This window comes from Struthio camelus, chromosome 25, assembly GCF_040807025.1.
Source record: "Struthio camelus isolate bStrCam1 chromosome 25, bStrCam1.hap1, whole genome shotgun sequence".
In the NCBI taxonomy this organism is placed as follows: Eukaryota; Metazoa; Chordata; class Aves; order Struthioniformes; family Struthionidae; genus Struthio; species Struthio camelus.
In genome coordinates, this window is record NC_090966.1 from 4,399,428 (window position 1) to 4,663,410 (window position 263,983).

Genomic DNA, 263,983 nt, shown 5'->3' on the forward strand with positions numbered 1-263,983 from the left:
TAAGCTCAAAGGAGCTTATCTTGTCCCAGACCTGCTGGACATGGATTCTTGCCTTTATTTGAATTAAAACCAGCTCATGAAATGGATAAAAACTAAACTGAAAAAAAAAAACCTAGTGGCAGCAACTGGATAAATTGCGCCACGGCATCAATTATGTCTACTCAAGTGGGAAGGCAGAATAAGAAGAAATCAGGGGAAGGCTTTACCTTGTCTGGGAGAAAAGATGTGACGTTGTAAGATGCACGATCACGGTAGAGTTCACCAGACAGGTTGCAGCGTTTGGGCAAGTTAGTGGGTCATGATAAACTCCAGGGAGCAGCTTTGGGGTTACTTTAGTCTGCTACAGTACTGAAACTCCAACTTAATTCACTCGACAGCCAAGGCGCACCGTTTCCTGAGCACAGATGTGGCCAAAGACAGAGAGCTACCCACAGAGCAGCGAGTGCTCTCCTCGTGTTAGCTGATCTCTTCTTGGTCTGGATCTGCTGCAGGCTTGCACCTTTCCACTTTGGCCAAGCAGGACTGCTTGGGACAGTCTCCAGTTTTCAGATGAAGATCTGAACCACTTGTTGAAGGAGAACAAAGTGCAGGAAGGAGTTTCAAAACCATTTTAGCTGAGGTCAGAGAACGACGTACAGAAGGTGTTGGCAGCACGTCGAAGCCGAGCAACTCGTCCCAGCGTAAAGATCCCGTGTGAAGATGACAGCAGACAGATGACAGTCCCCTGGGTGCCTCTCCCTGCACCTCCCACCCTGGGACCCTCTGCTTAGCGCGTGCGTGCAGCTCAGCTCCACCAGCAATCCAGGGAGCTAACACTCCCTACAAATGCTAGAAATGGCTATTTCCGGCCCTCCTGCAGCCCAAACGCTCGCCAGCAGCCTCCCAGGCTGCCTCATTTTGTGCGCTTCTGTCGTGCCTTCTCCCAGCGCTTCCTCTTCGCCCCCTTGTCCCCATCTCGCGCGCTCAGCTCTTCCGCTGCTGCTGCTTAACCCTCCCCATGTCCCTCCCTGGCTGGCTGCGTGTCCTGCGTCATCTGTGGGACAGAAGCCTACGGGACCTGGGGGATGGGAGCCTGGTGTCACCCATGGGACGTGACTGTCTTGTCACCAGTGGGACATGAGCCCCATGTCACCTGCGGGACATGACTGTCCTAGTACCAGTGGGACATGAGGCCTGTGTTACCTGTGGGACATGAGCCCCATGTCACCTGTGGGACATGAGGCCTGAGTCACTCATGGGACACGACTGTCCTGTCACCAGCGGGACATGAGGCCTGTGTCACCAGTGGGACATGACTGTCCTGTCACCCATGGGACACAAGCCCCATGTCACCAGTGGGACATGAGGCCTGTGTCACCTGTGGGACATGACTGTCCTGTCACCAGTGGGACATGAGCCCTGTGTCACCAGTGGGACATGAGCCTTGAGTCACCTGTGGGACGCGACTGTCCTGTCACCAGTGGGACATGAGCCCTGAGTCACCTGTGGGACACGACTGTCCTGTCACCAGTGGGACATGAGCCCCATGTCACCTGCAGGGCATGACCATCCTGTCACTCATGGGACACAAGCCCTATGTCACCAGTGGGACATGAGGCCTGTGTCACCTGTGGGGCACGAGCCCTGTGTCACCCGCGGGACATGAGGCCTGTGTGACTTGGGGGACACGACTGTCCTGTCACCAGTGGGACACGAGGCCCGTGTCACCCGTGGGACCCGACTGTCCGGTCCCCAGCGGGACACGAGGCCCCGGCGGCACCCGTGCCCCCTCGCCGGCCCTGAGGCGAGGCCGCCGCGGCCCACCCCCCGCCAGGCCCGGCCTGTCCCCCGCAGGGCGGCCCCAGCGCCGGCGCCTCCCTCGCCGGGCCCGTGGCGGCGGCGGGACCGGCCCCGTGAGGCCCGGCCCGGCCCGGCTCGCCCGCCGCAGCCCGCGCCTCGGCCGGGCCCTGCCCGGGGCAGCCGCTGCCGGCCCGTGTCACAGCAGAGCCCGCCGGGGACAGGCCCGGGCGGCGGCCACAGGCTCCGCCGCCGCCCGCCTCGGGCCCGGCCGGGCCGCGGGGCAGCCCCGGGGGGCGCCGGCTGCGGCCCCCCCCCCCCCCCAACCCCGGCGGCGGCCGATGCCGAGAGCAACAGGGTGGCCCGCACCGCCCGCCGCCGCCGCGGGCTGCCGCCGGGGCCGCCCCGCAGTGTGTGTGTGTGTGTGGGGGGGGGGGCGGCCCGGTGCCCCTCACCCCCCCCCCCGGCTCCAGCCTCTCCGGGAAACACAAGCGAGAGGCAGGAACGAGCCGAGCACCGGCATCAATCACCGCCCGCCCCGCCCCCCCGGCGCTGACTGACGGGGCGCCGGCCAACCAGGCGGGCCCATGCCCCGCGCGCAGCCAATGGGAGGGGAGGAGGGCGGAAGGTCCCCACTTCAAGGCTGGTTGAGCTGTGCAGGTAGGTGCTGGGATGTGGGAGCCGCCGGGGCCGGTGCCCCCCCCCTCCCCCCCCCCTCCCGGTGGGGGCGGCCCGGGGCCACCCGCCGTGGGTGGGTGGGGGGGGGAGACCCCCGCCACGCTGCTGGCGGAGGGGACCCGCCGCTGCTCCCCGCGCTGCTGCCCACGGGCAGCGCCAGGCCAAGTAGTGCGGCCCCCTTCCCTTCCCCCCCCCCCACTCCGCCGCCGCCGTCCCGCAACTCGTTTGCGGGGGGGGGGGGGGGGCGCGGGCCGGTGCGCGGCGGCGGCCGGAGCCGAGACGCCAGGCCGAGGCGGGGGAGGGGGCGGCTCGCGCGGCCGCCGAGTGAGTTGGGAGCCGGGGCACGCCGGGGGGGGGGGGGGGCCGGCCCGAGGGCCCGGGCGGGCGCGGGGCGCCGGGGCGAGCTCCGCCGCGCTCCGCCCCGCCGTCGTCCCGCGGCCGCCGCGGCGGGGCCGGCTGCGTGCGGGGCGGGGGAGCGCAACACCCCCCCCCCCCCCGAGCCTCCATTTTAGCCCAACGGTTTCCGAAGGAAACCGAAGCCCCGGAGGATCCCGGGGCGGGGGGGGGGGGCTTCTAGAAGGATCTGGGAGCTCAGCCCGTTCCTCGGGGTGGGGGGGGCAGCCCCCCCCCCCCCCTCCCGCGCCGCCGTCCGGTGGGACGCGGCTGCCGGGGACCGGCGGCGGGTGGCCCGGCCCGGCGCTGCCCTCGGGGGCGCGGCCGCCGCCGCCCCGGCCCCGCACGTCGAGCAGGCGGCGGCACGACGCCGCGAAGGGAAGCAAGTCGGTGTGCTGTCTGTTGGCCGTCTCTCCGTTTGCTCCCTCTAATTACGTTTTGTTCCCCCCCCCCCCAACCCCTTCTTACAGATCCTGGATTTTCCACTTCTTCAAATAAATAAATAAAGAACTCGCAGACCTACCAGGAATTCGTCGAGGCTGGAAGGATTCAAAGTCCCTCCCCGCGCTGCTGGGTGTCCCTGCTGAACTACCGTCGGTGAGGATGGATTTTACCAAGATGTCCAGCGAGGTAAGAGCTCCCGTTCTTTGCTCTTCCATTGTAAGCTAGAATCTTAGACTTTCGCCCACTGCAAAACTACCAGAGTTTGAGATGCTGAGTTGTATTCACAGGCTTTATTTTAGTTTCTGATTTTACGAGAAGAGTCCGGTCCTCCGCGCTAATTTCCTGGCAAATGTTTAACTTTAACATGGAGGTTCAGGAATACGGCTGAAAAGGTGGCTTCGTTCCATATACGCAGAGCGTTTCTCTCAAAAACGGTTCTAATGCCCGTATGTAGCGAGGAGATGTGCAGCCTCCTCTTGGCAGTATACGTATGTATTTCCTGGTATTACCTGTCCTCATGTACTACATCTGGATGTAGAAGTGTGACTTGCCATGAAAAAGAATGATCTCTTCTGTTTGTTCCCTTACTATGTGCATCCTTAAAACAGAGGTTTACAGCTATCAGATTCCTTTTGCTTGCTGACATGGTCTGGCTTCTATGTGTATTTCTAATTTCAAGAGACTTCTGTGTATACCTTTTAGTGTGGCCTAATAGACTTGGCTTTGTCCCATGAAAACTGAAGTTCTCTCGGATGGGCAAATCTGCTCACCTTCCCAAACCTCTGGGTTTCCCATGTGTGAAGTGGCCATAGTGCTACTGTATCTGGGAAGGATGGTTGTGAGGATTTGCTGGTGCTTGTTTTGAGAAGTCATGTGTTATCCTGATAATGTCATTACAGTAAAAGAGCTGTGTCCTAAGCAGTTGGGTATAATAATCAAGTTAGTGAATCTGAATACAAGCTGAAATGAAACATAGAAGGGAAGGATAGTTCCCTTTTTTCATGGATCTACAAGCCAAAGCAGCCTGACTTCAGTCCGATTATGGAGGACTGAATTTAGACAAATTCTTTTGTAATAGGAAAACCTAAAATCTTTGCTCAATCCTTTCACACTGACATTAGACAAATCTGCTCTGGTATCTGATCTCCAGTTGGCTAACACAACAGTAAAGGCTCTTATTCTGTGTATGCCTAATAACAGTAAGTTCTTGTGTGGGCTTTAAATAAGAAAATAAAGCTCCCTGTTACAGGTTTTGGAGGTTATCGCTAAATGTGAACGCTTTCTTCTCAGAAGTCTGTGTTCCTACAACTCCTCCTGAAAGTGATAGGAAGTCATCATGCCGCTTCTCTGGAGATCAGTCCCTGTTTCAAAAGCGCCAGAGATCAACGTATTGGCCAAACCTACTATAGGGCTGTATGAAGTTTGACACTTGCATGGATACTTGTGTCGCCTTAAGACGTTGTCAGTCCTATGATTTAAGTGTGCTATATGCCAACTAATGAGGGTCTACTACAGTTGAAAGTAGTGTTGCTCTGTGCAACAAAATGTTCTGATTAAAAATCTGAGTTAATTAGCCTTGTGCTTCAGTCTAGGAAGCTTGGAGGAGGGGCAGTAAAGTAAAATGTTAAAGTGCTTAAACTGCTGCAGAACTGAAGGGCAATGTCATCCTTATGTTGCTAGCTAGAAAAGCTGCTGGTGGTCTCTGTGCCGTGCAGCCTGGACCTATGCCTGGCAGCTTGAGAGAGAACCTCCTTTTTGGTTATAGGAGGGGTACTAAAGATGTCTGCTTTTTCCGACTGAGTGGATCAGCAATGGGCACACAGGAAGATAACACCAGATCCTCTCTACTGTCCTCGAGCTGGCAGGAGTTGAGAGGAGGGAGGTTTGCCTGTGACAGTGGTTTGCATATAGCTAGCCAAAGTCTGCTGGAGAACGTACCAAGGAAGATCTGCAGACAGTAGTTGTGTCAGACTTTTTCCTGTCCTCTCAGCAGTTTTGCTTAGAGGTATTGGCTTCTTGTGAAGTGGATATAGTCGGACCTTGTTTCCTGAATGTACGAGTATGTCTCCTGTTCCTATGCTGTCTAAACTGCTATTGCTTTAAACCTTTGAATTAAGCATTGATTTAAACCTTGGATTAAGCATTTGAATGCTTTTGTTTCCTGCATCCCTGACTTGCACTTGGGCTTAAGCATCTAATATTATTGTCACAGTTTGCAATGGCTTTTCGTTACAAAAGGAAAACAACGCGCTTCGTTATAGCCCTCAAGTTTTATAGAGCTCTTAACAGGCAGTTCCTCGGAGGGGAGCTCCTTAGAGCAGAGGAGCAGGTACGTTGTATCTGCCTGGTCATTCACATCTAACAGGCACAGCAAGAAATCCTGAAATTTCACTCCTCCTCTTTCTCTGTGTGTGACTCCCTGCTGTGGTGGTGGTAGCAGCAGAAATGAGGGACCTGCTGCCTTACTCTTCTGACTGCTGTCTCCCAGCAGTCCTCTGCAGGGTGACGTGGGCACCAGTTCTCCTGCACTAGTCTTGCCATAGGAAGCATCATTAAGAAAGATGGCATGTAGGGACTTGATTTTTTGCACCTATGATCTCTGATGTTTTCCTGTGTTGCTGAGGGTTAGAAGGCAGGTGGATCTGGCAGGGACTGAGCGTTTTGCTTGAAGCACTGAATCTTGGGGCTTGAAGAATTGCAGGTTATGTCAGAAACTCCTGCGTAGCATGGCTGCAGTCTCAAGATGCTAGGTGAGACTTGAGCATGACCAAATGAGTGAATAAACCTTCTGATATCGTTGGCCATGTTTCAACCAGGTTAAACTGCTCCTATAGTTTGGCATAAGAATGCATTACAAACAGCTATCAAAGAGATGTGTTTTTTTTTTTTTTCCTCTAGTCTGGTAATCCAAACAGCACTTTTATTTCTTTTTCTCTTCATGATATAACTACTCATAACCTGAAATGGAAGTAATACAATTCTTAAAGGTTATAGCACACTTCATTTATAATTTTGTTACTCCTTTGTATTTTGTTTCACTCCTTTAATACTTGCATTATTTAATGTCTGGGATTGTATACTGTACTCTGCACAAAACGTACTCTGACCTGCATTAATGCAAGTCCCTGAAGAAATGTCTCCATCGTTTCTGCCATCACGGTATTTCTTAAGCAAATACCCAAGAAAACTGATTGGATCTGAGCCTTAGTCTTGCACCTTTTGTGCAGCTTCGCATGTATGTTTTGGATGGATCTAAGTCAACACAATAACACTGTTAGCAATTTATGTGGAAGTAAATGATATGGGGTTACAACTAAATGTAGAATTGGAGGCTTTACCTTCTGCTCCGCAAGCTGATAAAACCAGGCTATCAGTTCCCAGTTGGCCCAACAATTCAAAGTTCAGAGCTCTGCTCAGCTGTGAGTGCTCAGCCTGTTGTTCTTCTTGGGAAAATACTTTACTGTATTCCCCAAACTGGTACAAACGGAAGTTCCCAGAAGGACTTGGAGAAGTTAGGTCTTCTGTAAAACGTGCAGTGCCATACGTTGTTGGAATCGGTCTGATGCAACAGCGTGGAGTATTGGAGTACTTTTTGGCACGATGAGACCAACTTCTTTGGCAGTGACTCAAAAATACAGTGGTGAAGTTAGTTTGTTACCTTCATTAAATAGTCTTGCATTCCCAGCTTCTCATCTCTATGGAAACCATATAAATATGTTTCACAGTTGAAACTGCAATTGATTTAAAATAGCCTATAACTATGTAACTAATAGTGAATGCCCCTTGGCTTCGCAACAGATGAAAATAATTTCCCTACTAGTCGGCATAACAATAAAATGGTGACCTTGAAGTGCCTGTATTTTATGGAGTAGACTCTCCACTGTGAGAACAAGCAACACATGTTTTCCTTGAAACTGTGACTGCCTACATCAAATGACTCAATGTAAATCATCAATGCGGTTTTCAAACAAGTGGTGTTACTTTTTATGTGGATCACTTAGCCTTTTTGAGTTAATAATATATGCATTTCCTGTCTCTATCAAGCAAATTAAAATGTACCCATTGATCGAAAAGTCCCCAAGGTAGACCATGATTCACCGTTATAGCTAGACTATAGGCTACATTAGTAGAATAGATACCTCCCTGATCTTGACATGTGGATTGGTGAGCGTTACCAGCCTCTGAACTAATTGCCTAAATGTGGCTCTACTCTCTGTTTCAGGGCTTTGCGCTCTTTCTTTCCTTTTTGGTGAACGTTTTCGGAATAGCCAGCTGGAAAGTGCTGTGTTTGAGGCAGCTGTGGGATGCCTTTGTTACAGTGACTGTACGTTTTCTTTAATGTTGAAAAGGAGTATATGAAGAGCAGTGGTGACTGCAAAGGTCTTTTTGTTGTTGTTCTTGCAGCTTATCTATATTTAGCTTTAAACCAGACAAGTCTCTCATCTTCCAAAGCCTAAGGGGCTACCGATATTTGAGTTTGCTGCTTTTTGTTAGAAAATCTAATGAAGTTGCGAACCAGGGTGCAAAAATTGAAGTCGTATCCCGGAGCAGCATCTGTAGGGAGTCTTGTTACTGTGTGGCCACTTTGGTAGCCATTGCTTTCTCTGCGTTTGGGTTGCTTCTCAAACTGATCTAGCTTCTCTGCAGGCTCCGAAGTCTGTTCATGTATGTACATCTATGCATATAACTATTGTATGTACGCACAAAGCAAAAATTCTGAATGTGCCTCAGAAATTTAACAATCAAAGTATGTCGTGAAGCTTAATAGGAAGAGACAATGAATATGTGTGGTGGGAAAACCAGGTAACAATCGGGTATGATGATTAGTTTAGTACCTACGTCACCATATATTGTAGCGTTTGTTTGTGCAGTTTTGTAGGTGAGGGCGACTTCAAAGAAAGGTTTAAAAGGTGATACCATAAAAACATGTGGATTCAGTGCTGAGAGTTCCTCTTGTATGTATGGGGCATCACAACAGTAGTTAATGAAACTGTTTGAGGGTCTCATGGGCAAGGGAGGTTGGTATTGCTGGTAGAGTGGGGCTAGGGATTATCTACTGAAAGCCTGCGAGGAAGTTGTCAGCTGAGATGTAAATCTAGGTTGTTGGCCTGCGCTTGGTGTGATGGAGAAGCAGGCGTGAGTAGCTAGGTGACCTGGAGAAGATGTTGCAGTAGTATTTTGAATGGAAAATGGAGACTGGAAGGAATATAAAAATGCATGTGTCCAAGGCCAAAGTTGTATTATTTTGGAATGAACAGAAATTTTTGCTGTACCATCATCTCCAGATCGTGTTGACTGATGAAAGTTGTGCAATGCAGAATGAGGAAAAGATTAAAACTTTCTTGCACAGGACTTTTTTTATTTGTTTAACTTCTTCCACAACTGATTGTCAATGCCTTCCCTCAACTGTTTTGGTATATAAATGCATGCGTTGCTACCTCTGTTTTTTAGTGGAATTGAGTTCTAGGTTCTTTTTTAAAAAAAATCAGAGATACTTAGGCTGTTGTAGGATCTTACCTTGGTCCAGTGTCCTGGTTTCCTAAAAAGCTGTGCGACTCGTGGGGAGGAACAGATCAGCAGAAAGCGTGAAGCTGCTCTCCAGGTTCATCACGTGACCTTCTTTCAGAAATAGTGTTTCTGTTACCCTGAAGAAGGGAGTCTGTTCTCTGTGTGATCCAGTTTTCTACTGGAAATGGGTTCGCTGATAACACACTATCCTGATGTCCCTCTTGGCACTGTCTCATCATTGAGTTAAAGCCCAGTTCAGGGTTTCTGGACTAATTTTTCTGGCCTCTGCATAGAATTGCTGAGGCATGATAACTGGTCCATTGGAACAGGGAATCTGTTGTGCCGAAGGGGAGAACTATAACTGCAAGAGGCAGAGCATGCACAGGAGCAGAACTGGTTGTATGCAGCTCGCTGCCAGGACGTATAAAATACAGCAGTGGTTTGTCCACTGTCCTGAGTTGGATCCTTCTCTTGAACAACGTTTAAGTATGTGTTAAATGTTGGCCCTTTCTGTTGGTCACCAGAGATGCAGACAGTATCTACCCTCTGGGGTAGATAAAAATAGTTGTAATGACAGTTACAGGGTATGATTTGTTAAGCGATACTCTGGATTTTAAAGAGTAGTGGTAGCTCTTATGTAGTGTCTTTAATCTGTGTGCCTCCAAATGCTTTTTAAAGGAGGGGAACATTGCTTTCCCCCTATCTACAGTGATAGAAGTTGCGGCAAAGGGAGGAAAGAAACTTGTCCAAGTTTTGCGCTGCAAAATCCAGGTCAGGAACTAGTCCGGCGCAGTACCAGTCCGGCTGGCCACGTCAGCTATGGAATCGATATTCTTAGGTCTTACTCTTCTCTGCAGTTGAACCAATACAGCTTTTACAGCTTTTATTTTGCTTTAAACCTAACTCCCCAGGGCAAGTACTCTTCTTTGCCAGTATATAACTGCATACATTCTTATAGCTTCTTCCTTTGCAGACAAGTGGTGATGATAAAAGCACCTTTATATTGGCGTTAACTGCATTCCTACTGTAGAGGCAGTATAACTGTAGGGAGGGGAAAGTAGCGTGTTTAGCTGAAATAGATACCAAATCAGAGTTGACGTGTGGACCTGTCTGAGGGGGAAGAGAGCGTCTTTGGCTGGCGGTAATACTTAGCAGTTTTGTGGTACTTTGAATGTGTTAGGTGAAGGTGTGTCCTCATTAGCTCTAAACTCTGCCAGGAGATGGATCAGCGTTACCCGCTTACAAATGGCAAAACCGAAGGTCAAAGAGGTGAAATGGCTTATGCCGTCCCAAACTAATTCTTTTCTGCTCTGGTGCCCCTTGATAGTCCTGTGTATTTAGTGGGATGGAATTTGTCACGCAGGGGCTCTGGGGTCGCTAGGAGGAGGGAGAGAGGGGAGTATCCTTATGATCATATTGAGAAGCCCTTTCCCGTTGTGCTGCAGATGACACATTCCCAAGGTTTCCAGCCCTGCGTCTATTTATTGCATTTGCTAAAAAGTCTTTTCACAGCCTTTGACATTAGGGGCTGCAGATTCACATATGTGCAAGTGTTAGCGGTATGTGGACGTTGCTTCTGCAAGCACGGAAAGTTATCTGTGCAGTCCGCGGAATTGTGGCGGCCAATACGGCAAAACACGTATGACCAGGCTCTTAATTTTGCAGTAACACCTCACAACGCTGTTCTGGCTTTAAATATTTTAATGTGTAGTGGGAACAGAGGAGGAATTTTCAAAAACAGTGCTAAGGAGTCTGGCATTAGGAACGCGAAATTACGGAGTAAGCTGCTGAGGCTCCGCCTTGAGCAGCGGTTGAGCTGTTAAGAAAGTTGTGGTGGGAGAAACGGCCTCCGGTGGTGAAAGCTCCGGCACGGAGCCGCTCGGCCCCCCCGACGGGGCGCTGGTTAGGCGCTGCCGCGCCCCGCGGGGCCGGTGTCGGCGGCCAGCGGGGGCCGCCGGAGGCCCCCGCGCGGCACCGGGCACGTGGCCGCGCGCGCGCGCGCGCGGGGCGGGGCGGGGCGGGGGCGGACTACGCTTCCCGGCAGCCCGCGCGGCCCTGCGGAACCTTGTCCTTGAGCGGGGCCGCTGCGCCGGGCGGGCGGCCGCGCCTGCGCGCCGGGCGGGCGGGCGCCCCCTGGCGGGCGGCGGCGGCGGCGGCACGGGGAGCCGCCGCCTGCGGCAGCGTGAGCGGCGGGCGGACAATAGGCGGCGGGGCGCCGCGGGCCCGCCTCGGCCGCCCCCGCCCCCTGCCGCCGCCGCCGCCCGGCCCCAGGGGCGGCGCCCCTCCCGCACTGCAGCTCCTCCGCGCGGCGGGCGGCGGGCGCTGCGCCGCAGCGGCGGCGGGAGCTCTGCGGGGCCCCCTGGCTGCGGGCGGGCGGGCGGCGCGGGCGCAGTGCGCGCGGCGGCCGGCGGGGGCGCTGCGGCGCCCGCCCTCCCTTCCCCCCCCCCTCCCTCGCTCCCTCCCTCCCGGTGCATTCTCCGATTAAAGGGAGGGGGAGGGCAGAGAAGGAGCCCGGCCGCCATTTTCCGAGCCGCGCCGCCGCCGCTCTCACCCGGAGCGGGGGGGAGAGGGGGGAAGAAGAAAAGCACCGCAGCGCCCGCTCCGCCGCGCCCCGCGCGGGCACCGCCGCCGAGCGCCCCGCCGCCGGCCCGCCCCGCTTCCCGGCAGGGGGGCTCGCCCCGGCGGCTGCCCGGCGCGCCCCGAGCCGGGGGTGGGGGGGCCGCTTCTCTCTTCTCTTCCCCCCCCCCCCCCCCCAGCCCGGACTGCGGCCGCCGCCGCTCCGCGCCCGCCGCGGGAGAAGCAGGCGAGCCCATCCCCCCCCGGCGGCCAGGGCGGGCCCGCGCGGGCGGGCGGGCGGGGGGGGGGAGCCGGGGCCGCGGCCGGGGCTGGCGGCGGCGGCCGTGCCGGCTGCGGCGCCGCTGCTTCCCCTCGGCCGGGGCTTGTTTGCAAACTGCGCCCATTTTGTGCGGGGCCGAATCCGCCCGGACCGTGTTCTGCGCTCCGTCACGTGGTAGGTGCCGCTCCGCTCCCTCTCCCCTCCGCCCGCTGCCCTTTCTCCTTCCTCCCCTCCCTCCCTCGCTCCCTCCCTCCTCCCCTCGCTCCCTCCCTCCCGCTGCCCCTTTGTTACTGCACCCGCACCCGGCCGGGGGCAGCCGGGCAACTTTAAATGGCTCCGGCCGCCTCTGCGGAGCGGCCGCCGCGGGGGGTTCGCCCCCACCGCTGCCATCTGCGCCCGCCGCCGCCGCCGCCCCCGAGCGCCGCTCGCCCCGGCTCCCTCTAATCCCGCCGCAGCCCCAACTTCTCTGCCCCGGCGGGAGGCGGCTGCTCCCCCCGCGCCCCTCCCGGTGCCAGGCGCGGCCGGCCCCGCCGCCGCCGCCGCCGTCGGGTAAAGTACGGGGGGTCACGGCGGGGGGGACGGGGGCCGAGCGCGGTTCCCCGCTGCCGCCGCCGCCGCTTCGGGGCGGGTTGGCGGCGGCCGGGCGCCGCGCGGTGTCTCGGCCCGCGGCCCGGCCCGGCCCGGCCGAGTGTTGCGGCTCGGCGGGCGGGAGGGCGGGCGGGCTGCGGCGGCGGGCGGGGTGGGGGGGGGGCGGCGGGAGGCTGATGGCGCCACTTTAAATTGAAACCTCCGGCGGGGCGGTCGCCGCGGCCTATTTCTGAAGCGGGTCCCGCCGGGCCGGGCCGGGCCGGGCCCCTCACGTGGCTGGCGGGCCCGGCCCCGCTCCCCGGGGCGGCGGCGGCGGCGGAGACGGCGCTTCCCAAACCCGCCGCCCGGGGAAAGGGGGGGGGGGCGGCGAGCGAGGAGGGGTGGTGGGGGGGGGAACACACACACGCGAAGTTTTAAAAGTAAACAGAAAAAAAAAATTGCATAACCTCTCAATCTTGCAAAACGCGTGCAGGCGAGAAACTTGCCCCATCATACTCCTCAATCCCAAAATCCGGCGTGGAAAATATTCCGTCGCGGGCTCTGTGGCAATCGCGTTGTCCAGCGGGTTCCCGCAGCGCTGTCACTGGGGTGACCTGGGGATGGGTCGGGGTGCTTTCCCTCTCTCTCGGCGTATGCCCTAGTTCTAATGTGTTTTGTTTTGTGTTTTTTTTAATATGGGTTTGAGCTGCTGAACCGTTTTCGCGTATTTACTTCCTGCCTGGTTATTTGTAAAAACGTTCCTGCCAATCTGAAATTATTTTTTCTCAAAACAAACTTAAAGAGCGCAGCTAGGCTTAAAGGCTTTTAGTGATCGTTAAGTGCGTTTGCTTTCGCCGTGGGATTAGCATCTCTTGGTGCTGGTTGCAGAGAAATTTGGCTGCTTTTGGGTGTAAACAAGGGTCTTGTCAAAGAAAAAAAATGTAGCAGACAAATTCAATACAAACTAATATATTTTTTTTCAACAAAAAGGCAGACCCTTCTAACGCACTGAAATGTAATCTTTCTGATAATTAAATTTGTGTACAGGTGGATCAAAACACAGGCAGTATAGATTATTGGCTGTTACATAAAATGTACTTGAATGACAAAACTGTAGTTTTCGGTAAAGCCAGCCCGGGAATGGGAGGAACTGCTGTGTGTTGGTTGTTTGTTTGTTTTATTTTTATTTGTTTTGCCTGGCCAATATATTCTGAACTGTTTGGGGCCTTTTCTGTGTTAGCAGTTACATCATGTCATGTGTTGCGCACAGTGTGATTTGTGCATCTAAAAATAAGACAAGGTAAAAGCCCGTTTCTCAGAGTTAGCGTTATGAAAGTAGGGGAGTACTTCAGCTGTGGTACTGTCCTGTTGACAGTATGAATGTTGAACGCGTTGGAGGGGAGGAGCAGTTGAGGTGTTACGGGTTCGTGTGTGTGTGACACTAAACCACCACCGTAGTTATGAATTCAGTTACAGGGTCGCGTATGCGCGTTTTCTCTTTAAACCACATTTGTCCTTTTTATAGTCTTTTGTTTTCATGCAGGAACGCTTAATTCTCTTCTCTTGCTCTAGTGTGTTCTTCCTCTTGCATTCTCATGCCCACATGGGATAGCAATGCTATTTAATTGATTTTAACCACAATTGTTTTGTTTTGTTTTTTTTTAATTGATAAGTCAACGTTCTTTGAAATTAGTGGAAGGAAAATTGAAGCTGAGTTGATACAGGAGCTGTAAAAGCAAACCTGGGGAAGCCCCGGAGCCACAGATCACTTGAGCCTGGAAGAGGATACCGGGAAGCTTGCTTATTCTTCCCGCTGTTGGCCATTGTCGGAGATGAGATCCGGGCAGCGTGTTTTTGGCGTGGGAGGGAGGGCATGGTTTTTTGTAACCATACTGCCAAGGTAGCACAGCTGTGTAGGGCTTAATGGTTTGATATGCTGCAAGTACAGTTAATTGTGGAACTTGGTTATGATACTGTTCTAGCTGATTTGTAATGATTTAGCAATGAGGATGACTTGTGTTCCCTCTTCATAAATGATATAGCAGCAGATGACCAGACAGATGTGGCTGTGCGTTTCTTTCTTTCTCTCCCCTCTGTGTTCAAGTGTCATCTGTCTTCAGAGATCGTATGGTAACTGGAGAAACACTGACATCACGAAAGTTAGGGGTGAAAACCGAGCAGCTCTTTGACCAAAGTCACTTCCTTTTGCCCTGTTTATAACCGTGTTTTTGTGAACGCGACTGCCGTTATCTAATGAAGGCTCTGAACAAAGAATGTCTCTGGAGTTTCAGCACTCCACCCTTTTTCTACTTGGACAGTGTGTGGTGTGTGTCCCTAGGAACCTCAGAGGATTTTTCCGGGAAGAACAAGAGTTAATATATCGTGAAGTGAAGATAAGGCCTCAGCACATCTTAGGTCCTAACAATACAGAAAAAGTGTAAAGGCTTGGGAGGGATTTGAGGGGGGGGGGGAGGAGCACATATTTTGATTTGCACCCTCCACCAAACATAAAGCTTCATATCATTTTCCTCTTCTGATAGGACAGTCTTAATATTTTTTGGAACTAATTTTTGAGTGCAGGTTCAGTGATGTCTCTTCCCCTCCCCATTTAATAGCACCTGATTTTGTATGTTTTTTTTTAAACCGCACTCTGTGAAACAGGTGGGGCAACTTATATATAAATGAGAATTCAATTTAGTGGAAACATCTCTGTTGGATCACACGCTGATTAGACCTAATAATGTGCAACTTTTGCACGTATGCCTTCGTGTTCAAAGCATTTATAGTTTTTATTAAAAAGAGCCTTTTAACATTTGGACAGTCAGAATGGCAGGTGATCTGAGAAGCACCGTTTCCGTTGGTGCATTTTATAAATACCATGTCCCTGCTCATAACTTCCAGGAATACAATGTCTATCTGGAATGAAAAGCAAAAAAACACTTCAGAATGCTTCTTGATTTGAGGATCCTTTTCCAGCCTTGTAAATAGCAGTTTAGCTGTGTCTTCAAGGATGCGGTTTTGTATAACAAATCCTTTAAATTAGAATAAAAGCTTTCTGTTTCTTCTCAGTTGGGCAAGGAGTTGTCATACTCAAATCAGCAAAAGTCCTGGTGATGCAGTACTTCAATAAACATAATTCCATTATACCCTGTTTATGTCGTCTTCAGTCTGAGTTGAGACTAGCGTTTTTAGAGGAGGATGGTGTTAGTTTTCAGGTTCCAAAGAAAGTTAGAAAATAAGTGTGTGTGTGTTTTTTGGGTGGTGTTTTTTTTTTATTATTCTATTTTGTTTTTTTGTGAACTACTGTTAATCAGATGATGGCCCAGCTATAACTCGACTTAGAGAATGAGACAAACAATGAAATGGGATATGCTAGTAGTCACAGAGACTTAATTCTGGAGGGTAGACTTCTGACAGCACAGCATCTGAATTAATAGTGAAACTGTGCTGTTTATTGTATAAACAAGGAAAAATGATAGCAAAATTGCGTCTAAGGAGAGGAAATGGGAGTAGCTGTCAGCGTGAACAGACCACTTCTTTGTCTGCTCCTTAGCAGATCTTCTTATTTTTTTAAACTTATTTTTCGTAGAGGTAGTGGAAAGGGAAGTGTTAAGAAACTAACCTATTTAAAAAAAAAAAAAAAAAGTTATTTAACTGAAGTATCTGCTTCTGTATTGAGAGCTTCTTCTGCTAACTTGTCTGAGGCCCAGAGATGGACTGCAAAGATTTCTCATTTTCAGCTCTATCCAACCTTACGAATCCTCTCTGAAATCTTTATAACTTCCTGTCAAGGTGTGTAGTGACAGAGGATATGATGGGAAAGGTTATGATTGAGTTGCCTTACACTAAATGAGAAATAGCAAACTAAGTCCGCGTTGTGTCACAGGCCCATAAAAACACCTGTGATATGTGGCTGAACATCATCTTCTAATAAACGAGTATCTCTGTTCTGGAGTCCATGTCGTTTTTAGTTGCTGCCATGACAGTCTTTGGGGATTGTTGTTTCTCCTGGGAGATCTTGAGAAGCAAAAATGCTGAGGTCTGCAGTTAGCTGGAAGTACATATCCTGGAGAACTGTATCAAAAACTCAATTCAAAATAAGGTATTTAAACTCGGCGGGAGACTGATCCACTAGACTGGGCAGGGATCTAGTAACTGGGGATACTTAATTCTGACCCTCTGTGTTCTGTTATTTCCTTTTGAGGACATGGACAATTAACATGAGGCACTCTAAAAGATTTCTGTAATGACAGTTTTCATGCAGTGTTTTGAAATACAGAATATTAAGGTAGCATCATTTACTTGGGGGTAGAAATTTAGGCAATAATTTGTGTATGCTTTTGAGCAAAGGTTTGTAGAGTACGCAGTGCATGAAAATATACCTTTAAAATTAAGAGACTAATGCTGTTTTTTTGTTTAACTTGCTGTCTGAGTCCTGAGTTCAGGTTTTCATATTTCCTGGGCAACTTGCCCAGGTTATGTGAAAGAAAAACAACAACAAAAAAAACCTTCTCTGATACTGGATGTGGGGGGAGACCTGAATTTCACAATTAAAGCTTGTTTTTGTCTTTGTTAGTACTCTGTCAGACTGCTTCTTTCTGCAAACGTCCCATTGTTGTTTTTTAAAGCACGTTTCTTTTTATTTGACTGCAAACTGTAACTTTGTTCGGAAGAATAACTTAAAAGCAGTGGTTATTTTTTCTTCCAGCTACTTCATTTACCAAGTGAAGGCATTCTTGTTTGAAACTATTAGACTTTCCAGAGTTGTGAATTGGGAAATGACAATTAATCTTGCTATGTGGTTTTTGTTTTACTTTCTGACATCATATTGATAAAGCTTTTGTACCTCAAATTATGCCATTGAATAGTTTTATTTATATCCAGAAGGAACTCGCAAGCATTACAGAAAAACGTACTTGAAGAAAAGGGAGGTATGGAGGTTCCAGTTGAGGTATCTAGGCCCTCGAGTTTCTGTTTCTAGAGTTGACCAAAAGACCCTGCTGTTTTTGTGGGACTGCAAATGGAAACGGATGGCTTTTATTTTCATCAGGAGTGCTTCAGATTGGAAATAAAGGCTATAAATGTGGAGTTCCACAGTATCTTCCTTAATGGCTTCAGAGCAGAAATGCCATCTCCTGGGAGATTTTTAACATTAAAATCCTTATTTTTCTGGAGAGATTAAGTACCAGTCTTTTATGTAGAAGATAGTTGTGCATATATTTAAAAAATCTGCAGTGCTTCTGTATGTTCTTAACTTTAAAAAAAAAATTAATATTAAAAAATGCCTGTTTCCCAAATGTAGGTCACCATAAGCGCATCATCTGGCAAACTGCATGTGATAGCTGGCTTATCGATAAATTTATCGTCCTGTACTTGTCACGTTTTCTTAATTAAAGCTTTGAGAGTTACTTTTCATGTGTATCTCTCTCTGAATTGATAAACATCTGTCTTAAAGCTACAAAAGACTGAAAGGTGATGCAAAAGGCATGTAGATAATCTATTATGTCTAATATGTGTGATTTCTAATAGATGTGCCTTTTTGCATATGGAAAGTATTTCTAGGGCTCAAGGTTTTAGCTTGTATACCAAGTACCTGCATTTTAAGTTTTTTGACTGCTGAGTTTAGAAGCTTATATGATGTATTTCAGTTACAGAATAAAGCATATGGGGATTTTATTCTAGCTTTTTCTAAAATCCATTTGTAACCACATGGATTCAAGATTTGGCTGCGCTGTAATTCATTGGCGGGGGAAAAAAGGGGAAGTGGAAATTGGTATAATGTTCACTTCCTTCAGGGTAGGTTGTCCTTCACTGCTGTTAACTCAGTGGCACCTTCAAACATGCGTCCTAGCCTGTAAAGGAGGTTAGCTGCTCTCCAAAGCCTGTGCTTTAGGTAGGACATAGCATGTGAGAGCAAGGAGTTTGTGGGTGGCCATGTAGTCAGGCAAAGAGAGGCTTGCATGTTGGGCATGGAGCGGAGGTTACTTGTTCTTTGCATGTGTGTTGAGAACTTCAGTCTCCAAACGATCACACGTAAACTCTTCTGTCTTCGTTTCTAGTGTAAGCCCTAGGAAAAAGGGAATGTGCCTAAGTGGGTTTGGACGAGTGCTTTGTAGGAGGAGATCTGGGAAAGTAAGGAGGCCTCGAAACAGCTACGAAGAGTAGTCCGAAAGTGGTTTGGCATGTGATGAAACTAAACAGCATGTGGAGGAATTTTGGATACAAACATCAAGGGTTTAAATCGTATTTCAGGGAATATAAATTTATACAAGGTGCATGTGGTATCGAAAAAAAGAATGCTGCTGCTGAGTGGTCTTGGGAGAGATTGAAGGCGGCGAGGATAGCTTAGCCGTGCAGCTAAAGGTCTCAGGAGTTTGAGAGAAGAGCCAGTCGTGAAGTGACTCCTGTTTTTGTGCTGAGAGACGTGCCAGTGGAAGAGTTTGGAGCTCCTTTGGAAAGGAGAGCTGGAAGTACTTTGAGAGTTTAGATGGGTGGGCAAAAGAGAAGTTATAGATACCTCTTGTTTCCAGGACTTGGGAGGATCAGAAAGAGAGCTCCATGCGCATTACTGGAAACACAGGTGCCTGATTTCTCAGTCTGTTGTCACGATGCCTTTAGAAAGCAGAGCTTTCCCTGTTTGTCTTCAGCTTATTTTCTGAGGTGTTGCACCAAATCGCTGTGCTTGGAAACCCAATTTTCCTTTAAGTGTCTAGTTGTAGAACTGGGTTTTAAAAACAGTGCTGCAGAAGTCAGTGCACCGAAAGGACTGGTTTCCAGGGGTGTTGCGACCCGATAGCTGTTCCAGGGCATAGCGTGACCGTACCCATTCCTTGTGCATCTTCCAGCATCCCCTTGTTGCCTCAGCTTCATCTGTCTTTTTCCCCCTTGCTCTCTGTTCAAGAAAACTGCAAGAATCTGAATGTTAGTGCTGTTCATGTGAAGTTGTGGGTGAAGCCACTTGACTGAATAGGCTCAGTGACTTTCCTGCTTTGGTTGCCTTGCATGCACTTTTCAGGAAGTGAGTGAAGATGAGTGAGTTGTGATTACACCGTTTTTAACTGCTTACTAAAGTCTTTCATCTTTCCTCTGTTAATTAATGCGAACTGCTTTAGCAGTGTTCTAGTTTTAAAGTAAAAAAATCAAGAACGTGCATGTGGATTTTGAGCGTTATTTTAAAACATGTTGTCAACTCCACGTTGGCCTTGCAGAAAAAGCTCCTTTTATGTGTTTCTGAGGAAATCTAGAACGAGGAATGTGCACCAGGCATCCTGCTGCAGCTGCTGAGGGCAGGGTTGGAGCTTGCACTGCAGCAGACACCCTGTGATCGTTGAACTGGAGCGATAATCTTGAGTCACCCGCTTCCTCTGACAACTGACTGCCAGCAGGACTTCAACGGACTCTATTCCTACTGCAGATCATAACGCCTGTCAGCTTCAGCGTTTGGGGTTGTAGACCCTTGGCAAAGAAACACCAGGAAAGGGAACCGGCAGATGCTTACCTTAATTTGATGGTATTGATGGGTGATACCAGTTTGGGGAGAACTTGTCAGCGTGGTTTTGAGTCCTAGAGGCAGGCAGAAGACTTGGAACAACTGGGTACTTTTTAGAGTAATTGGCAAAACACTCTCAGAAGCCTCAGACTATGTCCATGTCCTTTCCTTTTCCTCTTTTGTATTTCTTTTACTCCTTCTTATGTTCACTCCTAAAAAGAGATGTTCCTCACGCCCAAGCTCTCTGTTAGGAAGGAATTACTGATACTGTAGTAGATCTTTAACAACAGCTAAAACCTAGAAGCAAAGGGGACAGAAAACACGTTTGCAAAAGTTACTTAATTTTTTTTTTCCAAATCTGGTTTATAACAGTAGAGATCTAATTCAGTGTCCAAGAAACCATGCTGTGTCCACCACACAGACAGACAGTTTGTAAGGACTATTTTAAGAAGAGAGGAGAGGAAACAAAAAAAACCTAACAACTTTTGGAGGTCATCTTTAAGCGTCTGGAACAAAGCCTTGCTCTTAAGGGAGGATTTCCAGACTTTCAGAGTATTTTAAATGTTGTTCATCCAACTAAGAGTGAAGTTAAGACAGCTGCCTCTCAGCGGGGTTACACTAGTTTAATATGAGGATTTTCTTTTTAAACTGACTTTGCTAAACTGGAGGAAAAGCTAGTATGAAAGGCTTTTTTCTTTTTTCTTCTGTTTCTTACTTCTGCTGTTAATAAAACTAAAGTTGATGACATGCAATTTTACTTTTTAAAATTACATTGAAAGTACTCTTCAGGCTTGGTAAACTATTAAACAGCTACGGTGTAGTGCAAGTTTGTGCATGAAGAATCTTTGCATTCCACACCGAGTGCAGGCTTTTCTACTGTTTTACCGTCTGGGTGTTTCTTAAGCTGCTGTGAATGTCTTGTGATGTTACAGTGGTAAGCGTGATATAGTGCACCAATCTAGAATTTTACTTTGGGAGACAGACGGGCATGTTTCTGCAGAGCTGACGGCAGACCTTTTGAAACAGTCCGAGTATATGTGTATTGTTAGTGAAGGTCTTGGTAGAAGGGGAAGCCCTTTATTCTGACGCTCTTCCTCCCTCATCTCCCAAGGGCGTCTTTGCTACAAGTGGAAAGTTCCCTACAAGAGCGGTGATCTTCATGTTTTTATTGCTGAAGGGTCATGTTCAGACTTTATGAACCCAACTGATGATTGAAAGCCATTTCCAATGCAGTGTGCATTCAATTTTTAGGCATATAGTATGCTTTTTCAGCAAGGACAGGGTATAGTTGTATTAAAAAAACAAGCCAAGTTCTGTTAGCAGGGAACTTAACAAAGTCTGAACTCATCTCTAGTGTCTCTGCTTCTGTTACAATATCTTCAGATCTCCTCCCCTTCCCTCGTCATTCCTCCGAGCGTATAATTTCTGACTTTCTTCCTTGTCGTCTTTCTCTGTGTTGGCTAACCATGGGTTTGTCAAAAGAGGGGGCAAGACTGTAGCTCGGTCTGAATGCGGGGCCTGGTGATAGGCCTGGCCAGTGTACGTGCTCATAGAAACCAAACCGAGAAGATAAACTTTGCACTCGTCTTGCAGGCCTTCCCTCCATGGTGGGGTATGGATTTGGTTTCTCTAACGTGCCTCTGATTTTTCACAGAAAGTCAAAGGTGCTTAGTGTTTTCGAGCTCTGATATCTGTCTGTGGTCCCTGTTATTGGGAGTGGATGGGGGATAGGCAGATAGTGCGGTTGTGGCCTTTGTTTTAGGAACCAGTTGAAAAAAGGCTTCATCTCTACTAGTCATACTCCATATCATCATACTCCCAGGAGTCAGCCCTTGCCGGTACTCTGCTATTTCTTTCATTACTAGCAGGTGGAACCCAGAGCTGCGTTTAGGAGATCTGGGATTTCTGCTCTGCTGGCTACTGGTCTGACCTCAGAGAAACATTTGATTCCCAGCTTAGGAGGAGGAGGATGATGCTGATCTTTTGGTCAAGTCCTTGGGGGTCCGTGAGGAGGAAGAGGTGGATAGAGGAGGCAGAGAAGTGCTCTGAGAGCCAACGCAAATGGTATTTAAAAGCAGCTCTATAGGTCGGCTTAGGTGGCTGGTCTGACACTGGGGAGTAACTGTGGTGCAGTTGAACAAAGCTAGAGACAAAACTGTATGTTATGTTTTGCATATTCAGTGTCTTCAAACTTCAGATAGTTCTCATTTTTCCTACAAAGTGGTATATTAATTTAGTCATTGGGGTGTGTTAACAAATAGTTACAAAAGGCTTATGCAAATTTATGTGAAATTGGAGATTTGGTATATCTGGCAAGAGACCAGGGCGATATCTTGTTATTGAATTGACTTTGAAATAGCTTATGAAGGTGCTATATAGCCTTTGCAGCAAAAATAACTTGCGCTATTAAAATAGTCCGTTCTGTGGGCTACAGGAATGCAGTTTGGGAAATACAGAAAAAGAGGGGAGGAGAATTAAAAATGCTGGCACTTCTGGTCATTTACTTACTTTCTTGACCATTAAGAAAGTTGTCACCTGGGGGAGGGGGAAAAGCTTGCAATATACATGAATAAAATGTCTTTGTTCATTTCAGTTAACTTGTTTGATCTAGTTGAGTTAAGCCAGGGGCTTACTATTACAGTCACAGTGTAGAAGCACTGTGTCGTGGTGGGCACGTGGGTTAATCTTTATCCATGTTTTTGAAAGAGAAATTGGAATGAATAGCTAACGCTGGAAACCACCTGGCTTATTCTGAAAAGTGCTTTTGGGAAGGTAGATTTCATGTACTCGAGGGAAGCTACTCTCTCAAAATCCATGGCTTTCCAGGAAGCAGTGGGATTGCCTTCCTAGGTGTGGGATTGCGGGGTTGCTTTAGCCACTAGGAGTCTGAGCATACAGCGACTTGTTCCTCTCGAGCCCAGTCTCTGTTGCAATTTCTAGTTCTAATTTGTCATTTCTTATGCATCCTAGTTGGCAGCAGAAGTAGTAAAAACTGTTTTATAGGCATAGCTCAAGGAGTTTACAGGTGAAGATGATGAGCTGGTGGTGTTGAGCTATGAATTGGGGAGTGACCAGGGATAAACGTTTTACAAGGGCCTGGAAGGATGCTTGTGTGCTTGGTGGATGGACTGAAAGATGAGGATAATAGTTATAAGCAAAAGCTTTGGAAGATCCTGAGGACCCCCTTAGTTATTGCTACTTCTGTTTTTGCCTGCCTGGTACCCAAACGGCTCTGCTCAGGATGAGGCTGGTGGATGCAGTGGGGGGATGCTGTCCCGAGCGTGGAGCGTGCATGGCTTTTGCAAAAGGAGTATTGAATCGCTGAGTCTCGCTGCTTTTGCCCCATCTTGTTCGTGTTATTTCCTATAAGCAGGATGTCTAACTGTCTTTCTGTCTTCCCTCCCCTTCTCCAGGCTGCCCTCTGGCGAGGCAGTGAGAGGCAGAGGAGCTGGCCTCGGCACCGGGAGAGGCTGGACTTCCCGTCTCTCTGTGCTGAATGGCTGCGATGGCGCCCGCTCTCACTGACGCAGCAGCTGAAGCTCACCACATCCGGTTCAAGCTGGCTCCCCCGTCCTCCACCTTGTCGCCTGGCAGTGCCGAGAGCAACGGCAACGCCAACAACATCCTCCTGGCTGCCAACGGCACCAAAAGGAAAGCCATTGCTCCGGAGGATCCCAGTTTAGATTTCAGAAACAACTCTACGAAGGAAGAGCTGGGCAAGCTGCAGCCACTAGTGGCCTCTTATCTCTGCTCGGATGTAACATCTGTTTCTTCAAAAGAGCCTCTGAAGCTGCAAGGAGTCTTCAACAAGCAGACAGTCCTTAAATCTCACTCACTCTTATCTCAGTCTTTCTTGAAAACGAGTGATCTGTTGGGGAGGCAACCAGTGTTGGAATTTACTTTGGAGAATCTAAAAACAATGAGTACTAATAGCCAGCCACCTCTCCCGCAAGCGCCTGTAAACGGCTTGGCCAAGAAATTGTCCAGAAGTACCAATTCAGACCATGAAAACTCTAGTTCTCTGAATGGTGGGAAGTGTGCTCCCCCTTCTGCTGCCCTCCCGGGTGTTGACTATAATGCAGGAGGTTCTGAATTGGGGGACTTGAAGACCGGGTTGACCAATTGCACTCTTCCACATAGAAGCCTTGATGCAGAGCACACAACTCCATTTAGCAATAATAGCACTGCAAATAAATCTTCCCGTAATTCCATGGAGCAGCAGCGGGTGCTCGAGGGTGGCAGTGGAGAGGCAAGGTTGTCCAGTGTTGATAGTCACTCTGACTTTGGGAGCAGTAAGCTGGAGGAGCAGAAACCTTCCCTGTTGGCCGGTCACCACAATGCTCTCGACTCCGAGATGAGGACGAGGGCATTGCTGCGACGGCAAGCAGACATTGAGAACCGTGCTCGCAGGCTACAGAAACGCTTGCAGGTAGTGCAGGCAAAACAGGTGGAGAGACACATCCAGCAGCAGTTGGGTGGCTTCTTAGAGAAAACTCTGAGCAAACTTCCCAACTTGGATCCCCTGAGGCATCGGAGCCAGCTGATGTTGACCAGAAAGGCAGAAGCAGCCTTGAGGAAAGCTGCAAGTGAGACAGTTACTTCCGAAGGTCTAAGCAGCTTTCTGAAGAGCGATTCGATATCGGAAGAACTGGAGAGATTCACAGCCAGCGGTATGGCCAACTTGAGATCCAGCGAACAGGCGTTTGACTCGGATGTCACTGACAGCAGCTCGGGAGGAGAGTCTGACGTTGAAGAAGAGGAACTGACCAAAGCAGACCTAGAACAACCCCATGTACCGCTGTAAGTAGCAGCAATGCTTTGCTTACCTCTGGTGGGGGGGAGATCAAGGTGAAAGGTGGCAGATGGAAAATCTGGATTTTGCAAGAATATTTTACTTTTCTGATGGGCTTGGATCAAAGGAGTATCTGTTAAAACTAGTGCAGTGTTGTTTTTAGGACACTTCCTAGTTCAGGCAGCACGTGTGATATTCAAGATAAAATTCTTCGTGCACACAGGAGTCATTGGTGTTGCAGGGTGGCAAGTCCTGGAAATGCTGGCTGGCTGGAGCAGCTCAAGCAAGCAGCAGATACAAACCCAAAATATTATAAACAGTTCTCTCCAGTGGCTCGCTTATATGTTGGACCTGTCTCCTGAAATGAAATGTTTGTCTATTACACTGGGAGTCTTTGTTGTAAACCGGTTATATAAAGTAAGGTCAGTCTGAATCTTTGTAGCTGGCAGCATAATCCTGACTGGGGAATTATTATATATATTTTTTTCCCTTAAATGAACTGGTGGGGGGGAGGGGGGAGAACGGGACTCTGAAAGGATTTGGTCCAAGTGCCAATGGAAGGGTAGAGTGAGTGTGTCATCTTGAACCTCTGGGAAATTATTGTTGGGAGTTTTCCTCTTATCCATGAGTTGCATTAAATGACAACAACAGCCTCATAATTAAGTTGTTAACTGGATACTATTTGCATAAATATTAGCTGTTAATTTGTGTGTGGAGGCGGAAGATCATCATCAAGGGAAAAGGTCTTGAGACAGGTCAAGTAACAAAGGAAATTTTTTTTTTTTTCCCGAAGAAAAGCATTTTCCCTGAGAGCGCTTACCACGGTATTTTGAACAAATCTCTTAAAAGGCCATATTCTGTGTTCGGTCTGTGTAAAATCTTGCTTGCATCAGTAGATGATCTGTTCCACGCTGATGGACCTATTGAACTTAAACCTCAGTCTGTGAAGTATAGCTACTGTCAACAAAATGCTGTGCAACAGTCAGAAGTGGTCCTTTCTGGAATGCTGACATTTTTCTAATCAAGGCTTGAAAAATGTTAAGTCCGTGTGTAACTGTTAGCATACCTGGCCTATTCTGGGTTTTCTCAGATCTCTATGGAGAAATAACTTAATGTCTGTTTGTACCTGTTGTCCAAAGTAATGTTAGTGGCTATTCAAGTACTGTGTGACATAAATCTTGGGTAGGTAGGCGCACATGAGCGGTGTCTGGGAACTCTTTGTAGTTTTCTTGTATTCAGCAACTTCAACATCCTCCAAAACCGGTCTCGTATAGACAAGTGCTGATAAATATATATATTATAGCTCTTGACTATTATATGTTCTAGCTTGTTATTAGAGGAGGCATTTGCTGAAATTGTCTGTCTAAAGTAATATCAAACTTCCCATATTGTGGATTTCATAGTTATACTTCACGTGTTGTCTGGCAAAAATGACATTTGTTTGCTACTCATCTTAATCCCTAGAGGAAGTGTGGTATTCAGAGACATGATGCGTGAAATTCTTTTCTGACTTTTCTGCCCTTTGTGTTAGTCATGCCTTTAAATTCCCCAGCCTCATGAGTACTCTTAAAAAGCCAGTGATTTTAAAGCTAATAAAAAGAATTATCCTTGTTGTCTATAGATTCAGAAGCTGATGTGCGTGCATACTGGCGTTTAGGCCAGGCCCACCAAACCTAGTTTGAAGTCCATGCCTGTGGCTATTTAGTAATTAGTCTTTCCAGCATTGACTGTCCTGCTGGCATGAGTGCTTTGACATTGGGTCTTCACGAGGTCTGGCATTACTGAAGTGGAGGCTGAATGCATGTTGGTGCCTGTTACAGGAACTCCTTAAGTCAGCCTTAAGAACTGGTACGTACATCTGAGTAAATAGCATTCTTTTCAAAAATAGTGCGAAGAGACAGGAAGAGGAAGAGCTAACTCTCCCACTGGAAAGCTGCCTTGGGCCAGGTTACTATACAGAACCATTGTTTTACGTTTGTGTGAGCACAGAAAAGTGAAGGCTTGGTTTCGAGTGTGGCCAGATTTTGCAGCTTGCTGAACTTACTTATTGGACAGAGGTCTTTTACCCTGACTATTCATTATTTCAGTAGTGAGACTGAGTATCTTAATGAGTGTATAATAGTCATTAAGAACCTTGTAAAAAAAACTTATCTCGTCCCTCAGTCAGCATTCCGTGAGTATCCATTGCTCCTGGATGCCCTTTCCCCCAAGGAACTGCTTGATAACTCTTGTCTTCCTCTTACTTTGGTATTTCCTCTGAAGATAAACTTCTATTTTATTTATTTATTTTTACTTTTTAAATAATCTGGGTCATCCAAGTAAGTTGAGGAAGTCACTGGCTGTACTTCTTGGTGACTTTAAATGGGAGAGGAAGAAGTCTGTGTCAGCGATTTGAGCTGTCGTTAGCTCAATCTACTTGACCAAATACTTGCTGTGGTCCAGGGTCTGCTGTGGTAGTGTGAAGCATAAATACCTGTTACAGCTTAGCCTGAAACCTAACAGCTCCCTAAAATTTTTTAGCAGGCAGCTGAAGACCCCGATGGACTGTTTGGTTTATGACAAGGTCCCTTCTCCCAGACTAGTGAGAGCTATGCTACGGCTGTTGTGTCTTGTGGCTTGCTTGCTACAAATGTCTTTGGGATTCAAGTAGAAGCACGAAAAGGAAAGAAAATGTTTACCTCATGCTTAGATAAGAGTTGACCTTTGAGTTTTTCTGGCGTGGTGGCATTCCAGAATCAGCATCTGGTCAAGGACAGACTTGCAAGCCTTTGTACAGTTCTGGCCAGCCCGATCTTTGCTGTAGAGCAGAGTCTCCTTGAGGAACTGCATCTTTCCAGTAGCAGAAGACATACCACAACTCGGTAGGGCCTTTTAAAGGACTCACAGACCTGCCGCTCAAGCAGGCGGTGTCATTCAAGTGGATAACCAGGCCATCATGTAATGCATAAACAAAGCAGGGAGGTATTTGTTACACCTTCATTGTTGGGAAGCCCTGCCAGGTATGGGCTTGGTTTAACAAGACACTCCTGGTTCTCATGCGGCTTATAGGGAAAGAAAGTGTGTACGGACAGGATTGGTTCGTGATGCATTCTTGGGTTTATTTGGATTAAGGACTACCAAATTACATTTCACTTGCTCTCAGAATAACAATATGCAACTGTTTACTTGACAGCTAAGAGCCTCTTATGTGTTGCTTCAAAAGTGTTTGTGGTGGCAGAGTCCAGGAGCAGCAGAAGCTTTGCCTCAGTTTTATGATGGCTAAGGCGAGCTGGGAGCCTCTGCTGTAGGGAGTCTTACCGAACTTTTTTTAGCCGAGCGTGACCGTAGGCAGCAGCCTCCTGAGATTTCATACTAGTTTGGAAGGGCCCAAGTACTGCTTGTCAACGTGATAGGATCAGGAGCTATTGTTTGTGAAAGATCACTTGGAGCAGGACATGTGAATTCCTGCCAGTGCTGGAGGGTTGTTGACTGGGGCTCTGGCGTATGTGATCAAGGTGATGCCATAGCGTCTTTGAGCAAAAGCAAATAAGCAAAATCCTAGTATTTTTATAGCTCGGTACTAGTACTTATAAATGGAAAGCATTTCATGTGGCAACAGTAGTTGCTTTTTGCAGCCTGCTTGGTTTCTTTGGTTGTCTTGCATTTGGCTGTAGACTAGTTTCATCAGAATTTGACAGTTATTTTTGGCTGATTTATTACCTACGTGGAGTAGTGATGTAGTAATCAGCTGATAGGTGGTATGTGATTTAGTCTCTTCCAGTCCCTGACCTCAGTCTGTGTATCATGTGAGACTTTGTTTTTAAAAAAAAAAAAAAAAAAGACTGATGAAAAGTTTAATTGGAAATGTCTTCATACCATCTTTTACAAGGGTCAGGCAGTGCTGCGTGTTCAGTCGTGGTTGTTATGATGCCTATGGCCACGATGCCTAAGCACAGTTTATAATTATCCCCATTTACTGGTGGGAAATCTGAGCACCTTCTGCACTTCGGAGCTGCAGTGAATCATTCTGCAGCCGTGTGTGTTGACACCTCCCCGTGCTGTGTCACATTGTGCTGCCTGGGTTTCAGGGCTGTTGGACTTGGAGTGGCGATGAAGTTGTTTTCATTAATTTGTGCTTTTGTCAAGCACTGCTTTCAAAGTCCTGCGATGAAGAAGAGTGCATATACTACTTATATCCACGGTTGTTTGAGGAGTAGTTGCTGTTGATGCATCAGTTGATTGAGCCATTTAGGCTTTAGAAATTCACGTTGTTTTCCCTTGATTATATTCTTCAGGGCGTTACAAGGAAGCATGTATCTCAAGGGCTATTAAATAGCGTTTCTCATGGCTGACTTCGTGGAGCTGCAACTCAGATGGCAGATCCCATGTTATTGGGACCAAGGAAGCTTTTTCTACTGGTCACAAGCATGGTTTACTAATTCTAATTTATGCAGAGCAATTGTAAGTCTGTCTCTACTGCTTATGACTTTTTTCAGTTACCTGCTCAGTGTTTTTGTTTGTTTGTTTGTTTTTTTGGTGGCATTTTTCTTTTTTGCTCCCTACTTTGAGCTGTGTTTGTAGATACTGTCTGGAGAAGAGTGCCTAACCTTTTAGTGTTTAGCTGTTCATGAAAGTCTTTATATGCCCTGTGTGAATTGTTTCAATCATGTACTGCTCAGCAGCAGTATGTTGGTCACAAGAGATGTCCCTCAGGCTCCTTCCATTTGAGAAAGGAGAAAAAGAGCAAATCCTGAACATGTACTTGCTTTGTATTTGAAAACAGAATAGCAGAGAGCACTTATTGTTCAAAAATGCTTAATCAGGTATCCAGACTAAGTAGGACACTTTCCCAGTCCCTTTTGCCTTTTAAAAAAAAGAGGGCAAATGAAAACCCTGGTTGAGAAAGATGTTAAGAAAACCAAGTCAGTTATTTCTCCGAGGAACTTTGGTCATAGCACACCTTTTAAAGATGCAGTAGATACCTAGAGAGTTGTTTCTGGCTTTTGGTAGACCAAAAGCCTACCAAAGGCTGGCAGACCTGGTTGGAGTATGCAAGGAAGGTTGGGTGCTAAATGTGACTCAGTGCTACCCATAGACCTCAGTTAAGGTAGTATTGGCTTTCATCCTAGGATGAGTCTGATACGTTAGTTTAAATAGATTTTCTTCTGGGTTGCAGTCACGTGGGGCAAAGGGGAGGTTACTAGCAGAAGAGTACCAGCCCTCCGTGTTCGGTCACGTGCTTAGAGTAATGGTGAAGTCGGGTCCTCTAGTGCAGGAAAGCATTTGAGTTCTGTGAGGGGCTTTGAACGCAGACAAAGCATCTTTCTGAGATGCCTTAGTACGCTGCAGGTTGCGCTAATGCCTGCTTTCCTTCTGAAATTCCTCGCGTGCCTCTCCCATGAGTGCTTTTTGGGATTCTTTGAGTTGCTTCCCCAGGGAATAGGAGTCTCTTCCTGTGTCGGGAACAGCCGTGGCCAAGCAGCAAGCGAGCGGTTGTGCATGACTGACTTCATTGAACTCTTCTGCTGGGTTTTGGGCCGTTCTGTTGTGAGTCAGAGATCTCCTTGAGCCGCTTCTTAGAGCTGCGGGGCTACGCTGGCCTTGTCTCTGAAAGATAATGTGGAGGACTCGAGATCATTTGGTGTCTGGCACTAGCAGTAAATTATGCTTTGCCTTTGTAGCCCTTTCCCACTGGGGCAGCAAGTAAGAAAGGGCTCTAGTTCAGATTTTTAGGACTTGGGGGTGACACTTTGGATAAGTTTACATAAATATTTACTTTATTTTTCATCGGAAAAAATTTATCACCGCACCCAAAGCAGCAGAAAAATGTTCTTGAGGTTAATGAATGTGAACTGGCAGTAGAGAAATAGTGTGGTAACTCATCTACTTTCCTACAATCTCATGCTAAATTGTAGTGTTTTAGCAAAGGAAAGGGGCCCCGTTTAGAGCTGATCTCTAATGTTGAAGTCTAATACACCCGCCTGGGGGATGGGAAAAAGACTTTTGTATTACGTTACACCAGCATCTGTAAGCGGCTACAGTTTAGAGCTGTGTTTTTATTCTTGCTAATTCTGCTACAAGATGAAAAACTGACTATCTGCCTCATGTTTAAAGTAGAGAAAGGGCAAGTGTGAGCTTCCTTACAGAGATTGCAAAGGTGTACTGTGCAGATGTGCTTTTCTTCCTGAAAGATTTTGGTTTTCATTATGCAGTAACATTGGCTTTTTTTTCCCCCTCCTTTGTTCTCTCCTGCACCAGATACGTTCTGGTTGCACTAGCTCGGCGGCAGCGCTGTGCTAGACTTCCAGCTGGGGGAAAATGTTTTCCTTGCTAAACTGGCACTACCCCAACAAATTTTTCCACACAGTATGTTTTGGGCACACCCTGGATATGGTGCGTTTTGCAAGTGTCTCGTTTCAAAGGCTTGGAAAACTGGCCGGCTTTGCTAGGCCATCCTCAGATAAAACGCTAAGGGTGAAACGAAACTTCAGGAGTTTCACTTGGGTTTTACTTGGTGTATTTTTGAATGAAAGGTAGGACTTAATAATATGAATAAGTAAAGGCATGTGTATTGAGTAGTAACTGGACGGGGAAGTGGAAACGCTTAAGTTGGCAGTGCAGGCTTCTGCGTCGCGGTTGCCCTTTCTGTCTCCAGAGCCAAACCCTTCCTGAGGATGACGTTCGCTGGTGTCCTGATGGTTCAGCTCTCCGCTGTGTTCAGCGTTGTCTCTGACATCCTTTAGTTGCAGTTCTGCGTGTCTGAAAGACTTGCTGATGTGCTGGCCGTTGATTTTAATGAAATTGTTTGCTTAAGTAGCATCCAGCTCTTCCACCCCCTGACCCCAACCTTCTCTGTGATAAGGTTCCTCTTGGAATGTCTGCTCTAGCTTTGCCCTCGCCACTGAGCAAGCCACTTGTGGGAAGGGTACCTGGCACTGGCACACAGTTTAGAGTTTGTGAGCAATGGGGGATTTGTGGATTTGGGAGAATGAGGCTTGGGATTTCTATGCAGAGCACGTTTTTTCCTTAAATCGCTTCAGGTCAGCGATGGAGGTGATACCTAGGTAAAAGAGAACGTTTAAAAGTGGAGTAAGAGACTTGTGCTGTTGAGAGCTCAGATTCCCTGGTTTTGTTTCGAAGCTGTATCGTTGCAAAGATTTTGCTGCGCTTGGGTCGCGCAGGAATTGAAGGTGGCTCTCCTCTACCCGTGCCTCCCCCAAAAGAGCCTCAAACTAGATGTGCGGAAACGCACTTGCTGTTACAGCAGTCTTTTGTGGTCAGTTATTGTACCTAAGCAGGAAGATGATCACGGTGATGTATTTATAGCTCTTCTGTTAGTTGTAAGCCATCAGGTTAGTGAAGGTGAACAACTTGGCAGATGGCTGTTTTCTCGTTGGTACTCATGTGCAACTGTGATGTCTTAGTTGCAATACGAGATGTTCCCTCTGATAATGATGGCAGGGTTCGGCTGGCACATCTTGTAATTCTTTTGCCTCTGAAGCAGATGAATTCATGTGGTCTTATGAATGACTGAATATGAACACGCTCTTTTCTGAACCATTTAATACTCTAAAATATTTAGCCCATTTTTAACAGTTCTAGTTCCCTTTATAAAACCTGCTAAACGCGGGCATCCTTAGTGTGTAACGGACGTGACTTCTGTGTTGTCTTTCGCTTATTTACGTAGCGGGACAGTTGTTTCTGTCAGATGGAGTGGGAGAAAGGAGTAGCCTTTGGCAGGTAGCTGCGGATGTCACTGCAGTTTCAGATGTCTCTGTGTGGCACCGTCTGGAGAGGTGCAGCACTAAGTTTGTCAGATAGTTTTGAGTGTTGTTTAATTTTTTTAAAAAAGCACCTCCTGGGTGGCTGGGCAGGGACTAGGGGTGACTTGTGAAGTATAACTTCAGTTGGCTTCTTGCTTAATAGAATATTAAATGACTTTAAAAATGCAATGACAACCAAAAATCCCTGCACTAGAATGATGCTTGCTTTTTTTTTTTTTTTTTTTTAAAGAAGATTCAAGACATTTGGTCACCACAGTACTGAAAGAGGGGAAATAAGGTGGATCAAGATACAAGCCTGAAGCTCTGCTGCATAGAGAGTGTGTGTGACATTTTAGTAGTTTCCATAGTAACGTATAATGATGTTGCAAGAAACAAGTTGCAGTGATTTTGCTTGCATAAGGGAGGACTTTAAAATATTAATGGAAGGCAGTGTGAATTAGAGGGAAGTCTTAATTATGTTTTCTGTCAGGAGCAGAAAAATTGATGCTAGGTGGAGGACGCTGAATTAATGGGTTGTCCTGAGTGAACAGCTTTTTGTAGATTGAACTTTCCTTGGCCAGCAAACAAGAGAGGGGAGAGGGAGATCTTTGATCATCTTGGGAATGTTTACCTCTAGTATTAGAGAGTGAAGACATTGTGGCAAAGCTTTGGAAGTGTTTTGCTGCTATTCACTTTAACTCTTGGCTGTTTTTGTAATGATGATGCCTTTTTATTTTTGTGCGTGCTCTCCAACTCTGGGGGAAAAAACTGTTTTATCCCAGAAGTACTTTTCAACCCAGCATGTCCACAGTTGGAACCGATTTCCTTGTTTTCTGATACTCGGTTAAATGCTCGGGGCCGTTACTCCGTCTGTGTTCGTAGGAGTCTTTGTAAGCTTGATTGGGTTAAAAATTAGGCGACTCCATTTAGATAGAAGTCTTTGTAATAGAACAGGTCATACAGCTTTACAGGCAACCTGCGCTCAGTGAGTTCCCTGGTGGCTCCCACTTGGTGACCGATGCTGAGCTTTTGCTGTTTCAGGGCTGGTGATGTTACATTGCGTTATCAAACCCATTCCGGAGATGAGTAAGAAGCAAAGGGCTCTTGTGTAGATGGCAAAAATAAACGGTTTCTTAGCGAGAGAGAGTTGAGAGAGGGATGTTTGTGTGCATCTGTTTGTAAGCAGATGCAAGTTTCTGAGCTGTGGGTCAGTGGGCTGATCAGCCATGCATCTAGCCCCATATTTCTGCCCCGTTGTGCTAATGGAGGCGGTGGAGGGCAATACAAGACAGCGTGGATTAGATGCCTTGGGAGTGAAATCATCTGTAGGAAACAGGGAAGACGTTCCTGCTATCCAGATTATCTTAAACCTCAACGCATGAGTGTCTCATTTCCTTGTGTCTTACCTGTGGCTTTCAGTTACCAAGTTAGCTATTTAATCTTTCTATTATAAAGTTAGGTATTAAATCTTCTGAGCTTTTGGCCTTGCCCTGATAGCTTGTGACAGGGAGCAGGCTCCAGAGGTGGTTAGTGCTCTCTTGGATGCAGCTGATATTGCTGGCCAGAGGTTACTTGGTGTTTCCTTGCCTGGCTCTGCCGAGGCCCTTTATGACTTTCTGTCATGATTGTGAAGCTTGGGCATAGCGACAGCATACCAGAAGCTGGCTAGTAGTTAACGTGTTTCTTCTGCCCATTTAACTTTGCCTAGGACGCCTTTTTCTAACGCAGTGGCACTCGCTCCTGACTCATTCCCAGGCATCCAGAGGCTGCAAACATTGCTGCTCCCCGCTCTCCGCGCGCTCCGTCGTTGGAGGCACTCTGAGCAGCCTGGTGGCGTGAACGCTTTCGTTCACAGAGGCTGCGTGTGCCTTGGGAGACGGTTCTCGCCGTGTTGTGCCAAGTAAAGGTGCAGTCGATTGTAGGAAGAGATACTTGCTTATTAATAAGGAAGTATTTATTAATGAAGTAAGTATTAATAAGCCGTGTTTGCTTTTTCTTTGACTGTGTATGTGCAGTCTAGGTGGCCAGAGCATTGTGCGATACTGTGACCCTTAAAAATGCTTGAGAGGGAGGTTAATGTATTCTGAGGTGGGTGCGGCAGTCAGCGCTGGCATGCACACGTTGTGTACTTTTCCTGCGCCCTCTTAAAAAGGTATGGTGCAACAGTTGTACGAGCTAGAGTGTGATATGTGTTGGTAACCGGTGATCTCTTTGTCCATACCCATTACTTCAGGTTTTGTCCTGCCCTGGGTGCTTTGGGTGCCAGCGTGAAGGGAGAGAGAGTGCCAGTCTGTATGAGAACGTGGTTAAGAAAGTCATGGCGTGGGTGTCTAAGGTGGTGTTGCTGCCCTTTGCTTTTTAAAAAAATCACAAATTTAAAGCAGCCTAGAAAGATGAAAAGCCTGAAAGCGCGGCCGTTGAGGATCCTGGCCGACCTCTGCGCTCCATCCGCCGCGCTGATAAGGGCGGGCATGTATGCTGCTAGTGTCGCGATCTGGGGTTTTAATGTAACTTCAGCACAAATTGCACGTGGGCTTGGCGTCTTAGGTGGCAGACCTTCGGTGAGACTAGCAGTTGTAGAGCGCAGGCAGAAGCGCGAGGGCCCGGGAGGGTGGAGCTGCCGGCCGCCAGGCTGCGGAGGGGCCGATCGCAGAAGAGGCCGGCCGGCCGGCAGCCGCCATCGGTGTGCGATGGGGCAGGGGTCTCTGATCCAGAGCCGAGTGAAAGACGGGGCTGCGAAGGTGCTTGGGCACCTCGGTGCGCTCGCTCTCGCTTGGGTCTCCTAGGGGGTTCTGACGTTTAACTCTTGCGGCCCCAATTCCCCATCCGAGTGGTTTGATGTGAGGGAGGCAGAGCGAAGAGGAGACGTGTCTCCTTGTTCCCAGAGGCTGTTGCCTCTGCTGGAGGCTAACGTCTCAGTGGCCAAGGGGAGAATAGGTGTGTGTTTTGCTGCTATTACTCAGGTTCCTGCTGGGGCAGTAGCATAAATAAAAACGGCAACAGCTAAATCTGCCTATTTCCGTGTGAATTGGTGGAGCCCTTTTCCACGTGACTTCTGCTCTTCCAGCGCTGGCTATTTCAAAAAACGAGACAATTAGCCTTCTGTGGATCTGCGTTTTGAATGCAGAACGCTTGCATACACGGAGCAAGAGCCCTTCAGTGTTTTGTGGTATTGGCTTTTTACTGTCTCTGCCCAAAAACAAGAAAATAAAATAATTCTGTCCCTTCTCTGTTGTAGGTACCTCTCCTGCTATTATGCAGGAATTCCCGAAAGTCAAAGGGAAGATGCTGTTTAAACTGATAGCAGAAAATAATTTGAGGAAACTACAGGAACCTTAGGAAATCTTTCAGGCGTTAACCACTTTCCTGTTTCAAGGCAGATGAAATTCATATACAGGTTGATTTTTCAAATACCTAGCGTTATAAAATGCACACCTGTTGGCCCAGCAGTTCTTTGTGAATGACGTCTAATGACTTCTCAGAGGTTCGTTGTTCATGCGTTGGTCAAAGTCCTCACCGTTTTAAATAAAATCACTCGACCCTTTTGAGTCGTAGCCAGCCACTTAAAGAAAATTCTTCAGTAGGATGATTCATATTGTGCCTAAAGACAGCTTTCCATATTCAGCCCTCTAGCTCGCTTCCCCCTTGCCACCCCCCCCCCCGCTGCCTCGAGAAATGGGCAAGAAGCCCAAAACAAGTTAACTCTTGGCTCTTTAAACTTCTTTTTAATCAGTGAGACTTGCAGAAAATCTTTTACCTGAATGCTTTGATTGATGTTGTCTTGTCTATTTGATCCTGAGAACTGCCCTAGGTGTGTATCTTGTGGGGTTTGGGTTTTTTCTATTTTTATTTTATTTTTTTGTGAGCTGCTCATTTTAGGAGCATTCGCAGTTCTCTGAATTCTTACTAACAGGCTGAAATTACATCTGTCTCCAGTTACTGTGGTTCTGTAGTTATTTGCTCTTTTGTGTAGATGCTTGACTTGTCAAACGCGCTGTAGTGCCCCTCCTGTACGCTCCTGTGTTAGCTGCCTTTCTGCATCAACGTCTGGGTTTGTTTAGCATAAGGAGTTCTAGTTATTTTTACAGTTAACTTTTGTGTGCGCGTGTGTGTGCGCGCTGGCTGTTGAAGTAGCTCTTATTTTCAAAATAAAATCCCTTGTAGAAAGGAAGCTTTCGTAATCCCATCCTGGTTGTCATGGCACAATTTTCCCCCCTCCCCTCCCCTCCTGCCGGTTTGATCGCTTTTACCAGGCGTGCTTGGGTTATGTTAAACTCGTGAAACCGAATGCTGCTTCAGGTTGGGTACAGGTAAGCCCTAATCAGATTAGCCACTCTGCAAATGGAGTTGCTTATTTCTACCTGTGTTTTCTTGTACTTGAGCAAGTGAATTTGTATGCTAGAGCAAGGCACTCTTCTCTGATAAACTTAATTTGGAAAAAAAAACCCAAAAACAAACAAGACTTGTGCAAGCCTTTTGGTGCTTGTGTGAAGGCCTAGTGAAAATTAGTGACTCTCTTCCCTGGCATTCACTGTGTGTGAATTTTTTTCCCCTCTGCTCTTTCCCACTTCCCCCATGGACAGTAGTTGCATGGTTTTGCCTCTTCCACTTTCTGTCCTCTGGTACCTGTGGAGTAGAGCGTTGCAACGGTCACTTATATCAGTTTCTTGTAGATTGATGTTCATCCACAGCTCTAGAGTCACTGGTTCGGGTGAACAGAAACTCTGGTCTCTCGCAGAGCCCTTTCCTCTCTGCTCCTTCCCTTCTCCTTCCTTCCCACAACTTAAAGTGAAGGAATCTGAGAGCTCCTTGGTTTTCAGCAGTGATGTTCCTAAAGGGAATAAGATGGGAAGACAAATTCAGGAGTGTTGTTTGTTCTTCCCCATTGCTGTCGAGTGCATGAAGGCTTTGGTCATAAATTTCCAGAAGCTTTTAGTTGCGATGCTGGTAGCAAGTAATCACTAAAAGACTTGAGCATCCAGGAGGATGCTCAAACCTCTGCAGTCACCCGTGGTGGTAATGGAGCACTCCCCTCTACTGATGAAGGCTATTGCTGTTGTCGGTGTTACTCGGCGAATCTGCCATAGGGATCCTCTCTTTCTGTTCTGCTTTGATATTGTGGCGTTTCTCAGTCGCTTCCATCTAATTTTTGTCTGCTTGTTAACAACCATCTGCGTCCAGATCATTTAGCTATTTAAAATGTTTATACCTTATATAATTGAACTCCCCCCCCCCCCCCCTTTTGGAGCTTTCTAGTAGGATTTTTTTTCCTGGTCTGTGAGAAGCTCTGATGTAGGTGTTTGAATTTCTCAGCTAGTCAAACTAGTGTACAAAGTAATTTTCTTGTTCTGGGTTTTGCTACAGAAGTCCTCCTGGAAAAATATTTGTTTTCACTTAAATTAGGTCTACGAAAAGAACTCTAAACTTCCTTCCGGTGTGAGTGGCTGAAAACAAAATTTCCAAGAATGTATGGGCATTTTTGAGAAAGATCCCCCCCCCCCCCCCCCCAAAAAAAAAAAAAAAAAAAAAAACCCAGCACCGAACAATTTCTTGCTTTGGTCCTATACAGAGTGGTGGTGACTGGAGTCGGTTTGGTGTTTATTGTCCAGGGGAAAGCGACAGGGGATCTTGATCAAACCAGAAATACTTGGGATGTATGTGTGGTTGTCCTTGCTGCTCTTGAGAATTGCTGACCTGGTACAAATGGGAGTGTTAATTGAAGTAATGGAGCTTGTGTGGTTCATTTAATTTGTTAGAGTAACTTGTTCACGTCCAAAAGCATCTTATGTTATTGTTTAGCTGATGCTTGGCTAGATAAAGTAGTGCCGAGAAATTGTGATTATCTGTACTTGCTGTGGCTTATCGCTACTTTTTCCTGAAGCAAAGGAGCCGATCGGTAGGAACCTTCCTCCTCTGTCTCGACGTCACCAAACTTAATCATAGGAACGACAGAGGCCACGCAGTGCCTAACTTCCGCAGAGATTAATCACCTGTATCGTACCTGTGACCAATTTTGGACACACGTGGGGGCAGAGAGCTGCACAGTTAAGTGTTTTCTCTCGCTTCACAGAGGTGCCTTGGAGGATGTAAGAGAAACTTGGAGCCATCTCCCCTGGATGGATCCATTTCTCTTAATAGTTGTAGTTGCATATTAACTTAGTGCTGACTGGCTCAGATCACTTTTAAAAAGTCTTGGCATTTGTTACATGAGAGCGTATGATAAATTCAGAGGGAGAATATCCCTTTGTACCAAGGTCTGACTTAATTTTAGGTTAAAATATCTCACTGCAGCTTCCCTCTGTAGTATCTGTTGCGACCTCCTAGGCAGTTCGTTAGCGAGATGACCGTATTGAAACATAACGGTTGCGTTTTAGTTCTGGTTCTTACTACAATTCTTTCCAGCTGTGCTAATGAAAAAAAAAAACAAACCCATCCTGTCTCTTCCAGAGCTGGATATCCTCTAGGTCTGGGGAAGTGGAAATGCCCCGGCTGTTTAGTCCGCTTGCCCTTTGGGCCCTCTGAGGCTGCCTGCCTCGCAGTCGTCGCGCTCCGTTTCTGATACAATTACGCCTGTGTTGGCTCTCGTTGTGAAACGCTCGGCTTTAAAATTTTGGAATACGTTTGAAAATATACCGTGTTCTCTTTGCACTCGTCCGTGACGCGTCCAGACAACGTTGACGTGAGTCAGAAGTGTTGTCCTTTAGCAGCAAAGTCTCGGGTTCAACCTGGTAATTCACTGTGGTGGCAGCTCATCCTGTTCATCGCGTGGTCGGACATCACAGGCCTTGGGTTCAGTCCGCTGTCAGCCTGACAGCGTTCTCTGCGCTTGCAGCAGGTTTTAGAAGTTAAGACTGAGGATCTGTGTTCTGTTCTGTCTTCTGTGAATCTCTTAAACGCAAGAGGAGATTTTTTTTTAAAGGTCTGGGAGACGACATAGTATTACAGACTATTTTCACTTGCTGCCTTTGCTCGTAGATTGCTTGAATGAATGTTATTCAGTCTTTTTTTTTTTATTTGGCTCTTGTCCCAACATCTAGAGACACGTGAGTGTGATATGCTTTGGTTTTGATTATAAATTAAAAAAAAAAAAACCCTAGCTTTTATAGTAAAGCATAACCCTTGGAAAGTACTGACTGCCAGGCAGGTAATGCTTCAGTCTCTCTCCCCCTGTGCCCCAAAAGGAGAAGGGGGAGGGAGGAAACTACCTCCAGAATTAAAGATATTTTCTACAAAAATCTCCTGACTAGATTGTCCTCTTGATTTTTTTTTTTTCTTTTTTCTTTTGGAGAAACTGAGGAGTCTTGGGATAATGATGGAGACTTCACCTCTTGTACTAGATATCTCAATGCCGCCAATCAAAACATCTTCTAAAAATACCCATCTTCTAGAAGAATCTCTCCTTGCAAATCTGAGCCTGCTATGAAATAACATCCTGTTGATTGCAGGGGAGTCAAATTAAAGAAACAGACCAATACTGAAGAATAAAACTAGGTACAGGAACGCATATCCCTTTTTACTCCTTTCCCAACGCATCTTTATTAAATTGCTGCGAATTTGTTACAGACTTTGCACAGGATGCAAACAAAAATTAGTCTGAGCTTGAGACCCGTCCAAGAACTTCGTACTTGGAGCGGGAGGGAGTTTGTTCTTAAGGTGAAAACTAGCTTGCTTCTCCTCGCAGCAACTTCTTTCTGTAGCGTGCCTCACGTCTTGGCGTGCAGTACTCATTATCTAGTCTTTTTCAAAAGTCCTAAAGCAGAGAGTGTGTCTTGGCTGAACCTGATTGAAAGGGTTGGGGAAAATCTATCCAAGAAAAACACATTTCTGCTGGAGCAGCCAACAGCGTGTGTGACATTAACCACCGGAGGGGAGGGGGTGCCAATAAACTGTTTTGATTTGGCTCATGAAAACTGTGGGTGAAACAACAGGATAAATGCCCTTACTTTTTGCCGTTTCAGATAAAAATTCAACAGTCTCCTTTTAGGCTGAAGTAACTCAGTTCTTAGCGCTTTCTCACTGGTTCTTGTTCCTGTGGTTTCTCTTTCCACCTTTCGCTCTGTGTTTAGTGGTCTTCTGTGGCTCTTGCAGAAGAGCATCTCCCTTTTCTTCCCAACCGGAGCCTACAGAGCGGTTGCTGTGTCCGCCGAGCCTGGCGACGGGGATCGTTGTTCCTGCCGTCATGTTGCCGCCCCTCCACAACGGACGGAATCGGAAATATATCGGCAGGGAAATGAATCTATTTAAAAAAAAAACCAGCCAGCGTTAGGTGCCTGAGGCCGGGAAAACTCGAGGCAGTTATTAGCTCGAGGAGGTGCAGTTCATCGGCCGCAGGCGAAGCGCCCTGACCGCGGGTGGTGTGGCGTTGGGGTAACCCGTGCGAGCTCGCCCGCGCCTGCCTCTTCTCTCCCCTGGCCCTTGCTCCCCGCACGGTCGGCGTTACCGTCTGGGGGCTCTCCTGTTCGCAGTCACAGGGCGAAGTAGCTTAGCGATGGAAAACCCGCCACGTCTGCTCGATACAAACCCGCATTGTCCTTGACGAGGAAGGATTCTTCCAGTAATTCACCTTGCCAGCGAGAAAGAGGTGTGGTTTTTCTTGCTTTTTTTTTTTTTTGGTTGTTTTTTTCTAAGACCAGCCGAGTTACTTGAAATTAATGCACAGTTTAGTGATATCAAAGGAGGATATATATTTGTGGTTGGGAAACGCTGCTTAATTGCTCAAGGCGGCAGCTTATTCTTTCTATCTGTAGAATTTCAGTCTACTTTTACAGCCGCGTTTCTGGTTTTAACACGCTGTTTTGGTTTCTTTCTGGCTGCCTAGATATAGTGGAAAGCGTATCACTTGATGAATGAAACGATGAATCTTTCAGTATCTAAATGGGATTAAATTAATACTGCATTCTGTGTAGCTTATTTATAAAGTATCAAAAGCGTTCCGCTTTTTTTTGCGGGATTGTGTAAACCGTTAGCAACTTAATGAGTTGAAGGACTGTAGCCGTATAGAGATGTGTAAACAGAGCAACAAAAAGCTGAGGCATGCTGAGGGATAATGCAGGTAGCATTGGGATCAGAAATAGACTGCGGGAACCCCGAGTCACCAAAATAAATGCAATTGCCAGTTCACTTACCAAATAGTAGCTGAATCTGGTTGCACCAAAGTAAAAACGGTCTTGTTTTCTCTTGTGCATGTTTACATATAGTCCTTTTTTAGCTGCTTGTATCCTTAAACTATGAGGAATTGTGAATAACTTCGATGAATTTACAGTGAATTGTGAAAACCCTGAAAGATGCCCAAGTGTTTCAGTGTGTGTATATGCACTCATGTGCACACAGTATGCAAGTAACTTTTTAAACAAACAAATAAACAAAAACCAGTTTACGTGTTTACTAGTATTCTAGCAGTTTGTGTTTGAGGCCCTTGCTCTGATCTCCTTAGTTACAGAAATAGTTTAGCTGATTGCCAGAGAGGAGGGAATCTGAAGCCTCCTCTTCTGTGTAATTAGGATAGCAATTGCAATTTTGTTAAAGCAGATTTTGGGAAGAGCAGGAAATGAAGTATACATTAATAGGCAAAAGCAAGCATATTTTGAGAATTTGAGTTGGAAATCTTCACGTGCGTTATCAGTTGCACTTAGCATGGCCGAGTCAACAAAATACCACTGGCTTTATTTCTTTAAATCCAAAAGTCAGTCCTGCTCTCTCTGCATGTCCATAATTTTATTACACAGAGGAGGGAGTTATGCTGGACCATAGCTGAGTTCCTGTGGCCGTTTGTGTGCGCTTTGAAAGAACGCATAAACAAGAAGTAGGAGTAGGTTTCATTCGTGTTTGTTAGAGACGGTTTGAATTTTGGGACTTGAGTTTTAACGTTTCTTCTAAAACTTGTTAGACTTTATATGGCTAACAAGATGCAAAATATTGCAGCATTGTTAAATTTGTGGTTTGTTTGTCTTTGGTAGCCTGAGGGAGGAGAGATGTGCAGTCTGTCATGACGTTTTGGGTGTTCGTTATTCGTAACTTGGAGTTTTCAGAAATTCATTGAGGTTTCTGTAACTGTTATTTCTCTGTTACTTTTCTGGGAGGTGCTGCCGTCAAAACCAGCATGGTATAAGATGCATCCCTGCTGCAGCTCATTCTGTCTTAGTATTTCAACTAAGCTGCCTGTAGTCCCGCTTTTAAGCGGGAAGTTGAAGGTTGGCCTGCTGCCTTCCCACCCTCAACTAACCCCACAGCCGAGTTACCCAAAACTTGCTTAGCAAGTGGCAATTCTGGAGCACCTGGTACTGCAAGAATTTGGGCTTTAGACAGCGTTTTGCACATAGGCCTAAAGATCATCTGTCAAGATCTTACAGACTCTGGGGTACTTGCAGTCTCCACTGGAAGTTGTGGCCTGAAAGGTTTTCCATGCTGTTTGGAAAACCTAGTAGCAGTTGCATACAGCTTTTGATAAGATGACTCTTAACATGAAGCTGCTATGTATTCGGTATGTTTGGGGATAAGGTCTATTTGGTTGTTGGTCAAATTTGTGAGGGAGTTGAGGATAGAATCTATTAGGAGTTTTATTGTCTTATTCTCAGACTTGTCCTTTCCATCCCTACAGTATCTGAATATTGGACCTTGTAACTCCAAATGTCGAACCTGTTGGCTTGCTACTGGCGACAAGCCTCCGCAGCCTGCGACAGCGCATTCGATCTAGCCGTCGCTGCTGGTATTTTGTCTTCAAGTTTTACACCTTGCTGTGGCAAAAGCGTAAGGCTGTTGTAGAAGTGGCTTTTAAAGGTGGGACTTTTCAATAAGCAGAAAACGGCCTGCAAGCTTTGTTTAATAAGCCTTCAAGTGGAATTAAGGGTTGCAAATAAACTCTTAATAAACTAAACTGGCTGCAGGTACCAGGTTGTCTGGGACTTCATTTATAAAATAGTCTGTTTCTAGGTTTCTTGCAGCTTTTTTTGGTAAGTTCTGGTTGTATATCAGAGGGTGTAAATCCTGAGCTCTTTGCCTCCTTAAAGAGGTCAGAGAAGTCTAGAATGCAATGTATTTGTCTAGATTGCTGAGTCTGAGAGGGAAAGCTCTTTTTAAGATCAGTAACTTTTCCTTTTTCTCCTGTAGGCTTTATTCTCTTTTTCCTACTGGGAAGTATGAAATGTGTAATATTTCACTTCTGAATAGAAGAGCGTATATTGTTTGTATGTCCTGCCTCTCTCAAGTTGCAGTTGTGACAAGTATACCAATCGCCTGAGCTCCTCAAGGATGAGGTTTTTGCAGATTATGTTAGCAAGAATAGTTGACGTAACTTACTTGCGGAGTTTTTTCTTTTTGAAGTAAGCTAAGTATTGATAATTCTTGCCTGAAGCCCGAGTGGGTTTTGCAGCATTTTATTTTTCCTTTAGAGCAAGGAAGGGAAAGTGTTACTCTGGGAAGTAGACCTCACCTAGAAGACGTAGCCAAACCTCCTCTTGTAACGCTTCTCCAGGTGACGTGAAGCATCTGTGCAGTGCGTGTAACTATTTACCCCAGGTTGAGATGGACCAGGCAGCTGTTAGGATGGAAAAAACCAGGCACAGGCATCTGGAGTCTCGGTGGTGGTGGTATCCTTTTCCCTAGGCCTCTTGCAACTCGTTGAAGTTCGTTTGGGCAGTGTGTCCCCCTCTGCTGTACTCCGTGTGAGCTTTTCTAGTCTTAACAGGTGTCTCTGAAAATATGTGCCAGTATTTTCTGTCTAATGGTAAAGCACAGTGTTCCTTTGTTTCTATTTGGAGAGAGGAGGGAAGCCAGCCAAGTTCAGTGCTGCTTCATGGCAGAACATATCTCGTTGCTTCAAAGTTGTGCTTTTTTTTTTTTTTCCCCCCCCTTAATGAGATCACCAGGGCTGTAGCTCTGAACTTTCTTCTGCTGTGGTCACAAAATACAGTTTGGTTACTAACATATTCTTGTGCTAAGATTCTGTACGTATTTTGAATCCCTTTTCTGTTAGAGATCTGCTTGAGGAAGAAGTAGTTCTCTCGCATCCTTTTGAGAGACGCACAGCAAAACCAAAAAAGGATCTGGAGTCTTTGCTGTTCTCAGTTTTGAATGCCTTCTCTGCCAAACACCTGTGCTCTAACTTTGGGTAAAAAGACACTTAAAAGATTGCGCTTCCCTTTGATGCCTGAGAGACTGAAGCGAGATCTTAACGCACAGAACTGTTGCCTGTCAAATTCAGAGTTAATAAAACCGTTGCACATGTGTTCTCTGGAAGGTGTTCAGCTGAAGTTGGTGATTTATCCGTGGAACATCATTCCGTTCAGTGGGAATCACCGAATCTGGTTGAAGATGGTAGTTGAGAAAGACGAGGGTGTTCAGTGCATGGAAATTTGTGGGAGGAGGGTGTAAGTCCAGTAGTTTTGTGAAGTTTTTTATTATAGGACCTCGGAGACAGACTTCTTGGAAGGTGTAACAAAGCATCAGATCCCTTTATAGCTGTTGAGTTTTGCGTTTGTGGGTTTGCGCGTGTGTATCCTCCTCCTTTTCTATTGAGTGGTTAGGGAGTATGCACTGCGTTTGGCTGCTGGATTTCGATAGCAATGAATTTAGCCTTAAAACCCACTCCCCTCCTGCCCCCCGACCCTAACTTCCTGCGAAGTCACGGTATCAGACACCTCCGTTCACTCGACACTGGTTCTTTTCTGTATCTGATTCCAATCTGGCTTTCCTTCCTCCCGAAGAATAAGGGGCAGCAGCTTAGAAAAAGGTAACTAAGGCTAAAGATGGGTTTGATTTGAACGCCCTTCTGGGGTCGACACCTTGTGTAGAGGCGTGTGCAGGTTTCCCTTTGTTCGCACTGTTGGATGATGTTCTTTCACTTGCCCTCTTGCAGTCCAAATTCTCATTCCGTTTGGTCATTGAAACAACTTTGGTACGTTCATGAAATTCTCATCAGGTTTTAACTTGTTTTCTTTGTGTCCCTTCCTTTCCAGTAGTGATAGTTTCCTTGTGTGCCGCGGAACAGCACAGCTGAATGTACCAAAAGACGTTTCTTTGAGAATATGTTGAAAATAAAAGCCTTTGGAAAAGAGGGGGGTTAATACTTTGTTTGATCAGAAGTTGGCTTCCTTCCCGACCTCGGGGCTGGAGACCCTCTGGAACCCTATTACATAAGAGCAACAGAGCAGAGAAGATTTAAAACAGCAGCGCGCCAGTCCTCGTGCTGTGCTCTTATCCGCTGGCGGTCGCGCTGCACGGCAAACTTCAAATATCTGGTGCTAGTTTTTCAGAATGTCATGAACTCCGTGGTTTGTGTTCTTTTAGGCAAACCTCTCCAGTGAGTTTTAAATCATGTCTCTATGGCTAATTTAAAACACTTTAGAACACCCTTTAAACTTGTAGCTTATCCTTTCTGCGTGGAAGAGCGCGTTCATGCGTACAGCTTGTCTCTTGCAGGAAGTTTGCAGCATGCGATTTGGACGCTGACGTTGGGACGAGGATTTCTTAGGCCTGAAAGTGCTTGTGATCGTTCTTGAAAATACCTTTATTTACTGCTCCTGGCTTGCCAAATACCCTTAAGCTGTATGTGACCTTCTCTTTTCCTAGCAGTATTGAAACCTGGTGGGTGAAGTAAGTTCCCTACTTCTGTTCCAGTTATTCTGTGAACGTTGTGCGCCTTTAAAAGAGGAGGGGGAAAAAAAAGGTGTTGGGGAAAGACGTGTTATGGGCATGCTAGGAAAGAAAAGTTGTCGTATGAACTTTTCCATGCCCTTATTAGACACTTGAGAATCCGTTTGGGATAGAGACTTCGTGGTATCTGTGTTCTTGCTGGGTGGGGAAAATTTTACCTCATAGCTTTTCCCAGGTTAAACACCAAATAATCTGTGGGGAAGTGATTTTGTAGGGAAGTTGGGCTTCAATAGCGTTATGAGCACCTGAATTAATGGTCTTTCTTGCTCAGTGAAGTGTATACGAACATGTATCGAAGTTGTCATGTTCTTCACACCCTTTCCTCTTTTTCAGGAAAATGAGTGTTTAATCTTGGAAACTTTTGCAGCTGTGGTTTATAGTCTCTGTGACGGCCTATTTTTGTTGTGATTGCAAATATTTGAACGTCTTCCTCTTTTCCTCGGGTTAAGATGGGCTCCCCCTGTCAGTAGTGAAGGCTTGAATTGCCAGGTTGGGATTCAGCCACGTGGATGATTGTGAGATAAATTAGAATATATAAGCTGCTCCGTAGCAACTGTGTGCAGGATCTCACCCTGTTGCGGATGCAGGGTGGTTCAAGGTAGCTTAGCCTTTTTTTGCCATCTTTATATTGCTTTGGGATAGACCCTGCAAGAGGCAGTTCCCGTACATCTGGTAACGGTGTAATTCACGCTCTGCTTACTCTCTGTTGACTTGTTTGAGGGTATGGGCTCCCCCGCTTCACTGAGCAGCGCAGAGGCTATGGCCTGTGTGATGGAATTGCAGGGGCTGAAAGTTGGCACGGCGATGTGCAGATGTTGCTGTTTTGTAATGTTAAATACAATCCTTCTCCTGAACAGATTAATAAATGAAACCATTGGGCATTGCACGCAGCTGCCTCTTGTCTTCCTGGCACAGATGGATTCTAACGGTGAATTTGGATCTTTACTATCTTAAGAAAATTGTTCGGCTCCTCCTTGGGAGATGCTTCTGCTGTTGACGTGCCTGCGGTGCGTGCGTTATACCCTTTTCAGTGCTTGTACGGCGCTGGCAAACGCTGAAACTGCTCAGTGTCACCTTTCTTGGCATTGTCTGCTGATTAGTTTGAGAATGGGGAGTGCCTTAAAAAGGTCTCCTGTAATCAGTGAAATGCTTCTCACCTAAAACTGGGCTTATGCTTTCTGAACTATGATACTTTAACTTGAAACTGAATATCCAAAATGGCAATAGTGGCTTATGATCTGCTCCAGCAAAGCTACCCACTTGTTTTCCCAACTCACAAAGGCTCCTGGTAAGCGACTGACTGACAATGGGACAGTGAGGCTGCGGCCTTGGGAGCGCTAAAGAAATTGAAAATGCGTTTTGGGCTCCCTGGCATGAGAACTGAAGCTTGAGAGGAAGCAATTGCTTAATGTTCCTTCATGTCGGAACAGATAGTTCGAATTAAGGCACTCCAATTGATGGAGTTGGGTGAGAAGCTTCCCTTTTGGGGGCAAGTTCTTATATTCTGGCTTTTCTTGGGGCTGGTGCTGGAAACATGCTACAGGACTTGCTTGTCTTAGTACGTCGCTCCTTGGATTGCGTGCTCTGGCCGTTGTACTCTCAGACCAAGGCGAGTTATACGTTTCATCATATTGTATGTTATTTGGAGAGCTCTCTAGTTGCTGGGCATGTTACTGGGTGTGCTTAGCTTGTCAATCTGTAGAGAATACAGGTACTCCAGTAATACCTGCCCACACTTTCCTAGCTAGTCTAGTGCTTCCTGCACTACTGGCTCGGGCACAGCTGTTCAAACACTGCTGACCTGGCAGTTTGCAGCCTCTGTCAGAGGGTTGAAGCCTCCAGCGGTGAAATTTGGAGATCTTCTCCTCCAAGAGCGCTGCCCTGCTTCTCCATCTGATCATCGTTAGTCAGCGAAAGTCTTTTCTGCGTACCCTTCTCTGAAGCGAGCTGGTCTGAACCCTACTGCTCGCGGAGCGTGTTTTCCTAGCAAGGCTGTGGTCACAGTTAAGGCTCTCTTCTCTCCTGCTGTTTCTGATAAGGACTGAGCAAACTGAAGGCACTGATCTGTTATCCCGCGTGGGATAGGGGCCCTCCGTGCCGGGAGGCAAGGCAAAACGATCACTGTTTTGCAACCCTCTTTATAAAGTAGGAAAAGAATTAAAAAAAAGAAATGGAGACTTTCCCCCTTAGAAGCTGAGTTTGGAGTGCAGCAAACTGTTGATCCTCTTGCTAAAACTCTCAGGTCCTTCCCACCCGTTCGGGTTCATGGCAGAAACAACCTGTTTGTTTGAGCCTATGAATGTGTTCCTCCTACCTTTATTTCTGCCTTCTCTATTCATGTTCTGCACTAGTATCGTTAGTACGTGCTCCTTCTGTTTCCTCACCTCCGCAAAATGCACAGGAAAACAAGAGTGACAAAGCGTTAATGCATAAATGGCCTCAGCCCAGCCTCTCTCCTCTGCAGGTTCTTCTCGAGCGTGTGTAGGCGGTCTGACCCCCCCAGACACTCAGTGTAGCAATCCAGGATTTTGAGGCTTATAAATCACAGTAACATTGATGATCCTCAGAACACTGGCCAGACTGTTTTTTTCATTAAGAGTAAGAAAAAATATGGGAATTTTGTCTTTGCTTTTGACCTATGAGTATTCCATGATGTACTACAAAATCTGGAAGAAAATAAACTTTTTGATTAAAGAATAAAGTTAATTCCAGAAACTCCCTGTGCAGTACTTAAAAGCTTTTCCAGGTAAGACAAGTGAGTCCTGGACTCAGGTGTTCTCTTGAAGAATGCTTTCTTACTGTAGCTTTCCATCAAGCTCTAATGCTTTCTCAGTTTGAAAGCTTCTCTGGGTTTGGATGCTTCTTGTGTGAGCCTCATTTTGGAAGCTTTTCTTTCTAGTTCACTTAAACCTTGTAGGGCCTTTCCCACCTTCCATAGGGCGCTTTTTCCTCCACTAGTTTCCCATGGAAGAGGTGTGGTGTGGAGGTCAGAAAACCTTTTTATGGGCCATAAAGTTGAGATTAGATCTGTTCGCCTTGGTAGGTTTTGTTCTAGTTTAACTGACTGCAGATCTGCTTGCCCCTCTGATCTTTTTGCAATGACTCGAAGCCTTCCATTAGTCATCTTGGAGGATGCTTATTAATAACGAACTTTTAATATTTCTGGAGAGGAGAAGTGTTTTCTCCCGTTTGAGCTCCAAGAGCATCAGCATCTGAAAAGGGAATGCTTTGGCCGAAGTGTGTGGAGCGTTGCTCTTCGAGGTCTGCAGTTATCTACTTTATGACAGAAGTTAAGGCTTTTTTGCGGGTTTTCGGTATGGTCCTCTGCCGTGCAGGAATGTTGTGTGGTGTTATTTATCTTGGTTTTAGGGTTGGAACTTGGGTATGAATTTCTGTACCGTGCCTGCAAAAAGCAGACCTTCATGTAGCTGTGTACTGGCAGGCAGAAAAGCAAATTCAGAATGATCTACCCTGGAAAGGATCCAAACTTTTAATTTGTGTGGATGTAATTCTAGTATCTCTACTAGAGCCAAGTCTGCTCTCCTTAGACTTGATGATAATGCTTATTGCATGTAGTGTTTTCATCTTGAAAGCACTATACAAACATTAACTCACCTGGTAGTTAAGCTTTAAACTTTCTGTTAGCTAACATTTACTTAACTCTGAAAGCAAGCTGCTCTCTACTCTTCTCCGTGTAGGCTTTGGGATGGCTGTAGTGTTAGACCTGTCGACTAGTGGCGAGTCACAGGAGAGACTGGCGAAGAGTACTTACTAAAAATAGTTGCTGATGATTGTTCTGGGTAGCCTAGGAAAACTCAAGTTGCTTTTGAATGTGAATTGCTTTACTGAGCTGAACAGAAACCGGTGACCAAATAGCAGTTACTGCTTCAAGGGAAGCACAGGATTGATTCATCTGGTGAGAGTCTTTAAACTTTCATGTAGTTAGTAATTGGGCCTATATAGCTGATGATATCTTTTCTAGTAAAATGTCTGAGGCAACCATGAGCTCTTATTTCCTCTTTGTTTGGCTCAGGGGCTGGATTTGACCACTCTTCTGGCATAATGCAATGTTCTAGAAACTGTGAAGCTGTCCTACCTTTGTTGCCTTACCGCTGGTAATTGCCTAATCTCAAGCAGCCAAAGGGCTGAATTTGGTAAGCAAAATAGTTGAAGTAAACATAATTACTCTGCGAGTACTTCTGTCGGGACCTCTGGAGGCCACACTGCTATTGGGGGGGGGGGGAATTGGATAGCTTTGAGATTGCTTTCGTTTCGGGGGAAGAGAGGACACGTTAGAGGGTGTTAAGTCCTTGAAAAATGTTCCTAACTAACTCAGTATTGCGATGAAGCTTTAAAAACCTCTATCTTTGTGCTTTGCTGGAGGGTCATTGTTACTTCCTTTAGTTCGCTTAGCAGAACAGGTGGCCTTATTCTTTGGTGTCTTGGCAGATTTCCTCTTAAGCCTTATTTTAGAGAGTTGAAAGAGGAAGAGGGCATAGGATGCTTTTTGAAGCTGTATTCACTAGGGACTGTATTCCCACCAGAGCTGTGAAGTCTAGAATAGTTAGTTGCTCTAGGATTTGTAGCTATTTTGAAGCAATTACAGCTCCAGGAGGAGTATTGAAATGTGGAAACAAGGATCATTAGTGGGTTTTTTTAAACTGAATTTTTAACAGGATTTATCCATTTTTCCATCACGCATGTTTTGAGACTTAAGTTTCTCAGGAGCTTGCGAAGGCTTGGAAAGACAAAAACCAGCATGGTCAGCACTGCGCTGTTCATCTTTGAATAGTAGGTGGTTGAACAGAATTGCCGCATAGTGACCTCTGACATTTTTTAACCCCCTCCTTTCTCCTGTACCTCTGTCCTGCTTTCTGTACCTTCAAGAAAAGCCTGACCTGGAGCGTCTGGTGAACAGATGTGGTGAAGCTCTATTGCTGCCATTAGATACTGCTTTTTCTGGTTTTGCGTGTTTTCTGTAATAACAGCTGAAAATAGGTGCAGCCTGTTTTTTACTTTCTATCCGAAATGATTGGGGAGAGACTAATTTTTCTGGGAAAAAGTTCTGTTAATACCAAATACATTTTAAAAAACAATTGGTTTTGTCAGCAGTCTGAGCAGCAGAAAAGGAGACGGATGCTTGTGGTAACTGCCCCAATGAAGGGAAGTCCAACCCTGGAAAGAGCTCAGAAAGCACAGTGGAGAGTGCTACAAACAGTTGTCAGAAGGGAGATTGCAGCAGAAAACGGAGCATGAAGCAGCGATGCTACGGGAGAGCTAGCTGGCTTGTTTGGTCAAACAAATCAGAACGAAGAGCTAATGGCGTGGGGTGCGTTGGCGTGTTTACTTCTGTAAACCCATGCGTGCGTGATTACTGGCTCTCTAGAGAGCGCCAGTATTGAAGAATTATTGGAACTTGTCCTCTCCGCTTCGAATGAACGCTGCTGGAAAGTTTACTGCTCGGAGTGAAAGGGGCAAACAAAGGAAGAGGTGTGATCTGTGAGCAACCGGCTGGGACCTGGAAGGCGTCTGAGTCAGCGTGACTGTGCACGGAGCGCTTACTGCCGTGGGGTCGATTTGGCTGCAGGCAGAACAGGAATGATCTCTGCCGCAGGTGCTTCTGTTGGCGGCTTTTTAAAGATCATGCTGGGTTATTTTTCCAATATGTTAAACTCTTTTCTAAAAGTTAAAACTACATCATTTCCTTCCTCTCCTTGGGGAAACCTAGTGAAACCTAACTCCATAGATAAATTCTTCTCAGCAAAGCTGCTGTGCTGACTTCTCCCAGGAGGCTTAGGTATGGACATGGAAATAGTTCTTCAAGGCTTCTTCAGTCTGGGGTGAATGGTCTCTAGTAGGTGGAAATGCATGGTCACTGGGTACAAGGGGCTGGTTGTTCCTCTGTGTGAGCTCAAGAAAAACTGAACACTGGGTAACCTCTTGCAGTAAGAGAACAGCCGAGTACAGCCACATCACCTTTGTTGCACCATGCTTGCATTTCCATTAACCACCGGATACTGAGTAATCAGATTCTCCTATGAATTGGAGCCGGGACGCTTTCAGTTGTGTTTGCTCAGTTGTGCGTTCTTGTTTTTCTTGATTCACCCGTGACTGTGTTCGGTTCTGTTTTCTTGATATGATTCATTTAGTTATTTAGTTTTGACTGAGAGTTTAGGAGAACAAATTTAGCTCTGATGAAGTACTGAGATAGCTTGTTAGAGATAGCTGCTGGGGGTGGGGGGGGAGGAAAGCTTGTTGCAAGTTTGTTGCACCTACCTATTTTCTAATTACATATTTAAGTGTCTGCCTGCTTGGACCCCCTGTAGCAAGCCAGAGGTCTGGATGCTGCATGACCCGGTCACTGCCTCTTCTCTGAAGAGACTGAGAACGGCCCTTGAGTGATATTTCCAGTGAGATTTTTTTTCAATCACAGTTTTTGCCGTCAGAGGATTGCTTTCAAGGACCTAGCTACATTTGAGCTCAATCTTATTTCAAGTTTAATTATGTGGTTGGTCGAACCAACCACCGTCGAACAGGTGGGGCACTATGGCTGTCAAATTGTAGCCTAAACATATAGCTTGGAGACCTGCTTAAAGCTGCTCTGGTAAACACAGTCATTAGCATGCTATAAATAACTCAACTAGTGACTTCCCAAATATAATTAATTTCTTTAGTATTCTCTTAAAATGTGTGAAGCAAGTGTAAGTTCCCTCCAGATTGCATACCCATGCAGCAGGACTTCGAGTTTAAAGAGGTAGGAGCATTTTCTGATCGTGTCTGGCCATCCTTTGCTGAAAGGGTAGTTATTTTAGTAACGAACCGTCCTCCACCAAAAGCAGCTCGCTGCCAGATGCATGGATGATGAGCGATGCAGAGCTGAGCTATGTTCCGTTAGGGACTACTTTGCCAGACTGAAGCGTCTATCCACTTCTGTCTTCCCCTAGCTGCTGAAAACAGATGACAGAGTAGGAATTAAGGATGTATTTGGCAAGTAGTAAATCTGGTGGAAGGAACAGAGGTCTTGCCTGTCGGTTTTCTTCATTTTTAGGCTTTCTTTTAAGACGGTGATGTGCATCTGACCTGATGTCGGTGCTTTCCGTTGGGCTTTGCAGGTAGTATTAAAGGGAGTTAGGACTGCTGTCTCTTCTCCTTGCCGTCTGGGCAGCTTTTAATTTTTATCTGTAGCTTTAGGCAACCTGGAGTAACTGAAATTTGCAGAAACTGCAGTTTTCAGTTTTCCCTTCCTTGTCCAGCCATCTTTCAAATTCTGCACTCACTGAAGTGTAGGCAGTGAGTTGAGGGCGTTTCAGGGCTAGTGAGCTGTTGAATTTGTTACTGTTCATCACTCTGCGCCTTTTGGGGGAGAATTGAATGGACCTTAGAATGAAGTCCTAGGATTAAAACTTCCGCGATAGAGTCAAGCGTTTGGATCCCTTCACACAATCAGCTCTGTCTCGTCTCAGAAATACCACATCAGAGTCAGTTTGGCTGCATGTTTTAATACTTTTGTTCTTGCTAGGTATTGATGGTTGGGACACGTTGCCAGGACTGAAAATGTTCTGCTTGAACGCTCCCTGAATGAGCACGCAGCGCATATGGACAGTGCATCTTGATCTTCCAGTTAGCTGGCCCTAAAGGTAGAGGAGTGCCTTGTCCTGAGAACAGGACAAGACTGAGACAAATAGCAGGTACTGCACACTGGCAAACGGAGCAGAAAAGCACCTGGAAAGAGAAGATATGGAGAGAACTGGCAGTGTAGGAAAGAAAGGTTAGAGAAATAGCGGCAGAAAGATTGTTCCCCCCCGGTATCTGTAGATGATAAAGCCAGATGAGATCATTATGATGATCTCTTCTCCTCTTGCATAAGAGGCTGTGTAATTTATCTGGATAAATTCCTGTTTGTTTGAGCTAGAATGGTTTTTCAAAAACACTTTTTGCTTCTGGCTTGAATTTGTTTTGTTTGAACTTTGTGCCATCGGTTCTTGCTCCAACCCTTGCCTGTTGGGTTGGGAAGCTGCATAGCAAATAGAGGTACTTGTGGACATAATCAAGTTACCTCTTGCCATCTGAAGAGCGCTCGGATTCTCACACTAGATTTTGGATTTTTTTTTTAAGTCTCTTTATCATTCCGACTTCTATCTGAAACTTAATACAACTTTTTTCTTTCTTTGAACTCCAGTGTGAAGCCGTGTTAAAATTCCAACAGCTTCTTTCCTGAATGATGAGAAGATCCTTTAACAGCATTTATTTTCCTCTAGCTTAAAAAAAAAAACTCAAAGGTGTAATTCTGGCCTATGTTCTTTTATATCTACTTATATGGACAGCAGTGTTGAGTGTGGTGTTGCTTTTGTTTGCCATTAGTGCCAGTAAGGCATGTTGCTGTCAGCATTGTGTCTTACTACTTTTTGTTCCTGCAGTCAGGGCTTGCTTACATTTTTATTTCCACAGAAATTACTTTTTGCTAGCTAAGCCTATACATTTAACTGTCTTGCTGGTTTTTAGGAAAACATCTATGTGAGATCTTTCTAAAAATGCCTCCTGTTCCCAGTCTTCCCTTCCAGTTGCTAATCATCTAGGATGCGGTTTGTATGCTCCACGGGTTCTTCAGACTTTCAGACTATTTAGTCAAGAAGCTGTGGAGCACCAGTGATCGTTTTCTTCCAGCTGAGTTGTATCTTCCATGAATAAAAGTTTTATTTAGGTTTATGCAGAGCTTTAGACTTTCAAGGATAAATGTTTACAGAAGAACAAATAGGTACAATACTGAAACGGTGCTGAAATGTTGACACGTTCAGTTCTACTGTTGCAAAGTTATGCATTTGGATTATGTCAGAAGATGAGATTAAGAGCTGAGGCCTCCCTCTTTCTGACAGATAGCTAAATATGCCAGCGTAATAACTTCCTTTAATGCCTACGGGTCATAGTCATCTTGTAAAGTTTGCTCAAAGGTTATATTGACACCAGTGGGAGTTTTGTTGAAGATTGAGGGTGGTGTGCCCTAAATTTATGCTGTCCTTTAGAGCATAATTATAAGCATGCTTTGGCTCCATTCCCAGGAAGACTTTGACACCTCTGAGTTTGAGATTCTGGGAGGTGAACTGTCTTATGCTCCAAGATGTGGTTCCCCCCATCCCCTCGTAAAGTAGAATGGACCTTCTGCTTTGTCTTTACTACTTGTCAACTTTGGAGCGGGGGGGGGGGTCTCTGATAGTTGTGACAGTGAGCAGGGATTTAATTTAAGAATTCATTGGACAGTTCTTTCTTGGCTTCGATGCTGTTGCCCTCTTCCTCTTGCCTCTCCTTTTTGCAGTGCCATCTGTCTTTCATTTGCTTTTTCATTTCTCTGACCTATTTATGAAATATGTTTGCACAACCCCTTTATGCAACGATTAGAGAAGTGTTTGAATTGACCCGACTTATTTCCTTTTCCTCTTTGTCAAATTTGTCATGTCCGACAGCTCTCCCTCAGAATCAGCGGGTATCTCAGATTTTGTATAATGCTTTAAATTTCTATAGTGTTGGTTAAAACCTGGGCTGTACAGAGAATTTTCTAGTAGTGGCAAGACAGGATATGATGGCAGCTGTAATGTGGGAGACTGGGTTTTGTACGTTCGAGTGCTGGCAGGAGGTGGGGTAGGGTTTGGGTTGCAATGCTTGCTTGCCGGAGTTCACTTTCACAAAGAGGAACTTTATTTCTGAAGCTTTGGACAGTGATTTCATTGTCCCAGAAATGTGTGGTATGAAGGGGAGTATTGAGACTCTGTCACGAGTCCAGGTTCATGCGTCCACACCTGTTAGCGGGCCAGAAGCAGCCAGTCACCCCGTGCAGTCGGGCCCGGTGGTGTTCTTGCCTTTCGCACTTTTGGATTAAGGCTTAGCGATCTGCTGCAGCTGGGTCTGAAATCTCTTTAGAAGCCCAAAAGCAGACTCTGGGAGTAGTAACGTTGCTTTTAGTGCGCTACGTTTTGGCCAGACCCACGCTACCGGGGTAGTATGTCGCCTGGTATTGGCATGCCTCCTTTCTTGCTCTTCATTGCATATACCAGAAAAGCACTAAGTTGCCAACAGACCCGAAAAACTCCCTGTAGGTATTGCTGTTAAAGTAGAGAACTTAATATGCTTGGTGTACTCTGATGCAGGACCTCCTGTTGTCCTACCTGGCAGCTCATCTAGTGGGGAAAGAACGCTTTTGAGTTTGGGATGTTTTCAGTTCTTGTATAAGTTGTTGAAAAATATTTAATCTAATCAGGGCTGTATAGTATCATACACATGTAAGGACAAATGCAGTGTGATTGGGTTGGTTCTAGAAAGTGTATTGTATCTTCTGTTAGTTCCCCGCTCGAGGTGGCAGAAGGAAAAAACAGTGGGGAGGGAGGAGGGCGGCAGGCAGGATGATAAGGTGGTTCCCTTTCAACTTCTGCTTTTTGCAGTGGGGCATGGGTCTGCCCTGCTCCTGATGGAGCTGTGATTCAGGGTCATAGTCAGGATCTTTCTTTGTTCTTGTATACTTAGGTGCTTGTGTTCGCGTGCTTCCAAACAATGCATTACTTCATTTATTTTTCCCGTAATTGAGCATTTAGCATGCAGAGATGGCTGGGAAAGGATGGTGGGATTTTGAAAAATTACTGTAGCTCCTCACCCCTGCTGCTGAGGGGCTTTCTCAGCAAACGTATCTAGGAAATTTTGTCGCTTCCTTTGAAACTTAATTATTGGCAAGGTCACTTGTGAAACCAGAGCTTTGGGGAAGGAGTGGATTTGAGAAGTAAAAAAAAAAAAAAAAAAAAAAAAAAAATTGAGGTTCCTGTAGATCAGATCATACATTTTCCTTTGTAGATCAGGCATAAATATATTAGTATTAGCTTATTAAAGAGGAAAAAACTATAGTGATGTGGTTGGGTGGGGTGGTTGTTGTTGTTGTGTTTTTTTGTTTGTTTTACTTTTTTTTTTTTTGATATTGAGGGGGAACCCAAGGGGACACGTTCCTGGTCCCCAAACTTGAAGATGCCTCATGTTGCTGCACTAATAAGAAGCCCAAACAGTAGCTCTCACCCTGGAGTTACACAAGGAGTGGATTGTTCACCTGCCCCTACCTCCCTCCCTTTTTCTTTAATCTAACAAAAAAGGACCAAAGTCCATATAATCATTTCTAAACTTCGGTTTCTATTCACGTGTGTGTATATGTATAGATCTTGCTGCCTCCGAAGAAGAATAATTGCCTGCAAGGTCTGGCCCTTGCCGTCAGAGAGGGCAGCCTCACGTTCAGCCATGACACGAGGTGAAAAACCTCCCTTTGTTCTGCTTTCCAGCCTGACGTCCCCTCGGCTTGGGAGGGTGTGCTCGGTCCTGATCAGAGGGAACTCTTTTGGCATGTGTTTAATTACCAAAAAGAAAGGAAGGTAGTAAATTGATAGTTACAGTGGAATTTCTTTGGTGATAATAAATTCATTCCAGTCGAAAGCAGTCTTCTGCCTGGGACAATAAATAGCGCGGTAGATAAGAGCTGCTCTTGAAGGTGAGCCAAAATTCCTCTGGCCGTGTTATAGATGAGAAAAAGATGTCAAGTAGCACATCCAGGATCACAGACCTAAGCTGTGACAGAGTAGAGAATTGGGGGCTTCAGCGCTGGGCTCCCAGCTTTGAGATCGTTCATCTGTGAGACCTTCCCCACCGCCGCTGCTCTGCCGAGTCGCGTTGTCCGCTGCGACTCGGCAGTAATGGCACATCTGTAGCGTCCTGCTCCATACGGGGAGTTTTCTGTGTGAGGTGGTAAATAGCCTCAAGAACTAGACTCCCATGGAAATATCATATACCACTGGTGTCAACTTCTTGCCCTACCTATTTTTGTCCCTTCTTTGCTTTTCTTCCTGGTCAGCTGTGGCTTTCCTCCTTGGAGCGTGCCTACATTTAAATCCACATCTCTGCTCTCGGTGGTTGCTCACCTCTAAATCTGCTCTTTGGCTCTGTAGAAGAGAGGTGGCTGCCCGCTTGTGACTTTGTCTTGTTTATTATCGTCTGAAGCCTCTCTCCCCTGCCCAAAGTATGACTAGAGCCCTAGTAACTATTCAGTAACAGAGGAAAGTATGTTCTCGAGATGTAAACAGATCATTAATTGAGGGAGTGACATCTAAGGAGTTTGGATCACAATCGTGCATCCAGCAAGAGGTTTTGTACTTCAGTCTGTTTACAGTAAATGGAATAACTGTTTGCTGTCTCTTGAGTATCTAAGGCCAACAGAGGGGAGGGAAAGCAAAAAGAGTCTTTTTGCAGGACAGCAAGAGTTGCGAAGCAGAGGATAATAATGATATAGGCCGCATTTAGTGGGACACTATGGGAAGTTGATATTTTACCAGAAGAATGGGAGAGAAACCCCGGGAGCTGATTCTCCAGCCTGTTAATTTTTAAACTGATGTCTGAAGCTCACAAAATAACGTCATTCGTTTCTGTGCCGTTCTGAATGCTCCAGAGTCAAAGTAGCATAAAGGTCTGTTTGCGCACACCTGGATATGTGTATGTATTTGAAATAAAAGGCATGCCCTGTGCTAAACTTTGTCATGTTTGTAAGTTTTACGCGGGAGTTGGGGGAGTGGGCAATGTCTTCTGATGAAAAGCTTCAACTAGGCTAGAGGGAACGTAGGAGCGCTTTGTTTATGCGTGCAGAATTGGATGCGATGGTGGTCTGTTTTGATCTGGGTGCATAACCCTATATACCGGCCGAACAGAAGGATGGGTGGAATTAATATTTTAATTGTGTGAATTGAAGCTTGCATCCTTGTGGAATTCCTTTGTTCCTGAAGTATCGGACTGCAACTAAGTGGATTTTCTGAACACTTGGAGTGCCAGGTTTGGGAAGAGAAGAGGCAGCACAGAAAGCATCAGGTTGCACTTAAGCCCATAGGGCACTAACGTCCACCTCGCCTCTCCAGGACGCGCTGCGCTCGGAGGGAGGGAAGAAACCAGCGTTACCAGTTTTCTTTATCAGCTTTGTCTAATGATTGTTGTTACTGTGTCGAAGATGAAAACATGCTATAAATGACGCTTGCAAAAATACTGCTGTTAAAAATTTATTGTGTTCCTGAGAATCTCTGGTTTCACAAACTTGTTTTGGTAACCTTTGCGTTTAATGTGAACGCAGGGTGCCCGCAGGCTTTGCCGCTAGGTAGAGGAGGGAGCTCTTAAGTGAAAACGTACATCTGAAACCTTGACAGAAGAAAAGTTTCTGGTTTAAAAACTCTGCAAGCAGGTTAAAACAGGAACCTTGCGAGGTGTGAACCGTCCGTTCTCGTGCGGCTTTTAGTCGCAGCTTGCTTCTGAAGCTTTTATCTTGGCCGGCTCAATAGCAACCTTGTTAAATAGCAACCCAGTTCCTTGCTTTGTTGCCGCTCGGCCCTACCACATACATCCGAACTGGTCCAGCGTGGCTGCCTGTATTTGGCATGCCCTGACTGTTCCTTTCACCGGGCTGGACGCTGCGCTGGTAATTGCTGCTGGAACACCCGCAGCAGCCGCAGGCAGGGAGCCAGCGAGCTGCCACTGCCGGGCCGCCGAGGAGCCCCCCTCGAGAACGGGGCGCACCAAAGCGCTGACAGGTTTCTAGTCCGCGGGCTCCAATGGCAATTCGTGCGCCCATTGTCCTCCCTCAGCAAATAACGATTTGCAGTTTTGGACAGTTTGCATAGGAATTCCAGCGTTTGTTGACGGCGCTAGCTCTTAGCCCGGCAGAAAAAGAGTTCTGCAGACTCATTCAGCTCCTGCTTCCTTCCCCCTCCAAGGCATGCATACTCTCTCAGGGTTTGAATTACCCCATACTCTTTTCAGGAAAATAAATAGGGTATCTGTAAGTTTAAACATTAAGGCCTTTGTCAGCCCACAGTGAGTAGCAGAGGCCTCCTGTGGATAAAACTATGTTTGGGGGGAGGTACTTGTTTTACAGAGCATTGAGCTCTGTTGAAGGATGTGGGCTTGACAGCATTGAGGCTGAAGTCCTCTATCCAAGGGACAGGTGGAGCACAGGCAGCAAGTCTTTTCCCCCTTTTCACTCTGAACTACTTGTGCTGAGCGCGTTTTGTCCTTGTATTAAAGGGCAGTACATCCACCCGGGCGGAGGAGAGGGTGGCAACCAATACGGCTCAGTTCTCAGCCTTCAGACCGCTTGCCAAGTGGAGCGCTCGGCCCTTTTTTTTCTCTTGATCCGTTTCCTAGCAGGATCATCCAGGCTTTGTTTTTCAGCTGAAGTGTGCGCCACCTCTTATCTCTGCTCTGCCTTACCCTTTGCTGAGGATGGGCATAAACAGCCCTCGGCGCTTGTGCAGCAGGAGAAGGCAATCGTGAGCCTACCGTCAGGTCTGTATTCGGGGAAATGCTTGTTCTTGCTGGTGTCCCGCCTAACCGAGGGCATCCTGAACAGCTTCTCAGGCCAGAATCTAAGGTTTTCCAGCACTGAGTTCATACGTTTAAGAGTACGTACTATTTAAGTGTCTGTGTCATCAGTATGATCTACCCTCCAAAGCTCTCTGACTCCCACTGAAGTCAGCGATGACTCTGTTTTCTAGTTAATTAAATGGAAAAGGCCTGTTAGAGTTTGGCGGTGATGCTTTGGCCTGTGGGTACGGCGCGGTTTTACTGCGGGCTGCGTTGTAGAAAGCTGTTACAAAGCCGTTCCCGACTTGCAGCGTAGCTTGAAGCAGAGAGCTGCACTAGTTAAATCCGCAATTTGTTCCGTTAGCGTAAAGCACGGAAATTAGCCTGCTTTATTTAATTTTTGCTGGAAAATACATTCCGGAGCTTGTAAGGGTTGGGACATTGGTTCTTAATCTGTGCTCGAAGGGACCGCACAAAGCGATTTTGCAGCATCATCAAATGAGCTTTTCACTGAAAAGCTTGATAAAGGAAGAACGCCCAAGAAATTCAAGGGTGTTGACGGACACCTCTAGCTGAGGGAGATGCCATGCTGTGGCAGCGTGCCGTACGGAGATAGAGAAGTTCCCTGAAAACCCTTCGTTAGCGCCACTCGTTAGCGGCGAGAGTTGTTTTTCTGGAAGTTTCCTTGACCTGGCTGCCCATGCTCGGCCCTTTCTTGGAAAGCAGCAGCACTCTTTTGTGCCTCCCGCTGGATGCGTGAATCCTGTGCTGCTTCAGCCCTTTGTGCTCTGGAGCATCCCTTATAAAAGGGGGTTTTACATGGCTGAACAATGCGGATTGCGCCTCTCTCCTCTCTCTCGTGGAAATAAAACTCAGGTTTTCACATCCTCTGAGCACGCTCTGTTTTGGCCATCCCTAGCAGGACGGAAAGCTTTGAGCAGAGCTCCTTTCTGCTGGCGCCCCGACCTGCCTGCCCGGAAGGCACCGGCTGCCCCGCGTCATTGGGGTCCTGTTCCCACGTTTGGTCCGCTGCCAGGAAACCTTCCTGCTCCCTTTGCCGAGGAACGTAATTGCTGTTTCCTTAATTTATGCCTTTTGATCTTCTGTTTCTGACGCTGGTTGTGCACGGTTAAGCAGGCGCCCTTCTCCCCGCCGGTGCCACCTGAATGCTCTGGGGCTGCTATCTGCCACGTTTCGCTCTGGTTCCAGGCGAAAACCGAATACAGCAGGACTCCTGTACCCCATTTTCTGGATAAAGGGCCTGGAGGCCAGAAACGTACTATTTCTGTTTTTAACTTGAACGGCTCTTTGGATCGATGCCAGAAATAGCATGCCTGCCCCTTCCCTTGACTGAACGACCTTCAGATTTAACATTGATGTGTCGCTTTATCCTTGCTCTGTGTTTTAGACCAAAGAGAGGCGATCTTTGCTGAGGGGCGGCGTTGGGGCATGCCTCTTTAGGGACACGTGTTGTGGTCTCCTCTCTTCTGGATGCTGAGCTGTGCAGGAGTGTGAGCGTATTGGAACGACAGAGCAGATATCTGACGTTTGATTCAGTGAGCGTCCTCTTTTCCTGAAAGGCTGCTGCTTTTTACTTTGAGCAGAGATGACCTTCCTGTGATATTTTCATTTTTCCTACCGCTCTGAAGCAACTCGGACCGAAGACCTGGAAATCAGGGCAAGTGCGTGACTGAGTGGGCATGAGATGCAATTGCTACCCGTCTCCTGCAGCAGGACACTCTTGAACGCGTTTGGTAAGCAGGTTGTTGCTGCTTTCTCCCTTTCAAGGCCTGGGGAGCCTTGGGACTGCGACCGATTTGCAAGTTCATAGCAGCGATGCTGTTGCACGTTGATGTTGCCTGTATTTGCTATTTTAGTATGCCCTCAAATGTTATTACTTGACCATCGCTCTTCCCCCCGCCCCTCCCATTTCAACCATATTTCCCATGGATTCTAGCTTCTAATTTGGCCGGAAATCCTTCTTGGCTTTCACCTGTATTGTGCAAACGTCGCTACGTGGTCCAAACAAATAATTTTTTCCTAGATTTCCCCCTCTCTGTGAGTTTGAAAGCCTACTTGCTCTAATGAGCAGTAAGGACGGACTGGAATATCTTCCTAAGAATGGGCTTTTGTGCAAAGGGTTTAGGGCTTTTGTGCTTCAGCTGCAGAGCAGAGCTTGATTTTGTGATGCCCAGAGTTGTATTTATGAACTCAAACTTGATGTTAGAAGTCTGCGTTTTGAGCCTTGTGTTTGAAACGCGCTCTCCTTTCCCTCTCGCGACGTTGAAGAGCAGATAAGGAGGGTGAGGTCATCTCAGTCTTGCAGAAACTTTCCCAGTCCTAAAGAAGCAGCCTGCTTCAGTGTAATCATGTCTTCTAGGTTTTCATTTTGATAAAGGGCTGTCCTGCAAAACCTGCGGAGTTAAACAAAAACAACCCCCTTCCCCTCCCCACCATCCGTGAAAAAACATCCTTTGACCTCTGCTCTTACGGCCCCGTAATAAAAAGCAGTGAGATTGAAGCTGCATGTGCTCTAGCTCTCATTCTTTAAAACATTGCTGGAATTTAGATTTATCCCCCCCCCCCCCTCCAGCCCCCATTAAAATCCCACTAGACTAAGAAAAGGAAACTAGACAGCTGTAGTAAACTGCAGTTTCCCTTCTGCAGTTGTAGTCAGCTCAGTAATTTTTTCCCAGCTGCTCTTAAGTAGTGCCAGGGTATGGCACCACGTAGCCCGGCTTGTTGCAGCCTCCTAGCGTTGGCTTTTTTGGGCAGGGCAGGAGCCCTTGATACTGCTGCTTCTTACGTGACGAGCCGAACTTGTCAGCAAGAACTTTCTTGGGAAGTGTTTTTACACTGCAAACCTCATCGGTGCTATTTGGAGTATCCCAGTGCTCCTCCCTGCTTCTGCCTGTCTGCTGGTGATTACAGACGTAGCGGCTGTGGGAGAAGAGGAGAAAACGATGGCTGCTTATCTCCCGTGAGCGCTCCCGAGAGGAAAATGAGAACATGATGTGTTTGTTGGACTGCTCACTTCAGTCCTGCTGGGATTGATCGGGATCAGGAGTTTTGCCTATTTGAAAGCAGTTGGGGTAGGTTGGGTTTCTGCATCCCATATTAGCCTACAGCGAGTCCCGATCCAGCTCCTTTGCTGGGAAGCTTGGGAACTACTGCAAGAGCTACGGTCATCCTCTTGTCTTGCAGGAGGGGTGGGAGTCCAGGGGGTTTCCACTTCAGGATTAAACAGTTTTTCTTAGACATCTTATTGCAAGATAGTTTTGCTGGTGCATGACTGGAAAGCTTTGCAACATTGAGATGACTATAGCTCCACTTGTTTAGCTCAAGTTGAGAGCAGCACAATCGGGAAACTGCCCTTGCCAGTGCTGTTTCCATCATGGCGATGAGCTGGAAGGTTTTAACCTCCTGCAGAATAATTCCATAAATTCTGCCTGAAGTGAACTCTTCTGAGCAATGCAAAGCATGTCCCAAATAAATACTGTTCTAATACAATGTCATGTTAATCCTGTTTGCTAACTGGAGTTGTGAGCTGCTGTCCTAGCACTGGCAATAATTTAACACAGTTTCTGTATTACGGAATATTGATTTACTGTGGAGTATAAAAATGTGCAGTGCTCAGCAGAAGGGCCTCACCAATTGTTCTGCTCCAGGAACACTGCTGCTCAGGAATGTGAAATAAATTTTCCCTTTTAACAATAGCTCCTGATTTGCATAGTCTCCGTTCGCCGTTCCCCAGGGATTGTGCCGCTAAAGGTCTATAGCGAGCGCCCCCCCCACTTTGACACCAAACCACTTTATTTGTGCGCGTACAAAGGGCTTTGCTATTGAACAAGCGTAATAACTTTCCAAACTGTTTACTTTGCGCTGTAATTGTCCCCTCTCTGTTGTGCGCCTACTGTTGTTGGAAGAATTTAGGACTCTGAACACCCCCTTCCTTCTCGTTTGCTGTTTTAACTGCATTCATTTCGGGGAAGCTAAGTTTCCAGCAATCCGAAAAGTCAAATTCGCTCTGTGCTGCCAAGCGCAAGGTGGTATCTTTGTTGCTGGCTGAAGGAGACCAGGAGCTGGGAAGTAGTTTGTTTGCTCGAGCGTACCTCCTTGAAAAACGTTGATTACCGCCATCGAGGCTAAGCAAACCCTGGCTCTCCCAGACAGTTTGGTCCATCTCATGACTGAGGATGTCCCAGCAGCTTTTATTTTTTAACGTGTTTGCTAGAGGGGATGCTGGATTTTGTACAGGGAGGTGTTGAGAGGTGCTTGGCTTGTGGTCTTTGCCAGTATCTGCCTGTATGTGCTTTTTTGGTGCTCCTTTGGCAGCAAGCCGGTTTTTAGGATGGAGTTGCAGTGCTTGCAATTTGTACGGTATTTCAGGACCTCTTCTTTTAAAGAACATTGGGAAAATGGTTTAGACCGTTGTAGTTGTTGCTAGTTGTGCTCATGATATAGTAGCGGAGATGGTAAAACCCACCTCTGTTATAATTTCCTATATCCTCTTCTTCATGAATAGCAGTTCCTGCTCCCTAGCTCTACTGAGTTTGCCAGAGGGAGGTTATAAAGCTCTTACTGAAGTCCTGCCTTGAATGTTAAGAGGAAGAAAAATGAAGGGCCAAATCATTACACTGGCTTAGTGCCTCTGCCTCTTTCTGGTTTCACCTGCGTTTCCAAACTAATGGAAGAAGCCTAACTTCTAATGAAAAATATGGGCCAAAAAAAGGTAATGATCATACTGTGCTATGCAACCCAGACTTGTTAGAAAGCTGTCATGAGCCAAATTATAATATTGATAAGGGGCCATATTTACCAAAAAGTAGAATATACTCCTGGAAGAAGTTTGTTGTGAGCTTTAGCAATTGTATTAGGCGTTCAGACGTTTTTGGGGAAGGTGGACGTGTTGGTGCTTAGTTGGTAGGATTGAGAATGACATATTAATCAAAGCTTTAATGGGAAAAGCATCAATGAACTTAACAGTGCATTGAAGTCAGAGCAAACTCTGTTTTTCAGTTATAAACAACTTTCACGCTTGGTGTATTCTTACTTTCTTGTTCCTGGATTTAGCTGTAGGGAGTAACAAATTGCCTTGCACTTCACCATAAGCTGATGAGTAGACAAATTCTGTACGTTGACAGTATTCTGCTGGCTGCTGTGAACATGTGGAGAGGTGTACTGGAAAAGTCCAATCAACTCTACTCTTATGAAAACGGTATTTCTCAGCTGGCTAACTGCTTTGTGCTGCATCTGCAGAGTCAGTTTTGTAGTAACAGCTGGCTTTTCATGTCCATGCTCTTCTCATTCCCACGTCCTGCCTCCACCTTCCTTCCCTTCCTTCCCCACACCTTACTCCCTAGTCCGCTGTGCTGAAACGGGCATTCAGGCATGAGGCAAAGTACTTGTATTGGCAGAGCTGAAAGAATAAAATCAGAATTTTAGGCTATTGTCACAGAACAATTGTTGCTACTAAGGGCTGAAGAGCAGCTAAAGCTTGGAATGGCTGTTTTTCAGACAGTCAGCTGAATAAATGCTTGGGTATTACATAAATGTCATAGCGTAAAGATCTGGGGCACTTGGATTTGAAATATCACAAAAGTTCAAACCTGGCCCCGGCAACCAGCGTGAAGAATTTCGGCAAAGACCTAAAAGCATCCAGGAGACTGAAAAAGAAGAAAAATAAAATTAAACTCTAGTTCCGAATCTAAGCAGAGCCTTCTGCTGGGCCGTGCTGTTTTGCTTCTGACTAATCAACTTACTGCCAAGTTGATGACTTAATCATGAACTCAACAAGAGAGTGGAATCGTAAGGGTGTGACGGTCATTTTTGGGGAATCTTTTTATAGTGTACCTGGTACAGCTACATCGCAGAGCCCTGATGGTTAGGGGCCTTTCCGAGGTTCACTTAATGGAAAATTAGGATTTGTTTCTTTTTTTTTTTTTTTTACAGATATTGAGACAGCTGAAGAATTTAAGCCTGAGGGGTAGTGATATGGCAGCGGAAGAGAGCAGGAGCTTCCCAGGAACAGGGTGAAGTGAGCTGGTGGAGAGCAGAGGGCTGGGGCGCACCTGTGTGCATGCGTTGGTTTGGGGAGTTGAGCGTCAGCTACAGATGCTTTTGGAAGCCAGCTCTCCAGAGTAATCTTTGGGAATGGATGAAATAGGGGTGCTAAGAGGAAGACCAGCACAAGCTGGTGGCACAAGCCAAGTTGTGCGAGATAAGTTCTCATTCTTTCTTCAGCTCCTAGCCTTAATGGTCGCCTTAAAAACATAATATTCTGCTTAAAGCTTATGAAAAACAATAAAAGAACCCAACCAAGAAAAGCTTGGAGTGGGCTCCAGTGCTGAAGTGCTGGTTTCCAGTCCGCATATCTCACCCTCATCCTTCCAGATTGCTGTGGATTCACCAGTTGATGGAGGGAAGCTGAGCTGTGCTTGACAAGAGAGTGCGCCTTTTATGTGTATGCAGCACTTAGAGGAGTCTTTTACTGAAGGTCAGCACTGAAACACTGGTGGTCTCTGCCTTGACTTTCTTGGCCTGTAAGACCGAGGAGTAACTGCAGCGCTCTTGCTGCAGGCCAGCTGAGGAAGAGGAAGGAAGGCATAGTCTGGAAAACAGCCGGAAGGTGCCTTAATGTCTGTCCCAGGCAATTGTGATATGGTCCGAAACACTGTGGGGGTCTGCTGTGCAAGGGCTTTCCTGATGGGCAAGACAAACAGTGGAGGTGGGGAGGTCTGCCAGGAAAGCGTTAAATACGTCACCGTTTACTACTCTCTACCTGTTGTCTTGGTGCCTGGCTCCTGTGTCCTTGTTTCAGGTGTCCCGTTGGTGTCACTGGACAGCGTGTGTCACATAAGCCGTTCTGTTGAATTAGTGCGAGGGATAGGGGGGTGTTAAATATTTCTGTCCCTGGGATCTTGGGATTGATCTGTTCTTTTACCTGCCCGCACGGAGCTGAACCCAGCTGTGGTTTGGTTTCTGTAGGCTTGGTCGTAGGCTAGTTTTGCACAATAGGGGAAACTGCAGTGGAGCCGCTCTCCTGTTGATACCGTAGGTTGGCACCGTATGTGGAGCCCCTTCTTGAGAGCTAGTGTCCAGAATCTGACAGATCCTCTTGCTGGTGGCCTTACTGAGTATTTCAGGGTCCCCATCCAAACAGATGATGTTCTTTAGATCCTTAAAACCACAGCTTATTAAGGGATGCACTTTACCTTTTCGGGAGACTTGTTCTCCCATTTCCAGGCATGGGTGCCAGCTGATGCGTGTTCCTCTAGAGCTCCACTGGTTTTCTGTAGGGATTGTGGACAGGACTGAGAAAGGGCCAGTACAGACAAGGCGAATGACTCAGCAGCTCCGACACAGCCCGTAATGAGTCACAGCTGCGCACGATAGCACTGCCGGCAAAGTACTGCAGGACTCAAAACCAGCAGGTTGTAGGCTCCAAGTTGTTACGCATCAGACTGAGATGTTATATCATCAATGCACAAGCTAATGCATCTTGTGTAATACCTCGAATGACATGGCATTTCACTCTTGGATGACATTGTGCTCTTAAGCTGCTCTGTTTTCAGACGTTAGCTTCATTTCTGCAGCGCGGCCAGATCCCAAAAACGGCATAGGTGTGTGCAAGAATTAAAATTAAATGCGAGTTTCTGAAGGTGAGAAGGCAGGTGTTGTTCCACCTGCCAGCGGCATTGCTCTGAGCTAGAAATGGGAGGGAAATCAGTGGTGATCTTCAGTTTCCTGATGAAGAGCTGAGCGCAGTTTGTTTGCTCCGTTTGTGTGCATCCATAGAATTTGCTGCTTTGTTCTCTGCCTACTTGCTGAGGTTCCTCTTACATGGCATGTTCTTTTTCGAAGTACTACGTTTAAGGGAAGAAGGGTGGCTTGGTTTTCACTTCCTTTTCTGAGAATGCTTTCTGAAACCATTTGCACCTCAGAAGTATGAACGTTGTTAAGGTGAGCCTGATACTGAGGCACGTGGATAGCGATGCTGTTATTCGGCAATATACGTATTTGTGTGACATTAAGGGAAAACTTATTCCCTAAAGAATGGATTCTAGTAAATTTTTACTATGCCGCTTTTAAAGCGGTTAAAATTGTCTTGCATCACAGAAGAATCCTTTAGTAGGCCAGAAGGATTGTGAAGGCTGTTTTGTAGCTTTAGTTTTTGCTGCACCACGAGCAGATTTTAGCAGCAGAGGGGATGAATCCCCCTTTCCCAATTGACAGTTTGTCATTTTGGTACTCTTCATTTCCCTTCTCTGCTTACCCTGCTGTAGGTCTGTCTGCGGACTGAGGTTTGTACTGGTCCAAGGGTTTTCTTAGATCCTTGAGCTGCACTTACCCCTTCCCCTAGGAAGTGATTTGGGGACATGGGGAGAGACCTTTGCCCTGGGGCAAAGGCTTTGGCTGCAGCAGCAAGAGGGGAGGAGGCAAGAAATGAACTTTAGTACGGAGCATCAGCTCTGCTCGAGCTGGTGCTGGGACCAGCAGTTCCTTACCTGACCAGGTGCTGCCGGCAGGGCAGGTGAGCCGTGGGCTGGGGACCGTTTCTGCAGCTGGAGTATGTGGAATTTGGATTCTGCTGCGCTTAATTGCGGCAGGCTGTGAGGCCTCTGTCCCTCCGTAATTTCTATGCAGGAGTTCCAGGCATCTTTTAATGGCTGGCCTGGGTCGCTTTTTTTTCGTTCCTTTTTTTTTTTTTTTTAATAGAAATGAACTATAGATGCCAAAACAAACCTTTCATATCCTGATCTGAGTGATGGTTACTCTGTAGACAAAGCATCGCATGCTGTGGCCAGTGAAGTGGGTTGGATGGTTCCTCTTCATCCAAAAAGGAGGGCAGTTGTGATCTGCTTTATTTTGATGCAAGTTCTGCCTGGCCCCTGCGTTCCTGGCAGCCTGCCAGCACTGCCCTCTCTCTGGGGCAGAATCCTGGCATCCTCGCTCAGCCGTACTCTGCAGCAAAACGCCTTCGGATTTGTGCGCACGCATTTCCTCTGAGCGGTGGGGGTTTTTCAGTGAGGAAGAGTAGAAATAACTCTTTACTTGCAGCCTCTAGAGGTCTTTGGTTTTTCTGAATGCTGGAATGAATGAACTGAGTTGAGGTTTGAACTAGATTTAGCTTATTGCTGAGCACATGCTGTGAATAGAAGAGCCCTTCAGAAGCTGCTGTTTCTGTCCACGGGGTGGGGGCGGGTGTTCTGCTGAACAAATTGTTCACTTTGGCTTCTTTGCAGGCAGAAATGTTATGATCAGCTAATGAGATTGTTCTCAAGTGCTTGTGGGGTTTTCTCTTCCTCACTTGGAGTTGTCATGCAAGAGCATTTGGTGGAGTTAACTCTTGTTCCACCCATCCATCCGATTCGGCACTGGTTCTTCATAACGAGCTAAAAAAGTATAAAAGCTTGATGGTCCGTTTTAGGGCACTGGGGTAGGGGAAGTGAACTTTAAGAATATGTAGGCACAGCAAACTGGAAAATACCTTCTGAACTGGGTGGAAATCTCTTCCCTTGAGTGAGGGAAGATCATGAGAGCAATTGAAAAAGTTGTATAGTGCTTGGAGGATGGCGCTCCTAGGGGTGGTTTTTTTTTTGGTCATCAGAATTGTTGTAGTTGAGCTGGGCGCATGGCTTTTTACTTGGACTTGTCTTGTGTTTTCCAAGTGCATAAGCATTGGTAACGCTGTCTACAGCACGGAATCTAACAAAAAGCATCCTGAATTTACTTTGTCAGTGCTGGCATTTGAGACCCTCAAAATGTGAGCAAAGAAGGGAGCAGGTGGGGTGATGGGAAACTTCTTTTTTTTTAACCTGATTTTAATGCTAATTTTTTTCAGTTTCCAGTGAATCAACAAGTATTGATTTAACCGTAAGACTTCTGCTGGCATGTCACTATTGTTTGGGAGTAGGCCTACCTAGCACCAGTATGGACATGAAACATTGCATCGCGTTCACACTACTAAACTCTGCCCTCAGGCTGGTGCCTTGTGGTAGGTAATACAAGGAAAGCATGCAGAATTAATTTGGATGATTTGCCCTTTAATAGAGTTGACAGCTGAATGTAATAAACTGTTGTGTTTGAAACCACTCCTGTGGTCTGTTTGCAGACCTTATTTGTCCCTGTTGAAGATCCTAGGTGGAAACGGGACCTTAGTTCTGGTATACTCCCTTTTCTGTTTGCTGTAGTTCAAGCTGGCAGCAAGATACGGCTCCTGGTTAAGAACAGTGACTTGCATCAAATGCTGATGTTCCGACAGCTCTCGAAAAGGCGTCGACTTTGAACATTTAGGCAGTGCTACGGTGGTAGGGGATGCAGCGTTCAGTACAGAGCTGGGAAAAGGAAGGCAGCTTGTGCAGAGTTTTTTTGAGCACAGTCAAGAATAGGGATTGAAGTATGTGTTCCTGCAGTTGTAGATCGACTGGTATGATCTCAGAAACGTGTGTAATTAATGATGAGATCTCACGCAACATATATTTCCTCTTGGCTCCTCCATGAGAGGACATGTATGTGAAGGGCCGTACCAGGCCAAATGTCCGACAGTTGACTCTTATCAATCCAGAGCCAAGCAGCTCTAATGTTAGGAGCAGTCCGTGGCAAACCACTAATACCCAACCCACTGTTTTGGCACGCATAGTCGCAGATCCAGAGCCTGGTAGAGCCACAAACAGTGAACATGGGCAGTGGCCCTGAAACAATTCCAAGTTTTCAGTGTGTGGACCCTGTGAACTGTGATGTGCCTCCCACAGGAAAGGGTGTGGTGTGCTGTGCTGTGGTGGGACTGTAGCAAGTCAACGCAGGGTGTGAGATGGGGAATGCTGGACAGGACAACTCGGGAAAAGGAGGATTTGACTAGGTAGCACAAGCCTGGATCAAGATGGAAACCTCCATGAAGGACTAGCTCCATACATATTAATCTCGCAGAGAAGCGTAGAGCTTCATTGGACAGTCTTTTGCCATTACCCGCTCTCTTCCTTCTCCCTCAGAGATTGAAGTTGTGTTGTGTCTGGGTCTGTTACTAGAGATTGAATCCTTTTCCCCGTTGCGTAGGCTCATTCAGAATTGTCATAGTGGAGCCTCGGTCATGGGCCACCTTGCAAGTGTCTCTTGCGTACCTCTTGATTGGTCTCGCAGCGCTGAAGCCTCGTTTGGCGGAGAGATGCTTAATTGTCTTATTTAAGAAATTTTATCCTGGAGCCTACTGCTTGGGATCTCTCCTAACATCATGGTGAGCCTTGTACGTGAAATCAGCTAATACCTTTGCCACCTTATGTCTGGCAAGAGGGGTGAGCTCAGGTTGTACGTCTTTTGGGAAAAGGACTCCAAATCTGGGGCTGTGAACCGGAGGTGGTCTTTGGTGATTTCTTCCATTGAAAGCTGCATGAGGATGTGGAGAGTAAGTACTCTGCGGCCTCTGTGCTGATAGGCGAACGCATTTCAGGGAGCGGAAAAGCCGCAGGGTATAAAGGGTGGAGGATGGGAACCATATGCAAAGTGCGTGGAGAGCTGCAGCTTATGGCCTTGTGTCGCAGCATTAATCGCCGTTTGCACGGCAAGAGAGAGGCTGGCAGGTCATTGCCCAAGACTCTCAGGCTCTCAGCTTCTATTGCGAGCATGTCTGGATGGACAGACTGACAGCCGGCAAGGGCTTAACTTGCCACTGGTCACTTGGCTGAGGGAGACATCTCAGCTTCTCTGACAGTTTAGAAGAAGCAAAACGAATGCATGTTCTCATTAGACTTTCTAGTACAAAACAATACAGCAGCAGGGAGCTCTGATGGGCCCTTAATTTCCTCTACAGCAGTATGTAAAACCTCCTGCCAGTAAGCGGAGGGTATGGATGTGCCTTTACTTGGACATGAAAAGATCTTTTTTGTCCACCAAGAGACTTTCCAGTCTATGGACCTGTGCATCTTAACCCTGAAATACTGCGTGGCAGCTTTTATTAGATTGTATTTACTGACTTGGTTTAGGCAAGTGTTGTCAGAGATGGAGGTTGTCTTACAGAGGGCTTATCTATGTGGCGGTTGTACAGCTTTTACAGCATCGCTACGGCAGAAGCGATTGAACTTGGTCTAGCCCAGGTTGTACAGCGGAGCTGCATTGACCTACGTGTTCCTGAGTTCATTGGCAGCGGCGGATTCAGACTAGTTTAAAAAAGCAGAGCGCACGCCCCTTTCTGAAATAGCTGAAGCTGTGCAGGGAGCCGGGCTGGCTTCCTCTGCCTCCGAGGACAGAGCTTTATTCCCTGCCCCCCCGGCAGCTTGCCGGGTGACGGGAGCAGGTCACCTTTCTGTCCTGCCCGTTTTCCCACGTGTAAAATAGGGACACTGCTGTCTCTGGCAAGAGCGCTTGGCTGGTGGGTTTCCTTTTCTGAAGCTGACTTCACTGTTTTACTGTAACTGGATTTAACCCACAATTGCCTGTTTTTTTGCCTAGGGAAGGACTGTAGCCAGTCCCAAGGATTTGGGCTAGTGTAACATGGGGTTTTTTTCCCCTGCCCTTCTCCAGTAATATAAAGCTAGCTTCTCTTTCTTTTAGAAAGCGCTTGTTTCCCACCTTTCCTCAGCTGTTCCCCCTTGATGTAATCAGAACAGTCTGAGAAGCTGTCACGTTGCTGAAGTTACCTCCTGTAATTTTCTTAAAGGCTGCCTAGTGCTTTTACTGGAAATGCAGACACACCGTGCCCTTCTGCATCGCTCCTGGCCTCCTGCTCGCTCGGGAGGCGTTTACTCCTTGAGGCTTTTCCCTGCTAGCCCCAAACCGGCAGAATTTGGGGTTCTCTGCCACGGACCGCGAGAGTCGGCGTCCAGGGCGAGGGCTCCAGTGCTTCCCTCGCCCCTTTCCTATGAAGCCCTGCAGCCTCCCAAGCGCGTGCAATGCAGTATTTATTACCCGACAGGCTGAACTTGGTCTGTCTTAACCTTGCCTTGGTTTTCCTTCCCCCTCCGCCCGATACAGCCTCCCCCTCCGTCCCTGCCTCCCGCCCGGTGCAAAAGGGCTGGGACCTTCCGGCCGTACGCCGGCTCCTCCGGGCGAGGAGGCGTCAGGCTGCTAATTCTGCGCGCGCGCGCTATTTACAATAAGCACCATCTGCTGAAGTTTCCAGGATGCTGTCCTTGTCCGTCAAGCTGAGTGCCACGCCAGCTGCGCGCGCGGGGGCCGCGGCGCCCGGCCCCCGCGCGTCCTGCGGCAGGCTGGGCTCCGCGCGCGCCGCGCTGGGCAGCCGCGTTCGCTCCGCTTGGCAGCGAGCCGAAGCGAGACGAGTCTGCCCCGGGGAGGTTTTTATTATTATTGTTATTGGTGACTTTTAAAGGATCAGGCCCCCAAATAATTTGTCTTCTGTCCCGGGCTGCACCTCCCCTCGCAGCTGCCCGCGCTGGCCCGTCTGCCTGCGGCCACGTGACGCCGGCGTGTCCTGCTTCTGCTGCCCTCTGCGCCCTGCTGAATGGGAAAGCGGCCGAATCCCCATCCTCAAACTTCCCCACCCTTGAGAAAATTCCCTGATTTCAGCTCCTCATCTGTTATTTTCAATTTCTTAACTTCATTCTTATTCAGGCTAAAGGGGAATAAGGTTTTTTTGGTTTGTTTGTTTTCCTCTGATGCCAAGCTAAAAGTGACCCTAGCAGCTGCCTCCCGATGCATAAGCAAGCACATTTGGCGCTGCACCTCAGTAACCTATTTTGCGCGCGTGCTTGCAATTACGCAAAACATACCCGTGCAGCAACACGATTAGCAGTCTGCCTTGGGAGCCGCAGGAGTTACTACCGTGCTGCTGCTCACCGCCCCGGCTTTGCCTTTCTAAGCACAGGACGACTGCTTTTGCGACGAGTCGCGGAGCCCGCTTTAAGTAGCCCCAATCTTGCCCAGCCATCTGGCTGTCTTGTCTCTCTCCTTGTTCTGCTTAATCCCAAACCCGTGTTGGGCAGGTGCAATAAACTCTTTCATTAATTGTCATGTCGAAGTCCCCGATGTTTAGAAAGAAAGGAAGTGGGTTGCCCTCCCCCTACTAACCGGTTGTCTGGTGTGGGTTTCGGGTGACTGCCGACGGTGCCTGACTGTAGCTATCTCAAAGGCTGTGTTTTGCGAGTGGCTCTTACTTTCTAGGGCCAGTCAAGAGAAACTGTTGTTCTTGCAGAGTATTTGTATAGAGATTAAAGCTAAAGAAGTTACACGGCTTGTTATCTGAAAGCTAATCTACACAAGGAAAACATGTATGTCGCTGACAGCACGTCGCAGCAAAGGGGGTAACTGGACAGGCTCTGAAAAAGCTTTAATTCTAAATATAGAGGACCGGGCTCCGTTCAATACTGTTTTGGAAAGTGTGGCTGAGCCATGGTGATGTGTCTTCCCCTCCTCCACCTATGCTGCGGGGTGTCAGAGGATGGAAGTGTACGTTACCGTATTTCATTTGGGCTTATTTTTGGCTTAAATCCAGGGGATGTTTTCTGGGGTAGCATGTGTCCTGATTTTTAGGCAAAAACAAAGAGCAGGTCTGCCGCTTCTTGTGTCCTGTCTCACTTAGGAATCTAAACGCGCGTGAACCCTTTTGTTCATATAGATATACTTAATCTTGACTTGTGTTTTGTAACCTGAATAAAAGAGCGAGCCTTATTTAAGGAGCAGGACAGTATTGTTGCCGTAGGCAGGGACACCTGAGAACTCTGCAGAAGACAGCAAGGCAGCAGGCGAGTTTGGAGGTGCTTTCGATCTTTATTCTAACTGATTAAAGAAATTTCCTATTGAAGCGTGGGTCCCCAGACAGCAAACTTAAGCCTACTGACAGTGAGCTTGGCCCTTTCAGTTTCTTTTTGTGGAAACTTCACTCTATAGCCTATGAATTACTTCTTTGCGGACTGCAAACCCACCGTTCTGTAAGATGAAATGTCACGTTGAGGATCTGCGAGGCTGTAATGGGAGCTGAGCCGCGGTGAGATCTGGCTTACCAGAATCCTAAAATTTCTGGAAGTCCAGATAGTCTGTTTTATCCACAGACGCTGAAGATACCATTCATGAAAGCAAAGACAGCCATTGCAGAGGCCTTTCCTGGCTTAGTTTAAGCTGCAAAAAAAAAAAAGATGAACGCTTCTCCGGTAAAATTCTCCTTCACTTCTGAAATGGAAGTATTGGAAAATTTAGCTGGGAGAAAAGTACTGTGGTTTGGAAAGTCTTGGGGGAAACTACAATATAAAAATGCTGTCAGTTTTGTGGGTGATTGAGTCAGAGTAACAGCGACGCTCAGGGAAACTTCTCTGCAAGATAAGGGTGGAAGATGTGATTCCTGAACTCCGCTTCAGTGTCGCGAAGGGGATTTCAGGCCTTTTCGGAGGCAAACTGGAGTTTCCTTGCTGGGAGGAAGTCCCCTCTGCCTTAAAGCTTGCAACATCTTATCCTTCTTGGAAGAGAATAAAGCGCAACCTGGCCAGGGATCTGGATTGGAGCGGCATGATCTGGTGATGCTGGGGTGGTATTGGCAACTGTTCAGCCATTGTAAACTGGATTAACCCTGTGGTCACTCTGGCTAGCAGGTAGGCTAAATCAGCCCTTTATCCAGCTCTGGTACTGCCTAGCCGGTAGGGTAACTCAGACCTTTATCCAGCCCTGGCCTACTTTTGTCTTAGGTTCTCCTGGCTGTATCTTCAGTATAACTGATGGAGGATTAAGAGCAAGCCTTGCTTTGGCATCTATCTACTCTAAATGTTAAAATTTACACTGAACATAAGATCAGGGTTGATCAAAACAGGGCAGGTGTTTTACGCAGTGAAGAATTCCAGAGAAAAGAGCTTAAGCTCACAGAAGTGATTTGAAACCGGTCTTGGAGAGGCCTGGGAAGAATATAGGCAGTCACTGCAGTTGCCCATTTCTGTGGGAATCTGGCCTCATCCAAATTAGCAACGAACTGAAGTCACACACGCGCATCGGAGGTCAAGTAAGAATCCGTAGGATTGTGTTATTCCGAATTGGAGAGTTTCAGCTGCAGTTCCACGGAGCCAGCGCGTTCTTTCCGGGGTATTTGTGTTAGCTGATTTGAAACTTGCAATAACCCGGCTGCTTTTCTAGGCGAGTGCATGGGTAGCAGTACGTCTAAATAACAGCAGATGCGTGAGAGGTGTAGTTTTTTCTAGGAACTCGGTTACTGCTGTTGCTTACCGTGTCTTCATGGGCTTCAGTAAGAGACTTGCGTACACGGTATGTAATTCATGTAGTGTTAGCTTACATTTCGTTCCCCAAGCAGCGGGGATTCGACAACTGGGAGGGATCTCACCTACCCCGGGTCGGTTTTGCTACGGTGGCTGACTTCAGCTACGAAACGGATTAATCTCAGCAGAAGATTTTCTTGGTTAGATTTTGGAAGAAACCTCCGGACGTCAGTCTGGCTCCCTTACCTCGTGTGAGGGGCCGATTGGGAGTCTGTGGTCGCGCTGGATTCTTGGAGGCAGCAAATCCGATGAAAACGCTAGACCTGTCCGCCCATCGCTTCCTATCTGAGAACTGGCGTAACAATTTTCCATTCTAGGCAGCGTGCTGTATGTGGAAAAATGCTACAGGCGAGGGAGGGATGGGGAAAGAGGGAAGTATTTTGTGATTAGTTTTGTGTTCTCGATTATCCAGATGTGGCAAAGGATCTGTTGTACTGTGACACTTCCGAAGTGGGTGAGTGGAGCCTCGGATTTATACATAGGTTACCTTCCTGTGTCCCCCCCCCCCCCCCCCCCCCCGGTTTCTTTTGTTTGTTTGTTTGCTTTTGTCTGGAGCGAGGCAGTACAGAGTAAGGGCATTTTTGTACCAGTTGACTATAAAATGCGATGGTGTAGTCCGCGTACTAACGAAAGTATGTTTATGCGTCTGCAGAACCATATTTTGTGTTTGCAGTAGAGATAACGAAGGTAGGAAATCGGTCAATGCGAAGCCTGCGGGTTCCCCCACGCACACACCCACGCGTGCTTGCGCCTCTGATCAGGGGAGAGCAGAAGGTGCAGTTCACTTGGTAATTTCTTTTTTTCTGGCTTCCTCGTTTGCTGGGTCGAGCCGTCAGATGCAGAAATCGAGTGTGCCGTTGTCTGCTTTCCTTTGCAGCACCTCATTGCAGAGGAGCAGCTTGTGCAGAGCTGCTGTTAGCTCTGTTGCTTGTCTCCCAGAGTGGTTACTCTTAAAACCGAAGGGCTGTGCGCCTTGTGAAACTTGCCGCGATGTTTTAATTGTGGCCATGTGGTATACGTTGGTGTTCAGCCATATTTCATGACTGATGACAGAAGTGCTTTTAAGGAGAGTAAGTTTAGGGAGAGAGGGTAAATGAGTTTTTCTCCAAGACTTGGAAAAGTGGGTCTGGCAGATGTGGCCAGATAGGACGGGAGCTGCTGGTTTAGCCAAGCTTGGCGTAAAATCTTAACGCTTGCATAGGCAGGACTTCAATCACTAGGTACCAAAAGCTATTTTAATAATGCTCTGTGGAGGCACGGCTTTTATAGCACATCTCGGGTTTGGCTGATCATTATTAGTGGTGGCTAGAGGATATCACTCATGCCATTCAGTATGCAGCTTGTGATCTATTTGGCAGTTCTACTAGGCTGTTTGTAGGCTGTATAATTAAAATTGCTCTCAAAATGACCCCTTTTCCCCTTTTTATTTTTCCAGGAGACGAAGGGCAGAGTGGAGATGGGCAGCAGACCGTGCAGCCATCGTCAGTCGTTGGAATTGGCTCCAAGCCCACGTCTCAGACCTGGAATACCGAATCCGGCAGCAAACGGATATTTACAAGCAGATTAGAGCCAATAAGGTGAGGCCCAGAAGCACGTGTGTGTGTGTGTGTGTGTGTGTGTGTGTGATTCTGCTCCGTCTGCCTCCTGATGGCTCGCTCGCTCTCTCCTGATGCAACGTGGAGTGTGTATGATGCTGTTTGTCCTGCATCTCTCATAAAGCATATTGCACGGTTGTGACTGCATATGATGTTATTTGGGCGTATGCTGAGTGTAGTTCTTTTCCCTGGTTCAATAAGGTAACGCAAAGATAGCAACACCTTACTTTACAGCCAGTGTTTGGGTACTGAACAGAGCTGTTGCTTTTGTGTGCTTGTTTCTGCTCCCCACCGCTCTAGCCTTTCTCATTTTTTTATTTGATTATGTTTTCCTTCCTGTTCTTTCTTTTTGGGAGTAGCTGAAGATATGGGGATAAGGAACAGAAGAACAAGAGACTTATTGGGAAAGGGAGGAGACTGTGGAGGAAGTCAGCTTGAGATACGATCGCATATTACAGGCTTAAAACTGAGTCAGTGTCGTAATAAAGTCTGTTCCTAGGTGCTGACCTTCCTTGGTGGAAGGTTGTTCCAAACTTGCTCTCAGATGGCATGGGAATGGGGGAGAGCAGAGAAGGGATGAGGAAGGAACTGTTATCAAGACTTGTTCTGTTCAGGCATGCATAGCTAAACGTCACGCCTTGGAGGGAGGAATGTCTGGAGTTTGTAGCAAGAAGTGTCGGGGCATTGCATCAATTTACAGATCCTCAGGAATTCCGAATCCAGCAAACACTTTTCTCAAGATGTGCGGTGTTCTGGGGATGACGGGAAGAGACTTCCAGGCAGGTAGAAAGGCACAGGCACAGGAGGAAGATTGTGGTCTTTTATGCAGCTATGTAGAAAAACAAGCTACTCGAGTGAGTAACTGCTATAAGTGACTAGGTAGAAGAACATGGCTTTACTGAATGGAATACCTTACTGAGATTAGAGGAAAAGACTTCTCAGAGTTGGATTGTGCGTCAAATTAGTGAACCAGTTTCAGATTCTTTTCTGTCCTAAGAAAGAAGATCTTGCAAGATGATTTCTAGGTATAAAATATAAAATTGCTAAACACTGCTGCCAACTACTTGTGGTTTAGTAACTGTCAGGAATTGATATGAAGAATGTGACTGCTGAAAGATGAGGATGGAGTTCAGGTCACCAAATGGACTGAGGTAATGGAGACTCACAGACTTTCTCTTTAGAGGAGGAGCAGCTGTTCAAAACCAATGTGGCAAGATATCTATGAATTTCTTCCCTCTCTGGCTTCACAGAGAACTTCTTCCTTCAGATCCTGGAAAAGCAGATGTGCCACTGAGTGGTGGCAAATCTGCTAAAATACTGCTACTGCAAATGTTGAGATATTTTTGTCATGAATGAAGAGTGATCAAGATGTATTTCAGGGTTTCAGCATCAGTTTTCTCTTACTGTATGAGCTGTTCTGGTTACCATTTGATACTCAATGAGGGAAGGGCCATCCATGATTATAAAGGGAAAGTCTTAAAACTTGAGTGTTCTTGTGTCATAGTGTTAGTTTTCAAATACCATTTATTCCCTCTTGCCTATGTTCTTCAGTGAAGCACGTGATTGCTCCAGACATTTAGGTGTTAAAAAGTAAGTAATGGGGGAAAAAAAAAAAAAACCCTCATCTAATGATTTAGTGCTTTCACCAGTGTATGACAGCTTGGCAGACATGTGAAATGGCCCGATAATGTCTACAAGCATCCTGTATGTTTTTATCTAAGGTTGTAGTTTCTAGGTCTGAAAGGAGAACATCACTGTATTGTGTCAAAGTTGAAAAGTACATCTGAGGTTTCAGAAAACAGGATGTCATCTATTTTGACTTGCTCAAACAAGAATTCCTCAACTGAGATAATGCGATACGTGAATTTAGATTAAGCATGCCACTTTAGGTAGCAAAAGAGTTCAGATGTTCAGGGTTTGACAGTGGTGGTTCTGCCTGAACAAGAAAGCGGATATCAAATGCCTCGTCGTTCTGATAGCACTTCATGGAGACCACCACTTGCATCCGGCTGTCGTCGTGTTGATGTTAGTGAGCTCAAGGATTCCTTGTAAAATATCTTCTGTATTCATCGATGAAGAACTCGGAGTAAGGTATAAAAGAATTAGGGGTGAATGTAGAAGATGGAGAGATGCGTGCCTGTTTCATTAATGCAAGAGTCTTTTTGGAATGGGCTTGACTTTGAATTGTGCCAGGGGTAAGAGTTGAAGAATCTGGAGACACCTTATTTTTTCAGACAACATAGCTTGACTCTGGATTATTTGTAGCGAGGACCAAAACGTAAGGAGGTTAAAATGTAGCTGTTGGAGGAATTCTAAGCTGCTACTTTAAAAAAAAAAAAAAAATTTTTTTTTTAATTACATTTATATGTTGAGATTTACATCCCAGTGTGCCCTTGCAGGAAAGATGCATTGCTTTGTCAAATTAAAGGAAAGGCAGGACAAGGCAATTGAAAGTAACACTCTCTTTTGAAGGTACACTCTGCTGCCTTGGTGTCGCAGCAGTAATTGTGTTTTCAGCACATTTGGATCAGCTTGGTTGGAACCTGGTAAGACGTGGAGGAAAACAACAATTAAGCGAGCGTGTGTTGAAAGTTAGTTTTTGAAGCACTGCATTTTCTGACATTTAAAATAGTGGGCTGTTACGTTTTCTATTCTGTGCTGGTTTGGAAGTGTGTGCCCACTTAATTTAGGGGACTGGATGTCCATGGGGGTAACGTGGTGGTTTTGTTTCTTCTCACACATGTCCTTTCTTGGGATATTTTTTAGGTGAGGTGTGGCCCAGTACTGGTACCCTCCACCCACGCAGCAGCGTCTTTGCTGCTCCCTGAGCGTGGAGGTGGCAGATTCTCTGTATTTGAAGAGGAAGGCACAGCGTTTTCCCTCTCTTTTCTCTGCCTCTTTCCTTAGGAGTTTTCTTCTTGCACAGATGAAATAAGAGGTGAATTAAGATTGAAGGCTCTGGGAGGAATCCTTTGCAGTTGCTTGAAACTCAGTGACTGAAGCTCCTTAGAGAGGAAGCTGTTTGCACATCACCTCTGGGGACCCAAGGTCTGCTTGTCCCCAGACCAGGCGAGGGGGGTTCACTCTTCTTTTGATCAGATCCCTCTGTGTTAGCAGCCCCGTGGAGAACTGTTGGGAGCTCTGTTGGGAGCTGCTGATGTAAAAAAAACTCATGATGGGAAGAGTGGAAAAAGAGTTGGGAGGAGCCCTCTTGTTTAGAGGCATTTACAGCAGTTCTCACGTGAGCGTTTCCTGTTCAAATCTGTGCTCGGGTATGCCAGGCTTTGAGGCACAATAGCAGATGCTGCTGTCTCTGGGAGGAGCTGTTTAGGACACCCGGTCTCTCTCTGATATGTCTTAATGTGTGTCTGTCGTCTTCCCCACCTCTTGGTCCCTTGCCAGAAGCCGCTGACTGTTACAGGACTGCGAAACAGTATAACTGAGAACTGTACCAATGACTTCTCATTAAGACCATAATGATAAAAATGAGGGCAATGAAGAAGCAACCTTCCCCCTAAATGCAGAGGGAGGGCCTTTTTTGGCTGCTTTGGTTTGTTTTTGTTTTGCAGAATGCTGGCCTAAAAATAAATAAATAAATAAGTAAGTAGTATTGTGTGACCTTGGCATAATTCACAAGAACGCCTTTCCTTGCTCTGAAAGGAAGTTGAAATTTTGTCTTTCTAATTCCTACTTTATTATTCACAACCATATAAATAACAGAGGTTTAAAAATCTTAAAAGCGAAAAAGAGAGAGTGCAACCACTCAATGGGAAGATGCCGTCCTGACTTCAAGCTTGTAACTTCCTCGAGGCTGTGTCCTGGGTTGGTGCCCGAGGACCAGGTGGGTAGCCGGTAGGGTAGGTTTGGACAACGTAGCTTCTGTGTGCGAGCGTGAAAAACAAAAGCACCGAACACCGCACGGGAAGGCTGTGCGAAGCATTGCGTTTACTCTGAAAGTCTCCTCTCATCTGTATTCTGCTGTTTGAGCTCTTCAGCACCTCGGCAGAGTGGAGCTCTTAGGACAAAGTATCAGTGAAGTGACATATCTTTAAACAAATACTCACAGTATTTAGGAGTAATTACTGCTCTTTCCTGAGGTGCAGAACAGCTCTCTTCGTCCCCTTGTCTTTTAACCCAAGGCTAAGTCCTTGGTAGCTGTTTCTGTTCCCGCGGTGCATGCTTCTCCATCTCCTCCTTCTCTCTGAACAAGCTAGAAGCCTGGATGTTTTCCGAAGGGTCAAAAGGAAGCAATTTCCTTGATTCCACTTTTCCATTTAGTCGCCACTTTTTCCCTTTTGCCAGCTTTGTGTCAGTTATCTCCTACACTTGATACCCGGAGAGGACCGACCTCTCTACTGCTGAAGCATGGCCGAGGAGGTTTCCAGAAGCAGGAGCAGAACGTGAAGGCTTGCTTTCAGAGACGGATCTTCAAGAGTGCAGGAAAAACACAGCAGTATTTGAGTTTGGCCTCCCAGCCTCTCTCATCTGCTGAACATCCTTCTGGGATCTCAGGAAACTCTAGAAACTAGTCATCATACTTATTTTAGAAGCTAGCTACTTCCTAATTGCTGGTCAGAGGCCGTGTGCAGTTGTATTTTGTTCATGAACTACCTTATGTCTACTTCTAAATAAACTATCGCTGAAGTAAGGGTTACCAAGATTTTTCTGGAAAGCTACTGACTGCTGTATAAAAGATTCTGTCGAGGTGTAAGATCAGCCTTACAAGAGATGTCAGCGGCCATATCCCGTGGCATCATCATCGACCCACAGTTACATGGAAGACTTGATTTTTGTGGACTTCGAAGGAGGCCTTTTAGCTCTTTCCTCTCTGCACCTAGCGTATCCAGGTTTGCTTTCAGGTTGTCTTTGTTGTGACACATAGTGCAACCTCCGAGATTGCTTTCAGGTGACTGATCAGCCTGTTCTTAATCTGAGCAGCCCTTCCCATAGCTACTTGCTTGACCGAGGCAAACTTGTTCTGGCTTGTCTGCGTCCTGGGCTATATTCATGGCCTTCAGGTTCTGCTACTGTCTAACCCCTTGCACATTGTAGCCTGCTTTGTTAAACTATAGCTCAGAATATGCATGGTTGTGATGGTTTTATTTTAGCGTTTGTTCAGAGAGAAAACAGTCCTGGCTTTCGGGTAAGCTTCACTTAAAGAGTAAAACATAAACAGGACAACACATGTGAAGCCTGATAAAACAGTACTATGCCACTGTGCTTTGTCCCGCTAGTTTTATAGCATTGGTATGTTTATCAGTGTTTTTCTTTCCTTATTGAATTTCGTGAGTATCACTTCTTTGAAAAATCCGCTCGGAGCTACAAGTTTGACTGCACATTTTTGGCACTGACTCCGAATTGTTTGTTTGGCCGGGGTGGCGGGTTCCACTTATTAAAGCAGTAGTTTCCTGCTCTGCACTACACTGAAATGTTCTTTTGGTTTTGCTGGCAAGCAGCAAGCTGCACCTAGTGTACGGAGAACATACGGGAGGAGGGGAAGGGGTGGGAAGGGAGAAAGCAGCAGTGGTTCAGCAGCTCTGTCTGAGAGGGAGCTAAGTGTCTACTAGTAATGGGTCGAAGGCACGTGATCTGGCTTCAGCTGCTGTCCTTCCCCTTCTAAGTTCGGCTTCGATGTCAGGAAAATCAAGGCAGCAGGGATTCGACTTGGCATCACGTCTGAAAAACGCTGTGGGAACGCAAGCCTTGCTGCGTGGTGCTTTTAGTTTCTGGAGAACGATGGGTGTGCAGCTTTTAATCCCCAGTTAATTCCTGTTCCCTTCCCTCTTTTTCAGGGGCTGATAGTTCTTGGTGAAGCATCACCACCTGATCCTGCGGTAGATGATGCATCCCGTCCCGTTAGTACTGAAGTTAAGCTGGAGCCTGGGGCTGACCGGCTGGTAAGTGCCAGCAGCAGAAGTGACGACTGTGTCCAGTATACATCATATTCCCGAATCGGAGTGTTGTCCGTGGTCGGGAAGGTGGGTCCTGTCAGCTATGGTGGAGAGAAACGCCCGAAATGTGCCTGCCACGGGGCCGGCCTCCTGCAGAAGCACCTCACTGTGAGACTTTACGTGGGAATTGCTGATCTGTTGGTCTGCATAGTTCGCCCCCTCCTAACTTACTTGGGGGTTAATACGTGATTTTACGAGAGGGGTTATAAAAGGTGTAAACACCTTTTAGAGCAGAGTTCCTTGGGGTACCTTTGTAATACGCGTTACATTTTATGAAGCTTAAAAATCCTAACTAATCCTTTCCCGCTAGCAAAAGCACCTCAAACTGAGAGCAGCACAATTAGCAAAGGCTTCTAAAGATGTGGCTATTAATAACTGCCTGAGTTTTTACCCCTTAGAAAGGGAACTAATGATCTCAGTGAGATGCACTGGAAACTATACGGAGTGCCAGGTATTTATTATTTAATGCAGAAATGTAGGCCACTGAGTAAAGGCTTGATCATACCGTTCAGTCTGGCTGTGATTACTTTTGATCCTGGGGGACTCATCTACGTATTAAAATGGAGGATTTTGAAGTCGCAGTGTAGTACTAGGAGAAGGGTGGTCCTTACCATGGCTCAAACGCCTACTACCGAGCTGCAGAACGCCTGGCTCTTCATCCTATTGCAGCGTTTGGGGAGGACGGGAGCTTTGTTGCAAAGGAGTACGTGTGTATCACAGGCCAGTGTTAAAGGTAGTCACTACAGTACAAAAATAAAATTAAAATAATAATTAAAAAAAAAAACTAAAGAGACCATAAAACTGTACTTGCAGTGTTTTCTCCTATCACTGGTAAGCTCTGTCAATTTTTCTGATACCGAACAATAATATGAAATACTGTGAAATTTTTGATTAATGCCGGCCTGCAGGCATTAATACAAGCGATTGTAATAAAAGGTCTCCTCACTTGACATTGGCTTTCAGATGTGTGTTTGGAATTTAAGTCTTTAATTAGCAGATTAGCTCAGCCCCAAACCTCTGCTGTGTAATTTGGTACAATGAACAGGTTTTTCTCCTGACCGAAATAGTAGATTGCACTTCAGATCAAAACAGGGCCACGCTGGAAGAGCAACGGGAGGCTGGGGAGCTAGAATGACAGGGGCTGTTTCAGATCATGATTGAAATACAAGCATTACGCAGTGTCTGGCTTTGAACAGTGTCGTCGTTGTCCCCCCCCCCCCCCCCCCCCCCTTTATGTTTTAACCCCAAAAGTGCTCAGGGAGTAATAAACAAACACTGCGACGGCGTCCTCTGATTCTGTTCAGAAATAGTAAGCTCCTTCAGTGATGAATTGGCTGCTATTTGTGAGCTAATCTGTAAATAGCAGCCTGATAACTGAGATAAACAATCAAATTTAACCGGGATAGGAAGAAAATCTTATTTCTCTTATCTATTTATTTAAATCAGGATGTTTATCTGACGCAAGTCTATTTTCAGTTTGGTGATCTGCAGAAGGAAGGACTTGTGTCCCTTTTGATTCGCCCCTACTCATGCAAGACATTTTCCATAAATACCTGCAAAATCTTTGTGTTGCCCTTTTTTAGATTCTGCCTTTGACATCATCTCTGTGCATATAGAAAAGAAAACTTCTATACCTTCCCGATGCGTAGAAGAGATGGTGCCTCTTTGGGTAGTGTGCTGCCTCTGTTTATGCTGCTCAGCACCATCTCGCCGTTGCTTTGTTTATTTGCTTCCGGTTTTGTCGGTTTTTTTTTCTTTTTTTTACTTGGATATAAGCTCTTCAGACAGGGACTTTTTTTAATACACTGCTAGGGCTGTGGAGATCCGATCTCTCTCGGAGGCCTTGGGGTAGCAGCGATACAAATAATAGATACCGAGCGCAGTGAAGAATAACATTTTCAGTGTAAAGCAGGCTCCAGGTTACTACCTGGCATCTTCTTATATAGATACTTTTGCAGCCGCTCTTGTTGCTATTGGAAGGTAATTCCTCTTGAGATGGGCTTTTTATTCCATTTCCACACGTGGCCGTTGGTAAAAGCGTACGTGTAACCTCTGGGCGCTGCCTGCTGCTGCAGCAGCGCTGAAGGTGTTAGCCACAGGAAACGTTGCCTTCGGGCACCAAGCGTTTGTGTGCTCCTGCAGGAGGGTTTGTGCTAAATGAGGCTTGCTCATAAGGGTGGGGTGTTGAGTCAGAGGTTTGATCCGCTCAGAGCCGGAGATTAAGTCCAGAGACCATTCCTCTTGCATTAGGACACTTGCTAGAAGAGTGTCTGTCGTAGGCCTCTACTGGAGAGGTGCCTGGTGTTTGGTGCGCTTGGAGCAGCTTTGAATTTGGCCATCTTCAGAGCAAACCAGGAGAGCAGGAGAGAGGTGCTATGATGTAGGGTAAGGGGAGTGAATCCATCCCAGCTCGTTCCCAGCTCTTGGCTGCTTGGATCTCTTCCACTCGTAGGCATCTCCTTTGGCCGGAGCGTGTTCTGGAGAATTGTAATCCGTGATACGTGTCCTAAGGCATCGGCTTGATATGTGCAGTGTGGTTGATAATCCCTAGGAGGAATTAATTAAATTGTCAGCGAAGGGAAAGACTTTATAAAGAAGGCCTGGAAATGTCTGTTGTCAGCTTTCAGTTCAGACCTGCAAACTCAGTGTGTGAATAGCAGGGTTTTTTGCCTGATGACAGGAGTAATGTGAAGCCCTGAAGAAGCAACAGTTCAGCTGTTGATATCTGTTCGTTATTTGATGTGCTACTGAGCTTGAAATTCTTAATAATAAACGAGAGACGCTGTTGATGGAGTTTCTTGGTAGGACTTTTCTCTGTGTTTGGGGGAGAAATAGGAGAAATTCTGAACTTGTTTTGCGGAGCCTGCGGGGCAGGCGGAGGAGATGGGGTGGGATCCTGAAGGCGTTGCTGGTGCTGGGTCCTGACTCTGCCTCTGACAGCACACACTTGTGTAACAGCTTCTTCACTGCTCTGAGAGGCCCTGGCGGTTAGCAAGCTTCTGGGGTCACGTGCAGCCAACAGGCCTCTAAAGTTGAATCTTTGTCTCCCCTAAGAGCCCTAGGGATCATAAAGACCTGGGCTTCCAGATCCCAAACATACTCGAAACGTTGAGTACTTGGCATCCTGCTTATCCATCCTGTTAGGGTACATCCGTATTCAGAGTGATTGGGTGAGACTGGAATGTTTCTGATAAAATCGACTTTGGATTGACGTTTTCCAGCTCCTCCTCGGGAAGGAGGAGGTCACCCTGTGTTCCTATCTTGAATAATCAAGCCGGAGTTCTTGGAGAAGAGGTTCCTCTTTTAAGGCTCTTTCTGGAGAAGAAAATAAATACCCTGTTTCAAAAGCGCTTATGAGTCATGTGTACCCGCCCTCCTGAACTGTGCATGCCTCCAAAGGAGCTGTCATGTGATTGCTCAAGCTTGCCAAGCCTCTGAAAACTAGAGGGAAAGCATTCAGATCTTGCGCTGACTTTGCCTTGTCAGGGTTCAGCATTGGGCTTGTGCAACGCTTCAGTGCTCTCTGATCCGCACCTCGTTCGCGGCGGCAGCCTTCACTGCCCAAACACCAGATACAGTTTGGTCCTGCCTCCGTCCCCCCTAGAAGAAACATGTCTTTAGCAGAAGCGTAGAAAACCCAGCAAAGTTCCTCAAATAGGCAGTGGGCAGAAGTTCTTCATGTTGTCATAAATTGTTCTTCCCTTAGTAGAGACCTGACTCACTTCTGGAAACAGTTAGTCCAGAGCTACTGTAGCCTGGTTTTTTGCTTGTCGATCAAGTTTGGCGAGCGATAATAGGGAAGATCTTACTCACAGGATGCCCATGCTTTTGAGAACGGAGTATGTGACAAGAGTGGCTGACCGACTCCTAAATAGCTAAATCAGACTTTTTCTTTTGTCCTTCTGGCCAGCGCTTGAGATGCATGACCATTCCTGTTTGTGCACAGGGGGAAATCCAGCTAGAGAGGCATTGGCAGCAAGTGTAGGAAGTGTTGCAAAAGGATGGTTGAAGGAAGAAACAAAGCGTTAACCCCAGGGAAGAGGAGGAGCTTGTCTGAAAAGAAAAAAGAGGGGCTGAGAGGATGCGACTTAGAGAGGAGTGCCAGGGTGAAGGGGATGAACGCGCTGCACCACACTGGCATCTGCTAGGGTAGAAAGCAGGAATGTCACTGGCGGGTTTTACGAAGCCACTGTTTTCTCGGAAGCTGGAGTGACAGTCTCCCCCCACGTAGGCCATTTGCAGGCCGGTGGGAAGTGTGACATATCGGCCCCTCGGGGTATTGTAGCCACACAGCAACTATCACTCAGCAGGGAGCGAGAAGGTTTGTCTGTATTTCAGACTAGAGGCAGAAAGGAGGAGAGAGGTATGTATCTTTAGCTTAGTTTTTACTTATTTTCCTCCGAGAAAGGTCTTTCCAGCAAACGCTTGGTGTATATCAGACAGTTTTAGCTTAATAGAGTTGGTCTGCTTCTACGCAAAAACTACAACTTAGTCTGCTTCTATGCAAAAACTACAACTTACCTGCATACCGATTTAAAATATTTTTAAAAGTACTATTTGGACCATGATTGCACGGGTACTCAGTTAAAATGCAAATTTGGGTTTGCAAGTCTGTTCTCTGCTCCCTTTCCTCCTGTTTCCCCCAAAGTGCTTAAGCCACGTGGCTGCAGAGCTCTTCTCTGCAGCACAGAGTATCAAACTTCAGAAGCAGCCTGCAAGGTTTACAGGTGGTTTTGAACTTCTTTGCACTATTGAGACAAATGCTAAAATCTCTTTAAAGACCTCATTGCTTGGTTTGCTTTGTTGTTGGCAGCTGTGTGTTTCATGCTCCTTAGTGGTTACCTGAGGGGAATTGAAATTCTTTGTGAAAGCGCTATAGCGTATCCATCCGCTTGCCAGAGCTGCTCTCTCAGAAGTCCTTACAACTCCAATCTCTTGTTCCCCTACTGACTTCTGAACCCTTGGTTTGAAGTTGCGTATGGAAACCTGTAGCTCTGGTGCAGAGTCTTCAACTAAAAACTGGGGATAAGGAAGTTGTGTCTGTTTAGGAAGCTTATCTGTTACAATCTTTCTCATCCTTCCTTTAGAGTGTTTCTGGATCCCAGCCACTAGAGAACCTGGGTGTTTCTGCTGCAAATACGCCTGAATCCCATCCTGCCAAGCCCTGTGGAGCACCAAGACCCGTCAATGGAGTTATTAACACGTAAGGTTCTTGCATAACATGGAAAGAGTTGGCTTGGTGATTTTGACAAAGTCCCATTGTGAACCGACCTGTAACTTACTGGTTGGTAGTAACTGGGTTGGTAACTGTATAAATGGTTTCTTTTTGAAAAAGCGGAGTGCCACTGCTTATTTCAGTAGCGGATCATGCTTGGAAACAGGGCTGGAGGAGACTGCTCTGCATAAGGTTTTATGCTGCATTGTTTTTTCTGAAAATGGTATTAAACTAAATTATGTTTATATGAACAAACTGTGCAGGCCACCATGTAATGATCATGTTCAAAACCATTTCTTTATGAGTATTTTTAATACACATGCAAATTGTATGATTCAAAGGTACCAGAGGGCTGCTTGCTGTTATTTTGTAAAGTATCTGTAACCAATGACCCACTTCTCTGGAGATGCGGAGGAACCTAATTCCTATTGACTTCAGTGGGAATACGTTTCTTTAATTTCTTTGTTCCCCTAGGTTGTTTTACTTAGGAAAGTTTTTTTTTAAGTGGGTAAATAAAAACAAGTGAAAAATTCTCCTACACTACAGGGTTTCAGGGTTGAACCACTCACAGACCTTGAACACAGGGTGCTTTGAAGTTCTGGTAGCGGCTAGTGAACTGTTGCCAGGACCATTGCATTTGCTCCGTACCGTGGGCAGGGATGCTGCACCGGTGCAGAGTGAGCAAGCACAGAAAGCACTGATGAACTAACTCATTGCTACAGCTGAAACACTGCAGGCTATAACAGAGCCCTTTATACGCCTGTAGCCTTTGAACTACAGAGCCTTGGACCACAGGGCTTTAGTGTTTTGCATTTTTAGTTATGAAACGCTTGCAGAATATACGTGAAAAGTCTCTGTGGATGGGGAGCTGTGCTGGGATTTGGTAGGTGGCATAGTACATTGATACCACAGTGGGGCAGGGTTAGTGCATGGGGACAGGAAACTTCATACTATATAAAACAGAAGGGTTAATGTGAACATTGCAAGTCTTGAGTATAAATCAGAATCGAATTGGCGTTTAGATTACATGTTTGTTCAAGAAAATTTTAAGTTTTCTGCCTTGTACTCACTGGCACTTAGACTCATGGGAAGCCATTGCCCTGAAGTACCCTGATCTGTTATTTTGGGGAGGCTGAATTCTTAGGATCAAAGCTATTCAGGGCAAGAGCGGGGTCAAACAGGTTTTTGAGAGGTGGGAGAGAATGTGGAAAGTGGCCAAAGTAAAAGCAAAATTAGAGTTGGCTTAATAAAAACTGTTTCCTTGTGAAACTATAATGCTTTTAATCTCACTGCTTAGAGTTGTTCTGAGTTGTGACCCTGGCTAGTATTGCTGGGTAACATAGGATGGTTGAATGAATAAAAGCATCTTAATCTCTTCTGTTCCTGGATAGGCTTCAGCCTGGCCTGGCAGAACATGCTCAGGGAGATGGCCCAGAAGCTGAGGAGCTCTTGCATAAAAAGCAACGACTGAACATGGTTTCCTCATCTTCTGATGGAACATGTGTAGCAGCTCGCACTCGCCCAGTACTGAGCTGTAAGAAGCGGCGGCTTGTCCGACCTAGCAGCATTATGCCCCTTTCCAAAAAGGTTAGTATTGTTGCCTGTTTTTTTTTCTTTTGATAGTGATTCTTTGCCATATATTTCAAAGGCTCCACACCAAAAGGCCTACTGACACGTTAGTCCAGTGTACTTTTTCTCTTTGCACACGATGGTCTCCCTGCTTTGGGAATGTTTGTGGCTATTAAGAGGACTGCTGTGTTTTTGTTTTATTTTAAAAAAAAAAAAAAAGCGGGAAGGAAGAGGAGAAGAGGAGGGCAGTGAAGCTTCATAGGATGTTGGAGAACTGAAGGAGAAGCTTTTCATCTGTTGGGAAAACTTGAGTTAGCTATCGCTGTGGAGAGTCGATGCTGAATTTGGAGAGGAGGGTTCTTTTACACCAACCATCCTAAGGTGTACATTTCTTTCCCGGTAGTTCAGTTTGGTAAAATCTGAGCAGTAGAGTGAAACTTTGGAAAGTCAAGTATTAGAAAGCTTTAACTTTGAGCACAGGAATTAACACAGACCCAGGAACTTGCTGCTACTTGCTCAAAGAAAGACTACAGTTGTCTGGCTAGGCATATGTGGGATGTCTTGCAAGTGGCCTGCTGAGGTGATCATGTTTGCTTCCACACATACGTTGGAAATCACTAAATGCCTTGACTATATTTCTGGGTTTTATTTATTTTGTTCATTTATATACTCTTCTCCACATAGTCTTTCCTTGAGCCCTTAGGCAAAGAAAAGTTCCTGAGTGTACAGTGGACATAAGGTTTATTCCCTGGGCCTCCTGTTATGGGGAAAGGCTATATTTCATTCTTTTAAATTTCTTTTATAACTGCCATAAGCTGTCAGCTGAAGGATAGATGATTAGAAATTGAGGGAGTGAGGTCCCCCTTCCACGCACGTAGCTCTCCTGATTACAGAACCATGAACGGAACAAATCCACTTAGTTACCTTTAAGCCAAAAGTATTTAAAGCCAAACTTCGTTACCATAGGGTTTCAAGGGGTTTCAGTCTGACAGTGCTAGAGCTTTAGAGAGAAGCCCAAAAAGCAGTGTTTTGATCAGCAAGATAGATTCCTGCTCAGCTGAGTTAGCTTAAAACTGCAAATGAGTAAGCAGTTAATTTGGAGTATTTCTAGTTGAGCTCTGCAATGAGTGCTTTCAAGATCTTCAGTGGTTTGGAAGATTATGAAATATCCCATAAGTAGTGCCAACTCAGGCGCTAAGTGTTTGAGAAAGGGTCTGCTAATTCTCTTAGCTCTTGTCTGTATCTGTCAAATCCATTAAAAAATCAGAGAGGGTTCAGAAGAGTGGTTCCAAAGAAGGAAAGGTGTGCCAGATAGCACACCTGGGAGAATTCACTGCTTTAATAGAGGAGACCGTCCATAACTGTGTATAGCGTTGACAAAAATCTGAATACAGCATCGCTCAGAATCTTTTAAGTTGGGACATGATGTCTGATCAGTGGAACAGGACTGGAAGTGACCTACAGTCATCTACAGCATCCCTGTGCCCCAGGGCCGACTGTCTTGTCCCCACACCGCGCCAGACGGTCTAAACCTCCTTAGGCAAGCTATTTCAGCGCTTAGATAGTCTTGTTTTTCCAGACAGCAAAACCAAGCAAACCAGACTTTCTAATATGAGCTGCCTGTCCTGCTATTTAAAGTCATTACTGGTGGTCCAAGTCCTGATATAACTGATCACCTCCATTCCTCACTCCAGCAGCTCTCCCTGTGTTTTGAAAGTCGATGTGGTGAGTCCTGATCGGGTTGTCTCTACACTAAATGAATGCAGGTCTTCCAGTTTTTCCACATAGGTCGTGTTGTCTGGATCTTGTCGTTTGTGCTGCTTTCCTCTGGATTCTCTTCCATTTGGTCCATATATTTCTTGAAATGCGTGGCCAAAACTGGGTGCAGCCCTCCAGCTTACATGTTACTAATGCCAAGCAGAATGGAAGGATTACCTCATTTGTCTTGCACAGCCATCCTGTTTATAAAGCCCTCTGGGGTGTTAATTCTCGGTAATAGTATGACATTGCTGATTCATGCTCGTTTTCTGATCTATAACAACCACCAGATCCTCTCTGCAAAGCTGCTGCTCAGTTAGCTCTTCCCCCCTCCTTCACCAGTCACTGAAGTGTGTCTGCCAAAGTAGAGCTTGTCGCATTTGCCCTTACTGAATTACATTTGGGTTATTTTAGATCATTTCTCTGATTTGTAACGATAACTGTAATCCTAACCCTTTCCTTCAAGGTGCTCACAACCCTTCCCAGTTCTAGTGTTATCTGCAGACTTGAATGATGGAAGAGAGAACATCCTAAAGTTACTAATGGAAATTAATTTGAATAATGCTACACTTGAAACAGACTTCTACAGGATCCAATTTGATATATCCTTCCATTTTGACTGTCGTTCATTGGTTAACTGTCTCTGTACAGTTAACCACTGCACTACAGTGGTTTCCTATAAAGAAAGTCTATAAGAGTCTATAAATCTGTGAATTGAAAGTCCGTCTTGGTTTAAGAAGCAAGATTGAAAACACCCTTTTTCACTCTGTGAAGATGTCCCTGTAAGTGTCAACTCTTGGCATAGTGATAGCTCTCTGACTTGTCTGGACGAGCAAAAGGCTTTTCTTCTCTCTGGCAACTGAATTGTGCTGCCTCATGTGGCTTTTATAAATGAGGTTTTCAGTCTAGATGAAGTTTAATGTTTTTAGTTAAATTTAGTAGGTGTTGAATTGTGTTGGTGAGGAGTAGTTTTAAGTTGTATTTTTCTGAGAGGAAAGCATCCTGGCTTGAGTCCAGACTAAATCAATAGGTTTTCTACATGGTGTTAAAACAAATTCAACCTTCGGGATTTTTCTCATGAACTGTCAGAGAGAAATGTGTAAGAAGAACCCTGAGATGCATTGACCTCTGATAGGTTGAAATTTCTCTCTCCTCTTCCCAGATCCATCGTAATAGCCTGGCACGGTGTAGCTGTGACGTGAACCCTTCGTGTGCTCTTTGTGGCTCTCGAAGCTCGACGACTCTGGAAATCCAGTATGATGCCCCTTTGCTGGAGCGCCTCTCCCAGCTGGACTCATGTATTCATCCTGTTCTAGCATTCCCTGATGGTAAGCACAGCGCTACTGACAGAGCTGCAAGGGGGTATTGCAAAACTGGGTCCTGAGATGGGCTGTTATGGATCTACAGTACCTAGGCATGCTTTGGAGCCTGCTCTTCCAAACCTGCGCTACTGTGTTTCATCAGCTTCCAGAGGAAGTGCAGATCTGCTCAATACATTATGACCTTGGTTTATGCATCTGCTGATGGTTTTAGGAGCATAGCGTTTACAGGAGTGGAAGGTTGAGGGAAAGCATTATACCTGAAGCCTGTGCTGCTGTGAATGTGTTTATTATGGGCACCCGACCCTGGAGCGCAGCTCTCCGAGTGGAGTGCAGAGCAGAAGCAGAGCGTGGTGCCTGGGAGTCTGTACTGAGCCTGGAGTCTTAGGCTGATGTCTGTGTCGTCGTAAACCGGTTGGGAAATGCTTGGTTCCACAGAGTTAGTTTGTTTGTGTAAAATTATTTGTGGATCGGTTTAAGTTGCAGAAAACTTCTTGGACCACGTAAGGAATTGTGAATGATCGTACATAGTTCAGAGGGTACAGTAAGAAGGGACGTTCCCATTAGGACATTCATTTCCCTGTGTTACGGTTTCAAGGTTAGTAATCATTAAGAACAACAGCAAACCCACCCTGTACTGTGGGCCATTAACAGACTTAGTATATAGGGAGTTTTCCCAAGGGCATGATAGCAGCAGTAGTTACCCGAGTCTTTTGCTTCCTGGACTGCCAACTTAAAAACAGCCCTGTGCTTTGACGAAAACCCGTTGGCTTGCATGAGACAAATTTGGTGACCATCTGTCATCTTTTTCCTCTGATCACAAAACACAGGACCACAGATGATAGGAACTGGCACTTTTATCAGAAGAGCTAGGAAGCAAATAGATCACAGCAACTGCTCTCCTCGGTGGGAGCGTCTGGCCGCTTGAAGTGTTAAAAACTGGCTGATAATGCAGTGAGCAAAGCATGTGTTACTGCCTCTCACGGGGATGTGAAGTGGCTGGTCCAGGTTAAGACGCGGGACTAGTACATATGTTTGGGTTTAAATTCCAGCTTTTCATAGACTTCCTGTAACGGTAGGAAACGTGTGGAGTGTCTGGGCTTTAGTTTCTCACTTTGCAAAATGGGCCAAACAATCTGACATCTTTCAACAGCACTATATTAAAGCAGACTAAACTAGTAAATTTAGCGCTATTTTAAAAAGAAAATCCCCCCCCCCCCCAAAACTGTGTTAATGAGTGCTAAAGGAACTTAAATCTCTACTTCAGGAGCTCAGTTTGTTATTTCCTGATTTTACAGTGTTTGTCGTCTTCTGTCTATTAGTATTAAATCTAATCTTGTAGAAAGCAGTGGAGAAAAACCTGTACTCTTACATCATGGCCGGCAGGCAAATAACCTCATCCCATACTTCAGATTCCATGTTTTTAGGGTCAGCTGCAGCCAGTTAACTTCTTCAAGGATCCGCTCTGGCTGCATGAGATGAAAAGCTTTGTTCTTAAAACTACACGCTGTGAAGCATGTTCATTGAAGTGTATTAAAACATCTATGCAGAAGTTTCTATTCCTCCCTCCCCCCCGCCAGACAAGACTGCTTGGTTTTGGTTATCCCCAGCACTAGATCCAGTTCTGCTGGGGTTGCTTTTGTGGGGTGCTCTTCTACCAAAACCTGCAGCGAGGTAGCGCGCTTAGGAAGGGGAGTGCCCTGAAGTTGTCAGTGTGCATCAAGGTGTCTCCCCATCTGTTTGCGTTAATCCCGTTTGCAGTTGGTGCTCCCACGTGATCGTTTTAGGGGCTCGCCTTCGAAGTGACCAAGCCAATTTGAATTAATTGGGTTGGCGGGCAGAGGCTCAGTTAATGCTTTCTGGAGAAACGCGTTAGATGAAGTCTAACACAGGGCCTTAGAGCTGTGAGCGTGTGCTAACTTTCACTTTGAGTCTGTCTCTCTTGGGCTCCTTCAGCGCCAGGAGCCAGGGATCTCCGGTGCACTTTGCCAAGGGCAAAATTGCCAGGCACCACAGGAAGAAAAAGATCATTTCTTCTTCTGGCAAGCAGGCGCTTGCATTGTGGCTTTTAACCCGTTGCACTCGTGCTTTGTAAGCACTTTGTCCCTTTCCTTTCAGTTTTTCATCTGATTTCTAGCTGGGAATTTGCAGATGATGTAATAACCTTGGTGGGAAGGATGTGAGCTGGGGCTCACAGGCTCAGTGTGGTTGCCATCTGCTGGTCCCTGGGAGGCCTGCACCGCTGAACCGGAGGAGGAGGAGGAGGAGTGATGGTGTCGCTTGCTTGTACCAGACTCTGGTGCAACCAGTGCTGTCAGGAGGGCAGTGAAAAACCGGCAGATAATGTTCGCAGAAAATGAGTTGTCTTGTGTTCCCCCGCCCCTCTTCAACCTGTCCCCTTCTTCAACAGATGTGTGGGCTGCTGTGGCTAGGATGTATTTGCTGGAGAAGGCAAAGACTGGCAAAGAAATGAGGTCATATTCACAAAGTCAGATCTCTTTAGTATCCTAATGTTGCAGCCTTGTCAGCTGTATCTTGAAAGGACTGGCTTTGACCCTCTCTCTTCTTTGGGGCATGTCTCTACAGCCCCATAGTGATGGCTGAAGAGCTGCCGTTGCACTATGATGTCCCTTGCTGCTTAGCATTGGGCTGAACCAGAGCTTTAACTGTCAACGAATGCAGCTGTCTTGGCTTTTTCCTGGGACTGAAGTTTCCACTGTTTAGTAACAGCAGACTCCAGCCTGCGTTCTGCCAAGTCTCTCTGCCCTGTTTGCCTGTCCTGGATCTGCTGGGACTTTCCAGTGCCTGGAATGGGTGGGAAAATTTGAAGGTGTTCAAATATCAGTTGTTGAGACTCCTGACAGGGTTGCTCTCTAAGATTATCTAGATACAGTTTCTAAATCCCAGCACAGTTCAGAATTGCCTTGATGTTCCCTCTGCAAGCACAGGACTTTGAAGGAGCTTTATCCTTTGTGCAGGGCCTGGGAAGGTTCACCTCTGATCAGAATTGCATCAAAGCCCTTTGAAAATGTCATGTGAGCTTGAGAGATCTGGGGGAGGGATCTTCCTGTTTGTACTATTGTTGCTCATCTTAGTGCTTTTAACTCCTAGTTGTGGTGGCAGCATGAGCTTGCAGTAGGCTGTGTGCCTGCTGGTGGTGGTCTGCTGTGGAGGGAGGAGGGCATACAGATGGGATGTCAAACAGTACATACTGGTGTATAGCGATCTCAGGAATAAACACGATTGTGCCTGGATATGCTACTGCTTGTAGGTAGAGCTGCATTTTGGAGTAGAGCAATTGATTTCCTTATCCTGTGCCTTGAAGGCTTCTTGTCCCGCTTGTCAGCTTAGGTAGGGTCCTACTGGACTCCAGTGCTCCTGGCCTCCAGGCGACACCTTCCCTAACTGGATTATTTTTCTCCTGACCTCTCCTCTGATGCAGAGGGCTCATTTAGGTCTTTGGATCTCACGCCTGTATTACAGACGTGAATTCAGGTTAGCATGATCTGTGGCATGCACAGAAACTTCAGCAGACTCAAAACGCATCAGTTGCCTTGATAATTACGTGCGAGTTTGCAGTGCTTGCAGATGGCTGTGTGATCTAGCCCCCTGCTCGGGGAGCTCTCTGTGAGTGACAGAGCAGTTTTACTCTTTGAACCTCTGAAGTGTGCTCACTTAGCACCACTTTCGTTAGATGATAGAGATGCCACATCGGGCAAATTAACTTCTTGTAGTACTTGGCTGGCTTTTGGCTTGACCTTAAACTGAAGATTTAAGTGGAATTTCTCTCTTCTAGCCTTTACCTCTGTAGATTTGATGTGCTGAGATAATCTAAAATTCTCGGAAGTCAGATCTGAGATAGCAGAATCGAGTGTGGCAATAGATTAGATATCTGTTCAGTGGTAAAGATGTATGGTTTTTCTGACAAAGGTTTTGTTCTCCTGCCAGGTTCTACCTGGGCCATGAATACAGTAATGTAAGAATGTACTTCTCTCAAAGAGCTTCAAATTGGAAACGCTGGGTCCTAAAATTGCAGGATCTCCCCGAACGTGAGGAAGGCAAGCCTGGGTTTTAGAGTGAATGCCTCCTATGTTTGCTGAGGGCTGGGAGACGCTGGGGGACCGGGAGATGATTATGGTACTGCAGTTTTCTGGTGCGTAATTTAGTTAATTTGAATGCCATGTTTTGTATCCCTCTGCAGATGTACCAACAAGCCTCCACTTCCAGAGCATGCTGAAATCTCAGTGGCAGAACAAACCCTATGAGAAAATTAAACCTCCCAAAAAGCTCTCGCTCAAGCACAGAGCCCCCATGCCTACCAGCAGCCTGTCTGACCCTGCTCGCAAGGACCGCCACAAGCTGGTGAATTCGTTCTTCACTGCAGCCAGTAAGTCGTCTTCCCTACCTCTGTTGTGTGTAGAAACATTAACTAGATTTGTACCCTAAAGCAGTGCGCTCTGGAGGAAAGAGGATGAGGCCATGGTGTCACAAGGCCAGGGCTGAAGGTAAAACGTGTGCAGGTTGTGAAGTTCAGGCCTGTCTCAGTTCATAGGGACCTCTTCCTGCTCAGTCTGAGACTGCGCTCACGCTATTCTCCTGGCACGGACAGTACTACAGCTCGTTCTGGTCTGACTGCATCTGTCCAGTGCTGTGATGGTGTTGAGCCCGACCTGTCTGGATATATGGAGGTGGTAAATTCTGCCCAAGTCTCCTGTACCAACAGAAAGAGAGGTGAAAACAGGCGTTTCATAGCTCTTTCTCTGTTCCCCTCCTCAGAGCGCTCACATCAAAAAATCCAACCAGACAAGGCACACAGGCCGCCCTTAGACGATTTTACGGCCGTGTCCAAGGCCGAGAGAGCGCCAGAGCGCTCACTTGTCCAGCCTCCTGCCTATGACAAAAAGCGATTGCGAGACTGCTCATCTGAGAGGAGTGAAGGTAGGCTCCCATGGCCAGGTCTCTCGGGGGGAGCTTGGGCTTTGCTGCATATCCAGCCTCTCTCCCCCTTCAGCCTTGGAGAAGGGGGAACGCACTGCTTCTGGGCCTTGTCACCACTGCAGCAATGCCTCGTGTGCTCTAACTGCTTCTTCCCGCAGGGCCTGACAAGCTGGCAGCTGCAGGTAGAAGATGCTTCTCTTTCACGCAGAGTGGTCCTCAGCACTGGCCGTTTCTGGTGTAGATGATCTTTTTTTGCTAATGTCACTCTTCATTTTCTCCTCCCCTCCTCACATAGTGTTGAAGCACCACACAGACGTCGGTGGCCCAAGCTACTTGTCAGCAGCTGTGACCCCCACACCTCATAGCCCTATAGCACGCCAGCTGTCCACCTCCTCAGAAAGCTCTGCTCCTGCCAGTACAAGTTCACAGGGCGCCTCCAACACAGCTGTAAGTATCTAGAGCCCTTCTGGTGAGACTTCTGAGCTCAGCCCCAACGTGGGGGCTGCTGGGGGCTCTCAGCTTTTGAGTAGTTCAAGCAACAAGACTTGGGAATGCTCCTTGTTTCTCTTGCCCGTGCTGGACCTGTTGTTTCAGCTGATAGTAGAATTGCTGGCCTTTTTCTGCTCCGTGTTGGGTCTGCTGGGGTTTTGGGATTGACTGTGCAGCGAGCCAGTCAGCTGCAATTACAGGTTGACTGTCAATTCAGTAGCTGCTGGTAAATGTTCCTGTTCCGAGTAGTCCCCTGGCCTTGCTCCACTTTGGATTTTGTTTCTGAAGTTGTCCGGGGATGCCGGGAAAAAGAGTAGAACAGCTGAGCACCAGCAGCATGCTGCTGCTGACATGTTAGTGCTTCTACTTAGGTGTCTGTCACCTGGTGCCCTCAGTGGCCTTTTCTGTGCGTGTGGGCACTGGTCCGTAAATGGGGTTGGGGACTGAGCCACGGGGCTGTGGTGGATGAGTGCTGGATGTCATCTTAGTTGTCACCTGTCCTCAAGCTTTAGTAGTTTTTTTAACTAGTATCAGCTTCTGAGACACCCTCAGCCTCCCAAAATATTAAAGGCTAACAGGATTTGGGACCTCTTACGGAACAACGTCTAAAAGCCAAGCCATTGGTGGACAAAGAGAATAACTCCCTTCTGCTGTGCTCTGGGATAGCTTGAACGACATGGTTCCTTTGCCGGACGTCTGTCTCCCCAGGGCCTGAGACCACGTGAACAGAACCTCCTGTCTAAAGGAGTAAATTCTGTTGAACTGTTGAGCATCCTCGTAAAAGGTATCTGGCCTCTGTCCGTGGCCACTCCAGTTAGTAGTTTGTGCCGCAGCCTAAGCTGCATGTGACCCAGGGGACTGAGAGCAGGGATAAGGAAACAGGTTCTCCCATACCATGGTAGCGAACCCGAGGTGGTTAAGAACATCTGTCCATGCCAGAGCTGAGGGCACCGCTTTCGGTTCATATGCTGACTCGTGAGTGCAAATGTGCGCCCTTGCCCTTGCATCGAACTCGATGTTCTGGGGCTGCCAGGTTCCAGGCGAGGTCCTTTGCAGCAGAGGTCCTTCACTGTTGCCACGCAGTGATGTCACACCTGATGATGCAACAGTGAAGTTGGCTGTGACTGCATAGGGTTTCCAAAGCATCTGGCAAGCAGTGGTAGTTAGTTGGCTAGAATGTGGTAGGTGTTTTGTGGGAGAGGGAAACTCTTTTCCTTCTCTGCAGCTGAGCGTGTCAAGACGGCATTTCTTTGTACTTCCATACACATTTCTTCCCTTATTTCTGCTTTTTTTTTTGCTGCTGCTCTTTGACAAGCCCATTCTAAAAGGCAAGGTTGTCGAGCAGTACTGATCCACCGGTGAGCAGTATTGAGCAGCATCCCGTTGAAACAATGTTCTCCTGTACTCAGAGATGTCCACATGAGGGGAAAGGGGCAACCCTGCCAGGTAACGCTACTCCATCCCTATCACTGCCCGATTGGACTGAGCATATCGTTAATGGACTGCATCCTGTGAGATGGTTTCTAACTTCCTTCGCTTCCTTTGGGAGACTCTTCTCAGTTCTTACCACTGGCAGACTGTGACATCGTTTTGCATCTTGACTGTTACATGAGAGCGATGAGCACAATCTTCATTTTTGTCAGAAAAACTGGGGGTTTTTGGCTTTCATGGTTGTGTGTGTTCATTTTGAACTGAGAGTAAACGGTCTTCCGGAGTTTGCAGACAGCCTGAAGCTGCAGCTTTGAGGTATGGACTTCCCCATTTGATCTCATGGGAATGTTAATTGTGAAAACATGACAAATAAATTGGCTGATCACCAAGGTTCAGTGACCTGTCCCAGTCCTAAAAAGCCTTTTGTGCTCTTCCAGAAGCCCAGCAGTATAGGCATATGCCTAAGTGTAAGGCAGGCTAAGGTTTGGATCTGATCTTAGTGGTTTTGCAGTACCCGCTGATGTGCACGCCCTTACTCCAAAACTAATACCACCAAACTTGTCCTTTAGAGGAGGTGGAATAAGCTGTTTTGAATTCTTAGAGGTGAGTGTGTGCGAGGAGAGACTTACTGTAGCTGACTGCACTGTAACTTGCCTTGCAGTAATTGTTTGTGCCATCTTACCTGTAGTCCTTATTGTTTTCTTCTGTGGCTCCCCAGAAAATTTTGCTTCAGAAATGATGGTCCTTACTACGTGCTATTGCTACCAGTTCTGCTGCATTACTGCATTCAATCCGAATTTGATTAAGGAAACTGGGCAAAGTCCCATCACCTAAAGCAGGTTGAGCTGAGCGTGTAATGCAGGAACACTACTGCTTGGGGACTGAACAGCATCTGATAACTTGAGATGTGACAAGGGGAAGGATCTCCTCTTGTTCTTGGTTCGGGGACAGGTTTGGAAGGGCAGCAGAAGCGAGTGGAAAAGGTCCAGGTCCTGAGTTTGAGCATCCCGGTCCAGCACAGGCTTGCGCTTGTTACTCGATTGGCGGGTCCGACCTCGCCGCTAACAGTGACGCGTTGGGATTTCCTCGGTGCCGTGGCCATGGCAACTGCCTGCCTGCTCTGTCCTGGCACCGCTTCGGATGGCCCCGTGTTTGGCCCGTAGCAGGTCCCTTGCAGTTGGGTTCCTGCATGTTTTTACAGCTTTGATGACTGGAGGAGAGGCATAAGATGGTAAATTACAGGTGACCTTGTTCGGAAGGTGGGCTGTTTGCATAGCAAGCTGATTTGTGAAGGTTCAGGTTGCTGTACAGGGAGTGCTGCTGTCAGAGGTGTGTGGGGGGAGATTTTCAGAAAGACATGGTAGGAAGGCACCCAGTGTTAAAGCAAGTTTAAGTAGATAATAGCATGTAGCTTGTTTCAGTCCTGGGAAATCTATTCCAGTTGAAAGCAAGATACAGATGGAAGCAGTTAGGTTCTTAGTCCAGCTGTCAAAGCCTGAGAGAAACCGCGACTGTCTGACTGCTCTGAATTCTTTGTCACAGTGTCACCTGTGTGGTAGGTCCACACTTCTTCTCTGACACAGGTATGGGGGCTGTTGCCAAAAGGGCTGGTTGGGGCTCTCCCCTGTTATTCTCACCACCTTCCTTACGTTGGTGGTAGGGAACTGGATTGTATGGGAGACTTCTCTTCCATCTTTTGCTGGATCGGTTTTTCGGCTGGACCAGTGTCCTGATCCACCTTGCAGTGCAGTGGCAAGAAGGACTCTAGTGCCAGCATGGAGACGGGAGCTGGGCCTTAGCGGCCCGTGTTCACGTCACCTTGGTGGCTGCAGAGCAGTGCCCTTATTTATGGCTTCCAGACTGAGGATTTGGGTTGTTCTGCAAACCTGTGCCCATGGGGAAAGAGGATTTGCATCAGGCAGTAGGTGGACTCCATTCCTGTGCAAATTCCTGTTGGTTTGGGGTTCTCTTTAGGTCACGTGAGGCCTTATCTTTTTTCTGTCAATGGCTTAACGTGGCAAAACCTATGTCCCTTTTTCACCTTGTTCTTGGCTTTATTTTACAGCAGCCAAGGAGGAGGAGAGGAGAAAGTTCATTTGATATCAATAACATCGTCATCCCGATGTCTGTTGCTGCAACAACTCGTGTAGAGAAACTGCAGTATAAAGAGATCCTCACACCCAGGTACATGTGTAATCCCTGACTCCAGTGGGGTTGTCGCTTGGCAAGCTTTTGCTGTGGATTTGTCTGGTCGGAAATTCGGCTGGCCCGGGTCTTTGCTCCCAGTGGCTAATGCTGGTGAGGAAAGGGACTTCCTTATTCCTTGAAAGTAAGAGAAGATCCTATTTATTTGGAAAATTTCTGGTCAAGCCATTTAAGAAGAGTTATTACGGAGTTAAGTAGTGTGTTGTCTGGGTCTCTGTAGTGCCTGAAAGCTAGCTGCTCTGCTCAGCTCTACTTGTGCAATCTAAAGTCAGGCTGATTGTCCTCTGCCCCATTATGAAGCTGCTGCACATTGAGCCAAAGGTCCTGGTGACTTTCCCAGTTCTGCATGTGCCTAGGCTGTGTCATGTGTGTCTGGGCTGAGTTAATGTCGCAGTGCTGGAGGAGGGCAGTTGCCCTTGGGTCTTGCTGTTCAGGAGAAGCGCTCCCAGGCCTGGGTGGAGGGAGCAGTAGGAATCAGAAGTTTTTTCTGCCCAAGCTAAGTGCAAGGAGGTGAGCTGTCAGCCATTGTTTGGATGTTCTTGGATTAACACCACAGATGAGATCAGTTGCTGTTTTTTGCACTCAAACGCTTGGTGAGAGTCCACTAAATTGCTGCAGAACTGGTGGTTTCTTCGTCCGAACTGTCTAGTATCTAGTCCTCCTTTTCTGGTTTTCTCTTTCCTCCAGCCCTCCCTTTTCCTGGTCCTACTTGCTCTTCTCAGGCCCGGTTGAGAGTGGGGGAGGAAAGGAGCCTGTTGCTAGACCAAAGGAAGAAGAGGAAATGCTGCAGTATCTGCTCTACTTCCTCTGCCCTTGGCAGGCTTCACCAGCTGCGGTGCTGAACCAGCGCCAGGATCTGGGCAGGGAGGCAGAAAGGAAGGGCTGCAGTGGGGGGACAGTCTTGCTTTTCCCTCCTAACCCTCCTGGTGTGGAGGGCCCAGGTGGAAGGTCAAGGAGGGACATGTCTCCTGCGTGTCCCCCAGGGCTGCACCCGGATAGGGTGTGCAAACTGTTCTGCTTCTGTGAAAAGATTTGTTCAAAATGGAGCAGGCTAGCATGGGAAGTGAGGAAACTGTTGTCTAAGACCACAGGGGAGTATTTTGGTAGGCACGTGTGACTGTTTGACTTAAAAACTTAGCCTCGGCATGTCACTTACAGCAGCAGACTTGCAACTTTTTTTCCCTTGACAAGAAGCCATCTTACTGAGTGCAGAGTACGTTGCACGTTCGGATGCGCTTGGCTGTGATGATGACTGACCTGAATCTAATGTGTTTCAGCTGGCGTGAGGTGGATATTGGTGCTCTGAAAGCGAACTCTGATGAAGACAGTGAGGAGGTAAGAATAGCCACTTAATTTCCAAGTTAACTGAGGATGGGGTTGGTAGCAGTTTAGCAGTGTCCGTGGAGGGTGCTGGAAGAACATGTACACAGGGACCTCAGCAGAGAGGTATAGAGTCTCCTTTCCTGTTCTGCAGCAGAATGGTGTGATTGGCCTTGCAGAAACCAGTCTGGTGTTGGTTCCTTTTCAGGAAAGGAGTGGTAAGGCAGGAGTTGAAATAACTGGCTGTATGCAGCTGAATTTGGGGTCTAACTTCTGTCGAGGGACCTTTCTAGACAGCAGTCTTTTGTGGAGATGGAGAGAGTCCAATCCAGACAGCATGAGCAGTTGCACTACTGTAGTTACTGTGCTTGATAAACTGAAATAAATAATACTTCCTTAAACGTCTATGTGAATGGTCTGGGATAAGTGGCTTTTCTTTAATTTTAGTTTTTAGTCTCTTCCAAAGTAATTCAAACTCAGTTTAACAAAGTATTCTCTGACTGACTGATAGTACTTGCCTCCCTCCAGACATAAATGTTTAGTTAAATACATGTTGTAGCCAATGCTGGAAAAACTGCACGTAGCTGTGCAGTTAATGTGAAAAGATCTGACCAAGCTCTGTAACGTGCCCTTTGCAGATTGAGGACTTGTCTGATTCGGCCTTCACTGCTCGACATGGCAAGTGCGAAGAGATGGAGCGGGCTAGGTGGCTTTGGAGCACGAGCATGCCGCCCCAGCGGCGGGGCAGCAGGTAGGTCTCGTGAGCGTGTTTCCCTCTGGGGGGCCTTGGCGTTGGCAGGGGGATGCTCCCAGCGAACTTTAGAGCACTCGGGCGCTACAGGGATGTGGTGCGTTTCTCTTGGCCAAAGTGTCATTTCCAACAGAGGGACGCTCTTGGGAACAGGCCGTGGAGGCTTCATTGAATTGACTGATCTATAAAAACGGTTAGCAGAGCTTGTGCTGTATTGGGAAGTTTGTTCATCATCTGCAAGAGCAGCATGAGAGGCCATCTAAGTCAATTTGTAGGAGCGGCTATACAGTCTGGCTTAGTCGGTGGGTGAAGACACACCCCAGTTAAGTTACTTAGGCACAACTAGCTCTTGGACTGTGCATTCGGAGTCTCCTTTCTCGAGCACTGTTCGAGAAGAGCGAGGGCTTTTGTTTTTCTTGGGATTCCCACGTTGGCACACGAGAGCTGAGCTGGGTATCCTTAATGGAAGAACAAGGGACAGCAGTTCCTCCTAACGTTATACGGTGTATATCTCTGCTTGATTGCTTCAGCAAAGTTGTTTTTCAGTTCCATTTATATAAGTGTCCTTCCATTCCTCTGATCACTTGACGCTTGATTCTCTTTCTACAGTATCTTTTTGTGAGTGGGTGTCTAGCACTGAGCACAATTTCCAGCTGTTGATTTCATAAAGCCGCGTAAGAAGAGGTTCACTGCTTCCCATTTGATTTCTAATGCTCTATTTGCTTTTGAACCGCTCTCCACTTGGGCAGAAGTTCTTGCTGAACTGCATGCGAACGTGCACCCCTCCCTTCAGTTTAGTTGTGTTCAGTCTAGGCCCAGTCAGGTGTGTGAGATAGTGCAGGCTTTCTGCAAGAATTTCTGCAAATGCAAAACTAGCATTTGTCAAATTCCATGTCATCTGCTGCTGTCTTGGGTTGCTTCATGATCAGAAATTCCCAATCCGTTCTAGTCCACAGAAACGTTCATGTCATTGGGTTTCGTCAGTCCATACAAATAGATTTCTCAGTGCTGGTTGAGAAAGGAATGTCTTGGTATTTCTCTGCAAATTTCTTCAGCCAGTTTCTCACGTCCAATTGTATTTTACTATGACTTCATTTCTCTAAAGACCTCTTGTAAGGAAGTTAGTGAAAGATGATACGGCGACGTCCTGACTTCATCGATGTGAATTCAAGCTTCATCTCGCAGGCATAGAAATACTGGTGGGAAGGGACCTCTGCAGGTCTCTAGTCTAGCCTTTCACTTGAAGCAAGGCCATCACGAGCAGAAGATCAGGTTGGCCGTGGCTTTGCCTGGCCGTGACTTGAACACTTGCAAGGATGGAGATCCTCCCACCTCTGGTGATGTGTCACAGGACAGTCCCTCCTTCCTGGGAGGGCTTTTTCTGCTGCTACTGAAAAGAGTTTTTGGTACTGTTGTCTCTAACTGCCTTTCCAGGCAGCATTTGGGTCCTATCTTAGCCTCTTTGCCAAAATGGACCGTGCCAGCTCCCTTCACTTCCCCTGACCATCCTGGTAGCTCCTGCTTGACCCTTTCAGGTGTCCCCACATCTCTCTGAACTGGGGATACTGGGCTGGGCTCAGGATTCCCAGTGCGGCTCCCCAGCAGTGAGGAGAAGGAATAACCCCTGCTGCTCTGCTGGCCGTGTTCCTCTCGGTGTAACCCAGGATAGCGTTTGCTGTGTTTGCAGTGAGAGTGACTGTTGGCTTAAGTTCAGCTTGGTGTTCACCGTATCCCTAGGTCCTTCTCAGGACCCCAGGGTCCTTGCTCAGTCCCTCAGGTTCCAGCCTGACTTCATGCTGGGGCTGCTCTCTGCAGCTGCTCCAGTCTTTCCTCGGAAATGGATGGAGCCCCTCATAGCCTGGTAACCTCTGCTTGACGATTGTGATTTAGCTAGTACCTTTCTCCTCACTACCTTGGAGTACCTGGGCCAGGTAATACCAGTAAGGGCTGGGGTCCGTTTAGTTTCCCTGCAACGTCATTCTCTCAGTGACCTGCTTTGGAAGATCTGCTGATCATCTTATGGTCTTCCTGCCTCTTAGATATCTAACAGAATGGGTTTTTTTTTTCCCCTGTGGCAGTGTTTAGATTACATCGTGACTCAAGACATCGTGTCTACATATAGCCTACTGTAGGTGAGGCTATTTTATTAGTCTAATTGTGGCTGGGTTTCCATGTTCTGATGAACGTCTTGGTCCAGGCACATTTTGGAACGTGATCTTTGGCAGTCCTTGATTGCCACTCTCTGTTGCAGTTCATCCTGAAGAAATAACCTATGTATTTGGAGGCTTCGTTTAGGTTTTTTTGTTTTGCAGCCTGTGGACCTGTCGTCTGGGGAATCTGTGTGGATGCTCAAACTGCCTTAATTTTTGGTTTAAATCTTCTAAAGTCTAGAGGTTTTGCAGCGTTCCTGCTACACCCAACTATTGAACTTACTGTATTTTCAGTGTTACTTGCTAACTTCCTGGCGTCGCGTGGCGCGTGGATGTTGCAAACACTTGGAGAAAACTGGTTTTTAAATGTCTGGTTTCACGGGGTGGTTTCTCATTGCTGTATTTCTGCAGCACTAACAGCGTAGGAGATGAGTGTGGGACACGTCTGCTTAGGAGAGCAGCGTCAGTGTTGCAGTACATCAGGACGGTGGTGATGGGACGCAGATGAGCCTGGAGGAGTTTACACTCAGGGCTGAGAAGTTCCCTGTTTGTGCATGCCAAGTTCCTCCTGCCCCTCCTCGTCCTGCGCTGCGCGGCCGCTCTCGAGGGGATGGTGGAAGGGATTGAAGTCGGGTGGCAGTGAGTGGCGTTCTCACAGAGGCGGCCGCTGTAACGGCGCTGGCTTTGCACTCAGACTCCTGAGTACGTTCCTATCTCAGGTCTTACAGATCGACAGACGGACGGACGACCCCTCAGCTGGGGAACCCCTCGACTCCCCAGCCAGCATCCCCTGACGTGGGCAACTGCCACTCCCACTCGGAGCTGTCCCACACCCACTCACCGCGCAGTCCCATCAGCCCCGAACTGCTCTCTGCCCCCCTCACTCCCTTGTCCCGTGACTCCATGCGGCTTCTGTCCAGCGAGGACACCCGTTGCTCCACGCCCGAGGCCGGCCTTGATGAGCAGGTGGGTGCTCGCGCTGCCTTTGGCTCTTTGCTCTAGTTTTGTTCCTGGTGGCTGGCAGGAAGGTCCGGGCGTTGCGTGGCATCGCGCAGCAGTTTACTGCGGCGACTGCTGCAGATTTGCAAAGCTAAATCTGATGGTCAAACTTTGGTGTTTCGTTCCTCCTGCTGTGGGGAAAGAGCTTGGAAGCCTCCCTGTGGGAGGAAATTGGGTCCAAACGCTCGGCTGGATGGGCTGGAGAGCGTAGTGTCGCCCAGCGTTGCAGCAGGATGTTTTTCCAGTGGCTGGTTCAGTTTGGAGGCTGCCATTGTCTTCGCCGCCTGTGCTAAAGATGCTGCTTTCCCTGCTGTTAGCACCGCTAGGCTAAGCGCGTGGCTGCACAGCCCAGCCGCGTTCCTGCCCCAAGCGCTGCTGTGGGCAGCCGGACTCGCGCGTGAGAGGGGAGCAGAAGAGCTTTGCCGGAGGATATTCCGTAGCTCGGTATCTCTTCCCTTTAGGCTGTACAGCCCTGGGAGCGACGCACCTTCCCGCTGTCGTACGATCCCAGGACAGAGTGCGAGGACCAATCTGACCCCCAAGACCGGTCGTCGCGCTGCACCCGGCGCACGTCAGGCAGCAAATCCTCCCGGGAGACCGACGGCACTTCTGCTTTGCCCGCCGTGGCCAGCCTCAAGAGCCGGAACCCCCTGGCGGCCCCCTCTTCCTCTTCCTCCGCAGCAGTTCAGCGGCCAGCGCACAGATAGAGACGTACGGGAAGACAGGAGCAAAACCAACATACAGAACTAACTCTTGGCATTAAAGCTTCCAAAATCTGCGTTTGATATTCAAACATCCTGCCGGGAATTTTCACAGTTTTTAGTGAATTTAAGGAGTTTAGAAACTGTTTTTTGTTTTTGTTTTTTTCCATGTTTCCTTGTCACACGAAATGAGAGCCCCCAGATTCCTCCCAGCGGAGTGAAGCCTTGGGAGGGGAGCAGCCCACCAGGCCCCCTCCCTCTTCTCCTCCCCTCCCCTCTTAGGTGTATAAAACTAGAGCACAGGATTTAGCTGACTAGCAGACTTCGGGGATAGTTTTTCTCAAGCAAAAGGGTGTCTTTTTCTCTTAACCCTCTCCCCCCTCCCTGAAAGGTTTTAGTGGAGTGAAATTAGTGGTGAAAAGTGATGTCTTGGGATTGCAACCTTCACTAGCTGTCTGTCTGTCCTCACATGCAGAGGGCCCACCCTGCACTGCCACCCTCTGGCGTTTTCCTTCCCTAGGTTGTAGTTCCAGGTGTCCCGAGGGGTGACTGCCCCGCCGCTGTCCCCTCCGCCTCCGGCTGCATGGCGCCGTGCCGCCTGTCACCTCTTCCTTCCTCCTCTCCCGGTTTTGGAGCAGCCGCTTGCTGCGCCGACGTCTGGCTACCCTGTCCCTCGGGGAAAAGGAAGGACCCCTTCTAGCCGCGTCACGCACAGCTCCGCGTGGGAGGAGCGGGGTTTCGGCAGCCAGTCTCGTTCACACCTCGCGTTTTCAGCCTGGGTCGAAGGCAGGGAGGGGAGAGTCGCCAGCCCTGTGTGGTCCAATGCTTCAAGCGGGAGCGAAACTTCCCACGATGCACTTCAGGACTCGTTCGGGGGATGCGGCTTGTTGCTGCGGCCGGCAGCAGCTCTCAGCTGGGAACCGCAGGTCTGTTGCCGACGCTCGAGCTTTGCCTCCGCGTCCCCCCGAAGGGTCTGGGAGTTCAGGCCGGGTCAGCTCGGGGCTGCTGCCGCCGAGGAGCCGCTGCGAGCTGCAAGCGTCCCCCCCGAGAGGGACGCTTGGGCGTTGGGAGGAGACGTCCCGCTGACCGGGACGTGGCAAGTCTGGGTTGCAAGGCCGAGGCGCTGGTGTGGTTTCTTTAGGTTGGTTTGGTCTCAGAAAAGGGGGGTGGGGGGGGAAAGAGGGAAGAACGGCGAGTGTCGGTGCTGCGCGCTGGCCGGCGCTGGCGTGCTGGGGAGAGTCGGGATCTGTCACCACTGCTTAGCTCCACTTCCACGCACGGTCCGCAAACAGGTGTCGATTCTGTTGCATTCCCGAGTCTTTGGTCTGACATGCCACCCCCTGACAGGTATTTTATTTTGAAACCAACTTCGCTGTTGTTCCTCCTTTCCCTCCCGCCCTCCCCTGCCCCGTGCACCCGCAGTGACTCCCGGATCCCGCACACCGTTCCCATCTGTAACGCTTTCTGATCCTAACGGTGTGGCTATTGGTCCCTGTCCTGTTGCTAGCATTGTGCCTGTCTTATGTATAATCACATCACCAAAAAAGGAAAAAAAATACAAAGGACATATTTTTTTTTCCATTTTGTAATCGTAAAGAAATAGTAGCTAAACTGCTTAATGGTTGGGGTTTTCACAATTTTCAACATTATCTAGTGTTTTTGGTTCTGTTCTAGTTTAAAGGATTTGTCATCGTTTCTTTAAAAAAAAAAAAACAATGCTACCATATCCCTCTGCATAAGTGCTTTTCTATTTATAAGGTTGAAAATTCTGAATAACCCTTTTAGCATTATAAAAACCACAAAAAAACCACCTTGTATTTTGTAAATATTTTCTTTTCCTGCTTTGAGCTGTGTAATGTCCTTGTTATATAGAAATGCTTTTCTTCCGAGAAGCTGATCTTTGTTAATGTCTTGATTCTGTTGGCAAAGCACAAATGTGCTTATAAAAAAAAAAAAAAAGAAAAGATTAAAAAAAAAATTAAAACAGAATATCGTACGCAAAGTGTGTTTGTGAAACACGGGGTTGGGGGAGCGGAGCAGCGTTGCTCGCGCTGATCTCTGGCAGATCAGCCTCTCCCCTAGCACCGCACGGCTGAATGGCCTCTTTTTCCTTTTAAGCCGTTAGTTTCTAGCAGTTATTGTCAATTACTGAAAAGAGGATTTGTTCACAGGATCTCCAGATTTAGGCTTAGCGCTGTGATATACGTGTGATCACACAAGCCTGGGGCTTGGTGGTGCTTCCCTCAAAGAGCTCCTGAAACGCGAGTTCTGCCTCTCGTCCCTGAGTCAGTCGAACTGGGGGCGGGTGAGGAGGCTTTTCTGATTTTGGGGGTGGGGGGGGGGTTAGCTGGTTGCTGCTGATCCCTGCGGCGGAACGCTTTGTGTGAGCCCTGGGTCTCCGTTGCGGTACCTGCAGCGGGTTTTGCTGTGGAACTTGGATGTTGTTTGTAAGAGGTGGGTGGTGGGAGGCGACTTCCTTGGATGTTCTTAACTTCCCAAGATAAGAGACTATACCTTGTTCCTTGTTATCCATGCGGATGGAAAACAGGAAGCTGTTGGCTGAATCGAAGCTGTTGGCCAGATGATCGAAGAAGTAGGAGGCAGCAACCTGTACATCACTGGTTTATTTACAAGTAATTAACAGAGGAGGAAAGATCCAATCTGAAAAGCAAACCGTGGTGGCCGGCAGTGGCGCAGGCAGCTGTGCCGGGCTGGCTGGGGGCAGGAAAGCTCCTTAGGGTTTTCGGACGTGCACAGAGCAGCTCTGTCCCTCGGAAGGTGCGCAGCAATCAAAAGGGCCCTTTAGTGCTGCTTTGTGGCTTCTAAAGTGCTTGGTAGCTGCAGGATCTTGAGCTGCAAAAGCTAAAAATGTAATGGGTCGGAGGAGGGCTGGAATTATTACAAGGGGGAATAAGGGAGTCACTGTGGAGTCGAAGCTCTCTCTGAGGTTTGCTCTGAAAAACCCCACTGTTAATCTGTGCCTATGGGGTAGAGCTGTTTTTAGGCTCACTTTGCAGTTGAGGAAATGTCCTGTCCGTGTTCGTACTATGCGTCTACAAAAGCCAGAAATAAAACTTGGGCTTCCTGGCTCCAGGGCCTTTGCGCTGACCGGCCTCCCTCGGCCCGCGGAGGGTCGAGCCTTGCTCCTTCCTGCGCCGGGGACAGGCGTGCCGCAGGGACAGACAGCAGCGCCGGGGGGGGGGGGCCAAGGTGGCAGCTCTCGGCGTGTCTGGGTGCTGCAAGACTGGCCCCGTTTGGTTTTGACATGCAGCAAGTGAAGGTGTGGGTCTCGCTAAAGGAGTGACTGTTTTTCCCTATGAGCTTAACCTTCAAAAAAAAAAAAAAGAATCTTGTGACAGCTGAGGGCAGTTGAGCGAGCAAGACTTCAGCTTAACCCCAAACTGCTCTGAGGTGTTTGGCTCACTTGTAGCAGACCCAAAAAAAAAAAAACAAAAAAAAACTTCAGGTGCACAGCTCATCCCCCCCCCCCATATTTCCAGGCTTTTCTTTCCTCATGCAAACGAGGCGGCTTTTCTTGTAGTAATGACTTTATTTCCAAATTCACTTTTACGGCAACAGTGTAAACCAGTTGTTAAAACGCACAATACACTATGGACATTCACAGACAGGAAGCTAAGCTAGAATGATATATTGAGATCAAACCTTCCCTCCCCTCCCCAGCGCACTGACAGGGAATCCGGGATTGCAACCGCTAGTGTTAGTCCGACGCTCGGAGTTCATTTAACACGCCTATTTTTTGAGTTCAGAAACATGGTTTGGAATCAGCGCCAGTTTTAACCCTTTTCAGACCAAGATGTGTGTGGAGTAAAGGAGAAGCCATGGGTCAGCCTGTCCAGCCGTTAAGGCTAAACCTCAGGCCTGGGTCTGAACAGGGCTCGGGCCGGGCAGGGACAGGCTGGGGCTGCTGGAAGGGATCAGCAGGCGCCACCACGGAGGAAAAGGCTGTCCCAGGCCTCGGCTGCCCCACGGCAGGGGAGGGGGAACAGGGGACGTGCGCGCAGTGGAGGACGCCGGCAGCAGGAGGGGGCCCTTCGCTTGCTGCATGTTACGGCCGACTCGAGGCCCAGGACATTGGTGTCCCCGGGAACTGCAGGGAGGAGCCTGGCGGGGACGGGGCAGGTCCAGGACTTGCACAAGTTGGCGACGCGCTGTCCTGCCTGCCCAGCAGCAGCTGAAAAGGGTTAAAAGGGGGGGGGGGGTAACTGGTGGTTCTCCCACTTGCTCGTTTGCCATAGGACAAAAATATCGCGGCGGCGCCTACACCACTACAAAGATAGTCACAGACTTAAAATACAGAGTCTTACAATCATAGAGTCAATTGAAATGGAGCTAGTGATATGCTGAACGTGGGCTTGTGTTTGACTCGGGTTGGTGCTGGACCAGCCTCTCCCCAGCAGTAGAGCAGCCCCTGGGGCTGGAGAGAAAAGGGATGGACCCTCCCCCCCCCCCCCAAAGCCCCCAGCCCCTGTCCCAGGCCCAACTGGGCTCTGGAGCAGCGCAGAGCCCTCCCCAGGCCTCGTGCTGGCTGGCACCCAGACCACAGGCAGCAGCAGCCCGGCACCTTGCAGAAAACCCCCCCGGTGTCTGTGCAGGGCCAGCGAAGGCCGGAGCAGTGCGACATGTCCCCCAGCGCCTGCTAAGGACGGGAGCAGAGCCCGGCCGGGGAGCAAAGGCTGCGGCGCCCCCAGTAACCTGGGGTTTCAGCTGGCATTAAACAGCCTCAGCACCCCCGGGACGAACCATGTCGCACGCCCCAGCAGACCCGGCCTCCCTGCGGTCCCGCGCCGAGCAGGTTTTCAGTGCTGTCGCCGCGGCGGGGAAAGCACAGCCTTCCTCGTGGCACGACCCTCCGGGGGGGCCCCACGGCCAGGCTGGGCCTGCTGCCGCCCTCGCGCCCCCCCCCCCCCTTCCCGGCAGCCCAGCTCACACCTCGCACGGGGCCACGCGCCTGCTGCGCCCGCCACATCGCCGCCTCTTTGGTTGTGGAAGGAGGGGGGGGGGGGGCCCGGTGGGCGCAGTGCAGTCCCCCCGCCCCGGTCAGGCTCCCTAAGTCGCTGCATGAATAAAAGCAGCAAGTAGCAGAAAGGCGGCAGCTGGGCTCCCACTTGGGGCGGCGGGACGGTTAGCGCTGCCTGACCGAGCCGCCACGAGGGCAACACGCTGCAAACGCAAACAGGCGCGCACGCTGGCACGGGTCGGGGCCACGGAGCAGCCGCCAGCCCCTGCGGCGCCTGTCTCCAAGGCCGGCGCAGCAGAGCGCAGGGAGAGGGCTGGGGGAGCTGCCGCCATCCAACAGCTACCGCCTCCCTCGCGCCTTCCCCTCGCTTCCTCCTGGTGGGCTCCTACTGCTGCCAAATGCATGGGACCGGCAGAGCCAGGGAGCAGCCGCTCCGGCAGACCTCTTAGCTGTCCTTGGGGGGGGAACAAAACCAACCCCCCCCCCCCAAAAAAAAAAAAAAAAACACCCACAACCCAAACTGTTACAAGCTGCACCCAAAGCCAGGGGGCATCTCTCAGCCCTGGAGCTCGGAGCGCCCCTCGTACCTAGCTGCACACCCACGACCCCCCCCCGCCCCCAACCAGCCCAGCCCAGGCCCCTCTCCCGCAGCGCTGGGCCCTGCACAAGCGCAGGGGAGCGAGGAGGGCCGGGAAGACCCCCGCGCAGCCCCTCCAGCCCACGCGCCCACCCCACGCTGCTCCCATCCACGCGTCCCGGCAGACATGCGGTGCCGGGCTGCTCCGGAAGCGCCAGGTCTGGGCACGACCTGGAGCTTAGCAAAGCTTCGCCTCCTGCCCTCCTGGCTGGGTTGCGGCAGAAGCAGCGGGGGGGCAGCGCGTGGGGCAGCTCAAAAACTACTTACAGCATTTTTAAACACATGCGCGTTTATGGAAACAATCACCCTGGCACGGTCCAAGCATATACAGACACATCTACTCTACAACACGAGGGGCTGCCAAAGGAAAGGGGGAAAAAGCCTCTACTCATCCACTCAGCGGGTCCAGCACAGCCCCGGGGAGGGAAGGGCCGTACGGGCCCGTCCCCGACGGGATACCCTGCTGTCGCCAGCGCTCCAGCTGCCGGAGCTGAGCGCGGGCGGGCAGGCGCGGGGGATACCTGGCAGTTAGCTCCATGCACATCTCGGCTTTCGGAGGTAAAAAAGAGAGTTTCTTGCAAATCAGCAGGCAACCAATGCCTAAGGGGAGGGCACCTCCCCGCAGTCCCTGGCGGCAGCACCCGGGCCTCCAGCCCAGGCCTCGTTAAACTAACGAGCGGTCCCAGCCCTGCAGCTCGGGGGCTGGCACGTCCCCTCCCGCTGCGCTGAGCCGCGATGTGGGGCGCTCGGGTCGGCTTCACGCCGCGGCTGCCCCTGCCCCGGCCCACCCCTCCCTACGTTTCCCAGGGCGGGGAGCATCCCGGCCGGGGAGGCAGCGCGGCCGCCCAACAGCCGGGCTCCGGGCAAGGCCGGGACAGTGGGGGGACGAGGGGAGGGAGTAGGGGACAGGCAAGGGCTGTGCGCTCCGAGGAGCAGGGGGAGAGGAGGTTTTGTACCTCATAGTGTCACTGATTTTTGAAGTCCTGGAGCTAGAGCTGAATGAACAGTAAAAGCAGGTTAACTCATTAACCAGTTAGGGGACGGGGAAGCAGCTGTAAAAGGAACAGAGGAAGAAGGCCAGATTATTATTTGTTTCTTTTGTTTCTTTCCTTGTCTTCTCTCATCTCCGCTCGCAACGCCCCGATCACAAGCCCTGCTTGGCCAGCGAAGCGGACACTTCGTCGGCTAGCGTGGCCAGCTGGGGGGAGTCCACCATATTAATGCTGCCGGTGGAGGAGACGTTGCTAAGGCGGCGCGGGGAGGCATCTCCGGAGATGGTGGGGGACTTGTAGACGATTTCAGCGCCGTGGTCAGTCTTGGCTTTGGCGTTCTCACGGAAGGTCAGCTTATGAGTCTCAATCTGCAACGAGAGCGAAGGCCAGTGAGCGGGGAGGATGGGGGAGGCTGTCTACCGAGGACGTTTTACCTGCGAACCATCCACTGTCGTACAGCTGGGAGGAAAGCGGTGAAGAGGAACACGCGACCCCATCGAAATGCTGGCACTGCAGCCCCAGGGGCCAGAGGCGCTGGCTGATCCAGGCTGGCCTGATCCCCCCAAGCCCCCAGTCCTCAGGCACGTCCCTTCCAGCAGCCCGCAGAGGGAAGAGGCATAGCTGAAGGGGAGGGCAGGACCAGGGCCTCTCGGCATGCCCTCAAAACCTTCCCGAGCGCCCGGGGCTGGCAAGGCAGGCAGTCCCAGGCGCAAAGCTGAGATGGCACAACCTGGGGCTGCTGCTTCTCCCCAGGCAGAGATTTAGCGGGGGAATCCCCCATTTGGCTCATTCAGGCTGTCACTTACGCCAGCAGCCCAGCTGGGAACACCACGCTGCTCCCATTAGCCAAATCCCTCTGGGCTGGGGAGGGGAGAGGAAGTGAATCAGGTTTGCTACTTACTGGTGCCCTCCCCAGCCGAGTGCAAGGCTGGGGGCTGGCTCTCCGCAGAGCTGGGCGGCTCCAGTACCAGGGACTGGAGCCCAGCGGGGTCTGGGCTCGGGGTCCGAGCAGCCTGGGGACGGGTCTTGTCTTCCTTGCCTTTCTCTCTCTACAGATGAAGAAACCCGCCCAGGGCGGTGGGGTGCAAAAAACGCATCAGCAACAAAAAAACAGATCCAATAAACGTCAACCAGAAGGAGGGAAAAAAAAAAAAAAAAAGAAAAGAAATAGAAAACTGTGGAGAAAAAGATCTGAAAAACAGGGCCATTCACCGATTCATAGGGAGAAGAAAGATTGCCTTTGGAGATGGGGAGGAAGGCTTCCCCTGTGCAGCAAAGGAGAGCAGATGCTGCCAGCAGATACTTAGAGCACCCTGGCTCCCAGCACCCGAGCTGGGCACGAGCCAGCCCAGCTACCAGGTGTTCAGCTGGGAGAGCTGTGGCTGGCGCTCAGGGAGCAGCAGCGCTGGGAACCTGAGTCACTGTGTGTCCAAATCTGAACCCTTCTGCCTCACAGAGCAAGGAGGGGACTGGGGATGTGGGAAAGGCTGGGGAAGGGGCAGCCTGCAGGAGCTGCACTACACAGAGGGCTGGCGGGGCACAACTGTCCCCTCGCTGTGGATGGAGCATCCCACCTTGGAGCAGAGATGCCTGAGGAAGGTCCCTGGCACTAACGTGCAAACAGGAACAAGCTGGACAATGGGAGCAATCGAGGCAGCACCTGAACTCAAGTTTGACTGACAACATCCTTCAGGTGTAGATTTAGGCAGGATACAAGCAACAGCTACATGGGAAGGCTGGGGCAGGTGATGCTACTGTCAGCTCACAGCCTTGCAAATAAATTCCCCCTCCAAAGGGCAAGTTCTTCAAACTATGGCCCAGTGAACGTGCCAGGATATGAAATCACTGTCACCATCATCAAAACGATGAAAATGGGCTCAGTGGAAGCACAGGGCAGTCTGATGCGCAGCAGCAGTGAGAGAAGGGTAAGGAAGTCAAGCGATCCCTCGGTCAGAGGCCAGCACACTCACTGGGAGGCGAAGAGCTGGGAGGTGCACAGAGAAAACGCAGCCAAGAACAAAGTGCTGAAATACAGGAGCTGAAACAGAACTTTCCCCTTCCACTGAGAAAAAGGTGTTTGAAAAACCAGCAAGATAAAAACCACCTTTCCCTGGCGTAATCCAACCATGGACATCACCAGACTAGAGTCTCAACACTGCACTTACCAGATCTCTCCTGCCTGCAAGGTGCTCTGCTGTCCTTAAAATGAGGTTGTAGAGGCATTTTACTTGACTGAGACTTACTGTGAAGATGCCATTGAAGCCTCCGCAGGAATGGCTCACCCCAAGTGCAGTATTTCACCTTATCCAATCGGCGTTTGTCTTTCAATTTCAATTCCCCAAACATGCACTCCCCTGCCCAGAGCCCTCAGTCAGTCTCAGCTGGGAACCCGAGACTGGAATTAAGAAGAGATCACCTTTCTTCTGAAACAACAGCCCCGTGTAAAGTCCCCTTTTCTAAATAAAGCTAAGCCTTTAGTGCTCCACTTTCAATGGGGAACCAATGCCTCTGCGGTGCCCTGAGCTGCCAGCTTTGCACCACACTGTTGAGGGTAATTGGCCATGTACAATGCAAAACAGATGCAGACAGCAGCATCCCTTATAACGAAAGGCAGGGGGACACGAACCTGTTTCTGCACAACACTCAGAGAACAGCAGAAAGAGCAGGAAACCAAAGGGGAGGATATCAATCACTTACATTCACACTCATTCAGATGGCCACGGGCCAGGAAGGGGATGGAGACTGCGAGCCCTGCAGCTCTGCCACAGCTGTGATCCAACAAATGTCCTCTTGCTTGGCAAACGTAGCCCAGCAGCCCTCGCTGCCTGCCGCAACTCACCGGCAGGAAGATGAACCAGCTCTTCAGGCAGAGGCTGAGCAGCCCATGCCTGGCCAGGGTGCTCAGTGGGCACCAGGACGCCCAGGGCAGGACACTTTCTGTCCTCTGGAGGACAACTGCACACAGACCACCCCTCACTAGCACGTGGGCAGCAAACTGTTTCAAGGACTGGAGAGGAAGAGCTGCCTGATCAGCAGAGAGGACAGGACATATGCGCTAGAAATGAGCCTGGTGTGCAGGACTTTTTCCGTGTCCAGCTATTAATCACTCTTTGCTTGCACACCCGCTCGCACGGCAGATGCACACTCGCAGAGGACCAGCATGCCTGCTCCAGACCGAGCGCCCCTTTACCTTTTTATTTCCTCCTCCAGGGACGTGGCTGATGTTATCTAACGACCCAATTTTTGATTGCACCTTATCTTTGAAGTCCAGTTTCTCAGATTTCACCTCCACCTGGCCACCGCCTGGAAGAGAAGAGTACCACGGGGTTAGCTCCTGCCCCAGTCGGGGCAGGCTGGAGAGGAAGCACTCGAGTCGGACCTAGCGCTCCAAGGCTGCTCAACTGAAGCACTGCTGAGGCTGAGCAGAGTGTCAGGACCAGGACAACAGCAGCAAGAGGGACTCGGTGATCTGGGCAACACAGGAGCCAGGGCAACTGGGAACCAGAGTAAAGAGACTTTCCAAAGGATATAGTGCAGTACTCTCCCAAATACCAGCAGTTCCCCACACATACTCCTAAATACTTCCCATTTACAGCAACACGTTGGCGCAGATGGGAATGCTGTGGACCAGACTGGATCTTTCCCCTAACCTAAGCGGTCAGGGAAACCGGAAAGGAGACGGCCACGCAGTGACAGAGCTGGGAACAGCATCCAGCTCCCCCAGGGCTCGCTCTGATGCTCCAGTCACTGTCCCAAGTGTCTCTCCCGTGCAACCCCAACCCTGTCTCCGGCCACACACCAAGACACAGGCTGCAAGTGCCCACAGACTAGCGCTCGGTGCCGCCGGATGCTGCAGAGTCAAACGGTACCTGGTTTGTGATGGATGTTGCCCAGGGAACCACATTTGGACGTCACGTGGCTCAGGTCGACTGGCTTGTAAACGATTTGCACCTGTCCGTACGAGAAAGGAGAAGGCAATGAGCTTCTTACCACCACGGGCGACCTGGGGAGGGGGAGGCACAACACACACCGGCACCTGATCTGGATTCGAGGGAAAGGACAGCTTACACCCCAGTAAGATTAACAGTACAAAAGAAACTGTCATCAGAAACGGGAGATCATTAATACCCGTGTGCAGTAGCCTCTCTAACATGTCAGCATGCATAAGATCACCTCTCCACAGAGTGGGGGAGTAGAGGCAATTTTAAAGTGCTTAAGTGAGAGAGAAAGTGGAGTGGTGATTAATTAAGATTTGCATACACATCATCCAAAAGGAGGAGATATACCAGAGAGAAAACGTAAAAAATAAATACCTTTTCTGGTGTAAAACATAAAGCTTATGTCCACAAAAACTGAAAGAACAGAAATGATCAATGTGCACAGAACTTTAAAAGAGTGACCAAAATATGCATTTCTGAAAAATGCTGTAACGGAAATAAGGGTTAAAAAAAAAAAAAAAAAAGGCAAAAGCAAAGTCTAAATATCTTGCAGGAGTTCACATAACATAAATTAAAACGGCAGTTATAATTTACTGAACCACTACAGTATTTTATGGTATTACACTCTGCTTTTATTTGTTTCACACAGCACGTCTCTGAATATGGACTCCAACAACTGCACTTCAGCCACCAAATTCAAAGACCTGCCATGGTGCTGCAGCGCGTCTGGGCATGGGGCCGGGGGACCAGCAGCCTCTCGCGCACCGAGAACTGGGTTGCACTGAGAACCAGGTCACACAAGACACACACACAAGGAACAGGTAACGTGGAGCTGTTTAGTGCTTATGTTAGGAGTTAAACACCACACTGGAAAACACCAACAACTGGAGTGGTCTGGGACCGTCAGGCGTGCCAGGGACTGCAAACCACAGCACATACATACTGGCAACGTCCGGAGCAGGAAACAAGGGAGGAGAAAAACATCCCCGTATCCCCAAAAGTTACCTTGGACCCTAGCTTTGGACTCACACCTGAGCGTGCGAATCATCTAGTGCTGTAGGACAGCAGAGCTGCGTAGGAGAAATCAGATCGTCGATGCCTCCAAGTTAGATCCTACTCACTGGGAAGCGCCTGGCTCCCAGGAACAGCCTGGAATTTCGTGGGGAGCGTATACTGCTCTCTGTGTTTTTACCAAGTGCCAAAGCTAGTGTGCTGCTCTCCTGAAGCTTGGAAAGGATGTGCCGGCACTAAGGGACCCTCTGCAGAGGAGGCAACTCCTCCAAGCAGCCAAGCAGCTTCCAGACCAGGGCGGCCGAAAGCTAGCTCAAAGGATTTGCTGAAGCCACTGTTCTCCGTCACACCTGAGCGCCCTGCCGTGATTCAGAGCCCTGAGCTGAAGGTGCGTCCTTTGCTTTTTGTGTTGGCCCCGGTCCACCGGCCCCAGCAGTCACAGGGACACATCAGCCTCACAGCCAGATGTTGGGCAGTGGATGCGCACACCACTGAGAAACCTCCCCCCTCTTCTACCAGTGGTATCCAGCAAGGAAAAAGGCGTTGGTGGGACATAATGGCACATCACATCCCCGGCTCTTGGGTAGGCACCAGACCATGTGCAAAAATCTTTGTTTCCTGCAGGTCTGACCCTGCCATCTCCTGGGCCTGTCTCCTGCAGTGACACAGGCTCAGTGTCACTGTCCCACCAGCTTGGAGATAGAGCATCGCGCACGCAGGCCTGCCTTGGCTTTGATACTCATGCATACCAAAGGGTACATTTGACAGAAAGTGAAGACAGAGAGAGGGGAGAAAAGCAATCCTAGAATCTGGCGGCACATCGCAGAGACAGACATGAAGACAGGGTGGGGGAAAGATCACACATTTAACGTACTGGGCAGGAGGAGAGCTGAACTCAGTCAGAAGGCAGGAAACGAATCCCAGAAGGACAGAGCTGGCTGGTGCCCTGCAGCATCCAGCAAATCCTAACATCAAACTATGATCCCGGACGGGCTAGAGTGATTTGTGCACCGCTAGGATCTGGGACCTGAAGGGCCTCCCATTTCCAGAGCAAGCAACAAGCAATTACACTCTGCTCTCCTTCCCGTTCTTTTTTTTACAGCCAGGACTCACTTAACTCTTGCCATCCTGCTGGGCAGTGGAGAAGGGTCCTCTCCATTTTAGCAAGGAAGGGAAAGTGGCCCAGAGCTGCTTGCCTGGGAAATCAGTGCCAGAGACCTGGGGATTCTAGCTCTTAGCATCAGCAGTGTTTAGGTCAACTTTCGTCTAATACATCTCCTTGATAAAGCATCCACTGCCAAAAAAAAAAAAAAAAAAAACCAACACAACAAGAAAAACCAGCCCCAGGTTACTGTAGCAACAGCTGATTTCCCCAGAAGCAGCAATGACTGAGCAGGCGCTCGCTGCTGAAACGGTCGCGGAGGATTAAGACGTGACTGCCATCAAACCCCAGTGGTTTGTTGTTGCTCCTCTCCCTGTGAAGCCCCAAAGCACAGCTCTGCCACCAGGACAGCCTGGGGGGGGGGCCATGCTCCAGCCACATCATCATACAGCTTTGCACCCCAAGCTAAGCGCTGCTCTCTGTGCCAATGCAGCCAGGCAGCGATCACACAATTTGTTTTCCTAGGAGAGCCAGGGGAGGGAGGACGACCTCCAGCCAAAAACCCAAATAATTGTTAACCCACTGCAGCCACTGCAGCTGTGAATGCTTGCCCATAGCGTGAGCTCCCAGGGGAGAAAAGGATGAGCTGATCGTCCTGTGCTGAAGCTAATTACTAGCCACGACACAGATGACGTGTGAGGAATGCTAACCCCTGGCATAACCAGTGGTGAGACCCAACACGCACCAGGCAGTCCAGCTAGAAGCAGTGCAGGACCCTGAGGTAAGAAACAGCAAAACCAGTAGGGAACTTGCTTCACGGAGGCTGAGACCTCTGCGAAGCAGCTCCTCAGGCCCGTAAGTGAATGCAAAATGGCATCAAATACAAGATGGACGCTGCAAACCCAGTTATGCTCCCATGCTTACGTGCCAGGCCCTCTGCAATGCTCAGTTTCTCGGAGAGGGCATCCACAGAGATCAAAAACAGCACAAAGAAAATCCATCAGGAACATCTGAGGGGCACCAGATGGCTTCCTCAGATGGCCACAGACTGGACAACCACAGGCCCTGTCACTCAGCGGCACTGTCTGGGGTCTCTGTGACGCTCTTGCTTTAGTCCACCGCCTTTCCTGGACTAAACTCTGCCTCCAGAGGGACTGGTGTAAGTCCGCCAATCTCTGTGGGGGTTTCTCCAGGGTTCTGGCACAGTAACCGAGAGCTTGGTCTGGCTATTCCTCTGGGAATGGCTGCAAATGTCTGTGTTCAAATCAATTAACTCAATATTACTTTAGGCCTCAGCCTCCATGGGCACTGCCTAACACACACTGGACACATTCATTAGCAAGGAGAAGCCTGTTATTTACATCGATCATACTTGCCTGATGGAATGGGCAGGAATCTGGGCTTTCACAGGTGGTGCAGTGTCATGTGCAGTTTAGCAGTACATAAAGCAACAAGGACTGCATTTGCATATAAATCTATCCATGTACAGCATCAGCAGCTACATCACTGTCTGCTAGAGGCAATCCGTTCTGCAGACAATGAGGCATTGAGCCTTCCAGGTAGTGTAAAACCTTCGGGTTAACGGGATGTTTTGTTACAGACATGGTTTCTACAGGGGGGTCAGTTAATTCTGTCCATGTAAGACACGTACAGGACTCGTTAGGGTTCATCTAACCATGTCGTCTAGGTTAATGGGGTTAAATGACAGCACATCACCAATAGCTATCTGACGGCAGGGTCGCTGCAGATAGCATTGGCGGTTTAGTGTGTACAACATGCCACTCAAAATAAGAACTATTACAGTGCATTGAAAGTGTGAAGGTACTCACACTGCCTCCTCCCGGGATGTGTTTGATATTATCCTTTGAGCCACACCTGGATTGAACGCTGCTAAAGTCCAACTTCTTATTAACAATCTGCACCTTTGGTAGCCAGAAAAGAGTCATTGCACGTCACCAATAGCTATCTGACGGCAGGGTCGCTGCAGATAGCATTGGTGGTTTAGTGTATACAACATGCCACTTATAATAAGAACTATTATAGTGCATTGAAAGTGTGAAGGTACTCACACTGCCTCCTCCCGGGATGTGTTTGATATTATCCTTTGAGCCACACTTGGATTGAACGCTGCTAAAGTCCAGCTTCTTATTAATAATCTGCACCTTTGGTAGCCAGAAAAGAGTGTGAGAAACAACATGACCATCCGCAGCTCGACCACGTGTTATATAACTAAAACCAGGAACCTGCCTTCCAATGCCAAGGGCAAAGGATAATCTCTCACTTGCTGCGTGGATTTGTCTATTCAGGGGTTGGAAACTGAGGACAGAGGTGGGCAGGTTATAGCTAGAGGTTGGATGTATATGGCTGGCTCCAGCAAGACAGCCCTGGTTTGCAAGACAGGAACTGGGCTGGCTGAAAAGCCAGCCACCCACGTTTTCTTTTGCTGCGCAAAAAGGGGAACGTGCTGGGCAACAAGTGGGCTGGAAGGCACCAGTGCTCTGAGACTCAGGTTCTGCAGAGTTGCACCGTTGAGTTGGTGGACTGGGAGGAAGGAACGGTGCTGAGAGAAAAACGCCCACTCAGGCCCGTGCCCCATGCAGGGCAGCCTGCCTCCTCTCTAGGATAGAACTAGCGCAACCTCACTTTTCAGCAGCTCGAGCAAGCTGAGAAACAGCAAATGGGTGTAGCTGGCCCAGGGATCAGACAAGAGAGCAGGACTTGCCTGTCCAGCTTGGCCTGAGGGAGGATGCCTGAGCTCTGCATCATGCGGGGCTCAAACTCCCTCTACAGTTACAAAGTGAAAAAGCAAACCATACCAGGGATGTAGTCCCATGCCTGCAGTTTTCTAAAGTCCCAAACAGATGAGATGAAAGGGGCAGCATAGGCCAAACCCCAAACACAGCTGCTCTGCAGCATATTCCCAGGTCTACCCTGGGTGGGAGAGAGGCTGGAAAGAGCTTGGTACCATGCAGGAAACACATGCCCACGGGTACCATGCTAACTTCACTCTCCAGCCCCGGGGCCTGCCTACCCTCTCCCCACACACAGGTTTTTGTACTAATGAAGCTATTTCCACTTAGGGTTTGCTTTGCAGTTTGGAGTTTTACAAGGCCAGCTACACAGCAATGACCCCATGTGTGGCAGTAGCTATCCCAGACGAGCGGTGCCATGGATGAATATAATCCCTGCTCCTTCCCCTACCTGGACTGGATTGGCTTTAAGACCTATGCAAGTATAAACTAGAGGCAAATGGAGGTAAAAAACAGCACGCACGCAAGACGTGCGTTTCCCTTAAGACAAAGCTTATCTGAAGCATAACCCTCATGAGAGGGAAAGAGACACAGCATCCTGCAAGAGAGCAGCGTCACATCACACTGCACACGCGGTCCCCGGATGACAACATCCACAAAGGCAGCTGGGCAGGCAGCCTCGCTCTGTGTCAGCTGTGTCGCTGGACTACTGCTGCTGCAAGGTGGGCTCCTCGCTATACCCTCGTTCTTTAGCACTAGGAGCGCAAAAGTTGACACATGCTTCCAATGTCATTTTTCAATCTCAGATCAACTAATCCTGCAAATCAAGACAGAGCTCAGCTAGCCCAGGCTTTTCAAGAGCAGTACTTAAGTGATTCAGTAATAGCTAAAACATTCAAACGACGTAGAGAAATTGGAAGAGATGCGGCCTGGCTAACTCCTGGCTCACGTGCCCCATGTACCTTCTCTTCCCCAGGCTGGCGACCTGAAATTGGAATGGAGAAGGCAGGCTCCAGCCCCATCCTCCAGTGACCCCGAAATCAAACCTCTGCGATCAGCCCCTTCTGCTCCAGCTGCACCCGTTCTGCTAAGAGCAGCCTAGTGCCCTACAAAATCCCCAGCAGAGCATCCAGCCATTCTCCCATGCAGAGAGCAACAAATTGTCCCAAATTCAACTGTTCTTACTCTTTCAGCAACAACAATAAACAACGGGTTGACTGAGAGAGAAGCTGATGGCGAAAAAAGCTCATAAAAGCTGGATTAAAAAGAACGCGCAAACAAGTTTAACCGATTTACAGTAAACGGAAGGGTTCCTTCTAAAATCCTTGAACAGCAGTATTTTGATGGGCAGGCCGGAATAACTTAGGCCTTGGGCCGAGCAGGCAGGAGGGCCCGGGGCACAGACGGCTGCAAGGACACACACTGCTCTGCTCTGCACAGCCTATGGACAGAGCAGCCCCACCCAGACTTCAGAGCCACCCCCGGGTTGAAGTACAAGGCAAAACGTGCATTGTCCTGTATATCACCAGCCTCAGCGAAAAGTGCACATAAATGGAAAAACACACTGGTATTTAAGATGGTGAACAGAAGCCATCTCAAAGCCTCCCCCCCCATGCCAGGGTCACACAGTCAGAGCCACCAAGTTACCTAGTCACGTAAAATGCATGCGCAGTTTTCCGAGGAGATTCATCACAGCTCTGTGGCATTAGCAGCCCCAGAACGAGGTCTGCAAGCCTGCAATGCCCTCCTGGGACAGGCAAGCACAAGCACACAGCGACTCCTGACTGCCACTGGCCAATTCTGTCACTTAACATCTCTGTAAGAGCCACCTGGCCTTCACTAGTCAGAGCAACCAGGCACTTCACCAGGGACACGTCTCCACCCATGCAGCAAGGGGTATTTTATAAAAGCCTCAGATAGGTCTACACAGTGCAGCAGAGCAATGCAGAGATGCCTGGACAATACTGACCAGCCAGCGCCACAACTGGAGCCGTGTAACCACACGATGCTGCTTCAGCTGCTCTCTCTTTAACACAAAACCCTCGTTTCCAAACACTTGGAGCGCAAAATTCACTTTCCTGCTCATAAAACAGCCTCCTCAGGAATGAAAAGCAGTGGTGGTGGTTGAAAGGACAACAGTGCCACCAGTTTTGGACACGCCACACTTTCCATCACGTTGCAATACAGGGGAAGTTCCTGAATGCAGAACGCAATCCAAAACCTGGCTGACGGAGCTGGGGCTCAAATCCCGCAAGCTTTGAAAAACCGCTCAGGGTCTGCGCTGTTACCCTCATCAGACCTGAAGCCGAGTTCAATCCCAGCCGTGCACCTGGTGGCAGCGGGGCTGGGATCACCCTCAGAGGCCAGGCTGGCACCAGGAGAAGAGGCGCCAAACAGGAATCCTCTCGGACTGATAGCATTTTGGTCTCTGCATAGGCTATATTTTCAGGGAAACCCAGCAAGCCCAAAGCTCCTTACCCTTGGGGGAACTGCCAGAGGCCTGCAGGTCTCCTAGGTGTGATTCAGCTATCCCGAGTGCCGAGCCTGGGACCCTCGCGGGGAGGAGACCAATCTGTCTGCTCTCTAGTGAAGAAATGGAGGCAGCACTGAAGTGACTGCTCCACACCGTGCAGCAGGATTCAGAAGCACAACGCTGATCCTGCAACTCCTTAAGGCTGCAGGTCACTACTCGCTCTCCCTAACTGGACACCACAGGGGAACGTCATTTCCCTAGCAGCACGCACCAAGCAGTGCACGCGTTGAGCTAACACCCCATGAAAGCTATGACACGAGCACTCTGCAACCCTGGCCTCCTCTTTGTGGGACAGCTGTATTGCACTTTCTAAGCCAGGCAAGCAATTTCAGGACAAGCACCCAACCCAACCAGCCCAAAAATCGCCAACACCAGCAACAGACTGGAGATCAGCTGAACCAGAGTTGCCCATCGCTGTATCTCTGTCCCCAGCTAGGCTGCTGCTGCTGCTGCTGCAGGGAGAGCACCAAGCACCCGCTGTCCCTGCAGACCCCTGAAAGCAGAGCCCTCATTTACCTTGCCACCTCCAGGCTGGTGCTTCAGGTTTTCAGTTGAGCCAATTTTGGACTTGACATTTTTCAGGTCAGGCATGGGGGCAGCTGACGGCTGAATGCGGCTCTTGGCAGAGGCAGGAGATTTTGGTGGGGTGCGAACCACTGCCACCTTCTTGGGCTCCCTGGCCGGCGGGGTGGGCAGAGAAGGGGTGCGGGAACGGCTGCCTGGAGTCCCTGGGGAGCCGGGACTGCTGTAACCACTTCTGTCTCCAGACTTTGGCTGCTCACCTGAAGGTTGTGGACACACAGGGGTAAGCACAGGATAAGCATCTCCTTCCCCACTCGCTGCCTGACCTCATGGGCTTGATCTGTCTGCTCCCAGGGCCCACCCGCTACTCCCAGAGCAGACCATCAGCGAGGAGGCATGGAGAGACTAAAACACCACTATTGCAGACACCACCCTGGCTGATGCAACCTGCCAGTGGTGCGCAGCACGCCAGCCACATGTCTTACACTTTCCCCAAGTATCTGCCGGTCCTTGCTGCCAGAAACACAGTGCTGGACTACATAGGATTTTGTCTGACCCAAGTTGCTCTCCTGTGCCTGAGACTTTCCCAGTGTCACCTAGGAAAAGCCAATGGCTGGAGCCCAGATATCAGGAGTCCAGCCTGGTGCTGCAGCTGCTGGCCCATATGATTTCTTCATAACTCCATCAGTGAGCCAAGTCAGGCATTGCCCACCCTGCAAAAGAGCTTTCCCTGTGGTCAGCCAGCCCTGTGAGCAGGGCTGGGATCTGGGGCGCGGGGAAGAAAAAGGTTCACACTGCTGTGCTGCTCCATGCAATTGCAAGGGGGACAGCATACAGGCAAACTGCACTCTTCTGCTTCATTTTGAAATGAAAACTGGTTACAGGTCGTTTTCTTTGTATCTCAGAAGACATGATCTGCAGTGTCTGGATCATCAGGAAGATTCCCCACGCCAGTGTGACATTAGCATGTATGACAAAATGCAGACAAAAGACACTCAAACAAAACCACTTTTCTATAGAAATTCCAAAAGATTTTTACAAAAATTGATATTTTAAGAAATCAAATAAAACTGAGATTACAGAGCAGCTCAGAACTGTCCCCAGTCTAAAAAGAATTGGAAAAAAAAAAACCTTAAACATTTACCTTTCTCAGACTTTGCTGCTGCAGGAGGTGGTTTTTTCTGCTCCTTTTTGCCTGTTTAATGAATGAGAAAGATGCTTAAACATAATAAAGCTGAAAAATTAATTTAAGGTTTTATGCAGCTCTAGTAAGTATCAAAAATATACATGCTCAGTGAAATGCACTGTTTTAATGGAAATTCACAATGCCTGATGCTTTCTAGGGGTTTGTGCTTTGAGAATAACGGGCTAATCCCCATTTTTGCAATTGAACAATTGATCCTCTTGCCCCTGGTCTTTTTGAAATATCAAGAGAAAAGGAATAGATGGATTTAAAAAACTGAGTTGACTAAATCTTCCAAATTGGAGGAAATCCCAAAGGGATAAAGCAAGTGCCCTCTCCTGCGCCCTGGAAACTCTATGAATGGAGCAGACAAAGCAGCATCCAGCAATGCTCACCTGGGAGAAATAGTTCCTAGCTCTGCACTCACAGCCCCGTGAGACGGCTGAGCAGCTCCGGGTCACCACCCAGACTCAACTTGCCGTACCGTCCTGGCTGTGCCCCTGCCCAGGCTAGACTAGGGCAAACTTATTCACTACCCGGCACCACCGAAGCAGAGTCTCTAGACTGAGAGACACCACAGCTGTTGCACACGGTTCTCACCATCACCTACCGGAGCTGGGAGGTGTCTTGGGGGCCGTGGGCGTCTTTGCCGGGATGCGTGTGGCATTGGCCGAGTTCCTCTGAGCCTGCCCCGCTGCAGACCGTGGTGTGGCTGTCTTCGTGCCACCTCTCATCTCTGGCCCCTAGGGATGCAAGGGGAAAGGCCGATGCTGGGGGGAACTACTCAGAGATGGGCTCTCACCCCTCCTGCATCAGATCCAAGCAAGACCCCCTGCTTCCTCCCTTGATGGCCCACAGGAGCTCCCACGCGTTCCCTCAAATGCAGCCACCCATGATGTGCCTGTCCACACCCTGTCTCCCATCAACAGCACCTGCCACAACCACAGCATGGTCGCTCCTGGGCTGGCAGAGCAGCTGTGCCGTTTTCCCATGCCAGCTCTTAGCTTCAGTTGCATTATTTGTTGCACGCTCAAATCTGATTAAAAAGTAAGTTCGGCTCCTTTGCCTGTTCCCTGAATTTTGGCTTTTTGTTTCCCATGTGTCACTAAAATTTTTTTACAGAAGATAAATAGATCCAGCCACTGTCACCAGACTACAGGCTCCATTCAGGAGGACATGGCCAAACTCCAGACACTGAGAAACAACCTCCTCTGTCCCCACCTGTAATACCCTAATGTAACATGTAAAAACTCTGAAACAGTGTGTAAATAGGAACATGCTATTCACTGTCTTCTGATCCTGCAGAAAAGCCTCCCCAAATCTGTAAAACGGTATGCCCTCTTTCTAGTGCTGGTCTGTGTACGAAAACTCACGAAAAACATGCAAGTGAAAATTTAAAAGCTGACTGGCCCCAAGGCAGCAGGGAACCAGAGCAGAGCCATCACAATCCTTATCACAGTACAAACATATCCTTTTATTTGAGACCTGCAGTCTCTGCTCTCTCCTGCACTACATGAGTATTTGTATGACTAAACACCATGAAGAGACACTCCAAGCCACTTCTTACATTACAGAATAAGCCACAGATGTGTGTGCCTTTCCTACTCCCTGTGTAGCACCTGGCAGATCTGGCTCCAGCGCACTTCCTATACATCTGCTGCTACAGCCAAAGCTACGCCAATGCACCCATAAAACACAGCATAAAGCTGCGGAACAAAGAGCACAAAAGAGCACAAAGGGACCTGAAAACGCTTCAGAGACACAAAATAACACCCTGGAGCACAGGAGAGAAGTTTTTTTGCTTGAATGCAGAGCAGGGCGCCTATGTGCTGGTGAGAATGACCCAACTGCTTCAAACACCAAAACCGGAGCTGAGACCGGCCACAGCCACTTGGAGATAGCTGGTTATCAGGAGAAGCAAATCCCGCCCTCTCAACTAAAGGAGACATGGAAAACCTTGCCCAGCCAAGCATTGTCAGACCTCTTGGGAATGCCTTAAGCTATTCTTCGAGGCAGCTTTCAATCTTTCGCATCCCATTTCCTTACCTTGGCTTTGGTTTCTTGCATTCCGGTACTGGCAGGTCGGGATGTGACAGAAGAGACTCGTTTAGAGGTGGAAGCAGGGCTGGAGGATGTTTTCGAAGGGGTTGTGCTAGAGGAGGTGTGTCGTTGGGGGGGGATGGAGGGTCTATCGCCTGGGGGGTTGGCAGTGGAAGGTGAGGATTTCTTAAACATGGAAATAAAATAAATTGGAACAAAAAAAATCAGTATGGGAGGGAAGCAGAAGGGAATCACAGACATCCAATAGGATTTGAAGGTGCAATACAGGAGAGGTGACTGCTCCAATCGTCCTCTCGCTACAGCACATAGCCGGGCAAAGGCCAGGGACGTTGCCAGGGTCCCATGGCTGCACCAGCCGGTACAGCGTAGCTCAGCTCTGTACCTCCCGCAGGGCTCAGAAACACCTGAGCCCCTTTTCGCCTGCCTCTGCCACAGCCCCTCCACATCAGTAGCACATTTTACCATCCAAACTGCTATATTTACTCCCAGACCACCGGCAAAATTGCTGTAGGGTTCCTATGCCCATACCAGGTAGGGCACTATTAATATCTGCATCTCGGGGAGATGCAGATGACCACTTCCAGGTCTGTCAACTCCATCATATGTGTTTTATCAATAACGGCTTGTGGGTTTTTATCTAGACAGTTGCTTGATATCACATAAAACACCTAGCCTGATAAAACCCTGCCAAACTCCCTTAGAGAGCGAAATGGGTTTTGCAAGACCCAGTTTCACGTTGTTTGGGAATAAATATATTTCTCACTTTCAGTTCTTTACCCACTAAATTGTCAGCTTGTCCATTACCTTCCCCAGGCACTAGCCAGGCTAACCGCCAGCTGAACTACACCTCCTCTGAAACAGCCCTGTGACAGGTACCTTTCAAACCTCTGGAATTCACCCACTATTAAACTCTGCTCCTCACTCAGAATATAGCATCTGCTAGGCCTAGGCTATTTCATTTAATTTTCTAATTACATATTTTGCTCTTTTCACTGTTACGGTGCTTTTTCCCTACGCAGCCCACTGCAGTTCCGAGTTTGCTTTCACACGAGTTTGCCCCGGCAAAGCCAGCCTGCTGCTTTCCAGTCTTGGGCTGAGGAAAGTGTTTTCTCTAACCACCCACACAACTCCATGAGCCACAAGTTTGTTAGATTTCATTCACCTCCTTCCCCTCAAAAATCACTGTGGATTGCACCATCCAAACCGGGATGAGGGAAGACAAAAATAAAAACACTCTTGAAAGAAAGAATGAAGAATGAGGATAATGGCAAAGTTTCCTAAGAGGTACAACTGTAGTCCAGGAGAGCGGGAGAGGGAGACAGGAACCTGGACAGCATTTGGTGGGCTGATGTCACCTCTGGCTTTATTCGTTAGCTTACCTTCGGTTTCTTCTCCTCAGCCCCTTCCTTGTCTTTGCTGTCAATACGAGCTGACAAATGGAAACACGCACAGTTACAATGAATTCCACGCAGTTGTTAATGTGCATGCTACAGTAATGTGTATGCTGGGTGGGCTTTCCTGCTCTCATTTAAATTAAATACTATTCTTAACAATAATAAATATTGCAGTACAATATTACATTTCTTGCAGAAGTACTTTCACCTCTTAAGCATTTTCTTTCTGGGTTAACAGATTATCTTGTGCACAGGCAACAGTGCATTAATCCTTGCTGGATCATCAGATGCACACAACAAGGGCTGTATGAGACCGTTTTGCCCAGATTAGTACGCAGTTCTAGTAGCAAATATTGAGTTTAGCAAAGAACAGCTCCCTTCACGCCTAAACATGACTCTCCCTCTCTAAAGCAAACACCCATTTGGTCCTAATGACCATATATATAAAGACTAAAATTGAAGGATGCCCCCATCCTACCCGTACCAAGTTGCCTACGGTATCGTTTAAAGTTGTTCAGCACGTTATAGCTTGCAAAGCACTTTTCTTCACAGCAGCTGTCACTTCCCATCTCTCCCGACGCACTGCTTTCTGCCTCCCCAGCAGACAGCGCGCCTTTGATTTGGGTCAGGCCCAACAGGGTCTTAAAAGTTTTAGCTGTCTTCGTGCTCAATTCATACCAAACATACAGTGACTCTCACAGTATTTCACTGTTTTGCCCTATTAATTTATAAGCACAACAGACTCTGCAGTATTGCTAATTAGGAAATTAGAAACAGAGAGGAAATAACGTTTGTACGATAGGGCACTCGCAACAAAGCCCTCTGCCCATCAGTTAATTCCTCCCTAATCTGGGAGGAAAAGCTGCTGATATTCACCTCAATGTTTTGGAAATTCGCCCTGGCAGGTCAGCCCATTCCAATGACATGAACAATGCAGTTTACCCAGCACTCATGACCGTGACCTGCCCCAGCAGCCACTCTTGGAGCTGGTAGATGCACCTCCCTTCCCAAATTCAGTAAAACTGCAGAGCGGAGCAAGGCTGGGGCAAAACAGCCACAAAGTATCTCTGTCTTCGTAGGAAATGCCCATTAATTAATTCAAGAAATTCCTCCTCTTGAATCAGTAACTGGTGACTGTGGACAATGCACCCCCAACCCACCATCGGTTTCAGGCTCTGATGCGCAAGCCATGCGGATGTCCCGCAGCACGTGTGCGAAGCTTCCCACTAGCTGATCAAGTAGTGAACAATGAGAAATATGTTATGAGCTTTAGCTCCAATGGGAAAAGCTACATCAACAATTTCCTTGTGAGCCCTGTGCAGCAAAGGGCACGCTTCTCTCTGCCATAAACGAGAGAGGCAGCGAGGAGGATTTCCAGGCTAATGGAAGCAGCCAAGCCAGCTTTTGAGACGCAGCACCAAGGTGAGAGGCAGAGCTTCCCCCAGGCCAGACCCTGAGCAGCTGGAGCTGAGATCCAATACAGAGGGACCCCATCGGGTTTTGACGCATTGTCCCCCTACCTCGGGTTATTAATGCAATTCACTGTAAAATCTACATTTTGTTGCTGAACAGTCCCCCCCAGTGACATCCCTCTGACCCCCCTGTAAAAGTGGAAAATAGTTCTTGAAGAAGAAAAAGATCTAAGAGCTACGCTGCTGGTGGGAACCTTCATGCTTTGAGGGGTGAACTCAACTCTTCCCCCAAGACAGCTAAGGCTGACATATCGGCATAAACACAGCTGCTCCAGTGTCTAACTGCCCTCCCAACATGCCAGCAGGTGGAGGATGCTCAGCCTAGTGTCATACCCACTGTTAAGATGCGTCAAAGGGCCACCCCTCTAAACACACAGGCAGCTCCAGCAAAACAACCCAAAATTCAGCCACCTTGTTAGACTATCCAGGCACACGCCATCCAGAGCCGGGATCAGAGCACAATGCTCTCCGTAAGAGCATTAGATGTGCCCTGTGGTGGGCAAAGGTCCAGCTAGCTGCATGCCTTGCCTCCAACAGCAGTCAGCAGGGGCAAGGTACAAGAAATAGGACCAACGTGGGGCCTTTTCCATGGTTATACCTGTCATCTCACTTGCCTTTTTCCTCCTCCGTGCTCTTTAGGAAAGCTGATACAAAGAGCTAGGTTATCAGACTGAACAGTGGACACATGCAAACCAGATGGCACGTGTCTTGCTGGAACGAGCTACAGCGTGCGCTAGGCTAGCCCACTCCAACATGCCAGAACAATGTCCATCCGGTTCCTCTTCTCCGCTAGGAAGACGCAGGGTTTGAGTTAAAGAGCCCACCCTACAGATCCAAAGAAATCGAAGCAAAAACAGGAGAATAAAGCATGATCGGGGACACGCCAGCACCATGCAAGGGACGCAAAACCAAAGCATGAGGGTCTGGCAAACATGCCAGGATATCCAGGATTAAACTAAAGGGGGAAGGAAGGGGAGGGAGAAGCAGTGGTGCATTGTAGATCAGTTCACAGCAAAGGTCCAGGCCATTTCCCAAGCAGCAGGATTCGAGAGGTGGCAGCCTTGCTGTGAGCAAGCTACCGGCAACACGAGCTCAGGGCAGGCAAACGGTGCACACACCTTTTAGGAGAGGAACACGACTGCCTGCTTTCTCTGCAATGTGAGCATCAAGTTTCTTCTTGGGTGTCTGGCGTCCTCCCGTATCCGGCACAGCCTCTTCCAAAGGAGCATCTTTGCCTTCCACATCATCTTTTAACCCAACAGGGAGTTTGGCTATTTTTAGCAAGGGTCCCGAGTCCTCTCCCTCCCCAGCTTCAGCTTCGGTTTGGGAGATTTCAGAGGGCTCTAACAGGGTGACATCTGTTTCTTCTTCCCCCTTCAATGGCTGTCTCCTCTCCTCTTGGTCTTGTCCTGCTTTGTGTGTTTCCGTTTCAACAAGAAGTGCCTCTCTTGATACATCTCCGAAGACATCTTTGGCCTTGATTTCTGCAAAAGCGTGTTCTTCAGGAGCTTCCTTGGCTGTTGCTAGACAGAAGCCCACTTCAGGTCCTGGAGAAACATGCTGTCCCACCAAGGAAATCAAATCCTGGTGAGCAGTTTCATCAATGTCACGGTCCTCATCTCTTTCCTGTCCACTGGCATCTTCTTTTAAAGGAGCTCTGGTGTATAATGGAGATGTCCCATCTTTAATATGGGAATCATCTGTGACATCTGCTCCTGCCAACCCCTCAGTGCACACATCGCGACCTCGTTCTGTTCCTGGTGCTTCATCCACACCAATGCCCTCTCTGCCTCGATGGTCCCACAACTCACTGCTGTCTTCAGATGGTCTGGAGTCTTGGTACATATCTGGGGGTATTGGGATAGTGACCTCGATTCTGGTGGGAGCAGCTGCTGTAGCCTTCATTTCATGTGACAAAAGAGGCTCCTGAGGAAGCCCATCTGCCTGCTTTGAGGGCTGGCTTTCTCTTTTTATTGCATCTCCCACACGCTCCTGAAGTTCAGGCTGCAGCTTTGGAGAGCTTGGCTCCCCTGGAGTTGAAGACGCAGGTACGAAGCACGGTAAACAATTAGCACAGGCATGTCAAACAGGAAGTTGGTCATACAATGCTAAAGAGAGACTAAGAATTTTTACAATCGATCTAGAGGGTGAGAGCAAGTCCCATACTGCCCCATTCAACAGAAATCACTTCGGCAGTTGCTTCTGGCTTTAAAGGAACTCTGACCCCCGTGGGAATCAGAAACAGCGATGGCCATAGTAGGTGGGGAGAGTAGACTCCTCCCTGGCCCTGTCTCAGCAGTGGTTGGGGTATCCCAGCCATGTGCCATAAAGGCCAACATCTGCAACATCTGCACTTTATGTGCTGGTTTAGCTACAGAGGTTTTCAGAAGCCATGAAAACACTCAGCTTCTAAACTGATGATGACACCAGACCATCAGTTTGCTGATCAGTAACAGTCACAGACCAAGCAAGGCTGAACGAAGCTGCTGGCTGCTTTTATTTGTTCAGAATATGTTTGCTGCTCACTCTGCTGAGAGGCCATCCCTCCTTCCCATAAGGGGCAGAACAAAACAAGCCTGGTACCCTCCCTCCTTCATGAGGTTACAAATGCCTACCATTTTCTCCCTTCCAGGAGATGTTGATGTGGCCTGGTCATCAGCTACATCCTCCCAGAGTTCAAACCATCTCTGCTTTGTTCTCCTGATCGTTTCTATTCCTAACGAGCATCGGGAAGAGCACTCCTACATCTCTGCCTCTTACTGCTATGTATTTAAACAGCCCATCCCATCTGCTCCAGTGGAGCAGAGAGCTTCTGTGGAAAGGAGTAGCAGTAAAAACGTGGTTGTAGCCATACAGGCAGCCACAACAATTTTGGACTGTACACCCACTCAGGCTAATTAGCATTCCAGCACTGCCACCACCACTGGGCCACAGTAGAAATTGTGACATTTAAAACCCAAAACTTAAGGTCACAGACACACAGATCTTTTTTTTTCAGGGTAAAAGAGACAATTATGTTCTATCACTGATCTCATGTGTGACACAGACCTTTACAATTTCATCCAACAATTACCCTCTCAAGCCATATATTCTAGCTGAGCTGGAGCTTTTCTCTTAGAAACTCATCCAGCTGAAGCAAAGATGCATTGAGCAATGGAGAATTCATCCTGAACATAGGTAAATTGCCCCAAGTCAACTCCCCTAAAAAGAACGTGGATTTTGTACTCTGAATTTGTCGAGCTTCAAATTCTCTTTGGGCCTTTTAAGCCCTAACCTGGTAAACTAAAGGGCTTAGATCAGAGCACCTTAGTATACTTAAGATTTCAGTTGTTGTTTTGCTAAATGATAGAGATTAAAATAAGACAAAAAGTCAATACTGACTCAGTCTTTTATCAAAGACCTCCCTATTTTAAGAGAACATAAACTTAAATGAAACTACCACATGGAGACCTCCAAACTTGTGGTTTAAAAGAGACCTGAAATAGGCACCTATTGGCAGGTAATATTTGAAATGCGGCATCAAGAAACTCCCTTTATAACCGACCACAGGGATTTGAAGGATGCTTATGCAGCGGCCAGCAGAGCATCTTGGCTCATTTCCTTCTGCAAGCAAAGATAACATGGCCAACATGACTGCTGATGATCAGTCTGGTGATGTGGCCTGTCAATTCATTAGCTGTACTTCCATACTCCAGGACTCATGAGTTGTTCCGAGGTGGATGTGCAGCGCAAGGTCAAGGGTTGGCAGAATGCCACCACGGCAAAAATTACGGCTCAAAAGATGCTTTTCCAACTGAAATTCCAGAGGCATTTGAACATGCTCCATCTTCACACCAAAGATCATTTTTCAAATTCCACAATGTGAAAAATGAGGGTAGCCAGTAACAAGATATCCATGACTGTGTGCACACATCAGTAATAGCGTTTTCCTCCGAATCGAAGACGACGACATCATCATTAAAAGGAAGCACGTTTTTAAAAGTCTATTTTCAGAGAAGTAATAATTTATATAAGAACCTAGAAATGTCATATACTGGTCACATCAGAGCTCCAGCTAGCTGTGTATTCCCATATCTGACTGCTGAAAGACCCCAGCACAGTACAGGAAAGTCTTAGTAAAACTCTGGTGAGAAACAGCAGCTAGAACCAGACTGAACAAGGCAGACAGGAAAGAGAACTTTACCACCCTCCTGTTACAATACTGGTTTCTTGTTTGTAGCAACGCCACTATTTTAAGTGCAGAAGAGCTGCTAGTTCAAGAACCACTGGACAGACTAGCAAAGGTTTTTTAATTGCAAGGAGCAGACTGCGAATAACTGTGCTCATTTTTGCGTGGAAAGCAAAAACATCCTGAATTCTGCCCTGAGCTGAGAAAGCAAAGACGACTACTCACTTCTTCAAAAGACATGGATGCTTGCAAACACAGTCACATAGCCATGAGGAAGAAAGATGCCCAAACAGGTGGAGGAATTTGTTACACATACCACAGAGAAAACTGCCTTACAGGATTTAATTGAATCCCCTATGGGATTTCATTGAGTTTTTTAATAGCACGCACAATTAGTGCTTTGGGTATGAGTGCAAGCAAGAGAGCTATACCAAAGTGAGTCTGAACACCTAACGGCCCCACCGGGCACAGAATTAAGCCAGCGCTAGTTGCTTTCAAAAAACCCATCCTGAAGTTTTCAGTTAAGTCTGAACTGAGCAAAGCCAAGACAGGCTTTCTAGATAACCAGGAGGTCCCTAGATAATTCCTTGGCTCATCTAAGCAGATGCACAATTAATGCTCTATAAATGTTCACTGCCTGCTGCGCCTGGCGTTATAAGTCACGTGCTCTGAGACTGAGACGAAAGCACTCTTAATGTTAAAATAAGTGCATCAGTGACAAGCTCTGAGACTGTCTTTTAAGTTGAACCGAGACACAGCAGTTAGAGTCAAACAATTAACTTTCTAGGGATGTGAAATGCAGGGCCCAAATTGACTCTATTCAATGCTGAGCAGCTCCTCTCCTGGCTGACCACACCACGCCTGCTCAGTTTATTATCTTTTCTAGCCTGGAGGATGCCCTGTTTTTCAACTGAACGAAGAAAACCAGGGCTTCAGCCATCTGAAAGAGAAAGTTGGTGTATGAAAAGCTGTGGTTCTCTGATGAGTACGCTGGGACATTCAAAGCGTGTGCGACCCTCCCCAGTCAGGGACAGGGAGAACTGCACAGCTGCTCAAACAGAGCAGATGCATTAGAGAAGAAAAATCCCAAGTCACTAGCAACCACCCATATGTGTGGGCAGCAATAACTGGATCCCAGTGACAGATGTTCCACTAACCTCGAGCGGCATCTCCTGCAGCGTGGTCCTCCAGGTTGGGGGTGGCTCCTACGCCTGCCTCTTCAGCTGGTCCCAGATGAAAGAAAGAAAAGGAAAGCACAACCAAAACCACAGGAATTAAATTTAAACATAGGCCTGGAAAATTTATTTACTTCCCTGCTGATTCTGCCCATCACCGCTGTATTGCGAGCATAGCAACATCAGAAAGACAATTAACCTATGACGACGATGGATCTAGCTAGATGTATTTAGCAGCGTGTGCTGCACCAGACTGGAGGAATGTTTCACTGAATCATACATCCTGGGTGGCAGGTCAGTAGAAGTTCCTCCAGGCAGAGGTGCAGAAAACAGGCTGTTAAGGAGCAGGGAAACTTTAGATTTATATCCCCTCTTCTACCCCCACCTAGCGTTTACACGGGTGTCAGCACTCGCATGAATCTCTAACTCTCACCTGAGCCCTACCTTCCTGGTGTCTGTCACCTAGTTTACCCCAAGGAGCTCTGCCAAGGCTATTTTACAACATTAATCTGAGTCCCTCTGATATGAATCTGACACTTCAGGAGTACTGGTAGACTAGAGAAGTACAATTTTCTTCACAGCAGCCGTAATGGTTCGTCTCTAGCAGAATTCTTTCATTTTATCATGTGACTACATTCAAACAAACTTAACTGATACCAAAATTATATCTGTATGTCACAGTTCTACAGTCAAATTAGGATGTTCTCCTTTTTCCCGGTCTTTTCCAAAGTGCTCAGGGGACCGCTTCCTCCTAGCTCCCTGGTACAGTCAGATCTTGAATCAGAGACTGCACATCCTTGCTAACAGGTGAGCCCACTCTGTGCTTCAGTCCAGGGCTCCACCAGCAGCCACGGGACTGGACCTAGGACAATTTGGCTGCCAAGGGAGTGTGCAGGAGGTCTGCTTAAATGTTCAGGCATTGGCAGAAGCCCATTTCCACCCACCACCTTTCTCGGCACCTGCAGAAGCCCATTTCCACCCACCACCTTTCTCGGCACCTGCACATACCCTGCCTGATACTTCCAGGAAAACCCAGACGCTACCGCACAGGAGCCATGCACTCCTTTTGCAGATACAAACCTGGCTCTCCTGGGATCCCTTGCCCTGTTGTATGTGCACAGCACTGCTGTAGCTCCATCCCTTTTTACACCACCTCTGAAAGACCCCCATTCCTCCCTGCAAAACCAAGCCCGGGTGCAGTGATTTCCCAAAGAGCATTCAGGTTGAATTAGCCACTTCACTTCCTCTGCATTATCTTTAAAATGTGCCAGCAGCCAAAGAACTGCTGCAGTGGCCTGGTTTTCACCTGCCACTTCAAAGACAACTGCATGGGCTGAGCTGAGCCAGAGCACCAATGAGACAAGCAGCAAGGTCCTGCAGCAACCGCCTCGCCTCTCCAGCAAAGCGGGACTGCCATCAGAAGGACAGAGATGACCTGGATCTGCAGATAAGTGCTTAGCCTGGAGATGGGAGAAGAAGCCACCACAGAAACACCAGACAGAAAGATTGTCAGATGTGGAGCTGAGAAAGAGAGACAAAAAGGTTGCAAGCTTCCCGCAGGCTGGGGAAGGCAAGAGTACAATCATCAGCTAGGAATTATTTCTGCAGGCCGTGGAGAAGAGAAGCACGCATCAGGAACAAAGCATGCCTGCAAAAGGTTTTGCAGGGTTATTATTAAGCACTAACCAGCTCAGCTCTGCTCTGTCTGCATCAAGAGATGAAACTGCACCTTGGTCTCCCTCACCTGTGGTTCCTTCCGGGATCTCCCCATGCTGTTCGACACCACCCTGATCCTCGTGGTCTCCTTCCTCCACTAAGGGTGCTGTGGCATCTGAAAAACAACGCAGCTTTCACATAGCTGTCGAGCAGCAAAACCCTGTGGAGGCCGGGACGTACCTGAAGAACGTTTCACTCAGAAAAGCACCCGACTCCCTCCCTTCAGCCAGTGCCTGTGGGGGGAGACAACCCTCCACCACACAAACTGCCCATCTCCAGTGTACTCCGTACGCAGCTGGCTGAAAATACGCAGCGAAAGACAGCCACCAGTGCCTGATCTGCACGGGGACATCGCTGGTCTGGAGCAGGTGAGAACAGCTCCTGTCGGATACCTTCATAGACCATTCGTGCACCGCCACCGCCTTGCACTCCGGGCAGCTCTGAGACAGACAAGATACCCAGCTCTATCTGCCAGAGGGATGTTTCGTCACTGTCACAGCCCCAATACAACGGGGAAGATGGAGACCATCCCCTTCTGCACCAGCCAGGTTTTACATGCTGTTTTCTGGAGCCACAGAAAGGAACAGGGCCATTTCATAGGAAATCACTGTCAGCCCACAACTCCAAAAGGGACAGGGCTGGAACTGGCTAGCATGTCTGTCCATCTTTCCTTTAGATAAATTTTGAAAGCTAATGTCTTTACCTGAAGTATCCAAGAGGCAGATACTTGGGTTAAAGCAGCCAGTTGCACGAGAAGCGCAACTAACTAAAAACATGAACAAGACTCTAGACCACATCTGAATTAAGATTCTTTCTAAAAACACAGCATTCAGATAACGCTCAGGAGCAGCACAGACGTGCCCTGAGTCCTACCATAGGACCATCAAAACAAAGTTTTGTTTTTATATATAAACACTGTCCACCTCATCCTGCCAGCATGAATTATGCTGTACTAATGAGTATATAATTACAGGGGGGGGTAAAAAAGAGTTACAAGCTACAGCTAACTCCGAAAAGGAACACAGAGACCAGGAGGTGCTGCGAATATCTTGGTAAAGCACGCAGTGTGGTATTGCTCCCAGACACACTGAGCCAACGGGACTCCACGGTCATAGTGTAGACAGTCTTCAAGGGACAAACTGCAGGCAACTTACTGAACTGTAATAAATACTTTGCAAGGCCTTAGGCTAGGCCTTGCAACCCACTCTCCACCTTTAAAACATATTATCTCATTCTGCAGACAGCATGGCAAACCTTGCTTGTGATCAGACTAATAAAGAGCATTTGTCCAAGAGCTTGGACACACAAGGCAACCCGCTCCTCCTCAGAAACCCCACCAGAACACGCCACAGTGAGCCTTTCGGCAAGGTTTACCACGACCCCATCTCTCATGGTTTCAAAGCAGTAAGTCAAAGAGCTCCCACCTTCCGTAGTTGGGGTGCTCTTAGCGTCAGATGTTTCAGAAACAGGCTCATCCGATCCATCATCGACTGGTATCTGAAGGGGATAGCCTGGAAAACATTCAAATACTTAGAACAAGTGCCTGGCTGTGAGTCGTGGACTGTGTATTATGAACCTGTGACAGCCCAGATCCACAGCAGCAATAAAGAAACTGTAATTGGAGAGTATACAATACCTGAACTAATAAGCGAGCAAAGCGTGAAAATGCCAACCAAAGCACCAGTGCCATTGCCAAAAGAAGCAAGCAGAAGCCCATCAGCAAAAGAAAAGCCCAGTGAACCGGACAGCTAGAAACAGCAAAGCGTGGCACAAGCAGGAAAGGAGATCTTAGCAACATAAGCAGAAAAGATGTACAACTTCTGAGTCACTGTTGTTCTCTCTGTCATTTCTGGAGCCTCCCTCCCAAAGCAGACTGCTGAGTTCTTCCATGATGTATATAATTCTAATTGCTGCAAATCAGCGAAATCTTTGTGAAGGACTTGGCGTAGCATGAACCTGAAAATGGGAGGACTTGGTTGCAAAAGTCATCTTTTGGAATGGTAGAGCAAGATGCACAGGTCTCCTCTTTGCAAGGAGGCAAATGAAACAATGAGAACTGAAGAAAATGACTTGGAAAAGAAGATTTAAACTAACATAAGCAAAATCCCTGGGAATCTGTGATGTGCTAAGCTGAGGCTACAGGCTGAGAGGGGCTGTCAGACTGCAATGGACTCCAGGAGCCAGAATGAATGGATTCCATGGATTCTCTCCAGGGCAGAGACAACGCATTTATCTGGCACAAGCTGTATCCAGAGCACCTCAAGAAAAGAAAACCAAGATGATGTTTACATGGAGCACAACCGGAAGCAAGCCCCACCCAGTTCGCTGGCGTTATGTGGGCTTCCAAGCTCAACTGTGGAGCATGGTGGGATGAGAAAGGAAAGTCCTCCTGAGAAACGCAAGTCTGAAATACGGGGGCAAGAGACTCTTGCACGACCCCTGCTCCCAGAGCCCTCTGCTCAGTTTTGCCCAGCTCCCTGTGCAGGTGAGAAAAGCAGGCAGCAAACAGCATCCTTGAGCAGTGTCTCCAAAGAAAAGCAGTGCTGTATTTTTATAGCCAGCTGAGCAGTAAACGCAGAAACATACATTTGCAAAGCTGCAGCAACAAGATATGGGATACTAGGGGCTGTTCTGCTCTTACCAAGAAATGACACCAAACAACAAAGCATGCCATGGCACCTTTGCTGTGCTCTTCCATCAACCTGGATGGTGGCAGCAGCATTTTCCTACTGCTATAAACATCAGAGCATCTTGTAGGCAACGCGTCCCCAGGCTTCAGCCATCTGATCCATGCTAACGCTCCACGCACAGACATCAGTGCAGACTGCTGTTGGTCTCTCACACCCACAACTGTTCTTTGAGCTAGGGCACACCTAAGTCTGGATGACATTCATCTTTGCCCATCATCCCCAAAGGTTTGCTCCTTGCTAGAGGGAAGGTATCAGTGTCTTATTCCCCAAGAGCCCCTACATACTCCTCCTAGCTGGCCCCAAGACCCCCTTGTGCTGTCCTGTTGGCTGCGCTCTCCCCACCCGGGTCATTCTCCTCCTGCCAGTGGGCAAGGGAGGTCCTTTACACCATCCCCTCCTGGAGGGGCTTACCTGATGGGATGTGCTTCTCCTGGCCGGCTGAGTGATCATCCATCATAGTGACGTCCTGACGCTGCTCTGCCATCTCTCAGCAAAGTTACTTAAAGGGAAGAGAAAAAATAAACACCCGTCAGCTAAAACTTGACACAACGCACTTTCCCCTGGAGCCCAGTTAGTGTGCTCCCACCTACTGCTCCATGTGACAAATTTGGTTCATCAGCTGATTTCCGGGAGCATTAAACATCATCTAGCAAGCAACTGGCCAACAACAGCCAGTCATCTTTTCAGCCACTGCAAGAAGATATCTACTTTGTTCCCTTTTCCTGATGAGCCCTGAAATCACACCATTTCGCTCAGGAAAGGTAACAGCTCAAGACACCTGCTACCTGTCAGGTTTCACCCCAGTGCTGAAATACTCCTCAGACCAGCTAACGCTACTGCCTCCAAATTCACCCAGAGCATGTTTTGTCCTCAGCCTTTGAGGGGAAGAGGACAGCAGGAAAGGAGTGCTAAATGCCAGATGGGGATCTAAAAGGGCTGCCCCAGCCAGAAACGGGTCTTCAAACACTGCTGCACTAAGCTCCCAGCACAGGAGATGAGGCCACCACAGTCCAAACTCAAGACATCAGAACCAATTCACCAGTGGACCTGAGCTGAACAGAAAACTGATTTTGCAGAGAAAACGTATAAAGGAGCAAATGTTCGTTATGAACATGGGGAAGATCTAATTATTGCTGCACAAGAAGGAACATATGCTGGTCGCTGCATCCATCAACATAAGGATATAGGCAACTTCTGCCCAACTGCAGCGTCAAAATTACATAAGCATTTAAAATGGGAAAGGACCATTCCGGTCCACACAGGACGCTGTCAGGCTCACCATTTTGTCACAGAGTCTGAGTTCTGTGTTGCCATAAACTCAGCTTTGCAGCAAAGGGCCTGACAGTGACTGTCACCTGGGCAGGGGCAGAGCCGAGTTCCCTGGGGAGTGCTCAAGGCAATAAACGTGCCTCCAGCTGCTCTCCACCTTTCCCGGGAATGGAGCAGCAGTACCACGGTCCAGACTCATTCAGCACATCTCCTTCACCCATTAATCTCTGAGCCCATTTACTCAGAGAGGAAGGACCCCAGGAGAAAACTGCCAGCCGATACTGTATGTGCATTTACAGGCTCCGCTAATGCATGCAAGAGAATGCAGTGAAAGCTGGACAGTTAAACCTGTTGCTGATGCCTGAAACACTGACATTACTCAAGAGGATTATGGTTGTAATTTCCAAAGAGGACAGGGACGGAAAAATTATGTAGAGCTGGCAAAACTTTATATTCAACCTGCCGGGAAATGGTTTAAGAGGTGCCAGGAAAGCACAAGGTAACTGCAAGGGACAGCATGAAGAATATCTTTATTTCATTTTGCTTTCCATGATGTTCAGCACATATTAAAAAAAATGGTTTTGTGGTTTGGCATACTGCAGAGAATTTTCTCTGAGGGCAAACAAAAATTCCCAATGAAACCAACAACCCCACAAACAAACCAAACCTTGGACCACCTCCCACAGGGCCTGACCTGAGTCATCACTAAAGCGTTCAGCAATGGCCCGTGGCACTAGTGATCACAGGGAGCAGCGTGCTTACTACCGGCTTATTTCTGCTGCATGTTCCAAACTCTGCGTTTGCAAATTTATTCACAGCCTCTAAACAGAAGCGTCTGCTGCCAAGGTATGATGCTGCTGCAGAAACGGATGCCTTCTACCCCTGTGGATACACCCAGCAGGACTACTCAGCTAGGACGATATACCTGTCATTTTAAAAGTAATCCAAAAGAGAGGGATCAACCAGGACTCTCCAGAGAGGGATTTGGACGAGGCACTCTTAAAGAAGGGACTCTTGCTTGGCTTTGGGTCTTAGAGATTAGTGCTATGGCTTCTAAACCCTGAATCCTTCATGCTTCTGCAGTACTAAGAAAGCCAACAGTGAATGCCCTTGGCTGTAGAGCCAGGCGCAGTACACAGGTCTGGGTACAGGACTGGGAAGCAGAAAGACGCTAAAATTAAGAGTTACGTTTCCAAAGTGAACCGGCCAACAAGCACTATCCCCTTCTGCGAAGTGGAGACCACAGTCCTCCTCATTCTCCGTACTGGTCGGACAGACGTTGCTTTTAGTTGACTTCCTAATCGCTGATATAATTACAGCCATTAGCAATGATTAATAACCAGCTATTACTATGATTGCATGATTGCCATAACTGTCAGGAGTGAATGAATCTAGCAGTGACGCTCAGGTTACCAGTAGCAAAGAAGTAAACTCACATGGTTTTGTTTGCCGGCAATAAATTAACTGCATCTATGGAACTAAGCAAGAGACGCTCAAATGCCAGTAACCAGATCTCTTATCCAGCTTTTTTTTAAGCCGTTAGGAAGATGACTATGCAATTTAATTTCTGCCTTAGAGAGCTATAATAGCATGTGACAGAACTGTACCAAAGAAGTTTGAGAACTTGCCACAGAAGAAAATCACCCATAAACACGGAGCTATGAAATAGGAAGGAACTAAGCATCTGCTTTTTGCAAAAATTTTAGTGGAGTTTCACCCACCTAAAATGAACAGTCCTAGTTATTTGGGCACATGGCAGCCCTCCTCCCAGGGCTCAAAGGATCATATTAATTATATCCTGGTCTCACTTGGTTGTCTCCTGATACTATTTACAGGGCTACTTAGCCCTGAAATACAAAAATATAACGTTAACCTAGCATACAGGGCACAAAAGCAACTTGAGCATGAACATGAGAGTTTGAAATTTAACACAAATACGCTGCTCTCGTGTGGGTGCATACGGGGAAAGGCATAAGAGTGAACTCTCTATCCCAAACGCACACACAGCACTGGGTACAGCAGTTTTCGCCACACACCGCTCTGCCCGTTGGTAGGAAAACGTGGACTGGAGAAGAAATTCCCATCCCAGCCCCCATCGGTAGAACCTACCGGTCCTCGCAGCCTTGCTCACTTCACCGAAGACCTACAGATGCTAACACCTTTGCCTCCATACTGCTGACCCAGAGGCAAACTACTCACAAATAAGCTGAGCTGGATTTGAGGTTTGTTCTTTCCCTACTCTGCCTCCTTTCCTCTCTTCCTCCCACCTGTGTTTTGGAGAAGAGCAATTAGGGTCTGCCCCAGTCTTCCTGGAAAGATACATTTAGTCCTTCCTTGTCTCTGGACAAGAATTTCTTGGGATGCCATCCAGAGAGGACTCCTGGTTAGACAGCTACTGAGCTCACATACCGCGCCGGAGGCTCATCTGCTGGCTCCATGGACAGCATCCGACGCGGCCGAAGATCTTACACTTCTCCTCTGAACAGAGCATTTAGCGTCTGTGCCACCCCGGCACGACAGCAGTGAGCAATGACTCTGCAACGGCCGGGTGGACCTGCTGGCAGGCACACGGGGCCTCCTGGTCGCAGGATGCTGACCCCGGTGCCCTGCTTCCTGCTGCCCTGCCAGTGTAAGGGCTTTTCGGCATAAAGAAGCACCCGGGTGTTTTTCAGAGAAGCTACAAACAGGGAGAAGTTGTTGATCTTGCTGTCTCTCTGAGCTATGCAAGAAGGCATTTAATGCCCTGATATTCACAACCAGGTAGAGATAGCCCCCGTTCCTGGTGAGCTGCACACATGGCAGGATTCGGCCATTTCAGGGTTAAAAGCTCAGGATGGGCTCAGGAGCATTTCAACATTAATTTTTCAAGGATGAGAGAGGAAAAGCTGTCTTTTCTGTCATGAGGAAAAAAGCACCATCAAAAGCCACAAAGATGCATCGAAAACATACCCAATGAGAGTCTGAGGGCACCCGAAGCCTGGCAGCAGCTTACAAAAAGCCCTGGGTGCTCACTCGTTTGGACGCTGATTCTGGGGGCTGGTGCGTGGTTTGCCATGGAGAGCAGAAGCATCTCCCTGCAGATAACGCAGCATGTCCTCCCGCCGCGTCTGCAGCACGGCAGGCGGAGCAGAGTCGCTCTGCGCCGGAGCGACTACGTGCGGCAGTCAGCGGCGGCGAAGAACAAAAACTCCTCAAATTAGCGTGACCCGAAGGGCAGAGAGGGGGACACAGCTCCCGCATGGAGCACACAGCTCCCACAGCATTTTGCTTTTAGCTGAAAAAATGCCCACTCAACAGATGTCTCTCACACAACCACCGACCCTCCCGCGCATACAAAGCATTCCCTGCAAGGAGCTCAGGAAACGTGTCCTACCAGCCTGCCCTCCGAGGCCTGGCGTGGCTAAGATTCAAACCCATTACAACGGGGCTGATGAAATGTCATCAGCACCAGATAAGTAAATAAATAACGGTAGGCACACGAAACGATTCCACGGGTAAGTACGAGGGAGCCACTGCCACCATCATCTCTAAGCTGCAAAGCTCTCCCAGCAGAATTTGAAATACACAGGCCGTATAATCGTGCAGTTATATTCACCAGGAATGTTATCTCTACAGACATTTTATGCCTCTCTGATGGATGCTGAACCTCTTTCTCTTCCTCTTTTTTTTTTTCATCTGTTGTACTCCATCGGCTAGAAGCGCTGCTGACAGCAAACTCCACACTGTACTGATGCACACATTTTTGGACAGATCTGTCCCGTTGAAACCAAGAAGCAAGACTAAACTGCCTATAAGCAAAACACTTCCTTGTTCTAGCTGGAGCGTTTCAACTCTGCTTCAGGTTTTCACTCAGGTAATGAATTCCTATGACTAAATGGAATTTAAACTTTATTAAAATGGCATATTTTAGATGAGATTTTTTCTTTTTAAAGAAAAAATGGTCTGAAAATTGCACAGCTGAGAAACTACTTAGAATTTTGAAAAAAAAAATTATATAACGATAATCCTTCTTTTTTTTCCTCTCTTTTCAAATAGGAGGAAGCGGAAATCCCTCTTGGGTAAAAACATAATATTAAGGGAAAAATTGTTTGAAAAAACTGTAAAACCAGCCCCACCCTGAAGCAATAGTTCACTAACGAATAATGAGTCCAAGGATAGCTGCATAGAGATAAACTTCAGCAGCACCCTCTGCATGGCAGATAAAGCAGAAACCCTCGTAAGAATCTTATCCATTTCCAGCAGAACTATTCTTGCCGACTAGGGACACTATCTAAAGAGCAACAGCCTATCCCATTATTAACAGCTCCTCCAAATTTGACGTTTTTCACACCCAGCCTGCCTTTTGGGAGAAGAGGCATATTTAACTGCCGTATTTGAGCAAGGCAGTTTGTGCAACAAGGCATGCAAGGAGGCAACTAGGTGTGCAAAGGTTTTATTGCCAGCAGTACAAGAAATAGGCTGACTTCTGGCAGCAGCAGTGTGTGCTCAGTCCAACTGTACCTCTGATGCTTGCTCTATATATGCAACCTATTTAAGTCTCTCAGCACAAATCCAGTCTTCCCAACTTTCCAAGAGAATTAAGCTTAACCAATAAGAGCTCTGCAGTCTCCTGCCATCAAATGCAATAGTTTTATTGTTCAATGCAATAGTTCTGCTGTTCACATCAGTGTTAAGATGAGATGCGGACTGGGACACCGTATACTTCACTCTCAGACTTGGAGTCGCTTTCCCAGCGGTAAAGGAATACAAAATATTGGCCTCCAAACCTGTAACTGGTTGGAGAATTGTGTATTGCTGTTCTCAACCTGAGAGCACTGCAATCCGGAGAGGAGTGGGAGCAAACATTCCTATTTTCTTTAACTAGGGCAGGCCAGAGGTGTGCGCGTGGACTCATCGGTGGAGCAGTGGGGGCGCAGGGTGGCTCATGGCATTCAGGCCACCGGCAACTCCGAGACACAGCTCTGCTCCATGACACAGCGAATTAAGCTCAATACCGCGGTAACCAGGAGCAACTCTCTCGCAGTGTGTGAATAGCATCTCATGGCTGAACCTGGCCCCAGAACAATCCCTGCAGGCATGTTTTGTACAAAACGTTAGGGGCTAAAAGCCAAAATAGCTCCAGAAGCAATTTACATCCCAAAGAGCCCAAAGCCTACGGGATCGCATCTCCAGCAAGAAAAAGCCTTAAGTGAAATGAAGTAATCCTTTAACAGCCATCAACATCACTGAAGTTTAGGACAGGAAGCAAAAGCTGTTAAGAGTCAGTTCAAAGTCCAGAAGAGATTTAAAGAGGAAAAAAATAATTTTCCTTGTGGAATTTGGCAAGGATACTAAAAGCGACATCACTGCTTTCCCAGGAGGTTGCAGAGACCTGACAGCGAGGCCTATCAGCTTTATGTGACGGTTCCCACACCGCCTGCAAAATCGCATACTGCCTTTTCTCCAGTACCCATAAAGGTTTCCCTGCCAGCCCACGGCCAGCCTGCAAGATGTCACGATCACGGCTCAAGACAGCAGAGCCGCATCCCTGACGCTGTCCTGCATTAGTGCCCTGGAGAAGTGAGTCAGAAATGAAAGCACCGCTGCTCTACTTCCACTGCCCATTCTGCAAATTTATTTTCTAAACAGCTTGTCAGGCTTGAAGGCATGAATGCAATGGCTTGGTCTGGTCTGACAGCGGAAATACAAGCTACTGTAGCACAGCTGGGGTGGCCCTGTTTTGAGTAAATACAACTGCTCCATTCATGGCAAACCCCCCCAGAACAACCCACACGTGAAAACAGGTCCAAACGAAACAACTGCCGCATCCTTTCTCCAAGAGGAACTGTAAGAACTGCTATAAATACTATTTCACAAAGAGGGAAGGAGAAAGGGGAAGGCCTATGCAAACCAGGATTGAAAAAGTAAACCAAGCCAATAAATGAACAAAATACATGAGAAGTTCCCAGCTAGAACACATTTGAGCCCTGTATTTAGGGCATAAACCAGCCCATAATGTTGGAAAGAAACTTCTCCCATGAAGTGGCATGCTTCTCCCATCTGACGATCCCTCTGAGCTGCACAGCAGAAGGCCACGTGGCATCAGGCAGTCCCATGCCTGCTCTGATGCAGCAATTCTTGCATGCCAAGCACCAGGCACCCTGGACGTCTTTTTGGATAGCAATCAGGACACATCTCCACCCAGCACAAAGACACAGCAGATCCCTCTCGCTGCTGCTGCTCAGGCTAAACAGTAGTAAACCATGCACAAAGCCTCCAGCACTCTCCACCTGGGAAGATTTAGATCCCAAATTTAAGTCTAGCAGCCTGAAGTCCTAATCCCTTAGCACAAGGTTTCTCTGCAATGAAAGTAAATAAAACCAGCACTGAAAACAACGTACCCTATTGAAAACGGGCCAGTGGTGGAGGGGGAAGAAAGCAGATGCCGGGGACCACACAGCTGTGCTTCGGTGGCACTCAGCCTTGCGTAGTCTGTGCCAGACGACATCATTAGCGCTGTCACAAAGGAGCATGAAAATGCATCCTTGCAACCCTTCTGGTGCCAGGAGATGAGCGCTCCCCCGACGCTCCTCCAGGAAAGCAGGTCAGCACCTGCACCCCACTCACCCGCCGGCCCCAAGACATGCAGGACTGCAACTGCGGCCCCAGGGAACCACTGACTGACGGGACGGATGTGGACCGACAGCAGCCGTTTCTAACTGGTTACAGGGTTATCCTATGTCACCCAGAAAGAGGTAGAGCCTGGATCTGCAGATATTCAAAGTGCACAGCTCCAGCAATCACAAGCCTGGGAACTAATGGCTTGATTCACATATGCCCAAACCCCAAAACAGACTAGACAGGGACAGATCTGTTTGCAGTTGCGGGGGGAGGAGGGGTGTTACTAGCTGCACACTGATAAGAAAATAGAGAAAGGAGACATTTCAGCAAAAGGTAAGTGCAACGCTTTGAGGGACACTGGCTAGATTTGCACACTCTGGTACTCATCACTGGGTCCATCTGAGTAGTTGTGCTACCAGCCACAAACTGCTAAGGGTCCACGCAATCACAGAGGGATCCAGCTAATTTCCAGACAATGATGGAGTAGAGCCGCTCGGCTACTGTGTCCTGAGCTCAGCCGCAGGAATGTCTTACTTCTCCATTACTTAAGCAGTAAGGACAGCAAGCCTCCAGTCTTGTTACTTGAAAGATGAAAATTCAACTAACATGAGCTATCTAAGTGTAACCTCCGAAAGGTGATCAAACAGGAATAGGGTTTTAAAAAAAAGCATGATTCCATTTGAATTACTCAATTAAAATGAAGTGACAGCCTTGTAAAATAACATCAGCCTGAAAGGCTGTTCATAATTCATAAGCAACTTCCTTTTCATCTCCTTTGTGTACTTTTCCAAGTACTGTTTTTCCCAGAAGCTGACAGATGAAGGAATATGGGCAGTTATCTCATTAATCGCAAGCACTGCCTATTATGCAGCAAGCAAGAGAAAGTATATGGAGTTTCAAGTTATCTAGTCTAGAGGCTGGAAAACTTCCTTTGGGGTACAAAGAAGGATGAGTGTCTCTTAGAAGAACAGGAGGGAGCTGCAAAAGAAATAGTTTCAAAAGCGCATTTTTCTCCACTGTTTTTAATATTTTTTTCCTTATTATAGCATAACTAACTCCTTGGAGGCCTGGGACTTTTGACATCTCTCCCTGGTGACAGGAGACCTTCCGTGCAGACTTGAGTTGGGTTTTGGTCCATTACAGAGCAGCTTTGACGAACAGGGGAGTCTCATCACAGCAGGGGTGCTTTATGCACACCTATTTGGGACCTGAAAGTTACTGAGCAACAAGGCAATGAAGATCTCCCACACCAACTAACGATATGAGAACAGAAGAAGAGATGGCAGATGCCCCATTCAAGGACTTCACATGATGCATCTCCACCAGCCCTGAGAAAATCCACCTAATTCTACAGTGTTTCCCAAAGGGGCACGAATACGAATGCAGCTTTGGTGAACGCCAGAGACATGGCCTTCCCCTGCTATAAAGGCCAACCGCTCCAGTGAAGCGGCTCTCAAACCGGGAGGGCTCAGGGAGGTGAGATGCAGCTGACGTCGCAGCGCGGGTGGTGCCGGCAGGGACAGCGCAGAGCTGCAGCGGAGCCGTCCTGTAGAGCCACACAGAGCAGGTGAGCATCACGAGAGGAACGTTCTCAGACACAGCCAAGTGACCAGGATGAGACACGGCACTGGGATGGCTGGGGCCGGCTGACTGGGGTTACAGTCCCCTGAGCCCTCTCCCTCAAACCCACACTGGCAGTATACTTAATTGCCTTATTATCAAGTCTGGGAAGACGAGGACAAGGGAGGGTGATAACACTGAGGGCAAAGAAACCCCACGTGATGAGATGCCACAATTCTGTAAGAACAGCATTAAAAGGGAAGAGAAGGGCTGGGTTCAAAGATGCAAGATTTCAGGGACCCAACAGTAAATGGCCCTTTCAAATCAAAGCTCTCCACAGCCAGCAGTCGTGCAAGCCAACTGCTGGGGGTCACCAGCTAGCAAAGGACTCCAGGGCACGCTCACAGCCAGAGAAAAGCCAAGGGATAGTCGTGTGCTGACAAGTTCTTCAGCGTTGCTGAGAATTAAACTAACAGAATTTGCCATCCCAAATCAGCTTAGGCCCAGTTCAGCAGCTGCCTCCAAGCAGGGTGGCAATTATGAGACCGGATTACTCAGGCACACAACTCCAGCCCGTGGCCTAAGCAGCCGGAGTAGCGGGAGTCAGGAAACAGTTATCTGGATGTCTCTTCTCTGCCCAAATAAAAGGATACCACAACATGGCCCCTTCCAGGAATAGAAACTTGCTGGAAATTGCATGAGGGAACATATACAAGTATTGTGCAATGTAGGAACATGAAACCTAAATCTTGGATTAGTCTCTATTGACAGAAGCACAAGGTGGTTTACAAAAGATGTATCATTACCCCATCTTCCCTGCAAGGAGAAACGAGGTGAAAAGCCTTGTCACAAAGCAGACTGGGGACAAACCAGAGGGGAAGCCAGGCTCCCCACAGATAGTGCAACCTCTGTCCTCCCAGCTGTGCTGCCTCTTCCGCCATCCTCCTCCTCCAGGGAAGGGCTCCCTGGAGCAGCACTTCAGTAGGGGAAAACAGAGAAAGATCCCAACTGAGGCTACAAGGATGTGTGCGTCAGCAGAGGCGGTGAGGCCCTGAAGACCCGTTTGCTTGGAGAAATCCCTAACCAGGTTATGAGGCTGAACTCATTTTTAACTAACGTTTGTGACGCTAGTTGCAGCAAAGCCCCATGTTGGAGGGACTCTGCCAGGCCTACCATAAAGTTAAAAAGTGTTTAGAGACTTCAGGTTTCCTGATACAGCAAAACAGCGTACAGACTAGGACAGCGTTACAGACGGGAGGAGGAACGCACAACCATGGACCGCTATGAGTGGCAGCAGTCATTCTCGGTCATCACCTCCTCCTCTGAGGCTTAGCTGGCCATGCTGACACTAAACAGAGGTTTAAACTTCCCATTGAGGAGCGGTCCCCAAAAAGCATTAGCCCAGAGAAGAGGGGAAGGAGGCAGTATGGCTCCACCAACTGAAAGCTGTGCACTTCCACATCAACCTGTAGCATCTCTGGCTGCTATTAGTACCTTGCTTCCTTGATCTTTTACTGCTTCCTACATTCCTTTTTTCCCTTTTGTTTGGCTTAACTGAAAGTCAAAACCAACCTTTTGTAACACCACAACAGCAGCCCCCCCATACACATAGCCTTTTTCTGTGCGCTTACAAGGAGGCATTAAAGGGTGATTGCTACCAATGGAAGTACTGGCACTCTGGATCGCACTTCCCATGCCGCGTTGTGATGCAAAGATCAGGCTGTCTCTAAGTCCACTAACTTTAGCTAGATTAAAGCTCTGATCAGAGGGACTTACCCAGCAGCAAAGCAGGAAGCACCCGTAGTTCTAAAGCTTGCTCTCTCTGTTCAGCAGGCTCTTCATGAATAGAAGGAAGAGAAGCCTCTTTAGTAGGGATTTGCAAGGCTACCTTTGGATTTCTGCCCAGCCCCCTGCTGGAGTATCTTGCAGTTGTGCTTTTCACAGAGCTATGAGATGGTCTACGGGCGGATAAATTCTTCCTCCCCCAAAATCCTGCTTGCTTTGCGAAGCCTTTAAGCAGCTGGACACGTAGAGCGGATCAAAGAGATGGTACAAGATCTTATTTACCAGCTAATTCTTTTCAACAATTCCTATCCCAGGCTCAGCCCCACCCTTTGGAAATCAGAGCACATTTTCTGCTGCTGCAGGTTTAAGGCAGGCTCACCGAGCGCTCAGTCTTGCACTATTCGTTATTCACTTAACAAAGAACAGTGGCAGCGTAATACTCCCCCAACGCTGCCTTTCAAAGGCTCCGCTGCATGCTGAGGTGTGGCTGGCTGCTAGACATGGCAGCACGGCAAAGTCCAGGGACGGTCTCACCTGTTACTGGAAAGAGCTGCTCCCCCAGGCTCCCCACTGCGACCGAAAAGAATCCAGCAGGGAAGGAAAACTGCCCCTTCAGATCAAAAAGGGGTGGGGGGAGAAAAGTTTCAGCCCCATGTTACTGCAAACGGAAAGAGAGGGGCCCCTCTCACATTCAGTTAAAAAGCAAGGAAATGTGATGAGTGCCTGACACTGAGAGTTAGGAGGAGTCTATAAGGCTTTGCCCACTCCCCAGAAAGTCTTGTCTCAAAAAGACGCTTTGTGTTCTTGGCCCTTCTTCTTCTAATACTGAAGCACGGCTCGTTCAGATGTTCCTCCATGCCACCAGATAAACAGTCCTGGCATCTCCAGGAAGACTCTTCACATAAGCTCGCACACACAAGGGCTTGCTTACTCTGGACATTAGACTAGCGTGTATTTTGCTCCTGATACCTGCCCTGTGATAACAGAACATCCAAGTCAATGTATTCGTAACGTGTCATTTTCCAGCAATAGAAGAAAACTACTGTTAGCATGTGCATGGAAGGAGATAGGGAAAAGAGAGGAAAGCACAGTTCCACAAAATGCTGCTGGGGAGTTTACGAATTAGGATAGTCAATGGCATCATAGCGTCCTGCCCCATCAAAAGCCTGTTTTACCTTGGCTGGCAAATTACACCACGAGGAGGAAGAAATTGCTTTCCTGAGAGACTGCATTGCCTGAAGAAAGGAAAACAGACATTCATCTCCACTAACTGGCAGCTGCTGCTGTCCTCCCCATCACTCATAAGGAACAATTATAAAGGATGTTCCCATGATAAGCAGTCGAGTACGATCCTTTTCACACAGCAGTCTGGTAAAAGGAGCTCGGCAGGGCTCATCTGGCTTTGGGACGCTTGCAATCTACCACAAGCAGGACTATTAGTGTGGCCAGCAGTTTCTCATGGTTATCAGAGTTTTCTTCATTAACGTGAGGTCAGAAACAAACTGACAGGGCTTATTTCATGCTTCAGTGGGAACCAAAACACATCCCAGGGCAGGGAAAGGCTCACAGATAAAGGTTCGCCCCCATTTCCCAGACACAGGCAATTTGCGCAGTGAGCACGGTCACACCCTTCTTGGGTTCCCAGACTAAGCTCCTGAAATGCAGTTCAGCTATCCAGGAGCTGAAAAATACCCCCAAACTCACTCTTTATTTGCTAGCCGGCCAGCCACCAAACACCCTCAGATAAACGAAAGGGTGTCAAAACATCCATGCCGGCTGCCGAGACAGCACAGCAACTGAAGCACGAGGAAAATATGCTTCTAGCAGGTTAGCGAGCAGCAATTCCTTGAAAGCAGCTCTGCTGTTCATCAAAATGTGAGCTCTCAAGCACCGTCTCCATTTTACAACCTACCGCTTTGCAGCACAGCCGTGTGCTGCAGGACCCAGCAGAGATGACAGCCGGCCCGAAAACCAAAGCCCTCTGCTGATTTCCTTTCTTTGCAGCCTTCCGTAGTAGCACACGTACAACAGGATCCACTTGGTGCACAGGAGTCACAGGCTAGAGAAACGTCTGAAACCTGGTGTGAACATGGGATCAAGCGTCAGCCCTGAGTCATTTGCACACAGACCACCAGCATACTCTGCACTGAAGAGCTGAAGTTAAACGTTCTGCATTTAAGTATATAAAACGCAGAGCCCAAAGCAAAGAGAGAGAACAGAAACCAGGATGTCAAACGCTGCTGACACTAGGTAGCAGGGATCATTGTACAACTAGGAGGCTCGTTACTTAAGAGGGTGCCATGAGAAGGAAGCTTCGCTTGCATGTGTGAACGGACTTGAAAATCTGGGTACTTATTACTGCCCTCCACTTCAGCCAAGAGAGTGACACGTGCACACACTGCAGCACCATGGGAAGCACCCAGATTAGGTGGTGAAAACACAGATACCTTGGCCTCAGAGCAGTCAATGCTTCGACTACAGAAGACACAAAGAGCAAGGGCCCTACCTCAAAACTGGGCAGAGTAAGGGTGCAATTCAACAGCAGCAGAAGCCAATCCTGGACAGCGCTGCTTGGTCCTAACCCTTTTCCTTACCCCACTAATGCTTTTCTGACCCCCCACTGGGAGGTGGTTCAAGGCACTAAACCTCCAGAAACTGAACCTCTTACAAGCCAAAGAAGCTTTCTGTGATATTAGTGCTGTGGACCATCTCAGCCCAGGTTTGGAGCACCAATACAACATGGCAGAGGGGACAGCACGGGAGGCGAGCACCACACCAGCACCAGCTACCACCCAGCTGCATCGTGAGCCCCTCCCTGTTTTGCCTCCGGCTGCAGAAGGATGCTGCTGAGATGCAAAGTAACTATTTATTGCTTACTTTGATCACATCTGTTTTTCTTTCTTTGATTTCACAGTACTGACAACATTTGCTGCATCCTGGTGGAACAGCCTATGCAGAAGTTCTCTGAATATTTCATGCCGGCACAGTAATGAAGATATTAAATATAAAAGATTCACCATGTCACAGCTCTAGCCTACAAACACGAGTGCACCTCTGCAGATCCTAGTCAGAGCACACGCTACAGAGCCAGGAAAGTGCTGCAAACACTAATGTTGCAAGAGATTTTCTTGGGGCAAGGATAACATTCAAGGTGTCTTCTTGGGCTGGGCCTTTCATTTCTTAAGTTATTCGGAGTTGTTTCAACACATGGCTAGAATTAAAACCATGACAACAGCACCATCTGCTCCAGCTACCGTCACACCACCCTGGCTGGCATCGCTCTTGCAGCAACAGAAAGCTTGTCCTAGGGAAGAAGCCAAGTCAGGAGAGTTTTCCTAGGCAGCACTATTTTACTTCTATGGAATCCGAATCCGCAGAGGTCCTGGCTGCAAAGATTGCTGACGCAGAGGCAGTGTCCAGCATGTCAGAGCAGAGAGGCTTCTACTACCGCCACAAGGAACAGGGAGTGACGGATAGGGCGGCCGGGCACTTCTGTCAAGCAGAGACGATCGCTGCCCTCAGCGAGGGCAAGGAGCCCAGGCGAGTGTCTCAGATGTACATAAAGGATGGACATAACCAGCTTGCCTGAAAAATCACAGCTTAATGCTGCTGGGGGAACACAGGTCTCAATGCACATCCGTGACAAACAATCACCACCCAGCTTGCCCTAGAGTTGCGCATTTCACCAACCAATTACTTCTAGACACTTGATACCCAAACAGAGTGCCAAATACCCTTTGGCCCGAGTGTCCAATTCCAGTAACTAGAAGACAACCAACAGCACTGGACAGCAGCAGAATACCTTATCAGGACAGTCTTTCCACAAACAGAGGGAAAGTTCTTGATACAACAGTTTCTTACCCTAGAAATAAATGCATGGGATAGCTCTCTCAACCTTTCTGGCCTCTAACATGACTCCTCCTCATCACCAGCAACCACTCTGCAACAGCACAGAGGTTGGAGAGGAAGATTTTAGCGTCTGTCCAGCTTTCCTGCATTACCTTGCTTTTCATTACTAGGATAGCCTTTGGAGGAGGTCAAAAGTCAGAGTGCACTTCCTGGATGTCCTTTGCATCCTTCGGCTTTTTAAACAAAACGAAAACAAGAGGACGTTCATCGAGCATTTCCAGTACGCTTAGATCTACATTGTCTTTTTATTGCAGAACAGCCGAGAAAACACTGCTCCTCAAAATGCTCTATATCAAGGCTGATCTATAGAACAGAATTTAAAGTGTGTTCAGTTTTTGTTTGTTTGTTTTTTTAATTGCTATGAAAAGGGGCAATAAGGAGAAGATCAACACAGAAAGAAAATCTTAATCTGGACAAGCCCAGGAAAAACATCAGCAGGAGAACAGGGCAGAGTGCCTCATCCAACACTGTGAGCTAGCAGGGACTGGGAGGTTTCAATGAAATCAGTGCCGGGGAGAGGGGTGACTATGGCAACAGGGTCTTGCTTCACTGTGCATTGGCAAGTTACTGCTCCAGTCGCAGAAGGCTGCTGATCAGACTTTGCTTCCTCCTGGGCTGCAACAGTTCAGGTCACTGTTGCATGTTTTAGTGCTCCAAGTTTCATACGCCATATGCCACGAACAGCAGAAGCGAGATGTGCTGCATTTTCAGCTAGGTACAAGAGCAGGACAGGCATGGGGAGATGGGCAGACAATAACATCTTTAGACATCCAGCATAAGTCAGCAGAATTCGTGCACCAGAGCTTATTTCCAGAAAAATAAAAACTCAGAATCTGCATTTTCAACTTTATTTTTCATAATCAGCAAGCCCAATGTGAACCATGCTGAAGCACAAGACAAACAAGGATTTTCAAGAGGCAGACAGTGAATGACAGCAAATAAGAGTCTTTGTACGCAAAATACATCCCAGCTGAGCACTCAGATGTCTCTCTCAAGCTGGTCTTCACATAGTTTTGGTCACTCAGGATGACATTCAGGTCACAGTCTCTGTCTTGCTTTCAGTCCAGTTGTATAGCGCTGAGGAAGGGAATTGCAATAAAAGCAGATGTAGGCAGTGCGAACAGTGACAATCCATGTGAACAGGTAACCCAGACCAAACACTCGGCCAAAGGGAGTTGCAAAACCATTAACTGTTACCCTTCCCATCCCAAAGGCTAAAGCATAAGCAGCAAGTTTAGAATCGGAATCTGTGCCCGTTTCATCCTGCACAGGAATCAGACGGAAGCCCATCTGCCTTTCCAGAAGGGATGAACAGTCAAATTTGTCCAAATTTAAGACTGCCCCAAGTCCAGGAATTCAGGTTCAACCTTCCCCTGTTAAAAATAAGGTGCAGTCAGTCTCCTCAAGGATTTCATCCCCTTTCAGCTCTAAATGCAGCTCTGCTGTCACACATATGATATGCATGAAAGGACAGCCAGCTTCAGAGCCTTACTTCTTGCTTAAAATAATATTGCTCCAGGTCTCAGGTTACAAGGGACTCATTCATGCTCTCTGTAAGGTCATGGTCTCTTCTCCAAATCACTAATACAAAGGCTGGAATAAACAGGGTTACAGATATTTTAGCGCTGCTTTTCATTGCAGTACACGAACAGAGACTATTTTGAAAAGGCTCTGACCACACCTAGAGCCACAATGCTCTGTCATTACTTATCTAGGCAGGCACAGCGCAAGTTTATTGCTGGTGGAAGATGCTAGGTTCTGTCCTTAAAGTGAGATGAGGCAGAGGCAAAGCAAACCCCTGACTGCAGTCTGACAGCTTTACCCACCTTATGGGACAGCCTGTCTTCATAGATGGGAAGTGTTCAGGTATTTCCCTCTCTGCAGGCTACAGCAACAGGACTTTCTAGTGCCCAGTGATCCTTACTCAGTTCCAAAGCTCGTTTTATACATTCCCAAAGAGCAATCAGATGATCTATCTTCAGCATTACCCAGGTACGTCTAACTCCCTCCTGCTAACGACGACTTCCTAATTTTTCATCCAAGACATTTCAAGCTGTTTTGCCATGAGCAGTGGGAAGGTGCTTTTCATCTTAGCACAAACACCACTACAACCACAATACAGGATTCCTCCCTTTAAGGACTGAAACGAGCACAAAGAGGCTCTTGGGTGTTTCAATGTAGCAAGCAGACCCAGGGAGTCAAAAACCCCTCCATAACGGGGGTACATGAGCAACAGTGACAATAAAACATGCTTCAGATCTGAGCACAGGCCTCAGACTGCCACAACAATGAACCCTTTTATTAGGCACAAGAAAAGCAGCGACCATATCTGAGAGATGAAGCAGTAACAAATGCTTTCCCATTAAACAGTATTCCAGACTCTTTCCCTCTGGCCCAGAGGAACCTCGGGGTACAGAGGGGCTGACTAGGTAATTCAGCTAACACTTAAATAGGGAAAAGGCAAAACACACACAAATTAGGCTACAAAACCCTTAAACAAGGATGCACTGATGATAGCTCAGCAGTGCTGCAGATGAGGGAGACTTTCAAGCCAGCAAGCACTGGAAGCCCAGCACAAAATGGAGTGAAGTCACAGGCTCTGGGTCACTAAGCACTTCGGCACCCATTGCCCTGCTAATCAACAGCCTGGATGACCCAGAGCTGGCTGCTCCTGCAGCTGCACAGATGAAGGCAACACAGGCCTCATCAGGGACCTGTCAACATCCTGCAGTGAGCTGACGCCCAATTTGCTCTGAGTGAGTCCAGGCGCTGAGCTCTTGGAGCTAACACATCCCAAGGCAAGGGCCAGGCAAGCGTTAGCTGCCTCGGACAGGTTCACAGTGGTGCTGCAGAAGAACATGGCTCTTGGTCTGCCAGGCAAGATTTAAAGTTGAAGGGAAAGGGGACAGGAACCAGAGAGACGGACAAGAAAGAAAAAGAGGCAGAATAGATTGCTCGCGTGTGCACATGGTGCTCAGATTTGGGAGGTACCAGAGATGCACACTCTGCTCGGGATGAGAACTAAACCCTAGGAGCATCATCACTGGCTCTTGTCTCCATCTCACAGCTGCCCTTTTCAGATCACCTGTCCACCACCACAACCCCTGCAAGTCTTCCCTTAGAAAGCCCCTGAGAGTCCATCCCTTTATCACAGCATTAGGTCTAGTTCCCAATACCCTCATGTTCGTCCCATCCTTTCTGAACCTGTTCTCTTGCTTACTGACAGGGAGCGACTACAAGCAACCCGGTAGCTCTAGCAGATCTTTACCCAAACCTTTTACTCGCTTTCTTTTTTATAACCAAAAGCAGTATTTATTACTTCTGCCTGAATATGCCTGTAAGGTTCTCAGTCATTCCACCAGAAGATGCCAAGAGAAAAGCATGTTGTTTTCCATCCAATTTGGAGATGCTCATTGTTAAAAGCTACTTCTACAAACCCCTCTAGCTAGCTCTGGGGCAGCATCATTTGTCGTGATGAGGAGACAGTGGGAGAAACCAGATATGAAGAAATGAATTCAGAGGGCAGAATTCGCTTGGGGTAAGGTCTGCCCTTGAATTCAAAGGCAGTGGGAGCTGAAAGTGAACCCCGAAAGGCAGATTTCAGTTTTCAGAATAAAACTCAGCCTTGAGCCCACTAACATCCAACGTCTGATACCACAAGCTACGGACACAGACAGCTACTGGCAGAAAGCCTGTGAACCTCTGCTTCTATAACACAACCACATAATTCAGCTCTAGTCACAGGTCTAACCTTTAAAGCACAAAGGCAATTCAGTCCCAGCAACTCTTATCCCATCGTGTGTAGGATCTGCAGTGGTAAGGTAATAAAATACTTAGCACCTGCATGGAGCCAGTCAGCATTTTGTAAAAGGTGGCTCAGCATTAGGAAAGGAACATGAGCCACACTTACACCTCTTGAAGTCCCTAGATTTGACAGGGTATCACTTAAACAGCGCTCAAATATTGTTTCATAAGCATTTAAAAATTCCACTGTTCTACTGACTTATAGGAAAAACAGACTGAAGGCACTGACAGCATTTGTAATCTTTAGAAATGTTAGTTCTTCCTTCAATCTCAGCCCTACCAGGGTTTGTTTACTTCTGACCAGACCAAGTTAAGTATGTTTTCAGATAAAAGCAGCATTTCTATACAGAGACTCTTCTTGCCAGCCGGTACTGACACATAGCCCTGAGCGTTCACAATACAGAGGCTAAAGCTCCAAACTGTGACCTCTGGAAAGCTCATCCCACCAGAATATTCTCTCTCTTGTGAAAGCCTCTTCACGCACGTCCCTTCTGTCATCTCTGCATCCTCAAACAAACCGTACAACGAGTGCACTCACCTTGAGCTCTGCAAACCAGGACAGGAACATTTTTGTCATTCAGAAGCCCAGTGCAAGAACATTTTCAGCCTGGACACACAGTTCTGACACTGTCATGCAGACATGCTGCTGATCACCACAGCCTCCTGCTGGTCTCACACCCCTCCTGCTACTGTACCTCCAGTCATCAAGGTCCAACGGCCCCTTCTAGCACACAGACCCTCCAAGCACCAGGAATGCCCAAATCCATCTTTCCCCAGGGTGCTCTGACTGCATCCCAGGGAGGAGACTTGAGGAGCAAGAGGGAAAAGACAGGGTGCACATCTCTCCTCAGCCCACAGCTTGCTCTATTCCATCTCTTTTGCCCTCTTCTTGTCCCTCTTCCATCTTGCTGCACCTCAGACAATAAGAGCTGATGCGGTCCCCGTGCTCGCCACTGACTATCGGAGAATATCCCTTTGAGCCCTCTGCTCAACCGCCATCAAAGTCTTAGTCCACCAGCAACCAAGCCTGCTACCCTGAAACATGAAATTACAGCACCCAGACAAGGAAAGAAAAAAAAAGTGCTTGCCCATTGCTCTGCTCACTGCCTCACGTCTTGACTTTGCTAGACTCGCTCTACCCTCAGCTTAACTGGCAATGTGCGCAGCTGGCCAGCTACGTCCCCTGCACCAGGGAGCTCTTGTGAAGTGACGTTTATAAGAAGGAAGGAGCAGAGCTGCTTGTGAGCGAGACCCTCCAGGGTCAGACTGAGCCAATGTACTCACGATCTCAGTCAAGCTTAAATCAGAGATGAAACTTTTCTTACGCATGAAAGAGCTTCTCCACCCTGAACACCTCCCCAACCTCCCATCTCAATTTCAAGAGTGCATCCCAGCAACCACTTCTTTCCAAGGTACAGAAGACAATGTCTTAGAAAAATGGATTTTCAGGCCGGCACAAACATGCACATTGCTAAGGTGGACCATGCTCAAGCATCAATAAAGAGGGGTTTTTATTTTTTTATTGCTAAGGTTGCTGAGCCCATTTACAAACCTCGAGGAATTTCATTTTGCAGCAAGTAACTTCACACACTGATGACATCCATCCAAAATTACATCAGCCACTTGCAGGCAAGATAGCCTGGGATAGGAACTGATGGGGAGCCATAAGGTGTAATACGGGCAGGTGGCAGAAAGCTCTGCAAGTCAGTACTGCGGGGTGTTCAAAAAAAAAAAAAAAATCACACACACACACTCAGTCTATTCAAAAAGATTAATACTTTTATCACCTCTCTTGCTAGTGCTAAAGTTTCTCCATGAACAGCAGAGTTGAACACAGCCCTTCTTCCTATGGGCTTGTGTAATCTGTCCCTTAATAACACACCTTCTGCAATAACACCCCTCTCAGTCTTCTCCCTTCCCACACACCTTAGAGCATCACCACAAGCGACAAGAGCTACAGCTCATCTGGAGCAATGCACACACTGAGCAGCCGAACAGGATGGCTCAGGGACAAATCCCACCTGCCCTTCCCAGGATGCTAATAGTTCAAACCCTCCAGCCAAACTGAACCAGTCTGAGTAGAGTACTGGGGAAGGGAAATGAGGCAGAGATGGCCACACCACGATACCACATCACCACGATACCACATCACAGAGGTGGCCACGCCACCTCTGTTCTAGCAACAGGGGTCAGGGCAGGTTCAGCGAGGAGGCTGCAGAGATGCAAGAAGTTAGCCCAAATGCAGTGATGATCCTTTTAGCTTAGCAGAAGGCATTCACTGGTACTCTCTTTTCTGTTCTTTACATATCCAAGGAAGAGACTGAAAATAGGAGCCACACTGCATATAACAACTGCCTTTACTAATCAGACTACTTGGAAGGAAAGGGAGAAAACAGTGGATTGATTTCTGAGGAGCACAAAGGGCTCAGGCTTGCAAAGAAAATCCCCTCAAGTCTAAAGGCACAGATACAGCTCCCCCAGACTCCAGTGCAAGTGGCATATGCTTCTCACAGGAACTTTAAGAAAGTCAACCTACAACAGATTTCCGTGAGAAACAAAGCTCAAACTCCCAGATGGAGGCCCATCCTGCAGTGAGAAGAGATCCATTCAGTTCTGCACAGCAGAGCTGTGTCCACCTTAAAAAACATGCAAGAGGTAACCTAAAGCGTCATAAACAGTTCTCCAGTCATCTGTAAAGAGCCTTGGGATTGAGAGGGCCACTCACGCTGAAAAGCTAACCAGAGCAATGCAGCACAGACCAGATACTCCACCCAGGGAAGGCACTTGTTCAGGAAGAAGTGGTGATTCAATTCAGCGAGGGCTGCGCCTCTGGCACAGCAGAGCCAGCCTGGTGCTCTGCAAAGCTTTGGCAGAGTCGCCTCTTTAGGGATCCTTCACTGGACAGCCCACTAACCTCTGCCCAGGATCATCTACCCTAATTCTCTTATTGGGACTGGTGTAAGATGAGTGGGAACATCTTTGCACTGCTCTGCAAGGATTAGCAATCCAGCTCAAGTTCATTCTGCAATTACCTCCCTTCTTTCCAGGTAAGCACAGCCCTGCCAGCAAGCCTTGCATTACAGCACCGTCCACTTTATTGATAAGCATCCCCAACTGCAAGGACATGCCCGTGGAGCGAGCCCCAGGTGCCATGCCAGCCCACCTCTGGAGACTGAATACCATGGTTAAGCAAGGAAAGCTCCTCAGGTGGAAAGCAGAGAATACGCTAGAAGCAGGGAAAGAAACCTGGAAAGCCAGCCCAGCTTGCATATGATTGCAATACTAGTAAGAGATCTCCTAAGAGCTACTGTCTTTCTCCAAAGACATCAACTGCTGCTTCTCTGACCAGGGACTGGGAACAGTCAAGAAAGCAGAATCCATCCCTGCACAAGCATCAGATCACTGCTGGGTCTATACAGTGGGGGAGCCTTACTGGAACAGCACACAATACAAGCCACTCTCCAGCTCCAAGGGAGAGAGAGAAAGCACTGAGACAGAGCTGGGGAAGAGCCTAGCTGAGGAGCCCTGACTGCAGGGCAAAGCACAGCAGAACACAAGGGAACAGTCAATTAAGCAGCTCACCTGGACATTCCCAGTTCTGTACGCTGCCAGCAATAAAGCTCAGTCAGACCCTTGTCATGTTGTCCTATGCAGAGTTTGGCACTCCACTTCCACCTGGCTAAGGGGCAGGCAGGGGGAAATAAGCAGTCACCTCTCATTTTCTTTAACCATCTCAGTTGCTCTAACCCAGTTAGGGAAGTCCATTTTGCATTTGCAAGGAAGCACTCACAGTGCTCTTTCACTGACCACAAAGTTCTGCAGACCTTGGAGCAAACCATATACCCAGAAAGCACAACATACAACTCCACTGTTGAGAGGCTGACAGCTTTATCTGCATGCAGAGCCACAAGATCCACAACCCTCCTAAACCTATGCTTTGCTCCAGCAGCTCCAACAGATGGGTGCAATGCACTGCACATCCTCTCAACATCACCCAGATAAAGGACCTGTGAGCCTGTCACAAGTTCAGGGCACTTCACTATGAGCTTCCTGCTTTGATTTTTCAGCCCTACATCTACACACAGCCAATACAGCCTGGGAAGCAATAAGCCAACCTGCCAGCTGACTGACTTCACCAACCAGCAGGCTAAGCAAACTGGAAAATGCTGGGAGCTGGGTTGAAGCCAGTGCCCTGGTTCTTTTTTGACTAATTCATCAAGTGTCAGCATTGTCAGGTTGCTACAGCTAAATTAGTAGCGCTCCTTCAAAAGGGGCAGACAGAGCAAACAAGCCTCATCAGTGCACTGGGCTGGCAAAATAAGCTTATTCTGCTCAAGACAAAACTCAAATCGGCAACTTCTTCCAGCTTCTGAATAAGTGTTCCTACTGGGAAACAAGGGAACGGCCACCCTCAGCACTTCCCCACAGACACTGCTTCACGATCCAATTTTCAACGCTCCACAAACCAAAAGGGATTTGTCTGGAAGTTTGGACATAGACACAACACAGCACCAGCATCTCAAACAGCAACACCAAACACCCATACAGGCAAACGCAGGGACTCCAACAGGCAATGCAGTTACAGTTGCGTTGCTGTAAATGCCAGGACAATTTGTTACTCTGATGTTGACGAGCATAAGCCTTCAGAAGAAGCTGCGAAGATAAACCACAGCCCAGCTCAACTGCATTTTAAATGTGTCCTTCCCCCAGCCATTTCTAGCAGCCCCATGACACTCCAAAGCCCAACTTCCAAATGAAGATTTAAAGGTCTACTCCCTGCTACTACACTGTAAGAAAAACCATCCTACCAAGCCCCAGCGAGCACACGGGGAACAATGTGGTACCCAAACCCTTCCAAACTCTGTGGCTGGCGACACCCTAAGCGACAGAGAAGGCAACGCAACTGAGGCACGCAAATAGGCAACGAAGAACGGGGGTGTTCACAAAGAGGCAGAGGAGCACAAAAGGCAGAGGATTAGGAAAGCCACCTTACTGGCCCGCTCCAGGTGACCCTGACTAGATGCACTGGGCCCAGCATCAACTTGGAAAAAGCTGTTGCAATGTCACATTTCCCTCCCTTCTACCCTGAAGAAGGGAAAACAGATTTATCTCCCCACGGCTTTCAAGGAGGGAAGTGAGAGCAAGAGCTGCAGCACTGCTTTTTCAGGACAGTTTAAGTAAGGCTTGCTTGGATGAGCTGGGTCCTGCTGAAATTGCAGTTTATTAAGCACAGAGGGAGGAGGACTGTTTAGGCAAAGGGCCTTGGAAAGGAAGAGGCTGGAAGCAGAGGGCAGCAAGGCTATCTGAGACCACAGGAGGAACTGACACAGAAGATTAAATTAGAAGCATGATCTGAAAATACTTAAAGCAGCATTTTAAAAAGAGTAAATGAGGCTTTTAAAAAGCCCATGTTTTTGCTGTGTATATGTGCAGAGCCAGATCTGCATTCCTGGGCTACAGCCCCAACAAGCAGCACTCATCACCTGCATCTTCACCTGCAGGACTGGTACCTGTCTCCTCTTTGTGACACTTTTGGCCTCATCCCAGCTAATCTAGCCTTGATGAAGTAGAAACATCCTTATCTGTGATGCCATCTGCCCCACAAGGTGGAGATTTATCTGCTGAGAACTGCAGGTCTGTTTCCTTCTGGAATAGCTAAAAGTGCTCTCCACCCAGGAGAGCAAAATATCATCTCAATGCACCTGGAGAGCATGTCAGCTGGGACCTTTGCAACAAGTTCACCTGAAAGCCTGCAGACCACCAACAAGCTGTTCCAGAGCCGGGCTGAACAAACAGCCCAGAGAGGGGCACAGAGTCTTCATTAAAGGCTTCAAACAATGACAAGCACACTTCACACTTTGTCATTAAATCAGATATACCTGTTTTAGTCCAAGTTTCTCAGGGTTCAGCTTCTCGCCATTAGATCTTGCAATAAACTGAGCTCATTGATATTTCATTTTAAGCTCTGCCTGTTCAGGACTTAACCGTTCTACAATCCTGTTATATTGCAAAAAAGCCTTATGGAAGAAGATGGAGTCTCAAACGACCAAGGCCATGGTACCTCTGAAAGAGAAGTCATGTTGTCCTTGAGCACAAGAGCTGGGTCTCAAACAAAAAAAAAAAAACACAAACACACAAAATAAAAAAAAAACTAAACTACATCCCACCTGCATCTTAATTCCAAAGGCTTAAAGCCTTAATTTCCAAGGACGTTCAGCAGCATGAGGTACTTCTGTTAACAACTGGGGACTGCACAGGGAAGCATGCCAAAGCCATACCTCCTTCCAAATATCATTACTCTATCAAGACCAAGGAGGAGGAAATCCAGGGGAATAATTCACACCTGATACAAAATACTGAAAAGCCTCAACCTTACTTTTCTCCTTACATGTGCAGTCAGGAGGAAGGAAAAAAAAAAAAAAAGCATTTCACACATCACAATGGAACAAAGCATAACTGGGTTAGATTATTTCCCATTCTTAGAAGAAATGGCACTTTAACATTCCCTCTCTCAAGAGCAGCCTGTAAATATCCAACTGAGAATTGACAAGCCTGTTTTCATTGTCCACCTTGAGAAAAAACACACACACAAAATGAGCTGCATACGGTAAACCACTAGATTAAACATCCCAAATCTGAGACACTGGCAACAAAGGTAGAAAACCTTCACAGAGGGCAGCCATTGCTTGGCAGAACAAATCAGTGTTTCTCAGTAGTGAATTTTGTCCCATTCATTCAGACACGCTTTAGACATCTGCCTAGATCCACACAGATAAATGCAGGGCAACTAAGAAATACGTTGCATGCAAATTGCTGAAGTGACAGCTTAGCTCATCTCAGCTGCTCCTTCCAGCGAGCCAGTTTCCAAGCAAGACCAGCCTCGCGCTGCAAATGGAGCTGCACCTCGCGTGGTGCTACTGCAAGCAAATGGAAGGAGAAACTCCCTCTAGAGCGATGGCAGCTGCCCTCTCCCAACCACCAGCAGGACTGCTTTTCGAGGTGTTAATAACCATCTTCCCAGCTGAATCCTCCCTTACACTAGCACAGCAGACAAAACGCAGGCAGAGATCTCCATCCCTCACCTGAAGTAAGCCCTTATCGCTCTTAACGGGCTTAATTGCTCAAAGCCAGGAGGGCAGGTGTGCCACGCATCGCGCCTGGAAATACCTGCCGAGAAAACTTCCCTTTCCCCCCTGTGAAGTTAAGACTTAAAACAAAGAGATGCCCAGCAGTTAAAGGGGAAAAAAATACCCCTCTCACAAGGCAAACCCCGGGAAGGGGGCCAGCCTCGCGCCCCGGCCGGAGCGGTTTTGGGCACGGAGGGCACGCGCAGCAGGGGGGAGCGCTCCTGCCCCAAACCCGCCGGGGTGGGCACCAGCATCCCCAGCCCGGCTGAAAAAAAAGCCCACCTTTGAGTAGCGTTAAAACCCACCTTAGGCGAGCGTATCGTTAACGTTTTCCCCTCTGCATCTGGGGCGATGCAACAAAGCAAGGCAACTCCGGGGCACCGTGACCTCAATAGCGCGTGGCACCCCCAATTTTTAGGCTAAACAGGGGCAGCTCTGATTTCTGACACACCTTCTCCTCACGGTTTTGGTTTTTTTTTTTTAATTACTATTATTTTAATTACAGCTGGTCCCTGCCTCCCAGGAGGGCGGCTACAGAAGATGGCACCGCGCAGCCCACCCCTCCTGCCGCAGCCCCGCCGGCACAGCCCCCCAGCCCCACCTGCCGCAGGGAACGGGGGGCAAAAAACGCCAAAAAGGAGGGAAAGGGGGAAATCATAATTCAAAAAAAGCCCCCCCCCTCCCCCGGCCGCCCCCCACGCCGCCGCGCACCTGCAGCCGGGCGGCAGCGCTGCCGCAGGGGCCGCCCCTCGCACTGCTGCAGCGGGCAGGCTGCAAGGGGGCGGCCCCCTCGGATAACCGGGCCCGGTAACGGGAGGGAGAGGGGACACGCCCCTCCGCGATTTTTTAATTTTTTTTTTGGGGGGGCCCTCAAACGGGTTCCCCACCCCCGCCCGTTTTCTGCGTTTTAGCACGGGGACAGCGAAACGCGCGGCTGCCCGAGCGGAGAGCGGCGGCCAGCCGCGCAGCACCTTTCCTCCCCCCAAATATACCCTCCCCGGCCCCGAAGGCTCCCTCCGCCGGTCGGGGGCCCGGTGCCGCCTACCTGCCGCTGCAGGAGAGTCCGCACCGGAGCCGCGCGGCGAGTGACAGCGGCGGCGCGGGCGGGGCGGGGCGGCGCGAGCCGGGGGCGGGGCGGGGGGCGCGCGCGAGCTCCGGAACCTTCGCCGAGCCGGGGGGGGGGGTGGTGGGGGGTGGAGAGGGAGGCAGGGCGCATGCGCCGAGTGGCGCTCACCCCCCCCCACACACACACACAGAGAGCCCCTCCGCCAGCGCTCAGGCCGGCGCATGCGCGGTGAGAGGTTGGAAGGGGGAGGGAGGGGCCAGCGCCGTCTTTTGTCTGCGGGAAGCGGGGGCGCGCCTCGCCCCGCCCACAGGGGGCGCCCGCGCGCTCTCCTCCCCCCCCCCAACCGCCATTTTACGCCGGTGGCCGCCTCAGCCCCTTCCCGCGCTGCCGCCTCCCCCGGACACCACCTCGGGGCAGGGCGGGGGGGACCCACACCTGTGGGAAGGGGCCGACAGGTGACACGTTACCCCACCTCCTGCCCCCAGGTGATGCAAGGAGCTTCGGGGCTGCCCCACCATCCAATGCAGCCCCACCTGAAGGGGCAACTCATGCTCCCCGCTGCTCCCAGAAGATCCCCCTCCACCTGCGAGGGCAGCCAGGCGCTCCAGAGGCTTATGGACACAGCAGAGATCCCACCATGGCCTTCCTGCCTTGCGTTACACGGTTACTATGCTTGGTAATTGGATTTAGTGGAGAAACTGCAGGAGGGATCCCTTGTCAGACAGGCTCAAGGTTTCGTTTTTTCCCCCGGGCATCATTCAGGTGCAAATCAAGGGCAAGCGTCTGATCTAAGGACAGGCTTCTGACACAGGTCAGGAAGGGAAAAGCAGCACAAGAGAGAGAAAGAGAAACAGATGTGGAGCCTGCAGCACCAGAGGTTTAAAGCATACTAGACAACTACTGGTTGGGAATGGTCCATCTCGTTTTGGAACAAAGGTCTCAAGGTGTCTCATAGCCCTATGGAGAGCCAGAGCCCTTATGTGTTACAGCAGCGTTAATACCTGCACGAGTACTGTCAAATGATGAACAGTGAGCGAGGTGGAGATCTGGATTTCTGAACATGCGGCCATGAGGTGGTTTTATCAGGTCAGTAGAAAGGGGCGAGACATAAAAACCTTTTTTTCCCCTGTCCATTTTTAACTGGCTTAAGAATGCCATGAATTGACATTATGCTGTAAATTGGTTGGAGAATTTCCCCAAGGTAAATACATGTTCTGTGAGAAATATCACCGCTTTGGGAACTGTAAAATGAAGTAAGCTATGAGGGGATCCATCCTTGTGAGACAACATAAAACAAGCTGAATTTGAACTTACAGTGCAAGCAGCTAGAGTCCAATTGTGGAACAGCAGCTCTTCCTACAGGCGGTACAGATGTACCAGGAACACAAGACTGACTGCACTGGCAATCAGCTGCTCAGCTGCTCCTCCTCTAATATGACCATTTCTTCTTTTGAGGAGGGCAAAAACCAGAAGACACTCCCTGCCTTAACGTCCCAACACAAGTTATTCTGGATAATCAAATCTGGACTTCTTGAAGCCCTCTCAATCAAAGCTCACATTCGCCTGCCTGACTTTGCTTGGGTCACCAAGCACCGAGTCCCTTTTGGATCCAAGAAGTCACAGACTGGCAAGTATCATTAGCCAGTCCCAACCAATGTACAGGCACATCACTCTCACCACATTATGGCCATGTAGAAGATCTGCCAGCAAAGGCTAGCCAAGAGTAAGATGCATCAGCTGGTGGCTTACAGTACTGCCAGCCTGGAGGAACACAACAGCAACGACTCCCCCATAGTTCAGTCCTCCAGGACTGCTGTTGTACAGCCAAGCACCTTCCTGCCCTTAAGCCTAGTGGTACAGCACTTGGAAATAAAAAGATGCTAAGAGCACCATAAGCAGGACTGGCTACAGAAGGGCACCATGAGCACAGACTTGCTGTTTAACACTGTGTTCAGAGAAGCAGGACCCCATGGATATTCTTGGTAAACAAGATTACTGCAAAGAAATAATCAAATCTACACCCATATTTTCCTCCTTACTAACACCCTGCAGGGCCTCAGCGTTGGCTGAATGTCCATGTCACAAAGAGGTAGCAATTGGGAGAAGAATCCCTTGTTCGGGTGTCCTGACTCCCCACATCACACATGCTAGCTCGCTGCAAATCCACCTCTTTGATGTGAAACCCCACCGCGCAGCAAGGTCTGCATTTTGTACTACGTCTCAGGTCGGTGCCCAGCAAACCTCCATCTCCACTCCTTGCACCACAGAGGCGCACCCCGTTCTGCATGGCATGGGCGCAGGTTGCTGCTGCAGCAATACTGAGATGTTACGGGAACTGCTGGAGCAGCGCGAGTCCTGAAGCGCTGCTCAGCGCTCTGAGCCCCAAGTGGAATGAGCTCACAGTAATTGCCAGGGCTTCTCACCCAGCCAACAGGAACTGCAGAGAAACACTGTAGCCATTTCTTACCTGTACGCACAGCAGGCTGACAGCTAAAGTAGACATTAATTACTGCATGGAGCTGTTCTGGCTACTTCTTGTTTATAGGGTATTTTTGCAAGGAAAGAGAAGTTTCTCCTGCAACTTTAAACTTGCTCCAGGCTCCTTCTTTCTTCCCTTTAGGCTTGGACTACTGCTAGCTGGAAACAAGCTACTATGTTTTCCTTTAAAATGTGATGCTTAGCAACTTTGCATTAGACTTGTAGCTTCCATAGCTGTTTCTTCATCCACAAAACAGGGCTCATCTTCCTTGCAGGTGAGTTTTGCAACTTGTTTCAGAACTGCCTCAAGGTTTCCTATGACAGGTGCTACGAAAGCCAAGACATGATTTCTCAGGCCTTGCCTGGAGTGGGAATTGACCTGCAGAACTGCAGCTGTGTGACAATTGCTGGGTTATAAGGGTTTTAAGACTAACATCCCCAAGGCCTTGTTTGTCTTCAAACTGCTTCATTTCAGTCACTTAATTCAGATTAAGGGTGGCCTTTGCAAAACCATAATGAGCCTAGCTGAAATAAATACTCAAATTCTGCACTAGCTTAACTCCATTACAATACCCACGCCTTTTGCAACTTGGCCATTAAAGTTCACCTAAGCAAAGAAAATGGGTTAATCGCTTTCCAAATGGTTTGTAGCAAGGAGACAGGATTGATGTTTCTGAAACAATTCCAGATGCTATCGCCTGCTCATAAACCACAAGATGATCCCTTCCTAAACAAGGAAGCCCCAGGCAGACACAGGCCCCAGACTTGCTTCCCAGGACACAGCCACTAACGCGCACATGGCACCAGACCAGGGGGCCAGCAAGGTTTCAGGAGGGCTCGCTGGGCTTTGAAGCCTCACCATGGAGATCTCAGCAGGGAACTGGGCATTACACAAGCAGCTTTCCCAGCCGTGCCTGTATGCTGTTAGCAACTGCAGGAAAGCGGGCATTACCCAGGCCGGCTCTGAGCAGAGCCAAACAAAGCTGTCGCCTTCTGCAAACCTTTCCCAGCAGCTCCAGGCACGAGGGGGGATTAGAGCACAGCTGGCTCCGTTCCCCACACATATTTGCTACATACATATTTTGCAGTTCTCTCCAAGCAAAATCAGCTTACATTTCATTTTCACAGACAGGCAAAATGGAGCACGATACCCCTCTGTAAACCCCGCTGAGGCCAGTGGGGCTGCAAAGACAGAAATCAGAGAAACACCCGCGGCATTGCAATGGTGCAGGCAGCAAGCAGGCCGTGACTCAGCAGAAAGAGCCAGCCGGCAAGGTCCTCTCCTCTAGGAACAGCACTGAGCACCAGGAAAGCAAATTTATCACTTTCCTTCCGATCACTTTTGCAAGTGGAGAGACTTGACAAATTGAGGTTAACCTCTTGGGGACCAGAGACCAGGTAATACCCTTACACTCACCTCTGTGTTTCCCTGCACCCCAGCTGAAAAAAGATTATACCTTTTTCTTCTCAGCTGACTAATGTGGAAGGCATGCAGAGCCCAACACCTACCAACAGAAGACAAGACCCAATACCCCTAAGTTTTTTTTTTTTGGTAAGTTAACCCCTTTTCATTTTGAAACTTTCTGCTACAAGGGACATTCCAGATCATGTAAAGCTTGTGTACCCGTAATGGGCTGAGTTGTCTGGTAACTGGTTAAGGAGTTACCGAAAGCATTGACTTGTTACGTGCATGAATTTATCCTGTGAACTGAAGCCATGAACTTGAAGCTTACACTCACTTGGACTTGGTATCACAGGAGGGCAGTGAGCGTTTGGGGAGAACTCTAGATCTTGTTTCTCCTTATCCAGGCTACAGCTCCTCTCCTTCTGCTTAGCAGCACAGCCCTGGGGTATTTACAGCCTCCACCCAAATCCCAGCACCAGCTCATGGGGCTGAAGTCTGGTCACTGCCCTGGCATTAGCTGCCCGCTTTGTTGACAAACTTCACAGAGAGGCTAGTGATCGAAAGGGCCTTTCCCTCCTGGAGGGGGGCCACCACCGCAGCTCTGCCAGCTCTATGGTGAGACAAGGAACGTCACACTCTGGGGTGAACCAGCCTGCTCACCAAACACCACTGTGTCTTGGGACTCCAAAGCCCTAAACTGTTCCTGCTCACATCACAGCCTGATAGGGGCCAGCTGTGGAGTGCCTGGCCCTGAAGCCTCTCCAGCTCCTGCCAGGGGATGGCAGTCTTAGGAGAGAGCAGAGATGCATGTAGGTACCAGCATAGCCTTTCCTCCCTGAGTTTAAGGCGGAGAAAGAGTTCAATCTTGCTCCAAGATAAAAGATTGCATTATGCAGTGACACTAATAGGCTTTGCAGCAGAGTTATCTCATGCACTCAAATACAACGGCACCAGGAAACCTCCGGGCTGCAGCTCAGCAGGACACACCAGGGGAAAGACTGGTTTTGTCCTAGTTCTACCCTAGGCCCCTGCAATCAGCTGCTACTTGTTACCTGCTGGGGCTGTACAGGGCCAGACCAGAGCCTGTTCTCACTAACAGTGGCTGGCTGTCCTGATTTCAGAGGGACTTCGAGAGCCATCTGCTGTTATCAGTTCACATTACAGCATCAGGCAACACCTCTGCCTGGCAGGCACCCAAGACACCCTTCAGCTTCACCTTTCACTCTGTTACTCTCCCACTAGCCCATAAACTAGCAAGGACAGCAGAGAGCATAAAGCATCTTTTTTCTAGATTAAAACACTGCCGGGAACACAAACATTTTCAAAGAGCTGAGGTCTTTGCACAGAAGGACCCAGGAGTTGCCACAGGGAACACACACACTGGCAGCAAAGGTACAACCAGAACAAGTCCAAACAACTGTTTTAAGTAGAGATGATGTTTCAACATGCCAGACAGGGGCAAGTCCTTGGGCAGAGGCACAGTTCACACAGCACCTGCCCACCTGCAGAGGCAACAAGGAAACACCTAGTGCTTATACCCGCTCTTGGCAACATCAGTCATCACCACCACCAAATGCCATGAGACGCAGCAGCTGCCTACCCTGAGGGCCTCACCTCCAACACAGCAGCACATTTCTAACTGCATCCCCCTCCCAAGGCCAGGAAGGGCACTCCAGTGCCCTCTCCTCTTCATAAATAAAGCTAGCCTCAAACGAGACTGCTAGAACTCACAAGACAAGCTGAAGTCCTTCAGACAAAATGGATTTACCATCTGGCAGGCACACACCAAGGTCTCTGGAGAACCAGGAAAAATCTCTCCACACACCCCCAGCAATTTCCTTTTCCTATGGAACAGCAACCACCCTCAATCAACAGCTCATCCTCCTCCAGCACTGGGGCAGGCAGCATTTTATAGGCCCCAATGCCTCCTCTGCCTCAGCATGCTTTGCCATTTGGGGTTAAAAGGCCTCAGCTGCCCACCCCCCCACTTTCCCTGGAGCTCAGGAGGGAGAGCATGGCAGTGTGGGAGCAGGAACTTTGCCCTTCACCTGCACCCTGAGAGCAAGGTGCTGCAATCGCTCTCCTTGCTGTAACGCAACCGGGGAGCCCGCTCCCCCGGGGGGCACTCTGCCGGCCCCGCTGCTTTGCAACACCCCTGCCGCAGTCTGAGGTGCAACCGCTGCCCAGGCGGAGACTGCGCCGCCCCCTCCCTCAGACTGCTCACCGCCTCTGGCACCGAAAAGAGCTACCTGGGCGCTCACCGGTGCAGCGCTTGCACTGCACCAGCAGCTCTCCGGGGCAGTGCTCTGCTGTTCCCTGTGCTCAGGATAAGCTCGGTGGGTGAACCCCGCACCTGCACCCGGGCCGGGTGCGCGGGGACGAGCCCGACGGCCGCAGCCCGCTCCTGCACCCAGGCCGGGTGCGCGGGGACGAGCCTGACGGCTGCAGCCCGCGCCTGCGCCAGGTGCACAGGGATGAGCCTGATGGCTGCAGTTGGCTCCTGCACCCAGGCTGGGTGCGCGGGGACGAGCCCGACGGCCGCAGCCCGCTCCCGCTCCCGGGCCGGGTGCGCGGGGACGAGCCCGACGGCCGCAGCCCGCTCCCGCTCCCGGGCCGGGTGCGCGGGACGAGCCCCCTCCGCGCCGGCAGGGGGCGCGGCGGTCGCGACGCGCATGCGCGGCGGCGGCGCGGTGGCCGGGCGGAAGCGGCGCGGCGGTGGCGGCGGCGGCGGCGGGGCGCGGGGCGCTCATGGGGCTCCTTAAAGGCGCCGGCGCCCGCCCCCCGGCAGGTGTCGGCGGATGGAAAAGCCGCGCGGGGCTGGAATGAGCAGGTGGGGTGGAGCCCCCCGGTGATTCCCCCCCCCCGTGACCTTCCCCCCCCTTCCCCCGTGGCTCCGGCCCGGAGCGCGCGACCCTGCCTCAGTTTCCCCTGCGCGCGTCGCCCCCGGGGCTCCCGGCCGTGGAAGGGGGGGAGTAGGGCCCCGAGGGGGGCTGCAGACCCCGCGGGAGGGGAAGCAAGCGCCGGCGGGGGGTTGCAAACCCCAAAAGAGGAGTGCAAGCACGGGGGAGGGGATGCAAGCACCGGGGGGGTTGCAAACCCCAAAAGAGGAGTGCAAGCACGGGGAGGGGGGTGCAAGCACCGGGGGGGTTGCAAACCCCGAGAGAGGGGTGCAAGCACGGGGAGGGGGTGCAAGCACCGGGGGGGGGTGCAAGCACGGGGAGGGGGTGCAAGCACCGGGGGGTTTGCAAACCCCGAGAGAGGGGTGCAAGCACGGGGAGGGGGTGCAAGCACCGGGGGGGTTGCAAACCCCGAGAGAGGGGTGCAAGCACGGGGAGGGGGTGCAAGCACCGGGGGGGTGCAAGCACGGGGAGGGGGTGCAAGCACCGGGGGGTTTGCAAACCCCGAGAGAGGGGTGCAAGCACGGGGAGGGGGTGCAAGCACCGGGGGGGTTGCAAACCCCGAGAGAGGGGTGCAAGCACGGGGAGGGGGTGCAAGAACTGGGGGGGGGGGGGTTGCAAATCCCGAGAGAGGGGTGCAAGCACGGGGAGGGGGTGCAAGCACCGAGGGGGGGGTTGCAAACCCCGAGAGAGGGGTGCAAGCACAGGGAGGGGGTGCAAGCACCGGGGGGGGGTTGCAAATCCCGAGAGAGGGGTGCAAGCACGGGGAGGGTTGCAAATCCCGAGAGAAGGGTGCAAGCATGGGGAGGGGGTGCAAGCACGGGGAGGGGGTGCAAGCACCGGGGGGGGGGTTGCAAACCCCGAGAGAGGGGTGCAAGCACGGGGAGGGGGTGCAAGCACCGGGGGGGGGTTGCAAATCCCGAGAGAGGGGTGCAAGCACGGGGAGGGGGTGCAAGCACCGGGGGGGGGGGGAGCAAGCACTGGGGGCGGGGGCTGCAACCCCCCAGACCGGGGGTACAGGCAGCGGGGGGGGTGCAAACCCCAGGAAAGGGGAGAGCAAGCACTGGGGGGGGGTTGCAGAGCCCAGGAGAGGGGTGCACCCCCCCCCCCCGAGCAGGTTGCAGTCCTGGAGAGGGGCGCTGCAGGGATTTCGGGGTCCCCGGAGGAGGGGGGGGAGCGGGGGAGCACAGAGCGGTGCCGCGGGGTCCCTCAACTCGCACCCCGGCACCCTGACCCCGGGGCAGCGCGGCCTCCCGGCGCCCCAGAGCCGGGCCGGGGGGGTCGCACGGGGCTCCCCCTGGGCAGCAGCCGCAGCGCCTGGCTCCGGCGGTTGCAGCTTTATTTATTTATTTCCCCCCCCCCTAATATTTTGAGTGTTTTTCCCCCCCAGCCCGTGTTTTTGCCACGGCTTCGCGACGGCCCCGGGCGTAAATCGAGAGATTTACGGCCGCTCTGACCTTGCAGAGCTGCTGAGTCAGGCGGAGAAGGCTGATTTGGGGGCGGTTTTTTTTTTGGTTTGGTTTGGTTTATTTATTTTATTTTATTTTTTTTTTAGCGCCGCTCGCTGCCTATAGCCGAGAGCTGGGGCATCGCGCTCGGACGCCTGGGCCCGCCCCGGCACCTCCGCCCCTCTGCTGCCCGCCGCCTCCCGGCGGGTGTTTTTGGTGGTGGTGGGAAGGGGGGGGGACACCCTTTTCGGGGATGCTCACAGCAGCGCATCCAGCCTTTTTTTTTTTGGGGGAGGGGATGGGATCACGGCAGCCCCAGACCCTCGCCGCCGTCCCCGCCGGATGGGGCAGGAGCCGGTCGTCCCCCCCCCCCCGGCGTTTTTGTTTAATGCTTCACAAGCGCGGAGGGGACATGATGTCCTGCCCCGGGGTGGGGGGGGACCCGGACCTCTCCCATGGACGTTATCGGGGTGGGGGGGCCGGGGAGCCGCCCGTGCCCTGCGCCGCGCCGATAACGCCGCTGCAGGCGGGAGGCCCCGCGCCGGCGGCGGGGTGGGGGGGGGCCGCTCGCCGCGACCGTGGCCCCCGCGGCGTGTCGCAGCAGGGTCCCGCGATGGCCGAGGAGGCGGCGCCCAACCCCGGCGGGGCCATCACCCCCCTGCAGCAGATGCTGGCGTCCGGCACCGGGGCTCTCCTCACCTCCCTCTTCGGTGAGCGCCGCGAGGCGGCCCTAATTCGGGGCTCGGCGGGGGGGTGGGGGGTGGGAAGCAGCCCCCCCCCCCCCGGCGCGGGGTCGGGATGCGGCCGCGCGGCCAGAGGACCCGCCTGTCGTTGCAGTGACGCCGCTGGACGTGGTGAAGATCCGGCTGCAGGCCCAGAGGACGCCCTTCTCCAAAGGTGACCGGGGGGGGGGGACGGGGGACACGGCGGGCTGGTGGGGGCCGAGGGGAGGGTGCTGGGGCCGGGACCCCGCCGCCTCTCACGCTGACCCCGTTCCCTCCCGCCCCGGCGACGTCCGCCAGGGAAGTGTTTCCTCTACTGCAACGGCCTCATGGACCATCTCTACGTGTGCCAGAACGGCAACGGCTGCACGGCCTGGTACAAGGCGCCCACCCGCTTCACCGGCACGCTGGTAAGGGGGGGGCGAGGGGTTTGGGGTGGGGGGGGGGGATCCTTGCCCACCTGCCCTCTCCCGCCCTGCCCCTCGGCCCTCTGCTCTCTCCTCAGGACGCCTTCGTGAAGATCACGCGCTACGAGGGCGTCGGGTCTCTGTGGAGCGGCCTGCCCCCCACGCTGTGAGTGACTGCGGGCTGCCGTTTTCGGGCGACGCCGCTCGGGGCAGCGCCTCGCTCACCCCCCCCCCCCCCGGACTTCATCTCCTCGGCAGGGTCATGGCCGTACCAGCCACCGTGATTTATTTCACCACCTACGACCAGCTCCGGGACTACCTGCACGCTCGGACGGGCAGCCGGGGACACCACGTCCCCTTGGTGGCCGGGGCCCTGGCCAGGAGTGAGTCCCTCTGCCCCGCGGAGGGGTCCCCGCGGCGGAGGGGACAGCGGGCTGTCAGCCCCCGGCGGCCCGCGAGCCCCCCCCCGGCTTGCCCCGCGGGCCACCGGCGCTGACACCCAGCCTTCTTCCCGCCTCCGCTCCTCGTCCTCGCAGTGGGCGCCGTGACGGTGATCAGCCCCTTGGAGCTCATCCGCACCAAGATGCAATCGCGGCAGCTGAGCTACCGCGAGCTGCGCGTCTGCATCCGCTCGGCCGTGGCTCAGGACGGCTGGCTGTCCCTCTGGAGGGGCTGGGGACCCACGGTGCTGCGCGACGTCCCCTTCTCGGGTACGGCGGGGGCCGGCGGCGGGGCCGGCGCTGGCCCTGGCAGCGGGGCCGCCCCGCAGCGCCCCTTGTCCCCTGTCTCCTCCCAGCTCTCTACTGGTTTAACTACGAGCTGGTGAGGGAACGGCTCTGCAGGCAGGCCCGGCTGGACGAGGCCACCTTCGCCATCAGCTTCGCGTCCGGCGCGGTCTCGGGAGCGGTGAGTAGGAGCCCGCCGGGGTCTGCGCCGCGCTGGGACATTTGCTCAGCCGTCAGCGGGGCTGGAGCCGGGGGGGGGGGGACGACGAGCCGGGAGGTGACGGCGGGGAGGGGGCTGCTCGCCCCGCAGGTGGCCGCCGTGCTGACGTTGCCCTTCGACGTGGTGAAGACCCGGCGGCAGATCGAGTTGGGGGACAGCGAGGCGCTCCGAGGTGAGAGGTCCGCGGAGAGGTGGGGGGAACCGGGGAGTTGGGAGGGGGGGGGGTCATCCCGGCGCCTGGGCAGCCCCGTCCCCCCCTCTTCACCCGCTCCCCTCTCCCCGCAGTCCCTGCCTCCAAGTCGTCCTCCACCTGGTTGCTAATGCAGCGGATCCGAGCCGAATCCGGCACCCGGGGGCTTTTTGCAGGTAAGGCCGCCCCCCCCCAAACCGCCCCAGGCTTGGGGGTGCCCTGGGGGTGCCAGGGGGCTCACGCCGCCGTCCTTACAGGCTTCCTGCCCCGCGTCATCAAGGTGGCACCGGCCTGCGCCATCATGATCAGCACCTACGAATTCGGCAAAACCTTCTTCCAGAAGCTGAACCAGGAGCGGCAGCGGAGCGGTTTGTGAGCCGGGGGCAGGACGGCGGCGCGGCCGGACCCCCCCCCCGCCCCCCCCGGCCACCGGGGTCACGGCGTCAGCCCGGCTCCCGCGCTCGGCTGTGCCCAAGTGCCTTCGCGCCGCACTGCTCGGGGCCGCCGCTCGAGCCGGACCCCCCCCCCCCCGCCCCGCCGGTGCACGGACGCGGCCCGGGGGCTGGACGGATGCTGCTGCAGACCCTCGGTGGGTTGCTCCCCCCCCGCCCCACTTCCCTTCTCCGCCGGCCTCCTTCAGGCCCAGGAGACCCCGGCGGTGGCCGCAGACGGGAGCCGGCACGGCGGTCGGGGACGTTGGACTTCTCTCCCCGTGCCTACCCGGCCCCGGCTCGCGCGTCGCATCCCTCTGCGGGCCGGTCCTCCCCGCCTCGGGGGTCCCTGCGCCGCCGGGGGGGGGGGGCATTGCCCGCCGGCCTCAGCGGGGAAGTTTCCTCTATTTCTTAAATAAAAATATTATTTGTCGCTCGGGGCCAGCAGTTCTTTCCCCGCTCCCTGCGGGGTCCCGGGTGTGCTGGGGAGGGGGAAGGCATGGTGTCCCCGTCCCCCCCACCACCACCACCCCGGCGCCCGCCCGCAGCCTGGGCACGGTGCCATTCGCCCCCCCCGCCGGCCGCGTCGCAGCCCCTCGCCGGGCGCCCGGCTGCGGCCCCCGGCCTTCCCTGCAGCTGGGGAAGGGGGAGAGACCCCCTTGCCCCCGCGGGGGGAGCGACGGAGGCCGGCTCGTATCGCTGCGTTTATTGATTCCTTTTGCTCCGACAAGGCAGGTGGGGCTGCATTAAAAACCCGAAACACCCAAAACAACCCGAAACCCAGCGGGGAATGGGAAAGGAGGGGAGGGGGAGGCCGTTCCCGCTGCGGGGATGCTGTTGCGAGCAGGTACAGCCGGACCCCGCGCGGGGACGAGGACGGGATGGGCCAGGGTCCCCGCGGCGCCGGGGAGGGGACGGGGACGAGCCGTGCCCCGAATGCCCCGGGTGCCGGTGACGCCCTCCGCGTCCCCTCCCCGGCGGAGGCGTTTTGCCCCAAGCTCCGCCGCAGCCGTCGCTCCCGGCGTCCCCCCCCTCCCTGCCATGCAGCGCAGTTCATCACCCCGTCCCCAATTCGGACGGATGTGCAGGGGGACGGCGGTGGGGAGGGGATGGGAAGACGGACAACATCGGGGTCCCAAGCCGGCATCCCGCCAACGGGTCCACCCCTCCGGCCGCGGCTCCGACGACGGGGGTCTCGAAGGTCTCGGTGGGGCGATGGTGGGGGGGGACGCCCGTCCCCAGCTTCCCCGACGGGGGACGACTCGGGACGGGATGGGGTGACGGGGTGGGGGGGACGAGGTCAGTCCTGCGCGGCGGCGCTGGGCCGGGGCGGCGCGGGGGCCGGGGGTCTCAGCTGGGGCTGCGGGTCGGGCTGGCGTCGTTGCTGTCGCTCACCAGGCACTCGTTGGACTTCAGGCTGGCCAGGGACTTGCAGCTGGGCAGGGAGGCCAGGGAGCCGCAGAGCCCCAGCATGGACGGCGTCGGGTCCTTCCCTGCGGGCACGGAGCGGGCGCCGGCGTCGGGGGGCTGGGAGCCGCGGCCCTCGCGCCCCGGCCCTGCCGCGGGGACGGGGTGTTTTGGAGGGGGGGGAGTGGTCCTTGCGCCTTGAGCATCCTGGGGAGGGCAGGGCGGGGGGATTTGGGGGCTGCCGGGCAGATAGCGGGCACGGGCGAGCGCCCGGACGCCTGGGTCCTGCCCCTCGGCGGGGAGGCTGTTCCCCCCCCCCCACCCCGTGGCGGTGGCGGTGGTGGTGGGGGGGTCTTACCCAAGGGCCCCCAGGGCTCGCCTTCGCGCTTGCCCTCGCCCAGGCGCTGGGAGTCGGAGCTCAGGCTGTTCTCGGCCGAGAGCTGGTCGGCGCTCACGAAGCTGTGCCTGCGGAGGGACGGCGCTGAGCCCCGTGAGCCCGGGGGCGCTGGGAGCGGGCCGGGGCGGCTCTACCCTTCCCCGGGGGGCCCTTACCGGCGGTACAGCTTGCTGTCCGAGCCGCTCTCGTTGCCGTTGAGCGTCCCCAACGAGGGCCACTGGTTCACCAGGGGCGTCACCATCTCCTTGGAGAGCTGGGCCAGCTGCGTGTTCTCGCAGGGGATCAGCCCCGTCCTGCGGGCAACGCGGGCGCTCAGCACCCGGTGCAGCCGCGGCCGCCGGGGCCACCATGCCCACCACGTCCTGCAGACCCGTGGGGTGCCCGGGCACCGGGGACCCACCACCCACCATGTCCCAGAGGCCTGTGGAGCACCCAGGGACCTGCTGCCACCATGTCCCATAGGTCATATGGGCCACCTGGACACCAGGGACCCACCACCACTGTGTTCCGCAGGTCGTATGGGGCACCTGTACACCAGGGATCTGCTGCCACCATGTCCCGTAGGTCATATGGGGCACCTGGACACCAGGGACCCACCACCACTGTGTCCCGCAGGTCATATGGGGCACCTGGACACCAGGGATCTGCTGCCACCATGTCCCGTAGGTCATATGGGGCACCTGGACACCAGGGACCCACCACCACTGTGTCCCGCAGGTCATATGGGGCACCTGGACACCAGGGATCTGCTGCCACCATGTCCCGTAGGTCATATGGTGCACCTGGACACCAGGGACCCACCACCACTGTGTCCCGCAGGTCATATGGGGCACCTGGACACCAGGGATCTGCTGCCACCATGTCCCGCAGGTCATATGGGTCACCTGGACACCAGGGACCTACTGCCACCACATCCCACAGACCCATGGGGTACCCAGGGACCCACCACCACTGAATCCCGCAGGGCATGTGGGACATCCAGGGACCTGCTGCCACCACATCCTGCAGGTCATATAGGGAACCTGGGGACCTGTTGCCCGCTGCATCCTGCAGGTCATATGGGGCATGTGGGCACTGCTGCCACCACTGTGTCCCACAGGGCACATGGGGCATTGAGGCACTATGGACCCACCACACCATGTCCCACAGGCCCTGGGACACCTGGATACTGGGGAATTGCTGCCCCCTGCATCCTGCAGGGCATACAGGAGCTCCCTCCGCACGGGGACACCTGGGCACGGGGGACCTGCCACTGTCACATCTGTATGGCCAAGCGGCAGCAGAGGGTCCCCACCAGGAGGGTGGGGGGCAGCAGGAGGGGTCCAGGCAGGGGGGCAGGGCTGGGGCCGGTCCCCGGGGTGGCACGGCGTGGGGTGCGCGCCGGGGCTGACTCACAGCTGCTCCTGCAGCTCCAGGATGACGCCCTCCAGCTCCCTCTTCTCCAGCTGGTTCTGCACCACCACCTCCTCCAGGCGCATCTTCAGCCGCTTGTTCTCCGCCTCCAGGTCCTTCAGCTGCGACTCCCGCAGCCGCACCAGCTCCTCCAGGTACCCCTGCGCGAGGCCACCGTGAGCGGCACCTGGGCCACCCTCCCACCCCCGGGGCCACCCAAGGCCACCCACTGTGGGGTGCCAAGGAGCAGCAGCCAGCGCCAGCCCAGAGCTGGGATGCAGGAGTGGGGCAAGAAGCGAGGCACGGCGGGGAAGAGCATGGCAGCACGCGCGGGACATCGGCACCCACCGACCCCGGCCCGGCCCGCCGGTACCTTCTGGGCGTAGACAATGCGAAACTTTTGCTCCATCTTGCGCCACTTGTTGTACCAGCTGTCCTCGTCGGTGACCAGCGGCAGGTAGGGGTGCTCGGGCGAGCTGTCCTCGCTCGTGCTGCTCTCCACGCTGCCCCGCTCCTCCTCCTCGCTCAGGTAGTCGTAGCTGGGGGACGGGGCCCCGCGGGTGGGTGCAAACCCGGGGACAGGGACAGGCGGGTGCAAACCCACCCGCACCGGCGGCGGCACCCGCGTCTTTGTGCATGCAGCCCCGCGTGCCCGCGGGTGCTCGCACGCGCATTGACGTGAGCAGGCGGGTCCGTGCAGCGACCGCCGCGGGGCACGGCCGGCGTTGCGTGCCACCGTGCCCCCGGACGCCTGGGCCCGGCACCGCGCAGGGAGGGCCAGGCTGGCTGTTACCTCTGCGTGAACTTCAGGTAGGGCGTGTAGTCGATGACCACGGGCGTCTTGCCGTCCATCACTTCGCCCTTCAGGCAGAAACTGAGCCGGAGATGGAGCGGCGGGTGAGGCGAGGCCGCGGCGCGGCCGGGCGCCCCGCGTGCCGCCACCGCGCGCCCGTACCTGAAGTCGATGGCGCTGAGCCCGATGAGCATGCCCGTGAGCACCGTGGACTCCTCCCGCAGCATGATGGCCCCGTCGTCGTAAAACCTCCTGCGGGGAGAGGCGGGAGCCGTTCAGGCCGCCCGGGCGTGAGCCTGCGCCCACCTGCGCCCGCGTGGCCGCCCGCTCACCTGGTGGTCCGCGTGTCCCGCAGGGCGGTGGAGATGTACTCGGACATGCGCTTCTCCATCAGGGCCACGCGGATCCAGGCCCGGCCCTGCAAGAGACGCGCCGGGCAGGGAGCTCTGGAGACGGGTGCCACCGCCGCCGGGGTTTCGCCAGTCCCCGGAAGCTCTGGACACCAACGGGCGGGTGGTCCCTCACCCCGGGAGCTGCTTCCGTCCCCCTGTCCCCTTGGCGAGAGCCACAGCTCCCGTTTTGCCCCAGTGATGCAGGTGAAATCACTGCATCTGACTCGGCTCAGGGGCCCTGCGGGACGAGACGGGGAGCCCTGAGGCTGCAGGAGGGCAGGGCGGAGGGTCAGGGACGTGGTGGGAACGGGGATGAAGATGGAGATGGGGACAGGGATGGAGATGGAGATGGGGATGGGGTGAGGCCAGAGCGGGGATGGGGGTGGGGATGAGGATGGGGAGGGGGACAGGGATGGGGATGGGAAAGGAGATAGGGATGGTGACAGGGCCAGGGACAGAGATAGGGATGGAGATGGGGACGGGGACATGGTGGGAACGGGGATGAGGATGGGGATAGGGACAGGGACAGGGACAGGGACAGAGATGGGGATGGGGATGGGGATGGGGATGGAGCCACGGTGGGGATGGAAATGGGGTTGGGGCCAGGGCCAGGGATGGAGATCTGGATGGAGATGGTGGGAATAGGGATGGAGATGGAGATAGGGACAGGGACAGAGATAGGGACAGGGATGGGGATGGAGATGGGGATAGGAACATGGTGGGAACAGGGATGGGGATGGGGATAGGGATAGGGAAGGGGAAGGTGATGGAGCCAGGGTGGGGATGGAAATGGGGATGGGGACAGAGATAGGGAAGGAGATGGGGCCAGGGCCAGGGCCAGGGATGGGGATGGGCATGAGCATAGGGAAAGAGATGGAGATGGGGACAGGGATGGAGATGGGGACGGGGATGGGGCTAGGGCAGGAATATAGGGGCAGGGATGGGGATGGGGAAGGTGATGGAGCCAGGGTGGGGATGGGGACGAGGACAAGGTGGGGAAGGCGCTGGGGCCAAGGCCAGGGCTGGGGCTGGGGAACGATGGGGATGGGGTGGGGACCGACGTCATCCTGACCTTGGCCCTGGAGGTGCTGATGTTCTCCATGTTCTCGATGCTGCTGACGCAGTTGTTGGGGACCTTGTTGCAGGCCAGGCGGATGTAGTCCCAAAACCCGCGCTGCCCATCCGAGCTGAACCAGCTGACGGGGCCTGGGGGACACGGCGGGGGGCTGCGGTCACGGGGGCCGGCCGCAGGGCCCTTCCCGCGCAGCACGCCCGCGCCGGCGCCTGCCGCCGTTACCTTTAAAGCGGTGGCTGAGGATCTGCTCGAGGATGGCGGCAAAGTTGACGAACTCCTCGGAGGAGTCGTCGATGGGCTCCGCCGTGTACTTCTCCAGCAGGGTCTTCACCGAAAACCTGCCGGCCAGAGGAGTGTCAACGGGGTGGTGGTGGTGGGGGGTGAGTTATGGGCGCGCTGGTGCTGCGGAGGGGCTCGGAGGGGGTGCAGCAGGTCCCCGGACTCCTGGGCCCCCTCCGCTGCCCGGGGAGGAGAACGCACCCAAATCCAACACATCCAGGCGCCCCGCCGGGCCGGGCGTTTAGAGCAATAAGGAAAAGCCATTTGCACGCGGTGCTTCCCGAAAGGATGGCTCGCGCCGCTGGGGCTGCCGGCAGGACTCCTGGGCCCCTTCCCCTGTACCACCGAGGGGATATATAACCGGGGTTGTTTTAAGCGGCATCACCAAGCCGCGGCGCCGGGTGCCGAGCGCCCTGGCGGGCGGGTGCCGCGCGGCGGGCCGGCCACGCGCCTCCCGCGCACCCTGGGGAGACGTTCGCGGCCGCTGCCGGCGTCCCCCCCCCCCCCACCGCTTCCGGCTCGGCCCGGGGGACGGAAACGCTTTGTCCTGCGGCCGGACCCGGCTCGGGGACAAACGCCGGCCGGGGCGGCGCGCGGCGTGATGGGCCGAGGCTCGGGGGCTCGCGCCGAGCTCGCGCCCGGGGCGCGCAGGTGCCGGAGGGATGGCTCCCCGGGGAGGGCGCCCGGCCCCTCCGCGCCCGGCCAGGAAAAGCGAACAAAAGGCTCCCCGTTTCCTCCCCGGCCCCCGCACCGGCTGCCAGGGCTTCCCTTTCCGCCCTACGTGCCGCCGGCCCGAGCCGGCCCGGACCGCGGGGCCGGGTTTCCATCCCGGCTGCGCCCGGCTCCTGCCTCAGTTTCCCCTCCCTGAGCTCAGCCCCGCGCGGAGGCCGCCGCGTCCAGCCGGGTGGTCACCTCCCGCTCGGCCCAACGGGCTGGAGGACGATGCTGGGGGTGCTCAGAGCAGCCGGCTGCTGAGGAAACCCAGCACGGGTTGGGGTCACGGCATGGGGTTCGGCCACGTCGCCGGCGGCGGGGGGGGGTCACCCGCGGGGGGCCGAGCGGCTGCCCCCGGGGCTGCGTTTCGGGCACGAGCCACCGCTAAGGATGCTCCCGGGGTGGGGGGTGATGCGGCCCCCCCCCCGCAGCCCCACAGCCAGGGACTGGGACCGCTGGCCCCCATCGGCGCCGGCCCCGGCGCCCCGGTCCAGCCGGGCGTTGCCATGCCAACGCGCATCCCTGCATCCCGGCTCGCCATCATCCCTCCATCCCCGCTCGCCTTCATCCCCCATCCCGGGGCCGCCTTGACGTCACTTCCTCGGCCCCACACCTGGCGCTCGGGTCCCCCCGCGCAGCCCCCCGCCACCCCCGCGCCCTGAGCGGGGGCGACCCCGCCGAGCCCCCCCATCCCCGGTCCCCGCCAGCATCCCTCCCCCTCGCCGGGCCCCGGCTCCCCCCGACACCGCCGGCAGCCTCCATGTTGTTGTCGTGTAGCCGAATCGCCGTGGCCTCCCCCCTACCCCGAGTCCCTGGCACGGCGGCCCCCTGCCCGCCCCCCCGGACCGGGACCCCCCCCGGGCGGCCGATGCAGCAGCACCAGGGCACAGCCGCCCACCCTCGTCCCCTGGCCCCGTCGCCCCTCGCCGCCTCCACCCCTCCCTTCTGCCTCTCCAGCCCTTTTTGCAGCAGCAGCATCCTTTCCCCCCTTCCCCAAAATTGCGTCTCCCGGGGTAAAAGCAACAGCAGCAACAATAAAAATAAAAATCATCCCCTCTGCCGGGGCCGGAGGGGCCGCGGGGTGGGACGGGGCCCCCCGTCCGCTGCCCCCCGCATCCCTCCATCCAGCTCCTCCATCCCTGGCCACCTTGCTCCCCTCTCCCCCACCTTATCCCCCCCTGCTCCGTTTTCGGGTCCTTCCCCCCCCCCCCCAGCACCCACCTGCAGACGGTGATGAGGTTTTTCCTCTCCACGGCGATGTTCCTGGACGAGGCTTTCTTGGACGAGAGCCCCAGAGCCATGGCAGCCTGGACGCAGCTCGTTTCCATCCAGCGCGGGGCGAGCCGGCCCCGGCGGGCGAGACCCCCCTCTCGCCGGCCCACCTGCCTCCGGCGCGGCCCCGCCGAGTCCCCGGCCCCCCGCGCGGCCCCGGCGGGATGCACGGCCCCGGCGGGATGCAGGGCCCCGGCGGGATGCAGGGCCCCAGAAGGATGCTGCAGCCGGGCAGGGGGATTTTTCCCACTCCGCCACCCTGGACGCCCCCCCCGAGCAGCCCCCGCGGGGATGGAGGGAACAAGGGGGGGGGAAAAAGCGGGGAGGAGAGCAAGGGGCAGGCGCTGTGGCGGGCTGGGGGTGGGTGCCGGGCTCCCTCCTCCCGGCAGGGCCCAGCCCCTCGCCATGACGCGCCGGCAAGAGCCGGGACCCCACGGGCAGAGCGGCGGCAGGGCCGGGCTCCGGCCTGGCCACCGTGAGCCCTCGGTGACAGCGGGGACCTTTCGTGTCCCCCCCCCCCCGCCGCCAGCCTCGGGGGACGGATCCAGGAGCAGGCAGCCCCCCCCACCCCGGCCTCGGGGTGTTGCGGCAGCCCCCGCTCCCAGGGCTCCCGTTTCGGGGCGGCCGGGGGGGGGCAGCTGGGGTGTTTCGGTGCGATCCCGTCCCCCCGCGCCCGGTGGGAGCTGCCCCTACCGGGGACATGTTGCTCGAGGTGCTGGCACGGGCGCCAGCTCGGCCCCGCCGCCTCCAGCCTCCGTGCCTCAGTTTACCCGCTGGGCATGGTGGGTCACGGCTGGCCGAGCACCGTGCCGCCCCGCAGGCTCGCGGTGGCCTGGGGCTGGGAGAAACCCCCTGAGCCGGAGCCGTCGGGGCAGCACTGACCCCACCGCCGCCACCGTGCCTCAGTTTCCCCATTGCGATAAGGGGGCAACTGGATGGGAGGGTGAATCGCGCCAGGGCAGGGCAGCGCGGGCGCCCCAGAAGCAGCGGGGCTGCGCGGGGAGGGGCGGCCTTGGCGGCACCCAGATAACGCCAGGGCCCGGCGCCGCCCGCCTAATCGCAGCACCCAGCCCCGGGGGCTATCGCACTCCCAAGGCGGCCACCCGCCTGCCGCTCAGCAAACCCGCGGCCGAGGGGCCCGATGGGGCCGGGTAGCGGGCGCCAGTGGTCAGAGCTGGGTGCGAGGGAGGGTTTCGCCTGCAGCATCTTTGCACCCCAGCTGCACCCTGGATGGGTGCCCAAAGGGCCTGGGTTTGGGGCTCGGAGCTGGGAGCCTTTTAGGAAGGTTGCACATGTGTGTGCACCCGCATGCACACGCATGCGCACACACCCACATGCATGCACATTCGTGTATGTACGTGCGCATGCACACACGCGTGCATCCGCATGCACATGCACACCCGCGCACACATCTGTCTGCACACGCGAGGGAGCTGTGCCCGGCTGGCTGCGGGTGTCAGGGCAGCGTCCGCCACTGCAGCGCGCTGCAGGACTCGAGGATGCGTCCGGCCCGGAGGCTCGCTGCGGGAATCGGGGCTCCTGGCCACTGCACAGGGCGGGTTCAGCACCTCGAGCTCGACAGGGCTGTGCAGAAGGCGTCGTGCGCTGCGTGCTGTGCCATGTGCTGTGCTCCGCGTGCCATGTGTTGTGCAACGCATGCCATGAGCCGTGCACCGTGTGTCATGTGCCATGCACTATGCCTCATGCCATGCACCATGTGCCATGTGCTGTGCTCCGCATGCTGCGTGCCATGTGCCGTGCACCACGTGCCATGTGCTGTGCTCCGTGTGCCGTGTGCCGTGCACCACGTGCCATGTGCTGTGCACCACACACTGCATGCCGTGCACTGCGTGCCATGTGCCGTGCCCCGTGTGCCGTGTGCCGTGCACCACGTGCCATGTGCTGTGCACCACACACTGCATGCCGTGCACCGCGTGCCATGTGCCGTGCCCCGTGTGCCGTGTGCCGTGCACCACGTGCCATGTGCTGTGCACCACACACTGCATGCCGTGCACCGCGTGCCATGTGCCGTGCCCCGTGTGCCGTGTGCCGTGCACCACGTGCCATGTGCTGTGCACCACACACTGCATGCCGTGCACTGCGTGCCATGTGCCGTGCCCCGTGTGCCGTGTGCCGTGCACCATGCGCCGAGTGCCGTGCACCGCACACCGCAGCCTTTGCAGCCCCATCTCGCCTCTGCAGCCGAGCGGCGGCCCCCCGGCGCCCGGGGCTCGCCCTAACGCCTGAGGGCGCCCTGAAACGGCGCAGGGAAAGGCACTGCTCTTCTGCGTGCAGCACCCAGCTGGGATCGCCCCCGGAAAGCGCCGAGGATGGCGACGCTCCGGGACTCGCAGCCTCCCGGCGGGCGGGCAGACACGTCCCGCCGCTGCCACCGCCACCGTCACCTGCAGGCCCTGCCTTCGCCTCGCTCCTCTGCGCCGGGGGAAACCTCCCCGGGAACCCTCGGTTTTTTCTTAAGTAAAAAAAAAAAAAAATCAAATCCCAGTAAATAAGTGTCACGGAAACGGGATTCCCGGGGTTTCCCTTCGGGGAAACCCCCGCGATGCGGGACGCGGGGGCCGGGCTGGCGCGGGGGGAGCGGGGCCGCGGGCCGGGGGAAGCCGGGGAGGCGGGCGGGCGGCCAGGGCGCAGCCCCGAATTTGCAAGATGGTGCGCCCCGATAACCTTGTTTATGGGGCCGGCCACGGGTGAGGGCGGGCGCGCGCCCGCCGGCCGGTGGCCCGGCCAGATTAGGGGGCCAGCGTGACTCGGCATTCGGGAGCCGGGCCGCGGGCGCGTCGGTCCTGCGCCGCCGGCAGCAGTGGGCTCGCGCCCAGGGCAGCGCCGTCGCCGGAGCCAGCGCGGGTGGTAGGTGCGGGGCGCGCGGGCACGGCGGGCCGGGCTGGGGGGGTGCGGGCGCTGTGCGGTGCGGCGCTGGTGCAAGAGGGCAGGTCCTGCACCTGGGTGCGTGGGGTGGGTGCTATGGACTTCATATGGAGCCAGGCAGGATGCACGGCGTGGGAGCTGCGGGCTCTGTGCTGAGGTCGTGGGATGCACGGCGTGGGAGCCGTGGGCTCCGTGCTGAGGCCGTGGGATGCACGGCGTGGGAGCCGTGGGCTCCGTGCTGAGGCCGTGGGATGCACGGCGTGGGAGCCGTGGGCTCCGTGCTGAGGCCGTGGGATGTACGGCGTGGGAGCTGCGGGTTCTGTGCTGAGGTCGTGGGATGCACGGCGTGGGAGCCGTGGGCTCCGTGCTGAGGCCGTGGGATGCACGGCGTGGGAGCCGTGGGCTCCATGCTGAGGTCGTGGGATGTACGGCGTGGGAGCTGCGGGTTCTGTGCTGAGGTCGTGGGATGTACGGCGTGGGAGCTGTGGGCTCCGTGCTGAGGCCGTGGGATGTATGGCGTGGGAGCCGTGGGCTCCATGCTGAGGTCGTGGGATGCACGGCGTGGGAGCCGTGGGCTCCGTGCTGAGGCCGTGGGATGTACGGCGTGGGAGCCGTGGGCTCCATATGGAGCCATGCAGGATGCACAGCGTGGGAGCTATGGACTCCATGCTGAGGCCGTGGGATGCACGGCGTGGGGGCTGCAGGCTCCACGCTGAGGCCGTGGGATGCACGACGCGGGGGCTGCGGGCTGCAGGCTCCGTGCTGGGGCCAGGCGATAGCAGAGCTGGGGCTGGAGCTGGCAGGCATGGGGCCAGGGCTAGCAAAGCCAGGCCAGGGCTGGCAGAGCTGGGGCCAGGGCTTGCAGAGCCAAGGCTGGGGCTGGCAGAGCCGAATCCGGGACTAGCAGAGCCAAGGCCGGGACTAGCAGAGCTGGGGCTGGGACTAGCAGAGCTGGGGCTAGCAGAGCCAGGGCCAGCAGAGCTGAGGCCAGGACTAGCAGAGCTGAGGCGGGGGCCGGCAGAGCCAGGGCTAGCAGAGCTGGGGCCTGGACTAGCAGAGCTGGGGCCGGGACTAGCAGAGCTGAGGCCGGGGCTGGCAGAGCTGAGGCCGGGGCTGGCAGAGCTGAGGCTATCAGAGCTGGGGCCGGGACTAGCAGAACCGGGGCCGGGACTAGCAGAACCGGGGCCTGGACTAGCAGAGCTGAGGCCGGGGCTGGCAGAGCTGAGGCCGGGGCCGGCAGAGCCGGGGCTAGCAGAGCTGGGGCCGGGACTAGCAGAGCCGGGGCCGGGACTAGCAGAGCTGAGGCCAGGGCTGGCAGAGCTGGGACTAGCAGAGCCGGGGCCGGGGCCAGCAGAGCCGGGGCCAGCAGAGCCGGGGCCGGGACTAGCAGAGCCGGGGCCAGCAGAGCCGGGGCCAGGGCTGGTAGAGCCGGGGCTAGCAGAGCCGGGGCCAGCAGAGCCGGGGCCGGGGCTAGCAGAGCTGGGGCTAGCAGAGCCGGGGCCGGGGCCGGGGCTAGCAGAGCCGGGGCCAGCAGATCCGGGGCCAGCAGAGCCGGGGCCGGGACTAGCAGAGCCGGGGCCAGCAGAGCCGGGGCCGGGACTAGCAGAGCCGGGGCCAGCAGAGCCGGGGCCGGGGCCGGGACTAGCAGAGCCGGGGCCAGCAGAGCCGGGGCCAGGGCTGGTAGAGCCGGGGCTAGCAGAGCCGGGGCCAGCAGAGCCGGGGCCAGCAGAGCCGGGGCCGGGGCTAGCAGAGCCGGGGCCAGCAGAGCCGGGGCCGGGGCCGGGACTAGCAGAGCCGGGGCCAGCAGAGCCGGGGCCGGGGCTAGCAGAGCTGAGGCCAGGGCTGGCAGAGCTGGGACTAGCAGAGCCGGGGCCGGGGCCAGCAGAGCCGGGGCCAGCAGAGCCGGGGCCGGGACTAGCAGAGCCGGGGCCAGCAGAGCCGGGGCCGGGGCTAGCAGAGCTGGGGCTAGCAGAGCCGGGGCCGGGGCCGGGGCTAGCAGAGCCGGGGCCAGCAGATCCGGGGCCAGCAGAGCCGGGGCCGGGACTAGCAGAGCCGGGGCCAGCAGAGCCGGGGCCAGCAGAGCCGGGGCCGGGGCTAGCAGAGCCGGGGCCAGCAGAGCCGGGGCCAGGGCTGGTAGAGCGGGGGCTAGCAGAGCCGGGGCCGGGGCCGGGGCTAGCAGAGCCGGGGCCAGCAGAGCCGGGGCCGGGGCTAGCAGAGCCGGGGCCAGCAGAGCCGGGGCCGGGGCCGGGGCTAGCAGAGCCGGGGCCAGCAGAGCCGGGGCCGGGGCCGGTAGAGCGGGGCCGGGGGCGCCGGTGCTCGGCGCTGCAGGCGGCGCGGCGGAGCAGCCGCTCGCCGTTATCGGGCGGCCGCAGCCGGGTCGGTGCCGGCGCCGCCCCCGCTCTCCCGCCGCGGGGTCCCGGCGGCGGCAGCGGGCACCTGCCCGGGCACCGCCGGGCCCGGGGGGCCGCGGCCGCCTCGCGTGGGGCCGCCTCGCGTGGGGCCGGGGGGCTCGCCCGGCGCGGGCAGGCGGGGCAGGAAGGAGGAGGCCGGGTCCGAGGCGGCTCCGCGTCCCCGCCGGGGTCCCGCGTCCCCGCCGGCCCGGCCGCCAGCTCCTGCGGCGCCCTGGTGAGAGCGGGGCGGGGGGGGGGGTCCCGGCCCCCCCTCCCACCCCGACCCCCACCCTGGGGGGCGCGGCGCCGCCGGCTCCCCGGCCGCCCCCCCCCCGACGTGGGTGCCCCCACCCTGGGGGGCGGCGGCAGGAGCCCCTGGGCTCCCCCGACTGGGGGGAGGCAGCGGGTTGAGGAGGGGGGGACCCGGACGCCTGGGCCCCCCCCCCCACCCACGCCGCGACGCTGCCCCCGGGGCAGGTGGTGCGGGAGCGGGGCGCCCCCTGGCGGTGGGTCGGGGCAGTGCGGCGGGCGCGGGGCGGGGGGGTCCGGCGGGCCGTGGGCAGGTGTGAAGCGGTGGGCGCGGGCGGGGTGCACGCGTGGGTGCGTGCGCGTGGGCGTGCTTGCACGGCGGGCTGCGCCGGCACGGGCGCGCCTGCCTGCGCGTGTGCACGCGTGGGGGGGGTCGCGGGTGTGGGTGCCTGTGTGCACGCGTGGGCGTGCAGGCACGGCTTGCACCTTCACCCCCAGGCCTCTAAGCCCAGGGCTCTGCCGAGGCGGCGGGTACCGGCGTGGGGGGGGGAGGAACAGGGACCCAGCAGGTGCAGGAGGACCCCCTGCCCGGCTCCCTCCCGGCGGGCGCAGGGGGTCTGGGCTTCCCTTTCCCCTTGCTGACCCTGGAGCTCGCCCTTCGGCAGGCGGACGCGGGGCTTTCGGAGAGCCCTGCAGCGTGCCGGGGACGGGCGCGGGTGGGTGCCCGGGGCACCCGGCCCGTGGGCGCGGCGCGGGGTCGGGGGGCGCTCGGGCAGTGCCGTTGCCTGACGTCGGTGCGGCCGTTCCCAGCCGGCTGCCGGCGCCCCGGAGGCTCGCGGGACAGGGCAGCGCTTTCCCGGGGGAAACCTCCGTCCCCGGCGGGCCGGGACCTCGCTCGGCCTTTTGCGGCGCTCGGGGAGCTGATTACGTGGCTGCGGCCCCCCGGCGCGTGTCGGGGCTGCGGGAACGGCCCGGGCATCCTGCCCCCAGCCTGTTCCCGCGGAGGGCGGACGGGGAAAAAAACCCAAACCCCTCTGCTCCCGCGTCGCGGGGGGCCGAGCTCTGCCCGCGCCATCCCGGCCTCTCCTAACCTGCTTTCTCTGCCCTTCTCGCTGCCCGCCGAAGGCCGCAGAGCTCGGGGCCGCGGGGGGTTATGGTGCCTCCAGGCTGAGCGCTGAGACAGAGCGAGGCAGAGGCAGGGGCCGAGCGAGGAGCCATGGAGGGGCGAGCTCAGGTAGGCACCCGGCCGCCCCGAGCCCGGCCCCTGCCCGCTGCGCCCCGCTCCGGCCCCTCGGCCCCCGGCACTGCCCGGCCGGGAGCTGGGGGGGATGCCCTCCTCGCCGCTGACCCCCTCTTCTCTGCCGCAGGAGGACTACGAGGAGGCGATGAGGAAAAACCTGGACCCCGAAGGCTACGAAGACCGCAATATGGATGGCGCACGCCTCTCGCTGGAGGAGATGAGCAGTGAGTGGCTCTGTCAGTTGGCAGAGGGGTGCTGAGGCGGGGGAGAAGCGCCAGGCATGCGCGGGTGCCGGCGTTGCATGGCCACTGGGGTTGTGCGGGTGTCAGCGTTGCACGGGCACTGGTGCTGCATGGGTGCCGGCGTTGCATGGCCACCGGGGTTGTGCGGGTGTCAGCGTTGCACGGGCACTGCGGTTGTGCAGGTGCCGGCGTTGCATGGGCGCCGGTGCTGCACTGGTGATAGCGTTGCATGGGCACCAGTGTTGTATGGACACTGGCAGTGCACAAGTCCCAGAGATGCATGGGCACCAGCGTTGCATGGGTGCCAGCATCGCAGCAGAGGTGGCATTGCATGGGCACCGGTGTTGGATGGGTGCCAGCATCGCACCAGAGGTGGCATTGCATGGGCACCGGTGTTGCATGGGTGCCAGCATCGCACCAGAGGTGGCATTGCATGGGCACCGGTGTTGGATGGGTGCCAGCATCGCACCAGAGGTGGCATTGCATGGGCGCCGGTGTTGCATGGGTGCCAGCATCGCACCAGAGGTGGCATTGCATGGGCACCGGTGTTGGATGGGTGCCAGCATCGCACCAGAGGTGGCATTGCATGGGCGCCGGTGTTGCATGGGTGCCAGCATCGCACCAGAGGTGGCATTGCATGGGTGCCAGTGTTGCATGTGTGCTAGTATTGCGCCGGAGGTGGCATTGCATGGGCACCGGTGTTGCATGGGTGCCAGCATCGCACCAGAGATGGCATTGCATGGGCACTGGTGTTGCATGGGTGCTAGTATCACACCGGAGGTGGCATTGCATGGGCACCGGTGTTGCATGGGTGCTAGTATCGCACTGGGGGTGGCATTGCATGGGCACCGGTGTTGCATGGGCCGCAGTGTTACACGGGCGGCAGCACGGCGTGGGTGCTGACATGGCATGGGTGCCAGCATTGCCTGGGTGATGGCGTTGCACGGGCGCCAGCGTTGCGCGGGCGCCAGCGTTGCAGGGACGCCGCGGCCGGCGCTGAGCCTGGCGTGCTCAGCAAGGGACGGGCGACGCCGAGCATCCCGTCGCCCGAAAGCGGCGATGCCCTTTGGAGAACCCTCGGTGCCCGGCGAGGTGCCGCCTCCGACGCGCGGCCGCCGGTGCTGATGCAGGACGGGGGACGCTTCCCCAGCAGCGCGTCCGGGCGCTCCGGCAGCCGCTGCCGGCTCCCAGCTCTGCCGTCACCCGGGGGCTGCTGCTTGGCCGCCGCGGGGCCGTCGGGCGCCGTGTCCGGAGGCAAGCCCGACACCCTTGGGTGCTCTCTAACGCACCCTTGGGGGGGGGGCGCGGACGTGGCCGGCGGGGTCCATCCGCAGCAGCCGCTTTCCCCGAGGCCGGGCGCTGGCGGGGTTAAGCCGGGCAGCACCCGGCGGCAGGCAGGGCCGGGTGCTGGGCGCAGGTTCCCGCGGGGGTGCCGGGGTGCCGGCGCCGGCTAACGCCGCGGCCTGTTTCGCGCAGGGGCCGGAGGCGCCGCTGGGGGCCCCTCGGCCAAGCAGAGGGCTGGAGCCAAGGAGCTGACGCCCCTGCGGTGAGTCCCGCGCCAGGGCCGGCAGCCCCTGCCGCCGCGGCCAAGAGCATCCCCGTCCCGGGGCCACCCGGTTTGGGCGCCGGACCCGGCTCGAGCGCTCGGGGCTCGGGGGGGGGGGGCCGACCCACCGGCCGACGCGCTGTGTGTTTTTTCAGCCAGTATTTACCCAGCCACCGGGGATCCTATGACCTGGACAGGAGCAGGCGCGCGGCCGGGGACGCCCCGGGAAGGGCGAGCCGTCGGGGCGCAGGGCAAAGTGAGTGACCCCCCCCCCGTCCCCGCCCCCGCCGGACACCGCCGCGGCCTCCTCCCTGGCTTCGCTTTCGGGGTTGCTCGGTCGGCGAGTGCCCGGCGGGTGCATGTGTGTATTGGTGTGTGTGTGTGGGGGGGGGGGGGGTGCGCCCATCACCTGGGCGTCGGGGCTGCGCGGCGCCACCCAGCTCCGGGTGACCGCCGGGGCCGCTCGGCCCGTAATCGCCCGCTGATTGACGCTAAATAAAGTCTTTGTTTTGGGTGAGGACAAAAACCACTTGGGGCTGAACGGCGGCAGGCGGCAGCTGGCGCCGGGCGGCCGGGGCGGCCGGCCGGGCTCGAGGGCTCGTCCCCGTCCCCGTCCCCCCCACCCCGGCCCACGCGCCCGTCACCCGCGCCCCCTTTCCGGCCGGCGGGATGGGCTATGGGTGGCCGAGCCTCATCTTTACCGGCTCTTTCGGCACGGCCCAGGTGGCGGCCAAGGCCGCGGAGCGAGGGGACCGCGCCGGTCCCCAAGCCGTGCGGGCGCGGGGGGCACGGTCCCCCCCCACCCGCCGCCCCGCTCCCGGCGAGCCCGTGGGCCAGGAGGGAGCCGCGCAGCCGTGTTTACAGTCAGCAAAGGCAAAGTGCTTTGGGATTTACGGTGCACACACGCCGCGGCTCGGCGCCGGGGCGGGGGGCCGGGTGGAGGTGGCCCCCCTGGCCGGCCGGCTGCCCTCGCCAGCCTTTATAGGGGCGGCAGCGGGCCGGGCCGGCGGGCAGCGCGCGGTGGGGGGTCACAGGTAGGCAGGGAGCTGGGACGGTTCGCCGGGCGGCTGCGGGCGTCGAGGTGGCCGGGCACGGCGGGGTCCGGCTGGCCGGGCAGGAGGCGGCGGGAGCGGGCGGCGGGGGACATGTCGCGGCCCCGCTCGGGGCAGCCGTGGTGCTGCCACGGTCCCGCGTGAGCCTGCCTGCCGCCCGGCTCGGGGACGGCGGGGACGGAGACCTGCGGAGCCCGGCCCGGCCCCAGCATCCTGCCCAGGGAGCCGGGCGCGGGGGGCAAGGCAGCGACCGGCACCGCAGGGCACAGGGCGATGGACGGGGGACGCGTCCAGCAGCCCCAGCAGGGTCGAGGATGTGGGTGGCAGAGGTGGGGGACACATCCAGCAGCCCCAGCGGGGTCTGGGATGTGGGTGGCAGAGGTGGGGGACGCGTCCAGCAGCCCCAGCGGGGTCTGGGATGTGGGTGGCAGAGGTGGGGGACGTGTCCAGCAGCCCCAGCGGGGTCTGGGATGTGGGTGGCAGAGGTGGGGGACGCGTCCAGCACCTCCAGCGGGGTCAGGGATGTGGGTGGCAGAGGTGGGGGATGTGTCCAGCAGCCCCAACGGGGTCAGGGATGTGGGTGACAAAGGTGGGGGACATGTCCAGCAGCCCCAGCTGGGTCTGGGGTGGGTGAAATGGGTGGGGGACACATCCAGCAACCCCAGCGGGGTTGGGAACAGGGGTGACAGAGGCAAGGGCCACAACTAGCAACCCCAATGGGGTCTAGGATGTGGGTGACAGAAGCCGGGGACACATCCAGCAAACCTCAGCAGGGTCTGGGATGGGTGCAACGGGTGGGGGATGCATCCAGCAACCCCCCAGCTGAGTCAGGGATGTAGTGACAGAGGTGGGGGACATGTTCAGCAACCCCAGCGGGGTCTAGGATGTGGGTGATAGAGGTGAGGGACACATCCACCAACCCCAGCGGGGTCTAGGATGTGGGTGATAGAGGTGAGGGACACGTCCACCAACCCCAGCGGGGTCTAGGATGTGGGTGACAGAGGTGAGGGACATGTCCACCAACCCCAACGGGGTCTAGGATGTGGGTGATAGAAGCCGGGGACACGTCCAGCAAACCCCAGCAGGGTCTGGGATGGGTGCAATGGTTGGGGGACACATCCAGCACCCCCCCAGCTGGGTCGGGGATGGGGGGCAACAGGCAGGGACGCGTGGGGTGGCCGTGGGCCGGCTGACGCAGCCGTCGCTCCGCTCACAGCTCCGTCGGTGACCGATGTGGACCTGGAGGCGGCGGGGAGCAGGAGGCCCGTGTCCCGGCGGGACACCCATGAGGTGGGTGCCGCGCGGGGCGCTCCGGCTCCCTTCCCGTTGCCCCGGGGGCTCGGGCAGACTGGTGCGAGCCGGCCCCACAGCCTGGCTGCATCGTCCCCCCGCCACCGCCACCAGAGCCCGGGGACGAGGGGGGACGGGGACCCTGCTGCAGCTTGAAGGCACCTGGGGTGGTCCCGGTCGCCGGCCATCCCTGGCGCCACGGGCCGCGGTCCCCGCGCCGGGGCCCCCGATGGCACCGGCTCTTGCCGCAGGGCTACGTGGAGCTGCACGAGCTGGTCATGGACAAGAACAAGGAGCTGTGCTGGATGGAGGCCGGCCACTGGCTCAAGCTGGAGGAGGACTTCCAAGAAGCCGGTCAGTGGAGCCAGCCCCATCTCCCCTACCTGAGCTACCGCAGCCTGCAGGACGTCAGCCGGGCTTTGGGCAAAGGTGGGAACGCCGGGTCGCCGGGGAGGGGGGCCGCGGACGGGCGGCCCGAGGTGGCCCGCGGGTGACCGGCGCTGTCCCCGCAGGCACCGTCCTCCTGGACGAGGCGGCGACGTCGCTGGTGGGCATCGCCCGGGCGCTCATCGACCGGATGATCGAGCAGGGGCAGGTCAAGGCGCAGGACCGCGAGGCCATCCTGAGGACCCTGCTGCTGCGGCACAAGTACGGCGGCCAAAACCCCGCCGCCCTCCGGCTTTTGCCCGCCAGCGGGTTCGGGGACCGGCGGGCAGGGCGCCGGCGCTCGCCCGGCTCACGGCCGTCCCCTCCGGCGCTCGCAGGCACCCCACCGAGGCCGAGTCCGTCCGGACGCTGATGCCGGCGCAGCTGCAGCGAGCGGAGCAGGGCACGGCGGAGGCGGAGAAGCCGCTGCTGCAGCAGCACCAGCCCATCGAGATGTCCAAGCTGGTGGTGGGCGAGCGGGCGAGGAGGGCTGGGGTGGCGGGGGGGTGCGCGCGGGGCGACTCGCAAACGCAGCCGGGTGCCCAGGCGGAGACGCGGGTGCAAATGCGCGTGATGCTGCACCCAGCGTGCGCAGCTCGCCCCATCTCCCCGCCCGGCCCCGGGGGACGTTGCAGGTTTTCACCCCGTGCGTCTCGGCGCAGTCCGTACCCCCTCCTCGAGCAGCGTGCGTGCCCGCAGGCGTGCACACACATAGCCCGGCACAAACACGCGAGCGGGCTCACGTGCCTGCATGCAACACACGCATGGCACGTGCACACCCAACATGCAGCTGTCCATGCTGCGCGCGCGCGCAGGCACAGCTGCACGCTCACACCTACAGCTTTGTGTTGCCCTCACACACATGCACGTGTGTGCTAGCATGTGCATGCAAATGTGTGCACACTGCACAGCTGCATGCATGCATGCACATGCCCGCACCCTCACACTGCCACATGCATGCAACCGCACACCCACGCATGCATGCATGCACCCGCACCCTTGCACAGTCACATGCACACACCCACGCATGCATGCACACACCCGCACCCTTGCATAGCCAACTGCACACACCCACGCATGCATGCACCTGCACCCTTGCACAGCCACACGCATGCACGCACACACCCATGCATGCACATGCCTGCACCCTTGCACGCACACACCAACACATGCATGCACGTGCCTGCACCCTCGCAGTTGCACGCACCCACCCACGCACGCACGCATGTGCCCACACCCTTGCACAGTCACCCGCACGCACCCACGCACGCATGCGCACACCCGCACCCTCGCACGGCCGCCTGCGTGCACGCCCATGCACACGCGTGCATGCCCATACCGGCACGCGTGTGCACCCGCGTGGGCGCGCACAGACGTCCACGTGCGCCCGGGGTGGTGGGGAGGCGGGCAGAGGGCGGGTGGCAGCAGCCGCCCCGGCGCGGGATGGAGCGGGGCGCGGGACGCCCAGCCGCCTGATGCCGGCCTTCCTCCCGCCCGCAGGCCGGCCCGAGCGCCGACGAGCCCCTGCTGCCCGGGAAGGTGCCCAGGGACGCCGAGGCCTCGCTGGTGCTCGTGGGTGAGCGGCGCCGGGGCGAAGCCTCTCCGGGCGCTTCGGCTTCCGCCCTCCGCTGCCGCTTGCTCTCCCGCTGTCCGTGCCCGTGTCCCCGTGCCTCCCCGTCCCCACGTTTCCGTTCCCACGCCCCCCCCCCCGGCCGTGGCTCTGTGCCCACTTTGTCCTCGCGTCCCTCTGTCCTCGCGTCTGGCCCCCGTGTCCCCATCCGAGTCCCTGCATCCCTTCGTCCCGGTGGCCCCGTGTTGCCCCATGCCCATGGCTCCCTGCAGCCCTGTCCCCGTGTCCCCCACGTCTCCATGCCCCTGTGGCCCCCCGTGCCCCAACGTCCCCATGTCCTCGTGTCTCCGTACCCGCCACGTCCCCACGGTCCCGCCGTGTCCTGCGCCCGCTCCCCTCATGACCCCGTGCCGTCCCCCGCCAGGCTGCGTGGCCTTCCTGGAGCAGCCGACGCTGGCCTTCGTGCGCCTGAAGGACGCCGTGCCGCTGGACGCCATCCTGGAGGAGCCGCTGCCCGTGCGCTTCCTCTTCGTGCTGCTGGGCCCCGACAGCCCGCGCGTCAGCTACCACGAGATCGGCCGCGCCGTGGCCACCATGATGTCCGACCACGTACGGCTCCGCGCGCCCTCCGGCACAGCCCGCCCCCTCTGGGCCCGTGTCCCCACGTCCCCGTGGCCCTCACGTCTCCACGGCCACCGCGTCCCCGTGCACCGCGTGGTCCCACGTCGCCACGCTCCGCTTAGCCCCGTGCCCCCTTGCCCGTGGCTCCGTGCAGCCCTGTCCCCGTGTCCCTGTGACCTCACGTCCCTGTAGCTCTGGGCTTCTGTGTCCCCAGGACTCCGTGCACCCACGGTCCCCATGCACCCATGGCCCCATGGCCCCATGGCCTGGTAGCCCCAGGCTCCCATGTCCCCAGGCAGCCCTGTCCCCAAGTCCCTATGTCCCCCTGCCCCTGCAGCTCCATGCCCCCATATCCCCACATCCCTGTAGTCCCACGTCCCTCTGGCCCTGTGTCCCCATGCTCCTGTGGCCCCACATCCCCATGCCCCCTTGTCCCTGTGGCCCCGTGCCCCCCATGTCCCCATGCTCCTGTGGCCCCATGCCCTCATGTCCCCCTGCCCGTGTCCCTGGTCCCCCATGCCCCTGGGTCCCCCCATGTCCCCTGCAGGGACACGGGGTGGTGGGGGGGTGCGACGGGGGCGGCTGAGCCCGTCTCCGCCGCGCGGCGCCGCAGGTGTTTCGCCAGGACGCCTACCTGGCCAAGGACCACCGCGACCTGGCCCACGGCCTGGAGGCCTTCCTGGAGGCCAGCATCGTCCTGCCGCCCACCGAAATCCAGAGCGAGGAGCTGCTCCGGGGGCTGGTGCCGCTGCAGCGCGAGCTGCTCCGCCGCCGCTACCGGCCCCGCAAGGAGGTGCCCGACGAGCGTATCCCAAAGGACCTGGGTACGGCGGGGGACGCCCCGGCCCCGCGCGGTCCCCCGCTGCCGGCCCCGCTCCCCGGCGGGCTGGGGGGCGCCGGCGGCACCCCGCGTGTCCCCATCGCCGCCTGCTCGTGCCCGTAGGGCTCAGGCGCCGGCCGGCGGAGGACGACGACCCCCTGCGCAAGACGGGGTGGCCTTTCGGGGGGGTGGTGCGGGACATCCGCCGCCGCTACCCCAAATATCTCAGCGACATCAAGGACGCCCTGAACCCGCAGTGCCTGGCCGCCGTCATCTTCATCTACTTCGCCGCGCTGTCGCCCGCCATCACCTTCGGAGGCCTGCTGAGTAATGGGGGGGGGGACAGGGGCTGGGGGCACCCTGGGGGAGTGGGGACGTCCCCGGGATGGGGATGAGGCTCTGCCGGAGGGAGGGTACCGCCACCTGGAGCATCATCCCGCTCCCGATGTCCCAGGGACGCTGGCGGGGGTTTACGGCTCCTCCCGTGGGATCGGCACCCGCGGGGGCCGAGGAGCGAGGGGAGGGGGGAGCCCGGCGCTGGGCGCCCGCCGACCCGCTCCGCCGCTTCGCAGGTGACAAGACCAACGGCATGATGGGGGTGTCGGAGCTGCTCGTCGCCACGTGCGTGCAGTGCGTCCTCTTCAGCCTGCTCGGCGCCCAGCCCCTGCTCGTCGTCGGCTTCTCGGGGCCCCTGCTCGTCTTCGAGGAGTCCTTCTACAAGGTGGGTGCTGGCCCGCACCCGTGGGTGCCCCCGGCCCGCCGCCAGCGGCTGGCGGTCGCCTGCGCTGGGCTCGCACGGGTGCTGCCGCTGGGATGGTGCCGTGTGGGTGATGCCGCCCGCCGGGGTACCGCCATCCCCGTCCCCGCATCCCTCAGCCGCTGGGCGCGGGGCCGCGGCAGGGCCCCGAGGGTCCGGGCCGGCTGGGTGCCGGGGCTGCGGGGTGACGGCGGGGGCCGCGGTCTCTCGCTGTGGCAGTTCTGCGAGGGCAGAGGCATGGAGTACATCGTGGGCCGCGTCTGGGTCGGCTTCTGGCTCATCCTGCTGGTGCTGCTGGTGGTGGCCTTGGAGGGCAGCTTCCTGGTGCGCTACCTCTCCCGCTACACCCAGGAGATCTTCTCCTTCCTCATCTCCCTCATCTTCATCTACGAGACCTTCGACAAGCTCTTCAAGGTGCGGGGCAGGGGGCTGGCCGCAGAGGGCGAGGGGGGTGCGGGGACCCCGGCCCCCTGCCACGGGAAGGGGGCTGCGGCGCGCCGGCTTTCCACGGAAACCACAGGAGCCGCGAGGGATGCGGGAGAGCGATGGAGCCCGTTTGGTACCGTTTTCTCCCCCTCCCCAAGTGGTTCCCTGCTCCGGTTTCTCTCCTATGTCACCCTGGACCCCCATCACATCCCCCCGGACCTCCGTCCCGTCCTAGACCCTTAGCACATCCCAGAGCCCCAGCACATCTCCCAGACCCCCATCACACCTCCTGGACCCCCGGCGCTCATCCCAGACCCTCCATCCCACCCCGTCCCTCGGAGGTGCCCCGGCGCGGGCTCGGCCCAGCTCCCAGCACCCTGGGTGACGCAGGGCCACGGCGAGGCCACGCTTCGCCGCGCCGCCTGGCATCTCCTCCCAAGGAACGAGGGGAAAAATGAGCCTAAAAATAAAGCCGGGCTGGCGGCGCGCCGAGCTCCTGGCCGCGCCGGACCCTGGGTGGGCGAGCGGGGAGGACCCCACGTGCGCCCTGCCTTGTCCCCGCGCCGGCCCGGAGGGACGTGGGAGCCCGTGCTCAGCCCCAGCCTGGCCGGTCCTGCTCCTGAGCCGCTTCTCGATCCCTCCCCAGATCTTCAAGGATCACCCGCTGCAGAGGATTTACAATGTGACTCCCACGCTGAACCCCGCTATCACCCCGAAAGAGGAGCCCAACACGGCGCTGCTCTCCCTCGTGCTCATGGCCGGCACCTTCTTCCTGGCGTTCTTCCTCCGCAAGTTCAAGAACAGCCCTTTCCTGCCCGGCAAGGTGCGTGGGCCGGCACGAGCCGCCCCGCGCGGGGCCCGGGGCAGCATTCGGGGCCAAACGGGGGCTCGCTGGGTGCAGGATCAGCTTTGACCCTGCTCTTGGGGAGTGGTTTCCCCAATGGGGCTGGCTGAGAGCTTGCAGACTCGCTGCATGCCTGCCCGGAGGTCCTCGGGAACCCGCGGTGAGGCAGCTGGTGGTGACACGGCCGCGGTTCGCCCCGCAGGTCCGGCGCTTGATCGGGGACTTTGGGGTGCCCATTTCCATCTTCATCATGGCGCTGGTTGACTTCCTCATCAAGGACACGTACACGCAGGTCAGCGGGCGGTGGGGTGCAAGCAGCCGTGCTCGGTGCAGGGCGGTGGGTGGGATGGGGTCTCCTCTTCGCCCCCATCCGTGCACTGGGACCCCCCCAGCTTGGTCACATCCCCTGTTCACTGCCCCATCTCTGCTCCCGTCCAGAAACTGAAGGTCCCCAAAGGCCTCGAGGTCACCAATGAGGCCGCCCGCGGCTGGTTTATCAGCCCCATGGGCAACAGGAAGCCCTTCCCCATGTGGATGATGTTCGCCTCTGTGGTGCCGGCCATCTTGGTCTTCATCCTCATCTTCCTCGAGACGCAGATCACGACGTAAGGGGCAGCGGGGAGGGCCGTGGGGCTGGGAGGGGGCCGCAGTGCGCGGCGGGGAGCGGGATGGATGCAAGGAGGAGCTGGCGGGAAGGAAGGGCCCCCGTCCGTGGCGCCTCGCCGCCGACTCGGCCTCGTGCCCTCCTCCCCAGCCTCATCATCAGCAAGCCCGAGCGCAAGCTGGTGAAGGGCTCGGGCTTCCACCTGGATCTTCTGCTCATCGTGGGCATGGGCGGCATGGCGGCGCTCTTCGGCGTGCCCTGGCTCAGCGCCACCACCGTCCGCACCATCACCCACGCCAACGCCCTCACCATCATGAGCAAGGCCTCCTCTCCCAATGAAAAGTCCCAGATCCTGGAGGTCAAGGAGCAGCGCATCAGCGGCTTGCTGGTGGCCGTGCTCATTGGTGAGCCCCTGCAGCAGGGAAGGGGTCCCCCAGCCCCGCGTGGTGCTGGTGGTGAGGACTGGGTGCCCTCAGCCATGGTGGATCTCCTTGACCGGTTCTTCTCCACCGCAGGTGTCTCCATCCTCATGGAGCCCATCCTGAGGTACATCCCGATGGCCGTGCTCTTCGGCATCTTCCTCTACATGGGTGTCACCTCCCTCTTTGGCATCCAGCTCTTTGACCGCATCTTGTTCCTGCTGATGCCACCCAAGTATCACCCCAAAGACTCCTACTTCAGCAAGGTGAGCACCTGGCCTCGGTCGGGGGTCCGGCCATGGGCTGTGGCACCCCATGATGCCACCTAAAAACCTCCCTCTCCGCCCTGGCCTTCGCTGGGCTCTTTGGCACAGCCGATCCCCTCCGCCACCCTCCTCCCCGGTTGGCGTTGGGTGGGTGGGGGGGGGTCTCCCGAGGGTGCTGGCGCAAAGCAGCACCGCTGCGGGGTTGGGCCGGGGGGTGGTGGTGGGAGGGGGGGGGGATGGCGGCGGAGGGGCGCTGCACCCCGGCGGCTGCCCTGACCCCGCGCTCGCCTTTTCCTCCCGCAGGTGAAGACTTGGCGCATGCACCTCTTCACCGTCACCCAGATCGTCACCCTGGTCGTGCTCTGGGCCGTCAAGTCCACGGCGGCCTCGCTAGCCTTGCCCTTCATCCTCATCCTCACCGTACCCCTGCGGCACTTCCTGCTGCCCCGCATCTTCCAGGCCGACGAGCTGCAACGCGTACGTAGCCCCTCGGTCCCCCCCCTCCCCGGGCCACCGCCGCGGCCCCCTCCCACCTAACGGCCTCCCGCTTCCCCGCAGCTGGACTCGGACGACACCACCGTCGCCTTGGACGAGGTGGAGGGCAGGGACGTGTACGACGAGGTGCAGATGCCCAGCTAAGGGGCGCCCCCCCCCCCAGCCCCCTGGGGCGCCCCGGACCCTGCGCCGCATTTGTGTCCCCCCCCCCACCACCCTGCTGCCACCCCGGCTCGGAGACGCGCCGCGGGTTTCCCACGGCCGCCGGGCGACGCGACGAGGCTCGGCGGCCGGCGAGGCGGGGGGCCACGGGGGGGCCGCTCCGGCCACCCCCCCCCCACCCCGGCCCCGAAAGCACCCGCTTCCCGTTTGCAAAAGGAGTATTTTTTTGTTTTTATTTCCCTCCTCCTCTTTTTCCTCTTGTTTTTCCGTCTGCGGCGGCAAGGTCTCCTCTGCCCTTGGGGGAGCAGCTCAGGCCGGGGGGGGGTCCCCTGGGACCCCACCTCCTGGCCCCCCCCCCCCCGGGCAGCGCGGGGTGGCCTGTCCGCAGCGTCACCCGCCCGTCCCCTCCCGGGGAAAGACCTCCAGGGCCACCGCAGACCCCGCTGAGAGGGGAAACCAGGCAGGCACAACCCCCCCCCGCCGGCTTCCCCGCTCGGCCCCGCTTCCCCAGACGAACTTTCGGTGCTAACGAGCCCGAAGGGCTCAGCTCGGACGAGCTCCTTCTCCCGAAAGGCCCCGAGCTGTTTTTCACCTCTTTCTTCGCTGCTTGCTTGGGATTGAGGGTCACGGGCGCTTTGCTGGGGCGCCCGGTGCTGCTGCTTGGATTGACTTGGCTGGTGCCCCCCCCCCCCCAAAAAAAAAAAAACAACTCGGGGCCTTTCCCTGGGTTTGCATTAACTTATCGATGTCATCCCCGGGGTAGGGATGTAAATAGTCCGACAGTGGGGGGCTTATGCGTTTGCAACGAGGAAAATTGCACCCCCCCCCAAAAAAAAAAAAAGAAAAACCAAAAAAAAAAAAAGATGCTGGTGCTTCTGCAGTGAGGGTTTATTAAAAAAGCAAAAACAAAGCCAAAAAAAAAAAAGCAGGGAAAAAAAAAAAGAAAAAGCATCTAAAAACCACCAGCTGCAAGGAGTGATCTGTATATTTGATGCTTGTGAGTGGGGGAGTTTGTAATTTATTTCCGAAGGCTGAGTGTGCTTCTGCCCGCAGAAGGTGCCGGCATTGCGTGTGCGTGTGTATATACTAGAGAGAAACTAGGATCGTTTCCCGTCGTCCGGAAAGGCTTGTTGTGCTCAGGGCCTGCGCTCCACGGACCAGCGCGGCAGCGTCCTTGCTGGACTGCTATTAGTCTCGATGAATTAGTGGTAGTGTCAATCCTCTTCTTTTTTTTTTTTTTTAAGCTTTTTTTTTTTTTTAGTTAAATCCATGTAGTTTTTCCCGGACTATTCCCTGCCGCGTTGCAAAACAACCGCAACGGCCGCTTTCTAACCCCGTCTTGCCCCGTTTCCATCGGGATCGCTCCCGAACCGGCCCGGCCCCGTCTCCTCTGCCCAAAGAGGCGCCAGACCCCCGGCTGGAGTGTGAGTGTGAGTGTGAGTCCCCGATTAGACACCGGCTGTGACTTTGCTCCTCTTTGCAAAGTTGGGGAGGAAAACGCCCGAAGCGGCGAGGGGAAAGCTGGGGCGGGGGGCACGGGGCTGTGTCGCCGCGTTTCTGTGTGCACAGCCCAAGCCGCCTCTCCCCAGGAGTGCCTTGTGTTCGGGTTGGTCTAGTTTTAGCGATTATGAGCCCAAAATAAACAATAATGTTGTGTGCTTTGATTTTTTTTTTTCTTCTTCCATCCCTCCCCAAGCCACCTCTGTATCACGCTTTAATAAAGAAATGAATTTTAAAAAAAAATCCAAAAGTGCGGTTTTTCTTTTCACTTTGGTGTTTACCAGGGCGTCCCCTTGTCAAACCGCCTCCCCCGGGGGAGCAGCAGCATCCCTCGGAGGCCTCTGCCCTGGCTGTCCCGGGATGCTTGCTGCTGCCATCCCACGATGCTCGCCACGGCTGAACCGGGATGCTCACCATGGCTGAACCGGGATGCTCACTGCCACCATCCCGGGATGCTCACCATGGCCATCGCAGGATGCTTACTGCCACCATCCTAGGATGCTCACTGCCACCATCCCGGGATGCTCACCATGGCCATCTCAGGATGCTCACTGCCACCATCCTGGGATGCTCACCATGGCCATCGCAGGATGCTTACTGCCACCATCCTAGGATGCTCACTGCCACCATCCCGGGATGCTCACCATGGCCATCGCAGGATGCTTACTGCCACCATCCTAGGATGCTCACTGCCACCATCCCGGGATGCTCACCATGGCCATCTCAGGATGCTCAGTGCCACCATCCTAGGATGCTCACCATGGCCATCGCAGGATGCTTACTGCCAGCATCCTGGGATGCTCACTGCCACCATCCCGGTATGGTCACTGCCACCATCCTGGGATGGTCACCGTGGCCATCCTGGGATGCTCACTGTGGCCATGCCAGGCTGCTTGTCGTGGCCATGCCAGGCTGCTCACCACGGTGGTCCCAGGCTGCTTGTCGTGGCCGTCCCAGGCTGCTCACCACGGTGGTCCCAGGCTGCTTGCCGCGGCTCCCACCTGGAGCTCGCGTCGTGTGCTCGCCCCCGACCCCGCCAAGCAGATGGGTCCGACAGTGAAGCCTGGCTCCTGCCAGCATTCAGGATCCCTGTGGGGATCCTTTGTCCCTGCTGGGGCCCTTTGCGGGTGCTGGCCATGTCCCCAAGGTGCCCTCTGGGTGCCAGCTCACCCAGGCAGAAGCAGGGGCTGCGGGGACGGTTTTGGGAACAGATGGCCCAAAGCCTCTTCAGAGACACTGTGACTAGCTAAATAACAGGGCTCGGACCCCGCTGGCCGGTGAGCCACCTGTGTCACCCAGGGCCAGCAGCAGGGCGAACAGATACCAGGATGCGCTGTCCCAGGCAGAGGCACTGGGCTGCACTGGTCCCAGGCAGGGACACTGGGAGGCACTGGTCCCAGGCAGGGGCACTGGGCAGCACTGGTCCCAGGCAGGGGCACCAGGAGGCACTGGTCCCAGGCAGGGGCACCAGGAGGCACTGGTCCCAGGCAGGGGCACTGGGCAGCACTGGTCCCAGGCGGGGGCACCAGGAGGCACTGGTCCCAGGCGGGGGCACGGGGCAGCACTGGTCCCAGGTGGGGGCACTGGGAGGCACTGGTCCCAGGCGGGGGCACTGGGCAGCACTGGTCCCAGGCGGGGGCACCGGGAGGCACTGGTCCCAGGTGGGGGCACGGGGCAGCACTGGTCCCAGGTGGGGGCACTGGGAGGCACTGGTCCCAGGCAGGGACACTGGGATGCACTGGTCCCAGGCAGGGGCACTGGGCAGCACTGGTCCCAAGTGGGGGCACTGGGAGGCACTGGTCCCAGGCAGAGGCACTGGGTAGCACTGGTCCCAGGCGGGGGCACTGGGCAGCACTGGTCCCAGGTGAGGGCACTGGGCAGCACTGGTCCCAGGCAGGGACACTGGGATGCACTGGTCCCAAGTGGGGGCACTGGGAGGCACTGGTCCCAGGCAGAGGCACTGGGATGCACTGGTCCCAGGTGGGGGCACTGGGAGGCACTGGTCCCAGGCAGGGACACTGGGAGGCACTGTTCCCAAGTGGGGGCACTGGGAGGCACTGGTCCCAGGTGGAGGCACTGGGATGCACTGGTCCTAGGTGGGGGCACTGGGAGGCACTGGTCCTAGGTGGGGACACTGGGATGCACTGGTCCCAGGCGGGGGCACTGGGCAGCACTGGTCCCAGGCAGGGACACTGGGAGGCACTGGTCCCAAGTGGGGACACTGCGAGGCACTGGTCCTGCTGTCAGAGAACAGCCCATCACCCTCATTGGGGGGGGTCCCTGCACCCCTCGCCCTGGCCGAGGGGGTCCCCGCACCAGGTCCCCCGCGGGCCTGCCAGCCCGGCTGCTGGGCCAGCTGCCCCTTGCCCGGGGCGGTCCGGCAGAGCGGCGCCGCGCCGCCGGTCACCTTGGGAGCCGCCAAATATAGAGGCGCCGGGGCAGCGGGGAGGGCAGCCAAGGCCCAGGGCCGCCGCGGGCAGGAGCGGGGCCGCGGGCGCGTAGGGGCCTCGCCGCCGCTCGGCCCTTTTCGGGGCCTTCTCCTGCCTCCCCGGCCGCGAGCACCCGCGTTGCAGCAGCGCCCGCTGCCCGCGCGCCGGGCTGCTGCCCCGGGGTCGCTCGCCCCGCCGGGGTGGCCGTGGGGTCCCCCCCCCGCCGTCGCAGCGGGGCCCCCCGGGCCGTGCCTCCCGCCGGCCACGCTCCACCTCCGCCCGCCCCGAGCGGCCGGGGACGCATGTGCAGAGCTCCGGCTGCCAAGGCCGCGGCGGGCGGCGGGGGGGGGAGCGGTGGCGCGGCGGGGGCCGAGGCCGAGGCGGGCATCGGCGGGGGGGAGGCGGTGGTGGCGGCCCTGGCGGCGGGTTTCGGGGTGGCCGAGAGGGTCACGGCGCAGCCTGGATGTGGAGATGGCGATGGCAGCCCCCCCACCCCCCGCCCTGGTGCAGACCGCTCCGGCATCAAATTAACCCTGATTATACATAATCTCGTTAGCGATGGCAAGCAGGGCGGCACAGGACAGCTGCCTGCACCCCAGCTCTAGATATAGGGCTGCGGGGGGGGGGGGTCCGAGCGTTTCCTTGGGGAGGACATTGGGGTCCCCGAGGGCTCTCCAGGGCTAAGCGGGACCCATCGCTACACCCAGCTTTTCCCAGACCGGCTCTAAACCCGACGCGGCCGTTCCCGCTTTTTGCAAACGGCCGGAGACAGATGGAGGTAGGTGGCCAGCGTTTTCCAGCCCGGGGCCGGCAAATCCGCTGGCCGGCGTCCCTCGCCTGGGCCGGCCGTGCTGGACACCGTCAGCAGCTCTGCGCCTCCCAAACCGCCTTTTTCCCCACCTGGGTGTGCTGCCGCTAGCAATTTTTCACGCCGACTGGTGCAACCCCTCTGCAGCATCGGAGCTGCCCGCGGAGCTGCCCGGTGCGGCGCGGGGCCGCGGATGCGCACCCGCGCCGGCACTGAGCCCGTGGGCCTGCATCACGCGGCAGGGGCTCGCACCCGGCTCCGGCCGAGCGCCCGCTGACGGCAGACGGAGCCGTGGCCCAACATCCGCAGCATCGGCGTGAAACGCTCTGAAAGCCGGGAGCCTCCCAAAAACGGGAGAAGCAGCAAAGAGCCTGCAGGCCTGCACGCACCTTCGCATGCAATCTTTGTGCTTTTGGCAGCAAGAATACCCACGTGTACAAATAACAGCGATTAAAAACTCCCTTTGCAAGCAGAAAGTCCTCTGGCGCGGAGGAGCGCGCAGCAGAGCAAGGAGGGGAGCGTTTTGAGCAGGTGTTTGTGCGGCGTCTCCGTTTCTGCCAACCTGCTGCAGGTTTTTACGGCCTGTTCTCACGCCTCACGTTCCCTTTTTGGTAGCAAAAAAATATAACCGCGTTTCAGGCCGTCCGTGACTGCTGATCACTGCTAGCTGTGCAGCAGCTAGAGCTAGCTGGGAGTTTCCCATCCAAAATGGCTTTTTGGTTAGGAGGCATCGTCGGCTTGCAGCGGCGTGGGAGCTTTAAAAATAAAACAAAATAAAAAGGGGAAACGGGCATGTTGTTGAGGTGAGACATCTGCTAGGCTTTCTGAAAGCTGCTTTCCACTCAAATGGGTCTTTGAGAGATGAAAAAAATAATTAAAGATTAAAAATGCCAGCGTTCGAATGTTTGGCCTGATTGTCTGTGATTTCTTTTTTTTTTTTTTTGGTAATTTTCCCCCTCTTGCAAAACAGTGACATTTCACCTAATTTAGAACAGGAAAACCAGCTCAGCAAAGCGGCCCTTTCCACGCAGGATAAATATATACGTATTTTTTTTTTTTTTAATCTTTGGCCAAAGGGATTAGCTCCGCGGAGCCGCCTGGCACGCCTCGGCGGCCGTGCCGGCTGGAGAGCAGGCCTGCGCGGCAGCGCGGCAGCCGGCGGAGGGGCCGGCCGGCAGCTTGGCCGGCTGCTCTTCCGCCTCCGACTTTCGCCTGCAAGACAAGGCCCGAATAAGCTGCTTGCGTCAGCCTGGGAGGGGGCCAACTGCACCTGCACTTGGGGGCTGTTTTTCCCCTTTCCTTGTAGAGAGCGGTGAAAAACCCGCCGGATTTTGGCTGTATTTCCCAGGCGAGCGGACGGAGAGGCGCCTGCTGGCATTTCCGCGGCGGTTGCAGCGGCGGGGCTCTACCTCCCTATCCCACGGGGTCCTGGGCAGGGGGGGTTCCCCACCAGCTCCCGACCCCCCGAGCCCTTCGGCAGGTGCCGGCGGGAGCTGCCGGCGCGCAGGACGGCCGGGAACGGCGGTGGCACGCCAGCGGCCCGGCGCGGCCGGGAAGGCGCCGAGCGCCGGGGTGGCCGGGCACGGCCGGGAAGGCGCCGAGCGCCGGGGTGGCCGGTGAGGCGCAGACAAACCGGGGCAGCCGGTAGTGTGCGAGCAGCCTGGGATGGCCCGTAATTTGCAGGCAGCTTGGGATGGCCGGTAATTTGCAGGCAGCTGCCCGGCCGGGATTGGCTGCGGGGAATGACGCCCAGCACAACAAAGGTGGAGTTGGAGAAATTGCATTAAAAAAAATTAAGAGCGAGAGAGAAGGAGAAAGGGAGAGGGGAGCGGAGGGAGGGAAGGAGGGGAGGAAACTGCCCCTCGCCCGCCCCGCCGGGGAAATCCCCGAGCGTGGCCGTGTCCCGGGCGGCGGCGGCCGGGCGCCCGGGGCCGGGAGCGCGGCCACAACGCCGGGCGCTGCCCGCCCTCGCTGCCCGGCGCCGGGGGTGGCCCAGCGGCAACCCGCGGGGTCGGAGGGGACCCACCGGGGCGGGAGGCGGCTCGGCTTCCCCCACCCCCCGCGCTTCCCACCACCACCACCACCACCACCCCCCCTTTTTTTTTTTTTTTTTTTTTTTATGCAAACGCCAGGAGAGGATTGTTGCACATGTAAGGAGATTTTTTTTTTTCCTCCCCCCCCCTTCCCTCCTCTCTCCTTCCTCCTCCTCCTCCTCCTCTTTTCTTCTCGCTACAGTGTTGCAAAAGCAAAGAGCAATAAAAAACACAGTGAGCGGCGGTGGGAGCGCGGGGCGGCGGCGGCCGGCGGGCGCCGCTGGGGAGCGGCGAGGCTGGCGGCGGACCCCGGCGCGCAGAGCCCGGCTGATTGGAAGAGAAACGCAGCGCCATGGAGGCGGGGGAAGCGCGATCTCTCTGCGGGGACTGGAGCGCGTCCACGCCCGGGGCCAGCGCTGCAGAGCTGGCCGCCGTTCAACCGGCGCTCCCCGCCCCGGCCCCGCCGAGCCCCGGCCCCGCCGAGCCGCGGCCCCAGCCGCGGGCCCGCAGGTACGTGCGTGCGCCGGGGGAGCGGAGCGGAGCCGCGCCGCGCCGCGCCGTGCCGTGCCGCGCCGCCCGGGCTCGCCATTCGCCGCCGCGCCGCTCCGCCGGCGGGGCTGGAGGAGGCGCTTTGTTCCTCCCCGGGCTCCCGCTGCCGCCGCGCACCGGGCTCTCGGTAAGGCGCCGCCGCTCCGATCGCAGCGAAGGTGGAGGGGGGGGGAAGATTTTTGTGGCGGTGTCGGTGGAGGAGAGAGGGGGGAGGAGGTTGATTTAGATTTGTTAATTTTTTTTTTTTTCAAAAAAATTTTTTTTTTCCGCTCTCCGGGGCGGCCGCGCAGGCCCCGCGGGCAGGAAGCCGCCGCCGCCGTCGGGGCTCGCTCGCTCCCCGCCGCGCCGCGCCGGGCCGGGCCGGCGGGGGGCACCGCGCTGGGGCTCGGCGCGGGGGGAGCGCTCGGCTCGGCGGCCTCGGTGCCCCCCCCTCCTCCTTCCCTTCCCTTCCTTCCCTCTCCTCCTCCTCGCTCCCTCCCTCCTTCCCGCTCGCCCTCCCTCCCTCCCCGGCTGCTGCAGCTGGATTTCGGGGGCAGGCTTCCAGCGCTGGGCGGTTGTTTTTCCCCAGCCCGGGTGAGTCCCGCGCCGCGGCGGGGAGCTCGGCGCCGCCCGGCCGCGCTCCGGAGGGTGCGTGCCCGGGCTCGTCCGCTTCCCCCCCCCCACCTCCGCTTTATTCCCCCGCTTTCTTTTCTTTTTTTTTTTCCCCCTTCTTCCCCTCTTTTTTTTTTTTTTTTTGTCTTTTTTTCCCCCCTTCTTTCTTCCTTTCTTCCCCCGGACCGAGAGCGGGGCTCCAGCCCCCCGCTGGGTGGGTGGGTGTTTCTGGGCTCCGCCGTGCGAGGAGGGGTCGGGGGGAGAGGAGGAGGAGGAGGGGGCGGCGGTGGTGGTGGTGGTGGAGGGGGGGGGTGGTGGGTAGGAGCCGCTCCCCGGGGGTCGGTGCGGGGAGGTCGCGCTGCCCTCGCCCGGCTCGCTGCAGCTGCCCGGCCGCCCCCAGCCGGGCATCCCCGCCCCCCCTTCCCCCTCCTCCTCCTCCTTCTTCTTCCCCCAGCGGCTCCGGCGGGGCTGGGGCTGCGGCGGCTCGGCGAGCTTCTCTCTCTTCCCCCCCCCCACCCCACCACCACCACCACCTCCCGCCTCCCCCTGCAGCCCGGAGCCTCGGGAGGTGGGTTTGTCTCGGCTTTATAACCGCGCCGGCTGCACAGCGCCCAGGGCGGCGGGCTGCGGCGGAGCCGGCGCGGCGCGGCGCGCCCCGGCGCGGAGCGGCGCGGAACGGCGGGCGGAGGCGGGCGCAGCCCGGCCATTGTGTGCCGCGGCGGAGAGCGGCCGCGCCGAGCCGAGCCCAGCCGAGCCCGGTAACCGCGGCGGGTGGAGGGAGGAGGAGGAGGAGGAGGAGGAGGGGGGGGAACCGCAGCAGCAGCAGAGAAGGGAGGGCAGAGCCGCGCCGCATTGCCCGGGCCCCAGCGGGCTGCAGCGCCCGGCGGCGGCGGAGGGGGCCGCGGAGCGGCGGCCGCATGCAGCGCGGCCGGGGGCGGGAGCGGAGCGCAGGGGAAGGAAGGGCAGGGCCGGCGGAGCGGAGCGGAGCGGGGAAGGGAAGAGCCAGCGGAGCAGCGCGGAGCAGGGCGGCGCGGCCGGGGGAAGCGGAGCCGCGGGGCGCCCGGAGCCGGGGCCGCTCCATTGTCTGGGCGGGCGGCGGGCGGGGGAGGCGGCGGCGGCGGCGGCGCGCGCTGGCGCCCGGGCGGCGGCGGCGGCGGGAGCCGGCGGCGCGGCGCGGCCGGGGGCGGGCGGAGGGGCCGCGGCCGCGGCGGGCAGGGAGGCGCCGCCGGGGCCGCCCGCGCGCGCGGGTCCCACCCGGTTCCTGCTGCCTGGCGGAGGAGGAGACTCGGCGCTGGCCGGCGGCGCAGGGCATGTGCGGCCTCCCCGCCTCCGCCCGCCCGCCGGCCCGGCCCCTTCCTCCCCCCCCCCCTCCTCCTCCTCCTCCTCCTCCTCCCCCCCCCAAACACACACTCCTTCCGCGGAGGAAGGGGGGGGGGGTTGGTTCCCGGTGCGCCCCCCCCCCCCCCCCCCGCGCCCGCGGTTCCCGGTGCGCGCGCACCGCGCATCGCCCCCCTGCCCCGCCCCGCCGGGATCCCGCCCCGCGGTCCGCCCCCCCCCCCCCCGCCGCCGCCGCTGGGGCCGGGCCTCTGCCCGGGGGGGGGGGTGACCCCCTCCAGCCCCCCCCCACTGCCGCCGGGGCCGGGCTTCTGCCCGGGGGGGGGGTGACCCCCTCCAGCCCCCCCCGCCGCCGCCGCCGCCGCTGGGGCCGGGCTTCTGCCCGGGGGGGGGGTGACCCCCTCCAGCCCCCCCCCCCCCCGCCGCCGCCGCTGGGGCCGGGCCTCTGCCCGGGGGGGGGGTGACCCCCTCCAGCCCCCCCCCCCACCGCTGCCGCTGGGGCCGGGCTTCTGCCCGGGGGGGGGTGACCCCCTCCAGCCCCCCCCCCCCCCCCACTGCCGCCGGGGCCGGGCTTCTGCCCGGGGGGGGGGTGACCCCCTCCAGCCCCCCCCCCTCCGGGGGTGATCCTCCCTCTCTTTCCCCCCCCCTCGGGGATGGTCCATCACTCCCCCTTAGGGCCTGCCCCCCCCCACCCCCAAAACTGCCCGCCAGCTCGGGTTCCCCCCCCCCCCCCAAGGCCTCGGGCCTGCGCTGCTGGGTGATCCCTGCCCGGTGCTCCATGGATTTCCCCCCGCCCCCCCCCCCCCCAAGAATGATCACCCCCAGGAGCTGTGAGGATCCTTCCTCCGGAGCCCCCCCCCAAATCTGCAGGCTTCCCCCCCCCCAAGCTTGGAGAGCCCCCTCCTTGAATGAGGGGAGATCTTTCTCCTAGCCCCCCCCCCCACCTTGGGGCTGTGGGGTCCCTCTGAGAGTGGCCCCCCCCTACCCCAGGATGGTCCCCCAGATCGGTGGGGTCCCTCCTGCTGAGCCCCCCCCCCCACCTCGGGGTCCCTCGGATCTGTGGGGATCCCCCCAGGATCCTGTGCCCCCCCCTTCCCCCCCTCCAGGGGGCTGCACCGACTCTCCACCCCCTCAAGATCTCCCCCCCTCACCTTGACCCCCTTTCCACCCCCCCCAATCCCCCAGGCCTGGGGGCCCCCCCTCACCCAGACCCCAGTATAGGGGGGGTGATGTGGGGACGGGGGGGGCTCCCCGCTTTACCAGATGTGCGGGGCCGGGTGGGAGGCAGAGGAGGAGCTGGTGGGGGGGTGAGGGGAAAGCACCCGGACTCCTGGGCCCCGGGCCCGGGGGGGGGGCTCGGCAGCTCCCTAGCGCCCCTTCCCCTCGGCCCGCAGAGCCGCGTGCCCCTGAGCTGAGGCAGAGCGCCGGAGCGAGACCCGCCGCCGCGGCCCGGCCTGCCCTCCCACGGCTGGAGGATGAACGGAGAAGCCGAGTGCCCTACGGACTCGGAAATGACAGCTCCCAAAAACCAAGGTGAGAGCGACTCCCTCCTTCCCCCCCCCCAACCCCCTCCCCGGGCAGCAACACCCTTAGGCGACTGTTTGCAGCAAAATGCCCCGAACCGGCGCGTTCCCCGGCGCCCGCGGGAATTCTGCGCTGCCGCGGCGGGAGCCCGCCGTGCCCCGGGGGTCCAACCCCGGCGGCGCTTGCGTTTATCCAGCTGGGGCTTTTCATTATTATTATTTATTTATTTATTGTTATTTCGTCGTGCCTTGGCGGACGGCGGCGCCTCGGGGCGCCGGCGAGCCGCGCGCCAACCCCGGGGCTGGCACAAAGAGGTGCTGCGCTCGCCGCTCACATCTGGGCTGAATTAAAAGCCCAGAGCCGTTACCTTGGGCCTCCGGCCTTCCAGCGCCCGGGATGACATCAGAGGTTCAGCTTTTTTCTTTTGCTTTTTTTAATTGAAAAGAGGAAAGCCAAAAAAAAAAAAAATAGGGGGAGGGTAGGGGAAAGAGAAGGGGTGGGGGGGTTTTTTTTGGGGGGGGGGCAGCCCGCCTGGGCAGAGGGGCTCACACCCCGGGCGGCTTTTCTCGCCGGCTGGCCCGCTCCGCTGCCGTCGCCCGGAGCGAGCCCGGCTGCGGCGCCTGCCCTTCGCTGCGTCTCTAGCTGGATTTAATTACACCGGGGCAGCTTTCCGAATATAGCCCGGGTCCTGCCTACGCCAGGAGAGCCCGCGCTAAACCGGGCCCGGGGTGCGGACGGCCCCGTTGGTGCCCGCCGGCCGACTCGGCGCTCCCCGTCGCAGCTCCCGACCTCCGTCCCCTCCTTGGCCTTTTACGCCCGCTGCATCCCAACGAGCCCCCTCGGCTCCCCTTTCCCGCGGAAAAGCAGATTTTGGGGGGGGGTGGGTGGGGGGGAACCCCCAAAAGCACGGGGCTCGGTGCACGCCCGGCTCTGCCTCGCGCGCCCCTGGCTGCGGCAGAGTTTTCCGGGTTGCTGCTCCGACGCCAAGCCCCGATGGCGGGTGGGAGACGCTGCGAGGAGCCGCCACGTCTTCCGCTCGTCCCCCCCCGCCAGGCACCGTGGGGGGGGGGGGGGGAACGGACCAGGGGGCCGCGGCGCCCGGGGCCGCGCCGGGACGGTCGAGATAAGCCCGGCCCGGCTGGGAGCGGTTTGGTATCGCTGGGACCAGGGCGCCGGCGCCGCCGGGGCTCGGGAGGAGATGCCTGGCTGCCGAGCTCGGCGAGGCGGAGCGGGGGCCGCGTGGGCGCGCGGTTCAGCCGGCTGCCCCCTCCTCCAGCCCGCGCGTCCCCCCCCCCCCCAGGGGAGCTCGCCGTTGCCCGCGCTCTCTGGCGCTCCGACTCGGGGCGAAGAGCCCGGCCGAGCATCTCCGGTGGAGGAATTCCCCCCCCGGCGAGACGCTTTCGGCGTCGGGCGCTGCGATATCCTGCCCGCCTCCTCCTCCTCCTCCTCCCCGGATGTGGGGATGCCGCCTTTGCCGGATGCCCCGTCCCGTGCCGATGGGATTTGCAGGGCGAGGAGATCCTGCCGCGCTCACGCGGGCTCCTCCTGGTGCAAGGAGAGGGCAGCTCGGCGTGGCGTAACCATCGCCCATGCGGGACCCCCGCCGCGAGACGCCTTTGGGCCGGGCTCCGGGCCGTGCCCACCGCGTGGGTGACTCTTGAGCGTTGACCTTGGCGGAGGTCGACGTGGAGCCGCGCGGCCCCGGTGATGGCAAGGCTCTCCGAGCTGAAGGAAACCCCGTGCTGGGGGTTTTTCCCGTTGCTCCGGGCACGTTTTTTCCCCGCTTCGAAAGCGGGTTCCCGCGTTGGCCTCCCTGGCTGGAGAGCGCTCAGCTCGCGTCTCCTCCGCCAGGGCTTTGCTCCCGTGCTCGGGAAATAAGCCGTCTGCTCCGGGGCAGCGGAGCCGCTGCCTTATCTGATGGCGTGCCGGGATGAACGAGTCCCTCTGGTTCGCGCCGAGCGGATTTTCTCGCTTTGCCCGGATTTTTTTAGCCCGTAGAAAGTCGCTCCGGGGCGATGGAAGCCGCCGCGTCCCTTTGATCTGTAGTCTGGAGAGGCGGCCGTGGCGCGCGGTCCAGCCGACGGAGCTGTAGTCCCCGCCGCGTCCTGCCGCCCCGGGTCGGCGGCGGCCGGGGAAGAGCTCGCGCGCGGGGCTTGCCTGCCCTCCGGCTTGCCGGGAGGGTCGCCTGCCCGTCGCCGCTGCTGAGCCCGTTTGTTTGCCGCTCAGACCGCTGGTCTCAGGAGGACATGCTGACCCTGCTGGAGTGCATGAAGAACAACCTGCCTTCCAACGACGGCAGCAAGTTCAAAACCACTGAGTCCCACCTGGACTGGGAGAAAGTGGCTTTCAAGGACTTTTCGGGAGAGATGTGCAAGATGAAGTGGATGGAGATATCCAACGAGGTAACCGCGCTCGCCTCTGGGCTACCACCGGAGCGGGTCACCGGGAGGGCTGACCGCCCGTCCCGCTGGCCTGCCGGCGCCTGTTTGAACAGCCGGCGTGGAAGGCGCCGAGCGTCAGCCCTTAGCGCTGCCGCCGTCCCGCCGCCGGGGCCGTTGCAGACTTCGGTTCGCGTGGTGGGAACGCCGGCGTGCCAGCGCTGGTCCGAGTCGTAGCGGGGTGGCGTCGCGAAAGCCCGTCGGGGCTCTGCGCCGGGTGCCTCTCGCCCGTCCCCGGTGCGTTCAGCACCCGCGGCCCTTTGCTTCCCGCAGGTGAGGAAGTTTCGCACCCTAACGGAGCTCATTATGGACGCTGAGGAGCACGTCAAGAATCCTTACAAGGGCAAAAAGCTCAAGGTAGGGCCGCTTAGGCGGGAGTCGGGGTCAGTCGCCGGGTCGGGACGGGGGCCGTCAGCCCCCGTCGGGGCCCTGCGCGGGGTTGCCTCGTCCCCGTGACCGGCTTCCCGAGGCAGTCGAGCGCTCCGGAGCCTGTGGGCTCTGGGTCCAGGCCAAGCGCAGGGTACATTTAATACGGCCGGGCGTATCGCGGAGAGCCTGCGTCCGAGATTAGCGCCGGGGGCTGCGAGCCGGCCAGCGTTGTTCTATTCCTGGCCCGGCGGGGTGGCGCGGGGACGGCCGATGCTCTGCCGCCGGCCGGCCCTGGGAGACGGGGCACGGCCCTGCATCCGGCCTCCCTCGCCCCGGCTCAGCGTCTGCCGCTTCGCTCTCTCCCCAGAAACACCCCGACTTCCCCAAGAAGCCCCTGACTCCCTACTTCCGCTTCTTCATGGAGAAGCGGGCCAAATACGCCAAGCTTCACCCCGAAATGAGCAACCTGGATCTCACCAAGATCCTGTCCAAGAAATACAAGGAGCTTCCCGAGAAGAAAAAGGTACGGAGGGAGTCGGAAAGCCTCTTCTCGCCCGCGTGCGCCTTTCCGCTCCGGGCACGCCCAGCTCGCCCAGTAAAACCAGCAGAGCCCAGCCTCTGCCCGGCGAGGGCTCCGTCCTGCTCTGGGCTCTCGATGGGGAAAAACCCAGGCGCTTGCTTAGACCTGTCAGACCAGTACGGCTTCCTTTCCTTGCCCTGTCCTCCCTCCCAGGATCCGTGCGGTAGGAGGCCGGAGGTGGGGTGGGTCTGTCCGTGAAGGTGCTGGGCACCAAGTCCTGCTGCGCCCTCTTGCCCGAGGCTGTCACCAAGTGGCTTGTTTCCCGGATTGCCCAAGGGCTCGCGCGCGGGGAGAGGGGAGACTCGTGCATCGCGGGGCACGCTAGAAACTGGGAGCTGCAGCGCCAAGTGCTGCGAGCTGGGGAGCCCTCGAGTCCCCTCGGCGGCGGCGGGGATGCCCGGTGGCTCTCGGGACCGGTCCGCGGGGATGGCAGGGACGTGTCTGCCTGCCCGTTCCCTGATGCTAACGTCCCTCTCCGCCTCCCGGCCCGCTCTGTGCCCCCAGATGAAATACATCCAGGACTTCCAGCGAGAGAAGCAGGAGTTTGAGAGGAACCTGGCGAGGTTCAGGTGAGCTGGCCGCCCGCCGTGTCCCCCACCCCTCCAAGGCACAGCCGGTCTCCTCGCCCGCGTGTGACTCGCGGACGAAGCCCTGATGGGCGTTGCGATTTGAAGGCGGATGGGAAGGAGGGGGCTGAAAAAAAGAGCAAGGAAAAGGTGTCTGAAAAGAGCCCTCCAGCTGGGAGACTCGGCCAGCCCGGCGAGCGGCGGAGGACCAGCTGCTCTGTGCGTTAGCGGTCGCAAGGGGAGCGTAGGGAGCCTGTCGCTGGCGTCGCTAAACGCTCTAGCGACCGCTCCGTCTCCCGCAAACCTTCCCTTGGAGCCTGGTTGCTGTGATCCGGGTGGTTCCTGGCGATCCCAGTAGCTTGCTGCCGGTCCAGGGGTGCAGCCGAGTGCAGGGCATTACAGGGGATGCTCAAACCTTATGCTCCCCGAGAAGCACGGACTTCAGTCTCTCCCGAAAGCCGCCTGTTTTTCACGGGGACCCTCCAGCCCCCTGTACCGGATCCTCATGGAGGCTCAGCCCCGCGGTCGCAGTCGTCCCTTAGCGGGGAGGCTTTAGAGGGTGCGCTCCTCCCACCTGCGACCTCCTTAACGCTCTCCCTTCCCCGCTTCCCCGCCGGGTAAAGGGAAGACCACCCGGACCTCATCCAGAACGCCAAGAAGTCAGACGTCCCCGAAAAACCCAAGACCCCCCAGCAGCTGTGGTACAACCACGAGAAGAAGATCTACTTGAAAGTGCGTCCAGATGTGAGTACGGTGGGTGGGAGTGCGTGTGAGCGTGAGTGGTGAGGGGTCCTGCACCCCGCTGCTGGGGGGAGAGGAGGGGGAAATGAGAGAAGCATTTTAGGGGGGTCGGGATGGAAGACGCCAGTAGAAGCTCCCAGCAGTCTGGACGGAGGTAAGAAGGGGCTCTGCACATCTGGAAGAGGCTCGGGGGGCTATAGACCCCCCCCCTCCCCGCCCCGATTTTTGTCTGCAGTCGAAGGGGTGACCACAGCCTTTCGCATGAGTCAGGGCAGCAAGGATTTCCAGCACAGACATCCACCTCCGGCCATGCCCCACACTCGCACGCACCCCCTTCCCCGCCGCGAGCTCGGCTTGCAGCCCCCCGCGGCCCCAGCTGGGTGCCGCCGGGGCAGGCGGGCCCCACTATTTTTGCCATTTTTTTCCCCCCTCTTCTTTTTTTGGATTTTACCCATCTGCCCTCACCTCTGGCTTTGGGTTTTCAGGCCACCACGAAGGAGGTGAAAGAGTCGCTGGGCAAGCAGTGGTCTCAACTCTCGGATAAAAAGAGGCTGAAATGGATTCATAAGGCCCTGGAACAGCGGAAGGAGTACGAGGTAGGGACCAGCCTCACCCGTTCCCCTCCACACTCGTCCCCACGTTCACTCCGAGCCACTCTGCCGCCTGGCCCAGCGGCTCCAGCCGCTAGCCAGCCCCTCCCGATAGGCAGCATGGGGCTTCAGCCAGGTCCCCGCAGGTCCCTAGTGAGTCTGAGCCCTGCCTCCTCCAGCGACGTTCGGGGAAGGGAGAAGTTCCCCTGGGGAGATCTTTAGGGCAATGGTTGGCTTCTCTTTCCTCCTCCTCCGGCCCCCAGCCAGGCGGGGATCGGAGCGCCTCTCCTGACCGCTTCTCCATCCTTTGCAGGAGATCATGCGTGACTACATCCAGAAGCACCCCGAGCTGAACCTCAGCGAGGAGGGCATCACCCGCTCCACGCTCACCAAGGCCGAGCGCCAGCTCAAGGACAAGTTTGATGGGCGACCCACCAAGCCGCCTCCGTGAGTCCTGTCCCGTGATGGTGGGGAGGGTGCAGGGTGCTGCGTGTCCCTGGCGTGTCCTGCTGTCCCTCGCCGTTCAGGCGCGAGGGATGCGTCCCTCTCCAAGCTATTGCTTCAGGCTCTTGGCCAGCTCAAGTAGACGCTGGTTCTCGCTAACGAGGAAACTGCTGGTCTGTCTGGCTTTGAGAGCCCCAAGAGCACCGTTGCTGGGACCGTGGGCACAGGCTGTCGATGACCCCATTAATCCCGTCCTTAAATATCCATTTGCAGAGTCTGAGTGAGGTTTCTGGTGACGCCGAGTGCCCTGGGGTAGGGGGTAATCCAAAGACGTTGGCACTCGCTTCCCTGAAATGCGGCCACCTCCGGAGTGCGCTGCAGCGCCTCACCGCCTGGTGTAACCCGGAGGGCAGGAGAGGACGTTGGGGGGTCCCGGGGGGCTGTTAGCAGCCAGCCAGCTCCGCAGAGGGACGTGCGTGCGGTGGCTTGTCCCTAATGCTGGGTCCTTCCATGGGTTGCAGGAATAGCTACTCCCTGTACTGTGCAGAGCTGATGGCCAACATGAAAGACGTGCCCAGCACCGAGCGGATGGTGCTGTGCAGCCAGCAGTGGAAACTGCTCTCCCAGAAGGAAAAGGATGCGTACCACAAAAAGTGTGATCAGGTGAGCAGCTGAGGATGGCCAGGCGGATGGCCACCAGCGCTGTGGGGAGGGAGGACCAGGAGAAGAGGACTTCTGGCTAGCGAGCTCGGTGGATATGAGCCCCCCGCCCCTTCCCCAGCGCCTGTTCTTGGTGTCTCGGTCACCAGTGCCCCCTGGGGTCCCTGGTCACCTCCCTTCGTCCTCCGTCGCCTTCGTCGCCGTGCGTGGGACCAGCCGACGGTGCGGGTGGAGGATGCTGTTGGCGGTGGTGGGGGGCTGAGGCCGGCTCAGCCCCCCACGCAGCGACCGCCCGGGGCAGCGGTGGGGTGGGCTGTCTCGGTGTAACCAGACCTCTCCCTCTCCCACCAGAAAAAGAAAGACTACGAGATCGAGCTGCTCCGCTTCCTGGAGGTGAGCGATGCCGGGGTGCGAGCCCTGGCCGGGAGGGGATGGGGGGGGGGCTGCGCTGGTGCTGCCCCGTTCTGCTGCCCCCAAAATCGTGCGGGGAGCCAGGCGTGGGGGCTGCGCAGAAATACCCGCGTAGGGTCTTGGCTCTTGCTTGGCTGCCCTAACGCCTGCTCCCGGCCGCTCTCCGGCCGGGCCCTGGGAAACGGAGGGGGGGGGGCACGCGGGGATTTTTTAACAGGCCTGAGCCCCCGCCCCAGCTAGGGGAGAGGAAGCGGGGAGGCGAGCGGAGGCTTGGCGCGAGCGGGGCCGGGAGGCGGCGGGCGGAAGGGGTTGCCGCGAGCGGCTGCGGCCGCAGGCGAGGCAGACGGCAGCGAGTCTCTCGCTTCCTTCCCCGGCCGGGGCGTAGGCGGCGGTGCCGGGGGGGGGGGGAAAGCCGGCAGCCTGGGGCCCTTCCCGGCATCGCGCTCTGCCTCCGCGCGCCGGCGGGGAGGAAGCGGAGGAGACCGAGCCGGGGCAGAAGGACGTCGTCCTGGGTTGGGGCGGGGGGGAAGCAGAAGGGACCCCCCCACTCCACCCCGGATGGGCACCAGGTCTGCGGTGGCTTTCTGGATCAGGGCAGCGTGGGCCGGCCCAGCTCTGGTCTCCAACCGGCTGCGCGCCTTAGTGTCCCCCTTCCTCGGCGTCCCCCTTGCCCGGTTGCGTTAAAGCCGTGTCGGCGTCGGGCCCGGAGCCGTCTAACCCTGTCTCTCCCCCCGGCCGCCCAGAGCCTGCCCGAGGAGGAGCAGCAGCGGGTGCTAGGCGAGGAGAAGATGCTGGGCAGCAACCGGAAAGGGGCGACGAGTCCCGCATCCAAAAAATCCTCCCCAGAGACGGGCAAGGTAAGAGCAGCCGTGGGCAGCTGGTGGGGCAGCACGTGCCGGAGGTGCGCGATGGGGGTTGCTGGCTCGTGCGGCATCTCGGGATGTCCCCGGGGCTTCCTTCGCTTGTGCTTTTCATCGTGTTTTTCCTGGGACGGGAGGCTGCCGGGGCGGGGGGGTTCGTCCGTGCAAGAGAGGTTCGCCCCCCACCCACGGCCCCCGTGTCGCTCCCGCAGGCCAGCTCAGAGAAGCCCAAGCGGCCCATCTCGGCCATGTTCATCTTCTCGGAGGAGAAGCGGAAGCAGCTGCAGGAGGAGCGGCCGGAGCTGTCGGAGAGCGAGCTGACCCGGCTCCTGGCCCGCATGTGGAACGACCTCTCTGAGAAGAAGAAGGTTGTTGCCGTCCTCCACCCCGTCTCCGCTGCTCTTCGCGCGCCCCCGTCCCTGGGACCCTGCCTGCCCTTGTCCTGCCGCGAGGGGCTTTGCCCGCTCCGGGCAGCGGAGCTGGGGGACGTCGGTCCCCAGGAGCATCGCAGCTCCGGTGGTCGCCCAAGAGCTGGTGTTGGCGCCGACCGGTGCCCCTGGCTGTGTCCTGTCCCTCTTGCTTGGCTGGATCCATCCAGTTGGTCCATGCAACCCAGTGGGTCAAAACCCAGCAGCTCGATAAGGAACCTGGTGGATCCTCGAGCCTCAGTTTAAAGGCTTGAGGGTTTCCTTGGTGGTGGTGGGACGTCCTGAAACACGTGTGCGCTTGGTGGGGGAGCGCGTTTGTTTGCAATCTCCCTCCCCGCCTTGCCCGGACCGGTCCGTGCACGGACGGTGCTGGGGGAAGCAGCACCCTGCTCCCTCGCCTCCTGGTGCTGGGTGGCCGGAGGGGCTCTGCAGCGGGCTCGGCGCCCGGGTGGTCGTACTGCCCTCTCATCCCCACCGCGCGCTCTCGCGCAGGCCAAGTACAAAGCGCGGGAGGCGGCTATGAAGGCGCAGTCGGAGAAGAAGCACGGCTCGGATAAAGAGGAGCGCGGGAAGCTGCCCGAGTCTCCCAAGACGGCCGAGGAGATCTGGCAGCAGAGCGTCATTGGAGACTACCTGGCTCGTTTCAAGGTGAGCGGCGGGCCGGGAAAGGAGCTGGAAACGGGGTGACTTCTCCTCCCCGTCAGGGAGGGAAGAGCCTTGCACCGTCTCGCTTGCTTTCACACCGCTGCCGGTGGTTTGGCCCCGTTCGCGATGGGGAGGGCAGAGGCGAGGGCACGGCGCGGGGAGCTGAGGCCGGAGCTGGGAAGAGCACCCAGGTGTCCCCGGCGTCCTGGGGGGTGTCTAACGGGGCGCTGCCCTCTCCGTGCTGCAGAACGACCGGGGGAAGGCGCTGAAGGCCATGGAGGCCACTTGGAACAACATGGAGAAGAAGGAGAAGCTGATGTGGATCAAGAAAGCGGCAGAGGATCAGAAGCGATACGAGGTGGGTCCCCGCTCCTCCTCGCCCCTCGGTGTGCCCCCGCGGCCGGCGTTGGCCCGTCTCCTTGACCCCTCTCTGTCCTCCCGCCCCAGAGGGAGCTGAGCGAGATGCGGGCTCCTCCGTGCTCCACCAACTCCGCCAAGAAGATGAAGTTCCAGGGAGAACCAAAGAAACCCCCCATGTGAGTACCCTGGGCATGGCGGGGCAGCCAAAGAGCCGGGTCTGGCCGGGGGACGACCCCGCTGGGCGACGGAGCCGGCGCCGAGGAGCAGCCCTGGGCTGGAGGGAGCGTGGCCCGGACCGCGGCAGGGGTTCCCGGCGGTTGGTGCCTCGGGAGCGGGGTTGTGGTGCGGGGGGACGGCCGGGTGGTCGGCGTGCGCGCTGTCTGAGCCACTCTCTGCGTCCCCGTCCCCCTCCCACCCGCCGCTTGCAGGAACGGTTACCAGAAGTTCTCCCAGGAGCTGCTCTCCAACGGGGAGCTCAACCACCTGCCGCTGAAGGAGCGGATGGTGGAGATCGGCAGCCGCTGGCAGCGCATCTCCCAGGGCCAGAAGGACCACTACAAAAAGCTGGCGGAGGAGCAGCAGAAACAGTATAAGGTGCACCTCGACGTCTGGCTCAAGGTGAGCGCCGGGCCGGGACCCCCAGCGCCGGGCAGGATCTGAGCCCAGCATCCCTCACCCCTTGGGGTTGGTTGTCCCTGGAGGTGGCCTCTGCTCGCTGGCCAGCCTGGAAAACCACCGTCTCCAGCCTTGCTTCTCGCACTTTGGACCTTAAAAGGCCTTTCTTAAAAACATATACGACTGGGGAGGGGGGTAACCCGTACCCGAGCCGGCGGGTCCTTGCCCGCTGTGCCCGGCCCCCGCCGCGCGCGTCCTGACCGTCTGCTCCGTCTCCGCAGAGCCTGTCGCCCCAGGAGCGGGCCGCCTACAAGGAGCACGTGTCCAACGTGAGTCCGGGCCGGGGGGGAGGCCGGGGGGGCGCTGGGTGAGGGAAGGGTTTGGGGGGCTGGGGGGGGGGGTTTCTCTTCGGGCCGAGCGCGAGCTTTGCCGCCCTGACCGGTTTCGCCTCGTTCTTCCGCCGGCAGAAACGCAAGAGCATAGGGAAGATGCGGGGCCCGAACCCCAAGATGAAGCCGACGATGCAGTCCAAGTCGGTGAGTCCGCCGGGGAGCCGTCCCTGGGCTGGGACCCCCCCACCCACCTCCCACCCCAGCACCCTGCTCGGCCAGGTGGGCACCCCGACCCCTCGCGCCCCGGCGCTGCCTGCAGCCTGCCCTGAAACAAGGATTTTTTGGGGGGGGGGGGGGGGGGGACGTAAAATGGGGACGAGCCGGCCGCCGAGGTGGGGTGGGAGCTGGCGGGACGGGAGGGGTCCCGTCGCACCCACCCGTGACCGACCCCCCTCCCCAAACAGGAGTCCGAAGACGACGAGGACGAGGACGAGGAGGAGGAGGACGACGAAGACGACGAGGACGACGACGACGACAACGGCGACTCGTCGGAGGAAGGCGCCGACTCGTCGGAGTCGAGCAGCGAGGAGGAGAGCGAGGACGGGGACGAGGTGAGGCCGCGGGGAGGGCGGCCGGCCGGGGGGGGGGGTTTGGGGGGGAGGGAGCCCAGGATTTGGGGAGGGGTGTGTGGGGGGGGGAGACCGGTGGGGTTGGTGGGGGGGGTGACACACGACACACATCCCGCTTCGCTCCCGTCCCCCTGCATCCCAGCCGGGGTGGGGAAGGGGAAATGCGGCCCCCGGGCTCGGAGAGGACGGCGGCGTAGGAGCTGCCCGCCCGCGGGGGGGGCCGGGGGGGCCGGGGAGGGCGTTAGGAGCAGCCGCGGGGCGCAGAGGTGTGCGGGTTGTGCGGAGCGCCAGTGAGCAGAGAAAAATCTCCTGTCTTTTTCCTGGTGGAGATACTGAGTCTGGTCTCGGCTCCGTTTGCGCCAGTGTGAATGCCGAGTAAGTCACCAGAGTCAAAGTTTTACACCGGTGCAACTGAAATCAGAGTATGCTGGATGGCGCTGGGGCCAGAAACCGTGTCCGTGCCTTGTGCTCGCCACCGGACAGGTGAGGTGTTTCGACCCCCCCTCGTTGGTCTCGGCTCACGCCTCTTCCTTCCCCGGCTTTAGAGGGGGGAAACTGAGGCACGAGGCGGGATCGTGTAGCGAGGCAGTGGCAGAGGTGAGGGTAGGGTCCCGCGCGCTGCTCCGGCCCCGCTCCTGGCCCCGCTGAGCACTTGCAAACTCACTCGTGCGCCCAGCTGCCCCCCACCCCCCCACCCCGGTTCTCCCTCCCTGCTGCCGCTTCCCCCCCCCGCCCCCTCCCCTCCCCGGGGCGGTGAGACGTCGCCCTGGGCCGGGCAACGGGGTTGGAGCCCACCCGGACGGCCAGGGTGGGCTCGGCGCCTCCGGGTGCCCCCCCCCGGGATGCGGGGAGGGGGAGATGGGAGGAAGGGGGAGTGTGGCGGTGGGGGGGGGGGGTGTCGCACCCCCGTCAGCCACCCCCCCCCTCCCCACCGGCTAAACCACCCCATCCCTTGTGTCCCCCCCCCCCCCCGCCGTTCCCTCCGCAGAACGACGAGGACGACGAAGACGAGGACGACGAAGACGAGGACGACAACGACTCGGAGGGCAGCAGCAGTTCCTCCTCTTCCTCGGGGGACTCGTCCGACTCCGACTCCAACTGATCCGCGCCCCCCCCCGCCGCCGCTGCCCCCCCCCCCGGCCCAGCTCTTAGTAACGTCGTTTGGTTTCTTCTCGGTTTTGGTCCCCGCCCCCACCGCTGCCTTCCTCTTCCTCCTCTTCCTCCTCCCCAAGCTGGAGGAAGGGCCCCTCGGCCGAGCTCACACTACGGGGGGGGGGCTTGGGGCAGAGGAGGGGATGAGCCGCCCCCCCCCCCGTCCCTCCTGGGCCCCCCCTTGTCGAGGAGCAAGGTGTGGGGGGGGGGAAGCCGTTTTGGTCGTTATTTTTGGAGGCTCGACCCCCCCCCCCCTTTTTCACCCTTCGCTACCAGCTCCGGACTTTATAGAAAGAAAAGAAAAACCACAAAAAAAATCCCCCCCCCTTTTTTTTTTTTTAACAAAAAGCACCCCACGAATGGAAAAAAGCCCCCCCCCCCCAAAATCCGCAGACCCCCCCCGTCCGGCCCCGGGACGCGGCGCGTGAGCCGAGTTGCTCAGGACTCAGCCGTGGGGGGACGCTCTCTCTTCCCCCTTCCTGCCTTTTCCCAACACCCCCCCCCCCCCAAAATGCGCCCCCCCCCCGCCCCCGGCCCAGGCGGCTTCTCCGGGGGGGGGGGCCGGGTAGGGGGCCGGGCACTGCCCGGGGGTCCGGCAGCGGCGCCGGCGGAGCCCACCGCATCCACGGCACTTAGGAGCGAGCGGGGACCGCCCGGCGCGGGGGGGCCACCCCGCCGCTCCCCCGGCCCCGGGGGCCTTTCTGCTCATCGTGACCAATTTTTTTTTTGGGGGGGGGGGGGGTTGGGGGGTTGGGGGGGGGGTGCTGCCGGGAGCGACTGTCTGTGTTGTCGGTGGTTGTTGTGCCGTTGTATTTTATTTTATTCTTGTTTTTTTTTTCCTTTTTATAAAACAAGAAATATCCATCTTTTTATTTTATTTTTTCCTCCTTCCCCCCCCCCTTCCCCCCCCCCCCCCAGTTTTTTCCCTCCCTCCATCTCTGTCCACCACCCGGCAAAGCTGCTCCTCTCCCTTCACCCTGGCCCCCCCTGCTTCCCCCCCCCCGTTACCCTCCCGGGGGGCTGCGCTCTCGGGGGGGGGGATATGGGACCCCCCCCCCCAGCCAGACTGTAAATATTGGTGCGGTTTGGGTTGATTTTGGAGGTCCGAGCCCCCTCCCCGCATGCCGGGACGGGGACCGGGGGGGTGACGTAGGGGACCCCCCCCCTTTTTAAGCCGATGCGAGCACCAGCAATCCCACGGGGGTCCCCGCGGGGTCCCGGCCCCCCCGGCGGGGGCAGATTTTTTTTGGGGGGGGCTTTTCCCCCCTGCCGGAAAGGGGATGGGGGGAGATACGTGCCCCCCCCCGGTGATAGGGAGGTGAGGTTGGGGCATTTTTTTTTTTCCTCCCGTGTGTTTTTGTTTAGCTCTTTTTCCTCTTTTTTAACCCAAATCTCAGCGTGGGCTGGGGGGGGGTCGAAGCGGCAGATTTGGGGCTTTTTGGCTGGGGGGGGGGGATCGCCGCTCAGCACCCCAAATCCAGCTGCCCCCCCATAGGCAGGGGGGTTGGGGGTACCCCAAAACCGCTGCTCTAACCGCCGGGGACCCCCCAGGGTGGGGGGGGGTGCGCAGCGGCCCCCTCCCCACCAGCCTCCTCCCCCCCCCTCCTCAAATCGGGCCAAAAAACACCACTTTGGGGGAAATTTCACCCAACCTGGGGCTCGCTCCGCGGGGTCCCCGGGGGGGGGGTCACCCCGGTGCCCCCCCCAACACGGACAATCCTCCCTCACCCCCCCTCCTCCCCGGGGGCCGGGCACCCAAAAGAGCCCGTGTTCCCCCCCCCCCCGCCCTCCGTTTGGGGTTTTTCCTTTCATTTTCTTCCCGGTTTTTAATTCCCCCGCCCCGTCCCCGAAGGGGAAACCGATCCCTTTTTCTGCTGAATGTACCCAGCACCGTCGTGTTTTAGTGGATGTGTTTTTAGTACAAAAAAAAGACAAAAAAATACTTTTTTTTTTCTGTTTAAAAAAAAAATAATAAAAATGAAAAATTCTTACAGTGCCGACAGTTGGGGGGTGGCGGGGGGGGGGGGGGAAGGCGTTTGCGCTGTAAGAGGATTGAACCTGAGTGCATTTTTGCACTGCCACAAAAAAAAAAAAAAAGAAAAAAAAAAAAAAAACCCGGGATCCTTTAGATGGAAGTTCTTGTGAATTACGTTTAAAAAAAAGAAAAAAAGAAAAAAAAAAGAAAAAAAAATCATCTTTTTTTTCTAATATTTAAAGAGTGTTTTTGTAGGTTTAAAAAAAATACGGGAAAAAAAATCCAAAAAAAAAAAAAAAAAACCCCAAAAACAAAAACCAACAACAATCCCAACTTCAAATTTGTACGGCTGAGCGGGAGGCGGAGGCCAGGCCGGCTCCGGCCCGGCCCGCCGCCGCCGCCTCTGCAGTTCCCCGGTTTGCTTGGGTTTCGGTTCTTTTTTTTTTGTTGTTTTTGAGTTTTTTTTTTTTTTTGTATAATAAAGTGAAAAATAATGTTTCTGTTCTCATGTCATTACTATAAAAAATAAAACTTTAGGGGAAAAAAAAAAACCCAAAACAAAACCCAACGTCGGTGTGAGGAGTGTTTTTCCCCCCCCCCCCCCCCCGCGGCTCCTGCCCCGGGGGGCTGTCGGGAGCCGTAGGGATCGCTGCTGGGATGTTGGCGGGGGTCGATGGCGGGGGGTCCTTGGGGGTCACCACTGGGGGACCCACGGAGGTGTGGGGCATCCATAGGGATAGGGGAGATCCGTAGGGATCGCTATCGGGGGATCCGCGGGGATCAGTGTTGAGGGACCCCTATGGCGAAAGGGGGGTTCATATGGACCACTGTTGGGGGACCTGTGTGGACATGGCGGATCCATGGGGATCAGTATGGGGGCCGTAGGGAGGTGGGAGAACCATGGTGATCGGGGGGCCCATGGGGATATGGGGATCCATGGGGATAAGAGGGGGTCCATAGGGCCATGGAGGATCTATAGGGATCAGTATGGGAGGATCCATGGGGATCAGTATGGAGGGGGTGGAGGGGGGCATAGGGACATGGGGGATCCATAAGGAGATGGGAGGATCCATAGGGACATGGGGGATCCATAAGGAGATGGGAGGATCCATAGGGATCAGTATGGAGGGATCCACAGGGAGATGGGAGGATTCATGAGGACATGGGGGAATCTATAGGGATAAGGGGGGGGCATAGGGACATGGGGGATCCATAGGGACATGGGGGATCCATGGGGATCAGTATGGGGGGATCCATTGGGACATGGGGGATCCATAGGGGGCAGTATGGGGGGATCCATTGGGACATGGGGGATCCATAGGGATAAGGGCTGGTCCATAGGGACATGGGGGGTCCATAGGGATAAAGGCAGATCCATAGGGACATGGGGGGTCCATGGGGGTCAGTATGGGAGGATCCATAGGGACATGGGGGGTTCATAGGGATAAAGGCAGGTCCATAGGGACATGGGGGATCCATGGGGGTCAGTATGGCAGGATCCATAGGGACATGGGGGGTCCATAGGGGTCAGTATGGCAGGATCCATAGGGACATGGGGGGTCCATAGGGATAAAGGCAGATCCATAGGGACATGGGGGGGTCCATGGGGGTCAGTATGGGAGGATCCATAGGGACATGGGGGGTCCATAGGCATAAGGGCTGGTTCATAGGGACATGGGGGGTCCATGGTGGTCAGTATGGGGGGATCCATAGGGACATGGGGGGTCTATAGGGGTCACTATGGGGGGTCCATAGGGACATGGGGGTCCATAGGGATAAGGGCTGGTTCATAGGGACATGGGGGGTCCATAGGGATAAAGGCAGATCCATAGGGACATGGGGGGGTCCATGGGGGTCAGTATGGGAGGATCCATAGGGACATGGGGGTCCATAGGGATAAGGGCTGGTTCATAGGGACATGGGGGGTCCATGGGGGTCAGTATGGGGGGATCCATAGGGACATGGGGGGTCTATAGGGGTCACTATGGGGGGTCCATAGGGACATGGGGGGTCCATGCGTGGGGGACCCATGAGGACAAGGGGGCATTAGCGGGGTCACCCCGCGGAGCGACCCCTGGGGGCCCCGGGCGGAGCCGGCGGAGGGAGGCGGGGACCGCGGGGCGCCCCGCCGCGAGGCCCCGCCCCTACCAGGCCCCGCCCCCCCCGGCGCGCAGCCCCGCCCCCCGCGGCGCCCGGCGCCTTCCAACTATGTGGGCGGCCCCGCGCGGCGGCGGCGGCGCGCTCCTATTGGCGGCGGCGCGCACGGCGCCTCCCCATTGGCGGCGGCGGGGCGCGGGGGGGGCGGGCCCGTGCGCGCGGCCTGGCTGCATCGCCCCGCCCCTCCCCCTCCCCCCCTCGGCCGCCGCCGCCGCCGGGGCGGAGGGTGCGCGAGGCCCGGCCCGGCCCGGCCCGCTCCGTCCGGCCCCGCTGCGGCCCCGGCCCCGGCCCCGGCGCCGCCCGCTGCCCGGTGCCGGCGGGCGGCGCTGTCGAGCATGGCGAGCCGCGGCCGGGCCGCGCGGCGGAGCGGCGGGGGGCGCTGACCGGCCCCGGCCCTGGCCCCGGTCCCGGTCCCGGGCCCTCCGCGCCGGTGAGTGAGCGAGCGAGCGAGGGGCGGGGGCGGGCGGGCTGCTCCTCCCCCGCGGCGCCGCCACCCAGCCCCGCCCGCCCGCCCGCGCCTGCCTCCCGGGGCCGCCCGGGCCTCGCCGCCGCGCGGGCCCGGCCCTGCTTGGGGTCCCCGGTGCTGAGGGGTCCCCCGGGCCGCCCCGCCCTGCCTGGGGTCCTCCCCAATCCCAGGGGGCCCCCCCGGCCCTGCCTGGGGCCCTGCCTGGGGTCCTCCCCAATCCCAGGGGACCCCCACTGGCCCCCCCCCGGCCCTGCCTGGGGTCCTCCCCAATCCCAGGGGACCCCCACTGCCCCACCCCGTCCCTGCTTGTGGTCCTCCCCAATCCCAGGGGGCCCCCCCCGGCCCTGCCTGGGGCCCTGCCTGGGGTCCTCCCCAATCCCAGGGGGCCCCCCCGGCCCTGCTTGGGGTCCTCCCCAATTCTAGGGACCCCCCCCCCGGCCCTGCCTGGGGTCCTCCCCAATCCCAGGGGACCCTCCCACCAGCCCTGCATGAGGTCCTCACCAATCCCAGGGGACCCTCCCAGCCCCCCGACCCTGCCTGGAGTCCTCACCAATCCCAGGGGGCCCCCCCGGCCCTGCCTGGGGCCCTTCCCAGTTCCAGAGGACCCCCACAGCCCTGTTTGGGGTCCTCCCCAATCCCAGGGGATCCCCTGATCCCCCTCCCAGCCCTGCTTGGGGTCCTCCCTTATCCCAGTAGATCCCCCAGACCCCCACAGCCCTGCTTGGGGTCCTCTCCTACCCCAGTAGATCTCCCAGATGCCCCCAGCCCTGCTTTGGGATCCTCCCCAATCCCAGGGGATCCCCCAGACCACCCAGCCCTGCTTGGGATCCCCTTAGTGCTGACAGATTCCCCCCCCCCAAAACCCCCAACCCTACTTGAGATCCTCCCCAGTCCCAGGGGATCCCCCAGACCACCCATCCCTTTTTTGGGATCCTTCCAGTGCTGAAGGATCCTCTGTGGCCCCCCAGCCCTGCTTTGGGATCCTCCCCAGTCGCAGAGGATCCCCCAGAACACCCAGCCCTGCTTTGGGATCCCGCAACCCTGAAAGATTCCCCTGTAACCCCCAGCCCTTTTTTGGGGATCCCTCTAATGCTGAAGGATCCCCTGTAACCCCCAGCCCTTTTTTGGGAGTCCCTCCAATGCTGAAGGATCCCCTGTAACCCCCAGCCCTGCTTGGGATCCTCCCCCATCCCGGGGGATCCCCTGTGGCCCCCAGCCCTGCTTTGGGCCCCCCAGTCTGGGGATGCCATGTCCACCCCCCCCCCACCCTGAACACCCAGCTCGGTGGTGGGGGGCTGTCGGCAGGCGTCGCCCCCCCCCCCCCAGCCGCCGTGGCCCCGGTGGCTGGCGGGGGGCGACGGGGTGCACCCCCCTGCCCCGAGCTGGGTGCCTACGGCCCTTTTGTTCGGCTCCTCGAGGCCTTGTCTGGAGGGCCGCCCGCAGCGGGAGGCCGGCAGAGCCCCCCCCGGGCAGCCCCCGGCGCCTGGCCCGCACCCCGCCAGCCCCCCCAGCGCCGGGCGGGGAGGGCGGGGGGCACCAGGGGCCGAGGCCACCCGGGGAGGAAACGGCCCGTGTACAGCGCGGGGAAAGGTTTGAAACGACGCCAGTTGGTGTTTCCTCTTTCTGTCTCCGAGGTAGAAAATCCCCTCCCCAGGCCCGGAAACGTGTGTGCAGGGTTGGGGTGGGGGGAGACGGACGGATGGATGCCGGGGCCCCCGTCGCCGGGGCTGTGTCCGGAGCCCCCCGCGCCGGGGCGACGGGCCCTGGGGCTCCTGCGGGCGCTGGGGCTCCGGGGGCACTTGTGCCGGGGTATCTTCACGTGGGATTTTTTTCCCCTCCTTCTTTTACCGTCCCGTTTGAGGGGGGCTCTGGCTGGGGCTGGGGCGGCCTCTGTGGCGGGGGGCTCTGCTCGGGGGGGTGGAGGGGGTGCATTGCGGGGTACCCCGTGCCCACGGGGCTCCCGTTTGCCCCCATCCCCTCCCTCTCAGTCTCTCTGCTTCAAGGGAAGGTGATGCAGCAAAAAACCACCGGCCCCTGCCGCCGGGGAGCTTGTGACATCCTGACGGGGCGTTTCGGGACGGGGTGTGGGGGGGAAACGGCCCCCTGATCCCCACGTGTCGACCCTCCCCGCCGGAGGGTCTGCCTGGCCTGGAGCCCTGATGCCTCGGTGACTGCCAGGCAGGTCGGGGCAGCTGGTGCCGGGGAAGGGCCCCCGCGGTGGTGGTCGGGGGTGGGGGGGCGCGGGGGCGTCCCTGGCTCCACGGCGCCCGCTGCGGCGCGGGGGACGGTGCGTTCCCGGACGGGGCCGCGGCCGCCGGCGGGGAGAGGCCTTGTTTATCTCAATGAAAGGGCTTGGGAGAGGCCTTTTCTCCCGGGGAGAGGCTTTCGTGAAAGTTGTTCAGAGCCAGGCGGGGAACCCAGGCGTGCCGGACCTCCCACTCCCCCCAGAGCGCCTGGTCCGTGGGGTCTGCCTGCTCCTGGCGCACCTCTCCTTTCGTCCCGGGGGTCCCCCGCGTTTGCAGAGCTCCCCAGGCCCCCTCGCACAGGCCCTTCTCGGCCTCACCCACCTTTTGCCCCGTCTTGCAAGGGTTTGTGTTTGTACCGAGCAGCAGAGCTGGGGGGTGAATCGGTGCAGCGGGGGCACAAAGCCCGACGTGGGGGCTCCCTCTCCCCCTGTTCCTGGAGTATTTAACCCAAGACTTTGCCTTTTGGTGCTTGGCGACACCACGGGGATTTTGGGGCCCGCGTGTTTCTGGGTTCCTGCGGTCTGGGCTGGCCTGGCCGGTTACCGCCTCGGAGCGTGGTTTGTGCTGGCTCTGCGGTTCCTGGAGCGGAGCCCCGGCGCTCGACAGCAGCCCCTCGCTGCCTCGGGCCCTCCCCGGGGAGACAGGGCTCTGTGGCTGCTAGCCGCTGGGCTGGCTCCTGCCCCTTCTTCCCGTGGCCTGGGGTGGGTTTCCCTGCGAAGCTGGGGGGCGGAGGGGGTCTCCCGGACAGAGCCGGATCAGCCAACGCGGTCCCTGCCTGTCGTTGTGCAGCGAGATCCCAGCCTGTCCTGTGCTATGTGCATTCAGCGTGACTTCTCCACGAGCATTTGCAAATGAAAATGGAGGATATGTCTTTGTCTGGCCTGGATAACAGCAAACTGGAGGTAAGCGGTCCTGGGGTAGATCTACCGCCTTCCCCCTCCTTCCCCAGCAGTCGTCATGCCCTCAGACCCAGCATGTTGCCTCCGGTTGTCCGCTCTGGCTAGCTGGGGTCACTCCCACTTTTTTCTGGCTCTGATCCGGACTGGTGCTGAGCCTCAGGGGCCAAGCAATCTGTGGCCCCCTCAGGGCCTAGCCCAGCCTCCCTGTCTCGGCTCTTACGGCTCCGCGTCCCCTCCTGCCCCAGGCCATCGCGCATGAGATCTACACGGACCTGGTCGAAGATGCCTGCCTGGGCCTCTGCTTCGAAGTCCACCGGGCGGTCAAGTGTGGCTACTTCTTCCTGGACGACACGGACCCGGACAGCATGAAGGACTTTGGTGAGTGCCCGGGAGGTTCCTGGGGATGGGTTCCCCGAGGTGAGTGGGACGGAGAACATCCCATTTCCAGTCACAGCCAGAAAGGGCTGGTGCTGCCAGAAATGCCGTGGAGAGGCCGTTAGAGGGATTGGTTTTTGCTGGTGGTGAGGACTTTGGCACGAGGGAGAAATGATGCAGAAGAACTTCAATGTGCAGCATGGTGGTTCTGCCTCTACGCAGGCATCCGTTTTGGAAACGCATGGAGTGAATCGAGCCCTGGAAACGCTGGTGTTGCTGCCCCGAGTCCAGGTGTTTTGCCCTGGCCTGGGGAAGCCTCATTTACTTGGGGAAGGGGTGGATAAAAGAGACCTTCCTGGCTGTGCTGCACTTGCAGGAGAGCGCTACATCTGCCCTGGCCTCTCCTCCCCAAGGAGCCTGCCGTCCCTAGGGAGAGAAGTCAGGAGTCTCTCTGGCTTGAGCCAAAGAAATCCAGAAGGTCCCTTTACCCCCCAGGCAAAACGCCACTGCCCAGGAGCTGGGGTTATAGCCAGAGTTTCCCTCGCAGGAGAGGTGGAGCTTCATCATAAACTTGCATGGGGGTTTGTGTGACAAACCCCAAAGACCAGAGAGGTCAGTTGGTGGCAGGGAGGTGAACCATGGAGATCTGGGCTGGAGATGGGGCTCTCAAAGGGGGAGACTGGGGAATCACCTGTACGGGCAGCACCCAGAGTGATGGGTTTCCATCAGTTCCCTCCACGCGGGGATGGGTCAGGAAGCGTGTGGCTCCCCTGGGCCGGGCTGACGCGTGTGCCTCCCCCAGAAATCGTGGACCAGCCCGGCGTGGACATCTTTGGGCAGGTCTACAACCAGTGGAAGAACAAGGAGTGTGTGTGCCCCAACTGCAGCCGCAGCATCGCTGCGTCCCGCTTCGCCCCCCACCTGGAGAAGTGCCTGGGCATGGGCCGCAACAGCAGCCGCATTGCCAACCGGAGGTGAGCCCCGGCCGCTGGTCCCTGGGCTCCCTCGGCCTCCCCCTGCGTGGGGAAACTGAGGCCTGAGTGGGTGAACCTGGCTCAGAGCTGGGCGGTGGGTCTGTGTCAGGTCTTTCTGCAGAGGACAGGGAGGAGAGGACCCAGGTAGACTCAGCTCAGCTCGTCCTTGATTGAGCTTGGAGCGGAAACTAGGCATCTGGGCTCCCCCCTGCTCTCACTTTTGATTATGGGGTTGTGTGTCCCTGTCTCTAAACCCCGGAGTTGCAGCTCCTTCGTCCCCCTTCCCTTGGCCAGGATCCCCCATGTTGTATCTGGGGCTGGGTTGGACCTGGGACCCCTAGGGGTGGTTTTGAGGTGGGCATGGCAGAGCTCCCGGCGGTGCAGGGACGATCCTGGGTGGGGGTGCCAGGGCCCTGACACCCATTTCTCCCCTCTGCATACAGGATTGCGAGCAGCAACAACATGAACAAGTCAGAGAGCGACCAGGAGGACAACGATGATATAAATGACAACGACTGGTCCTACGGCTCTGAGAAGAAAGGTGGGGGCACGTAGGGGTGGTGGGGGCACCAGCCTCGCTGGGGGCTCCCTGGTCGCCCTGTACCTTCTCGCACGAGGGGGCTGGGGAAAAGAGAGGTTCCCTCCCTCTTCCACCCTGTGCAAAGGGTGGAGGACGTGTCCTGGCTGGTGGTTCCCTGTGGCCCCCGCGCCCCCTTCTCCGTGCCTTTATACGGGGGTTAAAGCAGCTGAGTGCGGAGCTTGGGTGTCCCCGGTCCCCTCTCTCCTAGTGTCTGTGCAGACAGAAACACCCCCTGTAATTGGAGGGTGGATCTGGCTGCTCGTGCTGCAACATTTGGGGTTAAATGAACCCAATGAAGTAAAAATCACCCCCTTCTCTCTCTTCCCCTAGCCAAGAAGAGGAAATCGGATAAGGTGAGGAGCACGGCGGCAGGGCTCGGGGGCCTCGCGGTGGCCGCTTCGCGGGCAGGTTGCGGCCACCTTTTAGGGGGTTGCCGGGGGGGGGGACGCGGAGCCGCATCGCTCAGCCCAGCCGGACCCCGCTCTCGTTGCAGAACCCCAACTCGCCCCGCAGGTCCAAATCCCTGAAACACAAGAACGGTGAGTGGGCGGGGCTTTGCCATGCAGGGGTGGGGCTACAGTGGAGGGGCGGGGCTTGTGGCAGGGGGCGGGGTATGCAGTGGAGGCAGAGTGCCTGGATGGGCGGGGCATTTGTGACAGGGTGGAGCTTATTTGGGGGGCGGGGCTTTCTCCGAAATGGGGCTGCAGAGCTGGCTCTGGGGACGGGGACGGAGGCTGGTGGCTCCTCGGAGGAGGGGTGACGGGCCGGGGCCACAGGACGTGGGCTGCGTGTGGGTGACCGTCCTCACCCGTCCTCTCTTCCAGGCGAGCTCAGCGGGAACCCCGATCCCTTCAAGGTGAGTCCGCGGCCGTTCCTGGAGGAGACGGCGCCTGGCCCTGTCCCCTCCTGTGTCCCTCCCCGCTGGCACCCACGATGGTCCAGGTTTCTGGTGAGGGCTCATGTCTTTCCCCCACCGGCCCTGACGCTGCCCTTTGTCCCCCGCAGTACAGCAACTCGGCGGGAATCAGCTACGAGACGCTGGGCCCCGAGGAGCTCCGGACACTGCTCACCACGGTGCGTGGCCCCAGGGGTCTGCTTGCGGCCATCACCGCTGCGGCTTGTGGGGTGCCACTGGACCAGACCCTGGGCAGACATCTCTGGCAAGGAGAGGTGGTTGAGGGCGCGCAAGCAGGACGCGATTCTGGTGTGGAAATCTTTCCCCAGTGCTTCTTTGCCTGGAGAAACCTCTGCACCCGGCTGGGCGGCAGGTCCCAATCCCAGGGCCATAGTGACCCAGGGTGGTAGATCTGGTTGATGTGGCTGGTCTCTCTTGGGGGTGACAAGACAGATCTGGGGGGGTTAGGGTGCCCAGGACCATGGTTCCTGGGGACTGTCTCCCTCGGGCCAGCATGCTGGAGAGCAGTCCTGGGGCTGCGTGGCTTCTCGTCCGCCTGTTCACCCACCTCTTCTCTCCCCAGCAATGCGGGGTCATCTCCGAACACACTAAGAAGATGTGCACCAGGTGAGAGCTTCTCGGGGTTTTCTTGCTCTGGGAAGGGCTGTCTGGGGTTTCTGGGGATCCCCAGGGTGCCTGGATCTGGATGGGAGATTGGGGGGGAGGTGGAGGGGGACAGCAAAATGCCTTGACTCAGCCCTGTGTCTCCTCTCGCAGGTCCCTGCGGTGTCCACAGCACACGGATGAGCAGCGGAGGTCGGTCCGGGTTTACCTCCTCGGTCCCTCTGCGTAAGTGAGCGCACAGATGGGGTCTGTGAGGGCCAATGGCCCAGCATGGGGACGGGGACGAGGCTCTGTCACCCAGTGCCAGCAGCCTGTGAACGGATATCGTGGGGAGGCTGCATGGGGCATCTCTGCCCCCAGGTCCAGAGTGAGGGTAGGGATGGGACAGGGACGACTGGGGGGATTTGGGGTGCAGGGAAGGGACAGGAGCCTGGGGATCCAGCTGGGCTGGCATCGGGATACACAATCCAGCTGTGAGTACAGCCCCGGCCATGCTGCGGGGAGCTGGATCAAGCCCTTAGTGTCTCCCTTGCACCGATGAGCGAGCAGGGAGGCCGGGGGAGCCAGCACCCCTGGGTGCAGCTCTGGGCCTGGGGACGTGTGTAACGCCTCTGCTCAGGTCCCTCCCCGAGGCGGAGGGCAGCGTGGAGAACGACAGCTTCGACGTGGCCGAGAGCCAGGCCATCATGAGCCGGCTCCAGTGGGACGGCTCCTCCGACATCTCGCCCTCTGACTCAGCCTCCTCGAAAGCAAGTGAGTGTTTAAGTGGGGAAGACCCTGTGGCACAAAACCCTCGGGCAGGGACATGACTGGTCACTCCTATCTGCTCCTGGCCCCCAGGATCTCCCCAGCATAAGAGGGGACGGGCCATGGCTATCCAGTCATTTCAAATGGTCCCTAAACTGGCTCTGCTGGGTAATTGTCACTCGTATTCCTGGGTGCAGCAATGTCCCTTAGTTTGGGGTAGGTTTCCCTGGATAGAGGTCTCTGCTAGGGGAATCCTCCCTGTTTTGGGGGGGCTTCTGTTGCCCCAGCCAGGCCCCAGCATCCCAGCTCCTCCCTCCCGCCCAGGTACGAACAACTCGGAGTCCCGCAAGACTAAGAAGAAAAAGCCCCACCTGGGGCTGGTGAGCGGCGCCCCGGGGCTCGGCTCCAGCAAGAAGAAGAAGCCGAAGCCGCCCGCGCCCCACACCCCCAGCATCTACGACGACATCAACTGAGCGCAGCGGAGCACGCCGTGCCGATGGTGGGACGGACGGACGGACAGACAGATGGCCCCAGGCTGGGGCAGCTCCTCCTGCCCTGCAGCCCTTCCCACCCGGCTGGGACAGCACCGCGACTCAGACACGAGTGGGTACCTGGGGTGCAGAGGATGGAGGACTTGGCCATTGCCGCAGGGGGTGGCAGGGCAATAGGGAGGGGGGGCTGGATGTGGCATTCCCCATTAATGCCCCCCCATCCTGCCTCCCTCTCGGTGCCTCTATTTATTCTGTGACGTAGTTTTTGTACGTGGGGGGTCTGATCAGGGCTCTAAGGGGGGGGCGTCTCGCTCAGAGACGAGGGCACAAACCCCCTTCCCTTTGTACCACTGACCCAAAAACCAGCTGCAACCACCTCCCATGCTCACTCCTCCAGAGCACCCCTTCCCCCGGCTGGAGAAGGGGGAACTGGGGCAGGTTCGGGTCTCCAGGGCAGGTCTGGACCAGGCTGGTGGGGTGGGTGTTTGGGGCAGATTTCCTCTTGCCCCATCAGTTTGGGGTCAGTGCCTGGCCCAGAGTTGGTGCCGCCCTCGGTGCCTCGGGCTGGTGCTCGCTGGTCGGGCTGGCTCAGGATGGGGTGAGCGCGTTGGGGGAGCTTTTCCTTGCTCAGAGCAGACAAATAGGGACCCACCCCCAACCCCGAATCCGCTGTAATGAGCTGGATTCGGATGCTGGTGGGCGTTTGGGGCCTGCGCTGGGCTTGCCCCACGTCTCGGCTGCCCTGGCCGAGGGTCCCGGAGGGGTTTCTGCATGTTGCATTCTTTGGGGTAGTTCCTTTGTTTTTGGGGCTGTTCGTGGGGGGGCGTCTGGGACTGTGTCGGGTTGGGGAGGGCTGCTCTGGCTGACCCTGCCATTTGGGGGAAGGGAGATCCCAATCTGCTGGGGGTGCCTGGTTAGGCTGGAAAACGCACTGTACCCGCTCGTCCGCAGAGCAACAGGGGGGACGCGCAGCCCAGCTTCGAGGCCGATTCCTCCCCTCCCCTTGTCCTCAGGCCGGTGGCCCCAGGCAGGTCTATGTCCCGTCCTCGTGTGTCTGGAGACGTGCTGCTGCAGTTGAGGGGGGGAGGTCCTTTGGGTGGTGGCTTTTGCTCTTGCTGTTGTTTGTCCCCCCCCGCATGGCCTGTGGGCTTGGGCTGAAGGGCGCCCGCAGGGACAGGGCTCCCCGGGTAGCCTCCGTGCTGGGACCGGGGTCCCGCTGTGCTGGCACGGGGAGAACCGGTCCCTCTGCTCCCTCGCTCGGCGCCACAGGGCTGCCTCTGGCCAGATCCAGGTCCCCAGCCCCGTGCCTCTCGCAGCCTCGTTTTAACCCCCTTCTGGCTATTTCCCATCGTGGAGATGCAGGAGCACATCCGGGTGCCCTTGGGCATTGCCACATGTCGGGGACGGGGGTTTGCTCAGCTTGCGTCCCTTGGCCGCGTCCCCCTCCATCCCTCCGGCTGTCTCACACCTGGACTTGGGCCGTAGCGTCCGCGGGGAGCCGTCCTCCATCTGTCCTCACCCCGTGCCCTCCCGGCGGAGGCAGCATGGCCAGTTCTTTAGTTGGGTCTTGCAAATTATGGTGCTCTCAATTCTAGGTTCACTTTTGTTTTAAAACTGCTGCTAAAGGATATTGCTATGGTGGGGGGTCAGGAGGCAGGGGCGCCCCGCAGAGGCCTGGGACACCCCTGCTCCCTCTGGACGGTGCTGGCGTTGGCCCCAGGCACCCCAAATTGTTGGGGGGGGGAGGTCCATTGCCAAAAGGGCTGCTCGGGGACCCGGCTGCAGCTCTCCCCGGCCGGCGGCCGGTCCCCAGCCCACCGGGAGCATGTGTAGCTGGCCTTCGCGTGCGCCGGGCACCCGCCAGCGCAGGGACTGCTCCGTCCCAGGCCTTCAACTGCTGCTTCCCGGCTGGGGAGGGGACGGCGACCGGGGGACGGCTGGGGGTGACAGCCCCTCGGCCCAGGGACGGCCACGCCAGCCTTGCCCACAATTTGGGGTCCGAGGGACTGGCGCAAGGCCAGCCACAGAGGGTGATAACGGGGCTGGCGCAGGGAGGGCTGGTTTGTGACAGCGTCGGACGTGTCCCGGCCCCTTTGGGTTCGTGTCCTTGCCCCTGCGGCAGGGCCGGCGCCAGCGGTCGCACGGGGGACGTACTGTACTGCGTGGGCTTGAGACTTTTATTTTTGCATACGTAATCCATCCTGTACAGGTAGTTGAACCGTTGTAAGGTCTGTGTATCCCATTAGTGGGTTGTGGCTGCCCCTGTAAATAAAACTGCATCTTGACTTGGTATCTCCGGCGTGCGGCTGAGGTGCGGGTGCCAGGCAGAGCCCCGGCGCTCTGCGCTGGCGAGCGGGACGCAGCCCGGGGACGCCGCGGGGAAGCGGCACGTTGTTTAGCTCAGGTTGTTGTGACGGGGAACAGATCAGGGAGCGCAGAGGCTCCGAGGCCTCTGGGTGCATCTGTAACCCTTGTACCGCAGCCGCGAGCCGGGCTGAGCCCCTCGTGGCTTGGTTCAGCCCCTGGCACTGCTGCGCTGAGCACTGGTGCTTCGTGACACGTGTGCGTGCATGGAAAAGACGCTGGTTGCAGGCTCGGGGCAGGAGGCTGCAGCGCAGTGGATCGGGGAGCACTGGCCCCAGCTGCTGGCTGGGGTGGCCACACAGCGTGGGATGGGCAGCCGCAGCGCCCGGCTGGCTGGTGCCCTCGGGCTGAAGAAACCCAAGGTAGGTCTGATTCAAAGTGGGTTTTTTTGAACCCAATACAGGGTGGGCAAACAGAGCAAAAAGCTGCGGGAAGGCATGGCGGAAGGGGCCCGTTCCCTGGCGCTGCTCTGGCTGGGGGCCCTGAGCGCTGCAGGACGCACCTGCAGCCCTGCGCCAGCCAGGGCAGGCTGACCTCCGTGTCCCCGAGCCGCCTGGCACCCAGGGCGCAGAGACGGGGGCAGCCGCAGCTGGTGGCACCCGGAGGACGACTCCTGGAAGGGCTGGTGGGAAGGCAGCAGCACCTGCCTGCATCCCGGCTCCCCGGGCCCATGCACCACCCTCTCCTTGCCGGGCCCAGCAAGGCGCTGCTCGTCTCCCGCCACGCGCCCCATTTCACCTGGTTGAACAAACTCCACTCCAGGGCTTGTGTTTATAAATGCATACTTCTTAAAAGTGCAAAGAGCATAAAAACGTTTCTAAGCTATCCAGGGTTTTGATAGACGCCCCCTCGGGCAGCAAGGAGAGCGTTTGGAACAGCCTCAGCTAAAGTTGCATCTTTTATTTGCTTTAAAAAGTGTCTTTGAGAAGTTGTAGCCTGTTCTGGTGTGGGGCCAGAGAGTCCCTGGTCTCTAGGGGCAGAAGCAGCGGTTGTACTTGATGCACCATTAAATGAGAGGCCACAATCCTGCCCCGGAGAAGGGGGCCAGTGCGACCTGGCCCAGAAGTGCATGCAGGGTGCGATACCGTCCTGAGCGAGCGTAAAAGGCCATGGCGGTGGCGACTCCGGCGGGAGCTGCCAGCAGCGGCGGTGCGAGAGGCAGGGCTGCGTGGGATCGCTGCTGGGCACACCGTGCCGGCTTGGCCGGCGTGCCGCGGAAGCAAGCCTGAGCATGCAAAGCCGCCGCGTTCACCAGGAGAGGGGGCGAAGGGCAGCAACTGCATCTGGCTGAGCAAGACCAGTTTCCGCCTGCCCTGCCCTCCTCCTCGGAGCCGATAACGCGACACAGGCGAGGGGAGCGCGGGAAGACGTCTGTCCCCAACCCCCCTCCGCCCCGGCTGCGGTGCCTGCACACGTCGGGATGCCTCGGGCCAGGAGGAGGGAGGAGAGCGAGTCTGAGCGGCTGGAGGCAGCATGGCCTGGCTGTATCTGCCAGTGAGGGGACAAAGTCGCGTGCAGCAACAGCGAGGCAGGAGAGGACACGCTGAGCTCAGGCCTTGCTTCTGCCCCGCCAGCCACTCACTGTCCTCTGTCCCTAGGGAGCAGGAAGTCACTCAGCCCCAGCTGCCAGTCTCTAACATTGCTTGTCATGGCGTGGTTAAGAAAAGCCCTGACACAAGCGCTGTGTTCCCAAAGGGCCAGGCGGGGAAGGAGGCTGGCTTGCCTCCCCGAGCCGCTTTTCACACCTCCCCATCTATTTCCTACTGGCCGTACATCCCAAACACCAGGAAGCTGAAGAAAACGGTCACCCCGATCAAGGAGACAGTGGCTGGCGCGGTGAAGAACTGCCGGTAGTTGATGCGGAAGTACCAGATGACGGCCAGCATCACCATGATCATGGGGATCATCATGTTCCCCATGTTGACGGTCACGCTGCTCGCTTCAGGGGGTGCCACGGTGGGGTCAGGCAGGGTGGCAGCAGCACTCTGGGAGAGGTGACAATGGATAACGCAGTTGTCTGTGATGTTGAGAGAGCGCAGCGTCCGTGCCTGGTCCTGCAGGAGTTGGCCGCGATAGATGAACTTCATCTGGCTCTCTTGGCCTGGGAAATATTTGCTTTTGAAGGCGAGAGAGAGAGAGAGAAAGAGAGAGAGAAGAGATTAGAAATGCTGGAGCCAGGACGCATTCATCCAGCTAAAGCAGGCTGCAATCAGAATGAAACCCAGCTGCAGCAGCGCTGCTACGTTTGCCTTCTGGCTCAAGCGGGTACTGCCCGGGCATCGGGTCTCAGTGGGCACAGGAAATCCCCGTCTCGGCACAACGGCCCGCTGCTTGCTCACAGAGGGCAACGTACTCGCTGAGACCTGCACTTGTCCCACCTAAGCAAGACATGAAAGCTGAGCGCAGGCTCCCTCAGCAGGACTCCCCTCGCTGCCTGGCCGTCCTTGGTCATGCTCGCCAAGTCTGTACAGCACCTGACACCGCTGGGTCCTGGTCTGATAGCGCGCCGTACAGGAGATAAAGCCTTCCCCGGAGCGCATGGGAACCAGTCGGACTCGGGAGGCTTTTTGTGCTGTTCCCGAGTTGAGATTATAAAAGACGCCTGGCAGCAGACCCAGGGCTTTGCAAACAGAGACGATGGAGTTGCCTTGCTGGCAGGGGACCAGGCAGGGACAGCGTGGCCAGCTGGGGACTGGGACACTGAGGGACAGCAACAGCACTGTCACCATGTGTCTCCTCATCTTTTAACCTAAGAACCTCCTGGTTTGGAGAAATGGAAGCCTGCAGCCCTCTTGGCAACATGACAGCGGTACTTCTGTAGCGAGAAGTAAGTGAAAACCCTCTGCAGTTTTAATGCCTTTATTTCCCTGATGATGCCTGCAGGATTGGTGAGGAATGGGTTGCTTTGCAAGCCACCGCAGCAGCTCTCAGGGACTGCGAGCTGAGACCATCGCCCCAGGTGGACAGCTCTGCATCAGGAGCCAGAAGACCTTGCTCGCTCCTTGCTCTGTCCTCGGCCTCCGCACAGAGAGAACGAGGTTCTCGGCCACAGCACTGCGCGAGCCGGGCTGGAACAGTGCCCGCAGACCGTTCATACAAGGGGGGGCAAGAGCCCCAGCAGGAGCAGAGAGGAAGGGTTTGTAAGTAGGCATCTCCCCCTCGCAGCACTCCCTCGAGGCTGCGCATCACCCCTCGCGTGGGACTTACCTCTTGAGGACACCTATGGTGTCCTCAGGCCTCACCACGGCCACCTCCTCCGTGTCGTTGAGGAACTTGAGCCGGACCTTGATGAAGCCAGCGCACAGGTCGCTCTCCTCCGGGGCGGGCGGCCTGCGGCTGTCTCGAGCACTGGGCTCGTTGCCTGATGTCCTTTTGGGCAAGCTTCGGATGTCCAGCAGCCGGTCAAGGCTGGGGTCGGAGGGGCTGCTGCTGTCCCCCTGCTCCAGCGCCAGGCCCAAGTCGGAAGTGGCCCCCCCTTCCTCTTCTGCTTTTTCTTCTGTGGTTTCAGGGACCCTCGCGGGTTCGGGGGGCTCGGTCGCCCCCGCTGCGCCCACATACCGTTCCACGTGGCTGAGCCGTATCACAGTTGCGTCCCCTGTGGCCACGATAGTTCCCAAGAGCTGGTTGCTGCTGTCGGCAACGTATGTAGACAGCCACGCCAAAACCAGAGCCAGTGCCAGGACCACAACGCCAGCCACCACCGTCACCTCGTCCCCCACCCCTCTGATTATGGTTGCGTCGGGGGGCTCCATCTCCGGGCTTCTCGCAGGAGCTCTGCTGCAAAGCACGAGACAAAGAAAGGATTCAGCTACGGTCTCTCGGCCGGGTAGGAACTGGGGGAGGGCAGCACCAAAAGGACACAGGCAGGCAGGACAAGAGCAAAGACAGTTTCCTTGCTTCAACATTCACTCCTGTCCCCTCAGAGTAAACAAACCCAATGCAAACAAGCGGCTGGCTACCAAATCACATAGAGAGCAGGCTGACTAGACTGCACTTGTAACCAGTTGGGCCCCTATCGTAGGGGAAACAAGCTGGATGTCCTAACACTGCGGTTGTTTTTCTCCAAATGGCCGGGAGCGGGCTGGAGAAGCTGGGTTTCTCCCCCTCGGCCTGCCAGTTCCGGCTGGCTGCTTTCCTTCGGGCTGAACTCTGCCACAAAGCCCTTGCTCCGGGCGTAAAATGGCCGTGCTGCAGCAGCACAGACCTCTGGCCTACATCGTGGCCAAGCTTGGTTTTAGCAAGATGTGAATAAATCCTACAATTGCTTCAATTGCATGAGAAACTGGAGAGGAAGGTTTCTTTACTGCAGACATTTCTCTCTAGTCCTGAGGTAGCGGAGAAGAGACAGAAACGTACAAACCAGTGAAAGCTAAGCAATAAAACCAAAACCACCTGGAGCAAAAATTAAACATTAACCGGTTTTGCAAAGAGCACTCTGGTCACTGTGCTTGGCCTCACGCGGCCCCAGCGAGGAATGGCGAGGGGCCATCCCGAGAGGCCAGGGGAATGGCAGAACCAGCGCAGGGCAGCTTCGGAGCCAAGACACGGACCTGGAAGTCACCGCTTGGTTCCCGTTCCTGCGTGGCTGCACGCAGACTCTTGTCCCTCACCCACCAGCGTCAAGGAGGGTATTACAAGGCGAGGGAAAGGTCCGAGTCCTCTGGTTTTGTGAGAGGCGGCTAGCACACCAGAGCAGTGACACAGTGACGTTGGGACGGGGCAGCCCTGCAGAGGTGGGGAGCTCCGAGCTGGCAGGGAAGGGGACAGACCCTTCAAAAACTCAGGACTTCTTCTGGAAGACAAAACTTACTGCTCAGGAGTAATTACTTAGCTTTCACGCTGCGGAAGGAGATTGTATCTCTTCCCACGTGCCAATTAGGAGTACAACATCTGTAATTACAGCCTGAACTTGAATTCATCAGGAGAGGAACGGAGTCCCTGCGTAACCAGGTCACTGGGAGCACAGTTAGGGCCGCGGGACACGCAGGGACTGCGTTTACCTTGCTCAGGATCTGGCGGGGATGCCGGCAGGCTCCCTGGAGAAGCGAAGCTGCTCAGCGCCCTGCCATCGTCACCACGCCGTGCCCGGGCACCCGCTCTTCTCTGGAAGGAAACAAGGACCAGAACGACACCACTGCGTCATCTCTCCCAGCCAGGCAGCAGGGCGCACAGGCTGGTTAACATTCACCCTGCCCTTTATCGCACACTGCTAGGGCCTGCCAAGAACCCCCCCCCCAACCACCCTCGCTAGGTCAGAGTGCGCCTGTTCACACCAACAACGCTCTACAGCGCGCTCGCGGGGACCACCTCCTCGTCCTGGGCGCCTGTTCTCTTCTAAAACCGGGACCGCTCGGCTAACGCCGAGCCGTTTACCCTCCTCAAACGAGGGGGATCTAAAGCGCCGGGGAGCCGCGCAGACCCCTCGCTCCCGCAGGGCGGCAGCGTTCAGGCTCCTTTCCGCGAGGGCAGCCCCGAGGCGGGGAGGGCGAGCGGCGGGGAGCTGTCGCCCCGGCAGGGCGCAAGTCCCGACGCCGGGTTCGCGCGCAGCAGGGCTGGGAGCGGAGCGGGGCTCTCAGCCGAGACCCCCCCCTCCGTGGGGAAGGGACTGCGAGCGGGGTGAAGCCCTGACAGCAACAGGGAGGTGGGAGAGGGGCATAAACCTTGGCAGGGAGGTGAAACCTTGTGGCAGGTGGAGGGGCAGAGCTGCGGCTGGGCAGAGTTAAACCCTTATGGAGAGGAGGGATTTTGGGGGGGGGGTGTTATAAACCCTTATATTGGGGAAAGGGGGCTGTTAGGGGTTGAGAGAAGCAGGGCATGGGTGGAGTGAGAGGTGCTCTTGGCTCAGGGTTGGGGCAGCTGCAACTGGAGGGGAAAAAAATGGTTTGTATGTGTCCATGTGTGTAAATGGAGGGGGGGGCGGTTCTGGGGGGGGCACTGAGAGGGATGGGGGCACTTTGGGTAAACTGGGGGCCCAGAGAAGACATTGGGGAGGAGGAGAGATCCTTCAGATACACTGTGGGAGCATGGGGGGGGCACCATGGTATGCCAAGGGCAGTGGCAGGAATGGGAGGGCACTAAGGGGATATGGGGGGGAGTGGGGAAGGGCACTGGGAGGGGAATGGAGGTACTGGGAGGGATGTTGGGCCCGGGGGGGGTACTGGGAGGGGTACTGGAAGGCTGGGGGGGGCTCTAGGAGGGGTACTGGGGGGTGCTGGGAGGGATGTTGGGCTTGGGAGGGGTACTGGGGGGCTGGGGAGGCACTGGGGGTCACTGGGAGGGGTACTGGGAGACCAAGGGGAGCACTGAGGGATACTGGGAGGCTCTGGGGAGGTACTGGGGGGCACTGGGAGGGGTCCCAGAAGGCCGGGGAGAGCACTGCGGGATACTGGGAGGCCGGGGGGGGGACTGGGAAGGATGTCGGTCCCGGGGGGGGGGAGCGCTGGGGGATACTGGGAGGCCGGGGGGGGCACTGGGAGGGATGTCGGTCCCGGGGGGGGGGAGCGCTGGGGGATACTGGGAGGCCGGGGGGGCACTGGGAGGGATGTCGGTCCCGGGGGGGGGAGCGCTGGGGGATACTGGGAGGCCGGGGGGGGCACTGGGAGGGATGTCGGGCCCGGGGGGGGGAGCGCTGGGGGATACTGGGAGGCCGGGGGGGGCACTGGGAGGGATGTCGGGCCCGGGGGGGGGAGCGCTGGGGGATACTGGGAGGCCGGGGGGGCACTGGGAGGGATGTCGGTCCCGGGGGGGGGAGCGCTGGGGGATACTGGGAGGCCGGGGGGGGCACTGGGAGGGATGTCGGGCCCGGGGGGGGGAGCGCTGGGGGATACTGGGAGGCCGGGGGGGGCACTGGGAGGGATGTCGGGCCCGGGGGGGGGAGCGCTGGGGGATACTGGGAGGCCGGGGGGGCACTGGGAGGGATGTCGGGCCCGGGGGGGGGGGGGGGCCGGCCCCGCCCCCGCCCGCACTCACCGTGTCCCGCCGCCGCCGCGCGCCGGAAGCGCCACGTCACAGCCCCGCCGGCCCCGCCGCTGCGGGGAGGGGAGGGGGGGGCGGGGGCGGGGGCAGGGACGCGCGCGCCTCGCGTCACCACCGCCGCGCCGCGCCCACTAGGCGGGGCAAGAGCGCTGGCTGATGACGTAACGGCGCCCGGGGGGCGGGGAGGAGGGGGCTGGGCGCTCGAGCTCCGCCCCTCGAGCCTGGCGGAAGTGGGCGGGGCCTCCTGGAGGCGTTGCTCTAGGGGCGGGGCTACTGCTACGGGGGCGGGGAGGGCGCGGGGCGGGGCTCGCTGTCTCGGACGCCTGGGTCCCCCCGGGGTCCTGTCACCCCTCTAGGCCTTGTCCCCCCCCTCGAGCCCTGTCACCCCCCGGGGCCCTGTCACCCCTCTAGGCCTTGTCACCCCCTGGGGCCCTGTCACCCCCCGGGGCCCTGTCACCCCTCTAGGCCTTGTCACCCCCTGGGGCCCTGTCACCCCCCGGGGCCCTGTCACCCCTCTAGGCCTTGTCCCCCCTCTCTAGGCCCTGTCACCCCTCTAGGCCTTGTCCCCCCCCTCGAGCCCTGTCACCCCTCTAGGCCTTGTCACCCCCCGGGGTCCTGTCACCCCTCTAGGCCTTGTCCCCCCCCTCGAGCCCTGTCACCCCTCTAGGCCTTGTCCCCCCCCTCTAGGCCTTGTCACCCCCCGGGGTCCTGTCACCCCTCTAGGCCTTGTCCCCCCCCTCTAGGCCTTGTCACCCCCCGGGGTCCTGTCACCCCTCTAGGCCTTGTCACCCCCCCGAGCCCTTTCACCCCCTGGGGTCCTGTCACCCCCCCGAGCCCTGCCACCCCCTGGGGTCCTATCACCCCTCTAGGCCTTGTCACCCCCCCGAGCCCTGTCACCCCCCAGGGTCCTGTCACCCCTCTAGGCCTTGTCCCCCCCACCCCACCCCGAGCCCTGTCACCCCTCTAGGCCTTGTCTCCCCTGGGGCCCTTTCACCCCCCTGGGCCCTGTGTCATCCCCCCCCGGACCTTGTCACCCCTCTAGGCCTTGTCACACCCCCCCCCAGGCCCTGTCACCCCCTGGACCTTGTCACCCCTCTAGGCCTTGTCACACACACCCCCCAGCCCTCTCACCCCTCTAGGCCCTGTCCCCCTGCCTGTCACCCCCCCTCCACGGCCCTGCTTGCCCCCCCACAGGCACAGGCCCCTGGGGGGGTCTCGGGCGCCGGTCGCAGCCCCTGCCGCAGCCGTGTGGGGGGGTGAGGCCGCACCGTGGGGGGCTGGCGGGTGCCCCCCGAGCCCTCCCCGTCCTCTGCCACGAAGGAGAGGCCGTGCGATCTGCCACCACCGCCTTTATTCGACGCCCAGCGGCATGGCGCAGGGTCCCCCTCCCCACCCTGGGGTGGGGGGGCCACAGCGCGAAGAACCGGGGTCCCGCAGGCGTCTCTCCTCACCCCCCACCCCGCCGCGGTGGTCGTCGTCTCAGCCGGCCCTCGCAATCCATCCGCGGGCGACGACGGTCCGCTCTCTGCGTGCGCCAGGTGGGGCCGGCCGGCGGCGGTTGGGGGGGGGTGTCGGGGTTGGGGAGGGGGGCCGCGGCGCTCAGTGGATGAGCCCTTCCAGCGGCAGCTGGAGGTAGTGGCGCAGGGCGGGCGGCAGGGCCAGCTTGGGGATGGCGGCGTGGCAGCGGGCGCCCAGGTGCCGGCGCAGGGCGCAGCGCGCCAGGTGCTGCAGCCGCCGCGGCTGCCCGGCCATGCGCAGCGCCGACTCGTAGAAAACCTCGTGCTCCTGGCGGGAAGGGGAAGGTGGCTTAGCCGGGGACGGGGTGGGGGGGGGACAGCACTTGGGCTCCCCCCAAAACCCCGCTTCCCCGTACCTGCCACAGCTCCGGCGGCACCGCCTCCGCCCAGGCCTCGGCCGGCGGCACCCGGTCGGAGGCGTTGAGCACCACCTCGAGCGCCCGCGGGCAGCGGCAGCAGAACTTGAGCATCTGCCGGGAGACACGGGTCACCGGGGGGACAGAGTGACACTGGCGCCGTCCCCCCCCCCAAAACCCCGGCGGCAGCCGGGCCCCCGCGTCGCCCACCTTGGGGTTGACGGGGCCGGCGCCGTGGTCGAGCAGGAGGGCGATGGTGCGCTCGGGGCGCTGGTGGCGGTACTCGTCGACGGCGTGCAGGGCGCAGTCCAGGGGGGTGTAGCCGGCGCAGTTGGGGGCGGTGGCGGCGGCCCCGTGGCGCAGCAGCAGGCGCGCCAGCCGGGTCTGCCCGTTGCCGCAGGCGTTGTGCAGCGGCGTGTGGTCCTTGCGCCCCGCCGCCCGGGGGTCGGCCCCGGCCGCCAGCAGCCGCTCGGCCACCCGGTAGTAGCGCTCGGCGTCCTCGGGTCGCTCGGCCCCGGCGCAGGCGGCGTTGAGCGCCGTCTCGCCCTCGCGGCTCCGGCGGGCCGGCTCGGCGCCGTGCCGCAGGTACAGCTCCACGTGGGCCTCCAGCCCGCGCCGGGCGGCCACGTGCAGGGCCGTGAGGTGCCGGTCGCGCGTGCTCAGGTTCACCCGGGCGCCGTGGGCCAGCAGCAGCTCGGCGCACCTGGGGACGCGCGGACGGGTGAGGCCGAGCCGGCAGAGGACGGGTGCGACGAGCTGCCGGGCCCTGGGGAGCAGCGGGAGCCGCGGGGGTTGGGGGCGGCTGCCTGAGCCCGTGGGCAGGGCTTGAATTTAGGGGAGGGGCTTGTCTGATGGGTGTGGCTTAGGCCACAGGGCAAGGGGGTGATCACAGATGGGGGTCTCATGGGTGGGGCTTGTGTGGAAGGTGGAGCCTCATATGCAGATGAGGAGAGGGGCTATGGACAGGATTGGGTGCGTAGGTGGGGCTCAGCCTGGAGATGAGGGCAGTGGGCAGGGCTTGGTATGCAAATGAGGTGGGTGTGGGTGGGGCTTGGCATGCAGATACACTGCATGGGGGTGGGGCTAACCAGTCAAATGAGGTGAGTGTGGGTGGAGCTAGGCATGCAGATATGCTGTGTGAGGGTGGGGCTAGCCATGCAAATAAGGTGAGTGTGGGCAGAGCTTGGCATGCAGATATGCTGCAGGAGGGTAGGGCTCGGCATGCAAATGAGGTGGGTGTGGGTGGGGCTTGGCATGCAGAGACAATGTGGGGGTGGGGCTAACCATGCAAATGAGGTCGATGTGGGTAGGGCTTGGCATGCAGATAAGGTGAGTGTGGGTGGGCCCTGGCATGCAGATACATGGCCCGGGGGTGGGCCTCGGCATGCAAATGAGGGGCGGGGCTCGGCCGCAGGGGCGGGACCTACGGCAGGCTCTCGGGGTCGGTGCAGAGGTGGAGCGGGGCCAGCCCCTCCTCGGAGAGCACGTTGGGGTCGGCGCCGAAGGCGAGGAGCAGGCGGGCGCAGTCGAGGCGGAGGCCGGCCACGCTGTCGTGCAGGGCCGCCTGGCCACCCACCACCGCGTCCACCTCGGCCCCCTGCATGATGAGGTGGCGGGCGCAGTCCCGGTAGCCCCGGCTGGCGGCGATGCGCAGCGGCGACGTGTGCTTCTTCCGGGGGCTCAGCACCCACAGCCCTGCGGGCCGGGCCGCCGGTGAGCGCGGGCGCCGGGCCAGGCTTCGCCCCGCTGAGCCAGGCTGCTGCGGGGTGTAGGCGCCTGCCCCATCCCCAGCCGGTGGCCCCGTCACCCACCCCCTGCCACAGGGGCCACCAAGCCCAACCTGGGCTTGAGGCCATTTGGGGACCCAGGTGTCCTGCCCTTCCTCCCGGGCATGGAAAGGACCCAGGTGTCCTGCCACTTCCACCTGCAGCCTCCTTCCCCGCGTGGGAAGCACCCTGGGGAGCAAGCCCAGGGTCCCCCCACCCCCAAAAACAAGAGAGCCCAGGAGTCCAGCCCCCCACTGCTCCCCTTTCACAAGCAAGGAGAGGACCTAGGTGTCCTTCCCTGTCCCCGCGCGCCCTGGCTCCTTCCTGCCACCCCAACTTCTCCTGTTATTCGCAGGGAGCCTGCGGGGAAGGACTGAAGGGAGCCCCCGGCCCTGAGCAGCCCCGCTGCCCCGTACCCAGCTCGGGCGACCACGCCAGCTCCTCGCTGACCGTCTCCATGATCAGGTTAGCGGCGTTCTCGTCCTTGAAGATGCTCTTGACCCGCAGGAGGTCGCCGGCGTAGAGGGCGTTGTGGACGGCGGGGTCGCGGCAGCGCTGGGGGCGCCGGGCGGGCGCGGGGGCCAGCTGGGCGCTGGCACGGGGCGGCAGGAACCGGCGCGTGGCCGATTCCCGCGCCAGGGCCCGCCGGCGCTCCTCCAGCTCCAGCAGCTCCCGCTGGAGCCGCAGGGAGCGCAGGGCCGAGGAGGTGAACGCGAAGGTTTCCTGGGACATGGCGGGGCTTGCGGTAGCCCGGGAGGGCAGAGAGACGGGCCGGAGGCTGGTGGGTAGCGAACTGCCTCCGGCGCCTGGCTCGGGGTTATAAATAGGGCTGTGCTGAGGCCCTCGTGCCCTGGTTACAATTGCCGAATCAAGAGCGCAAGCCGGGCCACCCTATAAATAACTCCCCGTTGTGGTAAACAGGGTCACGTTGGCTCGGGGCTGCCAGGGACTTTAACCTGTTGGTGGGTGCAAAATGGGGACGGTCTCATGGGGGTGGGACCCTGCAGGACTGGTCTGGGATCTGTGTGATCCCCAAATCTCACTTGGGGCAGAACTAGGGGACAAAGTGAACTGCGGCTGAGCCCCTGCTGCCAGGCAGGGCTCAGGAGGGCTGGCGTTTCCTTGTGCCCCCGCCTTCAAACTGGCTCGGGGTCCTGTGCTCATCCTGCACCAGGGACCACTGCAACCCAGGGGCAGGCTGGGCCCCCGACCGGGCCCTCGTGGCTCCCACCCCTAGTGCCCCACAGCGTCAGCCCCAGGGCAGAGGCATTTGGGCTCCCAGGTGACCTGCAAGCCCTGTGGGAGCAGCACCGGGTCCCTGCACCGTGCCTTGGAGTAGCAGAGATGGTGCCCACGGACTTGAATTGAGGCCAGGCAGGTGCAAGAGCTGTGGGGACACGACTGCACCTCGCACAGGGGCTGCTGGGGGCAGGCCGCTGTGGTTGGGCTCTGCCTCCCCCAGCCCTGCCGAAATGCACCCACAGGGACCCCCACGTGGAAAGGGTTTGAGACACCACAGATCAGCAGAGAAAAATCCCCCACATGCTGGGGACAAACGCGTGTCACTGCTCCTGGTGGCCGGGCAGCAACACAAGAGAAAACCTGGGCAATTCAGGAACAGAAATAGCCCTTTAATGCAGGTTTGGGAGCAGAGAGGGGCTGGCCTGCCCGGGGACGAACGTGGGGACAAGCGATTGGTGGCGATGAAGCTGTGTCCACGTAGGACTCCCCGGGACTGTCCAGGACTCCCCACCTCTCAGCTCCAGAACGAACACAACACACAGACGTACAGAGAAACGAGAACGCAGACAGGAGGCCTGAGGCCTGAGACAGGAGGCCAGTTAATCCCTGAGCATCGCCTGCTGGCTCAGAGGCCTCGCTCGGCCGCAGTTCAGTCCAGACCTTACCAACGGTGACCATCTCCTCTGGGCCCTGCTGCCGCGGGCCCTCCCCATGCCGCAGCTCCCCCTGGTCAGCAGGCATCAGCTTGGGCTGGAGCAGAGAAGAAGTCCTCAGGCAGCTCTCCCAGAAGCCCATCCAGGTCATCTGCACGGGGGAGCATGAAACGCGTGCATCAGTCATCACTTATGCAGAGAGGAGGGATCGACCCCATGCACTGGGTATGCCTTGAGGGGAGCCCCACCTTTGGCTTTAGAAGGGAGGGCAGAGACCATCCAAGCCCCAGGACCCGCTTTCTGCCCACACTGCAGGATCCTCAGCTCTTCCCTGCACCCAGAGAAGGTCCAACTCACCCATGTCGCAGCTGTCGGCTCTCAGAGGCTCTTCTTGCCCAGGCCTGTAGCTCTCTGGGTGCAGCGAAAAGCCTCCAGGCGACTGCTCTGTGCTGTGGTTTCCTGTCCTGGATCGTCCCCAATCCCCAGGGGCAGGGACACCCCAGGAGATCTGTGCTGGATGGTCCTGGTGTAACCCAGCCTGGGCAGTGACCTGCAAAAACCCAGCAGAGCAGAATTGGGGGCCTTCCCACTTGCAGGTGGGACCACAGCAGGATTTATCTGTCCCTCCCAAGCTTTCCCCTTCCTCCCATCCCTGTCTAGGGTCCCCACTGCCCAGACTGCACTGTAGGTGCCCCCACTAGGTCCCCGTACACCCATACTGCCAAGGCTGCTGGCGTCGCAGCCTCCCTCACCGTTCGCTGTTCTGGTGATGGCTGCGAGAAGCTGCCCTCGGTCTCTGGTGGGTAGATCTTGAGCAGGTTGTTGGGTGTCACATTGAGGTAGTGGTTGCGGTGGGATGGGGAGAAGACACCCACCTGCGGGGACACAGCGATGGTTTGGAGTCAACTCTGAGCTTTCACTGGTGTCCCTGGCAGCAGCCTAGGGAGGAGAAGGCGGCCCTCGTCCTCTTCTCCCCCAGGGTACAAGCCCGGCTGCTGGGCACAGTGGCAGAAACGTAGCCCGGAGAGCATCGCTGCTGCCAGGGGACCTGCCTCCCGCAGGCCTCCGCACCTCATACCTGCTTCAAGAGCAGCACCGAGCCGGGCTTCAGTTCGCTCTGCCTCTCTTCCAGCAACAGGCGATGCACCGTGCCCTGCATCTCTCCTGCGGACGAAGGCAGAAGGGACCCGTTAGCCACAGGGAGCGAGATCGCTGTGAGCTGCAGAGCCCCAACCCGCAGCCTGAGCTAGGCACCAGCACAGACGCAGGGATACAACATCCCACGGGATGGCGAGCTACCAGCCGAGAGCATTGCGTCTCCAGACATTGCCCCTGGCACCCAGGAGGGAGGCAAGGAGGTGAGATTAGAGGGTGGTGCTGAGCCCTGAGGGCTGTTTCTGCTTCTTATTGCAAAAGTGCTTCTCTCCCCTTAGCAAGGGGAGAGCGCACAGGCTCCAAAATGCCAGAGCAAGAGCTCCCCCTCGTCGCCCCCAAAAGGCCCCTACCGGTTGGGTCCTTGAACACGGCACCGGCATCGACGTTGGTCCTGGTCAGGGTCTTGATCAGTACGGCCATGCTGGGCACCTTGTTCTTTGGGAGCTGCTTCAAGGCTGCCTGTACACACAGATCCCCATCAAACCAACAACATCCCTGAGGACAACCCGGGTGAGGCATCACCGGCCGCGGGATGTCTACGGTCAACCCCATCCCGGCCCTCTGCAACGTGCTGCCCGTGTTTCCAGAGGCCTGGCCCTAAAACAGCTCCAAGGGAAAAAAACAGAGAGCTGGGGTCCCCTTCGCCCAGGGCCCCTCTTACCTTCCGCAGCACCATGACCACGCTGTAGGTCCTGAGGAAGCAGCTGGGGTCCCTCTCGTCCAGCCCCAGCTCCGTCTTCATGGCAAGCCAGGGGCCCTTCCCAAAATCCTCCTCCGTGGGCGGCGAGGAGCCGGGCAGTTCCTCGAGTCACAGAACAGCTGCAGTCACCGTGCGGGAGCCGAGCCAGCGTCTCGCGCAGTCCAGCCCCGCGGGCGCTGTCACAGCGAGCGGGAGCCCCAGCACCTTCCCTGGGGCTCAGCGTCACCCTCCGCCAGTTAATCCCGACCTTCTGCAGCCTCCCAAACTGCCGGCGGCAGCAGCACCGAGATTTACACCCAGCCTTAGTCTGTCTGTGCCGGGGCTGCAGAGCGGCAGCGGGAGAAGGGGGTTACCTCTGTCCGCAGCTTCGCCAGAGCCCCGTGAGCCGGAGTTTGGGGAGTCGAAACAAGAATCTCCTCCAGATGTTTCCCAGCGTGCTAGAGGGAGACAGAGACACGTCGCATGCAGCAACCGCTCCGCAACAAAATACCAGATCCAGGGCGTGCTCCGAGGCAGTCCCTGCGCTTTGCATCTCTGCAAGCCTAGAGCTGCGAGGGGCGCAGGAGGCTCCAGGACTGGGCGCTGCGGGAGCAGGGCCGCTCGCCAGCTCTCGAAGCTCCAGAAAAGGCAGGAGCCCGACGGTGGCAGCAGCCTTCCTGCTCAGCAACCAGCCCCTCTGCCCTGCGTGCAGCGGGACAAGCCAGGCTGGAGCCCGGCCGTGCAGGGGACCAAGAGATGGGAACCGCGACCCCCGGCTGCTCTCAGACAGCTCCCATCCCCTGCACCTACCTGCTGCTGGGGCAGGATCCCGGCAGGCCCCGGGAACCGGCGAGTCTTCCCCTGCGCCGGGACACGGGGGGCACCTCGGGGCGCTCTGCTGGCCGCCGTGACCAGCTGCACGAGGTGGTTGGTGACGACGGGTGTCTGGAGGGTGGCCTCCCGGGGCGGCTGCCTCGGTGGGGGCTCCACGCAGCTCATCAAGGGCTGCGGGTTCGCGGGGAGCCTGTGGGGCGGCCGCCAGCCGCTGCCGGGCGGCCCGGGGCAGCTCTGCCGGGGCGCCTGTGGCATCGGGGACCGGGTGCCGCCGCTCTGGGGCACACGTGGCACCGCAGAGGAGCCGTTCGCACCCAGCTGGCATGGGGACGCTTGAAAAGGTCTCGGGGTTTGGCCCCTGGGAGAGGGGACGGAGTCCCAGGAGGCACCCGGGTTTAGCGGGGGCGCAGCTGGCACTACGGGGGCAGGCCAGGAGGAGCAGGCGCCGGCCGCGCTGGGCCGCAGCCTCAGCTTGGGAGCAGCCTCTGCCCGCGGCGCCGGCAGGGGCTCCCGCCCGCTCTCGGCCGGGGCGGCCCGCGGTCCCTCGGGCTGCGGGATGCCGGGAGTAACTAGCTCCTCTCCCACCCGCAGCTTTTTGCGAGCCGCCGGTTCCGGGCCGCGCTCCTCTCTCGCGCGCGGCCTCGGGGGCATCTCCGGCCACCCGGGGTCCGCGCGGGCAGCGCTGGCCTGGGCCGGCAGGTCGGGCACCTCCAGCTCCATGCAGGCGGCCAGGAAGATGTCGTTGTCCAGTTCGTCCTCGGGGGCCGTGCCCCAGGCCGGGGGGCCGGCGGCGGTGGCATCGCTCGGTCGGCGCGGGGCGCGCGCCGGCGCCCCAGGGGAGCCCGGATCCCGGGAGGCCGTAGCTTGGTCGCTCTGCCTGGAGAGAGGCCTGAGGCCGGAGGGTTTGCCGGGGGGGCGATGGAGCTGGCGCAGGGGCCGCGGGCCGGGGGCGACCGGGACGCTGCCGGGCTCGGAGGCGGCGGGCGGCCGACACCTGGAGGGGCCGGGGGCCGAGAAGCGGTTCTCGGCATCCTCCACGGCGGAGAGGAAGTCCTGCGGGAGGAGGAGAGGCACCGCCGGCGTGAGCCCTCCCCGCGCGGGCGACACCACCCCGGCGTGTCCGCTCCGGGGCGGCCAGGGCACCCGGCTGGGACAGCACCCGGCCAGCACCCGTACGGGGTATGGGGGGGGGGACCCTGGTGGCAGGGACCAATTAAAACACACAGTGAGCTCCCTGCTAACGAGCTGATGCTATTTAATGAGTGAGCGCTGCTCAGCTGTGCTGTGCGGACCAGGCGGAGGGGGTAAAGCCAGCGCGGGGGGAAGCCCAGGCCCTGGGATGGGGCCGTGTCCCCCCGCCGTGGGTCCCCTCCCGGACAGGGCCGGGGCTCACCTCGTCCGCCAGGTCCCCGTCGGCCCCGAACAGCTTCTGGAGGCGGCAGGCCTGGGGGGCAGAGAGAGGGGTCCTCCCTGCCCCCCTGGAGGGGGGGACCCCAAATCCCTCCCCATGGCTGGGCCCTCCTCATCCCCCCCCCCAAGAGAGGGGACCCCAAATCTCTCCCCATGGCTGGGCCTTCCTCGTCCCCCCCCCCAGGAGGGAGGACCCCAAATCCCTCCCCATGGCTGGGCCCTCCTCTGGGGGGGGACCCCAAATCCCTCCCCATGGCTGGGCCCTCCTCACCCCCCCCAAGAGAGGGGACCCCAAATCCCTCCCCATGACTGGGCCATCCTTGCCCCCCCGGGAGGGGGGACCCCAAATCCCTCCCCATGGCTGGGCTCTCCTCACCCCCCCCCAAGAGAGGGGACCCCAAATCCCTCCCCATGGCTGGGCCCTCCTTGCCCCCCCCCAAGAGAGGGGACCCCAAATCTCTCCCCATGACTGGGCCCTCCTCACCCCCCCCAAGAGAGGGGACCCCAAATCCCTCCCCATGGCTGGGCCTTCCTCACCCCCCCCCCGGAGGAAGGACCCCAAATCCCCCCCCCCCGTTGATGGGCCCTTCTCGCCCCCCGGGGAGGGGGGACACTACCCCCCCCCCACGGCCGGGCCCTCCCCACCCCCCCTGGGGAGCGCGGACCCCAAATCCCCGCCGTTGCCGGTGCTTCCCGTCCCCCCCGGCAGGACGGACCCCAACCCCCGCCGTTGCCGGGCCCTGCCCGCCCCGGGGACCCGCGGGGCTCGGTGCCGGTTCCCCCCCCGCAGGCCCGTTCCCGCCCGGCGTTACCATGGCAGCGGCGCGGCGGGGCCCCCCGCCCACGCGCGCGGGCCGCGGCGGCCCAGGCCCGGCGGCGGCGGGAGGCGGAAGTGCGGCGGCGGCGGCGGCGGGGCCGGGACGCGAACCCGCGGCCCCGCCGGGCGCTGCCCCTTTAAGGGGCCCGGCTCGGCGCCGCTCTGCGCCGGCGCCCGGGCTCCCGTCGGCGGGCAGTTATGCCGCGGCTTGTCTTAAAGGGGAGGTGGCAGGAGGCCTGCCGCCGCCGGGGGCTGCCCGTCCGTCCGTCCGTCCGTCCCGCCCGTCTGCCCATCCTGGGCACCCTGGGGCCCTCTCTCGGCCCTGTGTCCGTCCGTCCGTCCGTCCGTCCGTCTGCTCGCCCAGCCATCCCTCTCTCCAGCCGCCTGCTTGTCCAGCTGTCCGTCCGCCCCGTCCGTCCGTCCCTCCATCCCACACATCACCCCCCCGTCCAGCCATGCTGCATGCCATCCGTCCGTCCTGCCTGTCCCTCTGCCCGCCTGCCTCGCCAGCCCGGCCGTCTGTCTGTCCATCCCGCCTGTCCCTCTGTCCCTCTGCCTGGCTGTCCATCCGCCCGTCCTGCCTGTCCCTCTGCCCGCCTGCCTTGCCAGCCTGGCTGTCTGTCTGTCCGTCCATCCTGCCTGTCCCTCTGTCCCTCTGCTCGCCCACCCCACCAGCCCGTCTGTCCATCCATCTGTCTGTCCCTCCTGTCCCTGTGTCCCTCTGCCCACCAGCCTGGCCGTCCATCTGTCCGTCTGTCCCACCTGTCCCGCTGCCCGTCCGCCCCGCCAGCCCAGCCATCCGTCTGTCTGTCCATCCCGCATGTCCCTGTGTCCCTCTGCCCGCCCACCCCGCCAGCCCGGCTGTCTGTCCGTCCATCCCAACCTGCCCCAGACACCAGGGGGACTTGCGGCCCCGCAGCCTCCCCGGCTGGAGCAGCCCCCGTGTGGGGTGCAGGCTGCTGTGCAGGGTGCTGTGCGGGGTGCATGGGTCCCTTGCAGTGTGCGTGGGCCCCTGCAGGGTCCCCATGTAGGGTGCAGAGCCCTGTGCAGGATCCCCTTGCAGGGTGCCCAGGTCCCATGGGGGGTGCATGGCCGTATGGGGGGTGCAGGGTCCCCCTGCAGGGTGCCCAGGTCCTGTGCAGGGTGCATGGCTCCGTGCGGGGTGCAGAGTCCCCGTGCAGGGTGCCCAGGTCCCATGGGGGGTGCATGGCCATATGGGGGGTGCAGGGTCCCCATGCAGGGTGCCCAGGTCCCATGGGGGGTGCGTGGCTGTATGGGGGGTGCAGGGTCCCCGTGCAGGGTGCACAGGTCCCATGGGGGGTGCGTGGCTGTATGGGGGGTGCAGGGTCCCCGTGCAGGGTGCGCAGGTCCTGTGCAGGGTGCATGGCCCCATGTGGGGTGCAGAGTCCCCATGCAGGGTGCCCAGGTCCCATGTGGGGTGCATGGCTGTATGGGAGGGGGGTGCAGGGTCCCCCTGCAGGGTGCCCAGGTCCTGTGCAGGGTGGATGGCTCCGTGCGGGGTGCAGAGTCCCCATGCAGGGTGCCCAGGTCCCATGGGGGGGGTGTGTGGCTGTATGGGGGGGGGGGTGCAGGGTCCCCATGCAGGGTACACAGGTCCCATGGGGGGTGCATGGCCCTATGTGGGGTGCAGGGTCCCCATGCAGGGTGCCCAGGTCCCATAGGGGGTGCGTAGCTGTATGGGGGGGGTGCAGGGTCCCCGTGCGAGGTGCATGATCCCCTGGGCAGGGTGCGTGGCCCTGTGCGTGGGTCCCTGTGCAGGGTGCATGGCCCCGTGTGGGGTGCAGAGGGCCCATGTGGGGTGCAGGGTCCCGGTGCCGGGTCTGTGGTGCCGTGCGGGGTGCGTGGCCAGCGGCCCCCTCACCCTTGGGTGGGGGCGGGCACGTTTACGTGCGAGCGGGCGCTTGTGCGTAGCTGCGGTGCGTGGCCATGCGTGTGCACCTGTGTGCCTGCAGCTGT

The 263,983-nt window shown here is 54.9% G+C and overlaps 10 protein-coding genes and 1 long non-coding RNA gene across 63 annotated transcripts; 6 read left to right on the top strand and 5 right to left on the bottom strand.

Moving 5' to 3' along the window:
* Positions 1-2,376: 2,376 nt before the first annotated feature.
* Positions 2,377-110,217, top strand: KANSL1 (KAT8 regulatory NSL complex subunit 1). 7 transcript variants are annotated; one of them, XM_068919460.1, is made up of 16 exons: positions 2,377-2,436; positions 3,318-3,477; positions 23,105-24,491; positions 77,874-78,015; positions 83,826-83,930; positions 89,072-89,187; positions 90,591-90,786; positions 93,689-93,854; positions 98,047-98,232; positions 98,622-98,783; positions 99,079-99,230; positions 102,769-102,887; positions 104,186-104,243; positions 104,867-104,979; positions 107,849-108,095; positions 108,590-110,217. In XM_068919460.1, exons 3-16 carry the CDS (start codon positions 23,188-23,190, stop codon positions 108,833-108,835), a joined length of 3,312 nt encoding a protein of 1,103 aa, XP_068775561.1. In that variant the 5' UTR covers positions 2,377-2,436; positions 3,318-3,477; positions 23,105-23,187; the 3' UTR covers positions 108,836-110,217. The 7 variants fall into 7 exon arrangements, with proteins under 7 accessions (XP_068775561.1, XP_068775563.1, XP_068775562.1 ...); XM_068919462.1 differs by lacking the exon at positions 98,622-98,783 and having other exon boundaries at positions 2,416-2,436; XM_068919461.1 differs by lacking the exon at positions 2,377-2,436 and having other exon boundaries at positions 3,202-3,477.
* Positions 110,218-112,359: 2,142 nt separating this feature from the next.
* Positions 112,360-170,332, bottom strand: MAPT (microtubule associated protein tau). 9 transcript variants are annotated; one of them, XM_068919467.1, is made up of 17 exons: positions 170,251-170,332; positions 143,563-143,650; positions 141,886-141,972; positions 140,490-140,576; positions 138,728-138,793; positions 134,521-135,432; positions 131,916-131,965; positions 130,522-130,701; positions 129,086-129,218; positions 128,437-128,487; positions 127,287-127,552; positions 123,557-123,649; positions 123,317-123,409; positions 119,306-119,387; positions 118,627-118,739; positions 116,338-116,485; positions 112,360-115,804 (listed from the first exon to the last, which is right to left on the bottom strand). In XM_068919467.1, exons 2-17 carry the CDS (start codon positions 143,633-143,635, stop codon positions 115,800-115,802), a joined length of 2,439 nt encoding a protein of 812 aa, XP_068775568.1. In that variant the 5' UTR covers positions 143,636-143,650; positions 170,251-170,332; the 3' UTR covers positions 112,360-115,799. The 9 variants fall into 9 exon arrangements, with proteins under 9 accessions (XP_068775568.1, XP_068775567.1, XP_068775566.1 ...); XM_068919466.1 differs by lacking the exon at positions 116,338-116,485 and adding an exon at positions 156,278-156,443 and having other exon boundaries at positions 170,251-170,324; XM_068919465.1 differs by lacking the exon at positions 116,338-116,485.
* A 6,504-nt stretch (positions 170,333-176,836) lies between these two features.
* SLC25A39 (solute carrier family 25 member 39) lies at positions 176,837-181,627 on the top strand. 2 transcript variants are annotated; one of them, XM_068919275.1, is made up of 11 exons: positions 176,837-176,984; positions 179,104-179,209; positions 179,337-179,396; positions 179,522-179,631; positions 179,727-179,794; positions 179,887-180,011; positions 180,165-180,338; positions 180,425-180,534; positions 180,664-180,745; positions 180,859-180,939; positions 181,021-181,627. In XM_068919275.1, exons 2-11 carry the CDS (start codon positions 179,113-179,115, stop codon positions 181,137-181,139), a joined length of 1,026 nt encoding a protein of 341 aa, XP_068775376.1. In that variant the 5' UTR covers positions 176,837-176,984; positions 179,104-179,112; the 3' UTR covers positions 181,140-181,627. The 2 variants fall into 2 exon arrangements, with proteins under 2 accessions (XP_068775376.1, XP_068775377.1); XM_068919276.1 differs by having other exon boundaries at positions 176,870-176,984; positions 179,101-179,209.
* A 258-nt stretch (positions 181,628-181,885) lies between these two features.
* Positions 181,886-189,247, bottom strand: RUNDC3A (RUN domain containing 3A). 2 transcript variants are annotated; one of them, XM_068919281.1, is made up of 11 exons: positions 188,865-189,247; positions 186,873-186,988; positions 186,648-186,781; positions 185,516-185,601; positions 185,346-185,435; positions 185,184-185,264; positions 184,764-184,929; positions 184,394-184,551; positions 183,154-183,291; positions 182,960-183,066; positions 181,886-182,687 (listed from the first exon to the last, which is right to left on the bottom strand). In XM_068919281.1, the coding sequence occupies exons 1-11, from the start codon at positions 188,969-188,971 to the stop codon at positions 182,545-182,547; spliced, it is 1,326 nt and encodes a 441-aa protein (XP_068775382.1). In that variant the 5' UTR covers positions 188,972-189,247; the 3' UTR covers positions 181,886-182,544. The 2 variants fall into 2 exon arrangements, with proteins under 2 accessions (XP_068775382.1, XP_068775381.1); XM_068919280.1 differs by lacking the exon at positions 182,960-183,066 and having other exon boundaries at positions 188,865-189,024.
* A 2,445-nt stretch (positions 189,248-191,692) lies between these two features.
* SLC4A1 (solute carrier family 4 member 1 (Diego blood group)) lies at positions 191,693-208,113 on the top strand. 4 transcript variants are annotated; one of them, XM_068919225.1, is made up of 22 exons: positions 191,693-191,783; positions 195,566-195,674; positions 195,808-195,904; positions 197,399-197,468; positions 197,624-197,724; positions 199,737-199,810; positions 200,062-200,239; positions 200,323-200,458; positions 200,575-200,704; positions 201,737-201,812; positions 202,231-202,415; positions 203,041-203,251; positions 203,371-203,574; positions 203,820-203,968; positions 204,224-204,418; positions 205,077-205,253; positions 205,477-205,566; positions 205,713-205,879; positions 206,029-206,282; positions 206,394-206,563; positions 206,867-207,040; positions 207,122-208,113. In XM_068919225.1, exons 2-22 carry the CDS (start codon positions 195,657-195,659, stop codon positions 207,200-207,202), a joined length of 2,937 nt encoding a protein of 978 aa, XP_068775326.1. In that variant the 5' UTR covers positions 191,693-191,783; positions 195,566-195,656; the 3' UTR covers positions 207,203-208,113. The 4 variants fall into 4 exon arrangements, with proteins under 4 accessions (XP_068775326.1, XP_068775328.1, XP_068775327.1 ...); XM_068919226.1 differs by lacking the exon at positions 195,566-195,674 and having other exon boundaries at positions 191,703-191,783; XM_068919227.1 differs by lacking the exons at positions 197,399-197,468; positions 197,624-197,724 and having other exon boundaries at positions 191,702-191,783.
* Positions 208,114-213,951: 5,838 nt separating this feature from the next.
* On the top strand, positions 213,952-230,191 carry UBTF (upstream binding transcription factor). Of its 25 annotated transcripts, none has more exons than XM_068919154.1 (22): positions 213,952-214,107; positions 217,860-217,998; positions 220,216-220,391; positions 220,701-220,784; positions 221,164-221,319; positions 221,881-221,945; positions 222,566-222,686; positions 223,169-223,279; positions 223,587-223,720; positions 224,239-224,380; positions 224,729-224,770; positions 225,532-225,645; positions 225,861-226,016; positions 226,569-226,724; positions 226,969-227,079; positions 227,169-227,257; positions 227,510-227,699; positions 227,978-228,025; positions 228,164-228,232; positions 228,493-228,639; positions 229,021-229,140; positions 229,646-230,186. In XM_068919154.1, exons 2-22 carry the CDS (start codon positions 217,941-217,943, stop codon positions 229,757-229,759), a joined length of 2,403 nt encoding a protein of 800 aa, XP_068775255.1. In that variant the 5' UTR covers positions 213,952-214,107; positions 217,860-217,940; the 3' UTR covers positions 229,760-230,186. The 25 variants fall into 25 exon arrangements, 24 of the variants coding, with proteins under 24 accessions (XP_068775255.1, XP_068775248.1, XP_068775260.1 ...); XM_068919147.1 differs by lacking the exon at positions 213,952-214,107 and adding an exon at positions 214,272-214,500 and having other exon boundaries at positions 222,566-222,695; XR_011136302.1 differs by lacking the exon at positions 213,952-214,107 and adding an exon at positions 214,567-214,666 and having other exon boundaries at positions 222,566-222,695; positions 228,987-229,140; positions 229,646-230,100.
* Positions 230,192-234,269: 4,078 nt separating this feature from the next.
* On the top strand, positions 234,270-244,530 carry ATXN7L3 (ataxin 7 like 3). 4 transcript variants are annotated; one of them, XM_068918920.1, is made up of 13 exons: positions 234,270-234,371; positions 237,443-237,555; positions 237,798-237,930; positions 238,730-238,901; positions 239,345-239,442; positions 239,812-239,834; positions 239,975-240,020; positions 240,306-240,337; positions 240,487-240,555; positions 240,960-241,003; positions 241,154-241,225; positions 241,620-241,753; positions 242,072-244,530. In XM_068918920.1, exons 2-13 carry the CDS (start codon positions 237,505-237,507, stop codon positions 242,218-242,220), a joined length of 1,023 nt encoding a protein of 340 aa, XP_068775021.1. In that variant the 5' UTR covers positions 234,270-234,371; positions 237,443-237,504; the 3' UTR covers positions 242,221-244,530. The 4 variants fall into 4 exon arrangements, with proteins under 4 accessions (XP_068775021.1, XP_068775023.1, XP_068775024.1 ...); XM_068918922.1 differs by lacking the exon at positions 234,270-234,371 and adding an exon at positions 235,968-236,041; XM_068918923.1 differs by lacking the exon at positions 234,270-234,371 and adding an exon at positions 236,513-236,589.
* Positions 244,531-245,367: 837 nt separating this feature from the next.
* Positions 245,368-251,707, bottom strand: TMUB2 (transmembrane and ubiquitin like domain containing 2). The gene is made up of 4 exons (XM_068918924.1): positions 251,572-251,707; positions 249,603-249,705; positions 247,810-248,379; positions 245,368-246,717 (listed from the first exon to the last, which is right to left on the bottom strand). The coding sequence occupies exons 3-4, from the start codon at positions 248,352-248,354 to the stop codon at positions 246,363-246,365; spliced, it is 900 nt and encodes a 299-aa protein (XP_068775025.1). The 5' UTR covers positions 248,355-248,379; positions 249,603-249,705; positions 251,572-251,707; the 3' UTR covers positions 245,368-246,362.
* Positions 251,708-252,581: 874 nt separating this feature from the next.
* On the top strand, positions 252,582-259,444 carry LOC138062269 (uncharacterized). Of its 2 annotated transcripts, none has more exons than XR_011136339.1 (4): positions 252,582-253,115; positions 255,572-255,681; positions 258,244-258,469; positions 259,332-259,444. It is a non-coding gene; the product is annotated as an uncharacterized lncRNA (long non-coding RNA). The 2 variants fall into 2 exon arrangements; XR_011136340.1 differs by lacking the exon at positions 252,582-253,115 and adding an exon at positions 255,038-255,163.
* ASB16 (ankyrin repeat and SOCS box containing 16) lies at positions 253,140-256,595 on the bottom strand. 2 transcript variants are annotated; one of them, XM_068919477.1, is made up of 5 exons: positions 255,633-256,595; positions 254,878-255,145; positions 253,661-254,153; positions 253,451-253,564; positions 253,140-253,362 (listed from the first exon to the last, which is right to left on the bottom strand). In XM_068919477.1, exons 1-5 carry the CDS (start codon positions 255,946-255,948, stop codon positions 253,177-253,179), a joined length of 1,377 nt encoding a protein of 458 aa, XP_068775578.1. In that variant the 5' UTR covers positions 255,949-256,595; the 3' UTR covers positions 253,140-253,176. The 2 variants fall into 2 exon arrangements, with proteins under 2 accessions (XP_068775578.1, XP_068775577.1); XM_068919476.1 differs by having other exon boundaries at positions 253,451-254,153.
* HROB (homologous recombination factor with OB-fold) lies at positions 256,801-262,067 on the bottom strand. 5 transcript variants are annotated; one of them, XR_011136338.1, is made up of 11 exons: positions 262,002-262,067; positions 261,173-261,223; positions 259,756-260,832; positions 259,320-259,403; positions 258,928-259,068; positions 258,617-258,725; positions 258,190-258,275; positions 257,864-258,050; positions 257,469-257,661; positions 257,124-257,262; positions 256,801-257,040 (listed from the first exon to the last, which is right to left on the bottom strand). XR_011136338.1 is itself a non-coding variant. In XM_068919475.1 (10 exons), the coding sequence occupies exons 1-10, from the start codon at positions 262,002-262,004 to the stop codon at positions 257,259-257,261; spliced, it is 1,935 nt and encodes a 644-aa protein (XP_068775576.1). In that variant the 5' UTR covers positions 262,005-262,067; the 3' UTR covers positions 256,801-257,258. The 5 variants fall into 5 exon arrangements, 2 of the variants coding, with proteins under 2 accessions (XP_068775576.1, XP_068775575.1); XR_011136336.1 differs by having other exon boundaries at positions 256,804-257,040; positions 257,864-257,986; XR_011136337.1 differs by having other exon boundaries at positions 256,804-257,040; positions 257,119-257,262; positions 257,864-257,986.
* Between the last annotated feature and the right edge of the window lie 1,916 nt (positions 262,068-263,983).

Coding starts and splice junctions, on each gene's coding strand:
- ATXN7L3 (XM_068918920.1), top strand. CDS start 237,505: ATGAAAATGGAGGATATGTCTTTGTCTGGCCTGGATAACAGCAAACTG. Junction 237,556..237,797: donor TGGATAACAGCAAACTGGAG/GTAAGCGGTCCT, acceptor CTCCTGCCCCAG/GCCATCGCGCATGAGATCTA. Junction 241,226..241,619: donor TACCTCCTCGGTCCCTCTGC/GTAAGTGAGCGC, acceptor GCCTCTGCTCAG/GTCCCTCCCCGAGGCGGAGG.
- MAPT (XM_068919465.1), bottom strand. CDS start 143,635: ATGGCAGAGCAGCGTCAGGACGTCACTATGATGGATGATCACTCAGCC. Junction 128,488..129,085: donor CAAGACACCTCCCAGCTCCG/GTAGGTGATGGT, acceptor TTCATTAAACAG/GCAAAAAGGAGCAGAAAAAA. Junction 118,740..119,305: donor CAACATCCATCACAAACCAG/GTACCGTTTGAC, acceptor CTTCTCTTCCAG/GCGGTGGCCAGGTGGAGGTG.
- TMUB2 (XM_068918924.1), bottom strand. CDS start 248,354: ATGGAGCCCCCCGACGCAACCATAATCAGAGGGGTGGGGGACGAGGTG. Junction 246,718..247,809: donor ACCATAGGTGTCCTCAAGAG/GTAAGTCCCACG, acceptor CGCCTTCAAAAG/CAAATATTTCCCAGGCCAAG.
- KANSL1 (XM_068919460.1), top strand. CDS start 23,188: ATGGCTGCGATGGCGCCCGCTCTCACTGACGCAGCAGCTGAAGCTCAC. Junction 78,016..83,825: donor AGCAGATTAGAGCCAATAAG/GTGAGGCCCAGA, acceptor CCTCTTTTTCAG/GGGCTGATAGTTCTTGGTGA. Junction 98,784..99,078: donor CTCATCTGAGAGGAGTGAAG/GTAGGCTCCCAT, acceptor CTCCTCACATAG/TGTTGAAGCACCACACAGAC.
- RUNDC3A (XM_068919281.1), bottom strand. CDS start 188,971: ATGGAAACGAGCTGCGTCCAGGCTGCCATGGCTCTGGGGCTCTCGTCC. Junction 186,782..186,872: donor CCTCAGCCACCGCTTTAAAG/GTAACGGCGGCA, acceptor CGTGTCCCCCAG/GCCCCGTCAGCTGGTTCAGC. Junction 185,436..185,515: donor CGGGACACGCGGACCACCAG/GTGAGCGGGCGG, acceptor CTCTCCCCGCAG/GAGGTTTTACGACGACGGGG.
- UBTF (XM_068919147.1), top strand. CDS start 217,941: ATGAACGGAGAAGCCGAGTGCCCTACGGACTCGGAAATGACAGCTCCC. Junction 224,381..224,728: donor ACCACAAAAAGTGTGATCAG/GTGAGCAGCTGA, acceptor CTCTCCCACCAG/AAAAAGAAAGACTACGAGAT. Junction 224,771..225,531: donor AGCTGCTCCGCTTCCTGGAG/GTGAGCGATGCC, acceptor CCGGCCGCCCAG/AGCCTGCCCGAGGAGGAGCA.
- SLC4A1 (XM_068919225.1), top strand. Junction 197,469..197,623: donor AAGGAGCTGACGCCCCTGCG/GTGAGTCCCGCG, acceptor GTGTTTTTTCAG/CCAGTATTTACCCAGCCACC. Junction 203,969..204,223: donor TCGAGGAGTCCTTCTACAAG/GTGGGTGCTGGC, acceptor TCGCTGTGGCAG/TTCTGCGAGGGCAGAGGCAT.
- ASB16 (XM_068919476.1), bottom strand. CDS start 255,948: ATGTCCCAGGAAACCTTCGCGTTCACCTCCTCGGCCCTGCGCTCCCTG. Junction 254,154..254,877: donor ACCGACCCCGAGAGCCTGCC/GTAGGTCCCGCC, acceptor GCGCGTCCCCAG/GTGCGCCGAGCTGCTGCTGG. Junction 253,363..253,450: donor TGCCGCCGGAGCTGTGGCAG/GTACGGGGAAGC, acceptor CCTTCCCGCCAG/GAGCACGAGGTTTTCTACGA.
- HROB (XM_068919474.1), bottom strand. Junction 259,069..259,319: donor TGGCGAAGCTGCGGACAGAG/GTAACCCCCTTC, acceptor CTGTGACTCGAG/GAACTGCCCGGCTCCTCGCC. Junction 258,276..258,616: donor CGTGTTCAAGGACCCAACCG/GTAGGGGCCTTT, acceptor CTTCGTCCGCAG/GAGAGATGCAGGGCACGGTG.
- SLC25A39 (XM_068919275.1), top strand. CDS start 179,113: ATGGCCGAGGAGGCGGCGCCCAACCCCGGCGGGGCCATCACCCCCCTG. Junction 179,397..179,521: donor GAGGACGCCCTTCTCCAAAG/GTGACCGGGGGG, acceptor GACGTCCGCCAG/GGAAGTGTTTCCTCTACTGC. Junction 180,940..181,020: donor CACCCGGGGGCTTTTTGCAG/GTAAGGCCGCCC, acceptor CCGTCCTTACAG/GCTTCCTGCCCCGCGTCATC.